We start from the raw sequence: 222,681 nt of genomic DNA on the forward strand, positions 1-222,681 counted from the left end.
GTAACCAGAAGAAAGTGCATTGATGTTTGCAACTTATTATAAAAGGCACCAAATAAATAAGTAAATAAGGAAGGATTGAAATAAATAAGGATGGAGAGGGAGATGAACAGAAAGGTGAATTACAATAAATTGAGTATATTAAATGTTCACTGTAGAATATAGATGGTAGTTATACTTGGAGTTCATTGAAAAAGTCCTTTAACCTTGCTCTATGCTTGAAAATTTCCATGACAAACTGTTAATAGTAGGGAATGGGAAGGAAATAATGCCATAAGCGCCATTGGCTTAAACAAAACAGGGGTTGTTTTCCTTCCACATAAAATGAATTCAGAAGGTAGCAATCCAGAGTTGGTCTGGCAGCTCAGAGATACATCCATGCCCCAGCCTCTTTCTGTCCTTATTCTCTGCCATCTCAGCAGGTGGATTCCATTGTCAAAGATGCCTTACGGTCACAAGATGGTCACTGCACTCCAGCTCCAAAGACCATGTTCTAGACAAAAGAATGGAGGAAATAGGAAGGGTATGGATTTCTCTTGAGAAATACAACCCAACAACTGCCACCTACACATCATTGGCTCAAACTTAGTCCCTTATCTCTGCTATCTACAAGGGGGAGGGGCACATTGCTGGAAACCCTCCCCTCAAATTCGGTTTGATTACTAAGAAGAAGCAAGGAATAGATATTACACAAGGATCCTGCCGTATCTACCACAGAGCTTAAATTCAAACTTTTGGAATATAATCAAATTCCATCAGCCAAGACACATCATAGCCCTGGGAGCTTTAATCACTGTCTTGGAATGCCAATAAAGTGTCTTGGGAGGCTCTAGGCCACAGTCATTCACAGCCATCCAGAGTCTAACCTCAGAGAACACAGAATCCTGTTGCCAGAGTAGAAACAAATACACATGAAAATACAAATGTAGCACAAATAAGGCACAACGGGTGAAGGAAGCTGCTCAGCAACACTGCAAACAAGAATGTTCTGAAAAATCTAAGACATGCCCATGAGTCACTGGCAGCACTGCCTCTGGAAACATGAAAATTATATGATTTGCTCATGGATCTGAGATGAGTTTCAGAAGTGCCAAAAAGATAAAGTTGATCTCGTTTTCTTTCCATTCGCACTTCCATTTGTCTCTGTTGTAAAAGATGTCCTCCTCTGTGTGCCCAGCTACATCCACACAGATGTTAGCGAATGGCTACAGAAACATTTTACTTGATACACGTCTTCCTCTCTTCACATATTAAAATTTTGTAATTTTCCTGCTTGGTTCTGCTGATAAATCTATTATGATATAAAAGACATAAACTAAGTGTATATAATGAAATCCTGATTATACACAAATATGCACATGAATGATTCAAATAGGTAAACACAGAGAGACACAAACAGTGTGGGAATTAGGGCTGGAAGTTTTCTTCTTTTTGCACAATCCAATACAGTTACAGTTTTCATTCTAACCTTCCCCACTGGTGTCTGTCCCCACTGATAAGAAACACCCTTCTGAGCCAATCAAAAAACTAATTCTTCCAAAGAGGGACTCTGTGACTGTTTCTCACAGTGAGCAGCATTTCCTTCACTTCCTTTTCTTCCAGAGCAGACTGTTAACTGTAGCGAAGAACTATTGATTACTTCACTCTGTGGCCTGCGATGTTCAGATGGGAACGCCGAGGGGTAAGTGGGGGAAATTGGTAAAAACCAGAGTTACAGACCCTAGGAGGAGAGAGGCTAAGAAGCTGAGAATGGGTGTAAAGAAGTCCTCACCCAGAGAAAGGGGTTTGGTGCTTGTGTGTGTGGTGAGGGGATGGGCATTGGGGCAGGAGGCAGTGCAAAAGGTAAGGACTTGAATTGGGAAATTTGGTGGGAGGGAGAAAATCTGAATGAAAAAACTTGACAACTACATGTTCTTAGGAACTTACTGTGGTGATAAAGGAGGAAAGGACTCTAATAATCTGTCCTGGTCGTCTCCAGGAGGGTATTCTAGGAGATTATAAAAAAGATATGTGCCTTAAAATTTATACGTGAAGATGTTCATTACAGAATTACTTGTAGTATAGAAAAATCAGAACCAACCTCTGTATACAACATACATATACATATATAACAGTAGGAGGATGATAAACAACACATTGTGCAATCATGAAGGGATTTCCATATAATCATTAGAAACACGTTATAAATAAAGAGTTTTTATTTATAATTGTAACAAAATTGGATCCAATTTGGGTGTTTAAAATGTACCTACATTTTGCTTTTGCAGATTTTACTATGATGAACAGCCTTGAACATAAATCTTTGTGTTAATACCTGATGTTTTTTCCTTAAGAATAATTCCTACAAGTGGAATTTCTGGGTCAGAAAATGAAACATTTTAGAGGCATTTCGTATATATACATGAGCAAAATACTTCCAAAATATTTACATTCCTTTGAAGAGAGGTATATAATTGCCAGAACAGATTACTTAAATTTTATTCTTTTAAATTTTTCTCTATTTTAAAATTGTCTTAGTGAAGAACAAAAACCAATAAATATCCCCCAAAATGAGTGAAAACATATTCCCCACTCTTAGAGAGCAGAGAAATTGTACTTATTATAATAATAATAATACCGTCCTCTCTGGCAGCATAGGGAACAGTTTGAAGAGGAGAGGAAGGACTGAAAGGCAATATTTTGTCTGATGTGGTTTTCACATTCAGACAAGGGTTCAAAGGTTGACCATCTGCACAGACTTCTGCTCCCTTCTCCCCCGGCAGTTCCTGGATTAGCAGGTACTATGACTGGGGCCTCAGGCTGGTTCGTTTGGAGGAGTTGGTATTTTCTGAACAACTAATACGTTGCAATCACTATAATTACTTGTAACAATTCTTCGTTGCTAAGTTGTATATGAAAATTTTTAAAATTTAAAACACTCAAATAATTTTTAAAGTATAGAGCATAAAAGACAAAAGAATCTTTCACTCAATCCCCAATGTTCAGTTTTGCATGTTTCCTTTTAGACCTTTTTTAAGGTAATGAAATAAAAAAGTGAGTAGAAATTTACAGTTTTGTTTTTATTTTTAACAGAAATCATTAGTAGTGTTCTGCAATTTGCTTTTTGTTCACTTCATATATCTTGATTATCTGGGTAGGAGACTATAAATTAGTCTTAGGTGCCGCATTGAATTCATTCAGTGTTGAACCGTTATTTAACTAACCAGTCTCCTATGGGTGTCACAATAGGTTGTGATCCCTTTTTGTTACTTTTAAAAATAATGCTGCAGTGTCATCCTCACACGTGCTTCTCTCTGGACCCGTGCAAGTGCTTTGCTGGACTAGATGTCTGCAAGTGGCTGTACTGGGGCAATTCTACACACTCTACAGATCATTTTTTGCATTGCTTCATTAGTGACTAAAGTTCAAATAGGTTTTCTCACATGGCAGTGATCACAGAGTTTGTGAATCATAGAGCCATTACCTAGTTTCCACTCCCTTTCTGTTCTTCTACCTGCCACATAGCAGGCCTGGCACATAGTGCATGCTCCATAACTATTTTTTGAATGAATGAATGAAAAGATGAGTGAGACTGGGTCTTAGTCTTAGCTCTCTCATCACTAGTCTTGTGATTCAGAAGTGGTGGGTTCAGCCTCTAACTGACTTCAAAGCCTCCACCAAGGAGTCCGCCTGGATCTTAACTAGAGTCTGATGGAGGCATGATTTGAACTTGGTGATGGCCACAGGTTGGAACTTAGCAGAGACTGCAGTGTTGCTCCCCAGGTGGGCACACCGTCATATCACCTGACATCTTCAGGGAGGGAGAGGATACATGATGGGAGAGGCCCAAGAGAAAAGGGAGGAGCTAGATCCAGAGATCTCAGTCCTGTCTCTGAGTAGTCCACCTAGGCCTGCTCTCAGGCTCTCCACTATCTAGGGCTGCAGCCAACTGTGGTATCATTAGGATGGAAGCCAAGCTAGAACTACAGTTAGAATCAAGCCTTGCCAGCTGGTGAAGGCCCCACACTTTGCTTATCACGAAGGTTCATATTGATGCCACAGACCATGCCTAAAAGTTGGTGGAGGTGCTTTTCTGAGCCAAGACACAGTTAGGAGCACTGGGCAGGGAGTGGGGAGTTGCAGAGGCCCTGCCTCTGGGCTGAGAGAACCTCAGCACTTCGTAGAGCCATGAGCTTTGTTGGGCTGCTGTGTGCTCCTAGCCTGACATATTAGCCCCTTCTTTGCAAGTACAAGCTCTTACATTTCTGCCTTGAAAAGGCACTTCTCTAGCAGTGGAGATACTAAGACCAGGGAAATTATCCATTGCTGGTAAGCCCAGAGGCCATCTGCCAAGGAGCATTGGTGAACACCTGGGAAAAAAGAAGACAGGAAATGAATAATTTCCTTCCCAGTGATGTTTCCCCCCAAAAAAAACAATTGTGAAAAGAGTGCACTGAATCACACCGAGTTGTAACACTCTTACATGTTATCTAGGACATACTTGCTTCGTGAAACCACTTCATTGAAAAGTAGGAATAAATACATTAATATAGGCAATTCCTAGTAGAAGCACAGGAGACAAGGCTCTCTCTCCATGCCAGACCAAAAAAGTAGGTTATTACTTTTTTGAGTAGTGGCAGATACTTATCTTCACAACTCTCTGCCTTCCCTTGTTGGATGACAAGCTGTTAATCTGATCACCTAAAACCAATTTAAAATGCTAGTGAGGCCAGCCAGTGGTGCAGCAGTTAAGTTCGCACGTTCTGCTTTGGCAGCCCAAGGTTCGCCAGTTTGGATCCCAGGTGTGGACCCACACACCGCTTGTCAAGCCATGCTGTAGTAGGCATCCTTCCTATAAAAAGTAGAGGAAGATGGGCACGGATGCTAGCTTAGGGCCAGTCTTCCTCAGCAAAAAAAGAGAGGAGGATTGGTGGCAGATGTTAGCTCAGGGCTAGTCTTCCTCAAAATAAATAAATGATAAAATAGATAAATAAACAAAATGCTAGTGAGTATTGATGGGCTAATAAATTCATCCTCATCCATTCACTTATTCAACGAAAAGTTTCTGAGGGTTCCATGCAAACCGTCCACTATTGTACAGGCTCATCACACATTAGAAAACAAAATAGACCAATATTCTTGTTTGTGGAGCTTCCACTTGAGTAGGTGGAGACAGACAGTAAGCACATGGTATGCTAGATGGTGAAAACTTAATGGGGAGAAGAGAGCAGGCTTAGGGGGATGGGAGCAGTTTGCCATAATCCTGTGGTCAGAGAAGGTCTTGGGGAGGAACTGACTTTAGAGGAAAGACTTGAAGGAGGTGAGGGAGTGAGCCTTGTGGATGTCTGGGGGAAGAGGGTTCCAGCTAGAGGGAAGAGTCAGAGCTGAGGTCCTCTGTCCTGGCCCGTTCAAGGACCAGCAAGAAGGGCAGGGTGTCTGGAACAGACAAGGAGGGTTGGAAAAGACAAAGTGAGAGGTTCAGGTCAGGGAGGGCCACATGATGTGACTCAAAGCACATTCTGGCTGTTGCGTTGACATAGACTGTAGGGGGCACAAGTGGAATCAGGGGACCCAGAGAGGGGGTTCCTGTATTAATCAGAGTGTGATGGTGCTGGCTTGGATGTGGCTGTAGCAGTTGGAGTATGGAAAGTGGAAGGATTCTCAACATATTTGGACAGTAGAGACAAAGTTTTCCTCATTGAATAGGGTTAATGCATGTACATTTAACGTTGTGTATTTTTATGGGTGATTTTCCATGTGAAACTCAAAGGTTAAGAAACTCCCAAGTAGATATTTTGGCAGAAGAGGTCTTGAGTCACCACATTCATGACTGTGTGTTTCACAAAATTGGCCCTGGTGAGGTGGAGGTTGGATGTGGAATTCACAATCTTTTTCTAGATCCAGGTCATAGTTTCTTCTCAACTCTTTCTGGCATCTCTCTACAGCACTGATGAAAATGGCAAGTTCCCTAGACTTCCTTCTCCTTGACCTCCTTGTCGGCCTCATCTTCTTCCAGCTGCTTACCCCCTGCTCAGGTAGGGACCGTTCTGCTTTTATGTATCTGAAGCAATTACCTATGAGTGTCCAGTCAGAACCTCTGACAACTTCTCATACCTGGAAGTCCCACGCCAAGCTGAAAATACTCATGACAATTAGACAAATTATACTTCTGTTAGGATCATGTTCCTCTGTAGGTTATTCATACCTCCCCCTCCCTGCCTGTGATGCTCTCACCTTACCCTCATGGCCTCAAGTCCCTCTGATGGAGCTTCTCCTTTTATTGACTAGCTCAGTTTTCTGTGATTGGACCCACTGTAACCATTCTGGCCATGGCGGGTGAAGATGTTGATCTGCCCTGTCATCTGCCCCTGAACGTGAGCATGGAGACCATGGAGCTGATCTGGGTGAGATCCAGCCTTAGGGAGGTAGTATACCAGTATGCAAATGGGCAAGAAGTGGAAGACAAACAGATGGCAGAGTATCGAGGGAGAACTTCACTTTTAAGAGATGGCATCGCTGAAGGAAAGGCTATTCTCCGAATTAGTAATGTCAGAGCCTCTGACAGTGGAAACTACCTGTGTTATTTCCAAGATGGCAACTTCTCTGAAATAACCCTGGTGGAGCTGAAGGTTGCAGGTGAGCCTCCAGATTTTACTCTGTGCTAGTTCCTCCCTGGGACCTGGAAGCAGAGGAAGACGTCATCCTCCAAATCCGCCTTAGAGCACCCTGGCTGGTCACTTGGAACTGCCTCAACCACTTTCCCATTTTGTTTCTCTGAGGCCCTTGGGAAAGACAGAGGTTTTCCTCTGGGAAGAATCCCCCCTACACCCTGTAATATCACGTAAAGAACTCCCTCATGCTGGCCACCAGGGTCTAAGCAGGAAAGTGGAAGGTTGGGGAGAGGAAGGATAAGAAAATATCTCCTCAGTGATGGCACACAGTTGTTTGGGTTCAGGTGTGTTCCAGATGGCTTCGGTGGCCCCTCCAGGTGCATGGTACTGTGGGTCCCAGGAGGCTGACCTGTGGGAGAGCATCTGTGCTGCCAAAGTTCTCTAAACAAAGGCCTCTAGGAACATACCAAGTTTTGTTTATTATTTGTTACAGGGAGGGAGGATGCACTTCATGTGGGAACCAGGGAGTGTCTCAGTAACAGAGTGTTAGAGAAGAGTTGCTATAGGAGTGGGCTTGTGTTAGGGGAGCTGGAAGAGGGTTTATGGAAGTGGAGCTTTTCTCTGGATTGGATGCTGTCACGAAGGTGGGGGGTGTGATTCTGTGGGTGGGTATCTTAAAAAAAGTCAAATGCAGGGCAGTTTGTATAGAATGCTGTCTTTGGTGTAAAGAAGAAAAAATAAGACATATTTATATTTTAAAATTTGATATACACTTGCATAGCTCTCACTCTGTGTCAGGCACATTATAAGCATTAATTTAATCCTTTACCCTTATGAGTGGGGTACTGTTATTACCCCAAGTTACAGATTAGGACACCGGGAGCAGAGCAGTGAAATAATTAGTCCAAGATCACACTGCCAGTCAAGTGGAGGAGCCAGAATTTGAACTCCGGCCCTTCAACTCCAAAGTTCACACTCTTAACCACCATATTAAGCTGATTAATTAAGCTAATAAATGGAGGCATGGAGGAGGGAGTGGATGGGAGACTTGAACGACTTTTTATATTTTTTTTTGATATTTGAACCATTTAAATGTGACCTATTGAAAAATTAAGTTAGAAAAAACATGTGATTCTGTTGTTCAAGTAACTCATATTCAGATATGATAAGAGACTTTTCAAGACAAGCCATTGTATTACGTTATAGTAAGAGTTTATCAAAGTCTTACCCAAAGATTGCTGAGACGTTGGCAGGAGAGAGAGCACTTAATGTCATGAGATCAACTCTGTGATCCCTGCCCTGGAGGTGAGAGGCTAAAGCTCCATTTCATTGCAGACCCCTTCTGGAGGACCCGCACCTTCACCCTAGCCTATGCTGGGACCCTGGCAGTCTTCCTGCTGCTTCTCTCAGTAGCAGGTTACGTCCTGTGGCAAGAGAAGCAAAAAGAAGCTGTATCCCAGGAGAAAGAGACAGAACAAAAGGAAAAAGAGCCAGCATGGGCACAAGAGGAACAGGATGAAGGGTAAAAGGTATCGGACCTGGGAGGGAACATATGACCCTGGCTTAGGAAAGGGAGCCAAAAGACCTTACCCCTTCCCCACCCCACACACCTGCCTTTGCACTGGGTCATTTCTAAGGTTTATTTTCTAGTGGTCCCCGACACTCCATCTCCCTAACAGTAATTTTTTTCCTGCTAGTTTTCCAGAGAAGCTCTGGTGTGAACTCCATAAATTCTGATTCCCCCAAGGTCCCAAGTAGTTCTTGGTATCACTGCTTTAAGAATCTTAATGACTCCCTACATTTGTTCCGTTGCAGACTTGAGAGAGGTGGACTGCAGGGCTCTTGCCTGAGTGGCTCTCACGTTTTCTCTGAATTTGCATCTAAGACTCTCTGCTGGGATACTTCCCAGCCCCTTTCCTCATTCCTAACTCTACCCTGGGCTGAGAAATGTCCTGGGTCGATTTATAAAGGGGCAGAAATAAGGAATGCTGACTGGGGGGAGTCGTGTTATTTTAAAGCAGAGAAGCACTTTAAATGTCTCTCCAAGAGGGGTCCACAGACTGTTCAGCCCATCAAGGCACCAGAGAATATCCAGCGATGTACCTGAAAGGAAAGGAGGAGGAGGCAGATGGAACTCTCTAGGTGAAATGCCTTCCCCATGCCAGGAAGCTCACTAGTTGTTTTACATAACCTCACTAGCTGCTGAAAAGAAAACAAAGAATGCAAGATTTAAGAGAATGAGAAAGTCAGAGAAGAAGGAATGAAAAGTGTCTCTAAAAAAAAGGCGTGGCCACAGTGACTCAGATGTCATAGATTTATTAGAAGTGCTTTTAAAAAAATAGTACCTGAAAATTCCTCAGAAAGTTGCCAAATTCTTTTCAGAAACATGCCGAAAATACTACAATTGAGATAGATGGATTCCAGCACACACATGTATATACAAGCATACACACAGTGACACCTACACTCAGGGATGGGAGTATAGACACATACAAAATAGATCTGCCAGGTCTCAGCTGGGAAAGCACTTACATGGTGCCTGTAGTATCATCAGCATGCAATTGATGTTCTCAGACTTGATATCAAGGAGGAGAAGGGAGGAGAGGATGGAACAGGCAGAAGGAGAAGGTAGGAAGGGTGGGGGTGGGTGTCAAAAAGAAAGATTGAATAGGTGCAAAAGAAGAGAATGGCACAACTCAGAAATTACATATTTCAGGTGATGTCTCTACCTTTCTTCCATTGTAGGTGGAGGGAAGTCTCAGACCTATGCTGGTGAGTGACCCAGATGTTTTCTGATTTTCCTGGCACATGTGTCCTAAGCATTTAAACTTTTTCTCTGCTGTGTGACCCATTGCAATTCCAGTGGGAATAATCAGATCTAGCCCAGACGCTCATTTTCTGTGGGGGATACCACCCCTGATTTTCTGGAGCCTCAGGGAGGACCTTCCAGAGACAGGGTCTGGGCATTTTCAGCCACCCCTTACCCTGCAGGCATGCACACATGTCCACAACCTAGCAAAGCCTAGCCATGTCACCCACTGCCCCATCATGATGGAGAGAAGGAAGTGCACCATTTTTGACAGCTTGTGTGCCTGACCCAGCAGAGCTGTAGATGAAGGAAGCAGGACATTGGAAGGGACTGAAGAATGGGAGCGAGAAAAGGCTTAGTGATGAGAAGGGGTGGTGGAAGAACAGAAATAATGTCCTTTCCATGTCTGTGTCTCCTGCCTTTCAGAATGGAAGATGACACTCTTCCAAGCTGGTGAGAGAATCATTGTATGTTCCCTAGGACAACCACCTTAGAAAGCTTGTTCCATTTTTCTTCTCCAATTCTTGAGATTCTGGGAAGAACAGTCCCCATGACTGAGAGAGTTCCGAGTGGGTGACGAGGTCCTGGTCTCAAAGGTCTGCCCATCTTCAGGGCTTCCTGCTGAGATACCAGAGAACCAGGGAGGATTGCTCTCCTGGGTCCACAGATCTTCACGTGAAGGAAGAGGCAGAAAGTGTAGAGCTGAGGGAAGCAGAGGCAGAGTGAACTAACACTGCAGGGAGAGTGAGGATGTGGAATGACCAAGGAGAGAGGGCAGTGTGCAAAGATCTTTGTTTTTCCCAAGCTTCTTATGCTGCCTCCTGCTGCTGTGTGTCTCCAAGTTGCTTAATGTTTCTGAACTCTAGTCTCCTCATTTTTAAATGATGATCATAATCCCTATTATGTGACAGTTGAGGTAAAGACTAAGTGAGGTAATGAATGTGTATTGGTCAAAAAACCAACAAGAAACAGATGGCATGTTGAAACTGTGTAGTTGAAGAGGATTTAGAAAGAAACTATTTACAAAGGCAGGATTCAGGTTAAGTGAAACCAGCAAAGGAGTGTGGAGTGCCCCAGGACTCACCATGGCGAGGAACTGTCATCACACCTAGGCTTGAGGGAATAGGGAGAGGGAGCAGTTGCTGGAGCCCAGAGGAGGCTGTAGCTCAAGGACAGGCTGCCTGAGAGGAGTCAGGCCTTTGTGAGAGCATCACCCTCTGAAGTTGACAGGGAGGAAGTGGGGGAAATAAATGCTGTGCCTCTCTTCTCTTTCTCCTTCCAATCTTCAGCTAGTACCTTCCTTTGGCCAAACCCAACAGGTAACCAGAAGCAAGGAGGCCCAGTGACGCTGTCCATATAGGATAGATTCCTGGGGCCTAAAAGATGGTAGAGAAAGAAAGAGAGTGGATCTGGGAGCACAGAAAGTCCCCAGCGTAGCCTCTAACACAGAAAATGCATGGAGCTATTGTAACTTCAGGCACTTCATCCCTGCCTGGCCCTGGACTACATATGAAACAAGTGTTATCTTTTTCTACCCTAGAGATTAGTATTTTTATTCCCATTTTTCAGATAAGGAAATTGAAGCTCAAGGATATTATGTAGCTTCAGCCTATGGAAAAAGAGACTGCACAAAAGGGAAAGTCATTCAGCTCAGGAGTGGTAGAGTAAAGATTGAAATGCAAATCTGTGTGACTATAACGCTCAGGTGGGCAGAGTCATTTTGGAAAGGGAAATAGGAAAAACATGGAAGGAAGGAGTCAGCTTGAGATATCCCGTTAGGCAGACCCAGACCCTCAGAACTCTACCCCACCAAAAGCAAGACTCCTGCGCCTTTCTTTTGGTGTTGCTGAGAGGGTCACATTCAGGGAAGGTTGGGAATACCAGGTCTGGATTTGGACCTCATCAATCACACCCAGGTCTTGAAAGCTGAGGCTCTGAGTTGTAGGAACAATGGCCGACCCCATGGCCCATCCCCAAACTTTCTGCAGTGGATGTGATTCTGGATCTGGACACGGCGAACTCCATCCTCCTTGTTTCTGAGGACCAGAGGAGCCTGCGGTGGGCAGAGGAGCAACAGAATGTGCCAGCCCACCCTAAGAGATTTGATGGGCATTATCGGGTGCTTGGCTGCAAGAGCTTTACATAACGGAGGCATTTGGGGAGGTGGAGGTGGGGGACAAGAAAGAGTGGCATGTTGGGGTGTGTAGGGAGAACGTGAGAGAAAAGTGGGTTTATATAGCACCCAAGAATAAATTCTGGATTGTGGGGCTGTCTGACGGGAATGACTATCTGTCTCTCATCTACCCCAGGACCAATCTGGCAATTGTCAATCCTCCTCAATGTGTGGGAGTTTTCCTGGACTAGGGGACTGGTGAGGTCTCATTCTACGGTGCCATCGTGGATATCATATCTACATCTTCCCACACATCACCTTCTGCGGGCATCTGTGGCCTGTGGCCTGTTTTCAGAATTCAATCATGGGATCCCACTGCCTTGAACATTTGCCCAGCGCTGACCTGAGTGCAGAGTTCTCTTGTTCCTGACCTGGTGTCTGACCATTCCTTGGAGACAACTGTGACCCCAGGATCTGCTGATTGGAATGGGGACCCTCAGGCTGAAGTAACATCCTTGCTGTTCCATGCCCAGCCTGGAGCTGAGTGCCTCCTCCTTAAAAGCAACACTTTGCAACAATAAAATACTTACTAAGTGTACACACCGTGTGAAACATGTCACTAATGTTAATTCCATTATTCCATATGACAGTTTAGTTTGGTACCACTTTATTGTCTCCTTTCTATAAAAAAGGAAACAAGGCTGCAGAAAAGTGAATTAACCTTCCAAAGTTTACTCAGCAAGTGAATGACAGCTAGGATCTTAAAAACAATGACTAAAATCCATTGGTAACAAAATGTACTGGGTGCTGTGCTAAATTATTTAGGTGCATTTCCCTGTTTTAATCCTCACTACAACCCTGTGAGGTAGTCTCATTTCAAGAATGTGGAAACTGAGGCAGGGGCAGGTATAGTACTTATATCATTTATACAGGACAGGGGAACCTTCTAGGAGGGGAGACTTTCCACCAAAATCTTTACCTCAGGTAGTAAAGCCTGATTTCCAGAGAGAAGGAAGGGAAGGATGGAAGGGTATGGAAGAATATGAAGTGACAACTGGAGAAATTCAATTCTGGCCAGAGAAGTGAGCCAAGGAAGGTGGAAAACTGCCTCCCTCATCCTTGTATTGTTGGCTTATTCCATGGAATGTTGAATGAATCAATCTATTGGGAGAAAACTGAACCTGAAGGGGAAGGGGGCTGCCCAAGACCGAAGGTGGAGCGTTGATGATCCCAACACAGGTCACAGGAAGGTTTGACCTAGATCAGAACTAGTGTCAAGTCTCCTTGGCTGATTTCTCTGTCTGTGCCTCTAGGTCTCTGGTCCCTGCCGCTCCTGGGTGACTCATCTTTGGTGCTTATGGAGCCAGCGGCTGCCCTGCATTTCTCCCTGCCAGGCTCCCTTCTTTTCTTCCACCTCCTCAACTATTTGCACTGGTTTCAGGTGGAGTGCATGCCACTAGCTCCCATCAGCTTCTCAGAAAGGAAAATCAACACTTCAGTCTGCAAAACACTGCAGTCTGAAGAAGTGCTGCAGCTGTGTTCACTCATTCTTTCCTTCTACACATGCTCATTGAATTTATACCAGCGCCATCCCATGGAAATGCAATGAGAGCTACAAAAGGAAGCTGAATATACAATTTTGAAATTTTTACTGAAATTTAAAAAGGTTAATGGGCCAGTCATTGCCATAGTGGTTAATTTCCTGCACTAGACTTCAGATGCCCACGGTTCACAGGTTCTGATCCCAAGCACAGACCTAGTACAGCTCGTCAAGCCACACTGTGGTGGCATCTCACATAAAATAGTGGAAGATTGGCACCAATGTTAGCTCAGAGACAGCCTTCCTCAAGCAAAAAAAGCAAAAAACAGAGGAAGTTTGGTAACAGATGTTAACTCAAGGCCAATCGTCCTCACAAAAAAACAAAAAAAATAAAACATAAACAGAAAAAAGCAAAAATATTAAAAAGAAATTGATGAAAAAAATTTTAATAATATATTTTAACCCCAAACTCAAAATACTGTCATCTAGATTTTATTTTATAATATTAACAATAACATATTTAATAGTTTTTATGCTAGATTTTCAAAATTGTCTGTGTTTCTTTTACATTTACCACCCATTTCCATTGGGACCAGCTAGTGGCTACCATATTGGACAGCTCATATACTCTGCTCCAGGCTCTGTGCTAGATTGGGGAATGGAAGGAAACCTCTGTGAGCACAGCGTCAGTAGGGGGCGCTCAGTGTCTGCTTCTCAGTGTTTTGTTCAGGAAGCATTAGCAGCCTCAATAGATATTCCTACTAGGTATCTATTGCTGCTGACCAGCCACAGCTACTGTCTCCCAGAATCCTCAGCCCAGGAAGCCCCTGTGGCCTCAGAAAGAATATGTCTGCAAGAACATATTAGAAATAGAGAAGGAATCTGTCCGTGCCCTGGAATATGCACTTCCTTTCCTGCCTTCGATATTTGGTGGCTGAGGCCCCTGTGTGATTCTACCCCTTTGTTGAACAGAGCAGTTTACTGTCTTGGGAACAGCTGATCCATCCAGCCATGATGGGAGGAACAGCATGTTCTGCTGCCACCTGTCACCTGAGAAAAGCGCTGAAGACATGGAAATGTGGTGGTTCCGGTGTCAGTTCTCCCCCGCAGTGCTTGTGTATAAGGGCGGGCAACAGAGGACAGAGGCACAGATGGAGGAGTACTGAGGAAGGACAACCTTTGTGAAAGAAGAGATCAGCAAGGGGAGCCTGGCGCTGATCATCCACAATGTCACAGCCCATGAGAATGGCATCTACCATTGTTATTTCCTAAAAGGGAAATCCTAAGATGAGGCCATCATGCTCCTGATGGTGGCAAATGTGTCATTTCATTTTTTCTGTTCATTTTCACAGTGTGACACTTGGGTAAAGTTTCTCTCCGAACCCCATGCCCATGGCAGAGCAGCAGATATTTGCCTGGAGTCCCATTTACACAGGGAGGGTGGCTTCCTCCTGCCCAAGGGCCAGATGAGTGGGTTTGCCCTGCTCAGCTGTGGGCATCAACCCTTGAGAAGCACACAGAACTCAGCTGTAGCCTTGAACAGGGAGAATGTTGAATCCCTACAGGTTATTCTTATGCTTACTTCTTAGAGATCTCTGAGGGTCTTCCTCAGTAACGTGTGTTAGAATTAGACATTTTTTTCTTAGGAAATACAATACACGTACAGAAAAACTCATTACTGTACAGGTTACTGATATTGTGAATTATAATCCACATAACCACTACTGACAACAACAAAGAGCAGTGCCTATTCCTCACACATGTTAGTTTGCTGGGATCATGGTCTTGAGGTTAAAAAGTTTCATAAGATTCTGCCTGCCGGGCAGGTTTCTGTCCTTATCGTATTAACCTAGAGTTTCAGGAAGCCAAGGCTACTGAGAAGCTCTACCAGGGCCAAAAGCGGAGTCTTCCACCTGCTTGTTCCTGGTCAGAGTGGACACACCCACACAGAAGTGAGAACATTAAAACTTTTAGCTGAATGAATCAATCAACAAACACTTATTAGCAGCAGAAGCTTGGTACTGTGATGGGGCCTGTAGGTGGAGCACAAAGAAAAGTGCAATGTCATCCTTTGTCCTTAGAGATCTCACCATTGTATTTGGCGTTTTGGTCTCTCTACATTCTCCAATGTCAAGGTTTTCTTCCTTCCTTTTGTCCTTCCTATCTTCTTCCTTCTTTCCTCATCCCTCTCTTCTTTCCTTCGTTCCTCCCTTCACAGAAGGGGTACAGCAAGGATGCATGGACTATGCATAATCAGTTTCTCTGGGCTCTGGACACTTGCTCTCTCCCCGCTTCCCTTGGCTTTCACTGCTAAGACACTCTTGCTAAGACACCATTGCCTTTTTATCTGAGCCCTGGTCTCTCTCCTCAAGTCTGGTCTCTAAGCCCCTCATTGAAATGAAGGGCCAGGAGGATGGGGGCATCTGGCTGGAGTGCACATCTGTAGAGTGGTACCCAGAGCCCCGAGCAGTTTGGAGAGACCCTTATGGTGAGATCATATTAGCCCTGGGGGACGCTTACACTGTAAGTGCAGGCAGCCTCTTCATGGTCACCATGGCTGTGAGCATCAGGGACCACTCTGTGAGGAACGTGTCCTGCTCCATCAATAACACCCTGCTTGGCCAAGAGAAGGAAACTGTGATTTTCGTTCCAGGTTAGTTCCCTGCCCTCTGGAGCCTCATTGTGTGGATGCAGAATCCTCAACAGTCATTTTGGAGGCTGGAGTGTAAATGGGGAGGTAGGGGTGTGGGGTGGAATGGTCCTGGGGCCTGAAAGGCTGGAGGCTGCAGCCTCTTTCCTTGTCACAAGGGAAAATGTTATGGACCTGTTATGGTCCTTATCCTGTCGCAATTTTTAAACATTTAGAAGAATCATAAAACATGGAGAGTGTTATGGGTGGGTGTCTATCTACAGCCAGAGGTGCTGCCTGCTGAAGCTCCTGGGTGACTCATCTTTGGTGCTTATGGAGCCAGCAGCTGCCCTGCATTTCTCCCTGCCAGCCTCCCTTCTTTTCTTCCACCTCCTCAACTATTTGCACTGGTTTCAGGTGGAGAGCATGCTACTAGCTCCCATCAGCTTCTCAGAAAGCTCTGTAGGCCAAGAACTGGGATGAAGAAGGATGAAGGCTGAGGACCCATCTGGATCTCACCTGGTTCAGGTGTCTGTGCAATAAACAAGCAGTCAGTACTTAGTTATTGAGTAGGGACTATGGTTTAAAGTCCCAGCTGAGCAGATGAATACTGGACCAAGTGGATCACAAGTTTGGTTTGGTGGGGAGAGCAACAGTTTCCATCTTTTTTGGCCGAGGCTGCCTTTGAAAACTTAAAATTATTGAGGACCTCAAAGAGCTTCTACTCATTTGGGTTATATCTGACAATATATATGGCATTAGAGATTGAAATTGAGAAATTAAAAATATATATTTATTAATTTACATTATAATAGTAATAATAAGCCAATTATTGTTAACGTAAAAACATATTTTATGAAAAATAACTATTGCTGCTAATGCAAAGCAAACTTTATTGAGAAGTATGGTATTCTTTAACACAAAAATCTAATGTCTGGCTGACTAAAAGATGGCTACATCTTCATATCTGCTTCTGTATTCAATGTTGGGGTATCACAGGTCATGCAGGCTCTAGCAAACTTCACTGTACACGCGTGGGAGAATGATAAAAAACACAACAAATAATATCTTAATAGTATTGTTATTATAGAAATAGTGTTAACTTGTGGACTCCTCGAAAGTGTAACAGAGCCCCTTAGAAATCTTCAAGACATATTTCGAGAGCCAGGATGGAGGATCCTGGAACTAAGTCAGGCATCTAAAATGATGGCTTAAAGGTCGGATACTGGACTTTACATAATTCAGTCCCCAATTGTAAAACTAGGCTGAAAAAAACGTATTTAAAGTATCCAAATTTTTATTACTGCACTTACAAATGGATACATTCTGGAAAGAATCAGGAACATAGAAATAGCTGATTTCATAAGAGGAAAGACTGGGTTATTACTGTGTGTATGTATGTGTTGTTTTTATTTTTGGTATGTTGTTGTAATATTATTTGAACAGTTTTGACTAAAAGCACCAGACTACGAGTTGGGAAACGAGAGCTGCTGAAAACAGGCTTTATTCATTTTAAGCAAGTTACAGCTTCTCAGTGTTTCTGGATTCTCTAAAATAAGGCTTTGAGTGAGTTCTTGTATCTTTTATTATAGTTTACAGAACACTTTCACTTTTGCTGTATCCTTGCATTCTCACAGCAAATATACTTACCCATTTCACAGTGATACACTGAAGTCTATCACAATGATAAAGTGATGTTTTTTGTTTAAGGAAAATATAGCTTTCATTCATACTTTTTGGATATATCATGCCTCATCTTTAAGGTGTCTTTCAAATATTCCAACATTCAAATATTTCAAGTCTTTATTGAAACTCGACATGAACCCAATCCTGTACTAGCCACTATGGGGGCATTAAAATAGTATAAAACTTGGTCCCTACCTTCCTTTACTCAGTCTTGTGTTCATGTTGTTACTTATTCATTCACTCTCAACAAATTTAGGACCTTTAATATGTCAATCATGTGCAATGTGCAGTGCCATGAGGGAAATAAGCAGAGAGATATTATGGAGAGAAATGGGTAGGGGGACTACTTTAGCTGGCAAAGTTAGAGAGGGCCTCCTGGAGGAGGTGATGGTTTTTCTGAGACTTGAGGACTAAGGAAGAACCAGCCCTGTGAGAGCTGAGGAAGAGGTGCTGAGCAGGGGGAACAGACAGCACAGCAGCCCCAAAGAAGTGAACTAACTAGTTGACGAGACAGGAAGAGTCCCCTGCAGTCAGAGCAAAGACTGTGAAGGGAACAGGCAGGAGACTTCAGTAGAAAACAGGCCATCTGGAGCCTCACAGCAAAGTGCTGAGAATCAAACAGAAGCAGAGTCTTACTAAAAACCAAAGCGCAAATGAACAGAAACTGTCTGGAGTCACCCAAGTGTTATTTTTATTTCTTCTTCCCAGGATTCCTCATTCTCATCAGCACGGGGAATTTAATTACTTAGAGTTTCCTTCTCTTTCCTGGGTTTAGGGGCTGGGAGCATGGTGGAGTAGAGTATGGAGAAAAGGGGCACAGTCCCCAGCAATTCTCTGCTTCTCTGGGTGTCATCAGTCAGGCCTAGTGTAGCAATCTTGGCCCTCTCCATCATGGGATCCTCAGTATCTGTGATGCCATCTGCCCTCTTGGCTTTGACTATGGCTTAGATCAACCCTAAGAGGAGAAAAAATAATCGGAATCAAGATCTTCTGATGGAAGTTTTTCAGATTTTTGGCATCCTAGATTAAAGAGACACTTGGTTTATCTTTTTCTGGGTTGGGCTGGGAGTTTTTATAATCAATGGTTATTGGGAAGTGGTTTTCTTGATGGCTAATCTTGGTACTTTTTGATCCCTGTGTTGGAGAGAGCAGGTTGGGCCATGGAGAGAGTTTGGAGTGGGCAGATTGGAATGCAGGTCTTCTTGGCATACCCTACCATAATTACAAGTTTTCCCCACTTTGGGGAAAGTGAAACTTATATTTTCCTGGGCATGAAGAGCTTTGCCTAACCTCATGACCATTTGCACATGCCTGACAAGGACTAGTCAAGCATGTTCCTGCCAGGCCAGTTCACAGGAACATCTATTCTTTTCCCCAGACTTCCCAATGCTTGGCCCCAAACGAGCCCTTTTATATGTTAAGGAAATGAGTACATGTATAAATATCCCACACCTTTCAATTTACAGTGTTACTAAGCAACTTTACAGGACTTTGGCATCCAGAGACTGAAATAATCTAACACAGATAAGGTGCATGTACAATTATCACTAAATAAACTTATGCTTATGTCCAAGTAGTCTCTTGTAAATATGAATCAACACACCTGTAGCTTATTCTTTGTTCCATCCAACAATCATTGACTGTTGGCCATGAGCCAAGCACTGTGCTGGCCATTGAGGAAAATAGGAGCTAATAGGACAAGTGATATGAGTGGGGTATTGCCAACCAGGGAGCACCCCAAGCCTTGGTGTCCATACTTTCTATTGAGGCTTCATTATGTAGGTTTGATTGATTGAATCATTAATTCTGCAGGCCCCATCCTCTCCCCAGTCAAGCTGAGACCACATAGCTCAAAGCCCCAACCCTCTAATCACTTGATTGGTCTTTCTGACATGACCAGCCCTCACCATGAGTCACCTCAAGAGAACAAACTATGAGATGCAATCCAAGGGGCTCCCCAAGAATAACAAAGACCCTCTTATCACTCAGGAAATTCCAAGGGTTTAGGTTAACTCACAGGAACCTGGACAAAAGCCAGATCTCTTACTACACAGTACGAGAAAGAACATCAAGGGCAAAGGACTAGAGTGGAATTGGGTTTGGGACACAACCAGAACAAAAATGTCAGAGTAGCCAAAGGATGGCAGGAGAGAGAGTGGACAGGACTAGAGAAATAGGGAAAGCCAGATCAGGTGGGGACTCATGGCACAGTGAAGGAGTTTATCATTTATTCTAAGTATAATGGGAAGCCATTCTGTAACCTTGGGCACTCCAGGACCAGTTCAACTAACCCCATTTTATCAACAGAGTAATAAAGAGTAATTTTTCAGGAAATGAGACCCCTTGTCCAGTACAGTCCGGTTGAGACCACCAACCCATCAACTGGGCCTTCAGAAATTACTGGACAATGAACATTCTAATCTCAATGAGCTAGAAAGTCCACACTCAGATTGCTATAACACCACCATTTTGTGAACATGCATCCTATGAAGACGCGTGAAACTTGACTATGCTTGCGCAGATCATCAGGTACCTCACTTCTCTTTACCTCCAATCATCCTTCAAACCTCCTTCAAACCTTCAAACCTCCTTGCCTACTACCCCATAAATATCCTTGTGTTCCCATATTTGGGGAGATGGATCTGAGATTGATTTTCCCACCTCCTCAGTTGGCTGCTTTGTGATTAAATCCTTTCTCTTTGCAAACTCCTTATCTCAGTGACTGGAAAAATCATGCAGCAGGCAAAGCAAATCTGGTTTGGTAACAATTGCCTGACTTTGAACAAGGGAATACAATGTAAATGGTGTCCCTGTCTCCCATCTCCCCCCGCACTAATTACCCGGAGAAACTCAAGGGAGTGTTTGGAAACATTTAACTATTTATCCAAATTAGGGTTTTTTGTTGTTAAGGTATGGAATCACCAACCACTCTGAACCAGACTGAGGGCCACTTCAAGAGCAGCAACTGCACAGATGAGCCAATAGGTGCCAACTGAGAAAATACCCACCTTTCCCTTTTGAATATTCGTTCCCCATCTGCCATAAAAGGTCCCTGCTTTCCCGTGCTCCAGGAGAACCACAACTTTAGAAATGATTCCACATGGTCTCCTATCTATTACAACTATACTTTACTTTCTGTGACAACTACTTCTGATGGGGAGTCTGATTTTAACTCACCAGGAAGAGAACTCACTTTGGTTTGGTAAGAGTACTACTATTTTCAATGCACATGTTTTCTCATGCCAAACATTTCAGAAGTTACTCTTCACCTTTGGAGTAAAACCACAACCCCACAGCAGACAACTGATGATGCTGTCTCCTGGGGAGGTAGTTTAGGGAATCAACAGTGCAGGGGTCATGAATGAATCTTTCAAAATGGAGGATAATGACATTCATGGAGGGTTAATATGCACAGGTGCTGTTCTAAGTCCTCCCCAGATGACTTAAGAAGCAATTGTTGGTTTTATCCCCACCCTGCCAATGAGGAAATAGAGACACCAAGCAGTTAGTTAAGCGGCTTTGGATTTCATGCCTAATGAGTTGTGAACAACCTATGGTGATAGAGACAAAAGCTGTAAGCTAGTAGATGATAAGCCAAAGTGTCTGCAATACACGAGCAGCTCCCTGGGTAAAGCTATAAAACAAATTTATGTTCCTGGGAGGTTCTAACGGCAGCAAGAAGTGACATATTAACCAGGAGAAATAGATGCTTCCTGCTAAGGTTAACTAAGTCAAAGAGACAGATTTCCAGGCATTTTGCCACACACTGCATGTAGCACACTGCACTAGATCATGGAAAAGATGAAAGAGAAGATAAGATCAAATTTCTGACAAGGAGAGTGAGTGGACCATGATCACTGTGAAGAGAAGGGTGAATCCACCATAGTTCTGTCTTATGTCCAGGGCTGTGTCCCATATAATGGCAGCCTTCCCATGAGTTTGCACCTGCTGGTGCCTTTCAGATACTGAGACATGAATCCTCCTAATTTAGGGAATGAGAAGAGATTAGTAAAGAGCTGGCAGTGGAGTCCAAGCCCATGCTCAAGGAGCAAGAAGGGGAAATAGAAGAGTCCATTTTCTCTGGTCTCCTTCTCTCTGGACACTATCCTTGTGATGAACATAATGAAAGGCAGCCGGACAAGTGCTGGAGAGGAGGGAAGAGGGCATCAAGTACAGGAAAGGAAGGCAGCCAGAGCACAGAAAAGGCCGAGAAATGTCTGGCTCTGGCCAGCGAGTGCTCACTTCTCTTTCTTCTATTGCACATTAGAGAAAAGCACATTAGAGAACAGCCCTATGCTGTTGAATGGTTGTCTAATTCCTAAGGTCTCAGTACCAAAAGTCCATAAGGAAAGATCTTAGTGTTCTTTCTCCATCTTCCAGCTCCAAATAGTGGCCTAACTGGGTTGGCCGTGGATGGAGATCCAGAGGAGACCCATGCAGCAACATGACCAAGTTCTGCCCCATCCCTGTTCAGCACCTGAACCTTTTTCTTTCCAGCAGTTTAGACTTTTTTCCCCTTCTTAAAGCCCTCCCCACCCACTTTCTCTCTTGGATTTTTCTACTCTTCAACATTTTCAGCACCATAGGCCTAAAGATACAACTAAGAAGCCTCCATTAAAATGGCATTCAGTCTCAAGTGGGTTATGTGCATCTTAGAGGAGACATGGCAACTCTGTCTATATAAGCACTCTCTCCTCAGAGCAGAGGCACCACTTCATAATTGGTTCCCCTATGGAAAACCCTAGAAATGAGGGATAAATAATCCTGTAAATTGTCTTTTTAGATAGTTAACATTTATTCAGCAGCTACTACAATGCACGAGGCACAGGTCTGACTGTTCTATGTATTGTTCCATTTTCTGATCCTTACAGCAGCTCTAAGAGATAAGTGCTATTATTAGGCCCATTTACAATGGAGGAAATTAATCCATAAAAAGAGCAAAAACCTTGCTCCCAATCATATACCCAAGAGGTGGTGACAGTAAGATACAAACCCAGAGAGTCTGGTGCCACAGGCTATGTTTCCTTCCCTGCTCATATGCTGTAGGGTTGGAATAGACCTACTCTGATCCCTTATCCTTAACATGAAAAAGGCCTGGTAATTTCAAGTAGCTTGTTCAAGGTCATACAAATGATTAATTCTGACTCAAGAGAGGCTGACCCTTCTTTTCTGTTTATCTCCTAAGGGTAGGTGTTACCAAGGGTTTCCTGAGTCCACTTGTCACCCTTCACATGCTCCTTGGGAAACCTACATTTGGAGTACTCTCACATTCATATCTCCATTTCTTTCTCAAGCTCCACTTCCACCAGCACCCTAGAATTTGTCTGTCTGGATTGTCCCTTGACAACTCAGAACAAGTTAAATTCAATATTCTCCCAACCCATCCAATACACTCTTGCTCTTTTCCCTTCTTTCAAATTTATACTAATGGCACCATTATCTACTCAATTGCCCAGCAAGAACTTCAAACATCCAGGACTGCACTTTCTTTATCATCCCGTTCTAATCAGCTAGGCAACCCTGTCAGTTCTTCCTTCTAAGAGGCCCTGTACTCCATCTTCTACTCCCTCTGCATTGCTCTGCTTCAGATAATGCATTTTAATGTTTTGTTTTTCTCTTGTTATGCCCTCAGTTATGCAATATCTATTTACTAAGAGCTTTTCATACACTGGCCATAAGGAAATCTAACCAGATTCTAGAAAAAAGAAATAAGGGATCAAGCTTAATAGAGGGGATGTCAGGGAAGGTTCTTCCAAGGAGACAATATTTAAGGCAAGATACAATGGATAGGAAAGAATCAGCATGTAAAGACCCTCAGCATCCTGTGTTCCAGGGGCAGGTCAAACACAATGATCCTAAAGTAGGAAAGATGCAGAATGTCTGCAGAACTGAAAGGAGGTCTGTGTGCCTGGAAGCGGCAGTTGAGAGTGTGAGTGGGCCTAGAGATGAGAAGAGATGTGGTGCAAGAGATAAGCCTGGGCCACATCATGGAAAGTGTCCAAGACCATGGTGATGTCTTTGGATTTATTGTAAATAAATAAATAAATAAATAAAGGATTGAAAAAAATAAATACATAAGTAAGAATGGATAAGGGGGTGAACAGAACTATAGCTTATAATAAAGGAAGCCGAGTAAAATATCCACAGTAGAATCTAGATAGTAGGTATATTTGTTGCTCATTGAAAAACATCTTTTAACTTTGCTGTATATTTGTAAAGTTTCATGATATACAATTGATAGTAGGGGTTGAGGAGGGAAGAATTGTATTTTGTTGCTGATAACAGAGGCCAGAAGTACACTGACTTCAACAGAACAAGATTTTGTTCTCCTTTCACGTAAAATGAATTCAGAAGGGATCAGTCCAGAGCTGGTCTGGCAGCTCAGAGGTGCATCCATGCCCCCGCCTCCTTCTGTATTTGTTCTCTGCCATCTCAGCATGTGGCTTCCTTTCTCAAGCTTTCCTCATGGTCATGGAAGGGTCCCTGCACTCCAGCTCCAAGGACCATGTTCTAGGCAAAAGGAAGGAGGAAGTAGGAAGAGAATGAACCTCTCTTGAGAAACACAGCCCAATAACTTCCACCTACAAATCATTGGCTCAAATTTAGCCCCTTGGTCTCTCCTATCTATAAGGGGATGGATACATTACAAGACTCCCCCAGAATTGGATTTGAGTACTAAGAAGAAACAGGGAATACATATTGCACAGGTAACCAGCAATGCTTACTACAGAGCATAAATTCAATCTTGGAAAGTAATCAAGTTCCATCAGCCAAGGTCACATCAAAGCCCTAGGAGCTTTCATCACTATCTCAAGATGGTAATAAAGTGTCTTGGGAGACCCTAGGCCACAGATAGGATGAGATTGTCCCCAAGATACCTTATAGAAACAGCATTCACAGCCTATCCAGAGTCTAACCTCGGAGAATACAGTAGCCTGTGGACAGAGTAGAGATAAATACACATGAAAATACAAATGTAGCGCAAATAAGGCTCAGAGGGTGAAGGAAACTGCTCAGCAACACTCCAAATAAGACTGTTCTGTAAAATGTAAGACACGCCCATCAGTCACTGGCAGCACTGCCTCTCAAAACCTGAAAATAATATGATTTGGTCTTGGATCTTAGACTTGAGTTTAAGAGGTACTAAAAAGTTAGAGTGGATCTGGTTTTCTTTCCATTCGTACTTCCATTTGGCTCTATTGTAAAAGATCTCCTCCTGTTAGTGCCTACAAACATAAGTTCCATATCCACCACACACAAAGGTCCATTTCTAACACATGAAATATGTCTTTAGTGATTCGGGTGGGCTCATCTTCACACAGGGAAAAATCAAATAGTCTCAAAACACATGGATATTATCCTCTTCTCTGAGAGTAAATCTGATTGTTTTTTCCCTTTTATGGTCCTTATCCTGCCTCAATTTTTAACATTTAGAAGAATCATAAAACATGAGAGTGATATAGGGAGCTGTCTATTTACACCCAGAGGTGCTGCCTACTGAAACCCTCCCTTCCTGCCCATGAGGTTTCCCAAGGGCCAGAGCAGGGAAATTCTCTATCCACAGACATTCATGAATTCATTTAATAAACATTTAACATGCATCACATGTGTTCAAGGCACTGTTCTAGAAACTGAAGATAAATCACTGAACAAAATACATGTAGATCCCCGCCCTCATGGGACTCACATTCTAACACAGCAGAGTGCAATAAATGAAGTAATTAAAACAAAGGGTGAAACTGTGGATTCATTAAACTGTGGATTATATCAGACGGTGATAAATGCTGTAGAAAAAATTACTGAGAGAGGGCATAGCGAGTGCTAGGTGTATAGCAGAGTTGTAATTATAGGTAGTGTTATTATTGTAATCAGTGAAGGCTTCATGGAAAAGATAGCAGTTTGACAAGTGAAGAATGAGTTGTGAAGATTATTTGAGGACTGAGTAAGTCAGCTAACAGGAAAAGCACATGCAAAGGCCCTGAGGCAGAAGCATGTCTGGAAGTTTCAAGGAACCCCAAGAGGCAGGTATGGCTGAAATAGATTGAGTGTAGGGAGAGTTGGAGGAGATGAACTCAGAGAGGCAATAGGTCCACACCATATGGGGCAATGTAGGCCACAAATGGCGTATGGCTTTTAGTCTGAGTGAGATAGGAAAAATTATAGGGTTTTGAAAAAAAAAATAACATGCTCTCACTTAGGCTCCTGTGCTGAGGATAGGCTGCAGAAGATGTGGGCAGAAGCAGGAAGAGGGAATTGCAATATTCCAGGCAAGAAGGCGTAGTGGCTTGTCCTAGGGTGATGGCTGTGGTGATCCAGCATGGCTGGTTAGATTTTATTCACCATGGTCCTTCTCATGCTGACTCCAGGTATTTCTGCTTTTTGTCCCCTGGGCCCCCAGCCCTGGAACTCACTGTGGGGTGACCCTTTCTCTATCTGGGGTTTCTGAGAGAGAAGCCAACAGAGCAGGGACCTGGGGGAGCTCTTCAATTATGAGTCCTGAGGGCAGCTCTCATCCCAGGTCTCGTTTTCCTCACTATATGGGACTTGTCTGGCTCCCTTTTCAGAATCCTTTATTCTCAGCACATCTCCCTGGATGATGTCCCTGGCTGTCATCATGTCTACTCTGCTCCTCCTAATTGCTAGGAGCATCTGTTTTATCAAGAAACTCCATAGGAAAAAAAGAGATTCTCACAGGGGAAAAGGAGATTGAAAAAGGAGAAAGAAATTTCACGTAAGTAAGTGTGGAAAGAAAATGTGTAAAAGAGAAAGAACATCACATAAAAAGTAAAAGAGTAAGTTCAGTGTCACCCAAAGGCCGCACCTCTGACAAGTGGAAGCCTGGGAAACAGAGAGAGGAAACGAGTAGAGGCAGCAGCAAGGGCTTGGAACTCTCATGTCCTAGTTAATCCCTCAGCCTTGCTTGCTTCCATTCTGCAAGTGTTGCATCTATTCATATGGCTACATAGAGCACTATATTGTTGACCAAAAGTAAAGCTAAGTCAGTACTTATAATCTTCATCCAGCTAATCATATATCATTTCTGTATCCTGGCAATTCCCTGGGCAGTGGGAAGTGGACAATCTTGTTCATAGAAATGGCCAGTCCTTCATCGTTTAATGTAAATTCAAATACTCCTGCTGGTTCTTTTGAGGACATTCATTTGTTTTTGTGTTTTCAGAGTTAATTCAAGAGGAATTGTGTAAATTTAGCATTTCTGAAATACTCAATGCACAATTTGTCTTCTGCTTGGTTAGACATTATCTCATGAAGCTCACCTCTCTGTCTGCCCCAGTGCAGGATGGAGAAGAACCCTCTTACATGCTGCTGAGCCCCTCTGACATTCCCTCAGTTCCTGAGCTTCCTCCCCACTAACCAGCCAACAGGACACATGAGAGATGATGAACAAGGGGGCCTGAAGCAGGCTGGGGGCAGCAGGGGGCTGGGATTTGTTCACTGTCAGTATCCCCCACAAAGCTTTATCCCAGCTCTTCTGTCAGGGAATCTGTGCAGCTTTCAATCAACTCTACGGCTGAGTTCTCACCAAAATTTGCTTTTTATAATTATTTGTTCCATGATTACAGAGGTCTACCATACATAGTAGACTTCCACAAAGGTTACATTGTAGTGGTTGTTGCTCTATGGATCCTGGATTAATTTGAAAGAAGACAATACTGGCTTAACTATTTATAACCTGGGAGATGGTACAGACTGCACAGTTGAAAAGCCACATGTGGGAAAGGGAATAAGCTTCCCCAAGCCTGTCTCAGGGGTGCGCAGACAGGTGCCAGAAATGCCTCCTGCTCCAAGAGAACACTCATGCTCTGTGTGCAGCCTGCGAGGGGAGGGGAGGTGGGCACGTGTGAGAGGAGGAGATCCACTTGCCTGGTCCTAATGAGCACTTTGCATTTTACAATTTGTCACTTTATGCCCAAAAGCACCAAAGAATCCAGATTTTACTAGATACCACGGCACTGGGACCTTTCCTCCTTCCTCTTTTCAATTTCTAAATTGTCACAGTCAGACATATCAACTTAGGGAAAGGAGAAAGTCAGTTTAACACAACAGAAATGTAGATTGAGTAAGTAGTAATAACTGCAGACGGGAGAGTCTGCAGAATGTCAGGGTATGAAGCATTTCCTACATCCAGAGAGGTCACAGCTGCAGACCCAGACCCCTGTTGTTAAAGCAAAACTGGTTGGAAATAGTTTCCTCTCCTTTTTTCCACACACACCTCTCAGGCAGCAGGTTGTCTTTTGGGGACACTATCCTCCTTTTTTACTCTTTGAAGGGCACCCTTGCAGGTCATCTAAGTCAGTTGTCATCTGGTTAAACTGGTGGAACACGAAGTACCAATGAAGGGACCCTTTACCCCCCCGGAAGCTGTGTAGGGAAAAATTGGCCTTAATTGCTTCATTGGGAGAAAGATAGGGCCTCTTTGCTGGTTTAAGCCAAGTGGGAAAGTTTCTACCTACAGAAAGTCCCATGGATCATATGTCTTGAATAGAAAAGGGGGTGGATCTGAGAATGTTGAGAGAAAGTGTGAACCGTTGATTTCACGTCATTTGCTAAACTTTCTACATTTCCTAGAGCCCCAATTATCCTCTACTTGAAGCAACACTCCTGTCACTCAAGAGATGGAAGTGCAGCCTCAGTAATTCTCAGGCTGTGAGCTCCCTGGGACCTGGGATCAAGGGTCCTTCATGGAAAAGCCTGCCACATGGGCGATCTCCCACCCGCTTTCTGGGCCCTCTCTGGGGACCAGGAATCGCACAATCTCCTGAGACCCCAGGTATAAACCTGAGTCTTCCTCTGCAGCTGTTATGGTCCTGGACCCAGACACTGCTCATCCTGAGTTCTTCCTGTCAGACGACTGGAGAAGCATAGGATGGGGCCCCTCCAGGCAGAATGTGCCTGATAACCCAGGGAGATTTGACTGTCAGCCTTGTGTCCTGGGCCTGGAAAGCTTCTCCTCAGGGAGACATTACTGAGAGGTAGAGGTGGAAAACATGGTAGTGTGGGCCGTGGGGTTTGTAGAGACAGTGTTGAGAGGAAAGGGGAGGCCCTACTGGTTCTTCAGAATGGCTTCTTCATCTTAGATATGTTTGGAAACCTGTCCTCTCCAGAGAAGATTCTCCCCTGACAGAGCACCTTCACCAGGGGGGCATCTTCCTGGATGATGCAGCTGGAGATGTTTCCTTCTATAACATGGGGACAGATCACACATCTACACATGTCCCCATTCACCATTCTCTGGGCCTCGTAGACCCTTCTTCAGGCTGGGGTCTGATGACCGTAGCCTCTCCTTCTGCCAAGTCTTCTCAGGGGTTCAGGGGGTCATAGTACCTGAGGGTGGCCTGATCTTTCACAGGGCTGGGACCCATGGCAGCCACCAGAACCAATGTCCTTGTCTCAGAGCCAAATAGAGAAGCCCTGGCTATCTCTACTACCACAGCACAGCACCCTATCGAGGAAAACTGGCCCTCCTTCCCTTTTACATCCCTCAGAGACCCTCTTGACAGCTTCTTCAGGCACCAGCTCCTTCTCTTCCTCATTGTGCTGTTGCATTAGTAACTCATTTCCTTGTAACTATGGGACAGGGTCCAGTTTCAGAGCAACTAGTGCTGTCACATGGCTGCCAACCACAAAGAAACTGTAAGAAAGTGACAGGCAGAAAACCTGGCACTTTAACATCAGAGTGACATATTCAGCCTGATACTCAAGTTGACATCAGACACTGTGAACTCAGGGTGAGAACAACAGGATTCACTAGAATATGAGAGGTAGGGGGAAACCAAAGATGCAGATCAGAAATAGAAGAAGCAGGACAAGAGGGGTGAGACAGGGCCAAGGCTGTGGGCTTTGTTAAGCTCCATCATTACAGCTAAGGGGTCACAGGAGCTGCCGGTCCATTTCCAACCCACCCCCAAGGTTTTCAGACCACACAGTAAAGCTCCCCAGGACTAGAACTGGGGCAAAGAAGAATGAAGGATGAGGACACGTCTGGATCTGGCCTGGCTCAAGTGTCTCTGCAATAAACAGGGAGTCAATACTCAGTTACGAGTATGGCCTAAGGTTTTAGGTCCCAGCTGAGCAGGTGGATACTGGACCAAGAGGATCACAAGGTTCAGGTTCACTGGGGAGAGCAATGGGTTCCAGCTTTTTAGCCTCAGGCTGCCTTTAGGCCCTGAAAATTTGTTGGGGACTCCAAAGAGCTTTTGCTCTTTTTGGTTATATCTGTCAATATTTATCACATTAAAGATTGAAACTGAGAAATTTTAAAAATGTATTTATTAACTTTTATTAAAATAGTAATAATAAACCAATTATAGGTCAATATAGAAAACAAGCTTTATGAAAAATAACTGTTGTTTCCAAAACAAAATAAATTTTACTGAGATGTGTGACATTCTTTAATGCAAAGTCTAATGTCTGGCTGACTAGAAGATGGCTACATCCTCTGATCTGCCTCTGTGTTCAGTGTTGGGTATCACAGCTCCTTTGGACTCTAGAAAACTTCACTGTACACAGTAGGGGAATGAGAGCCAACACAAGAAATAGTGTATTATTATTATTATTATGGAAATAATATTAACCCTGTGGACTCCATGAAAGTGTAACAGAGTCCCCCAGAAATCTGCAAAACATATTTTGAGAGCCAGGATAGAGGATCCTGGAACTGAGTCAGGCATTTAAAATGATGGCTGAAATGGTAGTATTTTGGACTTTACATAATTCAGTATCCAATTATGACAGAGCTAAAAAAAAAGTACTTAAAAAGTTCAAAATTTTATTACTGCATTTACAAATGGAAACATTCTGGAAAGAATCAGGGAATCAAAGAACACTGAAATAGCTGATTCGATGAGATGGGAGACTGGGTTATTAATGCATATGCGTGTTATTTTCATATTTGGTGTGTTGTCGTAATTTTATTTGAACAGTTTTAACTAAAAGCACCAGACTGCAAGTCAGAAACAAGAGCTGCTGATGATGGGCTTTATTCATCTTCAGCAAGTTACAGCTTCTCAGTGTTTCAGGATTCTGTAAAATAAGGCTTTGAGCGGGTTCCTGTATCTTTCATTATAGTTTACAAAACAACTTCACTTATGCTGCATCCTTGCATTCTCACAGCAAATAGAATTACCCCATTTCACAGTGAAACATTGAGGTCTATAACCGATAAAGTGACAGTCTTTGTTTAAGGAAAACAGTTTTCGTTCATACTTTTTTCATAAATCACGCCTTATCTTTAAGGTGTCTTCCAAATATATCAACATTCAAATATTTTGATTATGTACTGAAACTAGACATGAACCCAGTCATGTACTAGTCCCTATGGGAGCATTAAAATAGTGTAAAGTTTGGCCCCTACCTTCCTTTACTCAGTCTTGTATTCATATCTTTACTTATTCATTCACTCTCAACAAATTTAGCACCTTTAATGTGTCAACTGTGTGCAATGTATGGTTCCATGATGGAAATAAGCTGGGTGATGTTATGGAGAGAAATGGTTAGGAGGTGGGGAGGGACTACTGTAGCCGGCAACGATAGGGAGGGCCTCCTGGAGGAAGTAACGGATTTGCTGAGACTTGAGGACTAAGGAAGAACCATCCCTGTGAAGCTGGGGAAGAGGTGCTGAGCGGGGGGAACAGTGAGCACAGCAGCCCCAAAGCAGAAATGAACTAACTGGTTGAAGGGACATGAAGATTCTCCTGCAGTCAGAGCAAAGACTGAGAATGGGACAGGCAGGAGACTTCAGAAGAAAGCAGACCATCTGGGGCCTCACAGCAAACTGCTGAGAATCAAACAGAAGCAGAGTCTTACTGAAAGCCAGAGCTCAAATGAACAGAAAATGTCTGGAGTCATCCAAGTGTTATTTTTTATTTCTTCTTCCCAGGATGCCTCATTCTCATCAGCATGGGGAATTTAATCATCTAGAGTTTCCTTCTCTTTCCTGGGTTTGGGGGCTGGGGATGTGGTGGAATAGAGTATGGAGAAAAGGGACACAGCCTCCCAGGGACTCTTCTCCTCTTCTCTGGGTATCATCTGTCAGGCCTGGTGTAGTGAACTCAGCCCTTTCCGTGATGGGACCCTCAGTGTCTATGATCTCTCTTCCCTCCCTGATTTGACTATGGCTTAGATCAACCCCAAGAACAGAAAAAATAAGTTCTATATCGAGATCTTCTGGTGGAAGCTTTTCAGATTTTTGGTATCCTGAATTAAATTAACTGTTGGAACAAAAAAACAAACATCTCATTAGGTAAACGTAATAAAAGTGTATTTCTCCATCTCTGCACAGTTCAGGACAGATCATATGGGGAGGTGAGAGCTCAGCTCCATACAGATTGTCTGCATTCAGACAGCATATGAGGGAAAAGGGATGGAAGTATTGTGCATTAGCTTTCTCATGGGCCAGGCCTGGAACAGACAAAGTCTTTCACTGGGTCCCCAAGGGAAGCTGGGAAATGTCATCTTGCTGTGACCCCAGGAGGAAAAAGAACCAGGGTTTGGTGAACACATACAGTTTCTCTCATGTGACTTTTCTAAGCTATGAGGTCCTGGGAAATCTGTTAAACATGAGTATTCTTAGATCAGAGAACCTATACAGTTGGCAGAAAAGCCCTGGCCATGTAGCCCCACCCGATCCCCTGGGGCCTCAGGCTGGCAGAGAGGGATGGCTGCAGGCTCACGACAGGACCTTCTCCATTCCCTCACTCTACAAACATTATCAAGCACCACTTGTGAGCCAGGGACTGACAGTGCTAGACAGTGAGAATGCAGTGATGAACACACTCAATCTCTACTTTCTCAGGTGCTTTTATGATGTCCATTACAATGGGGGAAATTAATTCACAGAGAGAGTAGAAAACTTGTTCCAAATCATACATTGAAGGGGTGATGACTTTCTCAGGTCCTAGTCTAGTAGAGAAGAGAATATGAAACTAATAATAACAGTGCACTGGCACGTGAGGGATTTGTACAAAGTCCTGCAAGAGAGGAGAGGATGGGGTCTGGAGGGGGATCCTGATCAGACACCCCTGCTCCCAGGGACCTGGGCCCTCCTGATGTCAGGAATTTGGATGATCTCTTCCTTGTGAAATTTTCCGAGCTCTCCCACTGGCTCTTTGAAACCCGTTCTTGAGGACATTTGAGGAGAAGCTTATCACTCTAGCTGTTTCAAGAAGGAAGGAAGGGGACTTCATGGGTTAGGGACAGCTTCTTTTTTCCCTCTTCCCAGTTGCTGAGGGTCCTAGGATGCCAAAGTTGATGTGGCTCTCTCTTGTTTCTTGCTCTTTCAGTAGCTAATGTGACTCTGGATCCAGACACTGCCTACTTTGAACTCTTTCTGTGTGAAGACTGCCATAATGTGAGGCAGGAAAATACATGGCAGGATCTCCTTGAGAGACCTAGAAGGTGTTTTCTGGACCCTTGTGTGCTGGGTCACAGTCCTTCTTCTCAGGAAGACATTACTGGGAGGTAGAAGTTGGCGACAGGACTTACTGGGAGCTTGGGGTTTGTGAGGAAAACACAGAAAGGATGTGGGGAATCACAGAGTCACCTCAAAATGGATTCTAGGCCTTGGAACTGTATGCTAATAAGCATCAAGCTCTCCCCTCCCCGAGGACCTTCCTCCCTCTGAGTGAGTCTGCAGCCCGGTGGGGATTTTCTTGGACTATGAGGCTGGAGATGTCTCCTTCTGTAGTGTGGTGGATGGGTCCCACATCTACACTTTCCCTCAGGCCTCTTTCTCTGGGCCGCTCTCTCCTTTCTTTTACCTCCGGTTCTATCACCCAACTTCTGACCATCTTCCACTGAGGCCATCAGTCCCCAGACTTTCTCTCAGTTGAACATCCAGGGAAGAACTGGACACTGGGGTTGAGGAGCCACTTCTAGGAAAAACAGTCCCAGAGTTCCACCTGATCCAGAGGTGGAAGTGGAGCCCCTCTGACCTTTATCACAGCTGAAGTCATTTCTTTCCCATTTTTCCATGGGAGTGAACAAAGTAGGGAACAGTTTATAATGCACCAGGGCTGGGTGGTGCAGAGGGCCAGAAAGGACTACGCAACCCTACATAGTCTATCTGGTGTTGCCACCATAGCTGGAAATTGAAATAGGCCTCAACAGACAAGAAGTACTGATGGAAAGACTAAAGTCTAGTGGCTTAGAGAGGGATCTCTGTGATCTCCTGGATCCTCATAAAGAGAAGAAAGGCCAATGCCCACACGCAGTAGTTGTCTTGAATGCCTGCACAACAGAGCAACAGCAGGAAGTTGGATTTGGAAGGGGCTTTGCTGTTTTCAGTCTTTTCATACAAGAACTTTATTTCATTTTTACCCACTTGCAACCCTGGGAGATACTAAATAAAGCGTACAGAGAAAAGTCACTTCTCCAGGTCACCTTCTGGTCTGGGACTTGATGTACATTCAACATTCTTACATCTAATGCCACATCATTCCACCTCTGAGAATCTAGTCATTCCTTCTCAAGCAGTTTCAGTGACCCTCTCAATGAGACTGTTAACCCCAGATTTTTCAAGATTTCTTTTCTGATTAATGAATTTGTTTACTGCTCCTTTCCCTAAATAACTTCCTATTTTTAGATATTTTACTTCATTAACAGTTGAGTGCACACTCTTTAACTTTTTTCTAATACACACACTCAGACATATACAGTTTTTGTAATGAAAATTGAACCTTGTTATCTGTATTGTCCCGTGACATGCTTCTTTTACAACACTAAATCTTAAATACTAATCTTATATTATTGATAATCAAGATAGTTTTCTTTCTTTTTTGTTACAAATAATGCTACTATAAACATTTGTATGTAAATTGTTTTTCATAAGTCTGATCACTTCCACAGAGTAAATTCCCAAGTGGCCTTTGTCATTAGGATAAATTCTTGAAAGTGCAATTGCTATACAAAAGAGACTGGAATTGTTGTTAAGTATATGTTCACACTTATCTATTTCCTACAGGAAAGAATTCTCTGTGTACATTTTGGTATCTATCAGGATCATCTCCTGAAGTTAACAGTGGAAGTCCACCCTTCAGTTTTTCAGTCCTTCAGCATCAATCCCAGGCTTCTCACTCTCCTCCAGGGGCAACTCCAACCAATCGACTCTGAGAAGGAGGAACAAATCTACTTTTTACTTTACATACATTTCATGGCTTATTCTCTATGGAGCACTGTTGTAAGAAAATTGCATGAATTTTCTTATTTCTTCACAACAGCAACTCAAAAAGGCAGATGCTATTTTTATCCTTATTTTACAGATAGGAAAACTAAGGCACAGAGAGGATAAGTACTGGCACAAGGTCACACAGCTAATAAAGCTCACCCAGCAACCTGGCTTCAAAGTCTATGGTTTAACTACTCCCTATGCCTCCTCTCCTCACCAATTTTAAATTCAGTGCCCAGTACCTACTAGATGGTAGGTTCTCAATAAAAATTTGCTGAATTAATGAATTTTTACTGCCTCTTATCACATACATTTCTCTCCCAGCATTTTATGTAAATGTCTGAATGAAAAGTCCTCCTGGGTCCCTATTTCCTTGGAAACTGTAAAGTCAAGAGATCAAGGTGTTGTGCCCAGAAACTCCTTATATGAAGTTCAGCCTCTAGGTTAGAAATCAAGGCAGCTTTTCTGTGCAAAGTAACTTAGATCCTCCAGACAGGAATTGAGGGGTTCACTCTTATTGATATGATTTCCAGTAGCAAAGCTTTTGATGGACTCTGAGTTTTTTTTTTTATTTTTATTTTTTAATTATTTTATTGGGGTCATATTGCCCTGTAACACAGGGTAAGGTTCAGGTTTTTATTATTATATTGCAGTTTCTGTATAGACAGCATCATGTTTGCCACCAATAATCTAGTTTTTATCAGTCACCATACACATGTGCTCTTCTATACCTTTTGCCCCACCCCCACCTTCCTCTCTGGTAACTGCTAATCTGTTTTCCTTATCTCTGTGTGTGTTTATTTATTTTCCACATATGAGTGAAGTCACATAATATTTGTCTTTCTCTGTTTGACTTATTTTGCTTAGTATAATACTCTCGAGGTCCATCCATGTTGTAGCAAATGGCAAGATTTTTGTCTTTTTTATGACTGAGTAGTATTCCATTGTATCTATCTACTACATCTTCTTTATCCATTCATCCATGGATGGGCACTTGGGTTGTTTCTACATCTCTGCATTTGTGAATAATGCTGTGATGAACATAGGGGGAAATAAATCTTTTTGAATTATTGATTTCTTGTTCTTTGTATAAATATTCAGTCACAGAATAGCTGGATCATATGGTAGTTATATTTTTAATTTTTTGTGAAATCTACATAATGTTTTTCGTAGTGGTTGCACCATTTTGCATTCCCATCAATAGTGTATGAGGGTTCCCTTTTCTCTACATCCTCTCCAACACTTGTTATTTCTTATCTTGTCAAATATAGCCATTCTGATGGGTGTGAGGGGATATCTCATTGTAGTTTTGATTTTTTTTTTAATATTAGTGATGTTATAGGTCTTTTCATGTATCTGTTGGCCATCGGTATATACACTTTGGAAAAATGTCTGTTCATAACCTCTGCCCATTTTCGATCAATTTGTCCATTTTTTCTTCTTGAGTTGTATGAATTCTTTATATAATTTGGAAATTAACTTGCTATGGGATATGATTTGCAAATGTTTTCCCTCAGTTGATGGATCATCTTTTCATTTTACACATGGTTTCCTTTGCCTTACAGAAACTTTTTAGTCTGATGTAGTCCCACTTGTTTATGTTTTCTTTTGTTTCCCTTGCTTGAGTAGACATGATACTCAAAGAGACACTGCTAACACCGATGTCAAAGAGAATACTGACTATGTTTTCCTCTAGGAGTCTTATGGTTTCTGGTCTCTGTTCAAGTCTTTAATTCAATCTGAGTTAATCTCTGTGTATGACATAAGATAATGGACAGCTAATCTTTGTGAAAGGAGCCATAATAATACAATAGAGAGAGGAAAGTCTCTTCAAAAAATGATATTGGGAAAACTAGACAGCCATGTGAAGAAGAATGAAAGTAGACTGTGAATTTTTAAAAAGAAGCTTCTCAGTGAGTAAGAAAGCAGGGAGCACTCAGAGAAGGGGGTTGTTTTGCTCCTTTGCATCTGCAGCATGACCATGGGACAAATACAGTTTTGGTTAACTATGTAATTGACTTTATCATATATGTCTGTAATGCCAACCTGATCACCAGAAAGAAAGATTGATACATTCTGAGGTAACTTTTACATTCTCACCCCTCTGTAGTCGAATGCCCACTTTCCTATTTTATTTTTTCTCTGAACTCAATCCCATACTTCTCCTCAGCTTCCTTCAGAAGGATTTTATGCCTGCTCTTCCTCAAGTGATTTGGAGACCCTACACATCCCACAGGTCCTCCAGAACATCGATCCCTTCTTGTGTCATCAGTGGAGAAGAGAGCACTTCTCTCAGCAGATGCCAGGGAATGGACAGACGGGCCATGAGGCAGTGCTTGTCCCTGTCTCAAGCTGTTCCTGAGCGGCAGTCCTGGAGCCTCCTGTTCACACGGCCTCCTGGAGGGAGCTTGACTCTTACCAGGAGTGGCCAGGTACCTGGGGCCAGACTATCAATATCTTTGGGGATGGCGAGGCATTAGGAGTTGAGATACACAGATAAATATACCCCAGTGATCATTTTAGAACATGTAACTGAGAGGCACTCCTACATTTGTGTTTCAAACAGAGCATTGGTGCCTCAACACTTCAGAACTGTGTTCTTTTACTTGTTAGGTGTGCTGAAGTACCCAGGGGAAAGTGCATTGATGTTTGCAACTTACTTCAAAAGGCACCAAATAAATAAATAAATAAATAAGGATTGAAATAAATAAATAAGGATGGATCGGGTAGGAACAAAAGGATTGATTACAATAAAGCAAGTATAGGAAAATGTTGACTGCATAATTTAGATAGTAGGTATATTTGGTTTTCACTGAAACAGTCTTTCAACTTTGCTCTGTGCCTGAAAGGTTGCACAATAAACTGTTGGTAGTGAGAGGTGGGTAGGGAAGAATTGTATTTTCTTGCTGATAACAGAGATCAGAAGTGCCACTGGCTTAAATAAAACAAGGGTTGCTTTCCCTCTCATGTAAAATGAATTCAGAGGGCAGCAGTCCAGAACTGATCTGCCAGCTCAGAGATGCATCCATGCCCCAACCTCCTTCTGTCTTTACTCTCTTCCATCTCAGCATGTGGCTTCCATTCCCAAGGTTGCCTCATTGTCATAAGATGGTCCCTGCACTCCAGCTCCAAGGACCACATTCAAGGCAAAAGAAGGAGGAAGTAGGAAGAATATGGACCTCTCTTGAGAAACATACCCGACAACTCCCACCTACAAATCACTGGTTCAAACTTTGTCCTTGGTGTCTCCCATCTATAAGGGGGATGGGCACATGCAGGATCCCCCCCCCCAAATTGGGTTTGATTCCTAAGTAGAAGCAGGGACTAGAGATTGCACAAGCAACAAGCCATGTCTACCATGTAGCTTAACTTCACACTGTTGGAATGTAGTCAAATTCCATCAGCCAGGTTCACATTAAAGTCTTAGGAGCTTTAATAAGGGACTTGAGATGCAAATAAAGTGTCTTGGGAGACCATAGACCAAAGGCAAGACCAGTTCGTCCCAAAGATACCTTATAGAAATAGCCTTCACAGCCTATTCAGAGTCTAATCTCAGAGAGTAAAGAATCCTGTGGGCAGAGTAGAAACGAATACCTGTGAAAACATCACAGACTAGTTGCTCCAAGGAACTCAGGGTGGGTTTGGAAGCATTTAACTGTTTTTTCAAATTGTTTTTTCCCCTTTTGCTATGTTACGAAGATACAATCACCAACCACCCTGACCCAGACCAAACCTCACCACAAGATCTATGCCTATGACCTTTGTCTTATTTTTAATGCTAAGATCGCTCCAGGAGGAACTTAGGCCTTATTACCATCCCTGAAGTGTATGTGGAAGCTTGTTTTCCAACCGAGCCTGTGCAAGCAAATACCCACCTCTCTTTTGAATATTTGTTCACCATCTGAAATAAAAGGTCCCTGCTTCTCTTTGTTTGGGGGATGCCATGATTCTGGAAATGATTCCTCATGGTCTGCTATTTGCTACAAATATACCTCACTTTGTGAGACAACTACTTCTGGGGGAGAGTCTGATTTAACTTGCCAGGAGGGAACTCCCTTTGGTTCCAGTGACAAAAATACAAAAGTAGCACAAATAAGGCACAGAGGGTGAAAGAGCTGCTCAGCAATACTCCAAATATGGAAATTCTGAAAAAGATAAGACAAGTCCATCAGTCCCTGGCAGCACTGTCTCTGGAAAGCTGAAAATTAGATGATTTGCTCATGAATCTGAGACTTGAGTTTAATACGTGCTGAAAAGGTGGAGTGAATCTGGTTTTCTTTCCATTCATTCTTCCATTTAGCTCTGTTGTAAAAGATGTCCTGCTCCACGTGCCCACCTTCATGCACACAGATGTCACCAAATGGCCACAGAAACATCTTAATTAATATACTTCTTCCTCTCTTTAGACATTAAAATCTTATAATTTTTCTGCTTAGTTCTGCTGATAATCTATTATGGTATAAAAGACATAAAACAGGTGTAGATAATGAAATCCTGATTACACACAAACATACACATGAATGCTTCAAATAGGTAAACACAGAGAGACACAAACAGTAAGGGGATTCTTCTTTCTCTACAATCCAGTACAGTTTTAGTTTTCATTCTACATTCCTCACTGGTGTCTGCCCAGCAACTGATGAGAAACACCCCTCTGAGCCAATCAAAAACCAATTCTTCCAAAGAGGGACTCTTACTGTTTGTCATAGTGAGCAGACTCTCCTCTTCCCTTTCTTCCAGAGGAGCATGTTAACTATAATGCAGAACTATTGATCACCTTCATTCTGTGAGCTGTGATTTCCAGATGGGAATGCCATAGGGTAAGTAGGGGAAATTGGTAAAAGCCATGGCCACAAGCCCTGGAAGGAGAGAGGCTAAAAAGCTGAGAGTGGGTACAGGGAAGTCCTCACCCAGAGAGAGGGAGTTGGTGCTGGTGTGTGTGGTGAGCGGATGAGGGGTAGCGGTGGGAGGCAGCGCAAAATGTAGGGACCTGCATTGGGAAATTTGGTGGGAGGGAGACAACCTGAATGAAGAAACTTGCCAACTACATGTTCTTAGGAACTTCCTGTGGTCAGAAAGGAACACTGGACTCTTAGAATCTCTGCTGATCATCTCTGGGAATGTATTTTAAGAGATTTTAAAATGAGATGTGCCCTAAAGATTTATATGTAAAGATGTTCCTTACAGAATTATTTGTAATATAGAAAAATATGAACGAACCTCCATATACAAGATAGATATACATGTATAACTGTTGGAGGATGGCTAAACGACACAGTGTTCAATCATGAAGGGATTTCCAGACAGTCATTAGCTCTTTTCAAAAAGACTTTTTATTTATAATTGTTATATATATGCATATATATAAATATATATTATATATTATTATTATTATTATTATTATAGGTACAATTACTCTGCTGTCCTCAGAGTGAACATAATTTAATTTATAATTTTATAATTTATAATTTTATTAAAGAACTTTTGTTTATAATCATAACAAAATTTAATCCACTTTGGATACTTAAATCGTTATCTACATTTTGCTATTGTAGATTTTACTTTGATGAACAGCCTTAAACATAAATCATTGTGTTAACACTTGATTTTCCCACTTTAAGAGTAATTCCTACAAGTGGAATCTCTGGGTCAAAGAATGAAACATTTCCAAGGTATTTGGTATATATATACGGCCAAAATACTTCCAGAAACATCTACATTGTTATGGTGTGAAGTATATGATTACCATTACAGATTATTTAAATTTTATTATTTTACATTTTTCTCCATTATAAATATGTTTGTAATTAGGACCAAAAACAATAAATATCCTAAAAAACAAAGCCTATTACCCACTCTGAGGACAGCAGAGTAATTGCACCTATCATAATAATAATACTATTGTCCTCTCTCTAGCAGCACAGCGAACAGTTTGAAGAGGACAGGATGTGCTGAACGACAATGTTTTGTCTGAGCGTGTGTCCAGATTTCAGACGAGGGTCTGAAGCACTGCCAGCTGCACAGACTTCTGCTCCCTTGTTCCCCGGCTGTTCCCAGACTTGCAGGTAGCCTGACTTGGGACCTCATGCTGGTTAGTTTTGGCAGAGTTGTTATTTTCTGAAAAAGTAACATGCTACTGTCACTATAATTACTTGTAACAGTTATTAATTGTTAAATTATACATGAAAACTTTTTGAATTTAAAACCTTCTTCCAAAATATAGTGTCAAAGACAAAAGTATCTTACACTCAATCCTCAGTTCTCAGAGTAGCATGTATCCTTTTAGAACTTTCTTAAGGCAATTATACAAACATGTATATACAAATTTATAACTTTGTTTTCTTTTAAATAGAATCATTAAAATGCGCTTTTTGTTCACTTAACATGTCTCAACTGTCTGGGTTAGTGACTATAACTTAGTCTTAACTGCCTCATTAAATTGCCATTAACTAAACAGTTTCCTATAAGTGAGCTTATAGGTTTCTGATCCTTTTTTTAGTTCTAAATATAACGCTGCATTCTCATCCTTATACATGCTTCTCTCTGGACACGTGCAAGGGTTTTGCTGGAACAAATATATGGAAGTGGAATTGCTGGGCCAATTATACACATTCTAAAGTTTATATTTCACATTGCTTCATGAGTTACTGAAGTTTAAACAGGCATTGTCACATGACTGAGATCACGCAGCTTGTGAACCACAGAGCTGTTAAATAGTTTCCATCCTGTTTTGTACCTACAGCTGGCAGCTAGTGGGCCTGGCACATAGTGTGTGCTCAGTAAATATTTGTTGGGTGAATGAATGAAAAGATGGATGAGACCTGGTCTTATTCCTAGCTGTCCTATTCACTAGCCTTGTGATTCAGAAATGCTGGGTTCAGCCTCTGACTGACTCCAGAGCCTCCATCAAAGAGTCTGCCTGGATTTTAACCAGAGTCTTATGGTGTCCTGATTCGAATTTAGTGATGGCCATGGGTTGAGGCTTAGAGGAGTCCACAGTGTTGTTCCAGTGAAGGGCACACCCTCAAGTCATTTGTCAGCACCCCGTTCCACCTGATGTCTTCAGGGAAGGAGAGGATGCATGATGGGAGAAGACCAGGGAGAAGTGAGAGGCTATGTCCAGAGATCTCAGTCCTGTCTCTGAGTGATCCACCTAGGCCTACTCTCAGGCTCTCCACTATCTAGGGATGCAGCCAAATCTGGGGATGTTAGGATGGAAGCCAAGCTAGAACTCCAACTAAAACCCAGTCTTGACAGCTGGCAAGGGCCCCACACCTCCCTTATCACAAATGTTCACAGTGATGCCACAGACCATGCCTAAAAGATAGTAGAGGTGTTTTTCTGAGCCAAGATACAGTTGGGAGCACTGGGCAGCATGTGGGGAGTCTGCCTCTGAGCTGGGAGAACCCCAACACTTTGTAGAGTCATGAGCTTTATTGGGCTGCTGTGAGATCCTAGCTTGACATATTTGCCCCTTCTTTGCAAGTTCCAGCTCTTATATCTCTGCCTCAAAAGATGTTTCTCTAGCAGTGGAAGGACTAAGACCAGGGAGTTTATCCATTGCTGGTGAGCCCAGAGGCTATCAGCCAAGGAACATTGATGAACACCTGGGGAAAGGGAAGACAGGAAATGAATAATTTCCTTCTCAGGGATATTTCTTTTCCAAAGAACTATTGTGAAAAGGTGGTACTGAGGCACAACGAGTGCTAACACTCTGACAGGCATATCCAGGACACACTTACTCCCTGAAACCACTTCATTTAAAACTAGGAATAAATACATTAATATAGGCAAGTCCCAGTGGGAGCATATGAAGCTGGGCATGGCTCCCTAAGCCAGACCAAAACAGCATGTCATTCTAACGGCAGACGCTTGTCTTCACAAGACTCCACCTCCCCTCCTGTTGTATGACAACCATTTAATGGGATCGTTTTAACTTGTATAAAATGCTAGTGAATATTGATGGGTTAATATATTACCCCTCATCCATTCACTCATTCAAGAAATATTATTGAGAGTCCCATGTGAACCACACACTGTTCTACAGGGTTGTTACACATCAGGAAACAAAATTGATCAATATCCTTTCATGTGGAGCTTTCGTTCCAGCAGGTGGAAACATAGTAAACACATAATATGTTTGATGATGAAAATTCAATGGGGAAAAGAGAGCAGGCTCAGGGGGACGGGAGAAGTTTGCCATAATCCTGTGGTCAGAGAAGGTCTCATAGAGGAAGCAATTTTAGAGGAAAGGCTTGAAAGAGGTGAGGGAATGAGCCTTGTGGATATCTGAGGGAAGAGAGTTCCAGGTAGAGGGAAGAGTGAGAGCCGAGGCCCTCTGTCCTGGTCAGTTTAAGGACCAGCAAGAAGGGCAGTGTGGCTGGAACAGACAAGGACAGTAGGAGAGATGAAGTGAGAGGTCAGGTCTTGGAGGCCCATGTTGGCCATTGTGAGGACTTCAGCATCTACTCTGAGTGAAACAGGAGTTACAAAAAGTGCTGAGCAGAGGAGAGACATGATGTGACGCAAGGAATGTTCTGGCTGTTGTTTTGAGCATAAACTGTAGGGGACACAAGTGGAATCAGGGGACCCAGAGAGGAGGGTCCTGCATTAATCAGAGTATGATGGTGGAGGCTGGGACCTGGCTGTGGGAAAGAGGAAGGATTCTGAACATATTTGGACAGCAGAGCCAAGGATTTCTTGATGGATTAGGGGTAATGTATGTAAATTCAAACCTACATACATAAGATTTATGGTAAATGTATGTACACTTAACATTACATATTTTTATGCTTGATTTTCATGTTGAGCTCAAAGGTTAAGAGATTCCCAAGCAGACATTTTGGCAGAGGAGGATCTTGAGTCACCACACTAGTGACTGTGTGTTTCACCCTGAGTCGACGCTGGGGAGGTGGAGGTTTGATACAGAATTCGTGATCTTCTTCCAGGTCGTAGTTTCTGCCTGACTCTTTCTGGTGTTTCTCTGCAGCACAGATGAAAATGGCAAGTTCCCTAGACTTCCCTCTGCTTGACCTCCTTGTCTGCCTCATCTTGGTCCAGCTGCTTACCCCTTGCTCAGGTAAGGAACATTCTGCTTTTATGTTTCTGAAGCTGACAATTGCCTATTAGTACCCAGTCAGAACTTCTGACAACTTCTCATACCTGGAAGTTCCATCCAAAACAGAAGGTGTGCATGTCATTAAGACAAATTGTACTTCTGTTAGAATCTTGTTTCTCTCTAGATTTTTTTGTACCTCACTGCCTCTACATGAGGCCCCTTCCCTTACCATCATGGCCCACTCCTTCTGATGGAGCTTCACCTTTTAATGACCAGGTCAGTTTTCTGTGATTGGACCCCGTGGGCCCATCCTGGCCATGGTGGGTGAAGACGCTGATCTGCCTTGTCATCTCTCCCCGAGAATGAGTGCAGAGACCATGGAGCTGATGTGGGTGAGACCCAACCTTAGGGAGGTGGTATATGAGTATGTAAATGGGAAGGAAATAGAAGAAAAACAGATGGCAGAGTATCGAGGGAGAACTTCAATTTTAAGAGATGGCATCACTGAAGGGAAGGCTACTCTCCGAATTCACGGCGTCAGACCCTCTGACACTGGAAACTACCTGTGTTATTTCCAAGATGATGACTTCTATGAAAAAGCCATGGTGGAGCTGGAGGTTGCAGGTGAGCATCCAAGTTTTGTTCTGAGATCTTTCCTCTGTGATTCTGGGGGGCAGATGAATATTTCATGCTCCAAATCCACCTCATAGCACTCCTGTCTGGTCACTAGGATCTGCCTCCACTGCTTTCCCTCTTTGTTTCAGTTAGGCCTTTGGGAGAGACACAGGTTTTCCTCTAGAAATAATCTCTCCTGTACACTATAGTATCAAGTAAAGAACTCCCTCATGCTGGCCACCAGGGTCTAAGAGACGAATTGAAAGGTCAGAGTTAGGAAGGATAAGAAAATATCTTGTCTGTGACAGCACACAGCTTTTTTGGTTCAGTTGTGTTCCAGACCGCTTCTGTGGCTCCTCCACGTGAACACTGCTGTGGGCCTGGGGAGTCACACCTGCAGGACATCTGTGCTGCCAATGTTCTCCAGCCAAAGGCCCCTGGAACACACCAGCAGTTGACCAATTTGTGTTGATTTAATGTTGCAGGGAGAGTGTCTCAGGCAGAGGGTGTTAGAGAAGACTCGGTATAGAATTTGGGCTTGTGTTAGGGGAGTTGGAGGGGGATTTATGGAAGTAGGGCTTTGGTCTGGATTGAAAGCCATCAGGAAGGTGGGATGTGTGATACTATGGATGGGCGTATTAATGAGTCTTACTAAGGAGGAAGACTAAAGTAAAACCCAAGCGGTAACTGGTCAAGGAGCAGCAGTCACTCATAGCCAGGATAGGGAAATGTTTGGTCATGATTGTGGTTTGGACAGTGTTCATATTTTTCTCTATGTTCAAACACAATTGTTGAGTTGTCCTGTTTTTGTCTTGACCTATCATAGTGACAAAGTGCCCCTGTCTGATGTTGATGTTCCATGAAGTTGCTTATATACAACAGGAGAACACTGAGACCAGGCTGGTGTTCAGATATCAAGGGTTGCATTTCTCTTTGTCAGGGCACTCTCTTGCCCTGTGGCTTCTGACTAGGTTTGGTCAATGAGGAGCCATTGCAGAAGATGGAAGAAGGAAGAGAGGAGAGAGAGGTCTAGGTACTTATCCTCCAAGCATTCTCCCTGGAGGACCTTTCTAGCTGGCTGCCCTCCCTACATGACTTTCTTCTTTTAGGTCTTCAAAATGGCTTCTTTTCCACCCTCCTTTGGGTTTACAGGTGGGTGGTAACAGCTCCATTGTTTCTGGCCCTGGGGTATTGCTCCATTCCGTGTAGTTTCCCCTCACCATGACCACACTTTTGCAAACAGCTCCTTACTGAAACTCCACTTGAATTATCTAACGTGAGTGTGTCATTTGATTCCTGTTGAGACTCTCATCAATACAGGAGGCTTCTTTGAAAAGAATTTAGGCTCATTTATCCTTCCACAGCACTGGGTTCTGACTTTGATATTGAAATGAAGGGTTATGAGGATGGAGGGATCCATCTGGAGTGCATGTCTACCGACTGGTATCCCCAACCAGAAATACAGTGGAGAGATGTCAATGGAGAGGGCATGCCAGCTCTGGCAGCATCTTTGCATGAAAGTGAAGCAGGTCTGTATGCAGTCGCAACATCTGTGATCCTGAAAGGCAGCTCTGGGGAAGGGATATCCTGTATCATCAGAAATCCTCTCCTCAACCAGGAAAAGACCGCCAGGATTTCCATCGCAGGTCAGTACCCCATTTAGCCTCAGATACACTGTGCTGAGCTGTGGCCATTGAAAGAAGGAGGATGTGTGATTCTCTGTTGCTGACTTGGGTCTCTGCAGTGAATATAAGGCACAGAGCAGGATCCAGAGCCTTCTTCTTACACCAGGGATGTTTCTTTTCTCCAAAAGCTGTTTATGTCACAAATATTTACTGAGTATTTCCTTTGTGCCAGGAACTGTGATAGGCAATGGGAATTAGTGGAAAATGGTAAAGATCAGACCCTTAAGCAAAGACAAATGACAAAATGGGAAAAAATATGCACAACTGGTATCTTATGGAAAGAACTAATATCCTTAAAATATAAAGCAACGCAATAGAAAAATGAGCAAAAGATATGAATTATTAGTTCACAGAAAAGGAAATAACCCAAGATGTCGTCCTATCTCACTCAACAGAAGAACGTGTGTTAAAACAGTCCCACTTGTGAGACTGGCAACAAAACAAAGGAAAACAAAATTGAGGTGGCAGATAACACACTCTCGTGGCAGGAATGTGGGGAGACGGTCACTTTTAGAAATTTGTTGGGACAATCTGGTATATTTTTCGTACAAACTGGCACAACTTCTATTGGGAGCAATAAACGGAATTTCTCCAAATTAGTTAATAAATATTGATCCAAAATCCCACTTCTGGGAATTTCTCTGGCAGATGTACTTGCTTGTATGAAATGGCTCATGTAAAAGGTTATTTCTTGCAGCATTAATTATAATAGCAAAAAGTTAGAAACTATGTCCACCAATGGGGAACTTCTATGCAACAGAATATTGCACAGCTGGGAAAGGAAACACAGACATTCTCTCTATAATAATATGGCAAGATCTCCATGATGAAGAGAAAAAGCCACCTGCAGAGCAGTTTGTATAAAATGCTGTCTTTGGTGTAAAAAAGAAATAATATGAGTATACGTATATTTAAAAAATTTAATACACGCTTGAATAGCATTCACTGTATGTCAGGTTCTTTATAAGCATTAATTTAATCCTTTAACCTTATGAATGAGGTCCTATTATTACCCCCATGTTATAGATTAGGACACCAGGAACAGAGAAGTTAGGTAATTAGTTGAGGATCACACTGCCAGTCAAGTGGAGGAGCCAGAATTTTAATGCAGGCCCTCCAGCTCCAACATTCCTATTCTTAACAACCATATTAAGCTGACTAATGAGAGGCTAATAAATGGGGGGACGGAGGAGGGACTTGGAAGACTTTTAGACTTTTTTGATATTTGAACCATGTTCATTTAACCTATTGAAAAGTTAACATAGAAAAAAACATATGATTCTGATGCTCAAGTAACTCCTATTCACATGTGAGAAGCAGACAGTTCAAGATAAGTAATAGACTATTTTGTAGTAAGAGTTTACCGAAGTCCTCCCCAAAGTTCCCTGAGACTTTTGGAGGACAAAGATCATTTAACATCATGAGATCAACTCTATGATTCCAGCCCTGGGGGTGAGAGGCTAAAGCTCTATTCCATTGCAGACCCCTTCTTCTGGAGGGCCCAGCCCTGGATCTCCACACTGGCGGGGACCCTCCCAGTGTTGCTGCTGCTTCTCACAGTGGCCTGTTACTTCATCTGGCAACAGCATAAGGAGAAAGAGAAAGAGCAAGCAAAAAAGGAGCAGGAACAAAGAGCAAGAGGTATCAAACCAGGAAGAGAACCTGAGGTACTGGCTTAGGGGAGGGTGCCCCCCAGGATCTCACCCCATCCCCACCCCAGGCACCCACCCCTGCACTGGGTCATTAGTAAGTTTTATTTTCCAAAAGTCCTCCACATTCCATCCCCATAACAGTAGCTTTTCTTTTTTCCTGCTTGTTTTCCAGAGTACCTCCAGCTTGTACTGCGTAAGTTCAGATTCCCCCAGGGGTCAACTCACGTCTTGGTACCTCTGCATTAAGCTGCTTCATGACTCTTCAGGTTTCTTCCATTGCAAACTTAAGAGAGATAGACTGCCTGTCATGGCTCATGCCTCAGTGGCTCTGATATTTTCTCTGAATTTGCACCTAAAACTCTCCACTCCGATATTTTCCAGCCCATCTCCTCACCGTTAACTCTTCCCAGGGCTGATAAATATCCCGCATCCCTTTAGAAGAGAAAGAAATAAGGGTGGATGAACTGGGAGAAACACTGGGGAGTATTTTTTTTTTAGTGGAGAAAAGGGCCTTCAGCCTCTTCCCAGGAGGGGCTCACAGACTCATCAGCCCATCAAGTCACCAGGGAAAATCCAGCAGTGCACTTGAAAGGAAAGAAGCAGGAGGGGATGTAACCCCCTAGATAAAGTGCCTTCCCTATGCTAGGAACCTCACTAGTTGCTTTACATAATCTGTAGGCTGCTGAGAAGAAAACAAAGAACGAAAAGTTTAAAAGAATGAGAAAATCCGAGAAGGCGAGAGAAAAGTGTCTCTTAAGCAAAGGACTGGCCACAGTGACTCAGTTATCACAAATTTATTACAACTACATTTAAAATATAGAGTCTGAAATTTCCACATTAAGTTGCCCTATTCTTTTCGGAAGTAGAGAGGACAAAATACAGCTTGAGATAGATAGATTCTAGTACACATACACATACTCGTGTACACACAGTAAAACCTACACCAAGTTATGGGAGTATAGGTACATACAAAATAGATCTGCCAGGTCTCAGCTGGCAAACCACTTACATGCTGCCTGTTGTATCATCAGCATGAAGTTGATGTTCTCAGACTTGATATTAAGGAGGAGAGGGGAGGAGAGATTTGAACAGGCAGAGGGAGAAGGTAGGAAGGGTAGACTGGGGGTCAAAAATGAAGATTAGATGGATGCAAAAAAAGAGAAAGGAAATAACTAAGAAATGACATAGTTGAGGTGACATCTCTACTTTTCTTCCATTGTAGGGGAAAAGAAGTCTCTGGCCTATGATGGTGAGTGACCGTGATGTTCTCTGAGTTTCCTGGCACATGTGAACTAAGCATTTAAACTTTTTCTCTGTCCTGTAATCCATTGGTATTCCCAATAGGAATAATCCGATCTAGCCCAGAGGCTGGTTTTCTGAAGGACATAGTACCCCTGCTTTTCTGGAGCCTCAGAGAGGACCTTCCAGATACAACATGTGGGCATTTTCAGCTGCCCCTCACCCTGTTGGCACATATTCCCACACCCTAGCAAAGCCTGGCCATGTTGCCTACAGCCCCAACATGATGGAGGGAAGGAAGTCCACCATTCTTGAGAGGTTATTTGCCTGATCTGGCAGAGCTGTAGATGAAGGAAGTTGGACATTGGAAGAAACTGAAGAAAGAGAAGGAGAAAAGGCTTAGTGAGGAGAACGGATGGGGAAAAAACAGAAATAATGCCTTTTCCTTATCTGTGTCTCCTGCCTTTCAGAATGGAAGATGGCCCTCTTCCAAGCTGGTGAGTGAATCACTGTATGTTCCCTAGGAAAACAACCTAAGGGAATATATTCCTTTTCTCTTCTCTGACTCTTGAGATTCTGGGAAGAATAGTCCCCATGACTGGGAGAGTTCTGGGTGAATGACTTGAGATCTTTGTCTCAAAGGTGTTCCCATCTCCAGGCCCTTCCTGCTGAGAGCCCAGAGGACCAGAGAGGATTGCTCTCCTGGGTTCCACAGATCTTCATAGGAAGGAAGAGGCATAAAGAGTAGAGCTGAGGGAAGGAGACACAGAATGAACTAATACTACAGGGAGTGTGAGGATGTGGAATGACCAAGGAGAGAAGGCAATGCACAAAGATCTTTGCTTTTCCCAAGCTTCTTATGCCACCTCCTGCTGCTGTGAGTCCCCAAGTTACTCAGTTTCTGGACTGTAGTCTCCTCATTTTTAAATAATGATCATAATTTCTGTTCTGTGAGGGTTGAGGTAAAGACTAAATGAGGTAGTGTATGCGTATTAGTAAAAAACCAAGAAGAAAGACTGGGTGGTTGAAGAAGGTTTAGAGAAGGAACTATTTACAGAGGTAGGTGTGGGGTTCAGGGAAACTGACAAGAGCATGTGAAGTGCAATAGGGCTCACAATAGTGGGAAACTGTCACCACCCCTAGGCTTGAAGGAATAGGGAGAGGGAGAAGTTACTGGAGCCCAGAGGAAGCTTTAGCTCTCAAGGACAGGGCTGCCTGAGAGGAGTCATGCCTTAGTTAGAGCATCACTATCTCATGCTGGCAGGGAGGAAGTGGGGAAAACAAATGCTGTGCCTCTATTCTCTTTCTCCTTCCAAACTTCAGCTAGTACCTCCCATTGGCCAAACCCAACAAGTAGCTAGAGACAAGGGAGCCCAATGACACTGTCCATAGAAGATAGATTCCTGGATCCCAGAAGAGGGTAGAGAAAGGTGGAGAGTGGATTTGGGAGCACAGAAAGTCCCCAAGATGGCCTCTAGCACAAAAAAGACAAGGTATCTATTATAACATCAGGCACTTCCTCCACGGCAGGCCCTGGGCTACCTATAAAACATGTTGCCTTTTTCTACCCTAGAGATTAGTACTTTTATCCTCATTTTTCAGATAAGGAAATTGAGGTCCAAAGATATCCTATAGTTTGGGTCTATAGAAAAAGAGAGTGCAGAAAATGAAAAGTCATTCAGTTCATGGCTGGTAAAGCAAGGATTGAAATGTAAATCTATGTGACTATAAAATACAGGTGGTCAGTCATTTTTTGGAATGAAGAAGGAAAATGATGGAATGAAGGAGGCAGCTCCAGATCTTGTTTTAGGCAGACACTGACCCTCAGCACTCTACTCCCATGAACATAAGACTCCTGGGCCTTTCTTTTGGTGTTGCTGAGAGGGTCACATTCAGGGCAGGCTGGGGACAGCAGGCTCTGGACTTGGACCTCCTCAGCCACACCCAGGTCTTGAAGGCTGAGGCTCTGAGGTCTGGGAACAAAGGCTGACCCCAAGGCCTATCCTCCTACTTTCTGCAGAGGATGTGATTCTGGATCCGGACACAGCCAACCCCATCCTGAGTATTTCTGAGGATCAGAGGAGGCTGAAATGGGCAGACACACAACGGTATCAGCCATACAACCCTAAGAGATTTTGTATGCATTATTGCGTGCTTGGCTGCAAGAGCTTCACATCGGGGAGGCATTTCTGGGAGGTGGAGGTGGGGCACGGAAAAGGGTGGTATGTCGGGGTGTGTAAGGAGAATGTTGAGAGGGAAGACTGGGTTTATATAGCACCCCATAGTGGATTCTGGATTATGGGGCTGTCTGAGGGTAATGACTATTGTGCGCTCACTGACCCCCGGACCAACTTGACAATTGTCAACCCTCTTCAAAGAGTAGGGGTTTTCCTGAACTATGAGAGTGGTGAGGTCTCATTCTACAACGCCATGGATGGATCTCATATCTACACCTTCCCACACACCGCCTTCTTTAAGCCTCTGTGGCCTGTTTTCAGAATTAAGAAATGGGATCACACTGCCTTGACCATTTGCCCAGCGCTGACCTGAGTGCAGAGTTCCCTTGTTACTGACCTAGTGTCTGACCTTTCCCTGGAGACCTCAGTGGCCCTGGGATCTGATGATGGGAATGGGGATCCTTAAGCTGATGCAACATCCTTGCATCTGCCTGCCCAGCCTGGAGCTCAGGGCCTCTTCCTTAACAGTAACATATCACAACAATAAAATACTTACTTAATGCACACACTGTGTGAAGCACTTCACTAGTATTAATTCCATTATTCTATATGACAGTTGAATTTGGTACCTTTGTCTCCTTTCTATAGATAAGGGAACAAGTGTGCGTAAAAGTGAATTAACTTCTCAAAGATGACTCAGCAAGTGAATTACAGCTGGGATTTGAATGATAATAACTAACATCTATAGGTAACTTAACATGTTCTGGGTGCTGTGCTAAATACTTTAAGTGATTTCACTGGTTTAATCCTTACAACAACCCTTCGAGGGAGTCTCATTTTGAGGATGTGGAAACTGAGGCAGGGCTAAATTAAGTACTTTTAGAACTTTTACAGAAAGTTGTGCTGCTGAGAGAGGTTCAACCACTGTCCCAGCCCCACCCCTAGCCTGTTCTTTTCCTGTTCCATTGCCTCCATGGGGAAGAGACCACGTGCATCCTTGAGATTCCTTCCCCAGGGCACCCTGGGTAAGGATCACTATAGGTGACTATGGAGGCCACACCCGTTTAAGGTTGATTTTCAGAGCCAAATGTCCAGCGCTTCGGTGGATTGAGTCTGCAGGCAGACATGGTCCAGAGAATGAATTCACAGGGACTGCATCATACAGGATGGAAAGAGACTAGAGGTCAAATTCTTAACCAATAATGGGCACATGTGCACTCACTCTGTCACTGTGATGCATGATCATGGAGCCAGAACAAATCCTCCTACTTTGAAGGTCTCTAGGAAGTCTACCTTAACACCTAAAGATCGTCTGTAGAACAAGAATTTGGTAGGAATTCAGCTAGATGAACTTTAGTGGTATTTTTTATCACACTGTAGAATCCATCTCCAGGAAAGGGATATTTCCGCCCCTGATCATTCATTGATGTTAATGAATGCTCCCTTCAACTGATGGACAATGGGGAAAGGCTGATCTTCATTATCATCATTATTATTGTTCACCACTGTATTCCCTTCATATATCTGATAAGGAGTTAATAATAGAGAACTCATACAACTCAATAGCAAAAAAAAATCCAATTTAAAATTGGGCAGAGGATCTAAATAGACATTTTTCCCAAGAAGACATACAGATGGCCAACCGGTAAATGAAAAGGTATTCAGCATCACTAATTACCAGGGAAATGCAAATCAAAGCCACAATAAGATATTGCCTCACAATTGTTTAAATGGCTATCAGCAAAATGATTAGAAATAACAAGCATTAGTCAGGATATGGAGAAAATGGAACATTTGTGCACTGTTGGTGAGAATGTAAATTGATGCAGCCACTATGGAATACAGTATGGAGATTCCTCAAAAAATTAAAAAGAGAACTACCATTTGATTCAGCAATTCCACTTTTAGGTACTTGTCCGAAGACAACAATAACAGCAACTTGCAAGGGTATGTGCACCCCTATCTTCATTGTAGCATTATTTATAATAGACAAGATACAGAGAAAACCTAAACACCCATCAATGGATGAAGGAATAAAGAAAATATGGTGTTCATAAATATACATATAACAAAATATTATTTAGCCAAGAGAAAGAAGAAAATGTTGCCCTTTGCAACAACATACATAGACCCCATTAAGCTAAGTGAAATAAGTCAAACAGAGAAAGATAAGTACTGTATGACCACACTTGTATGTGGAATCTAAAAAAACCCCAAGAACCCGAACTCATGGATACAGATTACAGATTGGTGGTTCCCAGAGGCAGGGGTTGGGGAGCAGATGAAATGGGTGAAGGGATTTAAAAGGCACAAATTTACAGTTATAAAATAAATAAGTCATGGGACTGTAATTTGATAGCACTGTGTTACATATTTGAAAGTCTCTAAGAGAATAGATCCTAAGAGTTCTCATCAAGAGAAAAAGAAAATTTATAACTATGTGTGGTTATGGGTGTTAACTAGACTTATTGAGGTCATCATTTTGCAATAAATACAAATTTCAGATCATTGTGCTATGCACCTGGAACTAATATAATGTTATACATCAATTATATCTTAATCTTAAAAACCCACAAGTTCAAAGATAAAATTATTCAGAATTTCAAGATGGCAACAGCAGAGCATTAAAACAAATGCGGGGCCCTTTTGAGTGCAGGGTCTTGTGCAACTGTACAGGTGACACCCTGTGAAACCAGCCCTGTTTCTTTCTATCTCTTTTAACTACGTCCTCCTCTTCAGACTCCTGGCCTCTGTCCATGTCACTATAATCTCTTTCCTGGACTTGTACAATAGTTTCCCGACTTCCTGTTTCCTTTACTATTTTTCCTCCATGTTGTCATGAGAGAGAACTTCAGAGAGCCCACATTTAATCTGGGCCTCTAATCTCCTCTCCTTTGAAATCCTTCCACGAGAATAAAGTATAAAATGCTAAGCATAGCATCCAAGGCCCTCTATGACATGCTTCTGTCTGACTCTACAGTTTCATCTTCTCCACACCCTCAACCCTGGCATGCAGTCTTTATGGAATGAAATGCATGCTTGATGGGTATTGTCACCAGATATAGCAAATAAAAATACAAGATGCCTGTTTAAATTTGTCCAATGCAATATTTCCCTCATACTTATATGAAATTCAAATTTTAACTTGGGCGTTATCTTTATTAGCCTCTCTCTCTCTCCTTTCCTCCAAGTCATACCTCAGACCCCTCCCCCTCCTAGAAGTCTCCCTTGCCTCTTCCATCACTCCCCTTATCACAGCACCAACACATTGCTCCTTGTGAGTATGGTCCATCCGGTTTGGTCCCCAGCAGACTCTGGGGCCAAATAGCCTGATTTCAAAGTCTAGAAAGAGTCACTCTTCTCTAATTGTGACAAGTTCCTTAATCTCTTTCTTACTCATTTCCTTCATCTGTAACATGAGCATGATGAGGACGGTGGTGATGAGGGTAACAGTGCCTGCCTCTGAGGGCTGTTGTAAGGACTCGGGAGTTCACACATATATGAACCACTTAGAATGATTTCTGGCACATAGTAAATGGTAGTTAATTGATGTTTGAAACTTGGCTGTAAATTCCTGGCCAGCAGGCACCTCTGGCTTCTAACACCTGGCACACAAATGAGGCATGCTTATTGAATGAACTTGTCTTCTTTAAACTCCAACCTAGAACATTGAGAAGGAAGCTTATAAAACTATAAAACCTTACCTGGTCTATGGCTTTATCTGGGGTCAAGAAGGCTCCTGTTGACAGGGCTCTATCTTTCCCAGGCCCCTGGGTGTCCTTCCTGGGGCAGCTCTCTAGCCTGGCTTCTGCTGCTCCCACACATCTGCCTATTTCTAGGTCTCATCGCCGCCCTAGCTTTTCCCTTCTCCCATCTCAGTAGCAGTGTTTGCTGGATCTGCAGCTGATTCCATTTCTGCAGGCAGAAAGAAGGGGGCTACTGTGCACCCCCCTTCCTGCCCTCTCCTCCTTCAGCATGTAGGCCAGGCTCTTCTGCTCCTGTGACTCAACTCTGACAAATGCCAGAGAATAAATGTTTCATATCATTCAACCCGAGGTGCTAGAAGACGGGAAGTAAAAGTACAAAGGGCAGATGGGCAAGGAACATTCTGTGTAAGGCAAGTATGGGCAAAAAACTGAGAGGGGGGGAAAAGGAAACCCATATTATCCCTTTAATGTTACTCTCTTTGGGAAAATAGACTCTGGGGGTGGGGGGAGGGGGTGCGTGCAGGACAAAGACTTCCTGTTCTTTGCCTAAGGAACTTTGCAGTATTCTGTGATTGTTCTCAGCTGACTGGAGCTTTTTCTCCTGCTCTCATTGACTGGCTGTGGTCATCAAGGGTGTGCACCAGTCTGAGCTATGGTCCTGCTCCCCCGGGTCAGTGCAGGCAGCCACAGCAAGCCAAGGCAATGAGGTAGCACCTACTGCACTGAGGAAATTGTTCAGAACTCAGGCTTCACAATCAAACAGAGCCAGGTTCAACTCTGGCATTGCTACTCACTAGCCAAGTGACTTTGGTCCAGTCATTCAACTTCTTTCAGGCTCAGTTTCATACAAAACTTGGGATCATAATACCTCCCTGGAAGATTCGGTGCAATGAAAATAAACAAAACTCACTCCCCCGAGGCTTCCTTCAGTCTTGAGGATGCACACAACCCCTAGAGTAGGGGGAAAATTGAATTTTTACTGGGTGTCATTATTGGAGTCTTAAGGAGAGGGCACAACAAGGATTCTGAAGTGTGATCTTTTCCTAGGAAGGAGCAAAGTTTGGAGGAATGAAGGAGAGATTCTTCCCCTCCTCTTCTGTGACCTTCCTCACTTCAGAGAACTCTCTAGTTTTCCTGTGAGAGGGTGATGGGAAGCTCAACAATTCCCTACAGAGGGGCAAGTGTGTATGTGTGTCACAGGGATCTAAAGCTACATATGCACAGCACTTCTCATGCAACTGAAGAAAAAATCAATAGGGTAAAGAATGAGAGATGATGAAAATTTAAGAGGTATGGATGTCCTCCATAGTCCCCAACATTGCTCAATATGGTTTCACATTAAAATGATTTGGAAAGCAATATTGGATGTGAAGAACATTGGCAGTGAGTTGGAATAACAGTCACGATTTTAGTCAGAGAGGTCCAGAGCTGTCACACCCTTAACAGATGTTAGTGAAAACATTCATTAAGCCACTCTGGACCTGGGTGTTTGCTTGTTTATGTAAGTTGAGGACTGGAAGAACAACAAGTATCCTAGAGTCTTAGCACTCACAGACCCATAGCAGCAGCAGGGTTAAATGAGAATATCCTGGAGACATGAACTGTTCTCAGAAGAACAGCCTGCATCCAATTGTGGGAAAGTTCATCTTATTGTTGATGTGGCAGCTATTGTAGCTCCATAAGAAATTTGGGGGAATGGTGGTTCTTACTTCAAAGTCTTAGTAGCAAGCAAGAGGTGGGAGGAAAGGGTAGAGGAGAAGAGAAAGAGTTAGAACTGGATGCAGTTTGGAAGAAGACTAATGATGGAACTTAAGGAGTGCTGCCCATAGCAAGAAGTTGCACTCAGAAGTGAGACTGCAACCTTGCCCTCCATCTTCTCCTTCTCATCTTCCTCTTTAGACCCTGCCTCTCCAGTCAATTTTAGTGCACCCCTTTCCTGTGCCAAGGGGTCCCATGTCCCATCATAGACCTCCACCCTTGCACGATCCAGGAGATGCCTTCATCTTCTATGCATGGAATCGTCCTTTGGAGAGAAAGCCTCTCTGCCTGAATACAAACGCAAAACTGCAGGTTCAGGTCTTCACATTCCTGGGACCAGAGACTCTTTCCCCTTGGGGAACCTCCAGATCTGACTCTCAGAGTTAAGTAAGAGCAGTTTGTGGCCAGGGAAAGATGACTGGTTAGGAATCAGAAAACCAACTAGGTCTGACCTTGGAAAAGTCCTTTAAGCATCTTAGACAAAGAAGTGAAAAGTGTTTAGGCTATTCAAGGTAATTCTCAGTGAAATGCGCCTCTTCCCATGATTTGAGGAAAGGGGAACAATTTCCACTCATTATTCCAGATCTCAGTTTCAGGTTTATATTTCATGGGTGATTTATGACTCCCTGGTTGAAGTCCCAGGGGCTTCTTTGTTGTTTTTCCTTTTGTTTTTTCACAATGACTCTCAAGATTTTTTGGTTTTCAAACTATGCCGTGGGAGAGAATAGGGCAAGACTGGAGTCACTATCCCAGCCAGGTGCTGCCCTGACGTTGGACTGGACCAGAAATCTCCAAGATTCCTTGAGGCATCCTTTGTGCACCCCAGCACCCCATTGACTTTGGCCTTTTGCCTCTTGTCTCTGCAGGAATTATGCTCAGGAATTCTGGCTCAGACATCCTCTTCCTAAAGGACTTTCTTTGGGCGATTGCTCTGACTTCACTCTTGCTTCTTCTAGGACATCTCTTGGTTGGTGGACTGAGTTTCATCTGGAAACTTTGCCAAGAGAAAGAGCAAGAGTGCTGGACCAAAGATAAAGCAATCAGAAGACTAAGACAGTGAGGTCCAAAGATGACTCTGGAAAAGGGGGTTGCACAGAGGGAAAGAGAGAGAGCAAAGATGAAGAGGATCAGGGGATGTTTCAATTGAGGCTTTTAAAGCAGTCCTTCCTCACTCACTACCACCAACCTTGCTCCATTTCCTTCCCTAACTGTGACCCTAAATGTGCCCTAGCGTTCCTAGTCCTGGGACAGCTCCCAAGACTCACTGCACACAGCCCAGGAAGAGGTCTCCCAGAGGCCTCTTTGCCTAGTACACCTGGTTCCTCTGCTATAGAGAGTACCCATTAACTTCTCATCCTTTTGCAGAGAAACTCCAAAGAAAGCTCAGTGAGTTCTCTGCTTCCGTCTCCTCTGTGTATGACTTGAGAAGCTCTCATATTCCAGTTATCTTGTGAGGTTTCTTTTTTCAACTTCAAGCTGGAGAAAAGCCCAGAAAATGATGGTGACTAAGTTGAAATTTTTGTTTTTAAACTAAGATTTATCTGCCTCCTTTAATAGGTGCCTTTAACCTGATTCTTTACCCTAAAGTCTTTTTCAGTCCTAACAATCTGGAATTAAACTGTATAATCCCAATATCCCTGGCTCACACCTCATGAATACCCCAAAGGTTCTTAAAACCTGTATCCAAAAGTGAACTCCATACCCTTTCCTGTCACCTGCTCTTCCTCCTATGCACCCTTGATTCCCCAAGGCTGCCACCACCCAGCCAGGTGGGCTCCTTTCCCTCCTACTCCTCAGGGCAAGTCCTTTCTCCTGCGCAGCCCAGGCTCTCTTCTCCACAAGGATTGCCTCCTCCAATTTTTGTTGTTCTTTTATCATAGATCCCTCAGATTCAGTTTACCACAGCCCTTCTTCTCTTCATAGCGATGACTAACAAACCACTCTACCTCTTTGATTTCTGCTTCCCTTCCTCCAAGAGATACTGTTATCTTTTTCCTTTTAAGTCTTTTAGTTTAAATAAATATCAGTAAACAGACAAGAAATCTGGACAACAACCTGTATAAACAACAGATTGCTTTTGAAAAGTTATTACAATATTGACCATAGTCTAGAGTTTCAGTGTAAACTTGCTAAAACAGACATCTGATTACATTCCTCTGAGTTCCCAAACCTCTTCTGGTCTCCCATTGTCTTCTTCAGTCTTATGGTGAAGGGGTATGTCATGCAGATTTATAAATTCTGAAAGGATTTTCAAATTTTTTTGAAAAATTGCCTTAATGTCAAATTTTAATCTTAAACACAACCTAAGCAGACTCTGTATCACCTGGTTAACATCCATGTAATCAATTATTGATGAGTGGTTCTAGTTTCTAAGCTAACTGCTATTTTTATAATACCATCAGTGACAAATGAACTCTCTAATGACAGATTTGAATTTTTAATGCCTCACTTTCAAATTGATTCCCTCAGAAGTTTGAAGATAAATTTTCAGATGTATTCTCGAAATTAGTTTTTGTCTAAACAAGTTTTTTACATAACTCAGTTGAAGAAACACTACCTTAAAAGATAAAAGTCCAATCCCTGGACATGTTATCCTTTCATTAAAGCATTAAATGATTCATTCTGCCTATTTATGCTCCACTCTTGGACACTCCCTGCCATGTACCGCCCTGCAGTGGCCTGACTGACCACACATCCTCCAGTGCCCCAAATGCATCACTGGGTTTCACACTTCTGTGTCTATTTCCTCTGTCTGTTCAACACACCTGCTTGGCCACTGTTTATCCTGCTTACTTGGAAAACCTGGGATACGTTCCTTAAACTCTCTGAAACTCTATTTTCCTCACCTACAAAGTGAGTTAATCACACTCACTTCTCTGAGCAGATGTTAGGAAACAAGATAAGGTATGCAGAGCACCCAGCACAGAACGTAGCACATAGCTGTGATCGGTGATATTAGTATTATCCTCATTACCACATCCTCTCCCCACATCTCTTATAATGATCAACACCCACATCAGAGAGAAGATAGAAGAGGGAGGTCCCAAACCCCCTTCCCCACAACCTGCACCTGCCCCTCCTCATCTGTTTCCTCTGATTTCAATGGAGCACACGTTCTTTCTCCTGTATGAGGCTATTTCTTCACACTTATCCTGGACATCTTACTCTCTAGCTTCCCTTGAGGCTTCTCTATTCAGTCCATTCATTCATTGATTCATTCATTAACTTAATAAAGATCCATGATCACTATGTATCAGTTACTATTCTAGGTGCTGGGGGTGCAGGAATGAACAAAACAGAAATTCCCAATTCACCAAGAACCTATCTTTCAGTAGAGGGAGATAGAAAACAAGGTAAATAGTAAAATAAATGATGTGGAACATGATAATAAGTGCTCAGGAGATAAATAAATTAGAGTAAGGAATATTGCATCGGAAGTTGCAATTTAAAACAGGGTGGTGATGATGTAGAGGACCAAGCTGCAGGACTACCTGGAGGAAAAGCATTTCAAGTAGAGAGAATGGCAGATCCAAAGTCCAGAGGCAGAAGCATGTGGTGCATGTTTGAAGAATAGAAAGAGGCTGGTGTGGCTGGAGGACAGAGAGTGACCCGTAGAATCACAGGGGAAAGTATCAGAGGGGTTTGGCCTTGAATGCCATCATTTGACCTCGACTATGCCTCTGAGAAGGGAGCCAGTGACAAGTTTTGAGCAAAGGAGGCACTGGATCTGACTTACATTTTAAGAAGTAACTTCAGATGCTAAACCAACTGGGATGTGGGTAGGGGTGGCAGGATAGAAACCTGAAAGGCAACTGAGAGCTACTGCAGGGATCCAGGTGAGAGAAAAGAATGGCTTGTACCAGGGGGGAGAAGTGGAAGTGGTCAGGGCTGGATTTATTTTTTAAATACAGTAAAAAGTCTTTGCAGATGGACTTAGATGTGGGGTATGAGTAAAGGAGTGGATCAAGGATGACTTCAAGGTCTTAGGCCTAATAAACTGTAAAGATAGAGTTGTCATTTATGAGATGGTGAAACTGAGAGAGAGGCAGGTTGTGGGGGCCCAGGGAGGAGGTGCACAGAATTGGAAGTTGTGTTTTGGCATTGTCAAGGTTGAGGAGCCTATTAGGGATCCAAGGGAAGATGCAGAGTAGGCTTTTGGATAACCAAATGTGTGGGCCATGCAAGTGGTCAGGGCTAGAGATATAAATTATTCTTTTTGCTCCTCTGAATCTTCATCATTGATCCCACTGTCTCTTTTCCCCTCCTCACATATTAGTTACCTATTGCTATGTAACAAATTGCCACAAACTTAGTAGTTTAAAATAGCACACATTTATTATTTCACAGTTTCTGTGGCTCAGAAGTCCAGGCACTGCTGAGCTTGGTCCTCTGCTCAGGGTTTCACAGGGCTGCAACTAAGGTGTCAGCCAGGCTGTAACTGCATCATCTGGAGTCTCCACTGGGAAAGAATCCACTTCCAAGCTCACTCAGGATGTTGGCAGAATTAGTTTCCTTACAGCTGTAGGACTGAGGGGCCCAACTTCGTGCTGGCTGTTGCTTGGAGGCTGCTCTCAGATCACAGAGGCCCCCTTCAGCTCCTTGCGATGTGGGCCTTCCGCCATGACTGCTTTCTTCTTCAAATCCAGGAGGAGACAGAGAACCTTTAGAGTGGGCCAGCTGTCAAGACAGACTCTTATACAACATCATAATCACGGGAGTGATTATGCCCATCACCTTTGCCAGATTTTATTGGTTAGAAGCAAGTCACAGGTTCAGCCCACAGTCAAAGGGAAGAGATTACACAGGAGTGTGAGCTACAAGAGGGGTGACCTTGGGGGGCCACCCTGGAGTTTTCAGCCACACAACAAGCTCGAACAAGCAAGAGATTCTCCCATGTCCACCAGCACCTTCCTCCTCCCTTCCCTGGGCAATATGCTCCTCCTCAATTCTCTCTAGGGTTCTACTTCCACACAAGCAAGGTCTCAGAAAAGAGAACACATGCATGGCCTCCACTCTCTTGTCTGCAGTGATGACTGACTTCTCCTCTACCACATCGTAAAATCGGTTCCTGCCAGTCGCTAATGACCTCCAAGTTACTAAATCTATGTGCATTTCTCTATCCTTTCTTTATGGACTTTCCTGAGTAGGTCTTCCTCCCTAATTTAACATTTGCCTCATCCATTCCCAAGACCCACTCCTGGTTCTTTCTCTACTCCTGAGGAGCTTGTTCTCAGAATTCTTGCCCCTCTTGCTCCATAACTGCTGATGTTCCTCAGGCTTCAGTATTGGCTCTATTTTCATACTACACACATTCAATGCAGGGTCCAACCATTTTCAGGGTTATACCATGTAGGCTGACCACTCCTCCACCATCAACCCCTAATTTCTGGCTCCAACCTCACCTACTTCCTCAACCCAGTGTCCACTGGTCATTTCCTTTTAGAGGCCTTGAAGGCATCTCACAGTCAGTGAATCCAAAAGTAAACTCCCACCAACCCTGCCCTCCCTCTTTATCTGAGTGATTGGCACCATCTGAGAGTAATTTTCAACTCTTCTCACTCTATCTCATCTACCACATCTGACTAACAGCCAAATCTTGCTCTTTTCACTTCCTTTAATGTAGTCCAGCTTAGTGCTTAGAGCACAGACTCTGGAGCCAGACTGCCTGGACTCAAGTCCCAGCTCAGCCAGTAACCACTTGTGTGACCTTGGGTGAGTCGTTTAACCTCCCTGGACCTCAGCTGCCTCATGCACAAAATGTGGGAAACAAGAGCATCCACCTCTTAGTGTTGTTAATACATGTAAAGCCCTAAGCACAACGCCAAACTCATTGTAGGTTCTATGTAATTATTCGCCATTATTAATCATAGTAATAAAACCCACTCCTCTCTTTCATGACCCCAAGGCCAGGCCCTGCTTCAGGCCTCATCATTTCTTGCCTGAAATGTTACAGCAGCTTCTACCTGGTATCCCTGCCTCCTACCATCTGGCTTTCCCATAAGGACTGGCTACATTGTGCAACCCCAGGAGGCATCATTCCAGAGAATACAATGCAAATGGTGTCCCCGCCTCCCCTCTCCCCCTATATCTACCCTACTGTGATTTTCAGTGTACAAATTTTCTCATGCCAAAGGTTTCAGAGGTTCCTCTTCACTTCTGGACTAAAACCCCAACCCCATATCAGGCACCTGATCATGCTGTCTCCTGGAGAGGTAGATTTGGGAGTCAACAGTGTCCTCATTTCAAAATAAAGAACATTGACATTCATGGAGGGTTAATATGCATAAGTACTGTTTTAAATCCTCCCTAGATGACTTAAGAAGCAAGTGTTGCTTTTTCCCCACCCTACAGATGAAGAAACAGGGACACTGAGTAGTTAGTTACCCAGCTTTGGGTTTCATGGCTAATGAGTCATGGATAATAACATATGGAGTTAGAGACAAATACCATGAGCTAGTAGATGATAACCCATATTGCCTGCAACACAGGAGCAGTTCCCTAGAGAAAGTTATAAAAGAAATTTGTGCTCCTGAGAGTTCCTAATGACGATAAGAGCTGACATACTAACCATGAGAAATAAATGCTTCCTGCTGAGGCTAAGTCAAAGATATAGATTCCAGGCAGTGAGCGACAGTTCTCGCATGCAGGACACTGAACTAGGTCTTGGGAAAGAAGAGGGAGAAGATAGGATCAAGTTCCTCCAGACAAGGGGAGTGAGTTGACCATGATTACTGTGAAGAGAAGGGTAGATAGAGCATAGCTCTGTCCTGTGTCCAGGACTGTGTCCCATGTAATGACAGCCTTCACGTGAGTTTGTGCATGCTGTTGCCTTTCAGATATTGAGGAACAAAGACGTTTGATTTTGAGAATGAGAAGAGATGAGTAAAGAGCTCCCACTGGATTCCAAGTCCATGCCCAGGGACCAACAAGGGGGAGTAGAAGAGTCCATTTCCTCTGCCCTCCCTCTTCCTAGACACTATCCTTGTGAGGAACATAAGGAGAGGCAGCCAGAAAGTGCTGGAGAGGAGGGATGAGGGCACCAAGAAGGGGAGGGGAAGGCACCAGGGCACAGAAATGGCCAAGAAATTTCTGGCTCTCACCAGGTAGCACTCACCTCTCTTTTTCCTCTTGCAGAGTGGAGAAAAGCCCAGTCTTCTATACCGGTTAGTGACCATCTCATTCCTATAAGATGAGTCCTCAGGCTCAGGACTCCATAAGAAAAGATCTTGGTGATCTTTCTCCATCTTCCAACTCCTGATAGTGGCCTGGCTGGGTGGGCCATGGATGGAGACCCAGGGAAGATCCATGCAACATCATGAGCAAGTGCTACCCCATCTCAGTTCAGCACCTGCACCTTTTTCTTTCCAGCTTTAGATCTTCTTTTTTTCTCTCTCTCTCTTTCATAAAGCCCTCCCACTCAGTCTGTCTTGAATTTTCTACTCCTCAACACTTTCAGCACTATAGGCCAAAGCGTACAACTAGGAAGCCTCCATTCAAATGACATTCAATCTCAAGTGGGTTACGTGCATCTTACAGGAGACCTGGCAACTCTCTACAACTCTGTGCCTCTCTCCTCAGAGCGAGGGATCACTTCACAATTGGTTACCCCAGGGAAATCTCTAGAATGGAGGGATAAGTAAAATCTTGAAAATTGTCTTTTTAAATTGCTAACATTTATTGTGCGGTTGTTACCATGTACCAGGCACAGTTCTGAGTGCTTTACATATATTCTACTCATTTATTGATCCTCACAACAGCCCTAAGAGGTAGGTGCTATTATTATGCCATTGACAATGGAGGAAATTAATCCACAAAAACAGTAAAAAGCTACATGTGGAGTATCCCCACATTCCTGGGCTTCTTTCTCAAGCTCCACTTCCACCAGCCGCCTAGAATTTGTCTATCTGGATTGTCCCATGGTATCTCAGACAAATTTAAATTCAAAATTCCCCCAACCCCTGAAATACATTCTTACTCCTTCTCCTTCTCTGGTATTTGTAATAATGGCACTATTATCTGCTCAACTGCCCAAGGAAGAACTCCAATCACCCAGGACTCCTCTTTCTTTATCATCCCATTCTAATTGGCTAGCCAGTCCTGTCAATTGTTCCTTCTAAATGACCCTCAACTCCATCTTCTATTCTCCCTGCCTTACTCTGCTTCAGATAATCCTTTGTAATGTATAGTTTTTCTCTTGTTATGGCCTTATTAATGCAGTATGTAATTTCCAAGTGCTTTTCATATGCTAGGACATAAGAGAAACTAACCAGATCTAGGAAAAGAGAATGAAGGAGGAAGACTTAATAGAGGAGGGAGGTCAGGGAAGGTCCTTCTCTGGAGATGACATTTAAGACAACACATAATGGATAGGAAGGAATCAAAATAATAAGATCCCGGACTTTCCCTCTTCCAGGCAGAGTGGGAGGCAGATAGAAAGATCGCAAGGTGGGAAAGATCCAGAGTGTTTGAAGAACTGAAAGGATGCCCTTGTTCCTGGAAGGGGCAGTGTGAGTGGGCCTAGAGATGATAGGAGATGTGGTGTAAGAGACAAGCTGAGGTCACATCATGGGAAATGTTCCAGACCATGGTGATGTCTTTGGATTTATTTTAAGTGTGGGTTTTTGTGCTGGGCAGTGACGTCATCTGATTTATGTCTTTTTAAGATCACTTTGGCTGCTATTGTGTTGAGAATAGACTGTAGAGAGGCTATATGGGAATCAAGGAATCCAATTAGGATGCTACAGCACAAATCTAAGCAAGATATCATGGTGGCTTTGATGAAGATGGCAAGAAGGGGTTGCTGTGTTTGGGATTTGTTTTGAAGGAAGAGTTGAAAAAGACTTATGATAGGTCCATTTGGTAGGTCCTGCTTGGGTTTTTGGCTCAAGCAAATGGGTGGAATGATAGGGAATTTCTAGGAGGAAATTAAAAGTCTTCTTAAGGACTGGAGTCAAGTAGGCAATTGGATGTGTACGTCTGGAGTGCCTGGAAGATGCTGGAGCTGGAGACTTAGGAGTCATGTGTGCATATGTGGTATTTAAAATCCTGGGATTCGATGAGATTCTTTAGGGAGAGTGTTCAGAGAAAAGAACAGGACTTCAAACTGCATTCGTAGGTTTGGGAAAGGAAGATCCAGCAAAGGAGACTGAGAAAAAGAAACGAGTGGAATAAGAAGAAAATCACAGGAGGGTATGTGTCCCAAAATCTGAGGAAAGACAATATATCAAGAGGGAGGAAATGTTTAAATCAAATGTGGCTGAGAATTTGAATAAGGTAGGAACTGACAAATCAAGGTGAGTGCCGAACTTTGATGAAAAGCAAATAAAGAATCACAGACATAGTGAGGATTAGTCTGGCTTTACTGCTCAGCCAGGCAGGGAACCCCTGATGCAGCAAAGAGGGCCTTGAGTCTCTGATGTGGGCTCCAGATGTACTGCCAAAGAGATAGTTTGGCCTTTGGAAACAGACATACATAAGCATACTTAAGGGGAAAGCAATCAATTATAAAGGATTCTCTGAAATAAATAAAATAGAGATCAAAAGGCAGAGTTGAGGGCTTTTATAAGGAAGAAAGAGACAGGATTTTACAGGCTTTCTCTTTGAAGTGATATTATTTGCTTCTTTTTTTGTCTCAAGATTGAGTTCCTTGACAGGCAGGGACTGTGTGTTACCATCTGTGAGTCCCCAGCATCTAGCACATAGGAAAACTGTCCACAGAAACAAGCTGTAATTGAAGTTGACTTTTGGTCAAGGCTTGTATTAGTCAGATTGGCTCACTGTCATAACAAAGAACTCCAACATCTCATTAGGTAAACATAATAAAGTGTATTTCTCCATTTCTTCAGAATTCAGGATGCATCATATGTGACAGCTCTGCTCCACACAGATTTTCTAGGGCCTCACTCTCCTCTGCATTCAGACAGCAGATGGAGAAAAAGGGGTGGAAATACCATGCAGAAGTTTTCTCATGGGCCAGGCCTGTAAGTGGCCAACTCTCCTCCTGGGTACCCAAGGGAGGCTGGGAAATGTTCTTGCTATGTCTGCAGGAGGACAGGGTCTAGTGTTTGGTGAACACATAACAGTTTCTGTCATATGATTCTTCTAAGCTATGAGATTCTGGGACAGTGTGTTAAAGATGGATATCCATAAGGGCCTGACCCAGTGGCGTCGAGGTTAAATTCACAAGCTCTGCTTCAGTGGCCTGGGGTTCGATGCACAGCTTATCAAGCCATTTTGTGGCAGGTGTCCCACATATAAAATAGAGGAAGATGGGCACAGATGTTAACTCAGGGCCAGTCTTCCTCAACAAAAAGAGGAGGCTGGCAGTGGATGTTAGCTCATGTCTAATCTTCCTCAAAAAAAAGGATTGATATTTATTAGATCAGGGATCCTACACAGTTGACTGAAAAGCCCTGGCCAAGTAGTCCCCCTGTGTGATCCCCTGGGGCTTCAGGTTGGCAGAGAGGGATGGCTGCAGGCTCTCCACAGGACCTTCCCCATTCCTTCACTCTACAAACATTATTAAGCACCACTTGGGAGCCAGGGACTGATAGCGCTGGACAGTGAGAATGCAGTGATGAACACACACAGTCTCTACATTCTCAGGCCCTAGTCTAGTAGAGGAGAGAAATATGTAACAAATAATAACAGTGAAGTGGCAAGTGAGAGATTTGCACAATATGCTGTGGGAGAGGAGAGGATGGCGTGGGAAGTGGGGATTCCTGATTAGACACCCCTGCTTCCAGGGACCTGGGACCTCCAGCTTTCAGAAATCTGCATTATCTCCTCCTTGTAGAAGTTTCTGGGCTCTCCCAGTGGCTCTTTAAACCTGTTCTCGAAGGCAATTGTGGAGGTGCTCACCACTCTAGCAGTTTTGAGGAGAAAGGAAGAGGATGTCACAGGTTAGTGTCAGATTCTTTTTCCACTCTTTCCCAGTCACTGAGGGCCCTGGGATGCTGGAGTTGAACTGGCTATCTCGTCTCTCACTCTTTCTGCAGCTAATGTGACTCTGGATCCAGACACTGCCTACTTTGAAATCTCTGTCTGAAAATTGCCAAAGTGTAAGGTGGATAACTACATGGCAGGATCTCCCTGAAAAATCTAGAAGGTTTTTTCTTGACCCTTGTGTGTTGGGGCAAGAGTTCTTCTCTTCTCAGAGACATTACTGGGAGATACAAGTCAGCAACAGGACTTACTGGGAGCTTGGGGTTTGTGAGGAAAACACAGAAAGGATGTGAGGAATCACAGAGTTACCTCCAAATAGACTCTGGGTCATGGAACATTATGCTAATATGTACCAGGCCCTCATCTCTCCTAGGACCCTCCTCTACCTGTGGAAGCCCCCCAGTCAGGTGGGGATTTTCTTGGACTATGAGGCTGGGGATGTCTCCTTCTATAGTGTAGCTAATAGGTTCCACATCTATACCTTCCTTCAGTCCTCCTTCTCTGGGCCTCCTGGCCTTTCTTCTGCCCCTCGTTCTATCACCCAAACCCTCTGGACATCTGCCCCTGAGGCCATCAGTCCCCAGACTTTCTCTCAGTTGAATCTCCAGGGGAGAACTGGGCACTGGAGTTAAGGAGCCGCTTCTAGGGACAACTGCCCCAGAGCTCCACCAGACATTTGGTCTCCCTCTGACCTTTGCTCTCAGAGCTGTAGCCATTTCTTTCCCAGTCCTCCAGGGGTCTGGGCAAAGTAGGAGACAGTTCATAATGCTCCAGGACTGAGTGGAGCAGACGGCCAGAAAGGAGAACACAACCCTTCAGAGTCTTGTTAAGAGAGTCTGTCTGTTGTTGCCACCCCAGCTGGAAACTTAAAAAGAAACCTCAAGAGACAAGAAATACTGATGGAAAGATTAAAGACTAACAGCCTGGAGAGTGATCTCTGACCTTGATCTCCTGGATCCTCATAAAGAGAAGAGAGGTCAATGCCCACCAGCAGAGGTTGTCTTGAATGCCCGCACACCAGAACCACAGCAGGAAGCTGGATCTGGAAGGGGCTTTGCTATTTTGAGTTTTTTCATTCAAGGACTCTATTTCATTTTGATCCACATACAACCCTGGGAGATACTAAATAAAGAGCAGAGAGAAAAGTCACTTCTCCAGGTCACCTGCTGGTCTGGGACTTGATGCTACATTCAACATTCTTACATCTAATGCCACATCATTCCACTTCTGAGACTCCAGTCGTTCCTTATCAAGTAATTTCAATGACACTTTTCACCCCAGATTTTTCACGATTTCTTTTCTTGTTTGTGAATTTGTTTACTGCTCCTTCCCCTGAATAATTTCCTCCCTTTAAAATATTTTACTTCATCAACAATTAAGTGCATACTCTTTAATTTTTTCTAATACACACACATGCACACACACACACAGTTTTTCTAATGAAAATTGGGCCTTGATATATATGTTGTCCCATGACATGCTTCTTTCACAACACTAAATCTTAAATCTAATCTTACATTACTGATAATCAAGATAGATTTCTTTCTTTTGTGTTACAAATAATGCTACTATAAACATCTTTGTACATAAATCATTTTTCATAGCTCTGGTCACTTCCACAGAATAAATTCCCACTGGCATTTGTCATCGGGATAAATTCTTGAAACTGCAGTTGCTGTACAAAAGGGACTTGAATTGCTGTTAAGTACGTGTACAAACCTATGTATTTCCTATGGGAAAGAAGTCTCTGCAAACATTTTGGTATCTATCAGGATCATCTCCTAAAGTTATCAGTAGAAGCCCACCCTTCAGTTTTGCATTCCTTCAACTTCAATCCCAGGAATCTCACTCTCCTCTAGGGAAAACTCCAACCCACGAACTCCGGGAAGGAAGGCCAAATTTGCTTTTTACTTAACAAACATTTTTATGGCTCATTTTGTATGAAGCATTGTTGTAAGAAAATTTCCTGAATTATCACATTTCATCCTCACAACAACAACCCAAAATGGCAGTTGCTATTATTATCCTTATTTTGCAAATAGGAAAACTGAGACACAGAGAGGATAAGCAACAATGAAAGGTCACACAGCTAGTAAAGCTCACCCGGGCAACCTGATTTCAGAGTCTATAGTTTAACTACTCTGTTATGCCACCTCTCCTCAGCAATTCCAAGTTCAGTGCCTGACACCTATTAGATGGTAAATTCTCAACAAAAGAATTGTTGAATTAATAAATTTTTTCCTGCCCCATTTCACATACATTTCTCTCCCAAGGCTTCAAGTAGAGATCTGAATGAGGAGTCAACCTGGGGCCCTATTTCTTTGGAAACTATAAAGTTAAGAGATACAAAGTACTGTGCCCCAAACCCCTTATCTGAAGTTCAGCATCAAGGTTGGAATCAAGGCTGCTTTTCTGCATCAAAATAACTTGGATTCTCCAGACAAGAATGGAATGATTCATTCTTATTATTATGATTTCCTGCAGCAAAGCTTTTGATAGACTGTGGGTTTTATTTTTTTTAATTATTTTATTGAGGTCTTATTGGGTTCTACTTTTGTGTAAATTTCGGATGTACAATATTATATTTCAGTCTGTATAGACTGTATCATATTCACCATCAATAGTCTAGTTTTTATCCATCACCATACGCATGTGACCCTTTACCTCTTTCATCCTCCCCCCACCACCTTCCCCTCTGGTAACAACTAATCTGTTGTCCTCATCTGTCTGTTGATTTGTTTATCTTTCACATACAAGTGAAATCATACAATGTTTGTCTTTCTCTGTCCAACATTTCTCTTAGCATAATATCATCAAGGTCCATCTATGTTGTCACAAATGGCACCACTTTGTCTTCTTTTTATGACTGTGTAGTATTCTATTATATATATACACCACATCTTCCTTATCCATTCATCATCAGTGGGCACTTGGGTTTCTTCCATGTCTTGGCTATTGTGGATAATGTTACGATGAACACAGGGGTGCAAAAATCTCTTTGTATTGTTCATTTTGTGTTCTTTGGATAAATATCCAGGGTCGGAATAGCTGGATCATGTGGTATTTCTATTTTTAATTTTTTGAGGAATCTCTGTACTGTTTTCCATAGTGGCTGCACCAGTTTGCACTCCAACCAACAGTGTATGAGGGTTTCCTTTTCTCCACATCCTCCCCAACACTTTTTATTTCTTGTCTTATTAATTAGAGCCATTCTGATGGATGTAAGGTGATATCTCATTGTAGTTTTGCCTTCAATTTCCCTAATAATTAGTGCTCTTGAACATCTTTTCATGTGCCTGTTGGCTATCTGTATATTTTCTGTAGAAAAATGTCTGTTTATATCCTCTGCCCACTTTTTGATCTGGTTGTTTATTTTTTGTTGTTGGGTTCTTTATATATTTTGGAAATCAGCTCCTTATCAGATATATGATTTAAAAATATTTTCTCCAAGTTGGTAAGTTGTCTTTCTGTTTTGGTGATGCTTTCCTTTGCTATATAGAAGCTTTTTAGTCTGATGTAGTCCCGTATGCTTATTTTTTCTTTTATTTCCCTTGCCTGAGTAGATACTATATTGAAAAAGATACTGGAAGACCGATGTCAAAGAGACTGCTATCTATGTTTTCTTCTAGGAGTTTTATGGTCTCAGGTCTTACATTCAAATCTTAAATCCATTTTGAGTTAATTTTTCCATATGGTGTAAGATAATGGACAGCTAATCTTCGACAAAGGAGCTGAGAACATACAATGGAGAAAGGAAAGTCTCTTCAATAAACTGTGTTGGGAAAACTGGACAGCCACATGCAAAAGAACAAAAACAGACAGTGAATTTTTAAAAAGAAGTTGCAGGGCTGGCCCAGTTGGGTTGTGATTAGGTTCGACATCCTCCACTTCTTTGGCCTGGGGTTCAGAGATTCGGGTCCCGGGTGTGGACCTATGCCACTTGTCAAGCCATGCTGTGGCAGCAACCAGCATGCAAAATGGAGGAAGATTGTCACAGATGTCAGCTCAGGGACAATTTTCCTCAAGCAAAAAAGAAGAGAATTGTCAACAGATGTTAATTCATGACCAATCTTCATCACCAAAAGAAAAAAAGGTTCTCAGTGAGTAAAAAATCAGGAAGGGCTCAGAGAAGGGGGTTATTTGGCCCCGTTGAAGCTGCAGCATGACCTGGGGAGAAACATTATTTCTGTTAATGATATAGTTGGCTTTATCGAATAAGACTGTTACACCAGGCTGATGACTGGCAAGACAGATTGTTACGGTCTGAGACAATTTTAATTTTCTCACACTCTGTAATGTAATGCCCACTCTCTTATTTTATTTTGTCTCTGAACTCAACCCCCCACCTCTCCTCAGCTTCCTTCACACGTGATTTTATGGCTGCTATTCTTCAAGTGATTTGTGGGCACTACATCCGACAGGTCCTCTAGAACATCAATCCCTTCTTGTGGCATCAGAGGAGAAGACAGCACTTCTCTCAGAAGATGCCAGGGAATGGACAGAAGGGCCCTGCGGCAGTGCTTGTCCCTGTCTCGAGCTGTTCCTGAGAGGCAGTCCTGGAACCTCCTGCTTACACAGCCTCCCAGAGGGAGCCTGACTCTTCCTAGAAGGGGCCAGGTACCTAGGCCAGACTGTCGGTATTATTGGGGCTGGCGAGGCATTTAGGAGTCAGAGATCCCCAGATAAAAATACTTGATAATTATTTCAGAACTGAAACACTGGTGCCTCAAGCATTTCAGAACTGTGTTCTTTTACATGATAGGTGTGCTGAAGTATCAGGGGAAAGTGCATTGATGTTTGCAACTTACTCTAAAGGGCATCAAATAAACAAATCAAGAAAGAAGGATTGAAATAAATAAAGATGAGCAGGGGGATGAACAGAAAGACTGATTATAATAAAGCAAGTAGTAAAAAGTTCACTATAGAATCTGGATACTAAGTATATTTGGTGTTCATTGAAAAAATCTTTCAACTTTATGTTTGAAAAGTTTCATGATCAACTACTATTAGTGGGGGCTAGGGAGGAAAGAATTGTATTTTCCTGCTGATAACAGAGACCAGAAGTACCACTGGCTTAAACAAAACAAAGGTTATTTTCCTACATAAAATGAATTCAGAGTGCAGCAGTCCAGAGCTGGTCTGGCAGCTCTGAGATGCATCCATGCCCCAGCCTCTTTCTGTCTTTATTCTCTGCATCTCAGCATGTGGCTTCCATTCTCAAGTTTGCCTCATGGTCCGAGATGGTTGCTACACTCCAGCTGCAAACGCGATGCTCTAGGCAAAAGGAAGGAGGAAGTAGGAAGAATATGGACCTCTCTTGATAAACACAACCCAGAAACTTCCACCTATGAATCATTGGCTCTAACTTAGTCCCTTGATCTTTCCTACACATAAGGGAGATGGGTACATGGCAGGACCTGCCCCACAGTTGAGTTGGATTACTAAGAAGAAGCAAGGAATAAACATTGCACAAACAACCAGGCATGTCTGCCACAGAGCCTAAATTCAAACTGCTGGAATATAATCAAATTCCATCAGCCAAGTTCACATTAAAGCCCTCAGAGTCTTAATACCCTTCTGGAGATGACAGTAAAGTGTCTTGGGAGGCCCTAGGAAACAGGGAGGACCAACTGTCCAAAGACACCTTATAGAAACACCATTCACAGCCTATCCAGAGTCTAACCTCAGAGAATACAGAATCCTGTGGGCAGAGTAGAAACAAATACATGTGAAAATACAAATGTAGCTCAAATAAGGCCCAGAGGGCGAAAGAAGCTGCTCAGCAAAACTCCAAATACGGAGGTTCTAAAAATGTGAGACATGCCCAGCCAGCCTGGTGGTATAGTGGTTAATTTCATGCACTCTGCTTTGGCAGCACTGGGTTCATGGGTTCGGATCCCAGGTGCCAACCTACATACTGCTTATCAAGCCATGCTGTGGCAGATGTCCCACCTACAAAGTAGAAGAAAATGGGCACAGATGTTAACTCAGGGCCAATCTTCCTCAGCAAAAAGAGGACATTTTGGCAGCTTATGTTAGCGCAGGGCTGCTAATCTTCCTGGGAAAAAAATATAAGACATGCCCATCAGTCATTGGCAGCACTGCCTCTGGAAACCTGAAAATTATATGATGTGGTCATGGATCTGAGACTTGAGTTTCAAAGGTAATAAAACAGTAGAGTGGATCTGGTTTTCTTTCTGTTCATACTTCCATTTGGCTCTGTTATAAAAGATGTCCTCCTCTGTTTGCCCACCTGAATACACACAGATGTTAGCAAACTGCCACTGAAACATGTTAATTAATGCACATCTTACTCTCTTCACAAATTAAAATCTTGTCATTTTTATGCTTCGTTTTGCTCACAAATCTATTATTACATAAAAAGATATATAACGAAATACTGATTATACACATATATACACATGAATGATTCAAATAAGTAAACACAGAGAGACACAAATAGTGTGGGAATTAGGGCTGTAATTTTTCTTCATTGTGTACAATCCAGCATAGTTTCAATTTTCATTCTACGTTCCCTACTGGTGTATGTCCAGCAACTGACAAGGAACCACCTTCTGAGCCAATCAACAAACTAACTCTTCCAAAGAAGGACTCTTACTGTTTCCTACAGTGAGCAACCTTTCTTTCTTTTCCCTCTCTTCCAGAGTAGCCTGTTAACTACAGTGGAGAACTATTAATTATCTTCATTCCATGGGCTGTAACTCTCAGATGGAAATGCCAAGGGGTAAGTGGGGGAAATTGATAAAAGCCAGGGCCACAGGAAAGAGGCTAAGAAGCTGAGAGTGGGTAGAGGGAAGTCCTCACCCAGAGAAAGGGGTTTGGTGCTTGTGTGTGTGGTGAGGGGGTCGAGGGTGGGGGTGGCAGGCAGTGCAAAAGGTAAGAACCTGCACTGGGAAATTTTTTGGGAGGGAGAAAGCCTGAATGAAGAAACTTGCCAACCTTATGTGCTTAGGAACTTACTGTGTTCAGAAAAGACCAAAGGACTCTTATAATCTCTCCTGGTTATCTCTGGAAATGTATCCTAAGAGATTCTAAAAATAGATGTGCTTTAAAGATTTATACATAAAGATGTTCATGCCAGAGTTTATTTGTAATATAGAAAAATTTGAACCAACCTACATATACGACATAGACACACATGTACATATACAAGAGTTGGAGGATGGATAAACAATCAGTTGTCCCATCATAAGTGTATTTGCATACAGTCCTTAGGAATCATATTTTTAATGAAGAGATTTTATTTAAAATTGTAACAAAATTGGATCCACTTTGGATATTTAAATTGTATCTACATTTTGCTATTGTAGAGTTTACTATGATAAACAGCCATAAACTGAAATCTTTATGTTAACATATGATTTCTTCTCTTTGAAAGTAATTCCTACAAGCGGAACTTCTGGGGCAAAGGACGAAACATTTTTAAGACATTTGGTGTGTATATATGGCCAAAACACTTCCAGAAACATCTACGTTCCCATGAAGCAAGGTATATGATTACCATAACAGACTATTTAAATTTTATTCTTTTATATTTGTCTTCATTTTAAAATTGTCTATAATCAATTTTATATTGGATAATACAACAAATAACCTAAAACATAAATGAAATCACATTCCCCACTCTGAGGACAGCAGACAAACTGTTACCTATAATATTAATAATAATAATAATATTGTCTTCTCTCTAGCAGCATAGAGAACAGTTTTGAAGAAGAGAGAATGTACTGAAAGGCAATAGTTTCTCTGAGGTTGTGTCCAGGTTTCAGGCAAGAGTTCAAAGGAGCGCCAGCTGCACAGACTTCTGCTCCCTCGTCCTCGTCAGTTCCTGGACTTGCAGGTACCATGACTGTGGGCCTCATGCTGGTTTGTTTTGAAGGAGTTGGTGTTTTCTGAACAACTAATGTGATGCAGGCACTATAATCACTTGTAACAGTTTTTAACTGTTAAGTTACACATGAAAATTTTCCAAATTTAAAACATTCAAACAATTTTCAAAGTATAGGGCGCAAAGGACAAAAGTATCTTTCACTTAGTCCCCAATTCTCAGTGCAGCATGTGTCCTTTTAGACATTTATAATGTAATTATATAAACATACATACACAAATTTATATCTTTATTTCTGTTTTAGAAGAATCATTAGTAGTGTTCTGTAATGTGGTTGTTTTGTTCACTTAATGTATCTTTATTATCTGGGTTAGTGGCTACAAATTAGTCTTAACTACTGCATTGAATTCCTTCATGAGATGAGCTGTTCTTTAACTAACCAGTGTCCTGTGAGTGACCAGTTACGTTACTGATAGCATTTTTAGTTTTAAAAATAGTGCTGCAGTGTCATCCTTACACATGCTTCTCTCTGGACCAAATATCTGGAAGTGGAATTTCTGGGCCAATTCTACATGTTCTAAAGTTCATATTTAACGAGTTTCTGGAGTTCAAATAGGTTTTGTCACATGGCTGAGATCACACAGCTTGTGAATCATAGAGCCGTTACCTAGTTTCCATCCCCTTTTCATTCCTACACTTAACATATAGTGGGCCTGGCACATAGTGTGTGCTCGGTAAATATATGTTGAATGAATGAATGAAAAGATGGGTGATACTTGGTCTTATTCCTAGCTCTCCCATTCACTTGCCTTGTGATTCAGAAGTGGTATGTTCAGGCTTTGATTCCACAGCCTCCACCAGGGTGTCTACCTGGATCTTAACCAGAGTCGGATGGGGACATGATTTGAACTTGGTAGTGGTCATGTGTTGGGGCCTAGAGGAATCTGCGGTGTTGCTCCCCAGATGGGCACACCATCAAGTCATTTGTCAGCACCCCATTCTACCTGACATCTTCAGGGAACAAGAGGATACATGATGCGAGAGGACCAAGGGAGAAGGGAGGTGTTAGGTCTGGAGTTCTCAGTCCTATCTCTGAATAATCCACCTAGGCCTACTCTCAAGCTCTCTACTTTCTAGGGATGCAGCCAGCTCTTGGGTGGTTAGGATGGGAGCCAAGCTAGAACTCCAGCTAGAATCAAGCCTTGCTAGCTCATGAGGCATCCCTTATCACAAAGGTTCACAGTGATGCCACAGACCATGGCTAAAAGATGGTGGATGTGCTTTTCTGAGCCAAGATCCAGTTGCAGCACTGGGCAGGGAATGGGGGTTTGCAGAGGCCCTGCCTCTGAGCTGAGAGAACCTCAGTGCTTTGTAGAGGGATGAGCTTTGTTGGGCTGCTCTGTGCTCCTAGCTTGACATACTAGCCCCTTCTTTGCAAGTGCCAGCTTTTATATCTCTGTCTCTAAGAGGCACTTGTCTAGGAGTGGAAAGATGAACAGCAGGGAAATTATCCATTGCTGGTGAGCCCAGAGGCCCTCTACAAGGAGCATTGGTGAACACCTAGGGGAAAGGGAAGACAGCAAGTGAATAATTTCCCTCCCAGGGATATTTCCCTCCCAAAGAACAATTGTGAAAGAGCGCACTGAGGCACACCAAGTTGCAACTCTCTTACATGCATATCCAGGACATACTTGCTCCTTGAAACCACTTTTATTGAAAAATAGGAATGAATACATTAATGTGGGCACATTCCAGTGAGAGCCCAGGAGGTCAGACTCTGCTCTCTAAGCCAGACCAAAACAAAAGGTCACTACAGAGGCAGGTGCTTGTCTTCACAACTCTCCACCTCCCCTTCTATCAGATGACAACAGTTAATCTGATCATTTAAACTGATTTAAAATGCTAACAAGTATTGATGGTTTAATATGCTACCATCCACTCACTCATTCAACAAGTATTTACTGACAGTTCCATATGAACCATACACTGTTGTATGGGCTTATTACACATCAGGAAACAAAATAGATCAATGTCCTTGCTTTGTGGAGCTTCCATTTGAGCAGGTGGAGACAGACAGTAAAGACATAATATGTTAGATTGTGAAAATCAATGGGGAAAAGAGAGCAGTCTCAGGGGGATGGGAGCAGTTTGCCATCCTGTGGTCAGAGAAGGTCTCATACAGGAACTGACTTTAGAGGAAAGAATTGAAGGAGGTGAGGGAGTGAGCCTCATGGATATCTGGGGGAAGAGGGTTCCAGGTAGAGGGAAGTGTCAGGGCCGAGTTCCCCTGTCTTGGCTTGTTCAAGGACCAGCAAGAAAGGCAGTGTGGCTGAAGCGGATGAGTTGAGTAGGGGAGATGAAGTGAGAGGTTCAGGTCCTGGAGGGCCTTGTGGGCCATTGTGAGGACTTTAGCATCTGCTCTGGGGGCCACTGGAAAGTGCTGAGCAGAGGAGTGACATGATGTGACTCAAAGACCATTCTGGCTGCTGTGTTTTGCATAAATTATAGGAGACACAAGTAGAATCAGGGGACCCAGAGAGGAGGGTCCTGCATTAATCAGAGTGTGATGGTAAAGGTGTGGATCTCACTGTGGCAGGGGAAGTGTGGGAAAGCGGAAGGATTCTGTACATATTTGGACTGTAGAGCCAGGGATTTCCTGATGGGTTAGAGTTAATGTATGTATATTTAACATTAAATATTTTTGTGTGTGATTTACCATGATGGAAATCAAAGTTAAGAGACTCTTAATCAGACAATTTTGGCAGCTTAGGATCTTAAATCACTACACTAATGACTGTGTGTTTCACCGAATCGGCCCTGGGGAGGTGGAGGGTTGTTGAGGAATTCGCCATCTTCTTCCAGGTCTAGTTTCTGCCCAACGATTTCTGGTGGCTCTCTGCAGCACAGATGGAAATGGCAAGTGCCCTAGACTTCTCTTTGCTCGACCTCCTTGCCTGCCTCGTCTTGGTCCAGCTACTCACCCATTGCTTAGGTAGGGAACATTCTGCCTTTATGTATCTGTAGCAGACAATTACCTATTAGTGCCCTGTCAGACCCTCTGACAAATTCTCATACCTGGAAATCCCATCCCAAAGTGAAAGTGAGCATCCCATTAAGACAAAGTGTACTTCAGTTGGGAAGTAACAGATAGTGTTACTGTTAAGAAGTGTTCTTCCCTAGGTTTCTTGAACCTCACCCTCCCTGCCTAAGAGCCTTCCCTTTACCCTCTTGGCCCCAACTCCCTCTGATGGAGCTTTTACTTTTACTGACCAGCTGAATTTGCTGTGATTGGGCCTCTGGGGCCCATCCTGGCCATGGTGGGTGAACACGCTGATCTGCCCTGTCATCTGTCCCCGAAGATGAGTGCGGAGACCATGGAGCTGATGTGGTGAGATCCAGCCTTACAGAAGTAGTATATGAGTATGCAAATGGGAAGGAAGTAAAAGAAGAACAGATGACAGAGTATGAAGGCGGAACTTTGATATTAAGAGGTGACATCACAGAAGGGAAGGCTACTCTCTGAATTAACAATGTCAGAGCCTCTGATAGTGGAAACTACCTGTGTTATTTCCAAGACGGCAGCTTCTCTGAAAAAGCCATGGTAGAGCTGGTGGTTGCAGGTGAGCCTCCAGGATTTATTCTGAGCCTGTTCCTCCAGGGACATGGGGAGAGAGGCAGAGTTCACGCTCCAAATCCACCTCAGAGCATCCTGGCTGTTCACTAAGAACTGCCTCCACTGCCTTCCCATTTCGTTTCTCTGAGGCCCTTGGGAAAGACACAGGTTTTCCTCCAGGAGGAATCACTCCTATAATCTATAATATCAAATAAAGATCTCCCTCAAGCTGGCCACCAAGGTCCAAGCAGGGAAGTTGAAGGACAAGGATAGGAATGACAAGAAAATATCTCCTCAGTGATGGCACACAGTTGTTTTGGTTCAGTTTTGTTCCAAATGGCTTCTGTGGCCCCTCCAGGTGGCCACTGCTGTGGGTCCTGGGAAGCTGACCTATACGACAGCATCTGTGCTGCCAATGTTCTCCAACCAAAGACTCCCAAGAACACACTTGTAGTTGATCAGATTGTATTTATTGCCTTTTGCAGGGAAGGAGAATGCAAGCCCCGTGGGAACCATGGGGTGTATCAGTAAGAGGGTGCTGGAGAAGACTTGATATAGAATTTGGGCTTGTGTTAAGGGAGGAGGGGTAGGGTTTATGGAAGGACTTTGCTCTGTATTTGATGCTGTCAGGAAGGTGAGGCGGTGCAATTCAGTGGAGGAATATCTTAATAAGTCTTATAAGGAGGAAAACTAGAGTGAAGCTAAAGCTGTACTTGGTCAAGGAACAGCAATCACTGGTAGCCAGGATAGGGAAATGTTTGGCTATGACTGTGGTTTGGACAGTGTTCATGTTTTTCTCATATCCAAACAGGATTGTTGAACAGTCTTGTCTTTGTCTTGACCCATCATAGTGACAAAGTGCCCCTGTCTGATGTTAATGTTCCATGAAATTGTTTATGTTCAACAGGAGAACACCGAGACCAGGCCGATGTCCAGATGTCAAGGGTTGCATTTCTCTTTCTCAGGGCACTCTCTTGCCCTGTGTCTTCAGCTAAGTTTGGTCAATAGGGAGCCATGGCAGAAGATAGGAGGGAAAGAGCAGAGGGAGTTCTAGGTACTTATCTCCCTGCAGGACCACCTCTAGCTGGCTGCATTCACTTCCCGAGGATCGTAGCTCCTCTTAAGAAGGCCCTCTCTACATGACCCTCTTCTTTTAGGTCTTCAAAGCTGCTTCCTTTCTGCCTCCCTTTGGGTTTAGGGATGAGTGGGAACATCTCCACTGTTCCTGGCCCTGGGATATCGCTCTGTCCCAGGTAGTTTCCCCTCACCATGACCATGCTTTTGTAAACAGCTCCTGAATGAAACCCCCCTCCTTGAATTATTTAATGTGATTGTGCCACCCATTCATGTTGAGACCCTCACTGATAAGGAGGTTCCAAAGTATTCAAGCTCATTCATCCTTCCACAGCACTGGGTTTGGATTTTCACATTGAAATGAAGGGTTATGAGGATGGAAGGATCCATCTGGAGTACACATCCACTGGCTGGTATCCTCAGCCCTCAATACAGTGCAGAGATGCCAAGGGAGAGGACATGCCAGCTGTGACAGCATCTTTGGTTGAAGATGAAGATCGTCTGTGTGCAGTCACAGCATCTGTGTTCCTGAAAGGCAGCTCTGGGAAAGGGGTGACCTGTATCATCAGAAATACCTTCCTTGAACAGGAAAAGACTGCCAGGATTTCCATTGCAGGTCAGTAGCTTGCTGAGTCTCAGGTACACTGCGCTGGGCTGTGGCTACTGAAAGGAGGATGTGTGATTCTCTGTTGCTGACTTGGGTCTTTGCAGTGATTATAAGGCACAGATCAGGGATCCAGAGCATTCTTCTTACTCCAGGGTTGTTTCTTTTCCCCATAAAGCTATTTTTATCACAAGTGTTACTGCATATTTCCTGTGTGCCAGAAACTGTGACAAACAATGAGAATGTAGCATATTTTTGGTATAAATTGGCACAACTTCTATTGGTGGTAATACAGCAGTTTTTCTTGAAACTACTTATTTATTGATCCAAAATTTCATTTCTTGGGATTTCTCTGATATATCTACTTGCATTTTTATGAAATGACCCAGGTGAAACGTTATTTCTTATAGCATAAATTATAATAGCAAAAAGTTAGAAACTACGCAAATGCCCATCAATGTGGAACTTTTATGCAATGGAATATTGCATAGCTAGGAAAGAAAAGACAGACGTTCTCTCTATACTAATATGGTAGGATCTCCAAGATGAATTGAAAGCTAGCCGCAGAGCAGTTTGTGTCAAATGCTTTCTTCGGTGTAAAAAAAGAAAATATAAGAATAGATTTACACTTTAAAAATTTAATACACATCTTCTTAGCACTCACTCTATGTCAGGCACTTTATAAGCATTAATTGAATTTTTTTTAACCTTATGAGTGAGGTACTATTATTACCCAATTGATTGGGACAACAGATTGGGACAATAGGAAGAGAGCCATTAAATAATTAATCCAAGATTCCACTCTCAGTCAAGTTGTGGAGCCAGAATTTAAACACAGGCCCTCCAGCTGTAAAGTTCATATTCCCAACTACTGTATAAGCTGACTAATGAGAGGCTAATAAATGGGGGCAGGGAGGAGTGAGTGGATAGGAGACTTGGACTGTGTTTTATATTTTTTTAATATCTGAATCACATAAATGTAACCTATTGAAAATTAAATTAGAAAAAACATATGATTCTGATGCACAAGAAACTCACATTCAGATGTGAGAAGGAGACTGTTCAAGGGAAGTGATGGTATTATATAATAGTAAGAGTTTACCTGTCTTACCCAAAGTTCCCTGAGACTTTAGGAGGAGAAGGGTCATTTAATGTCATGAGATCAGCTCCATGATCCCATCCATGGTTGTGAGAGGCTAAAGCTCCATTCCATTGCAGACCCCTTCTTCTGGAGAGCCTGGCCCTGGATCAGGACCTTGGCTGGGACCCTGCCTGTCTTGCTGCTGCTTCTCGCAGGGGCTGGTTACTTCCTGTGGTGACAGCAAAAGGAGAAACAGAAAGAAAAGCAGAAAAGGATTTAGAACAAAGGGCAAGAGGTATCTGACTAGGAAGGGAACCTACGGTGATGGTTTAGGGGAGGGAGCCAAAGAACCTGACCCTCCCCGACCCCATGCACCCACCACTTCACTGGGTCATTTGTAAGGTTTATGTTCCAGAGGTTCTCCCTGATGGATCCTCATAACAGTAATTTTTTTTCCTGCTTATTTTCCAGAGAAGCTCCTGCGTGAATTCAGTAAGTTCTGATTCCTGCAGGGAACCTGGCACATCTTGGTATTACTGCCTTCAGCATCTTAATGACTCCACATTTCTTCCATTGCAGAGAAGAGAGAGTTCCTGGTGAGTGGCTGTGACATTTTCTCTGAGTATGCATCTAAGGCTCTCTGCTCAGACATTTCCCAGCCCCTTTCCTCATGCCTAATTCTGCCCAGGGATGAGAAATCTCCTGGATCCCTTTACCAAGGGAAAGAAAAAAAAGGTGGCAGATTGGGAGGAAGCACAGGAGAATCCTGTTTTTTTTTAGTGGAGAAAAGAGCCTTCAAACTCTCTCCACAAAGAAGTATTTATTCTAAGAAAACAATAACACTAACTTGAAAAGATATATGCACCCCCATGATCATTGTATTGTTATTTACAATAAACAAGTTATGGAAACAACCTAAGTGTCCTTCAGTGAATGAATGTATAAAGAAAATGTGGTAAAGATAGATGGATACAATGGAATATTATTAAGCCATAAGAAAGAAGACAATCTTAACATATGCAACAACATGGATGGACATTATTATGCTACGTGAAATAAGTGAGAGAGAGAAAGACAAATACTGTATGATAGCACTTATATGTGGAACCAAATAAAACCTCATAGATACAGAGAACAGACTGGTGGTTGTGAGAGGCAGAGGGAGGGGAGTGGGAGAAATGGGTGAAGAGAGTCAGAAGGTACAAACTTTCTGTTATAAAATAAGTAAGTCATGGTGATATAATGTACATTATGGTGACTACATTTAATAATACAATATTGTATATTGAAAAGTTGCTTAGAGAGTCGACCTTAAAAATTCTCATCACAAGAAAAAAATATTTGTAACTATGTGCGGTGATGGCTGTTAATTAGACTTAATATCATCACCGTTTCATAATATATACAAAAATTTAGCCATTATGTTGTGCACCTGAAATTAATATAACATTATATGCAAACTACATGTTAATTTAAAAAAACCCCAAGTTAAAAGATAAAATTATTGAGAATTTCAAGATGGCAACAGCAGAGCATTAAACCAAGTGTGGAGCCTTTCTCAGTTCAGAGTCCTGTGCAACTGTACAGGTGACGCCCTGTGAAGCCAGCCCTGTTTCTTTCTCTTTACTCCCTCTTGGAACTGCCCCTCCTCTTCACCCACCTGACCTCTGTCCAAGTCACTGTAGTTTCTCCCCTGGGCTGTTACAATCCTTTCCCTACTTCCTGTTTCCTTTACTATCCTTCCTCCACGTTGTTCTGAGAGAGATCTTCGTAAAGCACACTTTTAATCTGGGCCTCTAATCTCCTCTGCTTTTAAACACTTTTGTGAGAATAAAGTATAAAATGCTAAGCATGGCGTGAAAGGCCCTCTATGACCTGCCCCCATCTAGCTCTACAGTCTCATTTTCTCCACACCCTCCACCCCTGACATGTAGTCATTATATAAGCAAAAGCCTGACTGATGGGTAGTTTTGCCAGATTTAACAAATAAAAATACAGGATGCCCATTTAAATTTGCCCCATGCAATATTTGGGACATATTTAAAAGTTATTTGTTGTTTATCTGAAATTCAAATATTAACTTGGGTATTATCTGTATTAGCCACTCTCTCTTTTTCTCCAAGTCACACCACAGTTGCTGCCCACTCCTGGATGTCTCCCTGGCCTCTCCCATCACTCCCCTTATCACAGCACGAACACATTGCTTCTTGTTAGTATAGTGGGTGCTGTTTGGCCCCCAGCAGACTCCGGGATCCAATAGCCCAATATCAAAGTCTAGAACGAGTTACTCTTCTCTAATTGTGACAAGTTACTCAATCTCTTTCTGCCTCACTTCCTGCATCTGTAAAATGAACATGATGAGAATGGTGGTGATGAGGGAAACAGTGCCTGCTTCTGAGGGTTGTTGTAAGGACTCAGGAGTTCACATGTGTATAAACCACTTAGAATGATTTCTGACACATAGTAAATGGTATTATTGCTGTTTGAATGACTTGGCTATGAATTCCTGACCAATAGGAACTGAGTTGTATTTATTGCACCCCTGGCTCATCATACAATCCCTGGCACACAATGAGGTGTGCCTATTGAATGAATTTGTCTGCTTTAGACTCTAACCTAGAACCTTGAGAAGGAAGATTATAAAACCTTACCTGGCCTACGGCCTTATCCAGGGTCAAGAAGGCTCCTGTTGACAGGGCTGCATCTTTCCCAGGCCCCTGGGTGTCCTTCCTGGGCCAGCTGTCCACCCTGGCTTCTGCTACTTCCACACATCTGCCTATTTCTAGGTCTCATCACCTCCCTGGCTCTACTTTTCTCTCATCTCAGTGACAGTGTTTGCTGGATCTGCAGCTGACCCGTCTCTTCAGGTAGAGAGAGGGGGCTACTCTGCACACCCCTGCTTGGCCAAATAACTACTGGGTGTTATTATCGGTGTCTTAGAGAGGGGGCACAACAAGGATTCTGAAGTGTGATCTTGTCCCAGGAAGGAGCCAAGTTTGCAGGAATAAAGGAGAGACTCTTCCCCTTCTCTTCTGTGATCCTCCCCACTTCTGAGAACTCTCTAGTATTTGTGTGAGAATATGATGGGAGGCTCAAGAATTCTCTATAGAGGAGGAGGTGTGTGTATGCGTCTTGGGGGCCTAAAGCTACATATACAAAGCACTTCTTAGGCAATTGAAGTAAACATCAACAGGGTAAAAAATGGGAGATGACGATTTGGTAGTCATAGATATCCTCCATAGTCCCCAACTTTGTTAAATATGTTTGCACATTATAGTCATTGGGAAAGCAATGTTGGGTGTGAAAAACACTGGCAGTGAATTGGAATAACAGTCACTAAGTTTAGTCAGACAGGTCCAGAGCTGTCACTGTGTTAAGGGATGTTAAGGAAAAGAGTCATTAAGCCACCATATGTCTGAATGTTTGCAGAGATTGGATGGAAGACCAACAAGGATCCCAGAGTCTTAGCATTCACAGACCCATAGTAGCAGCAGGGTTGAATGAGACTATCCTGGAGACATGCTCTGTTCTAGGAAGAACAGTCTGCAGTCAATTGTTGGAATATTCATCCCATTGTTGGGGTGGCAGCTATTCTAGCTGCAGAAGAAATTTTGGGGAATGGTGGTTCTCACTTCAAAGCTTTAGTAGCAACCAAGATATGGGAGGAGGGGATAGAGGAGAAGAGAAAGAATTAGGACTGGATGCAGTTTGGAAGGAGACCAACGGTGGAGCTTAAGGTGTGCTGCCCATAGCAAGAAGTCACACCAGAAGTCAGACTAAAACCCTGCCCGCCACCTTCTCCACTTCTTCCTCCTCTTCAGACCCTGCTTCTCCAGTCCATTTTAGTGCCATCCTTTCCTGTTCTCAGGTGTCCCTTGTCCCAACATAGACCCTTGCCCTTGCACCATCCAAGAGATGCCTTCAACTTATATGCATGGAATCATCCTTTGGAGAGAAAGCCTCTCTGCCTGAACACAAAGGCAAAACTGCCACTTCAGGTCTTCACATTCCTGGGACCAGGAACTCTTTCCCCCTAGGGAGCCTCCAGATCTGACTCTCGGAGTTGAGAAGGAGCAGCTTGGGGCCAGGGAAAGACCCCTAAGCTAGAAATCAGAAACCTAACTAGCTCTGAGCTTGGACAAATCCTTTCAAGCATCTTAGCCTCAATTGCATTCCACAAAAGCATAAGGAGAAAGGCAGGGAAGTAGTCAAGACCAGAAATATTATGAATTCTGAGGAAACCTAGGTTCTAAAATGGCTGAGTTTATAGGGTGAGTGGAGTTACAGATGCCTTCTTTTATCCTATAAAGTGTTTTGAACATTCGTAGGAAAGAGAGGCTTTTTCTGGCTTTAAAGATCAAGAAAAGCTTTCATGGATGAGGTGACATTTGAAGACATGAAAAAATGAATGAGATAAAGCACCAAATCAGCCACAGTCCTGGCAGTAAATTGGGCACAATCCAGAAAGCCAACTGAAAAGAGTTTAATGGAGGGACCATTTGTAAAAGTCAGGGGAAGGTTTAAGGGATACCAACAAGGAATGATGACATACCCTGGGGCTACAGCAGGAACCATCACCAATGGGTCTGATGGAGAAAGGGGAGAGTGTTTTCACAGCAGATGAGACTTAAAGCCATGGTAGAGGGTCCTGACAGGACTGTGGCCTCTAGAGCAGGAAAGTGGCCACTGTCATTTGCTGCTCAGTATGGAGGGATCTAGGGGAATAAAGACCCTGAAGTCTCTGCTCTTCCACCATTGGGTCTTCTGCTGTTGTCTCCTCTTGACAGATCTACATCAGAAGCCAGACGGCAGGGCCTGCTGATACAGTCCTCAGAGGTCAACCTGTAGGGCACAGAGCTAACTGGAAAAGAGCAGGGAGTGGATTGGGGTGGTGGGAGAGAGAAGTACAAATAAAGATTGACCAGGCCAGATAGCTCTCTTCAAGGATTTGCAATCTAGAGGGATGCTGGATATTAGTAAATAATCACGTTATCTGGTAAATTGGAGTATGAGTTATTAGAGCCATAGCTTATACTTACTGAGCATCCTGTACCAGGCACTGCATGTATAACCTTCTTCCATCTTCACAGCCTGCCTGTGAAGCTGTCACTATAATTCAACCATTCCGTAGAGGAGGCTTAGAGAGATAAATAATATGCCCAAGATTGCACAGCCAGAAAAGCCACCTGTGAATCCAGAGTGGGTAACTCTAGAGCTCACACACATAACCAAAATGCTACACCTCTCAGTCAAGCTACTACATGCATCTGGCCTTAAATGGTGCCACAGCCAGAGAGAGGTTCAGATTTTGAAGGGAAGCTTGTAGAGGATTTATCCCACCAAAGTTGACTGAAGATATTAATAGTTGATGACTCATTTGATCCATATATTTTCTTGGTTCTAACTGCTCCAGATCTACATTTCAGTAGCTTCTGCCTGCCTGCACCTGCCTGCCGCTAAAGTTCTCTCCTAATAAGAAAATATGCACAGGGGGGCTGGCCCCGTGGCCGAGTGGTTGGGTTCGCGCGCTCCGCTGCAGGCGGCCCAGTGTTTCGTTGGTTCGAATCCTGGGCGCGGACGTGGCACTGCTCATCAAGCCACGCTGGGGCAGCATCCCACATGCCACAACTAGAAGGACCCACAACGAAGAGTATACAACTATGTACCAGGGGGCTTTGGGGAGAAAAAGGAAAAATATAAAATCTTTAAAAAAAAGAAAAGAAAATATGCACAGGTACTGTCTTAAGTCCTCCCCAGATGACTTAAGAAGCAAATGTTAGTTGTAGCCCACTCTACAGATAATGAATCTGGGACACTGAGTAATTAGTTAACTGGATTCAGGTTTCATGGCTAATGAGTCCTGGATAAAATCATATGGAGATAGAGAGAAAAACTGCGAGCTAGTGGACAACAAACAATAGTGCCTGGAACACACAAGCACCTCCACAGATAAATATATTTAAAAAATTTGTGTTCCTGAGAGTTCTTAATGGCAGCAAGAGGTGACATATTAACCCTGAGCAGATTCCTGCTGAGGCTAACTAAATCAAAGAGACAGATTTCCAGGCAGATGGCCATGCTTCCTGCATGGAGGACACTGTATTAGGTCTTGGAAAAGAAGAAGGAGAAGAAGAGATGAAGTTCTTGACCAGGGGAATGGATGGACCATGAACACTGTGAAGAGAAGGGTGAACCCAGCATAGTTCCATCCCATGTCCTGGCCTGTGTCCCGTGTATTGACAGCCTTCACATCAGTTTGCACATGCTGGTACCTTTCAGATTCTGAAGCACAAAACCATTCTTAGGAAACGAGAAGAGATGAGTAAAGAACTTGCAGTGGAGCCTAAGTCCATGCTCACGGACCAAGAAGGGGAAATAGAAGAGTCCATTTCCTCTGACTTCCCTCTCTCTGGACACTATCTTTGTCAGCAACAAAATGAGAGGCAACCAGACAAATGCTGAAGATGAGTGAAGAAGGCACCAAGGAGGGGAAAGGAAGGCAGTCAGGGCACAGAAAAGGTTAAGAAATGTCTGGCTCTAGCCAGGGAGCACTCACCTCTCTTTTTCCCATTGCAGAGTGGAGAAAAGCCCAGTCCTATGCTGGTGAGTGACCATCGCATTCCTGTGGTCTCAGGCTCAGGACTCCATAAGAAAAGATCCTAGGATTCTTTCTCGACCTTCTAGCGCCACATAGTGGCCTGTCCATGCGGGCTATGGATGGAGACCCAGGAAAGTTCAATGCAGCACGTGAGCAAGTTCTGCCCGATCCCAGTTCAGCACCTGCACCTTTTTCTTTCCAGCTTTAAACGTTTTTCTTTTTTTTTTCTCCATAAAGCTCTCCGACTCACTTCTGTTCTTGGGTTTTTCTACTTCTCAACACTTTCAGCACCATAGGCCAAAGTATACAATTAGGAAGCCTACGTTTAAATGATATTCAGTCTCAAGTGGGTTATGTGCATCTTAGAGGAGACCTGGCCACTCTCTACACCTACATGACTCTCTCCTCAGAGCAGAGTGACCACTTCATAGTTGGTTCCCCCATGGAGAACCCTAGAAAGGAGAAATAAGCAAAATCCTGTAAGTTGTCTTTTTATTTATTTTTTCTTCTTCTCCTTCTCCCCAACCACCCTCCCCTAGTACAGAGTTATGTATCCTAGTTGTAGGTACTTCTAGTTGTGCCACATGTGATGCCACCTCAGTATGACTTAATGAGCAGTGCCACGTCCACACCCAGGATCTGAACCAGTGGGCAAAACCCTGGGCTGCCAAAGCGGAGCATGTGAACTTAACCACCGGCCACTAGGGTGGCCCCTAAATTGTCTTTTTAAATAGCTAACATTTATTGAGCATCTACTACCATGCACCAGGCACAGGTCTGAGAATTTTTCATACATGCTCCCATTTATTGATCCTCACAACAGCCCCAGATGTGGGTGTTATTATTATGTCCATTTACAATGGAGGAAATTAGTACACAAAGAGAGTGAAAACCTTGCACCAAATTATGCATCCAGGAGGTGGTGACACTAGGACACAAATCCAGGGAGTCTGGTCCTGCATTCCCCACACTCTGCTCATAGATCTACTCTGATCATTTATCCTTAACATGAAGAAGACCCAGTAATTTCAAGTAACTTGTTCAAGGTCACCCTGCTGATTGATTCTGACTCAAGAGATGTTGACTCTCCTTCCTCGTCTACCTGCTAAGTGTGGGTGTTCCCCAGGGGTTCCTGGGTCCATGTGTCCCTCTACACAAGCTCCTTGGGAAACCTGCATGTGGAGCAATCCACATTCATATCTTGATTTCTCTCCCAAGCTCCACTTATACCAGCCCTCTAGAATTTGTCTATCTGGATTGCCTTGTGGCAACTCAGACCAAGTTAAATTCAAACTTCTCCCAATCCCTAAAATACATTCTTACTCTTTTTCCTGCTCTGGTATTTGTAATAATGGCTCCATTGTCTACTCAACTTTCCAAGGAAGAACTTCATTCATCCAGGACTCCTCTTTCTTTATCATCCCGTTCTAATCAGCTAGCCAATCCTGTCAGTTCTTTCTTCTAAGTGGCCCCCAACTCCATCTTCTACTCTCCATGCATTGCTCTGCTTCAGATAATCCTTTGTAATGTATTTTTTTTTCTCTTGTTATGGCCTCATTTATGCAATATGTATTTCCTAAGTGCTTTTCTTAAGCTAGGCTTAAAGAAAACTGACCAGGTGCGGGATTAGAGAATGAAGGAGGAGGACTTCAGAGCGGAGGGAGGTCAGCAAACATCCTTCAAAGGCGATGACATTTAAGACAAGACACAATGGATAGGAAGGAATCAAAATATTAAAACCAAGACTTCCTCTATCCCACACAGAGTGCAGGGCAGATACAAGGATCCCAAGGTGGGGAATGATCCAGAGTCTTTGAGGAACTGAAAGGAGGCCCATGTGCCTGGAAGGGGCAGTGTGAGTGGGCCTATTGATGACAGGAGATGTAGTACAAAAGATAAGCTGAGGCTACATCATGGGAAGTGTTCCAGGCCACAGTGAAGTCTTTGGATTTATTTTAAGTGGGATGGGAAACCATTGTGGACTTCTGAGCTGAGTGACATCATCTGACTTTTGTTTTCCAAAGGTCACTTTGGATGCTGCTGTGTTGAGAATAGACTATAGAGAGGCAACATGGGAAACAAGGAAGCCAGTTAGGATGCTACAGCAGGAATCCAGGCAAGATATCATGGTGGCTTTGATGAAGACAGTGAAAATTGGTTGTTGGATTTGAGATATGTTTTGAAGAAAGAGTTAAAAAGACTTGATGATAGGTCCATTTGTTAGGTCCTACTTTGGTTTTTGGCTCAAACAACTAGGTGGAATGATAGAGAATTTCTAGGACGAAATTAAAAATTCTCTCTCTCTCTCTCTTGTTTTTTTGTGAGCAAGATTGTCCCTGAGCTAACATCTGTTGACAATCTTCCTCTTTTTGCTTGAGGAAGATTGTCGCTGAGCTAACATCTGCGGGAAGCTTCCTCTATTTTATGTGGGATGCCGCCACAGCATGGCTTGACCAGTGGAGCTTTGTCTGCACCCAGGATCCGAACCTGCAAACCCCAGGCCACCAAAGCAGAGCATGGGAACTTAATGAGTACACGACTGGGCAGGCCCTTAAAATTCTCTTTTGGAATGAAGTCAAGTAGGCAATTGGATATATGAGTCTGGAGTGCCTGGAAGATGCTGGACCTGGAGACTTGGGAGTTATGTGTGCACACGTGGTTTTAAAATCCTGGGATTGAATGAAGTTCCTTACGGGGTGTGTTCAGAGAGCAAAGAATAGATGTTCAAACTCAATTCAGAGGTTAGGAAAAGGAAGGAACTGCAAAGGAGACTGAGAAAAAGTAACCAGTGGAATAAGAAGAAAATCCCAGGAGAGTACATGTCCCAGATTCTGAGGAAAGAAAATCTATCAAGAAGGAGGAAATTTTTGTGTCAAATGTGGATGAGAATTTGTATAAGCTTGGAACTGACAAATGATGATTGAATTTGACAAAATGAAGGTGAGTGCTGAACTTTGATGGAAAACAAGTGAAGAATCAGAGACATAGTGAGGATTAGGCTGGTTTTACTGCTTCAACAGGCAGGAAATCCTTGATGCAGCAAAGAGGGGTTTGAGTCTCTGATGTGGGCTCCAGATGAATTACCAAAGAAATAGTCTGAGCTTTGGGAACTGACATACATAAGTTTACTTAAGAGAAAAGGGATCAATTATAAACGGTTCTCTGAAACAAATAAATAGAAAACTAAAGGTAGATTTCAGGGCTTTTAGAAGGAAGAAGTGACAGGATTTCATAAACTTTCTCTTTGAAGCAATGTTATTTGGTTCTTTGTCTCAAGATTGAGTTCCTTGACTGGGCAGGAACTGCGTGTTACTGTCTGTCAGTGCTCAGTATGCAGCACACAGGAAAACTGTCCACAGAAATAGCCTGTAAAGGGAGGTCACTTTTGGTCATGGCTTGTATTGCTCAGGGTAGACTAACTGTTGTAACAAACACACTCAACATTTCATTAGGTGAACATAATAAAGTATATTTCTCCATCTCCTCAGAGTTCAGGACAGACCATATGGGGAGGCGAGAGCTCCGCTCCACACAGATTTTCTAGGGCCTCACTCTATTCTGCAATCAGACAGAAGATGAGGAAAAAGGGATGGAAATATTTTGCAGAAGGTTTCTCATGGACCAGGCCTGGAAGGAGCCAACTCTTCTCCTGAGTATCCAAGGGAGGCTAGGAAATGTCATCTAGTTGAAGCCTCAGGAGGAAAAGGAACCAGCATTTGGTGAAAACTTAAGTTTCTCCCATGTGACTCTTCTAAGCTATGATTCTGGGAAAGCCTGTTAAAATCAGATGGGTATTGATTAGATCAGGGATCCTACACTTTTGGCCAAAAAGCCCTGGCCAAGTAGACCTCGCGTGATCCGCTGGGGCTTCAGGCTGGCAGAGAGGGATGGCTGAAGGCTCTGCACAGGACCTTCCTCATTCTTTCACTCTACAAACATTATTAAGCACCGCTTGGGAGTCAGGGACTGACAGTGCTGGACAGTGAGAATGCAGTGATGAACACACATCGTCTCTACTTTCTCAGGTCCTAATCTAGTAGAGAAGAGAATATGAAGCAAGTAATAACAGTGAAGTGACACATGAGGGATTTGTACAAATTTCTGTGGGAGAGGAGAGAATGGGGTGGGAAAGGGAGATTCCTGATCAGACACCCCTGCTCCCAAGGCCCTGGGACATCCGGATCTCAGGAATCTGGATTATTTCCTCCTTGTGAAAGTTTCTGAGCTCCCCCAGTGAGTCTTTGAAACCTGTTCTTGAGGACATTTAGGGAGATGCTTATCACTCTAGCTGTTTTGAGGAGCAAGGAAGGGGACTTCATAGCTTAGGGTCAGCTTCTTTTCCCCACTTTCCCAATCACTGAAGGCCCTGGCATGCCAGAGTGGACCTATTCTCTCTTGTGTCTCACTCTTTCTGCAGCCACTCAGCAGATCAGTGACTGTGGATCTGGATACTGCCTACTTTGAACTCTTTCTGTCTGAAGATTCCTAAAATGTAAGGTGAAAAAATACATGGCAGGACCTCCCTGAAAAACCCAGAAAGTTTTTTCTTGGCCCTTGTCTGTTGGGCCACAAGTCCTTCTCTTCAGGGAGATATTACCGGGAGGTTGAAGTTGGAGACAGGATTCATCGGGAGCTTGGGGTTTGTGAGGAAAACATGGAAAGGACGTGGGGAATCACGGAATCACCTCAAAATGACCTCTGGGCCGTGGAACTGTAAGCTAATAAGGATCAGGCCTTCACCTCCCCTAGGACCCTCTTCTCCTTGAGTGAGCCCCTCAGCCCAGGGGGGATTTTCTTGGACTATGAGGCTGGGGATGTCTCCTTCTATAGTGTGGCTGATGGGTCCCACATCTACACTTTCCCTCAGACCTCTTTCTCTGCCCCCGCCCTTTCTTCTGCCTCTGGTTCTATCACCCAACCCCTCTGACCATCTGCCACTGAGGCCATCAGTCCCCAGACTTTCTTTTGGTTGAACCTGCAAGGGAGAACTGGCATTGGGGTTGAGGAGCCACTCCTACAGTCAACTCCCCCAGAGCTCCACTAGAGGCAGTGGTGGAGGTGGAAACCCTCTGACCTTTTCTCTCAGAGCTGCAGCCACTTCCTTCCAAAACCTCCAGGGGACTGGACAAAGTAAGGGACAGTTTATAATATTTCGTGCCTCTGTGGTGCAGAGGGCCAGAAAGAACAATGGAATCCTACAGAGTCTTGTTAAGAAGCCTGTGTAGTGCTGCCACCAGCTGGAAAATGAAAAAAGAACCTCAAGAGATAAGAAATACTAATGGGGAGACTAAAGACTAGTGGCCTGGAGAGTGATCTCTGACCTTGAACTCCTGGAAACCTCATAAAGAGAAGAAAGGCCAGTGCCCACAAGCAGTGGTTGTCTTGAATGCCTGCATGACAGAACCACGGCAGGAAGCTGGATCTGGAAGGGGCCTTGCTGTTTCCAGTCTTTTTCTACAAGAACTTTATTTCATTTTGACCCACATGCAACCCTGGGAGATACTAAATAAAGGACACAGAGAAAAGTCACTTCTGCAGGTCACCTGCTGTTCTGGGACTTGATGCTACATTGAACATTCGAACATTCTAATGCCACATCCCACTACTTCTGAGAGTCCAGTGATTCCTTATCAAGCAATTTCAGTTACATTTCACCCCAAATTTTTCAAGATTTCTTTTCGGGTTTGTGAATGTGTTCACTGTGTCTGTCCCTAAATAACTTCCTACTTTTAAAATATTTTACTTCATCAACAGTGAAGTGCACAGTCTTTAACTTTTTTCTAATACACACTCACACAAACACAAACATTTTTCCTAATGAAAATTGGATCTTGCTGTATATATTGCCCCAGGACATACTTGTTTACAACACTAAACCTCAAATACTAATCTTATATTATTCATAATCAAGGTGGTTTTCTTTCTTTCATGTTAGAAATAATGCTACTATAAACATCTTTGTATATAAATCATTTTGCATAGCTCTAGTTACCTCCACAGAATAAATTTCCAAATGGTATTTGCCTTTAAGATAAATTCTTTAAAGTGCAATTGCTGTACAAAAAGACGAATTGTTATTAAGTCAACATACGCCTATCTATTTCCTACAGGAACAAAGTCTCTGCACTCATTTTGGTGTCTATCAAGCTAATCTCCTAACGTTGACAATAAAAGCCCACCCTTCAGGCTAGCATTCCTTCAGCATCAATCCCAGACATCTCACTCTCCTCAAGGGAAAACTCCAACCTATTAACTCTGAGAAGGAGGACCAAATCTACTCTTTACATAAGATACATTTTTATGGCTTAATCTGTATGAAGCACTGTTGTCAGAAATTTGCCTGAATTATCTCATTTCACCCTCACAACAGCAACCCAAAAAGGCAGGTGATATTATCATCCTTATTTTACAGACGGGAAAACTAGGACATAGAGAGGACAAGTAACTGGCCCAAGGTCACACAGCTAGTAAGGCTCATCCAGGCAACCTGGCTTCAGAGTCTATGGTTTAACTACTCCATAAAGCCACCTCTCCTCACCAATTTTAAGTTCAGTGCCTGATACTCACTAAATGGTAAGTTCTCAATAAAAATTGGTTGAATTAATGAATTTTTACTGCCCCGTTTAACATACATTTCTCTCCCAAGTTTTCATGTAAAGGTCTGGATGAGAAATCAACCTGGGGCCCTATTTCCTTGGAAACTATACAGCTAAGAGATACACAGTGTTGTGCCCAGATCCCCCTTATATGAAATTCAGCATCTAGGTTGGAAATCAAGGCTGCTTTTCTGTGTCAAAGTACCTTGGATCCTCCAGACAAGAATGGAATGGTTCATTCTTATTGATATGATTTCCAGCAGCAAAGCTTTTCATAAACAGCAGGTTTTTATTTTTTCTATTTTTATTTTTAATTATTTTATTGCAGTCATACTGGATTATAACGCTGTGTGACTTTTAAGTGTATGTTATTATATTTCAGTTTTTGTATAGACTGCATCCTGTTCACCACTAATAGTCTAGTTTTTATTTGTCACCATACATATGAGCGCTTTACCCCTTCCACCTTCCCCCAGCCAGCTTCCCCTCTGGCAACCACTAATTTATTCTCCTTATCTATGTGGTCTTTTGTCTGACTTCCACATACAAGTAACATCATGGGGTAATTTGTCTTTGTCTTATTTTGTTTAGCATAATATTCTTTCTTTTTTTTTTTTAAAGATTGGCACCTGAGCTAACAACTGTTGCCAATCTCTTAATTTTTTTTTCTGCTTTATCTCCCCAAACCCCGCCTGCACACAGTTGTATATATCTGAGTTGCACATCCTTCTAGTTGTGGGATGTGGGACGTCGCCTCAACGTGGCCTGACAAGCGGTGCCATGTCCACGCCCAGGATCCGAACCCTGGGCCACCGCACCGGAGCCTGCGAACTTAACCACTTGGCCACAGAGCCGGCCCCAGCATAATATTCTTAAGGTCCAGTTATGTTTTTGAAAATTGCAGGATTTTCTCTTTTTTATGACTGAGTAGTCTTCCATTGTATACATACAGCATGTCTTTTTTATCCATTCATCCATTGATGGTCACTTGTGTTGCTTCCATGTCTCGGCAATTGTGAATAATGCTGAGATGAACATAGGGATGCATAAATCCTTTTGAATTATTGATTTCATGCTCTTTGGGTAAATATTCAGTAGTGGAATAGCTGGATCGTATGTCTATTTTTAATATTTTGAGAAATCCCCATGCTGTTTTCCGTGTTGGTTGCACCAGTTTGCATTCTACCAACAGTGTATGAGGGTTTCCTTTTCTCCATATCCTCTCCTACACTTGTTATTTCCTGTCTTCTCTAGCCATTCTATGAATGTGATGTGATATCTCATTGTAGTTTTGATTTAAATTTCGCTAATAATTAGTGATGTTGAATGTCTTTTCATGCCCCTGTTGGCCATCTGTATATATTCTTTGAAAAATGTCAGCTCATATCTTCTGCCCATATTTTGATTGGGTTGTTCATTTTTTTTTTGTTGAGTTTAATGCATTTCTATATTTTTTGGAAATTAACTTTTTGTCAGATATATGATTTTCAAATTTTCTCCCAGTTGATGAGTGGCCTTTTCATTTTGTTGATGGTTTCTTTACCTGTAGAAGCTTTTTAGTCTGATGTAGTCCCACTTGTTTATTTTTTATTTTGTTTCCTTTGCCTGAGTACACATGATATTCAAAAAGATATTGCTAAGACCCACAACAAAGAGGATACTGCCTATGTTTCCTTGTAGGAGTTTTATGGTTTCAGGTCTTACATTCAAGTTTTTAATCCATTTTGAGTTAAATTTTGTGTATGATGTAAGATAATGGACAGCAAATCTTCAATAAAGGGGCCAGGAACATACAATGGAGAAAGGAAAGTCTCTTTAGTAAATAATGTGGGAAAAACTGGACAGCCTTGTGCAAAAGAATGAAAGAAGACGGTGAAGTTTTACTGAAAGTTTCTCAGTGAGTAAGAAATCAGGAAGCACTCAGTGAAGGGGGTGGTTTTGCCCCTTTGCAGCTGCAGCATGACCTTGGGAGAAATATTTCTGATAACCATGTAGTTGCCTTTATCTAATATGTCTGGTGTCCCAAAGTGATGACTGGCAGTGCAGATTATTATATTCTGAGCTAATTTTTACATTCTCAACCCTCTCTAATTAATGCCTACTCTCCTATTTTATTTTGACTCTGAACTCTACCCCATGTGTCTCCTCAGCTTTCATCACAAGTGATTTTATGCCTGCTCTTTTTCAACTTATTTGTGGGCCCTACATACTACAGGTCCTCCAGAATATTGATTCCCTACTTGCAGCATCAATGCAGAAAAGAGCACTTCTCTCAGCAGATGACTGAGAATGGACAGGAGGGTCCTGAGGCAGTGCTGGTCCCTGTCTCAAGCTCTTCCTGAGAGGCAGTCCTGGAGCCTCCTCCTTACACAGCCCCCTAGAGGGAGCCTGACTCTTACTAGGAGTGGCCAAGTACATGGGACAGACTGACAATATCATTGGGGATGGACAGGCATTTAGGAGCTAGAGACACCCAGATTAAAATGCCCTACTGATCACTTTAGAACATGTAACTGAAAGGTACTCCTACATTTGTTTTTCAAAAACAGCATTGGTGCCTCAAGCTTTTCAGAACTGTGTTCTTCTACGTGATAGATATGCTGAAGTATCCATGGGAAAATGCATTGATGTCTGTGACTAACTTTAAAAGGCACCAGATAAATAAATAAGGAAAGATTCAAATAAATAAGGATGGATAGGAGGATGAACAGAAGGATAAATTATAATAAATTGAGTAGATTAAATGTTCATTGTAGAATATAGATAGTAGGTATACTTGGAGTTCATTGAAAAACTCTTTTAACTTTGTTCTATGCTTGAAAATTTTCACGATAAATTGTTAATAGTAGGGGATGGAGAGAGAATAATCGTATTTTGTTGCTGATAATACACACGATAAGTGCCATTGGCTTAAACAAAACAAGAGTTGTCTGCCTTCCATGTAAAGTGAATTCAGAAGGTTGCAGTCCAGAGCTGGTCTGGCAGCTCAGACATGCATACATGCCCCAGCCTATTTCTGTCATTATTCTCTGCCATCTCAGCAAGTGGATTCCATTCTGAAAGATGCCTCATGGTCACAAGATGGTCACTGCACTACAGCTCCAAGGACCATGTTCTAGGCAAAAGGAAGGAGGAAATAGGAAAAGTCTGGACCTCTCCTGAGAAAGACAACTCAACAACTTCCACATACAAATCATTGGCTCAAACTTAGTCCCTTGTCTCTCCTACCTACAAGGGGGAGGGGCAGATTGCTGGAAACCCTCCCCTCAAATTCGGTTTGATTACTAAGAAGAAGCAGGGAATAGATATTACACGAGGATCCTGCCATGTCTACCACAGAGCTTAAATTCAGACTTTTGGAATAGAATCAAATTCCATCAGCCAAGATCACATCATAGCCCTGGGAGCTTTAATCACTGTCTTGGAATGCCAATAAAGCATCTTGGGAGGCTCTAGGCCACGGTCATTCACAGCCATCCAGAGTCTAACCTCAGAGAACACAGAATCCTGCAGGCAGAGGAGAAACAAATACACGTGAAAATACAAATGTAGCGCAAGTAAGGGGCAGAGAGTGGATGAAGCTCTCAGCAACCCTCCAAATAAGAATGCTCTGAAAATGTAAGACATGCCCATCAGTTACTGGCAGCACTGCCTCTGGAAACCATAAAATTATATGATGTGGTCATGGATCTGAGACTTGAGTTTCAGAGGTGCTAAAACAGTAGAGTGGATCTGGTTTTCTTTCTGTTCGTACATCCATTTGGCTCTGTTGTAAAAGATGTCCTCCTCCATGTGCCCACCTACATCCACACAGATTTTAACGAACGGCCACAGAAACATTTTACTTAATACACATCTTCCTCTCTTCACACATTAAAATCTTGTAATTTTCCTGCTTAGTTCTGCTGATATATCTATTATGGTACAAAAGACATAAACTAAGTGTATATAACGAAATACTGATTATGCACAAATATACACATGAATGATTCAAATAGGTAAACACAGAGAGACAGAAACAGTGTGGGAATTTGGGCTGGAATTTTTCGCCTTTTTGTATAATCCAATATAGTTACAATTTTCATTCTAACCTTCCCCACTGGTGTCTGTCCCCACTGATAAGAAACACCCTTCTGAGCCAATCAAAAAACTAATTCTTCCAAAGAGGGACTCTGTTACTGTTTCTCACAGTGAGCAGCATTTCCTTCATTTCCTTTTCTTCCAGAGCAGACTGTTAACTGTAGCGAAGAATTATTGATTACTTCACTCTGTGGCCTGCGATGTTCAGATGGGAACGCCGAGGGGTAAGTGGGGGAAATTGGTAAAAGCCAGAGTTACAGACCCTAGGAGGAGAGAGGCTAAGAAGCTGAGAATGGGTGTAAAGAAGTCCCCACCCAGAGAAAGGGGTTTGGTGCTTGTGTATGTGGTGAGGGGATGAGGGGTGGGGGCAGGAGGCAGTGCAAATGGTAAGGACTTGAATTGGGGAATTTGATGGGAGGGAGAAAATCTGAATGAAAAAACTTGACAAGTACATGTTCTTAGGAACTTAACTGTGGTGAGAAAGGAACAAAGGACTCTTATAGTCTCTCCTGGTCATCTCTGGGAATGTATTCTAGGAGATTATAAAAAAGATATGTGCCTTAAAATTTATACGTGAAGATGTTCATTACAGAATTATTTGTAGTATAGAAAAATCTGAACCAACCTCTGTATACAACATACATATATATATATAACAGTAGGAGGATGATAAACAACATATTGTGCAGTCATGAAGGAATTTCCACATAATCATTAGAAACGTGTTTTAAATAAAGAGTTTTTATTTATAATTATAACAAAATTGGATCCAATTTGGATGTTTAAAATGTAGCTACATTTTGCTTTTGCAGATTTTACTATGATGAACAGCCTTGAACATAAATCTTTGTGTTAATACCTGATGTTTTTTCCTTAAGAATAATTCCTACAAGTGGAATTTCTGTGTCAGAAGATGAAACATTTTAGAGGTATTTCGTATATACACACGACCAAAATACTTCCAAAATATTTATATTCCTTTGAAACGAAGTATATAATTACCAATACAGATTATTTAAATTTTATTCTTTTAAATTTTTCTCTATTTAAAAATCATCTATAATCAAGAACAAAAAAAAACAATAAATATCCCAAAAAATGAGTGAAAACGTATTCCCCACTCTTAGGAAAGCAGAGAAATTGTACCTATTATAATAATAATAACACCGTCCTCTCTAGCTGCACAGAGAACAGTTTGAAGAGGAGAGGAAGGACTGAAAGGCAATATTTTATCTGACGTGGTTTTCACAGTCAGACAAGGGTTCAAAAGTTGACCGTCTGCACAAACTTCTGCTCCCTTGTGCCCCGGCCGTTCCTGGATTAGCAGGTACTAGGACTGGGTCCTCAGGCTGGTTCGTTTGGAGGAGTTGGTATTTTCTGAACAACTAATATGTTGCAGTCACCATAATTACTCATAACAATTCTTGGTTGTTAAGTTGTATATGAAAATTTTTAAAATTTAAAAGATTCAAATAATTTTTAAAGTATAGAGTGCAAAAGACAAAAGAATCTTTCACTCAATCCCCAATTCTCAGTTTTGCTTGTTTCCTTTTAGACCTTTTTTAAGGTAATGACATAAAAAAGTGAATAGAAATTTACAGTTTTGGTTTTGTTTTTAATAGAATCATTAGTAGTATTCTGAAATTTGCTTTTTGTTCACTTAATGTATCTTGATCATCTGGGTAGGTGACTATAAATTAGTCTTCACTGCCACATTGAATTCATTCCATGTTGTACCCTTATTTAACTAGCCAGTCTCCTATGGGTGTCACAATAGGTTGTGATCCCTTTTTTCACTTTAAAAATAATGCTACAGTGTCATCCTCACACGTGCTTCTCTCTGGATGCATGCAAGTGCTTTGCTGGACTACATATCTGCAAGTGGCTGTACTGGGGCAATTCTACACATTCTAAAGTTCATTTTTCACGTTGTTTCACTAGTGACTAAAGTTCAAATAGGTTTTGTCACATGGCAGTGATCACAGAGCTTGTGAATCATGGAGCCATTAGCTAGTTTCCTTTCCCTTTCTGTTTCTCCACCTGCCACATAGCAGGCCTGGCACATAGTGCGTGCTCCATAAACAGTTTTTGAATGAATGACTGATAAGATGAGTGAGACCGGGTCTTAGTCCTAGCTCTCTCATTCACTAGTCTTGTGATTCAGAAGTGATGGGTTCAGCCTCTAACTGACTCCAAAGCCTCCACCAGGGAGTCTGCCTGTATCTTTACCAGAGTCTGATGGAGACATGATTTGAACTTGATGATGGCCATGGATTGGAGCTTAGCAGAGACTGCAGTGTTGTTCCTGAGATGGGCACACCCTCAAGTCATTTGTCAGCACCCCATTTCACCTGACATCTTCAGGGAAAGAGAGGATACATGATGGGAGAGGCCCAAGAGAAAAGGGAGGCGCTAGATCCAGAGATCTCAGTCCTGTAGTCCACCTAGGCCTGCTCTCAGGCTCTCCACTATCTAGGGATGCAGCCAGCTGTGGTGTCATTAGGACGGAAGCCAAGCTAGAACTACAGTTAGAATCAAGCCTTGCCAGCTGGGGAAGGCCCCACACTTTGCTTATCACGAAGGTTCATACTGATGCCACAGACTATGCCTAAAAGATGGTGGAGGTGCTTTTCTGAGCCAAGACACAGTTGGGAGCACTGGGCAGGGAGTGGGGAGTTGCAGAGGCCCTGCCTCTGGGCTGAGAGAACCTCAGCACTTCATAGAGCCATGAGCTTTGTTGGGCTGCTGTGTGCTCCTAGCCTGACATATTAGTGCCTTCTTTGCAAGTACAAGCTCTTACATTTCTGCCTTGAAGAGGCACTTCTATAGCAGTGGAGATCCTAAGACCAGGGAAATTATCCATTACTAGTGAGCCCAGAGGCCATCAGACAAGGAGCATTGGTGAACATCTGGGAAAAGGGAAGACAAGAAATGAATAATTTCCTTCCCAGTGATGTTTCTTCCCCAAAAAACAATTGCGAAAAGAGTGCACTGAAGCACATGGAGTTGTTACACTCTTACGTGCTATCCAGGACATGCTTGCTCTGTGAAACCACTTCATTGAAAAGTAGGAATAAATACATTAATATAGGCAATTCCCTGTGGAAGCACAAGAGACCAGGCTCTCTCTCTATGCCAGACCGAAAAAGTAGGTCATTACTTTTTTGAGTAGTGGCAGATGCTTATCTTCACAACTCTCCACCTCCCCTTGATGGATGACAAGCAGTTAACCTGATCATCTAAACCAATTGAAAATGCTAGTGTGGCCAGCCGGTGGTGCAGCAGTTAAGTTCACACGTTCTGCTTTGGCTGCCCAGGGTTCATCAATTGGGATCCTGGGTGTGGACATACACACTGCTTGTCAAGCCATGCTCTGGTAGGTGTCCTACTATATAAAAAGTGGAGGAAGATGAGCATGGATGCTAGCTTAGGGCCAGTCTTCCTCAGCAAAAAAAGAGAGGAGGATTGGTGGCAGATGTTAGCTCAGGGCTAATCTTCCTCAAAATAAATAAATAATAAAACAGATAAATAAACAAAATGCTAGTGAGTATGGATGGGCTAATAAATTCATCCTCATCCATTCACTTAGTCAACAAAAAGTTTCTGAGGGTTCCATGTGAACCACCCACTATTGTATAGGCTCATCACATATCAGAAAACAAAATAGACCAATATTCTTGTTTGTGGAGCTTCCACTTGTGTAGGTGGAGACAGACAGTAAACACATGGTATGCTAGATGGTGAAAATTTAACAGGGAGAAGAGAGCAGGCTTAGGGGGATGGGAGCAGTTTGCCATAATCCTGTGGTCAGAGAAGGTCTCATGGAGGAAGTGACTTTAGAGGAAAGACTTGAAGGAGGTGAGGGAGTGAGCCTTGTGGATGTCTGGGGGAAGAGGGTTCCAGCTAGAGGGAAGAGTCAGAGCTGAGGTCCTCTGTCCTGGCCCGTTCAAGGACCAGCAAGAAGGGCAGGGTGTCTGGAACAGACAAGGAGGGTTGGAGAGATGAAGTGAGAGGTGCAGGTCCCAGAGGGCCGTGTTGGCCATTCTGAGGACTTCAGCATCTACTCTGAGTGAAATAGGAGATATTGAGCAGAGGAGTGACATGATGTGACTCGAAGCACATTCTGGCTGCTGTGTTGAGCACAGACTGTAGGGGGCAGAAGTGCAATCAGGAGAGGAGGGTCCCGTATTAATCAGAGTGTGATGGTGCAGGCTTGGATGTGGCTGTAGCAGTGGAAGTGTGGAAAGTGGAAGGATTGTGAACACATTTGGATAGCAGAGACAAAGTTTTCCTGATTGATTAGGGTTAATGTATGTACATTTAACGTTATATATTTTTATGGGTGATTTTCCATGTGAAACTCAAAGGTTAAGAAACTCCCAAGCAGGTATTTTGGCAGAAGAGGGTCTTGAGTCACCACATTCATGACTGTGTGTTTCACCAAATTGGCCCTGGGGAGGTGGAGGTTGGATGTGGAATTCACAATCTTCTTCTAGGTCCAGGTCAAAATTTCTTCTCAACTCTTTCTGGCATCTCTCTGCAGCACTGATGAAAATGGCAACTTCCCTAGACTTCCTTCTCCTCGACTTCCTTGTTGACCTCATCTTCTTCCAGCTGCTTACCCCCTGCTCAGGTAGGGACCATTCTGCTTTTATGTATCTGAAGCAATTACCTATGAGTGTCCAGTCAGAACCTCTGACAACTTCTCATAACTGGAAGTCCCATACCAAGCTGAAAATACTCATGACAATTAGATAAATTATACTTCTGTTAGGATCACGTTCCTCTCTAGGTTATTCATACTTCACCCTCCCTGCCTGAGATGCTCTCACCTTATCCTCATGGCCTCAAGTCCCTCTGATGGAGCTTCTCCTTTTATTGACTAGCTCAGTTTTCTGTGATCAGACCCCCTGGAACCATCCTGGCTGTGGTGGGTGAAGATGCTGATCTGCCCTGTCGTCTGTCCCTGAACATGAGCGCGGAGACCATGGAGCTGATGTGGGTGAGATCCAGCCTTAAGCAGGTAGTATACATGTATGCAAATGGGCAAGAAGTGGAAGACAAACAGATGGCAGAGTATCGAGGGAGAACTTCGCTTTTAAGAGATGGCATCGCTGAAGGAAAGGCCACTCTCCGAATTTATAATGTCAGGGCCTCTGACAGTGGAAACTACCTGTGTTATTTCCAAGATGGCAACTTCTCTGAAATAACCCTGGTGGAGCTGAAGTTTTCAGGTGAGCCTCCAGATTTTACTCTGTGCTAGTTCCTCCCTGGGACCTGGAAGCAGAGGAAGACGTCATCCTCCAAATCCACCTCAGAGCACCCTGGCTGGTCACTTGGAACTGCCTCCACCGCCTCCCCATTTTGTTTCTCTGAGGCCCTTGGGAAAGACAGAGGTTTTCCTCTGAGAAGAATCCCCCCTTCACCCTATAATATCAAGTAAAGAACTCCCTCATGCTGGCCACCAAGGTCTAAGCAGGAAAGTGGAAGGTTGGGGATAGGAAGGATAAGAAAATATCTCCTCAGTGATGGCACACAGTTGTTCGGGTTCAGGTGTGTTCCAGATGGCTTCGGTGGCCCCTCCAGGTGCATGGTGCTGTGGGTCCCAGGAGGCTGACCTGTGGGAGAGCATCTGTGCTGTCAAAGTTCTCTAAACAAAGGCCTCTAGGAACATACCAAGCTGTGTTTATTATTTGTTACAGGGAGGAGAATGCACGTCATGTGGGAACCATGGAGTGTCTCAGTAGGAGAGTGTTAGAGAAGAGTTGCTATAGGAGTGGGCTTGTGTTAGGGGAGCTCGAAGAGGGTTTATGGAAGTGGAGCTTTTCTCTGGATTGGATGCTGTCACGAAGGTGGGGGGTGTGATTCTGTGGGTGGGTATCTTAAAAAAAAGTCAAATGCAGAGCAGTTTGTATAGAATGCCATCTTTGGTGTAAAGAAGAAAAAATAAGACCATATTTATATTTTTAAAATTTGATATACACTTGCATAGCCCTCACTCTGTGTCAGGCACATTATAAGCATTAATTTAATCCTTTAACCTTATGAGTGGGGTACTGTTATTACCCCAAGTTACAGATTAGGACACCAGGAGCAGAGCAGTGAAATAATTAGTCCAAGATCACACTGCCAGTCAAGTGGAGGAGCCAGAATTTGAACTCAGTCCCTTCAACTCCAAAGTTCACACTCTTAGCTGCCATATTATGCTGATTAATTAAGCTAATAAATGGAGGCATGGAGGAGGAAGTGGAGGGGAGACTTGAACGACTTTTTATATTTTTATGATATTTGAACCATTTAAATGTGACGTATTGAAAAAATTAAGTTAGAAAAAACATGTGATTCTATTGCTCAAGTGATTCATATTCAGGTATGAGAAGCAGACATTTCAAGACAAGTAATCTTATTACGTTATAGTAAGAGTTTGTCAAAGTCTTACCCAAAGATTGCTGAGACGTTGGGAGGAGAGAGAGCACTTAATGTCATGAGATCAACTCTGTGATCCCTGCCCTGGAGGTGAGAGGCTAAAGCTCCGTTTCATTGTAGACCCCTTCTGGAGGACTCGCACCTTGATCCTAGCCTTTGCTGGGACCCTGGCAGTCTTCCTGCTGCTTCTCTCAGTAGCAGGTTACTTCCTGTGGCAAGAGAAGCAAAAAGAAGCTGTATCCCAGGAGAAAGAGATATAATAAAAGGAAAAAGAACCAGCACGGGCACAAATGGAACAGAATAAAGGGTAAAAGGTATCGGACCTGGGAGGGAACATATGACCCTGGCTTGGGGGAGGGAGCCCAAAGACCTCACCCCTTCCCCACCCCACACACCTGCCTTTGCACTGGGTCATTTCTAAGGTTTATTTTCCAGCGGTGCTCCACACTCCATCTCCCTAACTGTAAGTTGTTTTTCCTGCTCATTTTCCAGAGAAGCTCTAGTGTGAACTCCATAAATACTGATTCCCCCAAGGTCCCAAGTAGCTCTTGGTATCACTGCTTTAAGAATCTTAATGACTGCCCACATTTGTTCCATTGCAGACTTGAGAGAGGTGGACTACAGGGCTCTTGCCTGAGTGGCTCTCACATTTCCTCTGAATTTGCATCTAAGACTCTCTGCTGGGATACTTCCCAGCCCCTTTCCTCATTCCTAACTCTACCTTGGGCTGAGAAATGTCCTGAGTCGATTTATAAAGGAACAGAAATAAGGAATACTGGTTAGGGGAGTAGTGTTATTTTAAAACAGAGAAGCACTTTCAATGTCTCTCCAAGAGGGGCCCACAGACTGTTCAGCCCATGAAGGCACCAGAGAATATCCAGGGGTGTACCTGAAAGGAAACGAGGAGGAGGCAGATGGAACTCTCTAGGTGAAATGCCTTCCCCATGCCAGGAAGCTCACTAGTTGTTTTACATAACCTCACTAGCTGCTGAAAAGAAAACAAAGAATGCATGAGTTAAGAAGATGAGAAAGTCAGAGGAGAAGGAGAGAAAAGTGTCTCTAAAAAAAGGAGTGGCTACAGTGACACAGATGTCATAAATTTATTAGAAGTGCTTTTTAAAAAATAGTACCTGAAACTTCCTCAGAAAGCTGCTCAATTCTTTTTGGAAGCATGCAGAAAATATTACAGTTGAGATAGATGGATTCCAGCACACATATCTATACAAGCATACACACAGTGACACCTACACTCAGGTATGGGAGTATAGACACATACAAAATAGATCTGCCAGGTCTCAGCTGGGAAAGCATTTATGTGGTGCGTGTGGTATCATCAACATGCATTTGGTGTTCTCAGACTTGATATCAAGGAGGAGAAGGGAGGAGAAGATGGAAAGGGCAGAAGGAGAAGGTAGGAAGGGTGGGGGTGGGTGTCAAAAAGAAAGATTGAATAGGTGCAAGAGAAGAGAATGGCACAACTCAGAAATTACATATTTCAGGTGATGTCTCTACCTTTCTTCCATTGCAGGTGGAGGGAAGTCTCAGGCCTGTGCTGGTGAGTGACCCTGATGTTCTCTGATTTTCCTGGCACATGTGTACTAAGCATTTAAACTTTTTCTCTGCTGTGCGACCCATTGCAATTCCAGTAGGAATAATCAGATCTAGCCCAGAGGGTCATTTTCTGTGCGGGATAGCACCCCTGATTTTCTGTAGCCTCAGGGAAGACCTTCCAGAGACAGGGTCTGGTCATTTTCAGCCACCCCTCACCCTGCTGGCACAGCACACATGTCCACACCCTAGCAAAGCCTAGCATGTCACCCACAGCCCCATCATGATGGAGAGAAGGAAGTACACCATTTTTGAGAGCTTACGTGCCTCACCCAGCAGAGCCGTGAATGAAGGAAGCAGGACATTGGAAGGGACTGAAGAATGGGAGCAAGAAGAGGCTTAGTGACGAGAAAGGGTGGCGGAAGAATGGAAATAATGTCCTTTCTGTGTCTGTGTCTCCTGCCTTTCAGAATGGAAGATGACACTCTTCCAAGCTGGTGAGAGAATCATTGTATGTTCCCTAGGACAACAACCTTAGAAAGCTTGTTCCATTTTTCTTCTCCAACTCTTGAGATTCTGGGAAGAACAGTCCCCATGACTGAGAGAGTTCCGAGTGGGTGACGAGGTCCTGGTCTCAAAGGTGTGCCCATCTCTAAGGCCTTCCTGCTGAGAGACCAGAGAATCAGGGAGGATTGCTCTCCTGGGTCCACAGATCTTCACGGGAAGGAAGAGGCATAAAGGGTGGACTGAGGGAAGGAGAGGCAGAGTGAACTAACACTGCAGGGAGAGTGAGGATGTGGAATGACCAAGGAGAGAAGGCAACACGCAAAGATCTTTGTTTTTCCCAAGCTTCTTATGCCACCTCCTGCTGCTGTGTGTCCCCAAGTTACTCAATGTTTCTGAACTCTAGTCTCCTCATTTTTAAATGATGATCATAATCCCTATTATGTGATGGTTGAGTTAAAGACTAAGTGAGGTAATGAATGTGTATTGGTCAAAAAACCAACAAGAAACAGATGGCATGTTGAAACTGGGTAGTTGAAGAGGATTTAGAAAGAAACTATTTACAAAGGCAGGATTCAGGTTAAGGGAAACCAGCAAAGGAGTGTGGAGTGCCCCAGGACTCACCATAGTGAGGAACTGTCACCACCCCTAGGCTTGAAGGAATAGGGAGAGGGAGCAGTTACTGGAGCCCAGAGGAAGCTGTAGCTCAAGGACAGGCTGCCTGAGAGGAGTCGGGCCTTTGTGAGAACATCACCCTCTGAAGTTGACAGAGGAAGTGGGAGAAATACATGCTGTGCCTCTCTTCTCTTTCTCCTTCCAATCTTCAGCTAGTACCTTCCTTTGGCCAAACCCAACAGGTAACCAGAAGCAAGGAAGCCCAGTGACGCTGTCCATATAGGATAGATTCCTGGGGCCTAAAAGACGGTAGAGAAAGAAAGAGAGTGGATCTGGGAGCACAGAAAGTCCGCAGCGTGGCCTCTAACACAGAAAATGCATGGAGCTATCGTAACCTCAGGCACTTCATCCCCGCCTGACCCTGGACTACATATGAAACAGGTGTTATCTTTTTCTACCCTAGAGATTAGTATTTTTATTCCCATTTTTCAGATAAGGAAATTGAAGCTCAAGGATATTATGTAGCTTCAGTCTATGGAAAAGGAGACTGCACAAAAGGGAAAGTCATTCAGCTCAGGAGTGGTAAAGATTGAAATGTAAATCTGTGTGACTATGAAGTTCAGATGCACAGAGTCATTTTGGGAAGGGAAATAGGAAAAACATGGAAGGAAGGAGCCAGCTTGAGATGTCCCGTTAGGCAGACCCAGACCCTCAGAACTCTACTCCACCAAAAACAAGACTCCTGCGCCTTTCTTTTGGTGTTGCTGAGAGGGTCACATTCAGGGAAGGTTAGGAATACCAGGTCTGGATTTGGACCTCGTCAGCCATAGCCAGGTCTTGAAAGTTGAGCTCTGAGTTGTAGGAACAATGGCCGACCCCAAGGCCCATCCCCAAACGTTCTGTAGTGGATGTGATTCTGGATCTGAACACGGCAAACTCCATCCTCCTTGTTTCTGAGGACCAGTGGAGCATGCGGTGGGCAGAGGAGCAACAGAATGTGCCAGCCGACCCTAAGAGATTTGATAGACATTATCGTGGGCTTGGCTGCAAGAGCTTTACATAAGGGAAACATTTTTGGGAGGTGGAGATGGGGGACAAGAAAGAGTGGCATGTTGGGGTGTGTAGGGAGAACATGAGAGAAAAGTGGGTTTATATAGCACCCAAGAATGAATCTGGATTGTGGAGCTGTCTGATGGGAATGACTATCTGTCTCTCACCTACCCCAGGACCAATCTGGCAATTGCCTATCCTCCTCAAAGTGTGGGAGTTTTCCTGGACCATGGGACTGGTGAGGTAACATTCTACAATGCCGTTGTGAATATGATATCTACATCTTCCCACACACCACCTTCTGCGGGCATCTGTGGCCTGTGGCCTGTTTTCAGAATTCAATCATGGGATTCCACTGCCTTGAACATTTGCCCAGCGTTGACCTGAGTGCAGAGTTCTCTTGTTCCTGACCTGGTGTCTGACCTTTCCCTGGAGACACCAGTGACCCCTGGATCTGCTGATTGGAATGGGGACCCTCAGGTTGAAGTAACATCCTTGCTTTCCCCTGCTCAGCCTGGAGCTGAGGGCCTCCTCCTTAAAAGCAACACTTTGCAACAATAAACTACTTACTAAATGCACACACTATGTGAAGCATGTCACTAATATTAATTCCATTATTCCACATGACAGTTTAGTTTGGTACCCCTTTATTGTCTCCTTTCTATAAAAAAGGAAACAGTGGTGCAGAAAAGTGAATTAACTTTCCAAAGTTTACTCAGCAAGTGAATGACAGCTAGGATTTTTAAGACTAATAACTAAAATCTATCGATAATTTAAAATGTACTGGGTGCTGTGCTAAATTATTTAAGTGCATTTCCCTGCTTTAATCCTCACTACAACCCTGTGAGGGAGTCTCATTTCAAGAATGTGGAAACTGAGGCAGGGGCAGGTATAGTACTTATATCATTTATACAGGAGAGGGGAACCTTCTAGGTGGGGAGACTTTCCATCACAATCTTTACCTCAGGTAGTAATGTCTGATTTCTGGAGAGAAGGAAGGGAAGGATGGCAGAGTTATGGAAGAATATGAAGTGACAACTGGAGAAATTCAATTTTGACCAGAGAAGTGAACCAAGCAGGGTGGAAAACTGCCTCCCTCATCCTTGTATCGTTGGCTTATCCCATGGAATGTTGAATGAATCAATCTATCGGGAGAAAACTGAACCTGGAGGGGAAGGGGGCTGCCCAAGACAGAAGTTGGAGTGATGATGATACCAACAAAGGTTATGGGAAAGTTTGACCTAGATGGGAACTGTGGTGTCAAGTCTCCTTGGCTGATTTCTCCATGTCTGTGCCCCTAGGTCTCTGGTCCCTGCCCCTTCAGGGTGATTCATCTTTGGTGCTTATGGAGCCAGCTGCTTCCTTGCATTTCTCCCTGCCAGGCTCCCTTCTTTTCTTCCACCTCCTCAGCTTGTTTGCACTGGTCTCAGATGGAGTCCATGCCACTAGCTCTTCTCAGATTCTCAGAAAAGGAAATCAACACTTCAGTCTGAAATCACTGTAGTTTGAAGAAGTGCTGCAGTTGTGTTCACTCATCCTTTCCTTCCGCACATGCTTATTGAATTTGTACCAGTGTGGTCCCATGGAAATGCAATGAGAGTCACAAAGGCAAGCTGCATACAATTTTGAAATTTTTCCTTAAATTTAAAAGGGTTGAGGGGCTGGCTGTTGCCGTAGTGGTTAATTTCGCACGCTACACTTCAGCAGCCCACGGTTCACAGGTTCCGATCCCTAGCACAGACCTAGCACTGCTCGTCAGGCCACACTGTGGTGGCATCCCACATAAAATAGTGGAAGCTTGGCAAAGATGTTAGCTCAGAGACAGCCTTCCTCAAGCAAAAAAAAAAAAAAAACAGAGGAATTTTGGCAACAGATGTTAACTCAGGGCCAATCTTACAAAAAACCCAAAAAAAATTAAAAAATCAAAAGAAAGTGGAAAGATTAAAAAGAAATTGATGAAATAAATTTTAATAATATATTTTAACACCAAACCCAAAATACTATCATCCAAATTTTATTATATAATATTAACAAAAAGATATTTAATAGTTTTTATTCTAGATTTTCAAAATTGTCTGTATATTTTACATTTACAGCCCATTTCCATTGGGACCAGCTAGTGGCTACCATACTGGACAGCTCAAGTTTACACACACTCTGTGCTAGATTGGGGAATGAAGGAAACCTCTGTGAGCACAGGGTCAGTAGGGGGCGCTCAGTGTCTGCTTCTCAATGTTTTGTTCAGGAAGCCTTAGCCGCCTCAATAGACACTCCTACTAGGTATCTATTGCTTTGGACCAGCCACAGCTCCTGGCCCCCAGAATCCTCAGCCCAGGAAGCCCCTGTGGCCTCAGAAAGAAGATGTCTGCAATATATTAGAAATAGAGAAGGAATCTGTCTGTGCCCTGGAATATGCACTTCCTTTCCTGCCTTCGATTTTTGGTGGCTGAGGCCCCTGTCTGATTCTACCCCTTTGTTGAGCAGAGCAGTCTACTGTCTCGGGGCCAGCTGGTCCAATCCTGGCCATGATGAGAGGAACAGCATGTTATGCTGCCACCTGTCACCTGAGAAAAATGGTGAAGACACGGAAGTGTGGTGGTTCGGGTCTCAGTTCTCCCAGCAGTGCTTGTGTATAAGGGCGGGCGACAGAGGACAGAGGCACAGATGGAGGAGAACCGAGGAAGGACAATCTTTGTGAAGGAAGAGATCAGCAAGGGGAGCGTGGCGCTGATCATCCACAACGTCACAGCCCATGAGAATGGCATCTACCACTGTTGTTTCCTAAAAGGGAAATCCTACGATGAGGCCATCATGCTCCTGATGGTAGCAAATGTGTCATTTCATTTTTTCTGTTGCATTTTCACAGTGTGACTCTTGGGTAAAGTTTCTGTCTGAACCCCATGCCTATGGTAGACCAGTAGATATTTGCCTGGAGTCCCCTTTACACAGGGAGGGTGGCTTCCACCTGCCCAAGGGCCAAATGAGTGGGTTTGCCCTGCTGAGCTGTGAGCATCACCTCTTGAGAAGCACACAGAACTCAGCTGCAGCCTTGAACAGAGAGAATGTTGGATCCCTACAGGTTATTCTTATGTTTACTTCTTGGAGATCTCTGAGGGTCTTCCTCAGTAACAAGTTTTAGATTTAGACATTTTTTTCTTATGAAATGCAACACACATACAGAAAAACTCATAAAACATTACTGTACAGATTACTGATATTGTGAATTATGATCCACATAACCTCTACTGATAACAACAAAGAACAGTGCCTAAACCTCACACACGTTAGTTTGCTGGGATCATGGTCTTGAGCTTAAAAAGTTTCATAAGATTCTGCCTGCCGGGCAGGTTTCTGTCCTTATCGTATTACCCTAGAGCTTCAGGAAGCCAAGGCTACTGAGAAGCCCTACCACGGCCAAAAGCGGAGTCCTCCACCGGCTTGTTTCTGGTCAGAGTGGACACACCCACACAAAAGTGAGAACATTAAAACCTCTAGCTGAATGAATCAATCAGCAAACACTTATTAGCAGCAGAAGCTTGGTACTGTGATGGGGTCTGTAGGTGGAGCACAAAGAAAAGTGCAGTGTCATCCTTTGTCCTTAGAGATCTCACCATTCTATTTGGCGTTTTGGTCTCCCTGCATTCTCCAACGTCAAGGTTTTCTTCCTTCCTTTTGTCCTTCCTATCTTCTTCCTTCTTTCCTCTGTCCCTCCCTCCTTTCCTTTCTTACTTCCTCCCTTCACCGAAGGGGTACTGCAGGAATGCATGGAATATGCATAATCAGTTTCTCTGGGCGGTGGACACTTGCTCTCTGCCCCCTTCCCTTGGCTCTCACTGCTAAAACGCTGACTAAGACACCATTGCCATTTTATCTGAGCCCTGGTCTCTCTCCTCAGTCCTGGGCTCTAAGCCCCTCATTGAAGGGCCAGGAGGATGGGGGCATCTGGCTGGAGTGCACATCTATAGGGTGGCACCCAGAGCCCCGAGCAGTTTGGAGAGACTCCTATGGTGAGATCATATTCGCCCTGGGGGACGATCACACTGTAAGTGCAGGCAGCCTCTTCCTGGTCACCACGGTTGTGATCATCAGGGACCGCTCTGTGAGGAATGTGTCCTGCTCCATCAATAACACCCTGCTTGGCCAGGAGAAGGAAACTGTGATTTCCATTCCGGGTTAGTTCCCTGCCCTCTGGAGGCTCATTGTGTGGAGGCAGGATCCTCAAGAGTCGTATTGGAGGCTGGAGTGTAAATGGGGAGGTAGGGTGTGGGATGGAAGGGTCCTGGGCCCTGAAAGCCTGGAGACTGCAGTTGAGCTGGAGCCTCTTCCCTTGTCACAAGGGGAAAATCAAACAGTCTCAAAACACATGGGGTATAAGCCTCTTCTCTGAGAGTAAATCTGATTGTTTGTTCCCTTTTATGGTCCTTATCCTGCAGCAATTTTTAACATTTAGAAGAATCATAAAACAGAGTGATATAGGGAGCTGTCTATTTACACCCAGAGGTGCTGCCTGCTGAAGCCCTCCCTTCCTGCCCATGAGATTTCCCAAGGGCCAGAGCAGGGACATTCTCTATCCACAGACATTGATGAATTCATTCAACAAACATTTAACATGCATCACATGTGTTCAAGGCACTGTTCCAGAAACTGAAGATAAATCGCTGAACAAAATACATGTAGATCCCTGCCCTCATGGGGCTCACATTCTAGCATGGCAGAGCACAATTAATGAAGTAATTAAAACAAAGGGTGAAACTGTGGATTCATTAAACTGTGAATTATATCAGGTGGTGATAAGTACTGTAGAAAAAATTACTGAGAGAGGGCATAGGGAGTGCTAGGTGCGTAGCAGAGTTGTACTTATAAGGGAGTGTTATTATTGTAATCAGTGAAGGCTTCAGGGAAAACATGGCAGTTTGGCAAGTGAAGAATGAGTTGTGCAGATGTTTGAGGACTGCGCAAGTCAGATAACAGGAAAATCATATGCAAAGGCCCTGAGTCCAAAGCATGTCTGGAAGTTTCAAGGAACCCCAAGAGGCAGGTATGGCTGAAATAGATTGAGTATAGGAAGAGTTGGAGGAGATTAACTCAGAGAGGCAATAGGTCCACACCATATGGGGCAATGTAGGCCACAGATGGACTTTGGTTTTAGTCTGAGTGAGATAGGAAATGGTATAGGGCTTTGAGAAAAGAAATAACATGCTCTCACTTAGGCTCCTGTGCTGAGGATAGACTGCAGAGGGTGTAAGCAGAAGTAGGAGGAGGGCATTGCAATATTCCAGGCAAGAAGACATGGTGGCTTGTCCTAGGGTGATGGCTGTGGTGATCTAGCATGGCTGGTAGCTTTTATTCACCATGGTCCTCTTCGTGGTAACTACAGGTATTTCTGCTTTTTGTCTCCTGGGCCCCCAGCCCTGGCACTCATTGTGGGGTGACCCTTTCTCTATCTGGGGTTTCTGAGAGAGAAGCCAACATAGCAGGGACCTGGGGGAGCTCTTTAGATATGAGTCCTGAGGGGAGCTCTCATCCCAGGTCTCTTTTTCTCACTAAATGGGACTTTATGGCTCCCTTTTCAGAATCCTTTGTTCCCAATACATCTCCCTGGATGGTGTCCTGGCTGTCATCATGTCTTCTCTGCTCCTCCTCATGGCTGGAGCATCTGTCTTATCAAGAAACTCCACAGGGAAAAAGATAGTCTCACAGGGGAAAAGGAGACTGAAAAAGGAGAAAGAATTTGCACATAAGTAAGTGTGGGAAGAAAGTGTGTAAAAGAGAAAGAACATCACATAAAAAGTAAAAGAGTAAGTTCACTGTCACACAAAGGCCACACCTCTGACAGCTGGAAGCCTGGGAACCAGAGAGAGGAAATGAACAGAGGCAGCAGCAAGGGCTTGGAACTCTCATGTCCTAGGAATTAATCCCTCAGCCTTGCTTGCTTCCATTCTGCACGGGTTGCATCCATTCATATGGCTACGTGGAGCACTATATTGTTGACCAAAAGTAAAGCTAAGTCAGTACTTATAATTTTCATCCAGTTAATCATATATCATTTCTGTATCCTGACAATTCCCTGGGCAGTGGGAACGGGCCAATGGTGTTCATAGAAAGGGCCAGTCCTTCATCGTTTAATACAAATTCAGCTCCTGGTGGTTCTTTTGAAGACATTCATTTGCTTCTGTTTTTTCAGAGTAAATTCAAGAGGAATTGTGTAAATTTAGCATTTCTGAAATACTCCATGCACAATTTGTTTTCTCAATGGTTAGCCATTATCTCATGAAGCTCTCCTCTCTGTCTGTCTCATTGCAGGATGGAGAAGAACCCTCTTCCATGCTGCTGAGCCCCTCTGACGTTCACTCAGTTCCTGCTCTTCCTCTACACTAGCCAGCCAACAGCACACATAAGAGGTGATGAACAAGGGGGCCTGAAGCAGGCTGGGGGCAGCAGGGGGCTGGGATTGGTTCACTGTCAGTATCCCCCACGAAGCTTTATCCCAGCTCTTCTGTCAGGGAATCTCCGCAGCTTTCAGTCAACTCTACGGCTGAGTTCTCACCAAAATTTCCTTTTAGTAAATATTTGTTCCATGATTACAGAGGTCTACCATAATAGTGGACCTCCACAAAGGTTACATTGTAGTAGTTGTTGCTCTATTGATCCTGGATTAATTTGAAAGAAGACAATACTGGCTTAACTATTTATAACCTGGGAGATGGTACAGACTGCACAGTTGAAAAGCCACAGGTGGGAAAGGGAATAAGCTTCCCCAAGCCTGTCTCAGGGAGGCGCAGACAGGTGCCAGAGATGCCTTCCTGCTCCAAGAGAACACTCATGCTCTGTGTTTAGCCTGTGAGGGGAGGGGAGGTGGGCAAGTGGGAGAGCGGGGGATCCACCTGTCTGGTCCTAATGAGCACTTGGCATTTTACAATTTGTCACCTGCTCAAAAGCACCAAAAGATCCGGGCTTCACCAGATATCATGGCACTGGGACCTTTCCTCCTTCCTCTTTTCAATTTCAAAATTGTCACAGTCAGACATATCAACTTAGGGAAAGGAGAAAGTCACTTTAGCACAATGGAAATGTAGATTGAGTAAGTAAGAGTAATTGCAGATGGGAGAGTCTGCAGAATGTCAGGGTCTGAAGCATTTCCTACATCCAGAGAGGTCACAGCTGCAGACTCAGACCCCTGTTGTTAAAGAAAAACTGGATGCAAACAGTTTCCTCTCCTTTTTGCCACACACACCTCTCAGGCAGCAGGTTGACTTTTGGGGACGTTATCCTCCTTTTTTACTCTTTGAAGGGCACCCCTGCATGTCATCTAAGTCAGTTGTCATCTGGTTAAACTGGTGGAACACAGAGGACCAATGAAGGGACCTCTTATTCCCCAGGAAGCTGTGTAGGGAGAAATTGGCCTTAATTGCTTCATTGGGAGAAAGATAGGGCCTCTTTGCTGGTTTAAGCTAAGTGGGAAAGTTTCTAACTACAGAAAGTCACAGAGATCATATGTCTTGAATAGAAAAGGGGGTTGATCTGAGAATGTTGAAAGAAAGTGCAAACCATTGATTTCACCTCATTTGCTGAACTTTCTACACTTCTTGGAGCCCCAATTATCCTCTACCTGAGGCAACGCTCCTGTCACTCAAGAGATAGAAGTGCAGCCTCAGTAATTCTCAGGCTGTGAGCTTCCTAGGGCTGGAATCAAGGGACTGTCATGGAAAAGGCTGCCACATGGGGGATCTCCCACCAGCTTTCTGGGCCCTCTCTGGGGACCAGGAATCACACAATCTCCTGAGACCCCAGTCCTAAACCTGAGTTTTCCTCTGCAGCTGACGTGGTCCTGGACCCAGACACTGTTCATCCTGAGGTATTCCTGTCAAAGGACTGGAGAAGCGTAGGATGGGGCCCCTCCAGGCAGAGTGTGCCTGATAGCCCAGGGAGATTCAACTATCGGCCTTGTGTTCTGGGCCTGGAGAGCTTCTCCTCAGGGAGACATTACTGAGAGGTAGAGGTGGAAAACATGGTAGTGTGGGCCGTGGGGTTTGTAGAGACAGTGTTGAGAGGAAAGGGGAGGCCCTACTAGCTCTTCAGAATGGCTTCTTCATCTTAGATATGTTTGGAAACCTGTCCTCTCCAGAGAAGATTCTCCCCTGACAGAGCACCTTCGCCAGGGGGGCATCTTCCTGGATGATGCAGCTGGAGATGTTTCCTTCTATAACATGGGGACAGATCACACATCTACACATGTCCCCATTCACCATTCTCTGGGCCCCTTAGACCCTTCTTCAGGCTGGAGTCTGATGACCGTAGCCTCTGCATCTGCCAAGTCTTCTCAGGGGCTCAGGGGGTCACGGTGCCTGAGGGTGGCCTGATCCTTCTCAGGACTGGGACCCATGGCAGCCACCAGAACCAATTTCCTTGTCTCAGAGCCAAAGAGAGAAGCCCTGGCCATCTCTGATAACACAGCACAGCGCCCTATCGAGGAAAACTGGCCCTCCTTCCCTTTTACATCCTCCAGAGACCCTCTTGACAGCCTCTTCAGGCGCCAGCTCCTTCTCTCCCTCATTGTGCTGTTGCATTAGTAACTCATTTCCTTGTAACTATGGGGCAGGGTCCAGTTTCAGAGCAATTAGTGCTGTCACATGGCTGCCAACCACCAAGAAACTGTGCGAAAGTGACAGGCAGAAAACCTGCTACTTTAACATCAGAGTGACACATTCTGCCTGATACTCAAGTTGACATCAGAGACTGTGGACTCAGGTTGAGAAAAACAGGATTCACTAGAATATGAGAGGTAGAGTGAAACCACAAATGGAAGTCAGAAACAGAAGAAGCAGGACAAGAGAGGTGAGAGGAGGCCAAAGCTGTGGGCTTCATTAAGCCCCATCAATACAGCTAAGGGGTCCCAGGAACTGCTGGCCCATTTCCAGCCCACCCCCCAAGGTTTTCAGACCACACAGTAAAGCACCCCAGGACTAGAACTGGGGTGAAGAAGAATGAAGGATGAAGACACACCTGGATGTGGCCTGGGTCAGATATCTCTGCAATAAACAAGGAGTCAGTACTCAGTTATTGAGTATGACCTAAAATTTTATGTCGCAGCTGAGCAGGTGGATACTGGACCAAGAGGATTGCAAGGTTCAGTTCACTGGGAAGAGTGACAGGTTCCAGCTTTTAGCCTCAGGCTGCCTTTAGACCCTGAAAATTTCTTGGGGACTCCAAAGAGCTTTTGCTCATTTTGGTTACATCTGTCAATATTTATTGCATTAGAGATTGAAACTGAGAAATTTTAACAATGTATTTATTAATTTTTATTAAGATAGTAGTAATAGGGGCCGGCCCAGTGCTCTGCTTTGGCGGCCCAGGGTTTTGCCGGTTAGAGTCCTGGGCGTGGACGTGGCACTGCTCATCAGGCCATGCTGGGGTGGCATCCCACATGCCACAACTAGAAGGACCCACAACTAAAAAATACACAACTATGTACCAGGGAGCTTTGGAAGAAAAAGGAAAAAAAAATTTTTTTTAAAGATAGTAAGAATAAACCAATTATAGGTCAATATAGAAAACATAATGATGAAAAATGTGTATTGTTTCCAAAACAAAATAAATTTTACTGAGATGTGTGACATTCTTTAATGCAAAGTCTAATGTCTAGCTGACTAGAAGATGGCTACATCCTCCGATCTGCCTCTGTGTTCAGTGTTGGGTATCACAGCTCCTTTGGATTCTAGAAGACTTCACTGTACACAGTAGGGGAATGAGAGCCAACACAAGAAATAATGTATTATAACTATTGTGGAAATAATATTAACCCTGTGGACTCCTTGAAAGTGTAACAGAACCCCTCAGAAATCTGCAAAACATATTTTGAGAGCCAGGATAGAGGGTCCTGGAACTGAGTCAGGCATTTAAAATGATGGCTGAAATGGTAGTATTTTGGACTTTACATATTTCAGTATCCAATTATAAAACAGGGCTGGAAAAAAGTACTTAAAAAGCTCAAAATTTTATTACTGCATTTACAAATGGAAACATTCTGGAAAGAATCAGGAACACTGACATAGCTGATTTGATCAGATGTCAGACTGGGTTATTACTGCATATGTGTCTGTGTTATTTTCATTTTTGGTGTGTTGTTGTAATATTATTTAAACAGTTTTAACTAAAAGCACCAGACTGCAAGTCGGAAACAAGAGCTGCTGATAATGGGCTCTATTCATCTTCAGCAAGTTACAGCTTCTCAGTGTTTCGGGATTCGGTAAAATAAGGCTCTGAGCGGGTTCCTGTATCTTTCATTATAGTTTACAGAACACTTTCACTTATGCTGTATCCTTGCATTCTCACAGCAAATAGAATTACCCCCATTTCACAGTGAAATAATGAAATAATGAGGTCTATCACAGTGATAAAGTGATAGTGTTTGTTTAAGGAAAACACAGTTTTCGTTCATACTTTTTTCATAAATCATGCCTTATCTTTAAGGTGCCTTCCAAATATATCAAAATTCAAATATTTTGATTTTTTACTGAAACTAGACATGAACTCAGTCATGTGCTAGTCACTATGGGAGCATTAAAATAGTGAAAAATTTGGCCCCTACCTTCCTTTACTCAGTCTTGTATTCATATCTTTACTTATTCATTCACTCTCAACAAACTCAGCACCTTTAATGTGTGCAATGTATGGTTCCATGATGGAAATAAGCTGGGTGATGTTATGGAGAGAAATGGTTAGAAGGTGGGGAGGGACTACTTTAGCTGGCAACGATAGGGAGGGCCTCCTGGAGGAAGTGATGGATTTTCTGAGACTTGAGGACTAAGGAAGAACCAGCCCTGAGAGAGCTGGGGGAAGAGGTGCTGAGCAGCGGGAACAGTGAGTACAGGAGCCCCAAAGCAGAAATGAACTAACTAGTGGAAGGGACATGAAGAGTCCCCTGCAGTCAGAGCAAATACTGAGAATGGGACAGGCAGGAGACTTCAGAAGAAAGCAGACCATCTGGGGCCTCATAGCAAAGTGCTGAGAATCAAACAGAAGCAGAGTCTTACTGAAAACCAGAGCTCAAATGAACAGAAAATGTCTGGAGTCACCCAAGTGTTATTTTTTATTTCTTCTTCCCAAGATCCCTCGTTCTCATCAGTATGGGGAATTTAATCATCTAGAATTTCCTTCTCTTTCCTGAATTTGGGGGCTGGGTATTTGGTGGAGTAGAGTATAGAGAAAAGGGACACAGCCTCCCAGGGACTTTTCACCTCTTCTCTGGGTGTCATGGGTCAGGCCTGGTGTAGTGAACTCAGCCCTCTCCGTGATGGGACCCTCAGTTTCTATGATCTCTCTTCCCTCCTTGGTTTGACTATGGCTTAGATCAGCTCCAAGAAGAGAAAAAAAAAATTCTGAATCAAGATCTTCTGGTAGAAGTTTTTCGGATTTTTGGCATCCCAGATTAACGAGACACCTGGTTCATAGTTTTCTGGAATGGGCTGGGAGTTGCTATCATCAGTGGTTATGGGGCAATAATTTCCTTGATGGCTAATCTTGGTACCTTTTGATCCCTCTGTGGGAGAGAGCAGACTGGGCCAAGGAGAGAGTTGGGAGTGGGAAGATTGGAATGCAGGTCATCTTGGCACATCCTACCATAATTACAAGTTTCCCAACTTTAGAGAAAGTAAAACTTACATATTCCTGGACATGAAGAGCTTCCCCTAATCACATGACCATTTGCAGAGGCCTGGAAAGGAACAGTCAGGCACATTCTTCCCAAGACCGTTCGCAAGATCATTTCTTCTTCTCCCCAGCTACCCCAATACTTGGCCCAAGCCAACACTCTAATACCATGAGTTCAAAGGGACAGTATAATTATCCCTGACCTTTCAATTCACAGTGTTACTAAGCAATCTTACAGGACTTTGGCATCCAGAGACATAAATAATCTGACACAGATAAGGTGCATGTACAATTATCAGTACTGGGGTTTATGTCAAGGCCGTCTCTTGTAAATATGAATCAACACACCTATAGTTAATTCTTTCATCCATCCAATAATCATCGACGGTCAGCCATGAGCCAAGCACTCTGCTAGGTGTTGAGGAAAATAGCAGTGAATAGGACAGGTCAAATGTATGGAGTATTGACAACCCAGGAAGTACCCCCAAGCCTCGGTGTCCATACTTTCTATTGAGACTTCATTAGGTAGGTTTTATTGATTGAATCTTTGACCACATAGTAATTGAACTCCACTCTCAGCCCTCACCCGTCCCCAGTCAAGCTGAGATCACATAGCTCAAAGCAACAACCCTCTAATCACATGATTGGTCTTTCTGACATGACCAGTCCTCACCATGAGTCGCCTCAAGAGAATAAACTATGAGATGCAGTCCAAGAGGCTCCCCATAAATGACAAAGACCCTCTTATCATTAAGGAAATTCCAACAGTTTAGATTATCTCCTAGGACCCTGGACAATGGCCAGAGCTCTTGCTAGGCAGTGTGAGAAAGAACATCAAGAGCAAAGGACTAGAGTGGAATTGGGATTGGGATACTACTAGAACCAAAGTTCAGAGAAGCCAACAGATAGCAGAGAGAGTGGGCAGGACTAGAGACGTAGGGAGAACCAGATCAGGTGAAGAGTCACGGCACAGCTAAGGAGTTTGAATTTTATTTTAAGTATAATGGGAAGCCATTGCATTATTAAAAAAGAGAATACAGTGTAAGTGGCACCCCTGCCTCCTATCTCCCCGTGCATCTGTCCTCCTACTATTTTCAATGAGTACATTTTCTCATGCCGAACTTTTCAGAGGTTCTCCTTCCCCTTTGGACTAAAACCCCAGCCCCACAGCAGGCACCTGATGATGCTGTCTTGAGAGTCATCAGTGTGGGGGTCATGAATGAACCTTTCAAAATGGAGGACAGTGCTATCCATGGAGGTTTAATATGCGTGGGTGCTACTCTAAATCCTCCCCAGATGACTTAAGATACAAGTGCTGGGTTTATCCCCACCCTAAAGATAAAGAAACAGGGACATCAAGTAGGTAACCGGCTTCAGGTTTCATGGGTAATGAGCGGTGGATAACGACATACAGAGACAGAGAGATAAACCCAGAACTAGTAAACAATAAGCCATAGTGCCTGGAACACACTAGCAGCTCTCTAGGCAAATCTATAAAAGAAATTTCTGTTCTTGGGAGTTCCTAATGGCAGCAAGAGGTGACATATTAGCCATGAGAAATAGATGCTTCATGCTGAGGCTAACTAAATCAAAGATATCGATTTCTAGGTGATTGCACACCCTTACTGCATGCAGGACACTGTATTAGGTCTTTCAAAAGATGAAAAAGACGGGATCAAGTTCCCGACCAGGAGAGTGAGTGGGCCACGATCACTGTTAAGAGAATGGTGAATCTAGTATAGTTTTGTCCTGTGTCCAGGACTGTGTCCGATGTAATGGCAGCCTTCACATCAGTTTGCACATGCTGGTGCCTTTCAGATACTGAGTCACAAAGCCATCTAATTTAGGGAACAAGAAGAGATGAGTAAAGATCTCCCAGAGAAGTCCAAGCCCATGCTCAAGGGACAAGAAGGTTAAAAAGAAGAGAGTATTTTCTCTGGCGTTCCTCTCCGTGGACACATCCTTGTGAAGAAGACGAGGAAGAGCAACCAGACTGGTGCTGGAGATGAGTGAAGAGGGCACCAAGGAGGAGAAGGGAAGGCAGACAGGGCACAGAAAAGGCCAAGAAATGTCTGGCTCTAGTCAGGGAGTGCTCAGCTCTCTTTTTTTCTATTACAGATTAGAGAAAAGCCCTGTTCTATGCCAGTGAGTGGCCATCTAATTCCGAAGGTCTCCGGTCCAAGACTCCATAAAAAAAAAGGTCTGAGTGTTCTTTCTCCATCTACCAGCTCCAGAGAGTGGCCCGGCTTGGAGGGCCATCGATGGAGACTCAGCGAGGATCCACGCAGCATCATAACCAAGTTCTGCACCATCCCATTTCACCACCTGCACCTTTTTCTTTAAGCTTTAGAACTTTTTTTTTCTACTTCTTTTTTGTTTTGTTTTGGTTTTTTTAGGAAGATTAACCCTGAGCGAACATCTGCTGCCAATCCTCCACTTTTTTCCAAGGAAGACTGGCCCTGAGCTAACATCCATGCCCATCTTCCTCCACTTTATATGTGGGATGCCTGCCACAGCACAGCTTGCCACGCCAATGCCATGTCCACACCTGGGATCCAAACCAGCAAACCCCAGGCGGCCAAAGCAGAACGTGCACACTTAACCGCTGCGCCACCTGGCCAGCCCCTCTTTCTGCTTCTTAAAGGCTGCCCCACCCACTTCCTCTCTTGGATTTTTCTACTCCTTAACATTTTCAGCACCATAGGCCTAAAGGTACAACTAGAAAGCCTCCATTCAAGTGACATTCAGTCTCAAGCGGGTTATATGTATCTTAGAGGAGACCTGGAAACTCTGTCCACCTAAGCACCTCTCTTTTCAGAGCAGAGGGACCACTTCATAATTGGTTTCCCCACAGAGAACCTTAGAAAGGAGGGATAAATAAATTCTTGCAAATTGTCTTTTTAAATAGCTAAAATTTATTGAGCATCTACTACCAAGCACTGGGAACAGGTCTGAGTGCTCTACATATATTCTCCCATTTGTTGATCCTCACAATAGCCCTAAGACGTAGGTGCTTTTATGATGTCCATTACAATGGGGGAAATTAATCCACAAAGAGAGTAGAAACCTTGTTCCAAATCATACATCGCAGGGGTGGTGACACTAGGATACAAACCCAGGGAGTCTGGTCCCACACTCCCCTGTTCATATGGTGTGAGGTTGGAATAGACCTACCTGGATTCTTTTTCCTTAACATGAAGAAGGCCCATGACTTGTTCAAGCTCACGCAGTTGGTTAATTCAGACTCAAGAGGTGCTGACTCTTCTTCCTTGTCTACTTCCCTATGTGAATTTTCCCCAGGGGTTCCTGGGTCCACTTGTCCCTCTACATACGCTCCTTGGAAAACATACTTGTCAATTACTCCCATATTCATATCTGGAATTCTTTCCCAAGCTCCACTTCTACCAGCCCCTAAAGTTTGTCTATCTGAATTGTCCCATGGCAACTCAGACCAAGTTAAACTCAGTATTCTCCCAACCCCTCCAATACCCTACTACTATTTTTCCTCTTTGGTATTTGTGTTAATGGCACCATCACCTACTCAATTGCCCACGCAAAAACGTCTATGATCCAGTGCTCCACTTTCTTTATCATCTCATTCTAATCTGCTAGCCAATACTATCAGTTCTTCCTTCTAAGCGGCCTTCAACTCCACCTTCTACTTTCCCTGCGTTGCTCTAATTCAGATAATCCTTTGTAATTTATAGATTTTTCTCTTGTTATGGCCTCATTTATGCAATATGTATTTCCTAAGTGCTTTTCATTTGCTAGTCCATAAGGAAAACTAACCAGATGCAGGGATAACGAATGAATGGGGAAGACTTACAGGGGAGGGCGGTCAGGGAAGTTCTTTCCAATATACGACATTTAAAACAGGACACAGTGGACAGGAAGGGACAAGCACATAAAGTCCCAGATCTTCCCTTGTTCCATGCAGAGTTATGGGCAGATACAAAGATCTCAAGGTGGGAAAGATCCAGACTGAGGAACTGACAGGAGGCCCATGTGCCTGGAAGGGGACAGTGTGAGTGGACCTAGAGATGACAGGAGATGTGGTGCAAGAGGTGAGCTGGGGCCACATCATGGGTGCATTCCAAACTGTGATGATGTCTTTGGCTTTATTTTAGGTGTGATGGGAAATCACTAGGGACTTTTGAGCTGGGGAGGGACATCATCAGATTTATGTTTTTTTAAATGTCACTTCGGCTGCTGCTGTGTTGAGAAAACACTATAGAGAGGCAAGATGGGAAACAAGGAAGCCAGTCAGGATGCTACAGAAGGAACCCAGGCAAGATTTCATGATGGCTTTGATGGAGACAGTGAAAAGTAGTTGCTGGATTTGGGATATGTTTTGAAGGAAGGGCTGAAAAACCGTTGCTGATAGGTCCATATGGTAGATCATGCTTGAGTTTTGTGCCCAAGCAACTGGGTGAATGGTAGGGAATTTCTAGAAGGAAATTCAAAGTTTCCTTTTGGACTGGAGTCACGTAGGCATTTGGATGTATGCATCTGGAGTGCCTGGAAGATGCTGGAGCTGGAAATTTAGGAGTTATGTGCGCAATTGTGATGTTTAAAATCCTGGGATTGGATGAGATTCCTTAGGGAGAGTGTTCAGAGAGAAATGAATAGAAGTTAAAAGTTCTGAGCTCCAGTCCCCCTCTCCCTCCCAACATTCAGAGGTTGGGGAAAGGAAGATCTAGCAAAGGAGACAGAGAAAAAGTAACCAGTGGTATAAGAAGAAAATTCCAGAAGGGTATGTATCCAAGAATCTGAGGAAAGAAAATATAAGAAGAAGGAGGAAACATCAATGTCAAATGAGGCTGAGAGTTTGAATAAGGTGAGAACTGACAATTGATGATGGAATTTCACAAAATGAAGGTGAGTGCTGAACCTCTATGAGAAACAAATAAAAAATTGGAGACATAGTGAGGATTAGGCTGGTTTTACTCCTAGGCCAGGCAGGAACACCCTGATCCAGCAAAGCTTGGCTTTGGCTTGGCTCCTTTGTGTGGGCTCCAGATGAACCACCAAAAAGAAGGTTTCTGCTTTGGAAACTGACATATAAATATATATAAGAGGAAAGAAATTAATTATAAAGAATTCTCTGAAACATAAATAGAAAATTAAAGGCAGATTTGAGGGCTTTCAGAAGGAAAAACTGACAGTATTTTATAGGTTTTCTCTTTGAAGTGGTATTATTTGCTTCTTTGTTTGTCTCAAGATTGAGTTCCTTGACATGGCGGGGACTATATGTTACCCTCTGTGAGTCCTCAGTATCCAGCACATAGGAAAACTGTCCACTGAAACAGCCTGTAAAGGGAGCTGACTTTCAGTGATGTTTGTATCGATCAGGCTAACCGTATAACAGTATAGGCTAACTGTTGGAACAAAAACCCAAACATCTCATTAGGTAAATATAATAAAAGTGTATTTCTCTGTCTCTGCAGAGTTCAGGACAGATCATATGGGAAGGCGAGGGCTCAGGTCCACACAGATTTTTCTAGGGGCCTCACTCTCCTCTGCATTCAGACAGCGTATGAGGGAAAAGGGATGGAAATATTGTGCAGAAGTTTTCTCATGGGCCAGGCCTGGAAGAGGCCAAGTCTTTTGCTGGGTCCCCAAGGGAAGCTGGGAAATGTCTTCTTGCTGTGACTCCAGGAGGAAAAAGAACCAGCATTTGGTGAACCCATACAGTTTCTCCAATGTGACTCTTCTAAGCTATGAGGTCCTGGAAAATCTGTTAAACATGAGTATTCTTAGATCAGAGAACCTATACAGTTGGCGGAAAAGCCCTGGCCATGTAGCCCTCCATCCGATTCCCTGGGGCCTCAGGCTGGCAGAGAGGGATGGCTACAGGCTCTCCACAGGACCTTCCCCATTCCTTCACTCTACAAATATTATCAAGCACCATTTGGAAGCCAGGGACTGACAGGGCTAGACAGTGAGAATGCAGTGATGACCACACATAGTCTCTACTTTCTCAGCTCTTGGTCTAGTAGAGGAAAGAATATGAAACTAATAATAACAGTGCAGTGGCACGTGAGGGATTTGTACAAAATTCTGCAGGAGAGGAGAGGATGGGGTGGGAAGCGGGTTTCCTGGTCAGACACCCCTGCTCCAGGGACCTGGGACCTCAGGATTTCAGGAATCTGCATCATCTCCACCTTGTGGAAGTTTCTGAGCTCTCCCACTAGCTCTTTGAAACCTGTTCTTGAGGACGTTTGGGGAGATGCTTATCACTCTAGCTGTTTCAAGAAGGAAGGAAGAAAGGGGACTTCATGGGTTAGGGTCAGCTTCTTTTTTCCATCTTTCCCAGTCACTAAGGGTCCTGGGATGCCAGAGTTGACCTGTTGTCTCTTGTCTCTTGCTTTTTCAGCAGCTAATGTGACTCTAGCTCCTGACACTGCCTACTTTCAACTCTTTCTGTCTGAAGATTGCCAAAATATGACGCAGAAAAACACATGGGAGGATCTTGAAAAACCTAGAAGGTGTTTTCTGGACGCTTGTCTGTGACTGCTGGGTCACAGTCTTTTTCCTCAGGGAGAGACTACTGGGAGAAGGTGGCCACAGGACTTACTGGGAGCTTGGGGTTTGTGACCAAAACACAGAAAGGATGTGGGGAATCACAGAGTTACATCCAAATGGATTCTAGGCCTTGGAACTGTATGCTAATAAGTATCAAGCTCTCCCCTCCCCGAGGACCTTCCTCTCCCTGAGTGAGCCTCCAGCTCAGTGGGGATTTTCTAGGACTATGAGGCTGGGGATGTCTCCTTCTGTAGTGTGGTTGATGGGTCCCACATCTACACTTTCCCCCAGGCCTCTTTCTCTGGGTTGCTCTCTCCTTTCTTCTACCTCTGGTTCTATCACCCAACTTCTGACTCTCTTCCACTGAGGCCATCAGTCCCCAGACTTTCTCTCAGTTGAACCTCCATGGGAGAACTGGGCACTGTAGTTGAGGAGCCCCTTCTAGAGACAACAGTCCCAGAGTTCCACCTGATCCAGAGGTGGAAATGGCGTCCCTCTGACCTTTATCATAGCTGAAGTCATTTCTTTCCCATTTCTCCATGGAAGTGACTAAAGTAGGGAAGAGTGTATAATGATCCATGGCTGGGTGGTGCAGAGGGCCAGAAAGGACTACGCAACCCTACAGAGTCTGTCTGGTGTTGCCACCCTACATGGAAACTGGAAAAGGACTCAAGAGACAAGAAATACTGATGGAAAGACTAAAGACTAGTGGCCTGGAGAGTGATCTCTGACCTTGATCTCCTTGATCCTCATAAAGAGAAGAGAGGCCAATGCCCACAAGCAGTGGTTGTCTTGAATGCCTGCACAACAGAACCACAGCAGGAAGCTGGATCTGGAAGGGGCTTTGCTGTTTCCACAGTCTTTTCATTCAAGGACTTTATTTCATTTTGACCCACATGTGACCCTTGGAGATATTAAATAAAGTGCACAGAGAAAAGTCACTTCTCAGGTCACCTGTTGGTCTGGGACTTGATGCTACATTCAATATTGTTACATCCAATGCCGTAAAGTTAAGAGATACAAAGTGTTGTGCCCAGAAACCCACTATCTGAAGTTCAGCATCTAAGCTGGAAATCAAGGCTGTTTTTCTGTGCAAAGTAACTTGGATCCTCCAGACAAGAATGGAGTGGTTCATTCTTATTTATATGATTTCCACCAGCAAAGATTTTGACAGACTCTGAGTTTTCGGTTTTTTTATTTTTCTTTTTCAATTATTTTATTGAGGTCATATTGCCCTGTAACTGTGGGTAAGGTTCAGGTTTTCATTATTATATTGCAGTTTCTATATAGACAGCATCATGTTCACCACCAATAGCCTAGTTTTTATGAGTCACCATACATATGTGCCCTTCTATACCTTTTGCCCTGACCCCCACCTTTCTCTCTGGTAACCACCAATCTGTTTTCCTTATCTATGTGTATGTTTATTTATTTTCCACATGAGTGAAATCACACGGTATTTCTCTTTCTCTGTCTGATTTATTTCCCTTAGCATAATACTCTCAAGGTCTACGCATGTTGTAGCAATTGGCAAGATTTTATATTTTTTTGTGACTGAGTAGTATTCCATTGTATCTATACACCACATCTTCTTTATCCATCCATCCATGGATGGACACTTGGGTTGCTTCTATATCTCGGCTATTGTGAATAATGCTGCAATGTACATAGAGGTGCATAAATTTTTTTGAATGATTGATTTCATGTTCTTTGTATAAATATCCAGTTGTGGAACAGCTGGATCACATGGTATTTGTATTTTTAATTTTTTGAGAAATCTACATAGTGTTTTCCATAGTGGTTGTACCAGTTTGCATTCTCACCAGTAGTGTATGAGGGTTCCCTTTCCTCTACATCCTCTCCAACACTTACTTCTTATCTTGTCAATTATAGCCATTCCAATGGGTGTGAAGTGACATCTCACTGTAGTTTTGATTTGCATTTCTCTAATATTTAGTGATGTCAAATGTCTTATCATGTATCTGTTGGCCATCTGTATACATACTTTGGAAAAACGTCTGTTCATATCCTCTGCCTATTTTTGATCAATTTGCTCATTTTTTTTGCTATTGAGTTGTATGAGTTCTTTACATAACTTGGAAATTAACTTTTTGTCAGATATGATTTGCAAATATTTTCTCTCAGTTGATGGGTCATCTTTTCATTTTGTACAAGGTTTCCTTTGCCTTGCAGAAGATTTTTAGTCTGATGTAGTTCCACTTGTTTATGTTTTCTTTTGTTTCCCTTGCTTGAGTAGACATGATATTCAAAAACATACTGCTAACACTGATGTCAAAGAGAATACTGACTATATTTTCCTCTAGGAATTTATGGTTTCTGGTCTATGTTCAAGTGTTTAATTCAATCTGAGTTAATCTCTGTGCATGACATAAGATAATGAACAGCTAAGCTTTGAAAAAGGAGCCAAAATAATACAATAGAGAGAGGAAAGTCTCTTCAAAAAAATGGTAATGGGAAAACTGACAACCATGTGCAGAAGAATGAAAGTAGACTGTCAATTTTTAAAAAGAAGTTTCTCAGTGAGTAAGAAAGCAGGAAGCACTCAGAGAAGAGGGTTGTTTTGCTCCTTTGCAGCTGCAGCATGACCTTTGGAAAAATATAGATTTGGTTAACTATGTAATTGACTTTATCACATATGTCTGTAATGTCAACCTGATGACCGGCAAGAAAGAGTGTTACATTCTGAGCTAACTTCTACATTCCCACCCCTCTGTAATATAATGCCCACTTTCTTATTTTATTTTGTCTCTGAACTTGATCCCATACTTCTCCTCAGCTTCCTTCAGAAGGATTTTATGCCTGTTCTTCAAGCGATTTGTGAGCCCTACATCCCAGAGGTCCTCCGGAACATTGATTTCCTTCTTGTGGTATCAGTGAAGAAGAGAACTCTTCTCTCAGCAGATGCCAGGGGATGGACAGAAGGACCCTGAGGCAGTGCTTGTCCCTATCTCAAGCTGTTCCTGAGAGGCAGTCCTGGAACCTCCTGCTTACACAGCCTCCTGGAAGGAGCCTGACTCTTACCAGGAGTGGCCAGTTACCTGGGGTCAGACTGTTAATATCTTTGGGGATAGCGAGGCATTTAGGAGCTAGAGATACCCAGATAGATATACCCCACTGCTCATTTTAGAACACGTAACTGAAAGGCCCTCTACATTTGGGTTTCAAACACAGCATTGATACCTTAACATTTCAGAACTATGTTCTTTTACTTGATAGGTGTGCTGAAGTATCCAGGGGAAAGTACATTCATGTTTGCAACTTACTTTAAAAGGCACCAAATAAATAAATAAGGATTGAAATACATAAATAAATAAGGATGCATTGGGCAGGAACAGAAGGATTGATTACAATAAAGCAAGTATAGTAAAATGTTCACTGCTTAATCTAGATAGTAAGTATATTTGATTTTCATTGAAACAGTCTTTCAACATGGCTCTATGGTTCAAAGGTTTCATGATAGACTGTTGATAGTGAGGGGTGGGTAGGGAAGAATTGTATTTTCCTGCTGATAACAGAGGCCAGAAGTACCACTGGCTTAAACAAAACAAGGGTTGTTTTCCCTCTCACGTAAAATGAATTCAGAGGGCAGCAGTCCAGAGCTGATCTGCATGCCCCAGCCTCCTTCTGTCTTTATTCTCTGCCATCTCAGCATGTAGCTTCCATTCTCAAGGTTGCCTCATGGTCATGAGATGGTCGCTCACTCCAGCTCCAAGGACCATATTCTAGGCAAAAGGAAGGAGGAAGTAGGAAGAATATGAACCTCTCTTGAGAAACATACCCACCTACTCCCACCTACAAATCACTGGTTCAAACTTAGTCCTTGGTCTCTCCCATCTATAAGGGGGATGGGCACGTGCAGGATCCCCCCCAAATTGGGTTTGATTGCTAAGAAGAAACAGGGACTAGATATTGCAGAAGCAACAAGCCATGTCTACCATGTAGCTTAAATTCAAACTGTTGGAATGTAATCAAATTCCATCAGCCAAGGTCACATCAAAACCTTAGGAGATTTAATAAAGTATCTTGGGAGGCCACAGGCAAGACCAGTTAGTCCCAAAGATACCTTATAGAAATAGCCTTCACAGACTATTCAGAATCTGGCCTCAGAGAGTAAAGAATCCTGTGGGCAGAGTAGAAACAAATACACATGAAAATGTTACAGACTAGTTGCCCCAAGGAACTCAGGGTGGGTTTTTCCAAATTGTTTTTTTCCCCTTTTGTTATGTTAAGAAGATACTATCACGAACTACCCTAAACAGACTAAGCCTCACCACAGGAGCTGGCCTATGACCTTTGCCTTATTTTTAATGCTAAGATCTCTTGCCGGAGTCCCGCCCCTGCTGAGTCCAGGTTCCTGAGGGATGGACGGCGTCAGCGCAATGAGGGAAATGAAGAGGACGTGAGACTTGGGTTGGTGTTAGCAAGTCCAACTTTACTGAGCACAAGTGTCGTTTTCATATTTTTCAGGATTAGTACAGAAATAGCTCTACAAATATTCTCAGAGAGATAAGGAAGTAAAAAAACGAGCACAAGAATATTTATTAGCATTCTATTCTATAGAGCATAAGGTTAATGGTAGTCTTCTCCACAATTAACTAGTGTTTGTTGTCTCTAAGCTAAAAGAGATAGGTACCTAGACATCTGTTGTAATTCATGGTAAAGTTAAATCAAAGAGAGAAGGTCCAGGCCTCCGGACAGGACAGCATTCCATCTGTTTACATCCTGGGGGAGCCATCCCTGCCTCCCTCAATCATTTATGCCATTAGTGTAGATGGTTAGTGTGAACAAAAGGCAACTCCAGGGTATCTTATCCCCAGGGCTATTTGCGTTCTCAGCGGGTAGTTAAACATCTTTACATTCCCGCGCCCCTTAGGGCGTGAAAGCATTCCTTTGTCTTTTAGGTTGCAGAGCTAACAGTCCCTTAAGCACACTGCCCGGAGAAAATATCATTTTGTTAGTAAAGTAAAGGGCTGAAAAGCTAAGCTAAACTATATATCTACAAGAATAAAAAACAGAAATAAGTATAGACATAACCTTGATAGAAAGCATGCATATAATTCAGAAAATATCAGGGATGTCAGCCGGCCATTCTTCACCGAGGGGCATCCCTGCACCCCTCAGCCCTTCTACTCAGCAATTATTTATTATTTATTGCTTTTAGGAGAAAACCTCTATAACATTTTAACAGAAAGCAGAAGGTCAAGAATAACATATAGATACTTCTTGATCATCCAATTAACCAGCACACTTGGAAGGACGATGCATATATATATTTAGACAAAGAAGTGGAGGGAGAAGGAAACATTAACCAGACAGAGGCCATAAACCTAACTCGACATCTTATCTGGGCAGGATTCTTTTCTGCTTGTCTCAAAAGGGACTGTGTGCTCCTCCATTAATTAACTGCATCAAATGAAATTAGCTCTCAGAAAAATATCTTGAAAGTTACCTGCAGGTGGTCACGTTCTCTTACTATACCTAATTTTCCCGGGAGGTAGTGCCTCCCAAGCAGCCACCCAAAGGAGGCTGGAGGTTAAGAAGAGAAAAGGAATGAAGGGCAATTAGAAGCAGCACAGGTTTCAGAACTATGTGAGGGGCCGGCCGGTTATTCTTCAGCAAGGGGCAACGCTGCACCCCTCGGCGTTAATCAGCGGGACCCTGTCAAACAGCCGATCAAATGATGTAGCCACGGCTCCTGGCAATCTCTCCAGGAGGAGCTTAGGCCTTATTACCATCCCTGAAGTGTATGTGGAAGCTTGTTTTCCAACTGAGTCTGTGCAAGCAAATACCCACTTCTCCCTTTTGAATATTTATTCACCATCTGAAATAAAAAGTCCCTGCTTCTCTTTGTCCTGGGATGCCATGATTCTGGAAATGATTCCACATGGTCTGCTATTTGCTACAAATATACTTTTGTGAGACAACTACTTCTGGGGAAGAGTCTGATTTAACTTGCCAGGAGGGAACCCCCTTTGGTTCCAGTAACAAAAATACAAAGGTAGCATAAATAAGGCGCAGAGGGTGAAGGAAGCTGCTCAGCAACACTCCAAATAAGAAAATTCTGAAAAATATAAGACACGCCCATCAGTCCCTGGCAGCACTGCCTCTGGACACCTGAGAATTACATGATTTGCTCATGGATCTGAGACTAGAGTTTCACAGGTGCTGAAAAGGTGGAGTGGATCTGGTTTTCTGTCTGTTTATACTTCCATTTGGCTCTCTTTTAAAAGACATCCTGCTCCATGTGCCCATCTACATGTGCACAGATGTCAGCAAATGACCACAGAAACATTTTAATTAATGCTCATCTTCCTTTCTTCTCACATTAAAATCTTATAATTTTTCTGCTTAGTTATGCTGATAATCTATTATGGTATAAAAGACATAAAACAGGTGTAGATAATGAAATCCTGATTACACACAAACGTACACATGAATGATTCAAATAGGTAAACACAGAGAGACACAAACATTGAGGGGATTAGGGCTGGAATTTTTCTTCATCTGTACAGTCCGATACAGTTTCAGTTTTCATTCTATGTTCCTTACTATTGTCTGCCCAGCAACTGATGAGAAACACCTCTCTGAGCCAATCAAAACTAATTCTTCCAAAGAGGGACTCTGTTACTGTTTCTCACAGTGAGAAGCCTTTCTTTCTCTTCCCTTTCTTCCAGAGGAGCATGTTAACTATAATGCAGAATTATTAATTCCCTTCATTCCGTGGGCTGTGATTTTCAGATGGGAATGCCATAGGGTAAGTGGGGGAAATTGGTAAAAGCCAGGGCCACAGGCCCTGGAAGGAGAGAGGCTAAAATGCTGAGAGTGAGTGCAGGGAAGTCCTCACCAAGAGAAAGGGGGTTGGTGCTTGTCTGTGTGGTGAGGAGATGGGGGTGTGGGCAGGAGGCAGTGCAAAATGTAGGGACCTGCACTGGGAAATTTGGTGGGAGAGAGACAACCTGAATGAAGAAATTTGCCAACTACGTTTTCTTAGGAACTTACTGTGGTCAGAAAGGAAAAATAGACTCTTAGAATCTCTCTTGGTCAGCTCTGGGAATGTATTTTTAAGAGATTTTAAAACAAGATGTGTCCTAAAGATTTATATGTAAAGATGTTCCTTACAGAATTATTTGTAATATAGAAAACTCCTAACCAACCTCCATATACAACATACGTATGCATATATAACTGTTGGAGGATGGCTAAATGACACAGTGTCCAATCATGAAGGGATTTCCATAAAGTCATTAGCTCTTTTAATAAAGAGCATTTTATTTGTAATTGTATAATTTTAATAAAGAGCTTTTATTTGTAATTGTAACAAAACTTAATCCACTTTGGATATCTAAATTGTATCTACATTTTGCTATTGTAGATTTTACTTTGATGAACAGCCTTCAACATAAATCATTGTGTTAACACCTTATTTTCCCACTTTAAGAGTAATTCCTACAAGAGGAATTTCTGGGTCAAAGGATGAAACATTTCCAAGGTACTTGGTATTTATATACAGCCAAAATACTTCCAGAAACATTTGCATTCTTATGATATGAAGTATATGATTACCATTACATATTATTTAACTTTTGTTATTTTACATTTTTCTCCATTATAAATAGATTTATAATTAGGACCAAAAAGCAATAAATATCCTAAAAAATAAAGTGTATTACCCACTCTGAGGACAACAGAGTAATTGTACCTGTAATAATAATAGTACTCTTGTCCTCTCTCTAGCAGCATAGACAACAGTTTGAAGAGGACAGGATGTACTCAAAGGCAATATTTTGTCTGGGGTTCCGTCCAGGTTTCAGACCAGGGTCTGAAGGAGTGCCAGCTGCACAGACTTCTGTTCCCTTGTTCCCCAGGAAGTTCCCAGATTTGCAGGTACCATGACTGGGGACCTCATGCTGGTTTGTTTTGGAGGAGTTGTTATTTTCTGAAAAAGTAATATGTTACAGTCACTATAATTATTTGTAACACTTATTAATTGTTCACTAGCTTTGAGATTTAGAAGTGGTGGGTTCAGCCTCTGACTGACTCCAGAGCCTCCACCAAGGAGTCTCATTGGATCTTGACCAGAGTCTTATGGAGTCCTGATTTGAACTTAGTGACGGCCATGGGTTGAGGCTTAGAGGAGTCCACAGTGTTGCTCCAGAGAAGGGCACACCCTCAAGTCATTTGTCAGCATCCCGTTCCACCTGACGTCTTCAGGGAAGGAGAGGATACATGATGGGAGAAAACCAGGGAGAAGGGAGGGACTATGTTCGAAGATCTCATTCCTGTCTCTGAGTTATCCACCTCGGCCTACTCTCAGGCTCTCCACTATCTAGGGATGCAGCCAAGTCTGAGGATGTTAGGATGGAAGCCAAGCTAGAACTCCAGCTAGAATCCAGCCTTGCCAGCTGGCAAGGGCTCCACACTTCCCTTATCACAAATGTTCCCAGTGATGCCACAGACCATGCCTGAAAGATGGTAGAGGTGCTTTCTGAGCCAAGATACAGTTGGTAGCACTGGGCAGGGTGTGGGGAGTTACAGGGGCCCTGCCTCTGAGCTATGAGAACCCCAGCACTTCATAGAGGTATGACTTTGTTGGGCTGCTGTATGCTCCTGGCCTGACATATTTGCCCTTTCTTTGCAAATGCCAGCTCTTATATCTCTGCTTCATATTTCTCTAGCAGTGGAAAGAATAAGACCAGGGAACTTATCCATTGCTGGTGAGCCCAGAGGCCATCAGTTAAGGAACACCTGGGGAAAGGGAAGACAGGAAATGAATAATTTCCTTCTCAGAGATATTTCTTCTCCAAAGAGCAATTGCGGAAAGAGTTCACTAAGGCACACTTAGTAACACTCTTACATGCATATCCAGGACATACTTGCTCCTTGAAACCACTTCATTGAAAAACAGGAATAAATACATTAATATAGGCAAGTCCCAGTGGCAGCATATGACGCTGCGCACTGCTCCCTAAGCCAGACCAAAACAGCATGTCATTATAACAGCAGACACTTGTCTTCGCAAGACTCCACCTCCCCTCCTGTTGGATGACAACCATTTAATCTGATCATTTTAACCTATTTAAAATGCTAGGGAGTATTAATGGGTTAATATATTACCCCTCATCCATTCACTCATTCAGTAAATATTATTGAGAGTCTCATGTGAACCACACACTGTTCTACAGGGTTGTTACACATCAGGAAACAAAATTGATCAATATCCTTTCATGTGGAGCTTCCATTCCAGCAGGTGGAAACAGATAGCAAACACATGATATGTTAGATTATAAAAATTCAATGGGGAAAAGAGAGCAGGCTCAGGGGGATGGGAGCAGTTTGCCATAATCCTGTGGTCAGAGAAGGTCTCAGAGGAACCAATTTTAGATGAAAGAGTTGAAGGAGGTGAGGGAGTGAGTTTTGTGGATATCTGAGGGAAGAGGGTTCCAGGTAGAGGGAAGAGTGAGGGCCGAGGTCCTCTGTCCTGGTCAATTCACACACCAGCAAGAAGGGCAGTGTGGCTGGAACAGACAAGGATAGTAGGGGAGATGAAGTGAGAGATGCAAGTCCTGGAGGGCCATGCTGGCCATTGTGAGGACTTCAGCATCTACTCTGAGTGAAACGGGAGTTATGGAAGGTGCTGAGCAGAGCACTGACGTGATGTGACTCAAAGAATGTTCTGGCTGTTGTTTTAAGCATAGACTGTATGGGACGCAAGTGGAATCAGGGGACCCAGAGAGGAGGGTCCTGCATTAATCAGAGTGTGATGGTGGAGGCTTAGACCTGGATGTAGCAGGGGAAGTGTGGGAAAGTGGAAGGATTCTGAACATATTTGGACAGTACAGCCAAGGATTTCCTGATGGATTAGGGATAATATATGTAAATTCAACCCTACATACGTAACATTTATATGTTAAATGTATGTACACTTAACATTCCATGTTTTCATGGATGATTTTCATGTTGAGCTCAAAGGTTAAGAGATTCCCAAGCAGACATTTTGGCAGAGGAGGATCTTGAGTCACCACACTAGTGACTGTGTGTTTCACCCTGAGTCGACCCTGGGGAGGTGGAGGTTTGATGTGGAATTTGTCATCTTCCAAGTCATAGTTTTTGCCTGACTCTGTCTGGCATTTCTCTGCAGCACAGATGAAAACGGCAAGTTCCCTAGACATCCCTCTGCTCGTTCTCCTTGTCTGCCTCCTCTTGGTCCAGCTGCTTACCCCTTGCTCAGGTAGGGAGCATTCTACTTGTATGTTTCTGAAGCAGACAATTACCTATTAGTGCCCAGTCAGAACCTCAGACAACTTCTCGTACCTGGAAGTCCCATCCAAAACAGAAGGTGTGCATGTCATTAAGACAAATTATACTTCTGTTAGGATCCTGTTTTTCTCTGGGTTTTTTGTACCTCACCCTCTCTACCTGAGGCCCACCTCCATTACCCTCATGGTCCAAGTATCTCTGATGGAGTTTCTCCTTTTAATGACCAGCTCAGTTTGCTGTGATTGGACCCCCTGAACCCATCCTGGCCATGGTGGGTGAAGACGTTGATCTGTCCTGTCACGTGTCCCCCAAGATGAGCGCAGAGAGCATGGAGCTGTTGTGGGTGAGACCCAACCTTAGGGAGGTAGTATATGAGTATGCAAATGGAAAGGAAATAGAAGACCAACAGATGGCAGAGTATCGAGGGAGAACTTCGATTTTAAGAGATGGCATCACTGAAGGGACATCTACTCTCCGAATTTACAACGTCAGACCCTCTGACACTGGAAACTACCTGTGTTATTTCCAAGGCGACAACTTCTATGAAAAAGCCATGGTGGAGCTGGAGGTTGCAGGTGAGCCTCCAGGTTTTGTTCTGAGCTCGTTCCTCTGTGGTTCTGAGGGGGGCAGATGAATATTTCATGCTCCAAATCCACCTCAGAGCATCCTGACTAGTCACTGGTATCTGTCTCCACTGCCTTCCCTCTTTGTTTCTCTGAAACCCTTGGGAAAGACACAGTGCTTCCTCTAGGAAGAATCACTCCTGTACTCTAACTATCAAGTAAAAAGTCTGCCATGCTGGCCACCAGGTCCTAAACAGGGAAGTGGAAGGTCGGGGACTGGAAGAATAAGAAAATATCTCCTTAGTGATGGCACACATTTGTTTGGGTTCAATTGTGTTCTAGATAGCTTCTGTGGTCCCTCCAGGTGCATGCTCCTATGGGTTATGATTGTGGTTTGGACAGTGTTCATGATTTTCTCTATGTTCAAACAGAATTGCTGAATGATCTTGTCTTTGTCTTGACCGATCATAGTGACAAAGTGCTCTTATCTGATGTTGATGTTCCATGAAACTGCTTATGTTCAACAGGAGAACACAGAGTGCAGGTCAATGTCCAGATGTCGAGGGTTGCACTTCTCTTTCTCAGGGCACTCTCTTGCCCTATAGTTTCTGACTGGGTTTGGTCAATGGGAGCCATAGCAGAAGGTGGAAGGAGGGAGAGAGGAGAGAGAGGTCAAGGTACTTATTCCCCTGGCTTTCTCCCCACAGGACCACATCTAGCTGGCTGCATTCCTTTCCTGAAGATCATAGCTCCTCTTAAGAAAGCCCTCTCTACTGGACTCTCTTCTTGTAGGTCTTCAGGACAGCTTCCTCTCCACCCCTGTTTGCGTTCAGGGGTGGGTGGTAACAGCTCCACTGTTCCTGGCCATGGGGCATTGCTCTATCCTGTGTAGTTTTCCCCTCACCACCACCATGCATTTGTAAACAGCTGCTTGATGAAACCCCTCAAGAATTATCTAATGAGAATGCGCCATCCAATTCCTTTTGGGCCTCTAATTGATACAGTAGGCTCAGAAAAAATCAGACTCATTTATCTTTCCACAGAGCTGGGTTCTGACCCTCACATTGAAATGAAGGGTTATGAGGGTGGAGGGATCCATCTGGAGTGCATGTCTACTGGCTGGTATCCTCAGCCCCAAATACAGTGGAGAGATGCCAAGGGAGAGGTCATGCCAGCTGTGGCAGCACCTTTGGTTGAAGACGGAGATGGCCTGTATGCAGTCACAGCATCTGTGATCGTGAAAGGCAGCTCTGGGGAAGGAGTTTCCTGTCTCATCAGAAATCCCCTCCTCAATCAGGAAAAGACCACTGGGATTTCCATTGCAGGTCAGTACCCTGCTGAGCCTCAGGTGTACTGTGCTGAGCTGTGGCCACTGAAAGAAGGAGGATGTGTGATTCTCTGTTGCTGACTCGGGTCTCTGCAGTGAATATAAGGCACAGAGCAGGATCCAGAGCCTTCTTCTATCTCTGGGAATGTTTCATTCCCCCATAAAGCTGTTTATGTTACAAATTCTTCATGAGTATTTCCTGTGTGTCAGAAACTGTGACAGGAAGTGGGAATTGGGGGAAAATGGTAAAGATCAGACCCTTAAGCAAACAAATGACAAAACGCAGAAAAAATATGTGCTATTAACATCTTAGAGAAAGTGCTAATCTGCTTAAAATATAAAACAACCCGGTAGAAAAATGAACAAAGTTCACAGAAAAGGAAATAATACATGAGAGACGATGTCCAATCTCACTCAATAGAGGCATGTGTACTAAAACATTTTCCAGGGGCTGGCCCAGTGGTGTAGTGGTTAAGCTCATGTTCTCTGCCTTGGTGACCCCAGGTTCCCAGGTTCAGATGCTGGGCACAGACCTACACACCACTCATTAAGCCATGCTGTGGCAGCACCCCACACACAAAATAGAGGAAGATTGGCGCAGATGTTAGTTCAGGGACAATCTTCCTCACCAAAAATAAAAGAAGAAGAAGAAGAAGTAGAAATAAACATTTTCCACTGGCCAAAAATAAAACAAAAAACCTGAGGTGGCGGGTCATACGTTCTGATGGCAGGATTATCGGGAGACAGTCACTCTTAGATATTTGTTGATATATTTTTGGTCTAAATTGGCCAGCTTCTACTGGGGGTAATATAGCAGAATTTATCCAAACTACTTATTTATTGACCCAAAAATCCCACTTCTGGAAATTTATCTGACAGACAGACTTGAATTTGTATGAAATGACACATGCAAAAGTTTATTTCTTACAGCATTAATTGTAATAGCAAAAAATTAGAAACTGTGCAAATATCCATCAACAGGGAACTTTTATGAAATGGAATATTGCACAGCTATGAAAGAAAACACAGACATTCTTTCTGTATTAATTTTGCAGGATCTCCAAGATGAACAGAAAAAGCCAGATGCAGAGCACATTGTATAGAATTCTATCTTAGGTGTAAAAGAGAAAAAAATAAAAAGATATTTATATTTTTAAAACTTAATACACACTTGCATAGCATTGACTATGTGTCAGGCATTTTGTAAGCATTATTTTAATCTTTTAACCTTATGAATTAGGTGCTGTTGTTACCCCATGTTACAGATTAGGACACCAGGAACAGAGAAGTTAAGTAATTAGTCCAAGATCCAAGATCATACTGCCTATCAAGTGGAGGACCCAGAATTTGAATGCAGGCCCTCCAGCTCCAAAGTTCACATTCTTTTTTTTTTTTTTTGAGGCAGATTAGCCCTGAGCCAACTCCCGCCAATCCTCCTCTTTTTGCTGAGGAAGACTGGCCCTGAGCTAACATCCATGCCCATCTTCCTCTACTTTATATGTGGGACGCCTACCACAGCATGGCTTTTGCCAAGCAGTGCCATGTCCGCACCAGGGATCAGAAACTGTGAATCCCGGGCTGCTGAACCGGAACGTGCACACTTAACTACTGCACCACCGGGCCGGCCCCAAAGTTCACATTCTTAACCACCATATTAAGCTGACTGATGAGAGGCTAATAAATGGGGGGAGGGAGGAGGGAGTGGATGGGAGACTAGACAACTTTTTATATATTTTTTTTGTATTTTGTATTTCATGTAAATGTAACCTATTGGAAAATTAAATTAGAAAAAAGTATGATTTTCATGTTCAACTAACTCATATTCACATGTGTGCAGCAGACAGTTCAAAGCAAGTAATAGCATTATGTTATTGTAAGAGTTTACTGAAGTCTTACCCAAAGTTCCCTGAGACTTTAGGAGGAGAAGGATCATTTAATGTCATGAGATCAACTCTGTGATCCCCACCCTGGAGGTGAGAGGCTAAAGCTCCATTCCATTGCAGACCCCTTCTTCTGGAGAGCCCAGCCCTGGATAGCAGCCTTCGCTGGGACCCTGCCTGTCTTGCTGCTGCTTCTCACAGGGGCTGTTTACTTCCTGTGGCGACAAAAGAAGGAGAATGAGGCTCTATCGCAGGAGAAAGAGGCTCTATCCCAGGAGATAGAGGCTCTATTCCAGGAGACAAAGGCTCTATTCCAGGAGAAAGAGAGAAAGAGTGCAGAAACACAAACAGCACTGGCAGAAAAGAAACAGAAACGAAGTGCAAGAGGTATCTGACCAGGGAGGTAACCTAAGGCCCTGGCTTAGGGGAGGGAGCCCAAGGACATCACCCCCTCCCCACCCCACATACCCACTTCTGCTTTGTGTCATTAGGAAGGTTTATGCTCCAGAGGTCCTCTCCGCTCCATCACCATAACAGCATATTTTTTTTTCTGCTTATTTTCCAGAGAAGCTCCTGCAAGAATTCAGTAAGTTCCAATTCTCCAGGGACCCACACATGTCTTGGTACCCCTGCTGTAAGTGTCTTAATGACTCTTGACATTTCTTCTGTTGCAGAGAAGAGAGAGTTCCTGCTGATGGCTGGTGAGTGGCGCTGACACTTTCTCTGAATTCCCATCTAACACTGTCTACTGGGATATGTCCCAGCCTTTGTGCTTGCCTCTAAAACTGCCCAGGGCTGAGAAATATCCCTGACCCATTCAGGGATGGGAAGAAAGAAGGGTGGCGTTCAGAGGGTAGCACAGGCAAGTCTTGTTTTTTTAATGGAGGAAAGAGCCTCAATCTCTCTCCAGGATGGGACCACAGACTCTTCAGTCCAGCAGGCACCTCAGAATATCCAGGAGTGCACTGCAAAGGAAAAGAGGATGGAGATGGAACTCTCTAGATGTAGTGCCTTCCCTATGCTGGGAACCTCCCTAATTGCTTTACATAATCCATAGGCTGCTGAGAAGAAAACAAAGAATGTAAGATTTAAATGAATGAGAAAATCAAAGGAGAAGGAGAGAGAAAAGCGCATTTTAAAAAAGGAATGGTCACAGTGGCTCAGTTCTCATAGGTTTATTAGAACTGCTTTTAAAAAAACAGTATCGGAAATTTCTTCATTAAGTTGCTCAATTCTTTTCAGAAGTATGCAGGACATAATACAGCTTGAGATAGATGGATTCCAGTGCACATATACAGTCACATGTACACACAGCAACACCTATGCCCATGAATGGGAGTGTAGACACATACAAAATAGATCTGCCAGGCCTCAACTGGGAAAGCACTAACATGGTACCTGTGGTATTATCAGCATGCAATTGATGTTTTCAGACTTGATATTTAGGAGGCGAGGAGAGAATTGAACAGGCAGAGGGAGAAGGTAGGAAGGGTGGGGATGTGAGCCAAAATGAATGATTAGATGGATGCAAAAGAACAGAAAGGAAATAACCCAGAAATGACATTGTTCGGGTGACATCTCTACCTTTCTTCATTGTAGGTAGAGAGAAGTCTCAGGCCTATGCTGGTGAGTGACCCTGATGTTCTCTGAGTTTCATGGATAATGTGCACTAAGCATGTAAACCATTTCTCTGCTGTGTGACCCATTGGCATTCCCTGAAGGAATAATCAGATCTAGTCCAGAGGCTCCTTTTCTATGGGGAATACCAACACTGCTTTTCTGGAGCCACAGAGGACCTTCCAGATACAACCTGCTGGTACACATGCTCACACCCTAGCAAAGGCTGGCCATGTCACCTGCAGCCCCAGTATGATGGAGGGAAGGAAGTCCACCATTTTTGAGAGATTGTATGGCTGATCTGGCAGAGGTACAGATGAAAGAAGCTGGACATTGCAAGAGACTGAAGAAAATGAGGGAGAAAAGGCTTAGTGAGGAGAAGGAATGGGGCAAGAACAGAAATAATGCCCTTTCTTTATCTACATTTCCTGCCTTTCAGAATGGAAGACGGCCCTCTTCCAACCTGGTGAGTGAATCCCTGTGTATTCCCTAGGACAACAACCTGAGGGACCATAATCTCCCTTTTTCTTCTCCAACTCTTGAGATTCTGGGAGGAAAAGTCTCCATGACTGGGAGAGTTCCAAGTGGGTGACTTGAGGTCCTGGTCTCAAAGGTATGCCCAATCTCCAGGGGCTTCCTGCTGAGAGCCCAGGGAGCCAGGGAAGATTGCTCTCCTGGGATCCACAGATCTTTTTGGGAAGGAAGAGGCATAAAGGGTAGACTGAGGGAAGGAGAGGCAGAGTGAACCAACACTGCAGGGACAGTGAGGATGTGGAATGACCAAGGAGAGACGGCAAAGCACAAAGATCTTTGCTTTTCCCAAGCTTCTTATGCCACTTCCTGCTGCTGTGTGTCCCCAAGTTACTTAATGTTTCTGTACTTTAGTTTCTTCATTTTTTAAGTGGTGATTATAATTCTTATTATGTGAGAGTTGAGGTAAAGACTAAATGAGGTAATTAATGTGTATTGGTCAAAAGCCAACAAGAAAGAGATGGCATGTTCAATCTGGGTGGTTGAAGAAGGTTTAGAAGAGGAATTGTTTACTAAGCTGGGATTGGGGTTAAGGGAAACCAACAAGGTAGGGTGAAGTGCCCCAGGGCTCACAATAGTGGGGAGCTGTCACCACCCTAGGCTTGAAGGAATAGGGAGAGGGAGCAGTTACTGGAGCCCAAGGAAGCTGTAGCTCGAGGACAGGCTGCCTGAGAGGAGTCATGCCTTTGTGAGAGCATCACTATCTGACGTTGGCAGGGAGGAAGTGGGGGAAATAAATGCTGTGCCTGTCTTTTCTTTCTCCTCACAGTATTCTGCTAATACCTCCATTGGCCAAACCCAACAGGTAACCAGAGGCAAGGGAGCCCAGTGATGTTGTTCATAAAGGACAGATTCCTGGGGCCCAGAAGAGGGTAGAGAAAGGAGGAGAGTGCATCTGGGAGCACAGAAAGCCCCCAACATGGCCTCTAGCACAGAAAAGGCATGGAGTTATTATACCATCAGGAACTTCCTCCATGCCTGGCCCTGGGCTACTATAAAACATGTATTGTCTTTTTTCTACCCTACTGATTAGTATTTTTATCCCCATTTTTCAGGTAAGGAAATTGAGGCTCAAAGATATTGTATAGCTTGAAACTATGGAGAAAAGAGACAGCATAAGAAGAAAAGTCATTCAGCTCATGAGTGATAGAGCAAAGACTGAAATGTAAATCTATGTGCATACAAACAACAGGTGGGCATAGTCATTTTGGGGAGGAAAGTAAGAAAAAGATGTAAGAAGGGAGCCAAATGGAGATGTCAGGTTAAGCAGCACTCTTTCCCACTGAGCTAGGATTCCTGGGCCTTTTTTTGGTGTTGCTGAAAGTGTCATATTCAGGGCAGGCTGGGGACATCTGGGTCTGTACTTAGACCTCCTCAGTCACACCCAGGTCTTAAAGGCTGAGGCTCTGAGGTCTGGGAACAATGACTGACCTCATGGTCCATCCCCAAACTTTCTGCAGCGGATGTGATTCTGGATCCTGACACAGCAAACCACATCCTCCTTATTTCTGAAGACCGGAAGATCCTGAAGTTGGCAGACAGTGAACAAAATCTGCCCGACAATCCTAAGAGATTTAATACGCGTAACTCTGTGCTTGGCTGCAAGAGCTTCATGTCAGGGAGACATTTCTGGGAGGTGGATGTGGGGGTCAGGAAAGGGTGGTATGTTGGGGTGTGTAGGGAGAACGTGGAGAGGAAAAAACAGGTTTCTATGGCACCCAAGAATGGATTCTGGATTATAGGGCTGTCAGATATGAATGAATATCAAGCTCTCACTGACCCTTTGACCAAACTGGAAATTCTCAATCCTCCTCAAAAAGTGGGGATTTTCCTGGACTATGAGACTGGTGAGATCTCATTCTACAATGCCAAGGATGGATCTCATATCTACACCTTCCCACACACCTCATTCTCCGGGCCTCTGTACCCTATTTTCAGACTTCTCGGATGGGATGACACCCCCTTGACCATTTTCCCAGCACCGACATGAGTAGGGAGTTCCCCTGTCAATGACTTAAGGTCTGACCTTTCCCTGGATACCCCAGTGACCCTGGGCCCTGCTGTTGGGATTGGGGACCCTCAGGCTAAAGTAACATCCTTGTTTCCCCTGCCCAGCCTGGAGCTGAGGGCCTCCTCCTTAACAGCAACACATCACAACAATAAAATACTTACTAAATTCCCACACTGTGTGAAGCACTTCACTAATATTAATTCCTTATGCCATATGACAGTAGAGTTTGATGCCACTTTATTGTCTCCGTTATATAGATAAGGAAATGGGGGTACAGAAAATTGATTAATTTTCTAAAGCTGATTCAGCAAGTGAATGACAGCTGGAATTTGAACAACAATATCTGACATTTACAGATAAAACATGTGCTTGGTGCTGTGCTAAATGCTTTAAGTGAATTTCACTCATTTAATTCTCACAACAACCCCGTGAAGTAGTCTCATTTTGAGAATGTGGAAACTGAGGCAGGGCCAAGTTAAGTAACTCACGTAATTCATATAGAAAGCTGTGCTGCTAGGAAAGGTTAGGCCCTTCTCCCACCCCACCACCAAGCCTGTTGTTCCTTTCTAGCCCTATTGCCCCCATGGTGAGGGAAACATGTGCATCCCTGAGGTTCCCTTTCCATGACACCGCATGTTAAGGATCATTGTAGGTGACTACAGAGGCCACACCCCACTTGATTCCTTCAAGGTGGATTGTCAGAGCCATAGGTCCAGCACTTCACTGGATTGTCTGAAAGGTGACGTGGTCCAGAGAATGAATTCACAGGGACCGCATCATACAGGATGTGAAGGGACTAGAGGCCAAACTCTTAACTAATAATGGGCACATGTGTACCCACTCTCTCAATGTGATGCATGATCATGGAGCCAGAACCAATCCTCCTGCTAAAAAGTTCTCCAGGAAGCCTACCTTAACACCTAAAGATTGTGTGTGGGATAGGAATTTGGGAGGAAGGCAGTTAGATGAACTTTAGTGGTATTTCTACCACACTGTAGAATGCTTCTCCAGGAAAGAGAAATTTCCACCCCTGATCACTTATTGATGTTAATGGATGTTCCTGTCAACTGATGGATGCTGGAGGAAGGCTTCTTTTCATTATCATCACTGTTATTGTTCACCACTGTATCCCCGCTATCTGGCATGTGGTTGTCAAGTTACATTTGGTGAATAAATTTGTTAATAATCTTCAGTCTTCCACTGAGCTTTTCTAGATTTTAAGCCCCTACAGTTTACTCACCACAGTGTCACAGTTTACTTCATTGTAACATTTTCACAAAATCTTTCCCGTATTAGTTTTCTATTGATCTCATATTAAATTACCACAAATTTTGGGACCTGAAACAACATAAACAAATCATCTCACATTTATTTAGGTCAGAAGTCCAACATCGGTCTCCCTGGGCTAAAATCAAGGTGTCTGCAGGCCTTGTGCTGTCTGGGGGCCCTAGGGAGGAATCTATTTACTTGCTCATACGCTGTTGGCATAATTCATTTTCTTGCAGTCATAGGATGAGGTTGCCATTCCTTGCTGTCAGCTGAGGGCTATTCTCAGCTTCTGGAGGCTGCCACCTTCCTTGGTTTGTGGCCCTCTTCCTCCATCTTCAAAACAGCAATGGCAGCTTGAGTCCCTCTCAATGTCTGAATCTCTCCTGCAGCTTCTTCCATTAAATCTGTTTGATTCTTCTGCTGGTAAGAACTCATGTGATTAGACTGAGTCCATTCAGATACTCCAGGATAATTTTCCTGAGATTCCAAGATAATCTCCCTACTTTAACATCCAAACCCTCAATTCCATCTGTAAGATTCCTTTTGCCATGTAATGTATCATATTCACATGTTGCAGAGATGATGGTGTGGCCTATTTAGCCTACTACACTTATCACAGTCGCAGCCTCCCTCACTCTGAAGGAGGAGGAGGCCTCCATCCTGCTAGGCCCGTTTATATAAAAGTGGCCTCCATGATTGGAGATTTCTGTGAATTTTTGGTACTTTTACCTGTAGCTCTTTATTTGCTTGCTAGACTTGGGTATATAGTCAGAGTGTACTTCTCCAGAAAAGATCATTCTCACTCTTGGATACAATGTGTGCTGAATGGGAATCCATTAGTTTGGATTCCCCAAAATCTGACTCTCAGTCAAGGACTTGGGTTCAGGTAGTCTATTTGGGAAGTGATCCCAGGAAACTAAAGTTTGATAAAAAAATAAAAGGAGACGAGCCAACTAACTGAAAAATGGGATTGATGGTAGGTTAATTAGTTGGTTTTCTTGAGGGCAACTGGGCTCGGTCCTGGTCAGGACACTCTGAGAAACCATGTGAAATTGTAGGCTATACCTCAGAATCCACCTAGCAGTGATGGAGAGGCTGGGCCATTGTTTCAAAACATCTCCCATCCTCCATTGGATTAAGGTTATCCCTTGGGTGTTAACTCCCCTGAACTTCCAGGTTGGGCATGGTATATGCAAAGGAGCAAATGTCATTGCTGATGGAGAAAACTCTCAGGGGGAGAAGAATAAAATAAGCACCTGGAAATTGTTACCTTAAAGGAAACTATCTACCTGACACGGACCAAAGGGCTATGGGGTTGGGCATCAACAGCATTTGTTTACAATGTTCTGCCTCTGAGAATATACTGAATGCCTGCTAAAACCTGTCTGCCCTCCCTCCACCCCCATCCATTTAGCAGTGTGCCATTCTGCTTTCTAATACATGTCTATGTAACATGGCCCCTCTGCCCTCTGACATGGACTGGACCTGGGATGGACACCTGACCCAGACTAAGCCAGAGGGAATATCTTGGATATTTTCACTGAATGGCTCAGTGATATGCAACCAGTTATACCTGCTTAATAGCAGGCATGGATGAAAGCTGCAGGAAGGCATTTCCCATCCACAGTGTGGTCTAGAGAAGCAAAAGGAAGGTGATCTACAGAGGAATTAGACCAAAGCAGATGTGCAGAGTGAAGGGTTCAAGATGGAGAGAGTTTGGGCAACTTTCCTGTCCTTGGTTCCAGTGAATTTGGGGCCCAGTTTTATTCGTGCTGTATATTCTGTGAAATTTGTTCTCTTGTGACAAGGCAGATGTACTGGGTACTATTGCTAAAGCCCTGAAAATTAGAAGCTTAGCACAACAATTTTCCTATGCTCATTAATTCCATGAGTCCATAATTTGAAATTTGAACAAGACAGAGTAGGAATGTCTTTTGTGCACCAAGATGTTTAACCTCACCTGGAAGGAATCCACAGTTTGAGGTGACTCAAAGGAAAGAACACACCCACTAGGTTTATTCCTCTCCGCTCAGAGAATGATTTGGGTCAGGTTGTCATGATCTGAAGTGGCACACTTCACTTGGAGCTGGTTTCCTGCTGAGCTGTCTCATGTGCATTGGGTCCTCCTCATGCTGAGAACACACGTACTTCCCTCTGACTCAGGTCAGCTACCGCAGGGGTTTTAGGCCTGGCTTCACTGGGTACTTCTGGCACAAACTTCCAGAGAACCCCTGGGTCTTATTTTCTTCCGATAGAGGCTGTAGGTGGGCCAGGCTCTTAGACTCTCACCACCCATCCTCTGGTCCTTTTCCAAGAGCAACCCAGTTGTGGGAGGAAACTGTGGAGCCTTTGCTAGTGTGCTAATTGCACAGTTTTGAGTTGAATCAGAAAGGAATTGGAGCCCCCAGGGGAAGCACTTAAGCTCTTGAGGGAGATGTGAGAAATGTGTCTCAGGACTATACAGTGGCCTGATTGGGGTCTGTGGGGCATGGGAGGGGAGCATTGTGTGGGTGTAGGGGGGTGTTGAAGTCAACAGGTCCATCTACTGGCAGAGGATGAAGCCCAACAAGAAAGTCTTTGTTTGCTGCCATCTTCCTGCCCCTATGAGAATGCCACCTTCCTGAGAGAAAGGGGTTTTGCCTCTCACTATCCTCAGCATCTCTCCCTCCATAGTTTTTGAATGAATGACAAGGTCTACAGTCTACTACTGCAGCTGCTGTCTTGCTTCATTCTCTACCCCTCTAACCTCTCCCTGTGTTCCCCCTTATGTCTCCACTGCCCGCCACAAGCAGATAAATATGAACGAGATTCCTCTGTCTCTGGAAAGAGGGTAGCTTATGTTTCCCTCATCACCTCCCCACCCGCCAACCCCATCCTCTACTCCATACGCACTTCTACACACAGAGACTTCTCCTCCTTGTTGGCAGCAAAACCACAATCTGTGGGGAATCTCAATGTTTTACAAAAACAATGAATTGTATGTTGCTTCTGAAAATAGAAAAAGCAATAGAAAGGCCAGATCCTCTCAAAAGGCTATTCTCAACTATGAGATTTGAATTCTTAAAGGGGCTTTCTGTATTTTACCTAAGAACTGGTGAGAAAGCTGGCTCAGGGATACTATTGGCTGCTGACCCACAGCAGGCCAATCCTGACCTCCAAATCACTCATTGGAAATATTCGGACTTTGTGGTTGGAAAGTGCACTAGGTTTCTGGTCCCACAGCCCCGCACACAGTGACTAATGGGAGATTAAGAAAATTGTCTTCTCTGCTTTCCAGACAGTTTGTTCTCTGGTTGTGACTGTGCTCATGAGTGGGTTAAAGAGGAGAGGGAGAAGCAGAAAATCATCATTTGAGTGTCAGGGGAGAAAAGAAACCCAAGAAGTTAATCTAGAAGGTACGAAAGGGAGGGGAAGCTCTACAGCTCTGGGGTGTGGGTGGGGCGGTAAGCAGAGGAAGGGAACCTGACTGGGGAAAGGCGGGGTCCCCCAGAGAAGGGAAGCTTCCTGGAGAGGAGGCTCTCCACAACTGGCTTTACCTCAGACCTCAAAGTCTGAGGGAGGAGGAAGGGAGGGGAGGGAGGGTATGGAAGAATATTAAGTGACTACTGAAGAAATTCAACTCTGGCCAGAGAAGTGAGTGGAGGAGGGCAGAAAACTGCCTCCCTCATCTTTGTGTGGTTGGCTTGTTCCATGGAATGTTTAATGAATCAATCTATCCGGAGAAACCTGAACCCAGAGAGAAAGGCGGCTGCACAAGACCATAGTTGGGGCGTTGATGATCCCAACACTGGTTACAGGAAGGTTTGACCTAGATCAGAACTAGTGTCAAATCTGCTTGGCTGATTTCTCTGTCTGTGCCCCTAGGTCTCTGGTCCCTGCCCCTCCTGGGTGACTCATCTTTGGTGCTTGTGGAGCCAGCTGCTTCCCTGCAGGTCTACCTGCCGGATGCCCGTCTCTTCCTCCTCCTCAGCTTGTTTGCACTGGTCTCAGCTAGGGTCCCTGCCACTAGCTCCTATCAGCTTCTCAGAAAGGAAAATTGACACTTAGGTCTGCAAAACACTGCAGTCTGAAGAAGTGCTGCAGTTGTGTGCACTCATCCTTTCCTTCTGCACATGCTCATTGAATTTATACCAGTAGTCAGATGGAAATGAAATGAGAGCCACAAAGGCCAGCTGCATACACAATTTTAAGTACTTTAGTAACTATGCTTTTAAAAGTAACATAGAAACGTACGAAATAAATTTTAATAATATGTTTTCTTGAACTTCAAATGACCAAAATTATATTATTTAAATTTTAATTAATGTAAAATATTAACAATGAGATATTTAATATGCTTTTATTCTAAATTTTCAAAAGTGTGTGCATTTTATATTTCCATTGCCACTAGCTAAAGGGTATCATTTTGGACAGCCCAAGTTTACACCACACTCCAGGCACTGTGATGGGATATGGAAGAAACCCTCTGTGAGCACAGGGTCAGTAGGGGGCGCTCAGTGTCTGCTTCACAATGTTTTGTTCAGGAAGCATTAGCAGCCTCAGTAGACACTCCTACTAGGTATCTATTGCAGCTGACCAGCCACAGCTACTGGCCACCAGAATCCTCAGCCCAGGAAGCCCCTGTGGCCTCAGAAAGAATATGCCTGAAAGAGTATGTTAGGAATCTGTCTGTGCCCTGGAATATCCACGTCTTTTCTTGCCTTAGATATATGATGGCTGGGGCCCCCGTCTGATTCTAATCCTTTGTTGAATAGACCATTTGACTGTCATGGGGCCAGCTGATCCAATCCTGGCCATGGTGGGAGGAAACATCAATATCAAACAAACAATTCTACAACAAGTGAATTCTGAGTGGGGCAGGTCAGGCCAGGGTCATGTTTACAGGAAAAGAGTAGAGGGTTCCTGCCACACACACACCCGCACTGTCAGCTCTGCAGTGTTGCTGTGAACAGAGTCAGGACATCAGGTTGAGAAACACTCCTTTCATGACATTTTGTATTAATCAGATACAAGGTTGCCCTTCTGAGTAACAAACATGGGGTCTCCTACCAGCTATGATTGGAGGCCTCCTGCCCCACTCTGAATTGAGTTGATGTAGAATTGTTTGTTTGTTGGACATTGTTTTTTGTTGGGTTAACTGGCTACTTAGTTTTGTCCTTAAGTCTAATGTCTCTTGCTTTCCCTTATGGAATCCCAAGGAACATTTTGTAGAATTTCTTTCCAACATCTCACCTTATTTGGAGTCTTGTCTAACTTCAAGTTTGTGTGTGAGACTTTCAATATGCAGGTAGTGTTTTGTCTTTCCTCTGGCAAAAATCAAGTTATCAGGAAGCATTAAGTCTTACATGATTGCTTTAATTTGCCTTTGGTAGAGTTTGTTGGATAGACTTAACAAAGGAATTACTTAAAAGAGGGTTGGATGATGGCTGGACACATGGCTAAAGGAAGAGAAGTCTCCCAGGACCATGGATGTGCAGCTCTCTCACACAAAGTATGTCTTCTATTAAAGATTCTTTTAAACAGAATAAGTTAGGAAAAGTCTGGGTTCTTAGGATTTTTAATGCTGCTCTGCTGACATTGATGAGGTGATATTGTTACCTTGAGGATCCAGGAGCATCCTGATCTTACTAATATGTAGATGATGTCAAGGGAGTACAAGAAAATCAAGTAACTGACTGAGCCCCTGGAAGGTAAACGTCTCTGAATTTGGGTAAGGGTTGGCTTTGCACGCCAACCTAAAAATCAACAGCTCCTCATGATTATCAGATAACTGTGGGTGATGTGAAGCTTACACAAGGAGAAAAGAGACAAGTTAAAAGGTTTGTTTAAGATTCTGCCAGCCTGGCATGTTTCTGTCCTTATCATATTAACCTAGAGCTTCAGGAAGCCAAGGCTACTGGGAAGTACTCCCAGGGCCAAAGGTAAAATCCTCAACCCGCTTTTTTCAGGTCAGAGTGGACATACCACAGAGAACTGAGAAAATTAAAATCTCTAGCTGAATGAATCAATCAACAAACATTTATCAGGAGGCAGATGTTTGGTACTGTGATGGAGTCTGTAACTGGAGCACAAAGAATAGTGAGATGTAATGTTTTCTCCTTAGAGATCTCACCATTTACTTGGCATATTGGTCTCCTGGTGTTCTCCAACATCGAGGTTTTCTTCCTATCCTTCTTCTCCTCTTTCTTCCTTCCCATCTTCTTCCTTCCTTTCTCTAGCCCTCCTTTCCTTCCTTCCTTTCTCCCTTCACAGAAGGGGTACTGCAGGAATGCACGGAATATGCATAATCAGTTTCTCTGAGTGCTGGACACTTATTCTCTCCCCCCTTCCTTTGTTCTCACCATTAAGAGCTGATCTTCTAAGACACTTTGGCTAAGACACCATTACCGTTTTATCTGAGCCCTGATCTCTCTCCTCAGGCCTAAGCTCTAAGCCCCTCATTGAAATGAAGCTCCTTGAGGATGGGGGCATCTGGCTGGAGTGCACATCTGTAGGGTGGTAGCCAGAGCCCCAAGCAGAACAGAGGGACCCCTGGGCAGAGGTCGTGCCTGCCCTGGAGGAGGCTTACACTGTGGACACAGACAGCCTCTTCAGGGTCTCCATGGCTGTGAGCATCAGGGACCACTCTGTGAGGAATGTGTCCTGCTCCATCAATAACACCCTACCTGGCCAGAAGAAGGAAACTGTGATTTTCATTCCAGGTTAGTTCCCTGCCCTCTGGAGGCTCATTGTGTGGAGGCAGGATCCTCAACAGACAGATTGGAGGCTGGAGTGGGGATTGGGAGGTAGGGGTGTTTGATGGAAGGATTCTGGGTCCTGAAGGACTGGAGGCTGCAATTGAGCTGAAGTCTCTTCTCTTGTCACAAGAGGAAAATCAAATAGTCTCAAAACACTTGATTAGGAGCCTCTTCTCTGAGGGTAAATTTGATTGGGTTTTTTTGTTGTTGTGGTGGTGGTTTTTATCGTGCAGCAATTTATTTTTTCTGAGGAAGGAAAGACGCATGAACCTGCAGAGATTTCTAAACATTTAGAACAGTCATAAAGCATGGAGAGTGATATGGATGGATGTCTATCTATACCTAGAGGTGCTGCCTGATGAAGTCCTTGCTTCCTGCCTGTGGGATTCCCAAACGACAAAGCAGGGAAATTCTCCATCTACAGATATCCATAAATTCATTCAATAAGCATCACATATGTTCAAAGCACTGTTCCACAAAGCAAAGATGAATCACAGAAGAAAATACATGAAGATCCCTGCCCTCATGGGGCTCACATTCTACAGCAGCAGAGAGCAATAAATGAAGTAATTAAAACAAGCAGTGAAATCATTAATCAAACTGTGGATTTTATCAGATGGTGATAAGTACTGTAGAAAAATTAATCGTGGAGGTGATATTGATTGCTAGGGTGTGGGGAAGTTGTAATGTAAATGGGAAGGTCAGGGAAGACTTCATGGGAAAGGTGGCTGTTGGCAAGCGAGACATGAGCTGTGCAGATATTCGAGGACTGGGCAAGCCAGGTAGCAGGAACAGCATATGCAAAGGCCTGAAGCAGGAACGTGTCTGGCAGTTTCAAGGAACCCCCAAGAGGCAGATGTATCTGGAATGGATTGAGTGTAGGGAGAGTTGGAGGACATGAATTCAGAGAGGCAATGGGTCCACACCATATGGGGCAATGTAGGCCACAGACGGACTTTGGTTTTAGTGTGAGTGAGTTAGAAAACACTGCAGGGTTTTGAGAAAAGGAATAACATGATCTCACTTAGGCTGCTGTGCTGAAGATAGACTGTAGAGGGTGTGGGCAGAAGCAGGAGGAGGGTATTGTGATATTACAGACAAGAAGAGATGGTGGGCTTGTCCCAGGGTGGTGGCCGTGGTGATCCAGCATGGCTGGTTAGCTTTTCTTCACCCTGGTCCGTCTCATGGTGACTCCAGGTGCTTCTGTTTTTTGTCTCCTGGGCTCCCATCCCTGGCACTCACTGCGGGGTGACTCTTTCTCTATCTGGGGTTTCTCAGAGAGAAGCCAGGAGGGTAGGGATCTGGGGAGCTCTTTAGATGTGAGTCCTGAGGGGAGCCCTCATCCCAGGTCTCCTTTTTCTCACTAAATGGACCTTTTCTGGTTCCCTTTTCAGAATCTCTTCTTTTTAGCAAATCTCCCTGGATGGTGGCCCTGGCTGTCATTATGCCTACTTTGCTCCTCCTCAGCATTGGGAGCATCTGTCTTATCAAGAAACTCCACAGCAATAAGAGATTCACTTAAGGGAAAAAGAGATTGAAAATGAAGAGAGAGAAATTGCACATAAGGACGTGTGGAAACAATATGTAAAAAAGAGAAAGAATGTCACATAAAAGGTAAAGGAATATGTGCACGGCCATGTCAAAAGAGTAGGTTCACGTCAATGTGAAAAAGGCAGTCACTGTCACCCAAAGGCCACAGCTCTGACAGCTAGAAGCCTGGGAAACAGAAAGAGGAAGCGAATAGAGGCAACAACAAGGGCTTGGAACTCTCACGTCCTAGGAATTAATCCTCAGAGCTTGCTTTCTTCCATTCTGCAAATGTTGCATCCATTCACCTGGCTACATGGAGCACTGTATTGTTGAACAAAAGCAAACCTAAATCAGTTCTGATAATCTCCAGCCCCAGATCTTATATCACTTCTGGTATTTTCACAATTCGCTGGGCAAGGAGTGTTTATAGAAAGAGCCAGTCAACCATTTAACACCAACTCAAATTCTCTTAGTTCCTATATGTAGGACATTCAGTTGTTTCTGTTTATTTTTTCAAAGCAACTTCAAGAGGAATTGTGTAAGTTTAGTGTTTCCTGAACTACTCCAGGCACAATTTGTCTTCTGCTTGGTTAGCCATCTCATGAAACTCACATCTCTGTCTGTCCCATTGCAGGATGGAGAAGAACCCTCTTCATGCTGATGAGCCCCTCTGACATTCTCTCATTTCCTGAGGTTTCTCTCCACTAGCCAGCCAGCCAACAGGACACATTAGAGGAGATGAACAACAGGGCCTAAGGCTGTTGGAGGGGAAGCAGAGGGCTGGGGTCAGTTCACTGTTGGTGTCCCACCAAATGCTAGATCTCAGCTCCCCTGTGAGGGAATTCCCAGAGTTCTTAATCAATTCTATGGCTTAGCTCCCACCACAGTTTTATTTTGGAAAAATTTAATCCATGATTACAGAGGTCTACCATACAGAGTGGACATTCCCATAGGTTACATTTTAGCAGTTGTTGCTCTGTGGATCCTGGATTAATTGAAAGCAAAACAATACTGGCTTAGTTATTTATAACCTGGAAGATGGTATAGACTGCACAGTTGAAGAGCCACGTGTGAGAAAGGCAATAAGCTTCCCCAAGCCTGTCTCGTGGGTGCACAGACAGGTGCCAGAAATGCCGCCTGCTCCAAGAGAACACTGATGTTCTGTGTGTAGCCTGTGAGGGGAGGGGAGGTGGGCAAGTGGGAGAGCAGGGAATCCACTTCTCTGGTCCTGAGGAGCACTTTGCATTTTATGATTTGTCACCTTCTGCTCAAAAGCACCAAAGAATCCAGGCTTCACCAGACACTATGGCACTGGGACCTTTCCTCCTTCCTTGTTTGAATTTAAAAATTGTCACAGCAGACTATCAACTTGGAAAAAGGAGAAAGTCATTTTAACACAATGGAAACGTAGATTGACTAAGTAATAATGACTGCAGATGGGAGAGTCTGCAGAATGTCAGGGTCTGAAGCATTTCCTATATCCAGAGAGGTCACAGCTGCAGACTCAGACCCATGTTGTTAAAGCAAAACTGGATGGAAATAGCTCCCCCTGCCTCTTGCCATACACAATTCTCAGGCAGCAGCTTGACTTTTGGGGACATTATCCTCCATTTTTACTCTTTGAAGCGTGCCCTTGTTAGTCATTTTAAAAAGTTATCACCTGGTTAAACTGGTGGAACACAGAGGACCAATGAAGGGACAGTTTACCCCCCAGGTACCTGTGTAGGGAGAAATTGGCCTTAAATTGCTTTACAAGGAGACGGATAGGATGTCTTTGCTGGTTTAAGCCAGGTGGGAAAGTTTCTAACTACAGAGAGTCCCAGAAATTATACGTCTTGATTAGAAAAGGAGGCAGATCTGAGAATGTTGAGAGAATGTGGGAGCTATTAATTCTACCTCATTTGCTAAACTTTCTACATTTCCTAAAGCTCCAATTATCCTCTACCTGAGGCAACGCTCCTGTCCCTCAAGAGATACAGGTGCAGCCTCAGTCATTCACAGTCTGTGATCTGCCTGAGTTCTGGGACCAAAGCTCCTTCGCGGAAAAGGCCGCCACATGAGTGATCTCCTACCAGCTTTCTGGGACCTCTCTGGGTATCAGGAATGGCACAGTCTCGTGAGACCCCAGACCTAAACCTGAATCTTCCTCTGCAGCTGATGTGGTCCTGGACTCAGACACCACTTATCCTTTGCTCTTCCTGTCAGAAGACCAGAGAAGTGAGAGAGAGGGCCCTCCAGTCAGAGCATGCCTGACAATCCAGAGAGATTCAACTGTCAGCCTTGTGTCCTGGGCCTGGAGAGCTTCTTCTCAGGGAGACATTACTGGGATGTGGAGGTCAAACTGTGCTGGTGTGGGCTGTGCAGGTTGGTAGAGACAGTGTTGAGAAGAAAGGGGAGGCCCTACTGGTTCCTCAGATGGCTTCTGGAGCTTGGAGATGATTGGAAACCAGTACCAGGCCCTGTCCTCTCCCGAGAAGATTCTCCCCCTGACAGTGTAACTTCTCTAGGTGGGCATCTTCCTAGACTACGAAGCTGGAGAGCTGTCCTTCTATAAAATGAGAAATAGATTGCACATATAGACCTGGGCACATTTGCCCTTCTCTGGACCCCTGAGACTCTTGTTCAGGCTGGGTTCTGACGACAGCCCCCTCTTCATCTGCCCAGGGATCACAGGGGCCCAGGTAGTCATGGTGCTAGAGGGTGGCCTGATCCTTCGCAGGGCAGGGGCCCAACACAGCCACCAGGATCAATTCCTTCATCTCAGATCCAAGTAGAGAAGCTCCAACCATCTCTAATACCACAGCACAGCACCCCATGAAGAGAAATGGGCCCTTCTTCCCCCTGGTCATAGAAGAGAACCTACTCCAGAGGCCACCTTGACACCCTCTTCAGGCCCCAGCCCCATCTCTCCCTCATTAGGTTGTTGCATTAGTAACTGATTTGCTTGTATCCATGGGGCAGCGTCCAGTCTCAGGGCAACTGGTGCTGCCACATGGCTCCCAACCAAGAAGAAAGTGTGAGAAAGTGACAAGGAGAAAACCTGCTACTTTAACATCAGAGTGACACATTCAGCCTGATACTCAAGTTGATGTTAGACACTGTGGACATGAGGAAAACAGGACACACTAGGATGTAAGAGGGGAGGGGGAAACCACAAATAGAGGTCAGAGGTAAAGGATAAAGGACCAGAGAAGTGAAAGGGGGCCAAGGCTGTAGGAATAGTTATTCCCCACCATTACAGCTAAGGGGTCCCAGGCGTTGATGGTCCATTTCCAACCCATGCCCAAGATTTCCAGACCACACATTAAGCTCCCCAGGCCTAGAACTGGGATGAAGAAGGATGAAGTTATTAAGAAGACATCTGGATCTGACCCAGCTCAGGTGTCCCTGCAGTGAACAGGAGTCAGTACTCAGTTACTGAGTACGATCTAAGGTTTAAGGTCCCATCTGAGCAGGTGAATACTGACCAAGTGGATCGCAAGAGTAGGGTTTGGTGGGGAGGGCAGCAGTTTCCAGCTTCTCAGTCTTTAGACACATAAAAATTATGGAGGACCCCGAAGAGCTTTGCTAATTTGGATTCTGTCTGTCAATATGTATGGCATTAGAGATTGAAAGTGAAACCATAGTTTGGTGGATACAGGCAATGTCTGTCGTTTGGTGGGCACATGGTGTATCTGTCATGTGGTGGGTACCTGGGGTGGGTGCAAGTGTGGAGGAGGGAGATAATTAGGAAAGAATTGCATTTGTCAATGCAAGAGATGATGATGCAGGTCTGGACCATGGTGGTAACCATGGAGTTGCAGAATGTAACAGATTCGGCAGCTATTTGGAGATAGGACCTGCTGATGGATTAGATGCTGGGATTGAGAGAATGGAAGCAAGGGTGACTTATGGGTTTTGACTTGAGCATCTGCGTGGATGGTGGGACACTAGTAGGAAAATGTTTCAATTGTGTTTCCTTTAGTTATGGGATTGTGTATGCTCTGTGTGCTTGTGCACATGTGCACATGTGTATTTCTGGTTTTCTGTGTTTAGCACCTTCTGTGTCATCATTTTTATCATAAATTGTCTTCAAATACAGGGGAGTAACACAAGAAAGGATATGACAGGATTCTGTTTCTTAGAACATGACATTTTTTGCATTTGAAGCAAGGTTTGGTTCTAAAGGGAAGCATGACCTCAAGGACAGTCAGCACCCCCATTTACTCAGCTGAAAATGTAACTGGTTTACCCTGTAACACACCCTGAGTTTCGCTGAATTCACAAGAATGTGAGTCCACTGGAAATCTGTGCTCATGGGGCATCATAAATGCTTTATGTGAATGGAGTGGAAAGGAATATAGGCATGCATATTGGACAATCACCCTTTTCTCATAAAGATACTCTGTTGTTCTGTTGGATTTCACTTAAAAAACACAAGTTCACTGGGCAGCCATATGCAAAAGAATGAAACCGGACCACTGTCTTACACTGTACACAAAAACTAACTCAAAATGAATTAAAAACATGAACATAAGACCTGAAACCATAAAACACCTAGAAGAAAACATAGTGGGTAAGCTCATTGACATCTGTCTTGGGGATGATATTTTGGATTTGACACCAAAATCAAAGACAACAAAAGTAAAAATAGATCAATACAGAGGGAAGAGAGCTCATCAAGATCATGGCATAGGAAGACTCTGAACTCACCTCCTCCCACAAACACAACCAGGTTACAACTATTCTTGGAAAAATTACCCCAGAGAGAGAATTAAAAACTGCATCAAAAGATCCCCACAATAAGAGACAGTCCTGAGTGAGGGAGAAGAGGCAGAAATTCCTTCTGGAGAGAAAAAAAATCCACCTTCAGGAGCTGCAGAGCTTCATAGCCAGCTGGGAGGGAGCCACCCTAAGGTAAGCAGCCCTCCCTGGAAGAGTGGAGACCTGAGTGGGCACATGTTACCACAATGAGCATACTTCAAACTCAGCATCACTGAGACAAGTCTTATATTATCTGGCTTCACTGGCTGTTAACTATAATGGGAAATACCCACAGAAAAGCTGTAGGGCATAAGCTCAAAAAAAATCAGCTCTTAAAGAGCCCAGGCACAAATTCACCCACCTCAGAAAGCAACCTAAAATCACCAGAAAGAAAGGTGCATAGTCCTTTGGCGAAAAGAGAATCACCTGGTAGGCTGTTGGTAAGATGGTCTGGGTGCATCTCCATAAGAAGTGAGACCTCTCCAGAGACTAGAACATTGGTGGCAGCCATTGTTGTGACTTGGTTCAGGTGTGCTGACACAGATGCTGGCACATGACTCTGGAGTTCATCCCCTAGCCTGTTAGCCCAGGGTCTGCCCCACTCACTAGAGTGCAGATTTAATCCAGCTCAGCCAGGGTAGGCAGATCACCCTAAGGACTGGCCCCACCCAACAGCAAGCCCTCAGGCTACTTGTTGGCCTGCATAGACTAGATGCCTTGATCCTCTGCAGGTAGGAGAGTGTGTCTACCCCTAGGGGGCAGACACACCTGCGTGAGGTGCAGGTGAACTGTGGGAGGCATTTATGGAGAGTGTAAGGGCATCTGCAGTGGGGTGACTGGGTATGTTCCAGAGGGTCAGGAAGAGTGCATGGGCCAGGACTGTGTTGACAGTGTGTGTGGACCTGTGGTGGATAGGGCTTATCAGTGGCAGAAAACCTGTACTTCACAAACAGCCACAAAGGGGATCAGCCCACCTTCCAAAGCCTGAACCATTGGGTGCTCCTGTACCTGGGGCCAGCCCCTCATAGCTGAAATACTAAGAAAGCTGACAAGGAGCCTTGCAAGCCTGAGGCCTACAGCAATTGTAAGCCCCTGAGCCAGCAACCAGCCAAACTGGGGGTCTACTCACTTAACAGACAAAAGGCAACAGAATTGTGCTATTAGACCTTGCAGGCAACCGTGTTGGGGCTCCCAAAATTCACTTTACAACCAGCTGGCCAGGGAGGAAAAGCCTAGACTCCCTGGATACCTGCAGTAAAAGCAATCCTGATGCAGCAGAAGGGAAAAGCAGCCCACACAGGGGTCAATCCTGGAACATTTGAATTGGTGATGAGAGGGAAGCACACTGCTGAGCTTCAAAAAGCATCTCTTACATAAGGCCACTTCTCCAACATTAGGAGACATAGCTGACTCGCTTAATACATAGATATAAGCACAGAGAAAGAGGCATAATGAGTAGGCAAAGGAATACATTACAAGCAAGGGAACAGGACAAAACCCTAGAAAAAGAACTAAATGAAACAGAAATAAGCAATCTACCTGGCAAAGAGTTCAGACAAAAAGCCATAAGAATGCTCACTGATCTTGGGAGAATACTGAATGAACACAGTGAGAATATCAACAAAGAACTGGAAAATATAAAAAGGAACCAATCAGAAATGAAGAATACAATGCAGGTTATGAAAAATTCACTAGAGGGACTGAATAGCAGAGTAGATGATACAGAAGAATGGATCAGTGAGCTGGATGAAAGATCAGAGGAATTCACCCAAGCTGAACAGATAAAAGAAAAAAGAATTTAAAAGAACAGGGACAGTCTAAGGGAACTCTGGGACAATATCGAGTGCACTAACATTTGTATCATAGGCGTCCCAGAAAGAGGAGAGAGACAAAAGGAATTCATTTGAAGAAATAATAACAGAAATCTTTCCTAACCTAAGGAAAGAAACAGACATCCAAGCACAGGAAGCACAGAGAGCACCAAACAAGATAAACCCAAGGAGGTACACACCAAGACACATTATAATTAAAATGTCCAAAATTAAAAATAAAGAGAGAATCCTAAAAGCTGCAAGACAAAGGCAACAAGTGACACACAAAGGAAAGTCCATAAGGCTACTAGCAGACTTCTCAGCCAAAATTCTACAGGCTAGAAGAGAGTGGCATGACATATTTAAAGTACTGAAAGGAAAAACCCTGCAAACAAGAATACTCCACCCAGCAAGGTTATCATTCAGATGGAAGGAGAGATAAAGAGTTTTCCAGACAAGCAAAAATTAAAGGAGTTTATCACCAAGAAACCAGTCCTACAAGAACTGCTGAAGGGACTTATTTAAGTGGGAAAGAGAAGACCGTAAACAGGAAGAAGAAAATTATCAAAAAGAAAAAAACAGGCAATAAAATCACTGTTAAAGGCAAAAATACAGCAAAGGTAGCAGATCAATGACCTATGAAGACAATATGAAGGTTAAAAGAGAAGAGTACTAAAATTACCTATTTCAATGATAAAATGGTAATGGATACACATACACAAAATAAGAGATTAGATATGATTTCAAAAACATAAAATATGGAGGAGAGTAAAAAAGTAGAGCTTTTAGAAAGAAGTCAAACTAAAGAGACTATCAACTCAATATAGATTGCTATATATGTAGAATATTATATATGAACCTCATGGTAATTCCAAACCAAAAACTTATAATAAATAAATAAATAAATAAGAGAATGGAAATCAAACATATTACTAAAGAAAACCATCAAACCACAAGTGAAGAGAGCAAGAGAAGAAAGGAACAGAGAACTTAAAAAAATCCAGACAAAAAGTAACAAAAGTGGCAATAAATACATATTTATCAATAGTTACTTTAAATGTCAAAGGACTAAATGCTCCAATAAAAGGCATGGGGGGCTGACTGGATTTAAAAAGACGACCCATATATATGCTGCATACAAGAGACACACTTCAGACCTAAAGACACTAACAAAATGAAAGAGAACGACTGGGAAAAGATACTCCTTGCAAATGGCAAAGAAAAGAAAGCTGGGGTAGCAACACTTAGATCAGAGAAAATAGACTTTAAAACAAAAACTGTAACAAGAGACAAAGACGGACACTACATAATGATAAAATGAACAATCCAACAAGAGAATAGAACACCTGTAGATACCTATGCACCCAACATAGAAGCACCTAAATATATACAGCAATTATTAACAGCCATAAAAACGGAAATAGACAGTAATACAATAATAGTAGGGGGCTTTAACATTCCACTTACACCAATGGATAGATCATCCAAACAAAAGATCAATAAGGAAACATTGGCCAGAAATGACATGTTAGATCAGATGGACTTAGTAGATATATAGAACATTCCATCCAAAAATCACAGAATACACATCCTTTTTGAATGCTCATGGAACATTCTCAAGGACTGATCTCAAATTAGGCCACAAAACAAGTCTCAATAAATTTCAGAAGATCAAATAATACTAAGCATCTTTTCTGACCACAAAGGTATGAAATGAGAAATCAACTACAAGAAGAAAATCAGAAAAGCTACAAAAATGTGATTACAGGAAAGCTACCGAACAATGACTGGGACAACGAAGAACTCAAAGGAGAAATAAAAAAATACCTGGAAACAAATGAGAATGAAAATACAACATGCCAAAATCTATTGGGTACAGCAAAAGTGGTTCTAAGAGGGAAGTTTATAGCTATTCAGGCCTACCTCAACAAACAAGGAAAAGTCCTAAAAAAAACAATCTAACAGTGCACCTAAAGGAACTGGAGAAAGAAGAACAAACAAATCCCCAAATCAGCAGAAGGAAGGAAATAATAAAAATCAGAGCAGAAATAAATGAAATGGAGATGAAAAAACAACAGAAAAAAATCAATGAAACCAAAAGCCAGTTTTTTGAAAAGATAAACAAAATTGATAAACCTTTAGCTAGACTCACCAAGAAAAAAAGACAGAAGGCTCAAGTAAATAAAATCAGAAATTAAAGAGGAGAAATTACAATGGACACCTCAGAAATACAAAGGATTACAAGAGAATACTATGAAAAGCTATACTCCAGTAAATTGGGTAATCTAGAAGAAATGGACGAATTCTTAGAATCATTCAACCTTCCAAACCTGAATAAAGAAGAAGAGGAGAATTTGAACACAGCAATCACCAGTAAGGAGATTGAAACAGTAATCAAAAATCTCCCCAAAAATAACAGTCCAGGGCCAGATGGCTTCTCTGGTGAATTCTATTAAACGTTCAAAGAATTAATACATATCCTTCTCAAACTCTTCCAAAAAATTGAAGAGGAGGGGAGACTTCCTAACTCATTCTATAAGCCAATATTATCCTTATACCAAAACCAGACAAGGACAACACAAAAAAAGAAAATTACAGGTCAATATCATTGATGAACATTAATGCAAAAATCCTCAGCAAAATACTAGCAAATTGAATACAACAATACATTAGAAAGATCATACAACATGATCAAGTGAGATTTATTTCAGGGATGCAGGGATGGTTCAACATCCTCAAATTAATCAATGTGATACACCACATTAACAAAATGAAGAATAAGAGTCACATGATCATCTCAATAGATGCAAAGAAAGCATTTGACAAGATACAGCATCCATTTACGATAAAAACTCTAAATGAAATGGGGATAGAATGAAAATATCTCAACATAATAAAGGTCATATATGAAAACCCTACAGCTAATATCATTCTCATTGGAGAAAAACTGAAGGTTATCCCTTGAAGAACAGGAACCAGACAAGGATGCCCACTGTCACCACTCTTACTTAACAAAGTATTGGAAGTCCTAGCAAGAGCAATAAGGCAAGAAAAAGAAATAAAAGGGATTCAAAATGTAAAAGAAAAAGTGAAACTGTCACTATTTGCAGCTGATATGATTTTACATATAGAAAACCCTAAAGAATCCACTAAAAAACTTTTAGAAATAATAAATGAATACAGTCAAGGTGCAGGATACAAAATCAAACTACAAAAATCAGTTGCATTTCTACACACTAGCAACAAATTACCAGAAGGAGAAATTAAGAATACAATCCCACTTACAATTGCAACAAAAATACTAAAATACTTTGGAATAAACTTAACCAAAGAAGTGAACAATCTATACACCAAAAACTGTGAAACATTGTTGAAAGAAATTGAAGAAGACACAAAGATGTGAAAAGACATTCCATGCTCTTGGATTGGAAGAATTAACTTAGTTAAAATGTCCATAATTCCTAAAGCAATCTACAGATGCAATGCAATCCCTATCAAACTTCCAACAACATTTTTCACAGAAATAGAACAAAGAATACTAAAATTTATATGGAACAACAAAAGACCTTGAATAGCCAAAGGAATCCTGAGAAAAAGAACAAAGCTGGAGGTATCACACTCGCTGATTTCAAAATACACTACAAAACTATAGTAATCAAAACAATGTGGTACTGGCACAAAAACAAACATGTAGATCAATGGAAAAGAATCAAGAGCCCAGGAACAAACCCACACATCTGTGGACAGTGAATTTTTGACAAGGGAGCCAAGAACATACAATGGAGAAAGGAAAGTCTTCGATAAATGGTGCTGGGAAAACTGGATAGCCACATGCAAAAGAAAATAGGCTGTGAATCTTTAACAGGAAGTTTCTCAGTGAGTAAGAAAGCAGGAAGCACTCAGAGAAAGGGGTTTTTTGCCCCTTTGCAGCTGCAGCATGACATTGGGAGAAATATTATTTCGGTTAACTATGTAGTTGTCTTCATCAAGCATGTCTGTTATCTCGGCCTGATGACCAGCAGGGCAGACTGTGACATATGATTTCATTTTTACTGTCTCATCCCACCATAATGTAATTCCCATTCTCCTATTTTATTTTGTCTCTGAACTCAACCCCATGCATCTCCTCAACTTTCTTCACAAGTGATTTTATGCCTGCTCTTCTTTGAGTGATTTTTAGGGCCCTACATCCTACAGGTCCTCCAGAACATTGATTCCCTTCTTGTGGTTTCAGTGGAGAAGAGAGCACTTCTCTCAGCAGATGCCAGGGAATGGACAGAAGGGCCCTGAGGCAGTGCTTGTCCCCGTCTCAAGCTGTTCCTGAGAGGCAGTCCTGGAGCCTCCTGCTCACACAGCCTCCTGGAGGGAGCCTGACTCTTACTAGGAGGGGCAGGTACCTGGGGCCAGTTTGTCAATATTTTGGGGGCTGGGTAGGCATTTAGGAGCTAAACATCCCTCGATAAAAATACTCCACTGATCACTTTAGAACATATAACTGAAAGATACTCCTACATTTGTGTTTCAAACACAGCATTGTTGCCTCAACATTTCAGAACTGTGTTCTAGGTCATAGGTGTGCTGAAGCAGTGAGGGTAAACTGCACTGATGTTTGAAAGTTACTTTAGAAGTCACCAAATAAATGAGTGAAATAAATAAATAAGAATTGATGGGGAATGAACGGAAGGATTGATTATAATAAAGCAAGTATAGGAAAATAGTCACCGTAAAATCTAGATAGTAGGGGTATTTGGTGTTCATTGAAAAAGGCTTTTAACTTTGCTCTATGTTTGAAAAGTTTCATGATAAACTGTTGATAGTTGAGGGTAGGGAGGGAATAATTGTATTTTTTTGCTGGTAACAGACATCAGAAATACCACTGGCTTCAACAAAACACGGGTTGTTTTCTTTTCACGTAAAACACAGAGGGCAGCAGTCAGGAGCTGGTCTGGCAGCTCCGAGATGCACTCATGCCCCAGCCTCCTTCTGTCTTTATTCTCTGTCATCTCGGCATGTAGCTTTCATTCTCAGGGTTGCCTCATGGTCACCAGATGGTTGCTGCACTCCAGCTTAAAGGACCATGTTCTAGGCAAAAGGAAGGAGGAAGTAGGGAGATTATGGACCTCCCTTGAGAAACACAACCCAACAACTTCCACCTACAAATCATTGGCCCAAGCTTAGCCCCTTGGTCTCTCCTATCCATGAGGGTGATGGACACAAGGCAGGACCCCCAAAACTGGGTTTGATTACTAAGTAGAAGCAGGGAGTAGATATTGCACAAGCAACAAGCCAGTCTACCACAGAGCCTAAATTCAAACAGCTGGAATATAATCAAATTCCATCAGCCAAGGTCACATTAAAGCCCTAGGAAGTTTAATAACAGTCTTGAGACACAGATAAAATGTCTTGGGAGGCCCTAGGCTATAGGTAGGACCAATTTGTCCCAAAGACACCTATGGAAACAGCATAGACAGCCTATCTGGAGTCTAAACTCAGAGAATACAGAATCCTGCGGGCAGAGTAGAAACAAACACAAGTGAAAATACAAATATAGCTGAAATAAGGCACAAAGAGTGAAGGAAACTGCTCAGCAACACTCTAAACAAGAATATCCTGAAAACCATTAAGACATGCCCATCAGCGACTGGCGGCACTGCCTCTGGAAAGCTGAAAATTAGATGATTTGGTCATGGATCTGAGACTGGAGTTTCAGAGGCGATAAAAAGATAGAGTGGATCTGGTTTTCTTTCCATTTGTGCTTCCATTTGGCTCTGTTGTAGAAGATCTCCTCTATGTGCCCACCTACATGCATACAGATGTCAGCAAATGGCCACAGAAACATTTTAATTAACGTACAACTTTCTTTCTTCACACATTAAAATCTTGTAATTTTTCTGCTTAGTTCTGCTGATAAATCTATTGTAATATAAAAGATACACAACAAGTGTATAAAATGAAGTACTGATTATACACAAACATACACATGCATCATTCACATAAGTAAACATAGAGACACACAAACAGTGTGGAAATTAAGGTTGTAAATTTTTGTCATTGTGTACAATCCAATATAGGTTCATTTTTCACTCTAACCCCACTGGTGTCTGCCCAGCAACTGATGAGAAACACCCCTATGAGCCAATCAAAATCTAATTCCCCCGAAGAGGGACTCTGTTACTGTTTCTCAGAGTGAGAATCCTTTCTTTCTTTACCCTTTCTTCCAGAGCAGCGTGTTAACTATAATGCAGAACTATCAACTACCTTCATTCTGTGGACTGTGATCTTCAGATCTGAATTTTAAGGAGTAAGTGGGGAAAAGTGATAAAAATCAGGGGTAAGGAGGGGTAATGGGTAAAAGCCAGGGCTTTTACTTTTCACTTTTAAAAATATGCTGCAGTGTCATCCTCACACATGCTTCTCTCTGGACCTGTGCAATTGCTTTGCTGGACCAGATGTCTGGAGTGGAACTTCTGGGCCAATTATGCACGTTCCAAAGTTCATGTTTCACATTGTTTCATGAGTGACTGAAGTTCAAATAGATTTTGTCACGTGGCTGAGATCGCACATCTTGTGAATCATAGAGCCATTACCTATTTTCCACCATCTTTTTGTTTCTATCCCTAAGACATAGTGGGCCTGGCACATAGTGTGTGCTCAGTAAATATCTGTTGAATGAATGAATGAAAAGATGGGAGAGACCTGGTCTTATTCCTATCTCTCCCATTCACTAGTCTTGTTATTAAGAAGTGGTGGGTGCAGACTCTGACTGAATTCAGAGCCTCCACCAGGGAGTCTGCCTAGATCTTAACCAGAGTCTGATGGGGACATGATTTGAACCTGGTGATAGATGTATGTTGGGGATTAAAGTAGTCTTCAGTGTTGCTCTTCAGATGTACAAATCTTGAAGTCATTTGTTAGCACCCTATTCTACTTGACATCTTCATAGAAGGAGGGAATACATGATGGGAGAGGACCAAAAGAGAAGGAAGGTGGCTGGGTCTGGAGATCTCAGTCTTATTGTAGAATAATCCACTAAGGACGGCTCTCAGGCTCTCCACTGTCTAGGGATACAGCCAACTCTGGGGTGGTTAGAGTGAAAGCCAAGCTAGAACTCCAGCTATAATCCAGCCTAGCCGCCTGGTAAGGGCCTCACACTACCCTTATCACAAAGGTTCACTATGATGCCACAGATTATACCTAAAAGATGATGGAGGTGCTTTTCTGAGCCAAGATACAGTTGGGAGCACTGGGCAGGGAGTGGGGTTTTGCAGGGATCCTGTCTCTGAGCGGAGAGAACCTCAGAACTTCACAGAAGCATGAGCTTTGTTAGGCTTCTATGTGCTCCCGGCTTGGCATATTAGCCCCTTGTTTGTAAGAGCCAGCTCTTACATCTCTGCCTCAAAAAGATACTTCCCTATCAGTGGAAAGACTAAGACCAAGGAACTTATCCATTGCCGATGAACCCAGAGGCCACCTGCCAAGGAGCATTGATGAACACCTGGGGAAAAGGAAGACAAGAAGTAAATAATTTCCCTTCCCACGTTGTTTCTCTCCCAAAAAACAATTATGAAGAGAGTGCACTGAGGTACACTGAGTTGTAACACTCTTACATGCATGTCCAGGAAGTACTTTCTCCTTGAAACCGCTTTTTACTGAAAAATAAGAATGAAGACATTAATATAGGCAAGTCCCAGTGGGAGCACAGGAAGCCAGGCTCTGCTCTTTAAGCCAGAACAAAAGAGCAGGTCATTACAGAGGCAGATGCTTGTCTTCACAACTCTCCACTTCCCCTCCTGTTGGACAATAACCAGTAAATGTGATCACCTAAACTTATTTAAAATGCTAGGGAGTATTAGCGAGTTAATATGTCACCCCTCATCCATTCACTCATTCAACAAATACTTACTGAGGGTTCCATTTGAACCATACACTGTTGTACAGGCTTGTTACTCATCAAGAAACAAAACAGACCAATATCCTTGCTTTGGGGAGCTTCCATTTGAGCTGGTGGAGACAGTAAACACGTGATATGTTAGATGGTGAAAATTCAACGGGGAAAAGAGAGCAGGCTCAGGAGGATGGGAGCAGTTTCCCATAATCTTGTGGACAGAGAAGGTCTCATGGAGGAACTGACTTTAGAGGAATGACTTATAGGAGGAGATGAGGGAGTGAGCCTTGTGGATATCTGAGGGAAGGGGGTTTCAGGCAGTGAAGAGTCATGGCTTGTGTCCTCTGTCCTGTCCCTTTCAAAGACCAGCAAGAAGGGCAGTGTGGCTGGAGCAGATGAGGAGAGAGGGGAGATGAAGTGAGATGTGCAGGTCCTAGATGGTCATGCTGACCCTTGTGAGGACTTCAGCATCTACTCTGTGTGAAACGAGAGACACCGGAAGCTGCTGGGCAGAGGAGTGGCTTGATGTGACTCAAAGAACCCTCTAGTTGATGTACTGAGGACACAGGTGGAATCAGGGGACCCAGAAAGGAGGGTCTTGCATTAATCAGAGTATACCAGTGGAGGCTTAAACCTCGCTGCAGCAGGGAAAGTGTTCAAAAGAAGAAGGATTCTGAGCATATTTCCTGAATACACCTCAGAGCATCCTGGCTGGTCACTAGGATCTACCTCCACCACCTTTCTACTTTGTTTCTCTGAGGTCCTTGGGAAAGACACAGGTTTTCCTCCGGGAAGAATCCCTCTTGTAATCGGTAATGTCAAATAAAGAACTACCTCATGCTAGACCCAGGGTCTAAGGCGGGAAGGAGAAGGTCGGGGATAGGAGAGATAAGAAAATATCTCCTCAGTGAAGGCACACAGTTGTTTGGGATCAATTGTGTTCTAGATAACTTCTGTGGCTCCTCGGGTTTCATGCTGCTGCGGGCCTGGGGGGCTCTTGTGCAAAACAGCATCTGGGCTGCCAATACTGCCCAACCAAAGGCCTCCAGGAGCACACCTGCAGTTGACCAAGTTGTGTTTATTACTTGTTCCCAGGAAGGAGAACACATGCCATGTGGGAACAGTTGGATGTCTCAGTAAGATGGTGTTAGATTAGACTTGGTATGGAATTTGGGCTTAGGTTAGGGGTGTTGGGGGAGGGTTTATAGAAGTGGGACTTTGCTCTGGATTGGATGCTATCGGGAAGGTGGGGGGTGTGATTCTGTGGGTAGGTGTCTTAATGAGTCTTACCTAGGAGAAAGACTAGATTGAGGCCAAAGCTGTAATTCGTCAAGGAGCAGCAGTCACTCATAGCCAGGATAGAGAAATGTTTTGTCATGACTGTGTGGACAGTGTTCATGTTTTTCTCTGTGTTCAAACAGAATTGTTGAGTGGTCTTGTTTTCATCTTGACCGGTCAAAGTTCCCTTGTCTGATGTTGATGTTCCATGAAATTGCTTATGTTCAACAGAACACCAAAACCAGGCCGATGTCCAGATGTCAAGGGTTGCATTTGCATTTCTCTTTCTCAGGGCACTCTCTTGCTCTGTGGCTTCTGGCTGGATTTGGTCATTTGGCAGCCATAGCAGAAGGAGAAGGATGGAGAGAGAAGAGAGAGGCCTAGGTACCTATCCCCATGGATTTCTCTCAGCAAGACCACCTCTAGCTGGCTGCATTCCCTTCCCAAAGATCACAACTCCTCTCAAGAAAGCCCCCTCTACGTGACCGTTTCCTTTTACGTCTTCAAAAGGCCTTCTTCTCCGTCTCCCTTTGGGTTTAGGGGTGAGTGGTAACAGCTCCACTGTTCCTGGCCCTGGAGCATTGCTTCCTGCCAGGTAGTTTTCCCCTTACCATCACCATGCTTTTGTAAAAAGCCCCTTCATGAAAGCCCCTTGAATTATCTAAGGTGAGTGTGCCACTGATTCATGTTGAGATTCTCATGGATAGAGGAGGCTCTAAAGGATTCTGGCTCATTTATCCTTCCACAGCGCTGGGTTCTGATCCTCACATGGAAATGAAGGGTTACGGAGATGAAGGGATCCATCTGGAGTGCATGTCCACTGGCTGTTATCCACAGCCCCAAATACAGTGGAGAGATGCCAAGGGAGAGAATATGCAAGCTGTGGCAGTACGTTTGGAGACAGATGGAGATGGCCTGTATGCAGTTGCAGCGTCTGTGTTGGTGAAAAGCAGCTCTGGGCACAGGGTGACCTGTATCATCAGAAATCCCCTCCTTAAGCAAGAAAAGACAGACAGGATTTCCATTGCAGGTCAGTACCCTGCTTAGCCTCAGGTATACTGTGCTGGGCTGTGGCTATTGAAAGAATGAGGATGTGTGATTCTCTGCTGATGACTTGGGTCTCTGTAGTGAATGCAAGGCACAGAGCAGGGACCCAGAGCCACCTTCTTACTCCAGGGATGTTTCTTTTCCCCATAAAGCTTTTTATGTCACAACTACTTACTAACTATTTCCTGTACACAAGAAACTGTGACAGGCAATGGGAATTGGGGGAAGATGGTAAAGATCAGACCCTTAAACAAAGACAAATGAGAAAATGGGAAAAAAATAAAAACGATTCATATCTTAGAGAAAAAGCTAATCTCATTAAAATACAAAACAACCCAGTAGAAAAATGAGCAAAGGGCTTGAACTATTAGTTCACAGAAAAGGAAATAACACATGAGATAATGTCCCATCTCACTCAATAGAGGAACATGTATTCAAACATTTTCCACTTGTGAGATTGGTAACAAAATAAAACAAAGCAAAACCAAGGTGACAGATCACACATTTTGATGGCAGGATTGTGGGGAGACAGTCTCTCTTACATGTTTGTTGGTATAATTCGGTATATTTTTGGTATAAATTGGTACAATTTCACTTGGGGCAATATAGCAGTATTTCTCCAAACTTATTTATTGATCAAAAATCCCTCTTCTGTGAATTTATCTGACAGATAGACTTGCATTTGTATGAAAGGACACATGTAAAAGTTTATTTCTTATAGTAGTTATTATAATAACAAAAAGTTAGAAACTATGCAAATGTCCCCAAGTGGGGAACTTTAATGCAATGGAATATTGCACAGCTGGGAAAGAAAACACAGACCTTCTCTCTGTACTAATATGCCAGGATCTCAAAGAGGAACAGAAAAAGCCACATACAGAGCACTTTGTCTAGAATGATACCTTTGATGTAAACAAGAAAACGTAATAATATATTTTATTTTTAAAATTTAATACACACGTTTGTAGCACTCACCATATGTCCAGCACCTTACAAGCATTAATTGAATCCTTTTAACATTATGAGTGAAATACTGTTATTAACCAGTATTATATATTAGGACACCAGGAACAGAGCGGTTAAGTAATTAATCACACTGCCAGTCAAGTGGAGGAGCCAGAATTTGAGTGAAAACCTCCAGCGCCAAAGTTCATATTCTTAACCACCACACTAAGCTGACTAATGAGAGACTAATGAATGGGGAGGGAGGAGTAGGTGGATGGGAGACTTAGATGACTTTTCATAATTTTTTGATATTTGAACCATGTAAATGTAACGTATTAGAAAACACATGTGATTCTGATGCTCGAGTAACTCCTAGTCACATATGAGAAGCAGACAGTTCAAGACAAGTAATAGTATTATGTTATATGAAGAGTTTACCGAAGTCTTACCCAAAGTTCCCTGAGACTTTAGGAAGAGAGAGATTATTTAAGGTCATGAGATGAGCTCCATGATCCCTGCCCTGGGGGTGAGAGGCTAAAGCTCCATTCCATTGCAGACCCCTTCTTCTGGAGGGCCAGGCCCTGGATAGCAGCCTTGGCTGCGACCCTGCCTGTGTTGCTGCTGGTTCTCGCAGGGGCTGGTTACTTCCTGTGGTGACTGCAGAAGGAGAAAGAGAGAGACTAAGTGGAAAAAGAAACAGTGAAGGAAGAAAACGAGCAGGAACAAAGTGCAAGAAGGATCTGACCAGGGAGGGAACCTATGGCCCTGACTTAGGGGAGGGAGCCCAAGGACCTCACCCCTTCCCACCCCAACACCCACCCATACACTGTGTCAGTAATGAGGTTCATTTTCAAGAGGTCCTCCCTGCTCCATCCCCTAACAGTAAATTGTTTTCCCGCTTATTTTCCAGAGTACCTCCAGCTTCTACTACGTAAGCTCTGATTCCCCCAGAGACCCACCCATGACTCGGTATTGCTGCATTGAGCTTCTTGATGACTCTTCACGTTACTTCTGTTGCAGACTTAAGAGATAGACCATGTGTTTATGGCTCATGCCTGAGTGGCTCTGAAATTTTCTCTAAATTTCCATCTAAGACTCTCTGCTGGGATATTTCCCAGCCCCTTTCCTCACCCCTAACTCTGCCTGGGGCTGAGAAATGTCCAGGGTCCCTTTACCAAGGGAAAGAAAGAAGGGTGACTGATTGAGGGGAAAAAATGAGGAGTCATGTTTTTTCAATGGAGAAAAGGGTATTCAATCTCTCTCCACTAGGGGCCCACAGACTTTCCAGCCCAGTAAGGTACCAGGGAATATCCAGGATGCACTTGAAAGGAAAGGAGGAGGAGGAGGAGGATGGAATTCCCTAGATGAACTGCCTTCTCTATGCTTGGAAACTTCCTAGTTGCTTTCCATACTCTGTAGGCTTCTGAGAAGAAGACAAATAATATAAGGTTTAAGGGAATGAAAAATCTGAGAAGGAGAGCAAAAAGTGTACTTAAAAAAAGGAGTGGCCGCAAAGGCTCAGTTGTGATAGATTTATTAGACTTGCTTTTAAAAAAATAGTAATTGAAATTTCCTCATTAAGTTGCCCAGTTCTTTTCAGAAGTGGGCAGAACATAATACAGCATGAGACAGATGGATTCTAGTACACATACACAGACAGGCTACACACAGTGACACCTATGCCCAGGTATGGGAGGATAGATAGATACAAATAGATCTGCCGGGTCTCAGCTGGGAAAGCACTCACATCATACCTGTGGTATCATCAGCATGCAGTTGATGTTATCAGACTTGACATCAAGGAGGAAAGGAGAGGAGAGAGTTGAACAGGCAGAAGGAAAAGGTAAGAAGAGTGGGAGTGAGGGTCAAAAGGAAAGATTAGATGGGTTCAAAAGAAGAGAAAGGACAAGACTCAGAAATGACTTATTTCAGGTGACATCTCTAACTTTCTTCCATTGTAGGTAGAGAGAAGTCTCAGGACTACGATGGTGAGTGACTCTGATGTTCTCTGAGTTTCCTGGAACATGTGTACTAAGGATTTAAATCTCTTCTCTGCTGTGTGACCAACTGACATTCCCAGTAGGAATAATTAGATCTAGCACAGAGGCTCATTTTCTGTGGGGGATACCAACCCTACTTTTCTGGAGCCTCAGAGAGAAACTTCCAGATACAGTATCTGGGAATTTTCAGCCACCCATCACCCTGCTGGCACATTTTCCCACACCGTAGCAAAGCCTGGCCATGATGCCTGCAGTCCCAGCATGATGGAGGGAAGGAAGTCCACCATTTTTGAGAGGTTGTATGGCTGATCATGCACAGCTGTAGATGAAGGAATCTGGACACTGGAAGAGACTGAAGAAAATAAGGGCGAAAAGGCTTCATAAGGGGAACTGATGAGGGGAAGAACAGAAATAAGGCACTTTCCTTATCTGTGTCTCCTGCCTTTCAGAATGGAAGATGGCCCTCTTCCAAGCTGGTGAGTGAATCACTGTATGCTCCCTAGGACAACAACCTGAGGGATCATATTCCCTTTCTCTTCTCCAACTCTTGAGATTCTGGGAAAAAAAGTCCCCATAGCTGGGAGAGGTTTGAGCGAGTGACTTCAGGTCTTTGTCTCAAAGGTGTGCCCATCTCTGGAGATTTCCTACGGAGAGCCCAGAGAACCAGGGAGAATTGTTCTGGGGTTCCACAGATCTTCACGTGAAGGAAGAGGCATAAAGGGTAGGGCTGAGGGAAGGAGAGGCAGAGTGAACTAATCCTGCAGGGAGTGTGAGGTTGTGGAATGACCATGAAAAAGGCAATGCATAAAAATCTTTACTTTTCCCAAGCTTCTTATGCCACCTCCTGCTACTGTGTGTGCCCAAGTTACTTAATGTTACTGGCCTTTAGTTTCCTTATTTTTAAATGATGATCATAACTCTTATTATGTGAGGGTTGAGGTAAAGACTTAACGAAGTAATGAATGTTTATTGTTCAAAGATCAACAAGATAGAGGTGGCGTGTTCAAATTGGGTGGTTGAAGAAGGTTTAGAAAAGGAATACTTCACACAGGCAGGACTGCGGTTAAGGGAAACCAATAAGAGAAAGTGAAGTGCCCCAGGACTCAGAATACTGGGGAGATGTCACCATCTCTAGGCTTGAAGGAATAAGGAGAGCGAGCAGTTCCTGGAGCCTAGAGGAAGCTATAGCTCAAGGACAGGGCTGCCTGAGAGGAGTCACGCCTTTGTTAGAGCATCACCATCTGACACGGGCAGGGAGGAAGTGGGAGAAATAAATGCTGTGCTTCTTTCTTCTTTCTTCTTCCAATCTTCAGCTAGTAACTTCCATTGGCCAAACTCAACAGGTAACCAGAGGGAAGGGAGACCAGTGATGCTGTCCATAGAGGACAGATCCTGGGGCCCAGAAGAGGGTAGAGAGAGGTGGAGAGTGCATCTGGGAGCACAGAAAGTCCCCAACATGGCCTCTAGCACAGAAAAGCATGGAGCTATTATAACATCAGGCACTTCCTCCACGCCTGGCCCTGGGCTACATGTAAAACATGTGTTGTCTTTTTCTACCCTAGAGATTGGTACTTTTACCCTCATTTTTCAAATACGGAAATTGAAGCTCAAAGTTATTATATAGTGTGGGTCTGTGGAAAAAGAGACTGTAGAAAAGGAACAGACACTCAGTTCATGAGTGGTAGAGCAAGGATTGAAATATAAATCTATGCGATTATAAAGCACAGGTGAGCAGTCATTTTGGGGAGGGACATAGGAAAAAGATGGAAGAAAGGAGCCAGCTTGAGATGTCCAGTTAGGTAAACCCTGATCCTAGCACACTTCTGTGCTGAACATAAGACTCCAGGGCCTTTCTTTGGGTGTTACTGAGAGGGTCACATGCAGAGCAGGCAGGCAACAAGAGGCTCTGGACTCGGACCTCCTCAGCCAGACTCAGGTCTTGAAGGCTGAGGCTCTGAGTTCTGAGAACAGTGGATAACTCCACGGCCCCTCCACAAACTTTCTGCAGCTGATGCAATTCTGGATCCAGACATAGCAAACCCCGTCCTGCTTGTTTCTGAGGACCAGAGGAGCCTGCAGCGGGCAGATGCATGACGGAACTTGCCGGACAATCCTGAGAGATTTGATAGGCATTACTGTGTACTTGGCCGCAGAGCTTCAAGTCAGGGAGACATTTCTGGGAGGCGGAGGTGGGGGACAGGAAAGATTGGCATATCGGGGTGTGTAGAGAGAACGTGAAGAGAAAAACTAGTGTTAAAATGGCACTTGAGAATGGATTCTGGACCATTCTCTCTGATGGGAATGACTGTTGGGCTCTCACTGATCCCCAGACCAACCTGACAATTGCCAACCTTCCTCAAAGAGTGGGTATTTTCCTGGACTATAACATCCGTGAGGTCTCATTCTACAATGCCACCGATGGATTGCATATCTACACCTTCCCACACAACTCCTTCTCTGAGCCTCTGAGGCCTGTTTTCCAAATTTGTACATTGGAGCCCCTGCCTTGACCATTTGTCCAGCACTGACAGGAATGCAGAATTCTCTTGTTACTGACCTTTCCCTGGAGACCCCAGTGGCCCTGGGTCTGCTGATGGGAATGAGAACCCTCAGGCTAAAGTAACATCCTTGCTTCCCCCTGCCCAGCCTGGAGCTGAGGGCCTCCTCCTTAACAGCAACACATCACAACAATAAAATATTTACTAAATTCACACACTGTGTGAAGCACTTCACTAATATTAATTCCCTTATTGAATATGACAGTTGAGTTTGGTACCACTTTATTATCTCCTTGTATAGATAAGGACATTGTGGTGCAAAAAAGTGAATTAACTTTCCACTAGTGACTCAGCAAGTGATGACAGCTATAATTTGAACAATAATAACTAATGTTTATAGATAACTTAAGACGTACTGGGTGCTATGCTGAATGCTTTAAGTGAATTTCACTCATAAAAGTCCTCACAACAACCCTGTGAGGTATCTCATTTCAAGAATATGGAAACTGAGGCCAGGCCAAGTTAAGTACTTATATACTTCCTACAGAAAATTGTGCTTCAGGCAGAGGTTCAACCACTGTACCACCCCCACCCTCTAGCCTATTTTCCTTCCCAGTCCCATTGTCCCTGTAGGGAAGGGACTGTGTGCAGCCCTGAGGCTCCCTTCCCAGGGCACCCCAGGGTGAGGATCACTGTAGGTGACTATGGAGGCCACACCACACTTGGTAACTTCAAGACTGATTGTCAGAGACATAGTTCCAGCACTTCATTGGATTGACTCTGTAGGATGACGTGATCCAGAGAATGAATTCACAGGGACTGCATCATACAGAATGTGAAGGGACTAGAGTCTTAACTAATAATGGGCACACGTGTACCCACTCTGTCAATGTAATGCATGATCATGGAACCAGAATCAATCCTGCAACTTTGAAGATCTCTAGGAAGCCTAACTTAATAACTAAAAATTGTCTGTGAAGTAAGAATTTAGGAAGAAGAAAGCTAGATGAACTTCTGTGGTCTTTTTATCACTCTGTAGAATACATCTACAGGAAAGGGATATTTCCACCCATGATCATTCATTTATGTTAACAGAAGTTCCTTTCAACTGATGGATACTGGGGAAAGGCTACTTTTCATTATGATCACTATTATTGTTCATTACTGTATCCACTCTACACGGCAGATAGTTGTCAAGTTACATTTGTCAAAAAAATTTCTTAATAATCTTCCCTCTTCAACTGAGCATGTTCTAGATTTTAAGCACACATGGTTTTATTCCCCACAGATTCACAGTTTACTTCATTGCAACATTTTCACAAATCCTTATTGTATTAGTTTTCTATTGCTACCATAATAAATTATCACAAGTTTCAGGACATGAAACAACATAAATTTATTGTCTTACATTTCTGTAGATCAGAAGTCCACCATGGGTCTCACTTGGCTAAAATTAAGGTGTCTGCAGGCTGTGTTCCTTTCTGGAAGCCCTAGGGAAGAATCTGTTTACTTGCTCATTCAGATTGTTTGCAGAATTCAATTTCTTGCAGTTGTAGGACTGAGGTTGCCATTCCTTGCTGGCTGTCAGCTGAGGGCTATTCCCAGTTTCTCCAGGCTGCTACCTTCTTTGTGGCCCTCTTTCTCCATCTTCAAAGCAGCAATGGCAGCTTGAGTCCCTTAGATATTTGAATCTCTCTAGGTTCTTCCTCCCTTGAATCTCTTTGGCTCTTCTGCCTTCTTCCACTTTTAAGAACTTGTGATTAGATTGAGTCTACCCAGATAATCCAGGATAATTTTCCAAAGAATCAGGGATGGTTCTACATCAGCAAATCAATCAACGTGATACACCACATTAACAAAATGAAGAATAAAAATCACATGATTATCTCAATCAATGCAGAGAAAGCAATTGACAAGATAGAGCATCCATTTATGATAAAAACTCCGAATAAAATGGGTATAGAAGGAAAATACCTCAACAAAATACAGGCTATATATGACACACCCACTGAAAATATTCTCAGTGGAGAACAACTGAAAGCTATCCCTCTAACAACAGGAGCCAGACAAGGATGCCCACTTTCACCACTCTTATTTAACACACTTTTCTAAGTCCTAGCCAGAACAATCTGGCAAGAACAAGAAATAAAAGGGACCCAAACTAGAAAGGAAGAAGTGAAACTGTCACTGTTTGCAGATAACATGATTTTATATCTAGAAAATCCTAAAGAATCCACCAAAAAACTTTAGAAATAATAAACGAATACAGTAAAGTTGTAGGATACAAAATCAACATACAAAAATCACATGCATTTCTATTCACTAACAACCAAGTAGCAGAAACAGAAATTAAGAATACAATCCCATTTATAATCACAACAAAGAGAATAAAATACCTAGGAAGGAAATTAACCAAAGAGGTAAAATGTCTGTACACTGAAAACTGTAAAACATTGTTGAAAGAAATTGAAGAAGACACAAAGAAATGGGAAGATACTCTATGTTCTTGGATTGAAAGAAATAACATAGTTAAAATGTCCATACTGGTTAAAGCAATATACAGATTCCATGCAATCCTTATCAAAATTCCAACAACATTTTTCTCAGAAATAAAACAAAAAATCCTAAAATTTATATGGAAAAACAAAAGACCCTGAATAGCCAAAGGAACCCTGAGCAAAAAGAACAAAGCTGGAGGTATCACAGTCTCTGATTTCAGACTACACTACAAAGCTATAGTAACCCAAACAGCATGGTACTGGCACAAAAACAGACACACAGATCAGTAAAAGAGAATCAAGAACCAGAAATACACCCACACATCTGTGGACAGCTGATTTTCAACAAGGGAGCCAAGAACATACAATGGAGAAAGGTAAGTCTGTTCAATAAATGGTGTTGGGAAAACTGGACAGCCACATGCAAAAGAATGAAAGTAGACCATTATTTTAGCCATGCACAATAATTAACTCAAAATGGATTAAAGACTTGAATGGAAGACCCAAAACCACAAAACTCTTAGAAGAAAGTATAGGCAGTACACTCTTTGACATCGGTCTTAGAAGAATCTTTTTAAATGCCACATCTACTGGAACAAGGGAAACAAAAGAAAAAATCAAATAAATGGGACTTCATCAAACTAAAGAGCTTCTGGAAGGCAAAGGAAACCAGGAAAAAAGTGGAAAGACAACCCATCAACTGGGGGAAATATTTGCAAATCATCTATCAGACAAGGGGTTAATCTCCAAAATATATAAATAATTCATACAACTCAACAACAAAAAAAACAAACAACCCAATCAAAAAATGGGCAGAGGATATGAACATTTTTCCAAAGAAGATATACAGATGGCCAGCAGGCACATGAAACAATGTTCAACATCACTAATCATCAGGGAAATGCAAATCAAAATTTACGCCTCTGAGATATCACCTTACACCTCTCAAAATGGCTATAATCACCAAGACAAAAAAACAACAAATGTTGGAGAGGATGTGGAGTAAAGGAAACCTTCTTACACTGCTGGTGGGATGCAAACTGGTGCAGCCACCATGGAAAACAGTATGGACAGTTCTCAAAAAATTCAAAAGAGTAATACCATACAACCCAGCTATCCAGCTACTGGCTATTTATCCAAAGAACTTGGAATCAACCGTCCAAAGAGATTTATGTACCCCTATGTTCATGGCAGGATTATTTGCAATAGCAAAGATGTGAAAGCAATCCAAGTGAGCATTGACCGATGAATGGATAAAGAAGATATATGGTACATACATAGAATGGAATACTATTCAGCCATTAAAAAGGATGAAATTGGGGCCAGTTCAGTGGTGTAGTGGCTAAGTGCACACATTCTGCTTCACAGCCCGGGATTTGCCGGTTTGGATCCTGGGTACGGACATGGCACCGCTTGGCAAGCCATGCTGTGGCAGGCATCCCACATATACAGTAGAGGAAGATGGGCATGGATGTTAGCTCAGGGCCAATCTTCCTCAGCAAAAAGAGGAGGATTGGCGGCAGATGTTAGCTCAGGGCTAATCTTCTTCTTCAAAAAAAGAAGAACAAAATCATCCCATTTGCAGGAACATGGATGCACCTTGAGGGTATTATGTTAAGCGAAATAAGCCAGACAAAGACAAACACTGTATGATTTCACTCAAATGTGGAAGATAAACAAATACATGGACAAAGAGAACAGATTAGTGGTTACCAGAGGGAAAGGGGGTGGAGGGGGTGAGCGAAGTGGTAAAGGGGCACATATGCACGGGGACAGATAAAAACTTGACTGTTAGTGGTGAGCACAATGCAGTCACTAGAGAAACCGATATATAATCATGTACACCTGAAATTACACAGTTATAAACCAATATCACCTCAATGAGATAATGTGAAAAAAAATTCAAACAAAAAGGAATTGTAGGCCTCCAGGGAAAGCCTTTAGGTTCTTGAGGGAAATGTGAAGAAATGTGTTTCAGGATGATTATTGTAGAAGAAATCTTTACAGTGGCCTGGTTGGGGTCTCTGTGGTATGGGAGGAGAGCACTGTGTGGGCGTAGGAGGGTGCTGGACTCAACAGGTCCATCCACTGGCAGAGGATGAAGCCCAACTAGAAAGTCTTCGCTGCCATCTTCCTGCCCCTCTAGAACGCCGCCTCCCTGAGAGAAAGGGGATTGCCTCTCACTAGCCTCAGCATCTCTCCCTCAATGGGTTTTGAGTGAATGACAAGGTCTACAGTCTACTACTGCAGCTGCTGTCTTGCTTCATTCTCTGCCCCTCCAACCACTCCCTATGTTCCCCCTTATCTCTGCACGGCCCCCAATAAGCAGAACAACTTGAAAAAGGTTCCTCTGGCTTTGGAAAGCAGGTTGTTCATGTTTACCTCATCACCTGCCCACCCCCAACCACATCCACTACTACATACACACTTCTACACACAGAGGCCTCTTTGTGGTTTGCAGCAACGGCCAAAATGCGCGAGGAATGTCAAGGTTTTGCACAAAAAAAAAAAAAAGAAAAAGAAAGAAAGGGAAGTATCTCGCTTCTGAAAACAGAAAAAGTAAAGAAAAAGGCTAAATCATCTCAAAGGCTATGCGCAGCTGTGGGATTTTAATTTGTTTCTGTGTATTTTACCTAGTAACTGGTGAGAAAGCTGGCTCAGGGATACCATTGGCTGGCTGACCCACAGCCGGCCAATCCTGACCTCCAAACCACTCTGGAAATACTCGGACTTTGTGGTTGGAAAGTGGACCAGGTTTCTGGTCCCACAGCTCTGCACACTGCGACTAATGGGAGATTAAGAAAATTGTCTTCTCTGCTTTCCGGACAGCTTGCTCTCTGGTTGTGACTGTGCCCATGAGCGGGTTAAATAGAAGAGGGAGAAGCGGAAAATCATCATTTGAGTGTCAGAGGAGAAAAGAAACCCAAGAAGTTAATCTAGAAGGTACGAAAGGGAGGGGAAGCTCTCTCTACAGCTCTAGGGTGTGGGTGGGGCGGTAAGCAGAGGAAGGGAACCTGATGAGGGGAAAGGCGGGGCTCCCTGGAGAAGGGAAGCTTCCTGGAGAGGAGGCTCTCCACGACTGTCTTTACCTCAGGCCGCAAAGTCTGAGGGAGGGGGAAGGGAGGGGAGGGAGGGTATGGAAGAATATTAAGTGACGACTGAAGAAATTCAACTCTGGCCAGAGAAGTGAGTGGAGGAGGGCAGAAAACTGCCTCCCTCATCCTCGTGTGGTTGGCTTATTCCATGGAATGTTTAATGAATCAATCTATCCGGAGAAACCTGAACCCGGAGAGGAAGGGGGCTGCACAAGACCGAAGGTGGGGTGCTGATGATCCCAACACGAGTTACAGGAAGGTTTGACCCAGATCAGAACTAGTGTCAAGTCTCCTTGGCTGATTTCTCTGTCTGTGCCCCTAGGTCTCTGGTCCCTGTCCCTCCTGGGTGACTCATCTTTGGTGCTTATGGAGCCAGCGGCTGCCCTGCATTTCTCCCTGCCAAATGCCCTTCTCTTCTTCCACCTTCTCAGCTTGTTTGCACTGGTCTCAGGTAGGGTCCCTGCCACTAGCTCCTATCAGCTTCTCAGAAAGGAAAATCAGCACTTCAGTCTGTAAAACACTGCAGTCTGAAGAAGTGCTGCAGCTGTGTGCATTCATCTTTCCTTCTGCACATGCTCATTGAATTTGTACCAGAATGATCCCATCAAAACACAATCAGCGTCTCAAAGGCTGGCTGCATACAAAATTTTAATTTTTTAGTTACATTAAAAAAGGTAAAAAAGAAACTGATGAAACAAATTTTAATAATATATTTTGTTTAACCCCCAAAACAAAAATATTATTTATATTTTAATTATTGTAATATGTTAACAGTAAGTTATTTAATATTTTTATTTTAAATTTTCAAAATTGTGCCTATTTTCCATTTACAGCACATTGCCTTGGGAACAGCTAGTGGCTACCATATTGGACAGCTCATGTTTATACTCTACTCGGGGCACTGTGCTAGATTGGGGAATGGAAGGAAACCTCTGTGAGCACAGGGTCAGTAGGGGGCGCTCAGTGTATGCATCTCAGTGTTTTGTTCAGGAAGCATTAGTAGCCTCAATAGATATTCCTACTAGGCATCTATTGCTGCTGACCAGCCACAGCTACTGGCCCCCAGAATCCTCAGCCCAGGAAGCCCCTATGGCCTTAGAAAGAATATGACTGAAAGAATATATTAGAAATGGAGAAAGAATCTGTCTGTGCCCTGGAATATGCCCTTCCTTTCCTGCCTTAGATATGTGATGGCTGGTGCCCCGGTCTGATTCTACCCTTTTGTTGAACAGACCAGTTTACTGTCGTGGGGCCAGCTGATCCAATCCTGGCCATGGTTGGAGGAAACAGCATGTTACACTGTCACCTGTCACCTGAGAAAAGTGCTGAGGACATGGAGGTGCGGTGGTTCCGCTCTCAGTTCTCCCCCGCAGTGCTTGTGTATAAGGGCGGGCGAGAGAGGACAGAGGAGCAGATGGAGGAGTACCGAGGAAGGACAACCTTTGTGAAAGAGGAGATCAGCAAGGGGAGCGTGGCACTGATCATCCACAACGTCACAGCCCACGAAAACGGCATCTACCACTGTTATTTCCAAGAAGGCAAATCCTACAATGAGGCCACCATGCGCCTGATGGTGGCAGGTGTGTCATTTCATTTTGTTCCCTTGCTTTTTCACTGTGTGACTCTTGGGGAAACTTTCTCTTCTAACCACAGGCCCTTGGCAGACAAGCAGATATTTGCCTAGAGTCCCCTTTACACAGGGAGGGTGGCTTCCTCCTGCCCAAGGGCCAAATCAGCGGATTTTCCCTGCTAAGCTGTGGGCATCAACTCCTGAGAAGCACACAGAACTCAGCAGTAGCCTTGAACAGGGAGAATGTTGAATCTCTACAGATCATTCTTATGTTTACTTCTTGAGGCTCCCTCAGGGCCTTCCTCAGTAACATGTTTTAGAATTAGACATTTTTATTGTGAAATACAACACATAGAGAAAAAGTCATAAAACATTAATGGACAGATTACCAAATTATTACAAACTATAATCCATATAACCACTACTCACATCAACAAATAGAACACTACCTATTCCTGACTCTTGTTAGTTTGTTAAGGTCATGGGCTTGAGGTTAAAATGTTTCTTATGATTCCGCCAGCCTGTCAGGTTTCTGTCCTTATCATATTACCTAGAGCTTCAGGAAGCCACGGCTACTGAGAAGCCCTCCCAGGGCCAAAAGTGAAATTCTAAACCCACTTCTTTAGGTCAGAGTGGACAGACCCACAAAGAAGTGAGAACATTAAAATCTCTAGCTGAATGAATCAATCAGCCAACATTTATTAGGAGGCAGTTGCTTGGTACTGTGATGGGGTCTATAGGGGGAGCACAAAGAAAAGTACAATGTAATCCTCTCTCCTTAGAGATCTCACCATTTATTTGGCATATTGGTCTCTTGGTTTTCTCCCAACGTCAGTTTTCTTCCTTCCTACCTTCCTTCCTATCTTCTTCTTTTCTTCCTCTGTCTCTCCCTTCTTTCTTTGTTTCCTTCCTCCCTTCACAGAAGGGGTACTGCAGGAATGCATGGAATATGCATGATCAGTTTCTCTGGGCAGTGGACCCTTGCTCTCTACCCCCTTCCCTTGGCTCTCGCCATTAAGAGCTGATCTTCTAAGACACTCTGGCTAAGACACCAGTGCCTTTTTATCCGAGCCCTGGTCTCTCTCCTCAGGCCTGGGCTCTATACCCATCATTGAAATGGAGATCCACGAGGATGGGGGCATCTGGCTGGAGTGTACATCTGTAGGGTGGTACCCAGAGCCCCAGGTGGTTTGGAGGGACCCCCATGGTAAGATTATGCCTGCCCTGGAGGAGACTTACACTATGGATGCAGACAGCCTCTTCATGGTCACCACAGCTGTGAGCATCAGGGACCGCTCTGTGAGGAATGTGTCCTGCTCCATCAACAACACCCTGCTTGGCCAGGAGAAGGAAACTGTGATTTTCATTCCAGGTTAGCTCCCTGCCCTCTGGAGACTCATTATTTGGAGGCTGGATCCTCAGCAGACAGATTGCAGGCTGGAGTGGGGATGGTGAGGTAGGAGCGTAGAGTGGAAGGATCCTGGACCTGAAGGCCTGGAGCTGCAGCTGAGTTGCGCCCTCTTCCTTTGTCACAAGGGGAAAATCAAATAGTCTCAAAACACAGGAGTATGAGCCTCTTCTCTGAGGGTAAATCTGATTGCTTTTTCCCTATTATGGTCCTTATCCTGCAGTAATTTTAAACATTTAGAACAATCAGAAAGAAAGGAGAGTGGTCTGGGCGTGTGTCTATCTACACCCAGAGGTGCTGCCTGCTGAAGCCCTCCCTTCCTGCCCATGGGGTTTCCCAAGGGACAGAGCAGGGAAATTCTCTATCTACAGACATGCATAAATTCATTCAACAAACACTTAACAAGCATCACATATGTTCAAGGCACTGTTCTAGAAACCAAAGGTAAATAGCGGAACAAAATACATGAAGATCCTTGCCCTCATGGAGCTCACATTCTAGAGGAGCAGAGAACAATAAATGAAGTAATTAAAACCAGGAGTGAAATCATTAATTAAACTGTGGATTATATTGGATGGTGATAAATACTATAGAAAAAGTTAATCAAAAAGAGGTTAGGGAGTGCTATGAGGGAGTTGTAACTATAAATAGGATGATCAGGTAAGGCTTCGTGGAAAAGACGGCAATTGGGCAAGTGAGCCATGGGAAATGCAGATATTTGAGGAGTGAACAAGCTGGATAATAGGAATAGCATAGACAAAGGACCTGAAGTCAGAGTATGTGTGACAGTTTCGAGGAACTCCAAGAGGCAGGGGCAGCTGGAATGGATTGAGTGCACGGAGAGTTGGAGGAGATGAATTCAGAGAGGCCTTAGGTCCAGAATATACACGGCAATGTAGGCCACAAAAAGACTTTGGCGTTTAGTCTGAGTGAGATAGGAAGCATTGCAGTGTTCTGAACAAGGAAATAACATGATCTCACTTAGGCTGCTGTGGTGAGGACAGACTGCAGAGGGTGTGGGCAGAAGCAGGAGGAGGGCATTGCAATATTCTAGGCAAGAAGGGATGGTGGCTAGTCCCAGGGTGGTGGCCGTGGTGATGCAGGATGGCTGGTTAGCTTTTATTCACCCTGGTCCTTCTCTTGGTGACTCCAGGTGTTTCTGCTTTTTGTCTCCTGGGTCCCCAGCCCTGGGAATCAGTGTGAAGTGACACTTTCTCTATCTGGGGTTTGTGAGAGAGAAGCCAGTAGAGCAGGGACCTGGGGGAGCTCTTTAGATATGAGTCCTGAGGGCAGCTTTCATCCCAGGTCTCTTTTTCTCACTAAATGGGACTTTTCTGGTTCTCTTTTCAGAATCATTTATTCCCACCACATCTCCCTGGATGGTGGTCCTGGTTGTCATCCTGCCTACTTTGCTCCTCCTCATCTCCGGGAGCATCTGTCTTATCAACAAATTCCACAGGAAAAAGATTCTCTCAGGGGAAAAGGAGGTTGAAAATGAAGAGAAAGAAATTGCACGTAAGGAATGGGAAAAGAATGTGTGAAAAAGAGAAAGAACATTACATAAAAGTTAAAAGCGTACAAGGACAGTTCACTGTCACACAAAGGACACAGCTCTGACAGCTGACAGCCTGGGAAACAGAGAGAGGAAATGCATAGAGGCAGAGGAAGGGCTTGGGACTCTCCTGTCTCAGGAATGAATCCTCAGAGCTTGCTTCCATCCTGCCACTGTTGCATCCATTCACCCGGCTACAAGTAGCACTATACTGTTGAATAAAGCAGACCTAAATCAGCACTGATGATCTCTAGCCACCTCATCATATATTATTTCTCGTATGTTGTCAATTCCCTAGGCAGGGGGGGATGGTGGTGTTCATAGAAAAGTCCATCCCTCATTGCTGACTACAACCTTAGATTCTTTTAGTTCCTCGATTGAGGGTATTCGTTTGTTTCTGTTTATTTTTTCAGAGCAACTTCAAGAGGAATTGCGTAAGTTTAGCATTTCCTGAACTACTCCGGGCACAATTTGTTTTCTCCTTGGTTAGCCATTATCTCATGAAGCTCACCTCTCTGTCTCCCCCTGCAGGATGGAGAAGAACCCTTTTACATGCTGGTGAGCCCCCCTGACATTCCCTCAGTTCCTGAGAAACTCCACTAGCTAGCCTACAAGACGCATTAGAGGGGATGAACAAGGGACCCCAAGGCTGGCTGGGGAGCAGCAGGGCACTGGGGTCAGTTCACTGGCAGTGTCCCACCCAAAGCTGAAGCCCAGATGCTCTGTGAGGGAATCCCCACAGGTCTTAATCAATTCTGTGGCTTAGTTCCCACCAAACTTTGCTTTTTAGAATAATTTAATCCATGTTGACAGAGGTCTACCATGCATAGTTGACCTCCACAAAGGTTACAGTGTAGTAGTTGTTGCTCTGTGGATCCTGGATTAATTTGAAAGAAGACAATACAGACTTAGCCATTTATAACCTGGGAGATGGTATGGACTGCACAGTTGAAGAGCCACGTGTGGGAAAGGCGATAAGCTTCCCCAGCCTGTCTCAGGGGTGCACAGACAGGTGCCAGAAATGCCTCCTGCTCCAAGAGACACTGATGCTCTGTGTGTAGCCTGTGAGGGGAGGGGAGGTGGGCAAGTGGGAGAGCAGGGGAGCCACTTGCCTGGTGCTAATGAGCACTTTGCATTTTGTGATTTATCACTTTCTGCTCAAAAGCACCAAAGAAGCCAGGCTTCACCAGATACCATGGCACTGGGACCTTTCTTCCTTCCTCTTTTCAATTTCAAAATTGTCACAGTCAGACATATCAACTTGCGGAAAGGAGAAATTCATTTTAACACAATGGAGATGTAAATTGACTAAGTAATTAGTCTACAGAAATCTCAGAGTCTCAAGTACTTCCTATATCCAGAGAAGTCACAGCTGCAGACTCAGACCCATGTTGTTAAAGCAAAGCTGGATGGAAATAGTTCCCCGTACCTCTTGACATTCACAACTCTCAGGCAGCAGGTTGGCTTTTGGGGACATTATCCTCCTTTTTTACTCTTTGAAGGGTGTCCTTGTTAGTCATTTAAATCCGTTGTCATCTGGCTAAACTGGTGGAACACAGAAGATCAATGAAGAGACCCTTTACTGCCCAGGAACCTGTGTAGGGAGAAATAGGCCTTAAGTGCTTCATTGGGAGAGGGATAGGGCCTCTTTCCTGGTTTAAAACAAGTGGGAAAGTCTCTAGCTAAAGAGATTCCCTGGGATCATAGGTCTTGAATAGAAAAGGAGGCAGATCTGAGAATGTTGAGAGAATATAGGAGTCATTAATTCCGCCTCATTTGCTAAATTTTCTGCATTTCTTAGAGCCCCAATTATCCTCTACCTGAGGCAATGCTCCTGTCACTCAAGAGATACAGGTGCAGCCTCAGTCATTCTCAGGCTGTGAACTGCCTGGCACCTGGGATCAAGGGGCCTTCATGGAAAAGGCTGCCACATGGGGGATCTCCCACCAGCTTTCTGGGACCTCTATGGGGACTAGGAATCACACAATCTCCTGAGACCCCAGGCCTAAACCTGAGTCTTCCCCTGCAGCTGATGTGGTCCTGGACCCAGACACTGCTCATCCTGAGCTCTTCCTGTCAGAAGACCGGAGAAGCGTGAGACGGGGCCCCTTCAGGCAGAGCGTGCCCGACAACCCAGAGAGATTTGACTGTCGGCCTTGTGTCCTGGGCCTGGAGAACTTCTCCTCAGGGAGACATTACTGGGAAGTGAAAGTTGAAAACGTGATGGTGTGGGCAGTGGGGGTTTGTAGAGACAATGTTGAGAGGAAAGGGGAGGCCCTCCTGGTTCCTCAGAATGGCTTCTGGACCTTTGAGATGTTTGGAAACCAGTACCGGGCCCTGTCCTCTCCCGAGAAGATTCTCCCCGTGAAAGAGCGCCTTCGCCAGGTGGGCATCTTCCTGGACTATGAAGCTGGAGATGTCTCCTTCTATAACATGAGGGACAGATCACACATCTACACATGTCCCCGTTCAACCTTCTTTGGGCCCCTGAGACCCTTCTTCAGGCTGGGGTCTGATGACAGCCCGCTCTTCATCTGCCCAGCGTTCACAGGGGCCCAGGGGGTCATGGTGCCTGAGGGCGGCCTGATCCTTCACAGGGCCGGGACCCACCACAGCCAGCAGGACCAATTCCCTGGCCTCAGAGCCAAGTAGAAAAGCTCTGGCCATCTCTAATACCACAGCGCAGCACGCCATGGAGGAAAACGGGCCCTCCTTCCCTCTGGTCACATAAGAGAACCTCCTCCAGAGTCCCATTTGACACCCTCTTCAGGCCCCAGCCCCATCTCTCCCTCATTAGGCTGTTGCTTAGTAACTCATATACTTGTAACCATGGGGCTTGGTCCAGTCTCAGGAAACTTGTGCTGCCACATAACTCCCAACCAAGAAGAAAGTGTGAGAAAGTGACAGGCAGAAAACCTGCTACTTTAACATCAGAGTGACACATTCAGCCTGATACTCCAGTTGACATCAGACACTGTGATCTTGGGGTGAGGGCAACAGCATACACTAGGATGTAAGAAGGGAGGCAGTAACCACAAAAGGAGGTCAGAGATAGAGGAAGCAGGACCAGAGAGGTGTGATGGGGCCAAGACTGCTGGCATGGTTAAGCTCCATTATTACAGCTATGGAGACCCAGAGCTGATGGTCCATTTCCAACCCAGCCTCAGGATTTCCAGACCACACATTAAAGCTCCCCAGGCCTACAGCTGGGATGAAGAAAGATGAAGGATGAGGACACCTCTGGATCTGGTGTGGTTCAAGTGTCCTTACAGTAAACAAGGAGTTAGTACTAGTTATCAAGTATGGCCTAAGGTTTAAGGTCCCAGCTGAGCAGGTGGATACTGGACCAGGTGGATTAGAGGCTCAGGTTCAGCGGGGAGAGCAATGGTTTCCAGCTTTTTGACCTCAGGCTGCCTTTAGACACTTAAACATTATTGAGGACCTCAAAGATCTTTTGCTCATTTGGGTCATATCTGTCAATATTTATGGCATTACAGATCAAAACTGAGAAATTAAAAATATATATATTTATTAATTTATATTAAAATGGCAATAATAAACCAATTATAGCTTAATTTAAAAAAACATGTCTGGGGGCCAGCCCCATGACCAAGTGGTTAAGTCCACACGCTCTGCTTCTGCAGCCCAGGGTTCGCTGGTTCGGATCCTGGGCGCAGACATGGCACCGCTCGTCAGGCCACGTTGAGGCAGCATCCCACATGCCACAACTAGAAGGACCCACAACTAAAATATACAACTATGTACTGGGGGGGATATGGGGAGAAAAAGCAGAAAAAACAAAAAAAAGATTGGCAACAGTTGTTAGCTCATGTGACAATCTTTAAAAAAAAAGTTTTATGAAAAATAACTGTTGTTTCCAAAGTAAACGTTATTGAGAAGTGTGGCATTCTTTAACACAAAAATCTAATGTCTGGCCTGCTTGAAGATGGTTAGATCCTCACATCTGCCTCTGTATTCAGTGTTGGGTTTCACAGATCATGCAGGCAGGCTCTAGAAAACTTCACTGTACACTCGTGGGAGAATGAGAGCAAAAACGAGAAATAATGTCTCAGTACTATTTATTATTGTTATTATGATTATGGAAATAGTATTAACCTTGTGGACTCCTTCAAAGTGTAACAGAACCCCCCAGAAATCTACAAAACATATTTTGAGAGCCAGGATAGAGGATTCTAGAACTGAGTCAAGCATCTAAAATGATGGCTTAAAGCATAGTATATTGGACTTTACATAATTCAGTACCCAACTGTAAAACTAGGCTGAAAAAAAAGTATTTAAAGTGTTCAAATTTTTATTACTGCGGTTACAAATGGACACATTCTGGAAAGAATCAGGAACATTGAAATTGCTGATTTGGTAAGATGGAAGACTGGGTTACTACTGTGTATATGCCTCTGTGGTTTTCATCTTTAGTGTGTTGTTATAATATTATTTGCATGGCTTTAACGAAAAGCATCAGATGTGAGTTGGGAAGCAAGTGCTGCTTGTCACTGGCTCTATTCATCTTAAGCAAGTTACAGCTTCTCAGTGTTTCAAGATTCTGTAAAATAATGCTTTATTAAAGTTTACACAACACTTTCACCTATGCTGTATCTTTGCATTCTCACAACAAATATACTTACCCCATTTCACAGTGATATACTGAAGTCTGTCACAATGACAAAAGGATATTTTTTGTTCAAGGAAAATAGAGTTTTCATTCATACTTTTTGGATAAATCATGCCTCATCTTAAAGATGCCTTTCAAATATTCCAAAAATCAAATGTTTTAAGTGTTTATTGAAACTAGACATGAACCCAATCCTGTGCTACCCACTATGGGGGCATTAAAATAGTGTTAAACTTGACCCCTACCTTCCTTTGCCTAGTCTTGTATTGATATCTTTACTTATTCATTCACTCCCAACAAATGTATCATCTTTACTGTGTCAACCATGTGCAATGTATGGTGCCATGAGAGAAAAAAGCTGGGTAATATTATGGAGAGAAATGGGTGGGGTGGGGGCTACTTTAGCTGGCAAAGTTAGGGAGGGCCTCCTGGAGGAAATGATGGATTTTCTGAGACTTGAGGACGAAGGAAGAACCATCCCTGTGAAGCTGGAGAAGAGGTGCTGAGCAGCGGGAACAGTGAGCACAGGAGCTCCAAAGCAGAAATGAACTAACTGGTTGAAGGGACATGAAGAGTCCCCCGCAGTCAGAGCAAAGACTGAGAATGGGACAGGAAGGAGACTTCAGCAGAAAGCAGGCCATCTGGGGCTTCATAGCTAAGTGCTGAGAATCAAACAGAAGCAGAAAGCAGGCCACCTGGGGCCTCCCCTGCTTCTCTGGGATGCTTTCTTGCTTTGTGGAGACTGCCTTCCCAGATTATAGTCCTCAGCCTGGCTCAAGTAAAATTTACCTTGTCTCTCCTACCTATAGAACAGCTATTGGTTATTTGCATCAACAAGGTCAAGAGTAGAAGAAGGGAGATCACTTCAGAAACTATTTCAGATGTTCAGGTGAAATGCAGGTTTGGACTTATGGTAATGTTAATGGAGGTGGAGTGAAGTGGACTGATTTGGAAGTGTGTGATTATATGATTACCTAATCTATACACCTTGTTCAGATTTTGTGAGTTGTCCCAATAATATCCTTCACATAAAAACAATATCCAAGGTCATACATTGCTTTCAGCTATCATTTCGCTTTAGTCATCTTTCATCTGAAAGAACTTCTAAGTCTTTCTTTATATTTCACATTGACATTTTTGAAGGGTACAGGCCACTTATTTTATGGGCTGTCCCTCAGTTTGGGTTTATCTGATGTTTCCTCATGATTACATTCAGATTATTCATTTTTGGCAGGAATTCCCCAGAAATGATGTTCTTCTCAGTGCATGGTATAAAAAGATATGAGCTGTCGCTTAGTCCCTTTACTGCCATTATAACTTTGATCACTTGGTTAAAATGGTGTCTACCACACTTCACCACGAAGTTGCTATTTTACTCTTTGCAATTAGTAAGTTTCTTGTGGGGGAGACATTTTGAAGCTATGTAAATACCCTGTTACTCCTCAAATTTTCATGCATGAGTTTTGGCATCTTTGGTACACAGGCTAATAAACTCTCTAAAAAGTCCACATCCTAACCCCTTAAACGTATGAATATGTTCCCTTATGTGGCAAAAAGGACTTTGTAGATGTGATCTAGCTAAGGATGTTGAGATGGAGATGTTATCCTGTATTATTCAAATAGACCCAATGAAATCACAAATGCTTTATAAGTGAGAAGCAGGAGGGTCAGAGTCAGAGAAGGAGACATACCAACAGGAGCAGAGGTCAGAGGTAGAAAGCTGTGAAGATGCTGTGCTACTGGCCTTGAAGTTAGAAAAATGTGTTACAAGCCAAGGGATGCAGGTAGCCTCTAGAAGCTGATAATGGGGTTCAAGACAAGTTACCCCAAAATATGGCAGCTTGGCATATTGAATATCTTAAGCCTAAGGAGTTCGAGAAACCTGCAGAAGCAAGAAGGTCACTCTGACCTCCCTCCTCTTGTCTTTTTTCCCTGAGAGCAGGAGATAAATCTCCCCTATGAAAGTTATCTTCCCTGTACCAGGAGAAAGGGGGACATCCTTATCACCAGAAGCAGGGAATTTAGAGTCCAGCAGGCCCTGTAAACAAACCTTGTTACTTCTTCACCCTATACTACCCATAGCCTAAACCCCTCTGTCTTGTCAATTCTTTACAAATTTATTGTTTCTTTGTCTAAAAGATATGAAAACTCCCTGCTCTCATCACTTCTTCAGGTCTTCATTCTCTTCTGAAAGCTCCCATGTACATGTAAAAATTTAATAACGTCTGTATGCTTTTCCCCTGTTAATCTGTCTTATGTCAGTTTAATTCTTAGGGCCAGCCAGAGACACAAAGAGAGTAGAGGATAATTTTTCCTCCCCTATACATGTGTCATTACTTCATTCTGGTGAATAATTTTTAAATGAATTTCCGTGACTTTTAAAAAATAGTTTACAAAATACTTTCATTCACTCTCACTGAGTTCTCACAAAAAAACTTGTAAACTGAGATTTATTAACTCCATTTTTCAGTTTATAAAACTGAGATTTAGGAAGTATAATTCTTTTTCCCTCTAAGAACTTTCAGGGAAAAGAGCAAAGAAACAGTTTTTCCTTTCCTAACTCCTACTCATCTGTATCAAGCACCCATCATATCATAGTAAACCATGCCAACTCAGTGACTTTAAAGAGTAGTCCTGTATTACTGTCCACTTCTGAAAGCTGACATGCTTTGACTAATCCAGACTGAACTCAGTGGGGCTCATCTACTTCTCACTGAAAGTTTGTGGCTCAGCTGGGGCACCTGTGCATCATGAATGTATCATCCTGCTGGGACCAGCAAGCAATCCATGGCATCTTCTACTCATGGTGATGGCAGAGGCTGAATAGGATCAGAAGAGACATTCATGAGGCCTTTCAAGACCCAGACTCGGAACTGGCACACTGTCACTTCCACCCATATGCCATTGGCCAAGACAATTTATACTGTCAAGCCCAAAGTCAAGGGGTAGAAACGTATACCCCACCCATGTGGAGGTCATAGCAAACATGGCTTCAAGGATGCCCATAATTCATCAGCCACTGTGTACCTCCAGACCACAATTATTTATATCCTTCACACATAAAAAATATTGATATATTCATTCCCCATCTTAGGATCTCCAAAAATCTCACCCAATCATAGCATCATTCTTAAACTCCAGTACCTCACGTTCTACTCACGGTCTGAATCTAGCTCCTCTTAAGACTCATGAACAAAAAAGCCAAAGACTTATGAACAAAAAAGCCCTCCACCCACACAACTACACACTCCCAGTGTGTAAAGGTGGAATAAGGACAAAACTGCCACAATAACTCCCATTTGAAAGAGGGAATTATTGGGGGCCCACAGCACTCACTGCTGCATAGCAATTGTGAAACCACATCCTATTGGGAAGATATTGTCATTCTGCCTTCTCTGTGGGTAGAGAATGCTCCTTTATTAGGCTGTGGTTCTAATCTCTGGGAATGGTCCCCAGTCCTTGTTCTCTCCAGCTCTTGGCTCCACTCTCTGGGAGTTTCTTCATTTTCTATCATCCTAAGCTCCTTCTGAAAAGGACTTTGAAGAATGAGCCCATTTTGGTGGCTGAGTAACTTTGTCAGTCTGCTTCATGTCTTTAGAAATTTTGAGATGCAAAGAGTCTTGTGTCTCTTAATGCAGGCTGACATCATTTTGTTAATATGGCTTTCTTAGAAGCTTTGTGAGTTTTCTATATACTTGATTTTAGTTCAACCCTGTGTCAAAAGCAATACCCTAATTATTTTAGAGAAATGTCTCTTTCTCTCAATCCTATTTGTAGTATTTTGGCATATCAAGCTACTGTAGAACCACATTCTTAAGCTTCCTAGGAACTCTCTAGTACACTACCATTTTCCTCTTGGAGGAGTTGAAATGCATTCTTTTTTTTTAAGATTGGCACCTGGGCTAACAACTGTTGCCAATCTTTCTTTTTTTTTTTCTTTCTGCTTTATCTCCTCAAGCCGCCCCTGTACACAGTTGTATATCTTAGTTGCACGTCCTTCTAGTTGTGGAATGTGGGACGCCACCTCAACGAAGCCCGCCAAGCGGTGCCACGTCTGCGCCCAGGATCCAAACCCTGGGCCACCACAGTGGAGCGCAGGAACTTAACCACTCGGCCACGGAACCGGCCCCTGACATGCATTCTTAAAGCTACAGGGTTCATTTGATCTTTAGCCTGAAGCCATATATTATTTGACAGCCCCTGGATTTGATCTTTGCCCCCAGGCTGTACCTTAATTTGAGAATCAACTGCTGTCTGGAGAGGCTGTACTTGAGAAACAATTTTCCAACCCAGAAAGCTCTGAGCTCTCTATATATCTTCTAAATTCTACTTTAAAACCTGCCAGTTCTTTTCTGAGCTCATCTCTTTCTTGTGGCACATATTCATATGCAATTAAAAGCAACCAACTCACATTTTCAACATTTTTCCTGGAAACCTCTTTGCCTAAATCTAAAAGTTCATTAGATTCATTTTAAATCTCTCAAGTTCTGCAGGCAACAATTTGAGCAAATATTTGGTGACCACAAAACACAGGCTACAATTTCTTCTAGCCATCCATAACAGTTTCCTTGTCATTTTTCACTTTCCTTAGCTCCCCCTGCCCATCACAAAATCAATGCCACGTATTCTTTTTTAATATGGTAGCACTGCACTTCCAGGCACCAATTTCTACATTGGGTAGTTATTGCTCAGTAACAAATCACGCCAAAATTTACTGGCTTAAAATAATCATTTATTATTGTTCATACATCTGGGTGTCACCTGAATGTAGCTGATCTAGTCCTGGGTTCAGCTGGGCTTTTCTGCTTCAAGCTGCAATGGCTAAACAGCTCTGCTTCTCATGAAAGGTCTATGAGTTGGCTGGGGCGACTGTTCCACTGTTTCCTATCCTCCTAGGACTTGAGGGCTGATCAGAGCAGGTTCTTCTTAAGGCAGTTCTTTATGGTGTTCAAGAGTGAGTGGAAACATGCAACACCTCTAAACAGGTCTTGGAACTGGCACATTGCCATCTTCCCCCACATGCCATCAGCCTAAGCCTATCATGGGGCCAAATGCAAATTCAAGGCATGGGGAAATATACTTTGCCCATGATGAGGCCATATCAAGAATGAGGATTCAGGGAGGAGTGAAGGCTTGAGGTCATTAACTCAATCTACCACACCATCATTCAAGATCCAACTCAATTTCTATGTCCTCTTCAAAGTCTTCTAGTAATATTTCCATCCACAGCACTCCCTCCCATCTCTAGAGCTTCTCATTTAGACCGCTTATCCACCACTAAACCATGGATCATATTGTTCCTACTGGCTGGAAGAGCATCCCTCAGATCTACCCATCAAACTCCCTCCCGCGTTTCAAAGGCCTTTTCAAGCATGAGTCCTCCTACAGAGGAAGTGCCGGGGTCTGGATCCCAAATGGCATTTGTGTCTTTCTCTAACAAAGTGTGTAAAAATTCCATTTTTGATACCCAGATTCTCATCAGGTGCTCTCTGCTGGGAAATGGGCAAATAAATTTCTCCTACTCATGGTTTACCCAGGCTTCTGTTATTCCTTTTCTAAATTTTGTAACTCCGTGTTTATTAAGATTCCAAGAGAGAATCTGTTAAACAAGTAAGGCCACCTTGTCTCTCCTTAGTTCTGGGCAGAAGCTCCAATGTATGGGTGGATCTGGCTGGAGTGCACCTTAGTCTGATGGGACCCAGAACCCTGGGGACAGTGAAGAACTCTCAAGGGAGAGAGATTTCCATTCACATCACAGTCTTGAAATCTTGATGAAGAAGTCCTATTTACAGTGAGCAACTTCAATAATTGGCAAAACACCCTTTCTTTTCCCAAGGAGTGTTTCATGCTCTGTCTGGAACCCCATCTTGGTGAGGAAAAGGCAGTAGAAATTTCTATAACTTCTAAACTGTGAAACTGATGCTGAGTTCTTACAACTTCACGGCCCTCTTTTAGGACACTTTCCTAGCAGTGACCTCATGGCCAAAGTTGTCTGCTTATTCAGGAAGAGTTTATAGAGTTATTAACCTTGCTCCAAAACTCTCCCTCTAAAGAAGCTTGACATTAAAAATACATATATATATATAGTCTTGAAAGAAAGAAAGATTTCAATAGTGCTAGTTTAAAAGAGGAGAGAGCAGGCTTCAAGGAAGCCAATTTATTCTTTATTCTATGTGAATCTTGAGAAAGTAGAGAAAGGGAAAGCAAGAGAATCTCCAATGAAGGGCAGGATCCTTTCCTCATTTCATGTCTCATTTTGAGACTTTAGAGGAAAAGTGCTATTTCCCCACCTCTTCCTATTCCCACTAACCTCCCCCCATCCCCTCATTTCCCAGCTTGCATTAATTAGTTTGGATCAATTTAAATGCCTACACCAATTGTTTGATTTTATTTCTTATTTTACAAGTCCTTTCCCATACTATCCTCCCTCCCTCCCTCTCTCGCTCTCTCAGAAAGAGTCAAAACCTTTCTGAGATCAGGGTTGAGTTGAAACCACTGTTTGTGCGGTGGGAAGGAAGGGTGGGATAGGGCACAGATGCAGCAGAGACAGCGAGGGGCCAGAGTCATCCCCTACCCAACCCGCTAGACACTCAGGAGGAAAGCTGAACTTCCTGGGAGTCTCCCATTGTAAGAGAGGCAAAACTTTGCTTCTTCCCATCTTAAGTTTTCAGCTGGGACTCTAACAAAAAGACAAGAGGAAAACAATAGTTTATTAATGGTGCGCATCATGCAGGAGAAATCTTAAATGAAGAATAACTCAAAGCAGCGGCTTAGAACTGCAGCTTATTTAGCATCTTCAACAAGGAACAATAGATTTGCAGAGAAATGACAGGACAAAGGAAAGTAGTTTTAGGCTTCCAAGAGCAGCAAATTGTGAGCAGGTAAACACATGGGAGGAAACTAGTGGAGTGAGCTTTGCAGATTCCTCTGGTGCCTCTCTGGACTAAGAAACACTGCTTCTTAACTGCTTTCAGTTCAAAATAATTTTTATGCTAAAGTGGCATATTTTGGGGTGGCACATTCTGCTACCTTTCATCAGCAAACTGGGGCATTTTGCTTTCACTTCCTTACATCTAAGACTGATTCTCTGCTCAGTGGTTGTAGCATGCCTAAGACTTCCCACTTGGGCAACATTTTTATTTGGGAAATGAAATTGGGGGCAGGGCAGTAATAGAGAGAAGAAGGATGAATTTGATTCCTGGTAAGTTACATTAGATCAGGCTACTTGTCAGGGGTGTTTGTGCCTTATGGGATTGAAACCTTAGAAATGTGCTTGGATTCCATACCCTTTAAGATGATTTCCAGTCAGAAGTCATCCTAATCTGGAAATCTAGAATCTAGAAATATGATTCTAGATTTTTCCAAATCGGAGGGACTCTAAAGGTTGTAAAACCCCAAATATCTTTAGATGTGAAGGAACATGTAGGATCTGATTGAGAAAGAAAAATCAGGCCTGACATCTGCTAGAATGTTCTCTACTTAAAATAAGCAACTTCACAGAACTCCAACATCAGACAAGGCTATTCAGTGCTTGTGATGGAGTGAAACAAAATCAAATCCAACCTATAGTCCTGTCAGAGTTCAGACCATAAACCAAGAACACCGTGCAAACCACAAAAATGACCACACATCCCCCTCTCTCGGCTAACTGCAGTAATTGCTGCTTCTTCACTGATTACCCTGAGCACACTCTGTTCCTCCACTTCCTAATAAAAGTTATTGGAATATCCAACCATGCCACAGTCCCCTGATTTCTGACAGCATTCATCCAGAGCACACCAAACCTTCTTTGAACCTCCCCTACAACACCCAACACAAGCCCATACCCTATAAGTTCCTCCCACACCCTTTCACAGAGACACACTCCACCTCCCAACCCACTATGGTGTGTGGAATCTAGGCTGCTGTAACAAGTACCAATGTGTTTAACTTGCTTTGACTGCAGGTGGGCTTTGGCTGCTGGCCCTCAGCATGGTCATAGGCAAGTCAGAACCCCACCGTCAGCCTCTCAGTGCACACTCTCATTCACCCTAAACTTGGCCCCAGACTTTCAGTTCCCCAGATACAGCAAAATCTCAGTATCCAAAGCCACAAGGAACTTCCTGAAGGTTTCTAAGAACAAAAACTAAAACAAAAAGGATTCCTTGTTCATAGTTTATTGATAGTTTGTCAGTAATCAAGTATTCACACAAGAGAACAGTCACTTCATTGTATGATTCATGAACACATTCCATCCTCCTTCCTAATCTTTAACTCAAATCTTAACTGCTTAGTGCTGTTTATCTTCCAAAGAAACTCATAAAAGAGCTTGGAGAACTCTGGGGTTTTTCCTCATTGTTCTATAAACAAGGCTTTGCGTTTCTTATAAAACCTCTCTGTTACTGTAGAGCGGAAAAAGCACAACTGTATGCAGGTCAGTGGCTCTTCATTTCTCTGGGACTCTAAGCTCCTATCTCCCATGGATTCAAAGCCTTGGGATACACAAAAATAAAACACTCTGACAGCATTTTAGTGATGAGGATGGAGAGAAAAGACAGGCGTAAATCTCTTCAACACGTTCCTTGGGAGACATACAGGTCTCTTGGAATGTGATCAGAAGATTGGCTAACCCATTTCTCCTTCCCCAAGTAACTTGAAGGCACACTAATCTGTAGGTGATAATTAGGAAAAAGTTGGTATGGGGGGCAGGTAGGGTGGGTAGGGGCTAGGGTCTGGGAGTGGAGATCAGTGAGCAGGTTGAAAAGGTCTTCTCCTGAGGATACCTGACACTTCCTAGCATGGGGTCTCATTTCTTTAGAGAAAAAGAGATGCCTTCTGAATCTCTCACATTCACTGACTCTCAGTCTTTTCTCCTCTCCCCTCCCCTTCTCTTCCTTCCTCTGTCTCCCTCTCTCTTTCTCTCTTAGTGGCCTCCGGCATATACCTTCTGTTGATATTCACCCTAGAAGATCCTCAGCCAATGAGGAGCTGGATTGTGGATAAATCCTTCTGTTTTCTCATCCTTCAGTGACAATTCTGAACTGAGTAGTGTCCAGTTCCACAAAATGTGTCAGAAAGTCCCCAGCAAGATTGAGTCCCAGGCACCCACAATGGTAACTCAGTGGGATCCATGGTTTGCATGGTTCAACTAACTGCAAATCTAAAGGCCTATGATTGTTGCCTCTTTAGTGAACATGTAAAGACTTTATTCTTGTCATTATTCCCTAAACAATACACTTTAACAGCTATTTACACAGAATTTACATTGCATTGGCTATTATAAGTGATCTACAGATGATTTAAAGAAAGCAGTAAGATGTATGTAAATTATATGCAAATACTACACCATTTTATATGAGGGACTTGAGCATCTGCAGATTTTGTTATCCTCTGGGGTCCTGGTACCAATCTAGGCAGATACTGAGGGATAATTATACTATCACACCCTTTATTGGCTCTTGCCTATCTCATCTACTTACTTCCCCCACAGTATTTTCTGTGATCACCTCCCAAATGAAGTACTTGCATCCAAATCTGTGTCTTAGGATCTGCTTTTGGGGGAACTCAAACTAAGACGAGGTCTGATAAGGGAACAGAGTGACAGCTGCAATAAGAGGAAAACAAGGTGAAGCCAGACCAATGAATTCATGGCCTGCTCCCAAAATTTCTAAATTCTGTATTTTCATGTTTTCCCTAGCTTGTGCTCCAGAGGGTGCATGTAGTGCTGCTTTGGAGGGGTCTGCCCACCAGGTAAAAGGGAGAGAGGCTGCCATGGGGTAGATTCTGGGAAGAACTCAGAATGGTCCACTCAACCCTTTTCCATTTCCTGAATCCTCCTTTTACTCCCTTGCCAATCCAACCTCACTTTATTGGCGCCCATAAGTTCCCTGTCTGTCCCTCTTCTTTGTTCTAGGAACTCTGCATTTCAAAAGCATTTCCAGGAATATGACTCAACCAGACTTCACCCTCTGGCTCCCTGGGAGGCATGTACCTCCCTCACCTCCACTAGCCCTTCTTCTACACAGCAATCCATCACCATCTTCTCCAGGCTTCTTTGCTTCCTTTCTACCCACCCTTCCCATATGCAAACTCTGTTGTGCTAAAATGCACATAAACTTACCACAGGCTGAGTAAATAGGGAAATTACATCAGTATTATAATGTCAACATTTCATTAGGTCATATCTGATTATTACCAGCATGCCAACAATGTGTGCCCCAGGAAAGAGCAGTTGACCACATACCTCACTAGCAAGCCACAAACTACAGTACTACACATGATGCCCATTCACCCCAGTCCTTTGTTTTAGCTTGATTTAGCCACATGCAAAAGTACCAAGTCCAAGACCCTGGGCCAGAGCCACCCCTCAAGGGCATCTTCACAACTCACATAAAACTAGCAGCTGTTTCTTTACCTGCACCTCCTGAATAAGGATCAGGATAAAGCACCTGTGGACAAGGAGCAGCTAGCAGGGAAAATTCTGGTCCCACTCGAAACCTACTAAATCAGAATCTGATTTTTAGTGAGACCCTCTGGTAAAGCAAATTCTCACTTAAGTTAGAGGAGTGCTGCGCTGGGAGGGATGGGGGTGGGGAGGAGATGTAATAGCAGTAATAAATTATCTGCTATGTTTGGGCATGGAAACTGTACTTAGAGGCTGTTAGAGAGCTGGGAAAAATTTGTAGTGGCAACACAGAAAACTAAACAAAGTTAATTAGATGAACCATTCAATTCTCTCCTTCCCCACCCCTGAAAAACACAAGAAATTGAACAGAAAAATAAATGCAGTCATATATGAAACTTGGTTCTATAAAATTATAGTTACATAACCATTGTATTGGAAACATTGAACAAAAGTGATATACGTCTTTTTTTTTTAAGATTGACTCCTGAGCTAACATCTGTTGCCAATCTTCTTTTTCTTCTTCTTCTCCCCAAAGCCCCCCAGTACATAGTTGTATATTCTAGTTCTAAGTGCCTCTAGTTGTGCTATGTGAGACACCACCTCAGCATGGCCTGATGAGCAGTGCCGTGTCCATGCCCAGGATCCAAATCAGCGAAACCCTGGGCCGCCAAAGTGGAGCGTGCGAACTTAACCACTCAGCCATGGGCCGGCCCCTAAAAGTGATATATTTCTATTGATGATATAAAAGAACTGTATTAGTCTGGGATCTTCAGAGAAACAGATTTATACATATAAACAGATATATACAAATAGGATATAAACAGAAAGAGATTTATTACGACGGATTGGCTCATGTGATTATGGAGGCAGAGAAGTCCCATGCACTCTACAAGTTGGAGGCCCAGGAAAACTGGTGGTGTAGGTCCAGTCAAAACTCAAAGGCCTGAGAACAAAGAGCACCAATTCTGAAGGCAGGAGAAGAGGGATATTCCAGCTCAAGCAGAGAACAAGTTTGCCCTTCCTCTGACTTTTTGTTCTATTCAGGCCCTCAGTGATTGGATGATGCCCACCCAGATTGGTGAAGCCAATCTTTTTTACTCAGTCTACCATTCAAATGGTAATCTCTTCCAGAAACATCCTTACAGACACACCCAGAAATAATGTTTTACCCGCTATCTCGACATCCCTTAGCCCAGTCAAGTTGACATATAAAATTAACTATCATTGATTTAATTGATAGGGCATTGAAAAGCAATATTTAAAAATGAATATATCAAGAAATAGCAACATAAATACATTATTGTCTTGAGAAATATCTAGATAAATACCAGATAAAACAATAGAGCATTTGAAGAGGCTGTTTCTGGGGAATGATAGGATGGAAGTGGGACTGCAGTTTTTGGGAAAACTCTTTATACTATTTGGATTTTAAAAAACTCTTTGTACACACTGCTTTGACAGATTAAAAACTAATTTTAGAAAGAAAAGGAGCGAGTGGTTGCCTCAGTAACATGCTGATGAAGGTCAAGCAAAATGAGGTTGAGAGTAGCCATTGGATTTGACTTGTCTACAATATTCAGAAATTTGAACCACGTGTGGTGAAAAAGCGGAGTCGGGGGAAGCCCTGACATTTTGCCATTAGATTTGCTCTCATATGGAGCACATCACATTCCTCAGCCCAAATGATTTTCGTGTCTAAGAGGAAAACTTTGTGTTTCTATTCTCCAGTGGGCCTGGGAATAGCAGGAACTTCCTCATTAGCAGCCCCACATCACAAAGGCGATTCACAAACAATGGGAGCCATGAGAGGCAGGGCATCTAGAATCTCTGCTCCCTGACTGGGCCTGGAAAATTCGGAGATCCTGCCTTTGGTTTCTGTGGAAATGACTCATGTGTGATGCAATCAAAACTGTGGCTGCCACATAATAGCATGAGTTCTAAATACCATTTGCTCTCTATTTCCTGGCTCCTTTCTTTTCAGTCTAACTTCCTTGGATACAAGTAAAAGCTCTTTTTTTCCCGAAAAAAATCTCCCATGGAATTTTTTTTGACAATGTAGAGCAGGGGACAGAAGTCTAATCAAAGTGGATTGAGGAGAGGAAACCAATTATAGGCAATATTTTTGGAAGGCAAACTCAGTGGTGAGTTGAGAATGAGGCAGGAGCATTTCAAACTAGGAAGGCCAAGAACCAGTTGGTTTGATTTAAGTTGCAAATTCTATTTCCGTCTATATGCTGACAAGAAGTCAGAGTACAAACTCAAAGAACTCAGTTTAAGAGAGGAAGATAGACTGGGAAACAATAGACAAAAATAAACACATCCGCTTCTCAGAGTAGGACTCGGGTCAAGCGTGTGCCAGCAGAGAGGGACCAGGAAGTTATCCGTAGCACAGGATAAACCTGGCCTACCTCCTGGAGAGCTGGTTTCATTTGGAGGGGGAACAGGCTATCCAAAGTCATATTTAAACAAATATCATAAATAATGAAGTAAAATGCTTTAACTTACTTTCAATTTGTAGATAAGACCCAAGACTTCAAAGGTGTTTCTCAGGTGAGTGGGGCAGTGCTGGGAAGCTCCTTCCTGAAGTCCCTCTGGTTAGGGTGCTTGCATGGGCTCACAGTGAGGTGCCGTAAGTGAAAGAAGGGGAAGCCCTAGAAGTGAGGTCACATCTGCTTGCTTCTGGAAGAGGTTGCCCTTCAGTGAGCTTTGGAAGGAAGGACAGGAGTTTGTCAAGCAGATAAGAAGCAGCAGAATGCTGTAGGAAGAGGAGAGACAAGCCCTACTACCTAGAGGCCTGAAAGCGTGTTGTGGGTTGAGACAATGACATCTCTTTCCAAATTCTGCTCATAGGTGGATAGGCCCTTGGAGGGGAGGGAGAAGAAGCTGAGAGGGGACAGAAGCAGGGAGACCGCTAGATACTACAGCATTTTCTTGACCAGATTAAGGTGACTGAACTTGGTGCTGGAGTCGCTAAGGAGACATTTAGGGATTTTTAAGCAAATAGTGATCCTTTAAGCAAAAGGTTCAGATTTGCATTTGGGAAAAATTCTTCTGACAGTCCAGTGGGTCAGCAGGAGCAATTATCTTTTGTTCATATTAATCGTAGTCCCACTTAAAAAGCAAAGTACAAACTGCGGCAGTGAAGGATTTTGGCCACAAATATAATACAAGGTTGACATCTTTAATTTATAAAAGTTTCATCCAGGGCTGACCCGGTGGCGCAGCGGTTAAGTTTGTACATTCCTCTTTGGCGGCCTGGGGTTTGTCAGTTCAGATCCCAGCTGCGGACATGGCACTGCTTGGCAAGCCATGCTGTGGCAGATGTCCCACATATAAAGTGGAGGAAGATGGGGATGGATGTTAGCTCAGGGCCAGTCTTCCTCAGCGAAAAAAGAGAGGAGGGTTGGTGGCAGATGTTAGCTCAGGGCTAATCTTCCTCAAAAAAAATAAAAATAAAAATAAATAAAAGTTTCATCCAGGTCGATAAGAAACAACATCAGAATCTGTCTAGGAAAAAAAATGGGCAATTGGCCTGAAAAGCTCACTTCCAGGATATAGTAAATCGTTCATATGAAAAATGATCGTCCTCACCATCATATAAATGCATAGTAAAATAATAATTTGATCAATTTCACCCATCCCATTATTGATGATGAAGAAGAATAACCCTCAATGCTGGCAAGAATAAGGTGAGAAGGAGGTTTCTGCTGACGGTGTGATAGGGTTAATTAACATTTTAAGAAGGAACCTTGGCAAATATGCTCATACCTTTTAACCTGGGGACTGTATTTCTGGAAATTTATCAGAAAGCTTATCAGGAAGTTATCAAAGATGTAGACAAAGACTTATGTATAAAATACACTCTTTATAATAGGCAAAAAACCCGAGATGTCTCACAATCTTGGGAATGTAGGCACCTGCAGTGTATTATGAAGCTATTAACTATGTTTCTAATTATGCAAAAGCCTCATCAATTCTGTCAAAATGTAAATAGAGGGTTTCATTAGTTGGCGACATTATGAATGATTTCTACTTTGAAAAAATATTTTTCCTTAGTTTTTCACTTTTCCATAACAATAAGAAGTTTAACCCTAAAAAAGGAATTGCAGGTTTCACGAATTGCTTTCAAGAAGGTAGCTTTGGCAGGAAGGCAACTTTGGGGCCCTGAAAATGAATCACACACATGCATTCCCACCCTACCTTTAGTTTTTCAACCCATGTAAACGATAATAGAATAACAACTTCCAAGTCCCTACGATATGTTAAACACTTTACGTGCTGAATCTCATTTAATCCTCCCAACACTTCTTCAAAGAAGGTATTATTAACTATGTTCCCATTTAGAGATAAAAGAACTGAAGCTCTGAGCTGTGAATTGACTAGCCCAAGGCCTTACATCTCATTTCAGCATTTTCCTGATGCTCTTCCTTATTCACTCTAGGTCCTTTTATTTAGTCCAGCTCATTAATGTATATCCTGATCTCAGAGGTGAAGACCACAAATACACAGACCTTTTACCTCTCTAGAAAACTCTTTTTTTCCCAAAGTGAGCACATCAGGGACCTGGGGGCAGGCTTTCCTGAGAGCACTTCCCCTTCCTTCTCCTGCTGGCCTTTAACTCTGGCCCCTGGGGCCACAACCAGCTTTCTCACTTGGTAGCAGTGGCTCATTGGTGTCTTTTCCTCCAAAATCAGAGGTCAGTATCTGGGATTACTCTCGGCCCCCTGAGAGAGCCATCAGCCGGGAGGGCATCTTCTCTCCCTCTGGCTCCTTCCTCCCTAATCCCAGGCTTTCTACTCTTCAAGCCTTTTAACTCTATTCAGCTCCCCTTTCTTGTCCTATCTCCTCCCACCTTTTCCTCTTCTTTCCCCCAGTTTATTCCTCTGGTCTCTGTCTCTACCTCCATTGCTTTATCTTTGTTATCATTGCTGAAAGCAAATACAAAATCACTGTGTTTGAAAGAAGAGTTTTTTCAGGGTGGTGGTTCCAAGATCTGTACATTTATATGCAACTATTAATGGATACTATGCCTCACAACTCCCTTTTCCTAAATCTCTTTGGGGATTTATGGGCCCATTTTGTTGTTTTATACATGCTTAACCAAACTTAGGGTGGGGGGTGGGGGGTGCTGATGGCAGCAGGGACTGAAACTCTTCACTGGGGAGGAGGCGGAGAGAAGGCTCCAGGTGCAAATGACTAGAGAACTCAAGATGGAAAGAGCTGTTGGGAGGACTGGGGAGACAGTGTCTAGAGAACCCATAGTTATCTAGTATCCATTCATCTCCTAGGTTGAAGCTCCTGACGGACTCCAGGACACCAGTGCCCTGCTGCCCCAGAAAGGTTGAAGATGGCAGGTTTCCCAAACTCCTGCCTCATCACCCTCATTTTCCTCTGGCTGCCCACGCTGGATTCAGGTAGGTCTCCCCTCTCTGTCTCTCCCTCCCTGTCTCTCTCTCTTAGGGCTCCAAGGTTGAAATTTCTCAGTAAGTGTAAACAATCGCATTTGGTTCTCAGTAGCGACCTCCGCTGGGGTCCAGATGGACTCCTTCGGGCTGTTCTAGGAATACGCGAAATAGTGGGAGAACTCTGCCCATTGGCGCGAGCCTGGTCTATGTCAGTCCTCAACTCCCTTCTCCACATCCTGTCTGACCCTCCTGGCTTTTCGGCAGCTCACTTCGATGTGATTGGACCTCCGGAGCCCATCTTGGCCATAGTTGGGGAAGATGCTGAGCTGCCCTGTCATCTCTCTCCAAATGTGAGTGCCGAAGACATGGAGCTGCGGTGGTTTCGGAAGAAAGTCTCGCCCGCAGTGTTCGTGCACCGGGAAGGGCGGGAGCAGGAGGGAGAGCAGATGGCTGAGTACCGGGGGAGAGCCACGCTGGTGAAGACCAACGTCACAGCGGGGCGCGTTGCTGTGAAGATACACGGGGTCAAGGCCTCTGATGATGGGGAGTACCGATGCTTTTTCAGGCAGGAAGATAGCTTTGAGGAGGCAATTGTGCAACTGAAGGTGGCTGGTGAGTAGACTAGTTTTGACTTTCTCTGGTGATTGCTGTGCGATACAATTTTTCCTATGGATATGTTACTTTGGAAACCATCAGATTCATCCCCCAAATCTCTTTTAGTTTGGAAGTGGTTGGCAGGCCTAGAGTGGGAGATGAGTAGGAAGGAGGTTTGAGTTGAGAGGTGAGCAGCGAATTATCTTTCTTGTAGAAGTTTATTTCATTTATGTCCTTCCCCTACCTCTCAATTATAGGATAAGCATTTCCTCATGTTATTAATTAGGTAAATATAAGCTGTAATGGCTTTATGCCATTCTTTTCTATTAGTGCACCATAATTTACTTGATCAAGTCTCAGAATTGAACACTTAAATTGTGTGTGTTTTTCACCATTACAGTAGGGCTGTGTTGAGCATCTCCACATACTTCAAGGCTGGTTTATGGATTAGTACCCAAGGACTGATTTCCTAAGATCATAGAACATGGCTGCTTGTTAAAATTCTTGATCCACCTAGAAAAGGTTTTGTTTTTGTTTTTGTTTTTGCTCCAAGCCCAAATTCAGGGTGAAAGAATAAGGAAAATGATAAGCATTCAAGAGGGACGTATGCATGGAGGTCTGACTTTCCCACTTACTAGTGAATGCCATCAAGCGAATCTCTTTCTGAGCCATGTTTCCTGCTGTAATACCGGAGCAGCATCTGTCAAACAAGATTTTGCAAGAATGAAATAAAATTAGACAATATATGAGAAAGTGTTTTGTCACTTCTAAAGACATTATATACTTGTAAGATATTATTACTGTACCTCAGACTCTCTAAAATATTTAATATACAAATATATTGCCTTTAGTGTATACATTCAAAAAAAGATAAAGTTTGAAAAATATTTGGGAGAAATCTGGGTCACTGCCTCACAACACAGTGCCCCCTGTGACAGCATCATGCATAATTCATATTTCCTTTTTAGGGAAGTATCTTAAACGTTGATTATAAAACCCTAGAGATTTGATAGCATAAAACTGTCATTATTACCTCTTATGAGTGATAGACATCTTTGAGAATCTGCTGAAAGTGAGAGCCCTTTTCATGAAAAGAATACGCATTCTGACATACACACACAAACGTGGAATATGGATTTAAATCGATAGCTGTGGATACGTGTTTAAGGACTCTTCTCTGCAGATTGGTGTTTTTCTATACATTGTAAAACTGTAAGAAATTAGTTAGGCTAAACAGACAGGAAAAGCAGCTTTATGTTGATTTATGTTAAGACATAATTGTATGAGGGAAGAAGAGGTTGAAATCATTTAAGAAAATTCCTGACTCAGTATCACAGATAGAGGAAATTTAAATTGTCAGCCATGATCTCAGTGCAAAGAACCTCCAACCCCCCTTCTCCTCAAGGATACGCCTTTTCTTTTCATATTTAAATACCCAATCTTAGCTCTCCCCCTCCCTAAAGCCTTCTTGTATTACTTCCAACCACAGAGGTCTCTCCCATCTCTGGAGCTCCCAGCCTAGACCACTAATGCACATCACAACCATTGGTCTTCCTGTTCCTGTTGACTGGACAAGCACCCCCATGTCTGCCCAGCAAACTCCTGCTCACATTTCATACACTAAATCTCAATATGGCATTGCTCTATGATAAGGTGTATGAAATTCTTCTTATTATCTCAGTTTCCTTGTATAATGAAATATGGAGATGAGTTCCTCTCATTCCTAGTCCCCTCATGCTTCTCTTTCTCAAACTATGTGGCCCTATATTTATAAAATTCCCAGAAGGGTGTCCACTAAAAGAGTAAGGCCAGTTTCTCTCTCCATAGCTCTGGGCTCTGATCCTCATATCCATATGGAAGTTCAAGAAAGTGGAGAGATCTGGCTGCAGTGCACCTCAGTGGGATGGTACCCAGAGCCCCAGGTGCAATGGAGAACTCCCAAGGGAGAAAAGTTTCCATCCATGTCAGAGGCCAGGAATCCTGATGAAGAAGGCTTGTTCACTGTGACAGCTTCAGTGGTCATCAGGGACACCTCCATGAAGAATGTGTCCTGCTGTATCCAGAACCTCCTTCTTGGCCAGGAGAAGGAAGGAGAGATTTCCATACCAGGTTGGTAAAACCAATGCTGGATTCCTATTTGATGCAGCTTCAGGGCCACATCACCTGGGGCACCGGGCCAGCCATGACCTCGTGGAAGAGTTTTCTACTTTCCCCACCTAAGCTCCTGTCCACTGACTTGAGGGACCAACTTCACTAGAAGAGTAAAGATACAAAAGGTGTAAACTCTACTTAGATCTCATAGAAATTCCAGATTTTCCATCTTAGAGAAGCATTGCCCCTGGGTGCCTTCCTGATCCAAAGCCATCTCTCCTTGAGTAAACAAGAAGACTAACTTAGTTCTCCTGTTTCTACCCTTGCCCTCCTCTCTCCTCTTCATCCCATGCTAGAGCTCTAAGTTTCCAGGGTTGTCAGGAAAGCAAATCTTCTCATTGTTCCCTCTGGTTCAGGTAGGAACATTTCCTTATTCTTTGGTCATTGAGTCCCCTTCTCTTGCACACAGAGGTGACATTTCCCCTTCCTTATTTACCTCCCTTATCCCCTTGGTTCCCATCCTGCATTGATAGTTAAGGAGGAATTTCCATAAGAAGATGAATTGGCCTACTATATTCTTTATTTCACACGTTCTGTCCTAAAATGACTCTTATTCATGTTCATTCCTCTCTTTCTCTGCTCTCTCTACCTAAGATCAAAATTTTTCTGAAAAGCTTAGAGTGGCATTGGAGGGACTGTTTTTGCCATGAGTGGAATGGGAGAGGTCCAGGTCATCCTCTCTTCTAACCCCCTTTTGAATCAGGAGAAGAGCTGGACTTACTCAGAGCTTCTCAGCAAATGTTCTTCTTGGGGATTTTGTTTTAGCTCCCTTCTTCCCAAGACTGACTCCCTGGATGGTGGCTGTGGCTGTCATCTTGATGGTCCTAGCACTTCTCACAATTGGGTCCATATTTTTCACTTGGAGACTATACAAGGAAAGATCCAGACAGAGGAAGGATACATTCAGTTCTAAAGGTAAGTCATAGAATCCCAGGTTACTTGGCAGGAGTGCTTCCGAGTAGAGCTGGATCCAAGTCCTTTAGGATGACTGCCAATGGGAAGATATTTGATTCTAGAATTCTGAAACCAGAGGGGGTTATAAGGCTCCTGAGTTCACTGATAGCCAATGTGAAGAAGAACAGAAGTTTGGGGTGTGGGGGGAGTCAAAACCAATTCTGAGATATTAGCCATGATGTTTACTCACTTCTGACCCCCAGACTCTATCCTCACTTTTAACTCGGTTGTCCAGTAATGATTAAAGATATGATCTCAAGTCAGTGGAAACTTCCTGTATATTTCTTAGAAAAAAAAGACGTAATCCTTGTTCTTCATTTATTGATAGTGTTTCAGTAATCAGGTAATCGTGACTTAAACAATTACTCCTTTGTGTGTTTCTCACACCATTTTGTCCCCTCCCTCATGCCCGCTTTAATAGGTCACTAAGGTATTTCTTTTTGTTTTCCAGAGAAACTCCTGGAAGAACTCAGTAAGTTCTACCTTTTTGTCATATTTCACCCACAAGGTTTTCTCTCTCCTTTTATAAAACCTATCAATGACTCTTTCTCTCTCTTTCATTGCAGAATGGAAAAAGGCTACATTGCATGCAGGTCAGTGGCTCTGAACTTCTCAAGGGCTCTGAGGCTCTAGCCCCTAGGGATACAAAGTCCTACAATACTTGAAAATAAAAACACTAACACATTTTAGTGATGAGCATAGAGAGAGGAAAGATGATGGAAAATGACCTCAACATTTTCCTTGAGGCACATCGAGGGCTGTTGGAAGATGGCTAGAGACAAGCCCCCTCTGACAGTGTCCCATTAGGCACAAGGTTTTCTCTCTCCTTTTATAAAACCTATCAATGACTCTTTCTCTCTCTTTCATTGCAGAATGGAAAAAGGCTACATTGCATGCAGGTCAGTGGCTCTGAACTTCTCAAGGGCTCTGAGGCTCTAGCCCCTAGGGATACAAAGTCCTACAATACTTGAAAATAAAAACACTAACACATTTTAGTGATGAGCATAGAGAGAGGAAAGATGATGGAAAATGACCTCAACATTTTCCTTGAGGCACATCGAGGGCTGTTGGAAGATGGCTAGAGACAAGCCCCCTCTGACAGTGTCCCATTAGGCACTGGGGACAGTCAGCACATACATCACCCTGTGGCTATGGACGGACGAGGGGAATAGAAACAGCTGAGCAGGCCAAACAGCTCTCCTCCTGATGAACCTGTCAACACCTAGAACAGTGCTCTATTTCTTTGGAGAAGAAGTGATGGTTCTTGTAACCTCTACCATCTGCTGATACTCAGACTCGCTCTCTCTCTGTCTCTAGTTGATGTGACTCTGGATCCAGACACCGCCCACCCTCACCTCTTTCTGTATGAGGACTCAAAATCTGTCCGACTAGAAGATGCCCGTCAGAAACTGCCTGAGAAACCAGAGAGATTTGACTCCTGGCCTTGTGTATTGGGTCGTGAGGCCTTCATCTCAGGGAGACATTACTGGGAGGTGGAAGTGGGAGACAGGACTGACTGGGCAATTGGGGTGTGTAGGGAGAATGTGATGAAAAAAGGATTTGACCCCATGACTCCAGAGAATGGGTTCTGGGCTGTGGAGTTGTACGGAAATGGGTACTGGGCTCTCACCCCACTCCGGACCCCTCTCCCATTGGCAGGACCCCCTCGCCGGGTTGGGATTTTCCTGGACTATGAGTCAGGAGACATCTCCTTCTACAACATGACTGATGGATCCCATATCTATACTTTTCCCAACACCTCTTTCTCTGGTCCCCTCCGGCCCTTCTTCTGCCTGTGGTCCTGTGGTAAAAAGCCCCTGACCATCTGCCCAATCACTGATGGGCCTGAGGAAGTCCTAGTAGTTGCTAATGGCAAGGACCTTTCTAAGGAGATCCCACTGTCCCCCATGGGGGAGGACTCTGCCTCTGGGGATACAGACACCCTCCATTCTAAACTAATCCCTACCCAGACCAGCCAGGGGGCACCTTAAGGAATATGTCAATTTAACTGTTTTCCTTTGCTCAAACCCTCTCCTCCATCACCCCCTCAGGCTTCAGCTGCTGGCTTCCCGCAGCCGCTGTTTCTTCCTGTTGGGTAGGGATTAATTAGTCTTGGGAAGGTTGTATTGCTGCTGTAGAGAGTGTGGCATGTAGGACTTTCCTAATCTGTTTCTGTACCAATGTTCAGGAGGCAGGAAGGTGATTTAAACTGCTTCTAGTGTTCTCCTATCTCTTGAGGCCAAATCTTATAGCAATGGACTTGAAGCAAACTCAAAGAACAGCTCAGGGATGAAGATGGGGTTAGGGTGGCATGGAGTTGTCACAGAAACAGTTCTTGATGCCCAGAATAGGAGTATGTAAAGGAAGGGGTTTTAGGCAAGCAGAAAACCCAAAGAGTTCTGGAAAGGGAAGATCTGAGGCTGAAACCCCATAAAAGAACTTCGGGGACATCATGATGGAGGAAAGTGAGGTGAACCCAGGCCAGTGATGGATATCTGGCTTGCCCCTGGAGTTTTGGGGTCTGTATCTCAAATTTTCAAGGTCCTATCATACAGGGTAGAAGACATGGGCCCTACTTCTGTGGGATCTGAGCAGTTGGTAAGGGGGAGTAGAGAAGAGCTGAAAGAAGCAGGGCTAGGGGGTCAGACAGAGATGTGATCAAGGAGAGAATTTTAGACAAAATTCAAAGTTTGTGTGCTCAGCCATGCCTCAGGCCCTGTTTCCCTCTGTGCACCCTCCTGTTTCTCCCTTGCTTGGGGGTCATTCCAACCTCACTTTGTGGACTCCACAAGTTTCCAATTCTTTTCTTCCTTTCGATCTACAATCTCTCCATTTGAGAGGCATTTCCACGAATCATCCTTCAGGGATATCACCACTTTATCAGCCACCGTCTCAGCCTCATGCCCCCTCACTCCTCATCCCAAGTCCAGTTTAAACCCCTCAAATCCACCTTCAATTAGCTTCAACTGCCATCCATTTCCACACCATGCCACCATTCAGTCTCTCCCCACCCAACTTTCCTACATGCTGCTCTCCCCAGAGTTCCCTGAATGCTGTGTCATTGTGCTCAGTGCAGCTGAATGGATTGCACCTGTTTGTATTCACCTGTTTGTATTTGCACTTTCCTGTATACATGTGGCTTGTCTTGCCAATGGACTGCAAATTTATCCAGGCTCACGCCTTCCATTTCCCTTTGTATTTTTCCAGTTTCTAGGGTAGATGTCACCCATGGTCTTAACTTAATAAACAAGTCTGTCTGATTGCTGAAAGCTGCATCAGCACCTTCCTTTCTTTATCCCAACAAGTGAAACTGAAACAAAAACAGAGGAAAGAAATCTTCATGGGAATGCAGCTGGCCAAAGCAGTGTGGTTCTATTTATCTAACACCCGTCCCCAGGCCTGATGACAGTGGGCTCACCAGGACAAGCAGGCACATGGGGCTGTTGTCCCACGAGGGTTCAGCTGCCTACAAAAAGGCTATAGTGCTACTGGCTACCTACCCTCAGCCTCTGTTTGGGTGGTGACTTCCCTTCTCCTACTGAAAAGGTGATTGACTCCTGGTGTAGTGAGTGAAGCAGCCTCTTCAAATTTTAACAGTACTTTTCTAGGAGGAGGAAATATTTGAGAAATTTTTGATGGTAATGCTTCCTAATTAAAAAAAAAAAAAAAAAAAAAAAAAAGCTTGGGTGATCTTTGGAAACCACTGTTCCACAGGGGAGGCCCTATGGATTCCTACTCAAAGGCCCTCGTAGTTCAGTGAGATGCCCCCTTTCCCTATGTTGCCCCAAGTGAGAATCAGGAATTGTCCCCCTCACAGAGGGTCTGATTTTAACGCAATTTGAACAGCTCTGCTGCCAAAAAGACAGAATGTGCGTCTCTAAAGGTCCACCAAATGGTGGGAAAATTACCTCTTTTTATGCCTCCTGCTGAGAAATCATCAAAATCAGACCTATTACTTATCAAACAACAAATTCCAAATTATGTTCACGCTATCATATTATTCCCATTATTACACCACATTATATTTCTCATAATTAAGTGAAAACCAGCTTTCCTAAATTTTCAGTCTACCTGCTACCCTCACAGAAGAGCATGACAAATTAAAGCCAAACATTCTCTCTTAGGTAGAAATTCTGAACACCACACAGGTCTAGTATCATCAAATTCACTATACTTTAAGCAAAATACGACAATGACAACAACACTTCATTACACACCTTTTGTCATCGTCAGCTCCCAGGCCCCACTGCCATTTAGGTTTTGGTTTTAGTATCTTTCTACTGACTTGGGGTTCAAGATCTACATAACAATGTCTACATAATCACATTTCCATGGTGTGTTACTAGATTATTTAAAAATAAATCTGCATACAGGTTTATAAATCAGGAGATTACAGAGGTTTTCATTTGGGAAGGGGTAGGGAAGAAAACGTAATGAGTGAGAAGCGACTGTCAACATTGACTCCAGCTGCCTCCTTTCAGAGATGAGGAAACTGAAACCAAGAGAAGTGAAGTGATTTGATTAAAGGTACATAGTTTGTGCCAGGACCTGAAAGCAAGTGTTCTTGCTATCTGTCCAAGACGCCTTCTACTGAGCAAACCGCAGTTGAGTAGGAGGACAGATTAAGTCCATCTGGGGACTGGAGCTTCAGAAAACTGTTTAGAGAAATTACCAAGGTGGAACCCATCGGTTCAGGAGATTCTTAGGCATAAAGAGGGTCAGGAGAAGAAAAAAGAAACTAACCATGCCACCTTCTACTTGGACCAAAGGCCTGCACCCAGAGAACCAGACAGAAAGGGCTCCTTCCTCCATCATTTCATGGATTCCCAGCACCCAATGTCCTCCTTTCCTTCTCCCTTCCTCAAACACTGCTTACCCCACACTGCCCACCCCATGCCTCTTACTCTACACTGTACACCTGGGAGAAGAACATCATTTATTCCTGCTTTAAAAGTATTTATTTGCATTCAATTACACTTTTACAAAGTCAAAAAAAAATAAAGTCCAAATTTCTTTAAAAATACTTGAGAACTTCAGGAAGTTGCTTTGTTAGTTCTATGTATAATGTGTATCCTGAAATGCGTATGTGAAATCTCACCCAGAATAGATGGGGCTGCCACAGGAACTCCTCTCTGAGAGTAGAAAGAAAAACAGTCGCGTGTTTTAATCAGCTCTGTGACTCCCCTCCCCATCCCTTTTCCGCATGATCTTCAAGGAAAATGGTCACCAGGTGCAGTACTGAGCTCGTGGTAGATTCTCAGGAAACATCTGTGTCCTTCCTTTTCTCCCCAGCTCTAGCCTCTTTTCATGAGGCACCCCTGAGGAAGAACTTATCTGATGAGACTTGAGGCTCTCTTTCCAGTTGGTACCAACTACCATTGTCTGGAGGAAATTATCAGTCTTGGCAGTTCTAGCTTTATTTCTGAATCTTCTAAAAGAGAAGAAATGTCACCTTGCTAATGCTGTGCCAAAGTCTGAATCGCCTGAGGCAGAATCAGTCACACTGTGATTTTAGAAGCACCCGGAAAGGCCTCTCTTCCACTACCACAAATAACTAACTGAAGTGCTTCCAAGGCCTGATTTTCCTTTTAAGCCAGAAACAAAAACCTTTCACCCCACAACTAAAGATCAGACTAAAAACGCAAATGCTACTGAAATAATAATAGCAGATTTCATTTCACCTCTCAAATGCTACCTCTGGTCATCACGTGTCTGGAAGTGCCTGCCTCTGTTTAACAGAGGTTCGGTGAGACAATTGAGCCAAGACATTCAGATTAAGAGAAAAATAACCGTACACCTTCTCTCTTCCCCAATCAATTGCAGCTCTCCCATGCCGTCTCTCTGTACATCTCAATTCATCTGTCCCTTCTGCCTCTAGACAGCACTACGTCTCCTCAAATCTCCCTCTTGGAATAGCCTCTGACAGACCAACTACATACACATTTGCTCCCACCTTTCATCTTACTATTGTAAAATGGAAATAACCTATTTTCCTGAATATACATGAAAATTTTTTTAAAAAAGTAAAAATGATCAAAAATCTTATCACTCACAACCAACACCAACATTTGGGTCTATCCTCACCTTTAAAAACAGAATTTATATCTGTATTTGTTTATTTCAATGGACTTAAACTAGTTCCTCTTTGGGGAGTGTTTCACACCAGTTAGAAACTCTTTGTGGTACAGATGTGGTAGCTGTGCTGAACATAACAAGAGATTCGAAAAGACTGTCTGAATTAATGGAAGAAAGAGTGATACATTTGTAGAAAATGAAAGGCAGAACTGGTCTCAGTTTGATGCCTCTTTTTGAGAGTAGGGTCCTTATTTTGATCCCATGTGGCAGAGACTGGTAGTTTTCACTCAAATCTGTTTTTTACCTTTTCCCATAACGTTAGCACTCAAATTTTAGCTGGACGTGTGGCCATCCAGAATGAAAACATTTCTCAACCTCCCTTGCATCTACATGACTACATTCTAGCAAGTGGAATGTGAAAGCAAGTGATCCGTGCAACTTCTGGGTTGCATCTTTAAAGGCAGACACTGGGCCTCCCTCCATGCATCCTGTTGCTTGGACTGTGGATGAGAGGGCCATCTTAGACAGGAGAATGGGGGCAACAACCTAGGATGGATGGTGGAACAGTGCGATGGAAGGAGCCTGGGTCCTGATGATTTCACAGAACACAGCCTCCTTACCAGCTTGATTTTCCATAAGAGAAAAATAAGTTTATTTCTTAATTCTTTATTTAATTCTTTATCTTTTTAAATAATTCTTTATTTATTTCTTGTTCAAGCCACAGTTAGTTTGAAACTTTTTTACACAAAACTGAAGGTATATCCTAGCTAGTACATGCCCTAAATGGCTCTTGGTGCCTTTGTATGAGGCTGAGGATTCCAAGGCTAGACCATTTGAATGATTTTGTTTAAACTGGTATTTCTCATCAACTGATATTCTTACAATGATTTGCCAAGTTTTCCTGTGTTCATAAAAGTGCTTGACTTGGGACCAAGAGCCTCCCAAGGGAAGGTCAGACTTGAGAACTGAGCAACTCTAATTCATCCCAGAGAACTGGCTGACCACTGCAGAGAGCACTGAATATAGATGCCACACACACTTTCGAGCATTGCTACTCATGCTTGTCCTTGGCCAGCTTGTTAGAACCACAAATCTTGAGGCCCATCTAAGACCTCCTGAATCAGAAACTATGTTTTAACAACATCCCCAGGTGATTCATGTGCAGTTTGAAGTTTGACAACAGACTAGATGTCTGCTTCAAAATATTATGTATCTACTTGGGGCAGAAGATCTCAGCTACGGTGCCAAGAATCCTTCAAGAGATGTGCCCTCAAATTTCAATCAATGTGCAAAATGCATTTTTGGGACAACTGAGTATGCATAATTACAGTAGCTAACAGTAACAAAGCATTTATATGCGAGTCCTGTTCCATGTGCTTTACATTTGGTAACTCATGTCATTTTTCATGCCTCTAGGAGCTAGGTAGAGTCCAATCCTGATGTTATAGACAAAGAGACTGAGGTGCAGAGAGATGTGATGGCTTCCAATACCTGTTGGTGAGCAGTAAAGCTGGCTGCCTGGCTCCAGGGTCCATGCTATTGATCACTACACTACAAAGATGTTGTCTAGGTAATGACCTTCAAACAATCCTCTGGGCTGGACAGATCCTTTGTTGGCTTACAGAGCAAGTATAACTTGGAACAAGTAAGAGAATTAACATAACGTCAAGCTAATGCCAAAGGTCTTGTACTGGACTGTACAAGAATTTGGCCTCAAGATCTTCTAAGAGAGTGAGGTCAGGGCAGCTGTGAGTTCCATTCAAATAGCCAAACAGCACTGGAAGATGACGAAGTTCCGGGACAATGGCTCTGGACACTTCAATAACCACTGAGAGACATTGTTATATTATTGTAGCTGTTGAGTTGAAGTTCTAGAGGATTAGTTTATTGTTATTTAGAGACTTTTAATGCTTTGGAGAACCTGACAAAGACTGCATTCTTTCCTCTGTCTACCATGATATTAACTCCCATCTATCTGCTCATGACTCCAGAAGCCATGTCTGTGGCCCCAACATGGCCTCTGCACTGGTCTTACATATCCCACCAACTCTTAAATGTCTCAACTTGGACCATTAATAAGCACCTCACATTTACCAGGCCTAAAGTACAACTTTGGATTCTCTTTGGTGAATTTACTTCTCACTTCATCTTCCCCATCTTGGTTAATGGGTCTAGTATTCACCCATTTTCTCAAGCCATAAAGCATAGATGTAAACCCATCAGCTCTGCCTTTAAACTACATCTTGGATGGGATCATGTCCCTCGTCCTTCACCACTAGCTCCCTGGTCTAAGTCATCAGCATTTCTTACCTGGATTTTTGAAATAGCATCTGCTTCTACTCTTGCCCCTGTGGCCAGCTATCCATACAATGATCAGAGTATTGTTTTTAAAGACAAACCAGATTATATCACTAAAATCCTCCAATGGCTTCCCGGTGCAGTTAGGATAAAACTCAGGCCCTATGTATACCACTTGGCCTTTGTCCGCTTCTGCATCTAAGCTCTTTCCACTCCCTACTTACTCTCCTACAGACACAGAGGGCTTTTGTTGCTCCTTCATTCTCACCTCAAGTCCTTTGCCCTCGCTGTGTCTTCTGCCTGTCCCCTGGATATCCGTATGTCTCATCCCTCATTTTATTTGAGTTTCTACTCAAATGCCTTCCCTCACTACCCTCTGTAAAATAGCACTGCACTCACCCCTGCTCCACTACTTTCTGATCCTTCACTGCTCTATTTTTCTTCAAAGCACTTACCACTACTTGAAACTACAAGCTTATTTGTCTTCTTTATTGTCTGTCTTCTTCATAGAGGCAGGCGCCCGTGAGAGCAGGGATTTTGTTTTGTTGCAAACAAAGACAAGTCCTTGCTACCTAATGGTTGTTCAGTTAATATCAGTTGAGAGATTAAGTTATAAGTATGCTCCAAGCTCAAGAAAGTTTGGGACTGACTTGGAGGTCAGGACAGCTATGGTCAACCTACCACAGAGATATGGGTGTGAGTGTTTTCTAGACACACGTGGGGATAGACCAAACCACACCTAGAAGTTGGGCCTTTACTGTCTCAGCTTCTTTGAAAGTAGGTCAGATCGCCAGATTTAGCAAATAAAATATGTCCATATGGGACATACTTTTTTTTTTTTTGAGGAAGATTAGTCCTGAGCTAACATCTGCTGCCAATCCTCCTCTTTTTGCTGAGGAAGACTGGCCCTGAGCTAACATCCGTGCCAATCTTCCTCTACTTTATATGTGGGACGCCTGCCACAGCATGGCTTGCCAAGCAGTGCCATGTCCGCAGCTGGGATCTGAGCTGGCGAACCCCAGGCCACCAAAGCAGAACGTGCGCACTTAACTGCTGCACCACCAGGCCAGACCCTGGGACATACTTTATAATAATAAATCATTCATTCTTTGTCTGAAATTCTAATTTAACTGGGGGTCCTGTATTTTACCTGGCCTGGGTCCTTTCATCCTCTGGCCAAGGTAAATACCATATGTTCACCAGAAAAGAGCCCATCTTATGAACATTCACTCCCTTTCTCTTATAAACCAAACTCATGTTTTAACCACAATATGTCCTTATTCAAATAAATATGTCCATTTTCATGTAGCTCGAACTCCTCATGATCTCTCTCTCTCATTACTGTTTGGTACATTCATTCATGGACCATCAACTTCATGAATGAAGAGATGAAATAAAAGTACTGTACTTTTTTGTCAATGACCTTATGAAGCTTTCATTTCTTCTTCCTCTGGGGATTTTCACTTTCTCTGTCCTTTAAATTATCTAGATTCATTTTTTGTTTCATCCCATGATGACAGTGGCTGTTGCTAGACTTCTGAAACCCAGAAATGTTACTTGAATCCTTGAGATGATACATATTTGTCTTCACAAAATGCTTACATACAACCTCCTCCCATACCACTCCAATAATCAGATTTTAATATTCTATATATTCTATTTCCACTTTATATCCCAGAAAGGCTGGGTTCCAGCATTTCAGGCACCTGGGAACACCTCCTTTGGTTAGAGTCATCTCTGGCTATCTCCAAAGATTCCCATTCAGACATCCCAGTGCAGGTGGGCACACACACACTCGGCATGCATACGCTTAAAACATCCAGTGCAAACTGTGCTTTGGACAGCTTCTTTCCATGTTTTACAAATATTTTGGTACATAGGCCTGAGCACTTTTTTGAATGTGGCTACACCTCATCCTTAAAAGGAAGATTCAGCCTTTCTCTAAAGCTAAACCCTAAAACAAGGATCTCAAACCCGGGTACACATTAGAACCACCTCGGGGTAGAGGGGAACTGTTAACAAATACAATTCCCAGGTGGAACTCTCCGATATTCTAATTCAATTGGTCTGGGGTAAGGAAGATGTTGGTATATTTAAAAACCTCCGTAGGGAAGAACCACTGCCCTAGTAGAGTATGAGAGGCATTATCTATATGCTTTCACATTTCACCTCCCACTAATGTCAGAGCAGTTTCTCTGTTAAGAATTACAGGGTTATTGCACTTTAAGCCAGTGGTTCTCAAACTTGAGCATGTCTCAATCACACGGAGCACTTGTTAAACACAGATTGCTGGACTCTATCCTCAGGATGTCTGATTCAATAGGTCTGAGCGGGCCTGAGGATTTCCATCTAACTGGTTCCCTGGGGACGGGGATTTGCCGCTTAATTTAAGAGATTAAGCATTTTATTTCATCAAGCGAACTCAGACGAAACTGGAAAGTGCCTAAACTAGCAGTTTCTGAGGTCAACAGAGGCAAAATAACTTGTCTAAAATCCTCCAGGCAGTTAATTAACTAGTTCTAGTTCCGTTTGAAACTTGAACGGTCCGGTTCCCTGGCTTCCAGTCAGTGACATTGCACCACAGACTCCCGACGGCTAATGCTTGCTAACAAAACCGGAAGTAGGTGACGTCTGACCTTCAAGAATGTTTAGAAAAGTAGGTGCAGCAGAGGGCGGGTATCAAGAGCCCTCTCTACCGGGTTTAGTAGATACAGAAACTACTCACCCTTTTTCGCTTTTTAAACTATTTATTGCAGTATAACACCCATACAGAAAAGTCCACAAATCCCCAGTGTACAGCTAGATAAACTCAGAACAAGAAGCAAGACACCCCCCCAGCCCCATTACACCTGTCCCAAGGGGTAACCACGAGTGGGGAGATTTACAAGAGAAAGGAAAGGAGGGGAGGAGTTAGCCAGCACTAA

The 222,681-nt window shown here is 43.4% G+C and overlaps 5 protein-coding genes and 8 pseudogenes across 71 annotated transcripts; all 13 read left to right on the forward strand.

Annotated features, from left to right (window-relative positions):
• The first annotated feature begins 1,521 nt into the window (after positions 1–1,521).
• LOC100066535 (butyrophilin subfamily 3 member A3) lies at positions 1,522–51,536 on the forward strand. 14 transcript variants are annotated; one of them, XM_070244302.1, is made up of 10 exons: positions 1,522–1,678; positions 2,630–2,774; positions 43,536–43,625; positions 43,881–44,228; positions 45,584–45,865; positions 47,387–47,545; positions 47,729–47,749; positions 48,779–48,805; positions 49,266–49,292; positions 50,816–51,536. In XM_070244302.1, the coding sequence occupies exons 2-10, from the start codon at positions 2,684–2,686 to the stop codon at positions 51,343–51,345; spliced, it is 1,575 nt and encodes a 524-aa protein (XP_070100403.1). In that variant the 5' UTR covers positions 1,522–1,678; positions 2,630–2,683; the 3' UTR covers positions 51,346–51,536. The 14 variants fall into 14 exon arrangements, with proteins under 14 accessions (XP_070100403.1, XP_070100404.1, XP_070100407.1 ...); XM_070244303.1 differs by having other exon boundaries at positions 45,677–45,865; XM_070244306.1 differs by lacking the exons at positions 1,522–1,678; positions 2,630–2,774 and adding exons at positions 39,219–39,366; positions 40,466–40,637.
• Positions 6,306–12,626, forward strand: LOC138915143 (butyrophilin subfamily 3 member A3-like; annotated as a pseudogene).
• Positions 12,867–26,099, forward strand: LOC100068459 (butyrophilin subfamily 2 member A2-like; annotated as a pseudogene).
• Positions 28,185–28,787, forward strand: LOC138919452 (butyrophilin subfamily 2 member A2-like; annotated as a pseudogene).
• Positions 51,537–63,576: 12,040 nt separating the features above from the next.
• Positions 63,577–82,516, forward strand: LOC106782241 (butyrophilin subfamily 3 member A2-like; annotated as a pseudogene).
• Positions 82,517–98,651: 16,135 nt separating this feature from the next.
• Positions 98,652–129,976, forward strand: LOC111767438 (butyrophilin subfamily 3 member A2-like). Of its 44 annotated transcripts, none has more exons than XM_070244338.1 (7): positions 98,652–99,100; positions 99,689–99,805; positions 100,056–100,203; positions 103,420–103,509; positions 103,782–104,110; positions 106,831–106,857; positions 111,504–114,586. In XM_070244338.1, the coding sequence occupies exons 5-7, from the start codon at positions 103,849–103,851 to the stop codon at positions 111,653–111,655; spliced, it is 441 nt and encodes a 146-aa protein (XP_070100439.1). In that variant the 5' UTR covers positions 98,652–99,100; positions 99,689–99,805; positions 100,056–100,203; positions 103,420–103,509; positions 103,782–103,848; the 3' UTR covers positions 111,656–114,586. The 44 variants fall into 44 exon arrangements, 17 of the variants coding, with proteins under 17 accessions (XP_070100439.1, XP_070100441.1, XP_070100443.1 ...); XM_070244337.1 differs by having other exon boundaries at positions 98,853–99,100; positions 103,768–104,110; XM_070244328.1 differs by having other exon boundaries at positions 98,875–99,100; positions 103,763–104,110.
• On the forward strand, positions 108,349–109,597 carry LOC138919680 (butyrophilin subfamily 3 member A3-like; annotated as a pseudogene).
• Positions 115,723–118,633, forward strand: LOC138919379 (butyrophilin subfamily 2 member A2-like; annotated as a pseudogene).
• A 3,829-nt stretch (positions 129,977–133,805) lies between the features above and the next one.
• On the forward strand, positions 133,806–146,588 carry LOC100065910 (butyrophilin subfamily 3 member A3). 6 transcript variants are annotated; one of them, XM_023624567.2, is made up of 11 exons: positions 133,819–133,968; positions 134,949–135,098; positions 137,358–137,442; positions 137,699–138,046; positions 139,078–139,359; positions 141,365–141,628; positions 141,807–141,827; positions 141,916–141,942; positions 142,841–142,867; positions 143,298–143,324; positions 144,850–146,588. In XM_023624567.2, the coding sequence occupies exons 2-11, from the start codon at positions 134,979–134,981 to the stop codon at positions 145,377–145,379; spliced, it is 1,731 nt and encodes a 576-aa protein (XP_023480335.2). In that variant the 5' UTR covers positions 133,819–133,968; positions 134,949–134,978; the 3' UTR covers positions 145,380–146,588. The 6 variants fall into 6 exon arrangements, with proteins under 6 accessions (XP_070100394.1, XP_023480335.2, XP_070100391.1 ...); XM_070244291.1 differs by having other exon boundaries at positions 133,831–133,968; positions 134,952–135,098; positions 137,353–137,442; XM_070244292.1 differs by having other exon boundaries at positions 133,832–133,968; positions 137,353–137,442.
• Positions 146,589–153,081: 6,493 nt separating this feature from the next.
• Positions 153,082–157,710, forward strand: LOC138919380 (butyrophilin subfamily 2 member A2-like; annotated as a pseudogene).
• A 16,705-nt stretch (positions 157,711–174,415) lies between these two features.
• Positions 174,416–177,636, forward strand: LOC106782282 (butyrophilin subfamily 3 member A3-like; annotated as a pseudogene).
• A 4,699-nt stretch (positions 177,637–182,335) lies between these two features.
• LOC100065830 (butyrophilin subfamily 2 member A2) lies at positions 182,336–191,868 on the forward strand. 4 transcript variants are annotated; one of them, XM_014734258.3, is made up of 8 exons: positions 182,354–182,584; positions 183,059–183,187; positions 183,969–184,316; positions 185,397–185,678; positions 187,065–187,229; positions 187,680–187,700; positions 187,798–187,824; positions 189,296–191,868. In XM_014734258.3, the coding sequence occupies exons 1-8, from the start codon at positions 182,497–182,499 to the stop codon at positions 189,916–189,918; spliced, it is 1,683 nt and encodes a 560-aa protein (XP_014589744.2). In that variant the 5' UTR covers positions 182,354–182,496; the 3' UTR covers positions 189,919–191,868. The 4 variants fall into 4 exon arrangements, with proteins under 4 accessions (XP_070100445.1, XP_014589744.2, XP_070100444.1 ...); XM_070244344.1 differs by lacking the exon at positions 185,397–185,678 and having other exon boundaries at positions 182,336–182,584; XM_070244343.1 differs by lacking the exon at positions 183,059–183,187.
• A 15,963-nt stretch (positions 191,869–207,831) lies between these two features.
• On the forward strand, positions 207,832–214,653 carry BTN1A1 (butyrophilin subfamily 1 member A1). Of its 3 annotated transcripts, XM_070244346.1 has the most exons (7): positions 207,832–208,297; positions 210,107–210,388; positions 211,196–211,345; positions 211,836–211,856; positions 211,951–211,977; positions 212,257–212,283; positions 212,702–214,653. In XM_070244346.1, exons 1-7 carry the CDS (start codon positions 207,892–207,894, stop codon positions 213,373–213,375), a joined length of 1,587 nt encoding a protein of 528 aa, XP_070100447.1. In that variant the 5' UTR covers positions 207,832–207,891; the 3' UTR covers positions 213,376–214,653. The 3 variants fall into 3 exon arrangements, with proteins under 3 accessions (XP_070100447.1, XP_023480339.2, XP_070100448.1); XM_023624571.2 differs by lacking the exon at positions 211,951–211,977; XM_070244347.1 differs by lacking the exon at positions 212,257–212,283 and having other exon boundaries at positions 212,702–213,495.
• Positions 214,654–222,681: the final 8,028 nt, after the last annotated feature.

The sequence above is a fragment of the Equus caballus genome, chromosome 20 (genome assembly GCF_041296265.1).
Source record: "Equus caballus isolate H_3958 breed thoroughbred chromosome 20, TB-T2T, whole genome shotgun sequence".
Taxonomy (NCBI): domain Eukaryota; kingdom Metazoa; phylum Chordata; class Mammalia; order Perissodactyla; family Equidae; genus Equus; species Equus caballus.

Excerpts from the sequence above, each read along its gene's own strand:
- LOC100066535 (XM_070244302.1), top strand. The coding sequence starts at position 2,684 with ATGTGGTTTTCACATTCAGACAAGGGTTCAAAGGTTGACCATCTGCAC. Across the intron at positions 43,626-43,880 it reads GCTGCTTACCCCTTGCTCAG|GTCAGTTTTCTGTGATTGGA; the intron begins GTAAGGAACATT and ends TTTAATGACCAG. Across the intron at positions 45,866-47,386 it reads CGCCAGGATTTCCATCGCAG|ACCCCTTCTTCTGGAGGGCC; the intron begins GTCAGTACCCCA and ends ATTCCATTGCAG.
- LOC111767438 (XM_070244327.1), top strand. Across the intron at positions 104,111-106,830 it reads GGTGGAGCTGAAGTTTTCAG|GTGGAGGGAAGTCTCAGGCC; the intron begins GTGAGCCTCCAG and ends CTTCCATTGCAG. Across the intron at positions 106,858-111,503 it reads GAAGTCTCAGGCCTGTGCTG|AGCAGTCTACTGTCTCGGGG; the intron begins GTGAGTGACCCT and ends TTTGTTGAGCAG.
- LOC100065910 (XM_023624567.2), top strand. The coding sequence starts at position 134,979 with ATGTACTCAAAGGCAATATTTTGTCTGGGGTTCCGTCCAGGTTTCAGA. Across the intron at positions 139,360-141,364 it reads CACTGGGATTTCCATTGCAG|ACCCCTTCTTCTGGAGAGCC; the intron begins GTCAGTACCCTG and ends ATTCCATTGCAG. Across the intron at positions 142,868-143,297 it reads GAAGTCTCAGGCCTATGCTG|AATGGAAGACGGCCCTCTTC; the intron begins GTGAGTGACCCT and ends CCTGCCTTTCAG.
- LOC100065830 (XM_014734258.3), top strand. The coding sequence starts at position 182,497 with ATGAGCGGGTTAAATAGAAGAGGGAGAAGCGGAAAATCATCATTTGAG. Across the intron at positions 183,188-183,968 it reads CTTGTTTGCACTGGTCTCAG|ACCAGTTTACTGTCGTGGGG; the intron begins GTAGGGTCCCTG and ends TTTGTTGAACAG. Across the intron at positions 187,701-187,797 it reads GCAACTTCAAGAGGAATTGC|GATGGAGAAGAACCCTTTTA; the intron begins GTAAGTTTAGCA and ends CTCCCCCTGCAG.
- BTN1A1 (XM_070244346.1), top strand. The coding sequence starts at position 207,892 with ATGTCAGTCCTCAACTCCCTTCTCCACATCCTGTCTGACCCTCCTGGC. Across the intron at positions 210,389-211,195 it reads AGGAGAGATTTCCATACCAG|CTCCCTTCTTCCCAAGACTG; the intron begins GTTGGTAAAACC and ends ATTTTGTTTTAG. Across the intron at positions 211,978-212,256 it reads AAAGGCTACATTGCATGCAG|AATGGAAAAAGGCTACATTG; the intron begins GTCAGTGGCTCT and ends CTTTCATTGCAG.